This window comes from Lepisma saccharinum, chromosome 5 (genome assembly GCF_977018435.1).
Source record: "Lepisma saccharinum chromosome 5, izLepSacc3.1, whole genome shotgun sequence".
Taxonomy (NCBI): domain Eukaryota; kingdom Metazoa; phylum Arthropoda; class Insecta; order Zygentoma; family Lepismatidae; genus Lepisma; species Lepisma saccharinum.
This window is the reverse complement of record NC_139233.1, coordinates 37,214,336-37,475,226: the sequence shown is the minus strand read 5'-3', so window position 1 is coordinate 37,475,226 and position 260,891 is coordinate 37,214,336. Positions and strand designations below refer to the sequence as shown.

At 39.2% G+C, this 260,891-nt stretch overlaps 6 protein-coding genes across 6 annotated transcripts; 5 read left to right on the top strand and 1 right to left on the bottom strand.

The window, feature by feature from the left end:
- Positions 1–8,778: 8,778 nt before the first annotated feature.
- On the bottom strand, positions 8,779–25,219 carry LOC145988329 (phospholipase A1 2-like). The gene is made up of 6 exons (XM_083123195.1): positions 25,018–25,219; positions 20,366–20,511; positions 16,436–16,681; positions 14,411–14,623; positions 12,192–12,375; positions 8,779–8,916 (listed from the first exon to the last, which is right to left on the bottom strand). The coding sequence occupies exons 1-6, from the start codon at positions 25,191–25,193 to the stop codon at positions 8,853–8,855; spliced, it is 1,029 nt and encodes a 342-aa protein (XP_082979321.1). The 5' UTR covers positions 25,194–25,219; the 3' UTR covers positions 8,779–8,852.
- A 6,143-nt stretch (positions 25,220–31,362) lies between these two features.
- On the top strand, positions 31,363–50,458 carry LOC145987989 (phospholipase A1-like). The gene is made up of 7 exons (XM_083122828.1): positions 31,363–31,422; positions 43,569–43,704; positions 45,724–45,872; positions 46,272–46,523; positions 47,225–47,410; positions 48,944–49,109; positions 50,299–50,458. Exons 1-7 carry the CDS (start codon positions 31,380–31,382, stop codon positions 50,456–50,458), a joined length of 1,092 nt encoding a protein of 363 aa, XP_082978954.1. The 5' UTR covers positions 31,363–31,379.
- A 3,212-nt stretch (positions 50,459–53,670) lies between these two features.
- LOC145988328 (pancreatic triacylglycerol lipase-like) lies at positions 53,671–68,376 on the top strand. The gene is made up of 7 exons (XM_083123194.1): positions 53,671–53,722; positions 55,116–55,251; positions 57,205–57,347; positions 60,827–61,081; positions 62,167–62,358; positions 67,128–67,293; positions 68,240–68,376. Exons 1-7 carry the CDS (start codon positions 53,677–53,679, stop codon positions 68,325–68,327), a joined length of 1,026 nt encoding a protein of 341 aa, XP_082979320.1. The 5' UTR covers positions 53,671–53,676; the 3' UTR covers positions 68,328–68,376.
- A 2,935-nt stretch (positions 68,377–71,311) lies between these two features.
- Positions 71,312–144,332, top strand: LOC145988327 (pancreatic lipase-related protein 2-like). The gene is made up of 8 exons (XM_083123193.1): positions 71,312–71,370; positions 129,042–129,507; positions 134,766–134,895; positions 136,016–136,164; positions 136,408–136,650; positions 140,812–140,997; positions 141,641–141,806; positions 144,199–144,332. The coding sequence occupies exons 2-8, from the start codon at positions 129,456–129,458 to the stop codon at positions 144,284–144,286; spliced, it is 1,014 nt and encodes a 337-aa protein (XP_082979319.1). The 5' UTR covers positions 71,312–71,370; positions 129,042–129,455; the 3' UTR covers positions 144,287–144,332.
- A 4,287-nt stretch (positions 144,333–148,619) lies between these two features.
- LOC145987762 (inactive pancreatic lipase-related protein 1-like) lies at positions 148,620–193,337 on the top strand. The gene is made up of 7 exons (XM_083122436.1): positions 148,620–148,714; positions 172,311–172,431; positions 174,455–174,603; positions 176,083–176,331; positions 179,644–179,838; positions 187,611–187,776; positions 190,503–193,337. Exons 1-7 carry the CDS (start codon positions 148,672–148,674, stop codon positions 190,630–190,632), a joined length of 1,053 nt encoding a protein of 350 aa, XP_082978562.1. The 5' UTR covers positions 148,620–148,671; the 3' UTR covers positions 190,633–193,337.
- Positions 193,338–224,670: 31,333 nt separating this feature from the next.
- LOC145987763 (lipase member H-like) lies at positions 224,671–260,337 on the top strand. Its single transcript, XM_083122437.1, has 7 exons — positions 224,671–224,804; positions 243,790–243,901; positions 249,114–249,262; positions 251,365–251,613; positions 254,451–254,669; positions 256,133–256,289; positions 259,315–260,337. The coding sequence occupies exons 1-7, from the start codon at positions 224,762–224,764 to the stop codon at positions 259,370–259,372; spliced, it is 987 nt and encodes a 328-aa protein (XP_082978563.1). The 5' UTR covers positions 224,671–224,761; the 3' UTR covers positions 259,373–260,337.
- Positions 260,338–260,891: the final 554 nt, after the last annotated feature.

Below are 260,891 nucleotides of genomic sequence, written 5' to 3'. Positions count from 1 at the left end.
GAACTGCCCTCAGCCCATGTCCGTAGACGTATTATCTCCAAGAATTCGTTCATAAGTGGCATATTATCCTATGTTGTCTGGTTTACCGAACTAACTAACTAACTAACTAACTCTCTAGCCTTCTTAAACCCGAAAGTTCATGGCTGCAGCAACATAGGCCTTCCATCTGTCCCTATCTTGAGCAAGATCTATATACTCTTTTCCATCCCTACCGATTTCCTTTAGGTCCATCTCAACGTTGTCTCTCCATCTTCGTCTTGGCCTTCCTACAGGTCTCTTACCATCTGGTTTCCCAACAAGAATCCTGTAAACTCCTCTTTCCTCTCCCAGTCGTGCCACATGGCCTGCCCACCTAAGTCTTCTTGATTTAATTATTCTAATAATATCTGGACATGAGTACAAATTATGTAGTTCTAAATTATGTAACCTTCTCCACTCACCTGTCTCCTCATCCCTTTTAGGTCCGAAGATTTTCCTAAGGATCTTATTTTCAAATACTCTCAATTTATGTTCCTCTTTCAATGTAAGGGACCAAGTTTCACACCCATATAATACTACAGGCAAAATTACTGTTTTGTATATTTTAACTTTTAGTTTCTTAGATATTAAACGAGAAGACAAAAGTTTATGAAGAGAGAAGTAACATGCATTTCCTGAATTAAGCCTACTTTTTATTTCCTCTTTAATATAATTTTCATTTGTTAATATTACTCCTAAGTATTTGAATTTGGAAACTGGTTCAAACGAGTTGTTATCAATAATTAGATTTTGATTATTACCTAACACTTGGTTTCGGCCTGTAAGCATATATTTAGTTTTCTCTTTGGTAACTTCCAAACCTATCTCTTTAGCAGTTTTGAAAAATATTTTAGCATTATTCTTAATTGTATTCACATCATCCACCAGTAGGTCTACATCATCTGCATATGCTAACAACTGAGTCACACCATTTAATTTTAGTCCTTCTTTAGGTTCTTTTACCTTCCTAACAGCATATTCTAAGGCAAAATTAAAGAGCAATGGAGATAATGCATCTCCTTGTTTTAACCCATCATGAATTGTAAATTTGTCAGACATATTATTACCCACACGAATTTTACTTTCTGTTTCACTGGTGCATATTTTTATCATACTAACAAGCTTCTTACGTATTCCAAACTCGACTAATGTATTATATAATTTATCTCTTTTGACCGAATCATATGCTTTTTTGAAATCAATGAATAGCTGATGGACATTTTGATTATATTCCCACTTTTTCTCAAGTGTCTGTCTGATGTGAAAAATTTGATCTGTAGTTGATCTGTTACGTTTAAATCCACATTGATAATCACCTATAATTTCATTAGCATATGGGGTTAGTCTTGTTAAAAGAATGTTAGACAATATTTTGTATGTTGTTGAGAGTAGAGAAATTCCACGGTAATTACTGCAGTTCATTTTATCACCTTTTTTAAACACAGGAACAATTATGGATTCTTTCCACTGTTGAGGGATTTCTTCTTTATTCCATATTAAACAAATTAATTTATGAATTAGACATATTAATGAATTTCCACCATATTTAATTAACTCAGCTGGTATTAAATCAATGCGAGGTGCTTTGTTATTCTTTAGCCTTTTAATAGCATCTTTAACTTCAGTCAAGTTAGGTTCTGGAACTAAAGGTTCTGCTGTGTGTACTTCATTTACTTCTGATTTATCTCCTACATGGACATTTAAAAGGTCATTAAAGTAGTTCTTCCATCTATTTAGAATATCGCTTGGGTCAGCTAGAAAATCACCGTCTTTATCTTTTATCAAGTTTACTTTAGGTTGCCACCCATTTCTAAACTCATTTACACCTTTATATAAATCTCTGATATTTTTATTTTTGCTGTTTGTTTCAATTTCGTTAATCTTGCTTTTCAAGTAATCTCTTTTTTTACTTCTAAACGTCCGGTTAACTTCTCGCTTTATTCTATTATAATTGCTTAGTTTGTATCATCCGAGTTATTTAACCACCTAAGTCTAGCCTGATTTCTTATTTCCATTGGATTATGACATTCATTATCAAACCATGGCTTACTTTTCCTTGGTTTATGGTATCCTATACTTTCTTTAGCTGCTGATTCTATTGCATTACGTATGTGCTCCCAATTCTTATTTACGTCTGTTTCATTTATATTTTCATCATCATTTAAATCCTGCAAAACTTCAAATCTATTTGACAGTTTAATTTGGTAATCTTTCTTAATTCTTTCATCAGTAAACTTTCCTGTATCAAATTTTAGAACTTTTAGATTTTGTTGCTTATGATTTATCACTGAGAGTCTTTGTCTTAATTTAGCAATTACTAAATAATGGTCACTGGCACAGTCAGCACCTCTATGTGTGCGAACGTCAATTATACTAGTATGCCTTCTCTTATCAATGAGAATATGATCTATCTGATTATGAGTTTTACCATCTGGAGAAGACCAGGTATATTTATGCATATCTTTATGTTTAAAAGTGGTACTTTTCACAATTAAATTCTTTGAGGTTGCAAAAGTAATCAATCTTATACCATTATCATTACTTAATTCATGAAGACTTTCTTTACCAATCGTGGGTTTAAATGTCTCTTCTTTGCCAATCTGTGCATTACAATCACCTAACAGAATTTTCATATCATACTGGGAAAATTTATCAAAGATCTGTTCTAACTCTGCATAAAAATCATCTTTAGTATTATCATCTTTATCTTCCGTTGGTGCATGTATGTTTATTAAAATAATTTTACACCACCTACCCTGTAAAACTGCATATGATATCCTATCATTAATAAATTCTACTGTTTTAAGAGCCGAGATAATTATATTATTTATGAAAAAGCCTGTTCCAAAATTATGATTTTCAGTACCACCATAGAAAAAAGTATAATTTTTAGTTTTACAATTCCCTTCTCCTGGCCACCTAACTTCCTGGACAGCTACTACATCTAATTTATACTTACCTATCTCATTAACTGTACACTGAAATGCCCGAGGCCGGTAAAGGCTCAAAACATTCCAGGTGCCTAATTTAATATCCTTATTCCTAACGTAGATCTTATCCCTAGTCCAGGGACCTCCCAAAGTAGTCCCCACCCGGAGATCCGAACGGGGGACTATTTTACCTCCGGAATATTTTACCTTGGGAACATCCATGGCCTTATATTTCTGTTTCTTGACATGTCTTTTTACAGTGCAGAGTTGTCAGCTCTACGCCTAACCCCCAATATGAATGGAGGAACTACTACACAAGACAAACACAAACATATTAGACAGCACAATTACTACACAAGACGAACACAAACACATTAGACAGCATAACTACTACATAAGACACACACAAACACATCACAACTATAACACAATATAAAACTCTCGCACACAAAAATATATTTGGTTTACCGACGGTGATCTATTTTTTTTATTATTTACATAGGTCCTATATAGAAATTATCGCAGAATTTGAAGTTATCCGATTCTGTTCTTGTTTTACTTGCATTCCTGTATTAGTGTTTATTTCTGTTATATCTAATTCATGTGTAAAAAAATATATTCAAAGAGCTCGCTCTATTCTTTTAGTAATCCATAGCAATAATTACATGGATATTATCCTAAGTGCAAATTTTCATTGCTAAAACAAACTGCCTAGCAACAAGAAGTTAGACATGCAAAATTTGACAGTATTTTTATGTTTTATCGGGAAATGTGTAAGGCGTTACTGTGAAGTACACTTAATATTGCAACTATCACAGCATGTACAATAATATTGTTAATAGAACTAAATCATCAAAATGAATCACCTGCTTTAAATTAAGCAGTGTAACAATTCTAAGCATTATATTTTAAGTAATGATATTATTAATCAATTTTGAGAATATTGTCTATAATACAGCTACAGTAAAATTCTTGCAATCACCTCATAAACACACCAAACACACATTTTTGCAATGCATTATTGTGAACGAAAAGAGCAAGAAAATGTTAACATCATTGCAAGAATGGTTGTATAATGGTAGTATCCCGCGATATTTACTCCTTTCCAGCTTCTCTTTTCTCACGTTCAGAGTCGAAAGGGTGTGCATATCATATTGCTAAATATAGTCCCCAAAATACAATGTTCAAAACCCCAAAACCCCCCTCTCTACAGAAATTCCTGGTCGACCAAAGATTTAACACTTTATCAAGAGCTTCATAGTAGCCACCCTGTGTGATATTAACGTAAACTGTCCACAAATCTAACAAAACTAAATTACTATTGTTCACACAGTGCTTAGACATGATGTACAAAAACAATTGGCTACCTGATTGTGGTCTATGTAGCTAATATTACACTCGTTTTCTGTACACAAGTATAATGTGAACCTACTTCATGCAGCAATATTTTTCAACACAAAGTTTCGAAATGTACGTTTCTAGACATAATGGCATACAAAATATTTCTGCCAAATATGAAAAAATTGCCAGTGTTGCCAACATATAAAACAAAAAAAACTAATTTCTAAGAAACTGTGGGTGATGTATGCAAGTGTGGGTCATATCTGTTTCTAGCAAGTGCCAACGTATTACATATACCACACGAAATCCAGGAAGCAAAATCTTTGTTGCACAGTGTAATTAATGGGGTACCTAGACCGATAGACTTCCTAGTTTTGGCGTCTTTCATAGCGAATGCAGATGTCCTGCAAGAAATTAACTTTGAGTCTCTCATTCATCAGTTTGCTGCCATGAAAGCCAGAAGGAAGCAGTTAAAGCTGAGCGTTCTTTTGTTAAATCTAAGTGTATTGTTTTATCGAATTTTAGTTAATAACTCTTAATCGGTGGCTTCTGTATTTTAAAGTTTACAAACGTTATTAATACAGAGCATGCAATTAGTGGAAGTGAAGTTCCATGATAATGAAACTGTTGATGATAATAATAATAATAAGAAGAATATGAATAATTTATCTGTGACTGAATATGTCTTACTCGTTGTTTCCGAGAAATACACGTAGAATAGAGTTTATCTGTGACTGAATTTGTCTTCATCGTTGTTTCCAAGAAATACACGTAGAATAGAGTTTATCTGTGACTGAATTTGTCTTCCTCGTTGTTTCCATGAAATACACGTCGAAAAGAGTTTATCTGTGACTGAATTTGTTTTCCTCGTTGTTTCCAAAAAATACACGTAGAATAGAGTTTATCTGTGACTGAATTTGTCTTCCTCGTTGTTTCCAAGAAATACACGTAGAATAGAGTTTATCTGTGACTGAATTTGTCTTCCTCGTTGTTTCCAAGAAATACACGTAGAATAGAGTTTATCTGTGACTGAATTTGTCTTCCTCGTTGTTTCCAAGAAATACACGTAGAATAGAGTTTATCTGTGACTGAATTTGTCTTCCTCGTTGTTTCCGAGAAATACACGTAGAATAGAGTTTATCTGTGACTGAATTTGTCTTCATCGTTGTTTCCAAGAAATACACGTAGAATAGAGTTTATCTGTGACTGAATTTGTTCTCCTCGTTGTTTCCGTGCTTTCTTGCGGAATTTCCGTACCTTTCCGTACTGAGCGAACATCAGGCGCGTCCAAAGTAAAGAATACCTTATCTGGCGCTGCTCTCTGGTGGCTGTTAATTTGTGGAAACTTTAAATGTGATAAGAATCATAGGCGTAACTTGGTCGGGGCAAAGGGGGAGGGGCAATTCAGGTTTGTTAAAATTTACAAATTAAGAATACTTTTATTAACATCCTGAGGCCTGAGGAGCTAAGTAATAAATAATAATATTCGTGATTTCGTAAATGTAACAGTTATTTAACTAATAATTCTGGACACTATTTTTATGTGATGAAAAACTTTTTGACTCTTGCCCCCCATCCAAAAAAAAGTTGACCTTCTAAGTTCGTACCTGCTCCCCCAAAGTTAAGTCTCAAGTTACGCCCATGATAAGGATGATTATTTTCTTTCCTTCCCGAACATAATGACTGGTTCAAGTTATACGTAATCCAACAAAATACGCCTTTGAATAATACAAATCACAGGCCTACCGCACGCAAAAAAATATTTACTGAAAAATTGTTAACGTAGCCATTCATACGCATGCTTTCAAATATGTTGACGTCAATATAGCGACAAGGTCAGATGAAGAGCAAAATTAAGCACAAGAGCTAAGGAAATGGGTATTAGCCGTATTACATAACTCAAGCGCGCATGGAGACACGTAGGTGTTTGTGTCTGGAAATGGAGTTAAAAACGTGTCTGCCGCAACTGCCATCTACATGTACCTAGTGTACGCTTCCGTGTTGTAATGGATTTCTGCAGTCACAGTTCATTTAGCCACCTGCATCCTTGCGATAAGGTTCTGTGCACTAGACACGTCGGGAAATTAAAAAAAGCAGGGTGACATATTGGCTGGAAGTCCGTCACAAAGACGGCAACAATGGTTTCATACTTCTGATGCAACGCAGTTATCGGTTTTTCCTTCCATTTCCCAATATCCAAGTATTTGAAGGAGAAATAGTACAAGGATGAACAAGGTCAAAGGAAAATATATTTCCAGAGAAAATCCGAGATGTGGAGTATTTTTTTATCGATAGTGACTCATGCTAGTACATTCGAATTGTTGAGCCCACATTTCCGTATAAATTTGGGAAACACTTGACGCAAAATGTAGACTGGGTGGGCAGGAATGGTATAGTTTCCCATTCATGTTAGTACTGATTATTTAGGTTGAACAAGGCGATGTGTTGATTGAGTTAGTGTTTAGCGGGATCCGAACAGCTATGTGCCTCCACCAGGTTAACGCGGCGATGAAGAACAATGACAATAAGATGAAATTGATGAACGGAGTTAGTGACACTTGTCCGGAGTGACATTTCCTGGCTCTTGCACGGAATGGCCAGTGGCATTCACAGAATCACAAATTAATATTGGAAGTTGCATGGAGGCTAAAGGTGTAGAGGAGGCATTGGGAACGACAACGTACTAGTTCGCAATCTAGAATTTGTTGTAGTTGTATAGTAGATATTGAGAAAATCACCATTTTGTTTCCTCCTTCCCATCTTTGTCGGTTCCTTATCGCGATCTACGTATAGAGAAAAGGGTAAAGGAATGGAGTAGCGAGAGGTTATAATAATGTCGGCTCAGACCATGTTCAGATGGGGAGAGACGCCTCGGTCCTCCAGGTACTACATATGTGCATCCTTGCCACAGAGATTTCGACACTCTGAATTCCTATCAGAAACTGGTCTCGAATTTTCCTCCCGAACTTCTCAGATCGGTTCGGTTGCTTAGATATGCGAATTCCAGTACCTGTCAATTCAGATCCGGCTGGTACCTTTCCACCGGATGAGGAAAAATAATGAAATTTGTAAGGTCTGCATTCCAAACAGACCAAACCATGAAATCTTTATTGCCAACAGCTACGATATTTGGGCGTAGCCGTCACTTCAGTTTCTGTTGAGGGAAGTACAAAGTTTGGTCTCGTGATTTATTAAAATGAAAACTAAGGTAAGGCTCAATCTCGAATGTGTTCTGCACTGACACCTGCTGCGTTCGGATGAACGACTCCATTGCCGCGATACGTGTCTGACTGAACCGGCCAACTTTCCATGGCATACAAATTGGGAGCTCTGCAGCTGCCTGAGCATGGTAGATTCCTGCGCATGCGCGACATTGCTAGATAAAAATGTACGCCCCCTATATAGACGAAAGCATTTTTTTTTAATGCCATGGCCAAAATGTTACCGTGTAAAGTAAAAAAACAATTATGGCGTTTTAGACACCATGGCATATTTCATGGCATTTCTCAAGGATAGGATTGGTTCTATTTCCGTAGCATAACCAATCAGAAGCGACCTCTAGATCACGAGTGCAGATGTAATGGCGGCCGCGTGAGATGTAAACAATGAATCACTTCACATTTTTAAAAGATGATAACTATTTAACCGAGAGGAATAAATGTTTCGCATACAAAGGTTTTAGGTATAAAGCAATGGCATTGCTTAAATACATACTTTATAACGTATGCAGTACACGTGTGGAAGAATATTTTAGTTCTTTCAATTGTAAACACCGTGTACTCTCCATAGATGGTGTAACTCGACGTGCCTTTCGTGCTGTATATATTATACATCGCAATCGCAAAAGCTAACCGTAAAGTTCCATGAAATGCTTCCTTGTAAAGTACCCTCTGCTACAAGATTTTTGGAAGCATTTACATAGCTTTACGCTAGCAAAAATGTTAAAGGAAATGCTTCCGTTTAAAGCGAGCCTAATCATGCTATATTCCTGCTCATGTGCGCCTGCATTCGGATAGTGTTACCAATTGACATAAAAAATGTAAAAAATTTAAAGTGCTCCCCTTTGCATCACGCCATGAAGGCGTATAGGGGGTGTGGAGTTAGGGCCACACACTTTCTTGATCACGGCCGAAGGTGGGGATGATGTGATCAGCATCACGCCCCTGGCCGCCTTTACCCCCCCCCCCCACGGTACCCACTTTATATGACGCTGGGTGGGCGCCGGAGCCGTTTGAACAGGTGAAAGAAAAATTACGGTCTACTTTATTAACTTTTATCATTCTCGCAATTTATAACACTTTAATCGTTTACTTGTGCATGGAACTTTGGGATAGGATTGGGTTTAAATATTCTTTAATCTGCAGAAAATAAAGAACGGAAATAATGACCAAACTTTATTACATCGAAAAAGTAAGATAAAATTATAAATAAATAAAAAAATATATAATTTGTTTGTTCAACATCGCATTATGCCTCTTTAGGTAGATGATGAGAGATGAATAGAGCAAATGCAATACGATGTTATTCTAACGAGAACTCCAGCCACAAACAATGTTGGTCATTTTACGGGCATTGCAGACACTCGTGGAACAAGTCATCAATTCTTACACAGAACACACCAGTGACGCTGTAGGAAAAAAATAAAAAACAGTACATTTCCTCTTAGGAAATAAACTTTCCAGATTTAACGTTCCGCATCAATTGCAATCATGACGTATTTCTCCACTTTTACGCACAGAAATTCTAAAAACGACATCTATAAGCCTTGGCAAATAATTTCAATTAGAGGGATATAATCGAGACGAGCATTCGATCTCCCTCCATATCAGTCTCGTCCCCCCGTTCTCAGCAATATCTCGATTTATGACACTCGTCTCGAAATATATAGTAACTTGTGTATAAGGAACATATACAGAGTGTCACTGCACAAATGTTCCTAGTGTGCAAGCCATTAAAACATACAACTTTCCTTAATAATGTTTTCAAGTTTGACACCTTGCTTTGATGCTACGAACCCTTCGAGACATGGCCGTAGGCAGGGAAAAATTTCGGGGGGGTCACTCATAATTGTTCCCATGTGCGTCGCAAGAAATTTGAATAAAATAAATAATAACAATAATTATTATTAAATAATAATAATTAAAATTTCATAATAAACTATTTTTTCCAAATGTATTATTATTATTATTATTATTGCTGTCCTTATATGCTTGAGGATACTTTTCTAATCTATCCACCAGAAGTGTGAATATGCAGCACATCTGTTTTTATTATATTTTTTTGTGTACGTTCCGTGCAGTGTGTACTGAAATGCACAGTTATTATATTTTGTTATTAAATTTTAGCTACCTTCAGGAAAAAGCTTTAAAAGTAAGATACATTTTAGTCATAAAGTTTATGTTATTTGACCATTCCCAAAACTTAATTTTTGGAATTTTGAAAATTGTGGAACCAGTTATTCTCTGGATTAAATGGTAAAACATAACTTGGTGTCTGTATTGTAATCTCAATTTTTCGATCTAACGCTGTTTTTCTTTGGTTATTCTGCTCGAATACTAACTAACTGGACTTTATTTCCGTTATTAACAATAAAACTAACAAACGTTCTGCTATTTTGTAACTTGCAATAAACGATGTCAATTCGGAGGGAGGGGGTTCTATGGACCAGTTCGATCCGACGCTCATATTGTTCCTATGCTTACCAAACAGCATTATATACAACCACTATGCACTACACAAGTTAGTGTTTTATAGGACCGCATATAGGTTAAATGTATGTACTATCGACCGCTGGGTGAAGGATAGTGAATGTAACGCGCTACGAAGCTGGAGATCCTAGGTTTGAACTCTTATCAAGGGGCGATTTAAAGACATATCGAACAGGGAATTAAAAAGTTGGAACGGGAATTTTGGTAAAAAATAAAACATTCAAATGCTGACCAAGCAAATTTATTGTATAAAAAAATATAAATTAAAAACGTAACGTTTCCACCCTCTGACAGGGTGTTCTTCAGACAAAGATTTACAATAAATTGTAGAGATGGAACGTTACGTTTTAATTTATATTTTTTATAGAATAAATTTGCTTGGTCAGCATTTGAATTTTTTATTAACATGGAAACAAGGCTTAACAGTGTTACCATTGGGAATTTTGGAACAATCCCAAGGAAATTTTCAGTCAGATCCAGGAAGAGCACTGGAATAAGGACAGCAGAAGTGAAAATGAAAAGGTTTGCAGGTGAGCTGCAAGAATTAAAACAGTTTCCCTCAAATTTCAGATTTCAAAATGTTTGAAAATTCTAGCTCGATCATTTCAGCATTGTCTCCCTGTTGTATTTTTGTAAAACTGAGAATGAATTTTTGAAAAATGTGTTAAAAATTTTGGTTTCTGAACTTCCATTATTCCAACATGCCAGAAGTTTCGGGGGGGTTTGAACCCTAATCCCCCCTCTAAATACGTCATGCCTCGAGAAACGGAATTTTATTCTGAATACGCAAGAAAGTTTCACGGGTTCACAGTTGTCAAAATCGGATTAACTTTGTATGTTTAAAGAACGTATTTCTTTATCAACAAATCAGGTGATCCTCCAAAATATTGGGAGTTGGTCGCGAAGAAGGTGCCCTAGCACTTCAAAAACATTAACTGCTAAAGAGTCTAAAAAAAAGGGCAGAACAAATTTACACCGAACTAAGCATGTGCACTCCTATTTCAACTGCTCAAACCTATAAAAGGTGCCACTTCATGTGAATAGGCGTGCACAACGAAACAATCACTCTCCACATTGGAAAAAGGGAAAGAAGCAAAAGAGAGAGAAAGAAGGAACACAAAAACAGAGAAGGGAGAAGCAGGAGAGAAAGATGTAACACACTTAGAAAGAGAGAAAAAGAGAGGTGGAGAAAGAGAGAAGCAATAGAAAGATATGGCTAAAACGAGAGAGAATAGAATGTAAAATGAAAGAGACAAAGTGAAAGAGTGAAGAAGAAATAAAACAAGAGTGATGAAAGAAAAGAAACAATTAGACAGGGAGAGAAATGAAAGAAAAGAGACAGTGTGTGTGAGAGAGAAAGAGAGACAAAAGATGAGAGAGTACAAGTAGAGAGATAAAAGACAAGAAAGAGACAATGAGAAAAGAGAAAGGGAGGGAGAGAGAGAGCAATAATACAAGAGAGTATAATTAGTGAAATATAAGAAAGGAGACAATCAGAAAGACAGAGAGACTATAAAATATAGAGAAGAGAGATGGGGAGATAAGAAAAGAGTAGAATGAGAGAAATATAAGAAAAACAACGGGAAAGAGAGACAAGAAAGTATACGAAAAAGAGAATCTGAGAGGATGAACTATGCAAGAAAAGTACCAAGACAGAAGGTAACACTAATATCTGATGTTGCACGAAAGGATACAGACAGGTTAAAATGAGTGGTAGTAAAAGGGAGATACGAATAATCAGTATATTTTACTTATTCGCGAGGAGGGGAGGTTTAGTGACATGTACAGGAAAGGAATAAACGTGCGCAAATACTACAACACCAAACTCAACATATTGTAAATGTGTGAATGATAGCACCAGAGCTGTTATCAAAAAAGAGTGTTAATTGATTGACTGATTTGGTTTATTTTACTTCGCATTTCTGCCACTTTTGGCTAATCGAGAAGATGAAGATGAGTGATATGATATGATTATATTCATGACGCGACACACAAAGAACATCCATGCCAGGCCGGGATTCGAACCCAGGACCCCTGGCGTCGTAGCCCGGTATTCTAAGCGAAGGTCTGCAAAAAGAGTGTGTTTCGATAGGACATGGAAGCCTCTCAGGATGACAGCCAGCGGGATTTGTACCTGCATCTTCCGAAAAATGAGAATAATTGAAAAGAAAAACGTTTGTTTATAAATACTTACTTCTGAGTGTAATCTCCTCCGACTATGGCAGATTCCTTACTGTTGCCATGGCAACGTTTTCCTACCGTCGCGCACGTTTCGGCCTCTTCCTTGTATCCAATGTACGGTGCGCTCTTCGGACTTCGAACCACATGCGCCAGGTAGCAGGCGGCCTGTCTGTGGGGGCACATCTGAAGGACAGTCTCTGGAGAACAAATAATGCAAACGAGATTCAGGTCAGTATATAAGGGGAGGGTTTAAGGGCTTCAAACCCCCCTCTCACTGGCTTAGTAAACATTTTTCAATGAATACATAACAAATTCAACAATTAATAAATTAATTATATTAACTCGAGGAATTTTAAAAAAGTTATTTTTTTGTCACAAATAGTCACATACTTTTCAATTACAAGATTGTAATTCTCCTCATAACTAAGCACCTTTCAGATTTTGTTATGGAAAACACTTCAATTGGCAATAATTAAAAATTATGTTGTCTCAAAATTAAAATTTAGACATATTTTTATAGATTTTACAAGATTGATTGATTGATTTGATTTACTTAACTTCGCGTTTCTGCCAATTTTGGATAATTGCGAAGATGGGGATGAATGATGATAAAATGAAAGAGATGAAGGGACAATCACAAACACATATGAAAAGCATCCCCCAAACACAAGTTCCATAGAGAAATATACTGGTCAGGGGTCCAGACGCCATAGACACGTTAGCCTGCAGTCCATGGTGTGCTATGTGAAAGTGAGATTTTACAAAGAGAAAAATGCTTCTCCGATAACGCAGTGGTAGCGTCGTTGCCTTGTAACCAAGGGATGCCCGTGGAGGCACATAGTGGTTCGGATCCCACTTTAAACTGTAGGTCCAGTCCCGATAAGGCTTTCTGTGCATAAAGTGGACTTATACAGTAAAACAACAATTCAATCAATCAACAAGGAAAAAATGTCGACTTTTGTTCAATACTGAGTGTGAGAGATATTCGGAAAGTGTCGACTTTCGAGACTTCTAAATTGCGGGGAAATTTTAGTTGCTCGTGAATACCGACATTTCGGAAAAAGCTCAAATGCATTGTAGAACTACTGAGTAACGAAAGGTTTCAGTATTGGAAATATTTTAAGGAATTCTGATAAAAGTTGCAGAAATTGACAACTTAACCAATATCTGGTCAAAGAGAAAGCAATAATGTGAAGAAAGGGATTGTATCACAGTGAATGAGTTCAGGTGAGTACTAGTTACACTGGCTGCAGTTCACGAAGCCCTTTGACACTTCGGGCATGACAATCGCTGCTTGACAACAGGGAATACCCATGGATAAAGAGGACGCCTGGTAACCTTAATATTTTATATGTAATATGCGTATTCACACACACACACACAGAGAGGGATATATATGGATATATATATATATATATATATATATATATATATATATATATATATATATATATATATATATATACACGCGCGCGCGCCCGCATATCCGTACGGTTTATCTGTGCGTTCGCAATAGACTACAAGTTTCAAAACGGATAATTAATTACACACACAATTCACGAAAACCCATTGGTCGAGTCGAGAGGGATATTTTGAATTGTTGTGTTGCTCCGATAGGGGGTTTATCAAAAAAGCTTTAATAGGAATGTGGATGTAGTGATACCTCCTTGGACGTGTCTCATTTGAAGAATTTGATATGGAAGATTTGAAAGAGGTGGTATCGGCAAGTATATTCGAATAAGTGCCAAAAAAACTGATGTTACAGCTGTTTCAGTATTAATTCTCATTCTCAACTATTCTCAACGAAATATTATTACTTCCATTGTCGTAACCAATCAATCCACTAGTGCTTGTTTAGTCTCAGTTATAGAAATGCAGGCATATGTGTGAGGAGGTGTTGTCCAGGTGGTAGAGCGTCTGACTCATTCTGGAGACCCGGGGTCGATTTCCAGGGATGAGTGACTTCATGTGGGAATTTTTCCAACAGTTCCCCTGCATGAAACGCCCTTGGGGGTTCACCCACCCTCTAATAAATGATCACCAGTGGGTCAATCCTGGAGGTAAAGGCGGCTGGAGCGTGCTAATGAGCACATCACCTCGATAACATTGCCGAGGTTGTGAATGTGTGGAGTCCACCTCCACATCTCCCACAGTTCTATCTACCACCTTTACCAATTCTTGTTAAAAACACGTCTACCCGACAAACCCCTCCTCCTTGCTACTACTACTTACTAGAGCATTGAGGCTGATTCGATCCACCGTTGATACAGAACTGGATGCCGCCGCTTCTGGTGTTGCAGAATCTCCCAAATTTGCCGCAGTTGGTCACGATGGCCTCCACGAAGAAGGCGTCTTTTGGATCCAGCACGTAGCTATCATTAAGCACAGGCAAAACCTGGAGAAACTTTTCTTCGGTCTCTCCAAACACAGCTCCAGGATCCAACCCTATGGTGAGAATAACGATTGAGTGCCAATAGTTCAATTCATAAGCGTAAAAACTGGACGCATCTAATGTGAAATGGGGTTACTGTAATTTTTACCAAGCAATTAGTTCTACGAATGTACGCTAGATGGTAAGCTAGATTGACCAGTATTCAAAGTCCCTTAAAGTGTAAAGAAAAGTGTCGATTTTTCATTTTAAGAAGTTCTATTGTAAGATTATTAGGTTAAACAGTTTTAAGTAGGATCTCGAACAAGGAATACAGTGTCACAACATAATGTATGCACACTTTGAATAATAGCCTATAACTAAAATGTTTATTAAGATTTACGTTAATGAAGGCCAATGATGAGTACATAATGAGTCATGTGTTGGGATGGGATGGGATTCTTGGGATGATATATTTGTTTTAATGATGTTTAGCAATTTTGTTTTTGTTAGGCGTGATAGGTTTGTTGCTGCTAGTTACGTCAGAATTGTTTTAGTTTTGATGATGTTAGTAACAGTACTATGCCCTATACAGAGCTTGTGGTTCAGATATAAAAATTATAAGACCCGCTTGTTTCACAAGTTTGCTGTTATGCTAACCATCCCTACAGCTGTGATCAGTGGCGACGATTAGGGGGTGGGGGGCAGTTGCCTCCCTCCACTTTTTACCACACACTATGCAGGGTTCCCACATGAACTCTACATGTATTTTCCCTAAGTTTTCCAGAATCTCAAAATTTTCAGAGTACTAAATAAGCAATACATTACTATTTTAAATTGAATGGCCTCCTACCATTTCCCTTCATAGCCATAACTTACTCAGCTTCTTTGTTATTATTATTATTATTAGAGTTGATTTGACCGATCGATAATTTAATCGATCTGATATATTTATACATAGGTTGCAATATAGTGCAATACTATAACATTTTGTTATTATTTTTATCAATAAAAACAGAATACATATGTTACAGTTTTGTAAGGTAAATATTTAAATACGCAGTTTGTTTTTCAAAGGCAAAACCCATTGCAATCAGTTGCATACAGAGGTGAATGAAACATTCATGCTCTTCAAGGAACATCTGCAATTTTATTAGATATATAAATATATTAGATCTGTACTTATACCACAACTCTGTGCACGTAATTAAGGATTCAAGGTTGCAGGTATTTATGGAACTTAAATATTTTTTCTACCTTATTACAGTACATAATATATGAAACAAATATATTCAAACTTTTGACAAACAGAAGTTTATAAATGAACATATTACGCGTATAAGTTAATTTGTAATGCATAGATCTAATAAGTAGCTCGTGTAAAGAAGGTTGATGAAGTTGTAATTATTAACATAAATTAGTTGTAATCATTATTATCAACAGGAATTTGCGTATTCTAATTCCTCAGATGTAGGGAGACTCATTGATCAATTAGATAATTATCCCTGAGATTTCTATGCGATTTTAATATTCTTCAAATTCCCTGAGATGTCTAACCAGAAAATTAAAACTGCTCTTGCTCCCCCCAGTTTTGGCATCCATTCGCCGCCACTGGCTGTGATTTCCACATGGGTTCTGTAAATACGCTCCTGGGCCACGTATTTCCTTCATGGTACATGTAGCAGCCGAAATGGCTGATGGGCCGTTGCGCCATGTAAAAAACGCGCTACTATTGGCTGGTAGCATTAGCAACGTCCATAGTTGCGAGTTCCATACAAGCGTAGGTTTGTAACCATACTATTGGGAACAGCAGTATAACATTTATAATATACCAGTAATTGTAACCCCATTTAATACAAAATATATAACAAGAACATTATGCTACATACCAAGTATCCAAACTTTATAGAAATTGTTCAAGCTGCTTCCTATAGCCCCGCATACGTGGGCTCCTAGGCTGAACCCCACCAGGCGAATGGGACATTTGTGGTGCTTCTCGTACAGCATATCCACAAACTCAGCAACGCACCTTCCTACTGGGTAGATACTTTTCACTGCGCTTATGTAACATGGCGACTTCGAATAGTTGTGCCAGTTGAGAAAAAACACATTGAACGATCCATTGACAACGTGCGCTGAAACGAAAGATACTCAAGATTGAAAGATCAAGTGTATGGTCAGGATGAGATTGAACTTGAAATACCAGGCTGTCCCAAAAGTCCTGCACCATCAGCACACTGAGCTCCAAGAGGTGAAGTTTGCGAGGGTAGGTGGCGCCATCGGTGAAAGGCTGTTGGGAGGCATAGATAACAGGTTCGTGGGATCAACTGAAGGCACGCACAGCATGTGTAGCGAGTGTTCCGGTGAAGTTTAAGTGGGCTCGATGAGTGAGGATCAAATTGCACTTCGTACAGTGCTACGTTTTTTATGGAAAAAACGACTAACAGCAAAAGCGGTAGCGGAGGAAATTTGTCGTGTGGAGAACGAAGAAGTGGTGAATCGATTGACAGCTTCCCCTTGGTTTAAAAAATTCGCTTCAGGTGATCTACGCCTCGCGGACAAGCTCCGCACGGGATGACCTCCGATGGACATTAACGAGCCTCTGCAGGATGCTGTGAATGCTACATCACAATCCAGCACACGTGTGTTAGCAACAGTGGTTGGGGCATCCAAATCGACAGTAACCGTCGCTTGCATGACATGGATTACACCAATAAACAGCCCCGACAAAGTACGCACGAACTGACAGAGGTGCAGGACCAGCGCAGAGTTGCAATTTGCCAGACATTGCTACAAAACCCGCATGATCTTCGTTTTTGGAGGAGAATTGTGACAGGAGACGGGAAGTGGGTGTTTCTGAAAACCCTGATACACGTAAACAGTGGGTGGAAAGAAGACAGGAGGCCGTCGCCCATGTGAAACAGGACATATTTGGGAAAAAGCTCATGCTGAGTGCGTGGTGGAATATTGACGGGATTGTCGATTATGAGTTTGTTCCAGAAGGCCATGCTGTAACAGGTGAACTGTATTCTGAACAATTACTCCGAGTGTATGCCATTCTGAACGGGAAATACCCGGCATTAACGAGGAGGAATGGGTTACTGCTGCAAAATGACAATGTTCCCAGTCACCGGTCTCGAAGAGTGACCAACACACTAGCTGAGCTTGACGGATTTGAGTTGTTACCTCATCCCGCCTATAGTCTGGAAGTTGCACCATCGGATTGCGGTATGTTTCGCTCTCTCTCACATTTCCTGTGTGGTCGGCACTTCAATTCATATGATGAGGTAAATTTTGCCTGTCGTGAGTTTTACAATTCTAAACCTGCCACCTGGTATCGCCATCAGATTGAACTGTTGTCGCAGAGATGGATGAAGATAATTGAACATGGAGGCCTGTACTTTACTGAATAAAGTCTGTCTTTGTTTCTGATATTCTGTGTTTCATTTTCGCCCTTGTATGGTGCAGAACTTCTAGGACAGCCTGGTAGTATTCGCTCTGTACAGTCAGTTCTAAAACTTACAAGGGAGGATATCTAAGTGTCTCCCCTCCGATTTCCATGAAACTTGGCAGGTGTATAGAGCAGTGGCGGCCGGCGGCAAGTATGATGGGTAGTGCCAACGTGATCAAGAAATCGAAAAAAAAAACTCCGCAATGCCCCCGCTCCCTCCTTGAGGTTGCCCCACCGGCCAAGATGTTTATCCTCGTTTGGTAACGTGGAAAACAGTGTGGGTTTAAGTAATAACACACTAATACGATTCATCTTCACTCACTAACCTATCTTTATATACTACAGGACACTTCACTAAAAACACAATTACAAGAGGAAGGGAAAACAAATCTTCTCACCTTCTCCTCCCCCATGCACACGTAAGCCAACTGGATGTTGAAAATATTCAAGACATTTGATGTAAAAAGAAATTGTCGAAATGCCAAAGAAAACTCGCATCACCATAGGATTTTTTACTTTTCTATTTTTAAAAAGTCTGGATGGCCCTCTAGGCGCATCTATCTATTATCAAAATGTTCATTTAACTTTGGAAAAATACTAGGTTCGTTTCTCCAAAAGTTGGCAGAAAAGTCGATAGTACCTTTTTCAAGAATTACTTCCCCAACGGGTCTTACAAATCCGTCGTATTTAGCGACTTATCTCTGAAGATGGCAACTGTGTCAACATTGAAGTTAGTCAACATAGGGTCCCTCTATACACCTGCCAAATTTCATGGAAATCGGAGGGAGACACAGGGGTCAGATCCCCACGTCAATTTGTCCTCATCTTCACATTTGAGGCGGGTTTAGCTCCCTAAAACAGTTTTTAGCCGAAACAAAAACACGTATTTCTTCCTTTGGGCCCCTCTATACACTTGCCAAGTTTCATAGAAATCGGAGGGAGACACAGGGGTCAGATCCCCACTTCAATTTGTCCTCATCTTGACATTTGAGTGGGGGGGGGGTTTGCCCCCTAGAGCAGTTTTTTAGCCGAAACAAAAAAACACGTATTTCTTCCTTTGGGCCCCTCCATACACCTGCCAAGTTTCATGTAAATCGGAGGGGGACACTTAATAACCTCCCTTGTTAGTAGATACACTGTGTCTCGTATGGAACCCTAGACACCGAAATTTAACAATCAATCACGAGAGTAGATGACGATGGATAACTCTCTGCCCCTTACCTCCTTCATATTCCATATTAAGGCACCTAATCACAACATCGTCCAAAACTAACAAAAGATAGTCAATTAATGCAAGCTTTGGAGCTAATCGCCACGTTTAAACTTGTCAAAAAAAAGACCACCCTCCGATTAAGGATGTTGCCACAAGATGAGCTCTAGCCCACCCTCTTTTGAGGTTTTTTTTAAAGTTCGCTTTATGCACAGATAGGCTAATCGGAACAATTACAATTAAAACTACAATTTAACTAAATTTAAATGTAACTAACTACAGTTTAGAAGTGGAATCCAAACCACGTGGTATCGAACCAAGAATCTCGTTAGATTACAGGGTAACAGCATTACCAGAACGCCATTGGGGAGGACGCTTACCCTCTTGCTCATACAAATTTTCAGAATAAATTGTGGTAGGCAGAGTGATACACAGGTAAATAAAAGCTAAAGAAAGAAATTGATATAATAACAGAGGACGAAAGAGAGAAAGAAGCAGAGGAATGAGACAGAGAAAATAAACATAGAAAGAAGTAGAAGGCGAAAGAAAGATTTATGAACAGAGGAATAAATTCAGAGAGGAGGATACAAAGAAAGATAAAGCAAGAGAAAATAATAGAAAAGACACGAACAAAGGAATGTAGAGTAAGCAAAATGGATAAAATTGAAAAACATATAGGAACAGAGGAAGAAATATAGAGGGGAGGATACAAAGAAAAAGCAAGAGAAGATAAAAGAAAAGAGGAGGATAAAAAACAAGATGAACAAAGGAATATAGAGTAAGGAAAATGAATAAAATAGAAAAATATGTACAAACAGAGGACGGCAGAGAGTTAGATTTAAAAAATATTAAGAATGAAACGTGAGAACATTATCAACCGTCACCACCCTTCAGCCCATCCAAATGAGGCGACCGTCCTTCCTCTTTTGTCGCCCAGAGAGTCTCAATGTAATAATTCAAACTTTCAATGAAGCCAGAGGGTAAGATCTGAATAAAATACCTCTTCCCTAAAAATGGTAAAAGAAAAGTACATTTCCAAATAAAATGCAATTTTGCACGGCTGTGAAGACAAAACACCCAGACTACCCAGAAAATCTAATCCCCAGGTCAGTACACCCTATGATAGGAATAGTCTAACACAATGTGGTGTGACGTTACCTCCAATGAGTTCTGCCATGGTAGGCGTCGTCTCGTCGTCACCGAAGCCATGGACGATTATGGTGTCTATCTTAGAAGGATCCCAAGAGGTGCTGTCCAATGCATCCACGTTCGTTTGATCCACCACGACTCGAATGTAGTTGCTCCTGAAACGAACCATTGTATCATCACCCTCTAGAGTAGGGGGAAAATGTCCATAGAGATTAAATACCCAGTCCCACGGTCCGTGCACAAGGGATGATATTTTGGTAAAATTGGCGCCAATTCTTGAAAGCACTGTTATTACTGAGACGAAGGATGCAGATACGGTGCTATGAGACGAATTTTGAAGCCCTGCAGGATTAATTGTACGAGGTAGGTAGACGATTTTTGTGTCAATAATTTTTTGAAGGTTTTTGTATTAAGCGAATATAATGGTTTTCCCGAATGACAAATAAAATGATTGATACTTTACTGTATGAATGACAGTTCTCATAACCAAGCTGTTTATGAATGTTCTTGGCATGTACTCAGTGTTACCATCTCAGAGACTTAATTCTCTCCTTGTAGCTACAGTGTGTTACGCCCACTTTCACCCCGTCATACAAAAGACTATTAACATTAACTGAAAATTCGCATTTAAAATAGTGAGGTCATATTTGTAAAATGGGACAAGCATTTTCAGCAATGCATTTATTTATTCTTAGACATGAATGAATCTATGTATATGTGATAGGCCCGGATTTTGATGACCTAAAATCTTTGAAAAATGACCTTTAAAATGACAACAAAAATCCTGTAAAATGACCCAAAAATTCGTACAAAACTCAATCTGCTTATTGAAAATATATACAAGGTGACTGGTAATTAGATGTATTCCCTGAAAGGGGTTAAAGTAGAGACAATTTGCAATAAATTTGACCATATGATACCCCGTCCGAAAATAATTGAAATTCGATTATCTCGAAAACTACTAATTTTCCACATAAAAAGATGAATTGAGAAAAAACTGCTCATTGTATGGAACTTATTTCAGCGTTTTCTGATAGCTAACAAATAAGTGGTTCGTTTAGAAAAAAAAATTCCCCATATAACAATCACATGTAAGTAACGGGTGGGTCTAAACTTACAAGTGATGATAAAAAAATGCACTCTTAGTTTACTTGGCAACATATTAATAACAAAAATGGTATGACACGAAGCATACAAATTACGTAAATTACTTCCTTGTGTCATCTGCTATCCAACAAGGTACAAATGTTGCTAACATACACATTTGTGTACAAGAAATAATACTTCATTCATCTTCATGTGAATGGAATCAATGAACAATACAATTAAAGAACATTACACGTCTTGCTCAAAGTGGGCACCTCCGTTACGAATGCAGGCACGCAGGTTTTTACGGACATTTGGTCTCTTAACTCGTGATGTGATGGTGTCCTTTGATGCGTTGACCAACTGTTAAGATCCTCTCCCTGAGCTCTTCTTGCGAGTTTACCGGTATGTTGTCATGTGGCTCCAAATGTAAAAGTCGCAAGGCGTCAAATGGTCAAATTTATTGCAAATTGTCTCTACTTTAACCCCTTTCAGGGAATACATCTAATTACCAGTCACCCTGTATATTTATATTGTACACTTACTTTATGGATCACAATCAATAACATTTGGAAAAATTCACAAATATCACACAATCATTCCGAAACAAACTATTTAACAATTGCTTCTTCAAATTGGTGTGTTGTACGGACTGTGAATAAGAAACTCGAGAATATTGCATTTCCAGATTTTCAGACAGGCTTTGTTTCGCTGGTAGTTAAACACAGATTAAGTACCGCAAGATAACATTCAGACAAAACAGAAATTGTTGAACTTCTTATGTTACAGCATGCAACGACACAAAATTTTAAAAAGTGACGCAAGATTTAAAAAACAAAGACCTAAAAATGAAGCAAAATTTTAAAAAATGACCTATAATAAAAAATGACCAAAAAATTACCCAAAAGATATACATGTCTTCAACCTGAGGAGGGTGTTCAGGATTTCTGTAATAGTTAGCAATGTCTACGTTGCACCAGTTAAAAGTTGAAATGTCATCAAAATCCGGGCCCTGAAACAGTGTTGGCACATGAAGGGAAATTTCCCTTTTGCAGGGAAATTCGGACCGAAAGTTTAGCCAAAAGGGAAAAGGGAATTTCGATTAAAAATACCACAATTTCAGGGAAATTTTAAGACAGCTGACTACTTTATTACAGTTTATGTTAAGTTCTAGTTTCATATTCACGTTTTCATTTTCTCTGTTCTTCATTCTGCTTCCTTGCATGTATCTATTTATATTTCTGTTAAGTACATCGCTTTTCTGTACCTTCGGATAATAGTAACGATGAGGATTAACGATTAAATGTATTCCTGACCAGGATCCAAACCTGGGACATCTGGTCAGGAAGCGATGAAAGTGACATGTGAAAAATTTAACATTTTTATTCGCACGTACATGGACCAACGGAAACATTACTACTACTGCTTCCACCGCCACCACCACTAATAATAATAATAATAATAATAATAATAATTACAGCTACTGGTACTACCACTACTAATACTTATTATTATTATTGTATGATTTGCTTAGGTGAAGGGAGAAATTGGTCCAAAAAGGGAAATGTTGACCCTTGGAAAGGGAAATTGTGCCCTCATATTGTGGCAACACTGCCCTGTAACATTCCCGGTCATGTTTTCATTGTAAATGAAGGTTCAGCAGGTAATGAGTGTAATGGTCCCACAGACGTGACTCATTATAACTCTCCATCGACGCCAGTTACGACAGCCAGTGTTAGTAAACTTGATGGTTGAGGTTCGACTGGAACTCCTTCGAGTGACGCAGAAGATCTCTGAGAAACGAGCGAACAAAGAGATACCTTTGAAGAAATATTATCTGTTCCTACCGTGTCCAACTACTATTTCTAGGATGAAACGACAAGCTCAACTGCTAACTGATGTGGATTTTCATTCAACAAGGATCAGGCCTGTTTCTAGCACTCAACAAGCTTCAGGTACCAATAGATGCAAGGTTGTTAACAAACCTTCTCAACCGCAAGAATTAAAGAGAAAACAACAAAAAAGTAAAGTAAAAGAATGTTCAAGTACTGGGCATTTTGCCCTTAACTGAGTGGGCATCTTACCCGGAACACGGGGTGATTGGTGTTGTTCTGTTTATTTTACTATAGTTCTGTTTCTATAAAACGTAAAATGACGTAACATGCAGTTAACTATAGCGAAACATGTAGGTGTAATTTGATATATTTGTCTTTAGAATAATTATATATTTAGTGATGATAATGGACGAACTTTAAAAAATATGGGCATATTATCCCCCGAGTGACTCTACAAAAAAGGTACCCTTGCGAAGCAAGTTCGCAAAAATTCTCAATTAGGATCCTAGGTACAGTAGAATTGGATATGGGTTTATTCATGATTTCCACTTTAGGCGGGAGATTTCTATAAGGTGAAAAGGTAAATTAGGGGTTAAAATGGGCATATAAAATTCCATGGTAAGAAAAACAAATTTAGGGATATTGTGAACATTTTGATGGTGATTTCGAGGGTTTAAGAAGTATGGAGAGTATGGCAAATCAATGGTGAATAAATATTCTTACATTTTATAAATGGAACTTGCACGCGAATGCAAATTGTTTCTTAATGCTCATTTGAAAGATATCATAAAGTAAGGAGTTAAATGGGTGAAGTGGTGTATTCACTTGGAAGTTGACTGTAAATTTGTGTCCAACACAAAACGCCATTTCATAACAAGCGATGTGCTCACAATTCTCCAGTCAGGCGCGCTTAATGTAAGCTTCAAATTACATTTTCTCTCTTATAGGAAAAAAATACCATCACCAAATTCCAATAGGATCTAGAAGGAACACCAACGCTCAGAATATCCAAAAATTAAAATAATCTACATTTCCCAATTCAACTATGAAGATTGAACACATCGAACCTTTTTACAAGAAGTGTTCGAAATTTCCGCTGACCAGGTTCACAACTACTCACCAAAATAATCAATATTCGAGAGGTCAAGGGTCAACACCTGACTAATTTGAGGCACAAAGTGGTTCGGATGGATCTCACTTTAAACTCTAGATCCAGTTCCGATTAGCCTTTATGTGCATAATGTGGACTTCAACTCCAAATATAATCCATAGATGTGAGACCAGAGAAGATAGGAATGAAGAGACTGAGGAGCAAACGAAGAGAGAAAAAGAGGACATTTTAGTATCCACTATTAGTCAAGCAAAACGAACATGCAATATTTCACTTTTGAGCACATCCCAACAAAAATCTCCGTCGACACTACTGCCCCCTACTCCGATCGACCAATCAGCTAATGTAACTGCCCTCTAGCAAATAACTGAGTGCATAGATTCTCTTGTAGACCAAATACACATTTTTGTATGGTATTTAAGGTTGTATTAAATGTACCCTTCAGAAAATACCTCTTCCCCCTTCCTGCCTCGTAAGTAATTTTTCCTGACATCGTTCCTGAATCCTGAAGTGTTGCTTTGTGAAAATTTCCGAGAACCACATGAAAATTACCGAACACAGAGAATTGTCTGACGGACCCACCTGTACACATTCTGCCTCTTACTGAGTCATAGTCCATGTGTACTTACTGATATAAATATATCTCGATATCAGGGTCTGGGCAGCTCAAGTCTGTTTTCCCTTCGAAGCATTCTAGACCTTCCTCCATGGGGTTTTCAATATTATCAACCAAATTGTTCACACGGCACGGAATTTCGTGCACATCTGTTGAAAGAAACACAAAGTGTGAGGAAATATTGCTCATATGCTTTTCAAAACGCAAAATTTGTAAACAAGGTTCTCACTCATTTAAGTAGCACAAAATACCCGGACTTTTCCAGGCAATCTTTAAGTACATTTCCAGTCCATTCCTAGTTGTTGTAACATTCTAATGAACAGGTCTTAAGTGTTAAACTGCTCTTGGTATTCAATAGAATCAAGATTATTCTACCTTGGTCAATAGAAATTAACATACGTAAAATATTTTTAAAGTATTTACTATAAAGACACTGGTTAAAAAGAATTGGAATGCTGGAAAGTACCAAAAAACACGATTTGCCCTGGCTTCTTCAGGTTTTTGGATGCATTTCATAAATTCGCTGACTTTTCCAGATTTTACAGGTCGTGAGAACTTTGTCCGTCAAGATATTCAATGGGCACATTATAGATGTCGCCACGTAAAGGTTCTTGACTTCTGAAGAAAAATAGGTACCAGTTAGATAAGTCGGAGATACATTCAACTCATAGGCGTAGCTATGGGGTGTGCCGGGTATGCCTAGGCACACCCTAATGGGCTGCTTTATCAAAGAGAATTAAAGACAGATATTTCAATAAGAGAGAAAATAAGCGGCAGTTTGTAAGAAGTTGAAAATGTCATTACTTGGTACAAATGTGCATTATCGCTGATGAAACGAGTGTCTTTAGTTTTTCGATTTTATTTTTTTATGTCATTGGAGAAAGAAGATATTTACTGCATTCTACTCTGTACTGCAGCGCCTTTCTTCTATACCTGTCACAAGCTGCACGTGTGAGAGAGAGCTTTCTCCAAGCTTACCCAAGTTAAAACTAAATTAAGAGCAACTCAGAAGCAGGATAGATTGGAAGCCCTGCTCTTGCTATTTGTGGAACAGGAAAAAGCTTAGTATATTGATGTAAATGAAGTTATTGATGAGTTTAAGAACATTGTACCCTTTGACAGACGTCTCTTGTTATAGATGACGTGTATTTAATGTATTTGTTTCTAACATTTATGAACATTTTGTGTGTGTGTGTAATTTCTATGCAATTTGATTTTTTCTACTACATATATTCAGAAATTTCCAACACTGTCATTTAGTGAATTTATATTCCTTTAAAAAACATCAGTGCAGTTAAAGAGCCAAGTGATTGTGTTGCAAAATATGCTATTAAAAAGGTGCAAGACCTCATTTTTTTTCTTTGTGCACACCCAAATATAAAGTTGTAGCTACGCCTATGATTCAACTCGTTTTTTTTTTCAAATAAAAATAATTTCTACTTACCTCATATGCATAGCAGAGCATTTTTCAACCTGGGGATCACTTTTTTCCATGAAAAACACGTTATTTTTAACATTATAATTCTTTATTTGTCGTTGGTAATTCGGCGGCCAAATCTTGACTCACGTTGTCTGTCGTCAGTTGATGTGCAGTATTGTCAGCTATAAATGCCGCACAAGCTATTCACAAAACGTTTTGAATCGAAAATTGTTCCACAAACCATTCACGGAAGGTTAGGTTAGGTTCAGTTAGGTTAGGAAAATTTAGAAAAATAAATTTAAAAAAAAAATAATAATAACATCTTGTCAAACTACCGCGTGGTTGCTACACTGACAGGGGAGGGGTTACATAACCTAACGCACGGAACATTTGATTCACATAGTCGACGGCAATGGTTGCACGAGCTATCGTGCAACGGAGATGCATGAATGACGAAAACTACCTTACTTACAGGCCAAATAAGTTGCACGATTCGAAAAAAAACTATTTCCCCGGCTTCAGAAAGTCCACAAGAACGCAATCCCGTAACTACTTTCTCGTATTTTCTCCTGTAAATTTGAAGAAATCCGTCTCCGGCTTATCTAATCGTTACCGAAAAATAATATTGCAACTCTTACAGTTTTACGCAGTCACATTTCACATTTTGAGCTATTTCCATGTTGATTTATGCCTTTAAAATCTTATGAAAAAGAATTCTATAAACTTGTCATTTTATGGGAATCTCCAACCTCGAACTTACAACACATGAAAATTTCCGAACACAATTGCCCGACAGGCCAACGTGTAAATGCCTAGATAAATGTGTTTTACGCTATATACAGCTAAATAAGCTAAAGCTTTACATTCTGTCTGTGACAAAATTGCAAGTGCTCCCAAGTTTGAGCATATGCATAGAGGCTAATATTGCATATTTGGTTGTTGAGGGGGGGGGGGGTGAAGGACAGAATATGTTGCAAACTTGTGATATAATGGATGTATATTTGTATGTTTACATATTTTTGTATTCATCGGCGTAGCTTGGGGCGTAATTTGGAGGAGGGGGGGCAGAATCGAACTTGAAGCTTAACTTTGGGGGGGGGGGTAGAGGCAGAAACGAAAAGTTTTCCATCATATAAAATTGCATCCAGGATTATTTGCTAAATAGCTGTGACATTTGCGAAATTACAAATACTTTGCTCCGCAAGTCCAAGGAGGCTAAAAGAAGTATACATTTTTACCACACCTGAAAATGGAGGGCAAGTGCCCCCACCTTGCGCCCGCAAGTTACACCTATGTTTGTATTCATCAAAGACGTATTCCAAATGTAGCACCTTGGTATACAATGTATGTGACATAAATACAGAGTAATATACAGAAACTGTTATGTTGTAGGTAAATCTTATACAATTAAAATAAATGGCATTAAATAAATAGGCTACTAATAAATGTTATCTAAATTTATAACCTGAATGATCAGAAAAAAACGTAGTGCTTAAAAAGTAAAACATTACTTAGTTATCTCTCTATTGTAGTACCGTTGTGAAAGTATTGATGGATGGAAATACTATAAAACACTATGATGTCTCATGATGTATGTTATAATTTGGGATGCTGTCCCAAATCTGGGAAAGAATTTTGCTGTCTTGTATTTATAATTAAATATATTTTTCATAAAATACAAATTCATAATATACATACAGTACATATAGGCTACATACATACACATTATACATATTATTATTACCTAAAACTGCATGTAACGTTGGAAATCAAATGTGTAGTTTTTCAATAGGTAGAATATATTTAAGTGTGTCTGTCGGATAAGAATTTCCAAGAATACTCCAACCTGGGAAATTAAATGTATGAAAACAGCAAAAATTAAAATTATATCATTCTTAAGAATCCAAGATCTATTGTTTGCTTTTGCTAATCAATATTAGAATCAATTATTAATATTAAACAAATATATTCAGGAATCAAGCCTTAAATTAGAGATGACTGATAAAGATGACGTCACACTACAATCTGCACGTACTAGTACAGGAAGCAACCTGAATTCTGATCCCTTGGGGGAAAATTATAAGCTCTCTGATTGAATAAACTCTATACATAGCAGATACTTTCATTTGTAGAAAATCGAATAGATAAAATTAACTGTTATATGTTTAAGTGATTAGATTATTTCTATCCTACAAAATTAGATTGAAAAAAATACTTGCCGTGTATAGCGCGACTGCTGCCTGGAAGCAGACCTAATATACAGACGAACATGAGATCTAGCATAGTATACCTGTAGAGGTGGATCTTCTCGCAGGTTTTGTGAACGCATTTATAGATGGTGCTGTAGGCAGTAAACATGGCTATTAAAAACAGTTGTAGTTACGTTTCCGGGAGCTGCGGACGTTGTAAATCTTTTACCCGCGGTGGGAAGCAGCACGCCTAGACCCGTCTTTGAATTTATAACAATTAAAAAGCTACGTTAATTTTATTCTTGCAGCATTATCAGTCAGGGCTAGGGATCATGGGAGAAAGCAAAAATTTTCCGAAGGGGGTAAAAATCAAAATGTATTCTTAAGTAAGATATGCTGACGGCATGTTCACGTGTTATCAGAATAAAAATGTTTTAAAGAAGAGAGGCAGAAATAGTTTGAATGGAATAAATTAAGCAGAGAACGAGATAGAAATTAGTAAAATAAGGAGGAAGAAAGGAAGATGTGGACATGTAAGGAATATAAATAATAAAGTAAAACACAGACAGTGAGGTGGGGAGAAAGATTGATTTATTTATTTTACTTCGCCTTTCTGCCACTTTTTGAATAATCACGAAGATGTGATATGATGAAATTCATGAAGAGAAACTCACAAAGAATACCCATCGGGATACAAACCCTGGATTCCTGGCGTCAAGCGCGCTGTGTTAACCACCCCGGGGAAAGAGAACCTAAGCGAAATAAAAGAAATGAGAGATTGTAGAACAATATTATCAAGACGAGAGAAAAGAATATGGAAATTTCATGGTGAGATTCAGAATAGGAGGGATAAAGCAGGAAATATGATAGTAGAAGAGAAAAAGGAGAGCATAATCAATTAAAAAACAGACGGAAGAAATTAGATAATTTTCTCCTATCATGGGCACCAACAGGGGGAGGGGGGCGAAGGAAAAAATTACTACTTAGTCTCCCCTTCCCTCATTTACTTGAATCCCGTCTTCATGTATCTCTTTTCTAGCTTTAAATCTTCCTCTTTCTTTTTTAGTTTTAGTACTTCTCTTATTCATAATTTCTCTCTAGAGCTCTATCGTTTGCTATTTCCCTTCCTTTTCTATACTTCTCTGTCTCATACTATATTTCTCTTCATTCCTTTCTTTATACTTCTTTCAGTTTCTTTATCTCTCTTTTTATTTCTTCTCTGCCTCCTTCTATATTTCTCCTCCTTCCATTCTTTATCTCTTTCTCTTTCTGTTCTTTTATCTGACTGTTTATTACTTATCTGCTTCCTTCTATATTTCTCTTCCTTACATTTTTTATCTCTCTCTCTCTCTCTCTCTCTCTCTCTCTTTTGTGCATCTCTCTTTTTATTTCTTCTCTGCCTCCTTCTATATTTCTCTTCCTTCCTTTCTTTATCTCTCTCTCTTTCTGTTATTTTATCTGACTCTTTATTACTTCTTTGCTTCCTTCTATATTTCTCTTCCTTCCATTCTTTCTCTCTCTCTCTCTCTCTCTCTCTCTCTCTCTCTCTCTCTTTGTGTATCTCTCTTTTTATTTCTTCTCTGCCTCCTTCTGTATTTCTCTTCCTTCCTTTCGTTATCTCTCTCTCTTTCTGTTATTTTATCTGACTCTTTATTTCTTCTCTGCTTCCTTTTATATTTCTCTTCCTTCCTTTCTTTATCTCTCTCTTTCAGTTCTTTTATCTGTCTCTTTTTATTTCATATCTGCCTCCTTTTATATTTCTCTTCCTTACATTCTTTATCTTTCTCTCTCTTTTTGTGTATCTCTCTTTTTATATCTTCTCTGCCTACTTCTATATCTCTCTTCCATCCTTTCTTTATCTCTCTCTCTTTCTGTTTTTTACCTGACTCTTTATTTCTTCTCTGATTCCTTCTATATTTCTCTTCATTCCTTTCTTTATCTCTCTCTCTTTCAGTTATTTTATCTGTCTCTTTTATTTCTTCTCTGCCTCCTTCTATATTTCTCCTACTTCCATTCTTTATCTCTCTCTCTCTCTCTCTCTCTCTATGTGTGTGTATCTCTCTTTTTATTTCTCTCTCTTTCTTCTATATTTATCTTTCCACCTCTTTTTATATTTTTCTCTCTTTTTATTCATTTTCTTATTTCTCTCTTCTCTCGTGTTTCGTTCCTTCCCTTCCATTTCATCATTCGGCACAGTTTCTTTATGTTCCTTCTCCCCTCTCCCCCTTAAAACGTATCTCTCTTATGATGACGTCAACATGACGTCAATACATTCCACTTAAGGCCAACTTTTATATTTTGACCTCTTTTGAAAACAGTCTACGTGCGTGTTTTCTGCGGGTTCAAATAAAAGGAGTCCTGCTTTCGATTACTCTTCAACACAAATGGAACACAATTAATCTTTTATTGCTTAGCATGTTCCACATTAGCCAAACATTGTGATACATGAATGAGGGGGGGAAGGATAATGGAACCTCTTCCCCACACTTCTTCAAAGCAACCGAACTTGCGAATCGCACTAAAATACAAACAAAAGAATAACGTCACACGGATTACAGTTTCATGACCTGCGGAGCTGCGAGTGGAATAAAAATGAATTTTTTTTGTTTTTCGCGTCTGTTCGTGCGTGTCTACTATCTCAATGAGGAGGTGTGTAAGGCAAGAACCGTTGTTTTTAGTGGCAGATTATCACAAAGCTGACGATTGCCACCTGGCGTGTGTTTTCGGAAACTACGAAATCAGTGGTTCGCCTCGGTGACGTAGGACATGCCTCGGAGCCTTTTCCTGTTGTGGATTACACTTGTTTCCGGTAAGTTTTAATTTTCCCTTCTTTTTATTATCCTGTCAACCGAGTAACATTTGATTTACCGGCGTTTCTTTGTTCTTTTTCCCCGACGCGGTGAGCCCGCAGGTGAGGACTGTTCACAGGAGCCCTTTACATTCTAAGGTGTTGGCTATCTGTTATCGTTTTCATGTAGAGCGGGCAAGTTCTTTAAAAATTAGTATTTCTCCAATGTTGTGAGCAATATTGAATCTGGGACATTTATACTCATTAACAAAAAACAGCAAAATGGTTGCAAGAATCTTATAAAAATTTAAAAATAAATAATCCAAGTTTGCTTTAAGAAAGCAAAATCCATTCTTGATAAAAATATACAGAAACACCAAAAGTTTTGTGCACAGTTTTCTATAATGAATTAAATGTATCAAATTATTGGAACTAATTCATGCATTGTTTTGATAGTGACATCTATTAACGCCATTACACGGTGGCAATTTATAGTTTGTTGGAATTGGAAGGGAATGATTTACTTTACTGCTCATAGTTGTGACGATAAGAACCACGCAGACCCAGCGATTGAGGGTTTACAGATGGATGCCTCAAACGTTCACAGTAATTTCCTAACCTTTGTTCCAACCAGTGTTAAAAATTTGTAACGCTTAAAAGACATGAACATGAAATGACAGAGCTGAAATGTTTTATGTAAGTTTCTGTACAGTAAAAAATACCAGTTTTGTATTCAGCACTCAAAATTCCCTGTATGAAACTTAAAGGAAATATTATTTAAGTTTCAATCGAAAAAGTTCCCTTACTTTTTGTTCCACTCTTCCTCTTTTTGGTTGCTTCTGTTAGGATCTTTCCCTCTCCCTTACTCACACATATCCGCGCAACTTAACCCCCCTTCTCTTTTTCATTCTCCCCAGTTTATTCGAATCTCCACTCTCTTTTGTTCACTTTAATTTTTATCTTGTATTTTCTTTCTCTTATATATATATATATATATATATATATATATATATATATATATATATATATATATATATATACAGGGTGAACAGAAACTATAGGGTCAAACTTCAGGACGTGATTCCTGACAGGTAAAGGATCAAAAAAGGTCATATCAACGTATGGCCGGAAATGGACGGTTAGTCTGTAATAAAACGAATAGTACCGGTACACATTACATCCATGTTACAACAGGTGTTCAAAGTGGCCTCCGTGGGATGCAATGCAAGCGTCCACACGTCGCATCATGGATTGCCTCACTCTTTCGAATGTTCCAGCCTGTACCCGAATAGCGTCACAGGCTACACGGACACGCTGTTCAAGGTTCTGCACATCAGGAACTGGCTCAGCATACACAACCCTATTCAGATGCCCCCACAAGTAAAAATCAAGGGTGTTTAAGTCCGGTGATCGAGCGGGCCATGCCACAGGGCATCCTCGTCCGATCCATTTTCGAGGGAAAATGTTGTTGAGGTGTTGACGAACAATAATGCAAAAGTGGGCCGGCGCTCCATCATGCATTAGCCACATTACCTGTCGTATTGCCAAAGGCACATTCTGAAACAATAGAGGCAGAATTTTCTGCAGGAATTCCAGATACGTCTGTCCGTTAAGGCGTTGTGCAAGAACAAATGGTCCAAGTAGGTCGTCGCCAGTAATCCCTGCCCAAACATTGATGCTGAACCGTTGCTGATGAGAAAATTCAACCATTCCCAGAGGATTGGCTGTAGCCCACAGATGACGATTGTGTAGGTCGCTTTATCGGTGAAGAGGACTGAGGACAGAAATCCCAATATGGTGGTGGCCTGTTGCAAAACCCAGCGACAAAACTATTCCCTTGGAGGAATGGCGCCCACGGACCACAGATTCGTATAACATCAAAACAAACAACATTTCTCAGTAACATTTTTCTCGTTGGCGAGTCGATTCGACGCTACAGCCGTTCAGAAAAAACAGTTTTGCCGCCTGGATGCTGGCAACCCAACACAACATTTGATCGTATCTGTGACGTCATTTCCTGCGGCGAAACAGAACACGGCACGGTTGCAAGAACACACACAAACTGTGAAAAAATGACAAACTACCAACCACATTATTAGCTGTAAAACGAAGCGAGAAACGCGTCCAGTAGACCGAACATCATAGCCTACCAGCCAGAAGATCACCAGTCATCTCAGGGGGAAGGGGGAGTGAACCAACGATATGAGAAATGGTAAAAACCTATTCAAAATTAAGTGTCAATATCGGATTTTGTCTCAGCCTACATGTCAAATATCAACAACAATAAATTTGATTAGACTTACAGCTTACATGTGGTTGTTTACGCCCAGCTTCATGTCAAATATTTGCAAATCTCGTTGCAAGGTTGATATCTACAGGTTTGTGTCCAAATGCCTTGTGGTACTTTTGTGCTGATAAGGAAGTATCAGAGGTTCACGTTGTTACATTATGGCTGAAACACGTACAACCACAGTAACAATCTAATGATGAATCAGTAGCGAATATACTGCCCTGTTCACAGTTGCAAACTATTACGTGCGTACCCGGTGCGTAGATAAACAGTCGTTGGAGAGCTTGTTTTACTACAGGGTGGCTACAAACGAGCAGAAATGAAATTCCCTGACTTTTCCAGGTTTTCCAGGACAAAATTTACATTTTCCCCTGACAATTGCAAACTACATTAAATCGATATTTTTGCAAGTGGAAATAATAAACTCATACAGATCCAGGTATGGATTTGTTAAGTACCAATATTATCTTCTATGAAATTGACTTAATTTCTCTATTCTCTATGATTTGAATTCATACTGCAAAATAGTGAATCTGGAAAATTATTACAATTCACAAGCTAGGAAAGGATGACGAAATTTTATCATACGCAGTATAAGTTTAAAATAAAATACTTTATTATTTTTGAAGTTACGACTAAATGAGATAAGAGTGAAGAGTGATTGATTAAGAAATACAGTTTGTAATTTATGAGTCACCTTATCCATTCTTGGTATTATATGTTAATATTTCCACTGAGGTTTGGAAACCTCTGCTTGCAAGAACCATGAGTGCGCACTCATTTTTCGATGCATAAAGCTACTCTCTTCTCGGTAAAGCAAACAACTTAACTCTTGCATATAAGTGAAACAATTGAATTGTACAAAAGAAAGTGGCATATTTCCTTACATTATCAATGGGATGTCTGATTCAGTACAGTATATTCAAGTGAAGTACTGTGAAACTGGCAACATGCAACCATTATTGCTGACGAAAAGGGTATTTATTTATTTATTTATTTATTTATTAAACACTACAGGCAAATGCCCAGTTACAGTGCTTTGAGGTTAACTGAGTTCAGTTTACATACATATTGACAAAACAAGTAATTAAAAATTAGTAAGAGAAAACAACAAAGACAAGTAGAAAATAACTACGTATAAGACGGAACAGAATAATCATTACATAACAACAATATATAATACAAGGGTGGTATATCATAAAGTATACAACATATTTGGTTACAATGCTATTATATACAGGGTTCACATAATAAGTTTGCTTTTAGGTCTAAATAGATCAATGTCAGGGGTATTATTGGAGACTATATTGTACAACGCGCACATCCTCCTCATGGGATCCATTTCAGCCATCCTGGTTCTACCGCGTGAAATTTTAAAGAGGTCATTTCTGGGTCTTAATTTTGAGCATGGAACGTAAAAGTTTATTTTTGCGAGAAGTGCGGAGGAGTCTGTTTTTCCATTGACAAGTTTCGAAAGGAATGTTAACTGGTGCATCTGTCTTCTTTTTTCAAGGGACGGGACACTCAGCATTTTGCGTAAGATGTCACCCGAAGTGAATTTTGGATAAATGCCATCTAATTTATATACTAAATACCTTAAGAATTTATTTTGGAGTTTCTCTATTTTTTCGATTTCCTTTATAAATAACGGGTCCCAAACGACTGAGGCATATTCAAGTTTTGATCTGACAAACGTATAGTAAAGTAGCAAAAAGGTTTCTTTTTTCTTAAACTGGCTACACATTCTCATCACAAATCCTAGGTTCCTGTGCGCTTCACTGAGGATGCGCGCAGTGTGTGTCTGGAAATTTAAAACTTTGTCAAAAGTGACTCCAAGATCAGTTACAGTATTCTCTCTTAGGATTTCTACGTCGGAAATGTTATATGAATATTGGATGGGATGTTTGTTACGTGTGAATGACACTACTTTGCATTTCTTGAGATTGAGATTAACCTTGTTGTTCTTGCACCAATCAAGTACTTCGTTAAGTTCGTCTTGTAATTTCGTACAGTCGTGATCACTTTTAATTTGTTTGAAAATTTTGACATCGTCAGCAAAGATTAATTTTTCGGAGTTTTTTAGTGCATCTGGTAAATCGTTAATGAAAATCAAGTACAGCAGGGGGCCTAGGTTCGAACCTTGGGGGACACCGGAGCTGGCTACGTAATAGGAGGACCTTAGTCCTTGGTGCATGACATATTGTCGTCTATTCTGTAAATATGAAGCAAGTAGTTTTATAAGTTGCGGGGAGAGGCAGATGTAAGCTAGTTTCTGAATTAAAGTATCGTGGTGTACCGTGTCGAAGGCCTTTGAAAAGTCCGTGTATATTACATCGACCTGTCCTTTATCGTCAATAGTTGACGCAACGTAATTTGTTAATTCGACGAGATTAGTCACAGTTGAACGGTTTTGTACAAATCCATGCTGGTGTGGAGAAAGGATAGGTTTGACATGAGAGTAAATATGATTATAAATTATTTGCTCAAAGAGTTTAGCTGGAGCTGACAGTTTCGCGATTGGTCTGTAGTTACTTATGTCTGTCTTATCTGCCGCTTTGGGGATTGGACAAATCTCCGTCGTTTTCCAACTTGCGGGGAATTTTTCTGTTTTCAAGATTAAATTAAAGAGGGTGTGGAGAGGGGACTTGAGCGCCTCTGAGCAACCTTTAATAACGTAGGGGGGGATTAGGTCCGGTCCAGCTGCTCTTTTTGGTTTGAGTTTCTTGATGGCTTTTTCGATTTCTTTTAGGGAGATTTCTGGGATGCTTAAGAGACTAAGTTGGGATTTCGGGAGCGCGTTCGTACGTGTGGTTTCGTAAGAGGACGGTTCCGCGGAAAAGACAGATTCGAAATATGTAGCATAAACATTCTGGATGTTATTGTTATCGATAGGTTCACCATTGAGTTTGGTTGGTTGGGCTGGTGGATTCTTCCTTTGATTCTTAACTAAAGACCAAAATAGATTTGGGTCGCGAGTCAGATTAGCTTCGCAGCTGTTAAGGTAGTTTTGGTAAGCTTTGTTTATTTCCGCTTTTAATTTCGTTCTTAGGGCTTTAAAGTTAGCTTCATGATACCCTACATTCCCTTGTTTTTGTTTCCATTTTTTATAATGGTGCGACTTGATCTTTATACCTTTTATAATATCTAGCGTGAACCAACATGGGTACTGATTAGAATAAGTTGAGCGGGAGAATGGGACGCATTCATCAAATATACACTTAATTATTTCATAAAATTTGTCCACTGCAAGATCGATATCTTTGTATTTATGTAATTGTTCCCAGTTAGCCGATTTAAATTTGTGAAACATACTGACGAAATCAGCTTTCTTAAAATTGTATCGCTTAATACTCGACTCTGAAGTTTTACGCTTAGGTTTGGGGCGTGGTACATTTATTCCTAGGGGAGGGTGGTGAGTATCTTCCGGCACCAGTGCATCCTGCCGGAGTATCGTTACATTATCTATATTTGTTAGGACTAAATCTAGGGTTTTACCGTTGGCATTTTGTATAGTATTTAAGTTTTTGAGATCATTAAAATCAATAAAGTACTTCAATTCACGACAGTGGGAACCTAACGTGAGGAGGTCGTTAGTAGGATGAGTTATGTCAGGGATGTTAAAGTCACCAGCGATGAGCAATGGGGCCCCTAGAGGACAATGTGCGGTTATGTGGGAGAACAAAGTTTCATATACCGGTAGGGGTGATGACGGCTGGATGTATATTACAGAAATATAGATGGCACGTGCATGTTCCGGTTTTAATTTTATAATTACACAGTCTATGGTTTGTTCAGTTAACGGTAAATCCACCAGTTCAGGGCAATGTTCTTTCTTTACACCAATAAGAACACCACCTCCTAGGGTTTTCCCGTTTTCTCGTGGGTTGCGGTCCGATCTAAAAACACTGTATTGTTCTGAAAATATTTCCGAGTTGGATATTGAAGTGTTGAGCCAAGTTTCAGCGCACAAGACCACGTCGTAGTTATTCGCCAAAATGCTGAGAAGAAACTGATTCGTTTTCGTGCGTATACCTCTTAGGTTTTGATAAATAATGCTCATGGGGACTCGACTTGTTTGATTCTCGTGAACGGTTTTGACTGAATGTACATTCTCTGGCGAGTTATCAGAAACGGAGTGTGCACTAGTTGCGTTTGTACTCGTTCCGCTAGGTTCGAGATTGTCAGCTGTTTTCACTAATACACCAGTGGGTCCTGAGGGGATGTCCTTCTTACCTGTCAGGTTGCGATGGGCGTGGCTACGTCGACATCTTCAGAGAGGCCGGAGGCCATTTCCGCGGGACCACTTGCTTCGCCGATCGTACTGCATTCCTGAACTTCCAGGGTGGATAGGGGCTGGGGGATGTTGAACTGCACTTTCACTTCGAGGCGGGTTGGCGCCAACAGTTTGGGGCTCAGATAAGGTGGCTGGGTCAGGTTGGAGATCACTCAAGGAATACTTGACATTGTCAACAACGAGGTGGCGGTAACTAATGTATGCTCTATGACCAGCATTCCGGGCACTGTGCATATGTTCCAGGAGTCCCTGGCGCTCCTTCCGAGTGGAATAGCAAAAGTCATGTTCAACATATATTTTTGTACCTTTTAGTTTGTTGCGGCACCTGAGAATTTCTTCCTTTTTTTTGTACCGTAAAAAGCGGCAAACGATTGGGCGTGGGCCTCGCGTGCTGTTCGTGTTTATCCTATGAGCTCGCTGAATGTCATCCTCTTGCAGAATTATGCTCAGATTGTCTTGTATAATTCGACGTACTTTGGACTCGGATTCTGCCCAGTCTTCTCCCGGGGAATCCTCATCGACACCGTAAAACACTAGGTTATCCCGACGACTTCTATCTTCCTGATCATCCAGCCTTTGTTGAAGCCATCTATTGTTCTCCGACAGTTCTTCTACGCGTTTTGTAAGCGAACCTACGTCACTTTGGAGGACATCCACTCTACCGACCAGAGTTCTAAGTGCGTCGTTGAATTGTCGAACTTCGGTAACAAGTGATTCGTGAGACGCTTTGAGATCACGGAACATTTCTTTGATTTCTTTCATTTCGTCACTTGGGCCAGGGTTTGGTTCCACGCCTCCAATCACTAATAACACTAGCACAACTAGTCCGTAAGCAAAGAAACACTGTTTGAATCCAAAACTGCACCCCACGGTCGCTTGACATTTCGAAGGCACTTTTGCCATGTACATTCCTATACGGCAGCGCCAGGTCTCGGTCGACACCCCCATCTCTTCGCTAGGCACGCGGTTCCACGGAGCAGATTTAAACACGTCCGTCCACTTTCACTTTCGGTCGACCTATGAAGGTGTTTGAAATTTAACGCAAGGAATTTATAGAATTGCCTTGTATAGGTACTTGAATTAGCTAATCAAATATTAAAACAGGAAAGTTCATATACGAGGGGCGTCCTGAAAGAAGCTCCAATGGTGTCTGTACGCAGCACTAGTGGCCGGAGAACGACACACACATGCGGGCAGGAAGAAGTGGCATATAGCTGTAATCTGGTACAGTCACAAGGCAGCCGTTTTACGACAGTTGTAGGTTAAAAATTGTAGCTCTCATACAGTCTCCCTCCGACTGCGATGTAGCCTTGTAGCCCACGTGTAGTAATCAGATTTTTGCACGCTCAGAATTTGGCACATAGCCACCAGCAATCGTGTGAGGTGTGCAGACCGGACGTCGTGAGTAATAGTATGGTCAGACGATGGTGCAGACAATTCACGGAAGGCCAATCGAATGTGCACAACCCCATACAGTTGAGTACACAGGGGCCCTTTGCATCACTTCAGGTGAGAGATCTTGGACCACTCCCTGTACAGCCCTGGCCTTGCATGTACCGACTCTCATCTCTTTGTTCTACTGAAGAGGTTTCTGGCAGGGCAAGAATTTGACAGCTACACTGCGGTAGAGATAATTCCAGTCTCTGCTGTCAGACACATGTGCCATGGTCATACAAAATTTAGTGCTATGCTACGACAAATGCCAGAACAACGGTGGTAATTATGCCGAAAATTAGGTTAGGAGTCACTGTTACTAATGCAATAAATTATTACTGATATATTTGTTTTCTTTTATGCCTAATCGGTAAGGACTTTGATTTTTTGTTATTTTTTTCAAATTGGTGTATTTTCTTTTATTTATTTCTTACTATTCGAAGTTATTTTCCCCAAAATTCACATTTTCATTTTAGCACATTTTCTGGCAAATACCTGAAATTATACCTTCATGGTGTTTTTAAACTACGGTTTCAAATTGTAAGTCACATGGCCTACGCCTCTTCGTGAGACTTCGATATCTTGGAAGTTTTTTGGGAAAGTTATTTTCCATAATCCCATTTTAATTTTAAGGTAAGGGTTATAGACAAGGGAATTTTCCCCATATATACTGAAGGGTGCATAGTGACCATAAGTGGCAACGCACCCAAAAACTTTAAATCAAACAATATCACGTGACAGATACCGATATATTATGGCACCAAAAAATGTCATTATCTTTTTTTGACTTGTTAGTGTTACGTTTCCCAAAATTTGCGTTTTTGTTTTAGAAAATTTTTCTGCCAAATATGCCAAAACTTACACTTCATACTTCCATTGTGCTTTTAAACGATTATATTAAATTGTAGGTCACATGGTCTACGTATTTTCGTGACAGTTTGATATATTGGAACAGATTTTTGAGAAAGTAAAAGTAAAGTGCTCCCTGTGCTTAGCACCAAGCCATGAAGGCATCTAGGGGGTGTGGAGTTAAGGCCCCACACCTTCTTAATCACGGCCGAAGGTGGGGGTGATATGATTAGCACCACGCTCCTGACTACCTTTACCCCCCCCCCCCCCAAAGTTTCCTCCAGGTACCCGCTTGATACGACGCTGGGTGGGCGCCGGAACAGTTTGAACAGGTGGAAAAGATCCCGGTTCTCCCCCGCATGGATGGACCCCGGGTCTCTCACATGGTAGTCAGACGCCCCAATGACTAAGCTTTGTTATTTCTCGCTAGACAAATGCCGATGGTGTGCACTTAGCTTGGTAATTCAAAACACACCTCGCGCGACAAATACTGAAGATGCGGCTCCCGTGTGACGGTAGATGGCACTAGATATGTTAGAACACTGCCACTTTGCTCTGTGATGCAAATTGTTTGGATAGAAGTTGAAAAAATCATGGGAAATACATGATTTAATGTGGCTGTCAGAATTATTCCATGTATAACAAGCATTAAACTTTACTCTTGAATAAAATGTAGGAAAACTTGCACGTTCTATGTACACAGTATGGCACATATTGTTTCTTTAAGCCTAGAAAAGGCAAGAATGTTGGATTTCATGGAATTCCTTTTTTTTGGTTTAGGACATTTCTTTAAAAAATCACGAAAAACGCTAAGAATTCGCATTTTTATGCCAAATGTGCGTTATTTCGATATTTCGAACGGGCAAAAAATGTGTCCAGACATCACCGCACATTCATAAACACAACTTCCCAGCAATAAACATTGTTCTCGGTTTTCGCATTTGCGAAAAATCAAGGTCCCTACTAATTGGAAATTACTTTTTGGGCACCCCTCGTATAAATCAGTAGATGAAAAGTGAAAATTTAGCAGAGCTGGCAGAGAAAAGTCAATTCTTGAAGAAAGTGATATGCTTTTATGATTGAATGATTCGAGTAAATATATTAAAATATTTACGTATATCATTTCATAATATTGGACATAAACTTCACTCAGTGAGAGATTAATGACCATCTCTGACGAGTTTAAACAGACAGGACAGAGAGTGGCGTTAATTTCATTGCAATACTAGTGTTGCAGTAAATTTGAAGTTGGGAGAATGCACTTGTCAAATTTATATAATGTTCACCAATGCAGATTTGTTTCACTTTTTCGTGATAGTATGCAATATATATCCCGTTTTGTTGGATTATTCTTTATATCTAAGAATAGTGCAATGTCATTGTAAACGTATGTTAACTTGTGAGAAACCAGTAATACGTCAGGATAAAGAAAACCTTCGTAAGCACTGCTTATACATCCAACAAAAATCAGTCCCATTAGAGTGTCATGCATGCAATTTCTGTCGCATGTTGTAGTGAGATACTTTGTCCAGTGGCGATATTCGACAAAAATTGTATGTATCAATGGAGCCTGTTTGTTTCCATGTTCCTTCAGTTTGTCCAACAAAATGCCTTACTACGACATCCGACGACTATCTGACAGCGCCACCCGCTCCCATCTCCTCCATCTGTTGACAGTTCTGTCCCCTTACTACTCCCATACGGACAAGAAAAAAATATATAATTCAATGCATTTTTCCGTGTAATATTTAGAGGCTTAACACATTTTTCTGCCCCTCCGGAAATCTCTCTCTCTCCTGCCATCACTCGTTTCGCGCTGTGGTTGTGTTGTGCATAAAAGGGGCCTAAAAGTTGAGGCCAAAATTTAGCAACAAGATTTCCTGCTCCAGTGCAGAGTTCCATAACGATATCTTAAAATAACTAATAAAAAGTCAATCAAAACGAAATTCCCTGACATTTCCCTGACTTTTTTTGACACCTCAAATTCCCTGACTTTTCCCGGTTTTCCAGGTCTGTCGCCACTCTGTACTATTACTTATATCCATGTATTTTCAACCATTTTTTGCCACTTGCCTCACAATGCCCTGAATTATATTGTGTTGCTTACCTTTGGAATTTTGAGTTCCTTCCTTTCTATTTTATCTGTTGAGTGTGTCACAGACAACTAGTATCAGGACAAAGTGGATAGACTAAATTGTAGATGCCAACTTGGTAACTACATTTGCAAGTATTTGACATGTAAGCTGAGACAAAATTCGATATGGCCATGAATTCTATTTTCTTTCTACCAATTTTTCGTATAGTTTGTTTACTTCCTGTTAGGTTACAGAACGTGCTTTCTCGTTTTGATTTACGGTACATAATTTGGCTGATTATAGCCTTGTCATTTTTCACAGAATATGTGTGTTCGTGGCAACCCTGGAACGCATCGCTTCACGACGGGATATGAGGTCACAAATGCTATCAAAAGTTGTGTGTGGTTGCCAGCATTCAGGCGGAAAACTGGCCTTTTTTGAACGACTGTAGCACCGAAACGATGCACCAACGAGAAAAATGTTACTAAGAAAAGTTATTTGTTTTTATGTCCTCTATACATTTCCGTGGTCCGTTGGCGCCATTAAAATGACACCCTGTATGCATACATAGACAAACACAAAACTTATTTCTCTCTCTTATTCACTTCCTTTCTTCTTCTTCACCCTTTGCTCCATTTAATGTTTTCGCCCTTCCTCTTTCTTCCTCCCCTCTCTCTAACGATTCTTTTATTTTCCCTTTTCTCTTTTAGGGAGATTTCACACCGATGCGACAAGCGACATGTGCGCTTGAGGATTTCACTAATCGAACACAAGCTTGTGCAGCCTGTCATGCCGCTACGGTCTGAAACTCATTCCCAAGCGACAAGGGTTGTTTCTTGAAATCTGAAATCTTCCTCACTCCTTTTCTGTATGCCGCTTCTCTTATTTTGCTTCTTTCTCTGTTTGTTTAGAACCAAATGTCACTGTAGTGCTAATTTTTATGAGCACCCAAACTGGAAATTTTCAGTTTTTATGATAGATTGGTTGGGTAATCACAGAGGCTTGTAATAAATTGTAATGCTATTAATTTTATTTCTTATAATTTTAAATCGCAGTCCAAATTAAGAACAAAATATATATACACATTGGTATTTTCTCTCATCTTAACTGAGGCAAATTTTGAGAACTACTCTTTTAGTTTGGCGACTAGGTTTAAAGTATTAGGAGCCAAATAGTGCCTAAGTAGAACGGTAAACAACGCTAACAGCGACAATTTTTTTTTCAGTTGGAGCTCGTTTTGAAACTGTAAACAACCAATTGGTGCTTGAAGAGGAGAAATTGGACGTGAGCTTTGGACCGTGTGCGGTGAAGATACACGAACCATGCCCAGATGATGATGTTCTCTTCTATCTCTTCACAAGGTAAGATGGTACGGAAATTGTTAAGATTCAGGATCGAAAAATATATATTGCATTTAGATAGAGTAGCAACATTGGAGGATTTAGCGGGAGGGGCAGGGGGAACGTGTTGAGAGTATTATATTAGAACGTTCATGAAATGCTTGAGCAATCCTTTACGAGATGGCACAAAGAATGAAACAAAGTTTAGTACACATAAACTAATCGGGACTAGATTTATTAGAGAACTTAAATAAATCGACTCTGGAAATCTAATACAGGTCTTCATGGTTATGGGGCAAGAGTTTTAACTGATGAACACAAAGCGAGAATATTGGGTCAAATGTTTCCCACACTTATGACACGTTTGCTGAGAAAATGAATCTTGAATATTATTTCTTTTTCTGTAATCATTGTTAATACAAATAACGTAAACTTACTTCTATTTCACAAAACTTTAATAATGATATCGTCATATAATCGAGGGATCCTGAGTTCGTTCCCTGGTGGAAGTACAGTGCTTCAGATCCCTCTTTGAAGATCCAGTCCCGATTAGTTTATATGATCACAAGTCGGACCTACAACCAGCATGGTAATTTTTCTGACAGACACACATACACACACATACATACACTATATAAGCTGCTTAATATCTATAAAAATATGCACATTATATTTCTAGTATTAGATCTCTCATATGCTTACAACATTTTGTGTCCCGCCCACAAAAAAAAACTATATTCGCCTATGAGTACCAGGGTTAATTTCATCAGGAGGAGGAAAGGAGTAAGGCATTAAAATGGACTGTTAAAGCTTCTTACGACTTTATCATAAACTATAATTGGTAGATCGTGTTAGACAGTTGTCTAAAATTTATATCAATTTTCATTAATTTATAATAAAGTGTTATGTTTTATAGGAAATTCAAAGTGAACCGTTTAGGAACAAAATTGTGTTATGCAAAATATTTGCTGGTAACAAATGTGTGTACGTGGGTTGTAAATAAAGTAATGGCAACACTGCCAGGAAAAGGTAATGACACCGTGTATGTGCTATCTATCAGGCAGTGAGCAATGTCAGTTTGGAGCCATTCTGATGTGTGGAGTGTCAAAAGTGGTCGGTGCAGCGATTGCTGTTATGTATGTAGGAGGTTGAATTGAATACAATTTTCTGTACTGTTCTAAAAAATGTTTACAAAGGTAGAATAGTGATTGTGGATCAAAATCCGGGTTTGATCATGGAAAAAATGCACAAGAATGTGACAAAAACTTGCATGAAGCCTGAAGCAACAATAACTAGCCTTACCTGATGGTTGCACAATGGTGACAATTTCGGGAACCCAGCATGATGCAATTTTCCTCATGTTGTTCTCACGGATGCATCGCAACCTCCTAAAGAAATGCACTTACCCATTATGCAACCATCAGATACACCTAGATATTGTTGCTACAGCATGCAAGTCTTGCTCACACTGTCGTGCATTTTTTCCACAGGCAACCTGGATTTTGATCAACAATCGACGTTCTACCTTTGTAAACATGTTTTAGAGCAGTACAGAAAATGGTGTTCATTTCAACATCGCGCATACACCACAGCACTCGCTGCACCGACCACTTTTGGCACTCCACACATCGACATGGGCCCAAACTGACATTACTCACTGCCTGATAGCACATGTATGGTGTTATCATCACCTTTTCTTGACAGTGTTGCCACTACTTTACTTACAACCCACGTATATAAGGGAGCTTTCAGGCCGAAGTCACACTGACAAGTGCCACTGTGACAACTGTCACCTATCGCTTGTCACTTGCCACTTCGGTGTGAAAATTCCCTAAAACTTATTCATATTTTTTAGTTACTCATGATTTTAGAATGTTCTAGTCTAGTCTAATGTTTTTAGTTTTCACTATTTGAGCCTTTCCAGTGGTAACGCTGTTGGCTGGTAATCAAGGGTTCGATGCCCGGTCGAGGAACATAGTAGTTCATCTTTGAACTATAGGTACGAAAAAACCCATTACTGACAATAGTTTCTGTTTGCAGTGAAGACCCTGAGACGCCGCAACTTATGAACCTAACCGAGTCAGACGCCATCAGCACGGTGGACTTCGACCCTGATAGACCCACGAAAATCATCGTTCATGGATTCAACGGCCACCTGGATTACCTCGTGACAGCCGAAGTCAGGAAAGGTAATTCGTAAGTATATTCGGTGGCCTTAAATTACTCAAACGGTAGAATGCAAAAAAAAAAAAAAAAAAAAAAAAAAAGGGATAATTCCACTGCATATCGTCCAGATTCTAAACTTAGATACTATCAATCAATTGGCTTTATTTTTATGTTATGTTTGTAGAACAATGCCTTCTTATTTAAAATCTTTTTTAATAAGTTACACTTACGCATGCAGCAAACACCAAATTGAAACGTACCATGCAGAGCAGCCTTGTTTCTTTTAACATTTTCAAACTTTAATCTTTTTATATTTCCCGGAAATAACTATATCAATATGACTTGTCTCATTATAATCATTACTCATGCTCAAACAGAAGAACACCTGAGTAATTGTAGAATTCATTATTGTCCAATCGCAGCTTACTTACGAAGAGGAAGTTTCAACGTCATATCCGTTGACTGGAGCCCCCTGGCGAGGTCACCCTGCTACCCGACCGCCGTCATCAACACAGTGCACGTGGGCAAGTGCATTGGCCAATTAGTGGAACGTCTGGTGAATGACAGTGGCGCCAACTACACGGATGTTCACATCATAGGGTTCAGCCTTGGCGCTCACGTGGCTGGATTCGCTGCGAACTTCCTTAGCAACGGAACTCTAGGGCGAATCACGGGTGAGTGATGCTTACCACATGCGCTACTTTTCGACCTGCCCTCATACTTAAAATTGGGGAGTGACCGCATAATCTGCGGATGGAACATGATTGATATAAAGTGTATTTTTGTATTGCATCGCTATTATCTCTTCTTAGGCTAATGTTGACAATGGTAATTAGATGAAACTGGTGAATACACTACACACTCGCTTGTTCAGGCCTGGACTAAAACCGGGAACCTTTCGTAGTTATAGGCTTTCAATCGCCACCGAAGTTCTCGGGTTCCGACGTGGGCATGTATGATCTTTGCGAGCGTCCTTTCTCCAATTCCAACTAATTACCATTCATCTTCAGCGTCCCGATATATAGTCTTCCCTGCATATTACTAGATCATAGGGGTGTGGAGGCAGCAGCTCCATATATTCACGATCTCGCCATTGTGAATATGTGATCAGCATCACGCTCCGGCCACCTTAGCCTCCCTAGATATCCGTTAGAAGTTGAGTGGATCTCTTAAATTGTTAATTCATCTAGCTGAGAATAACTAATAATTATAATTCAATTACTTTTCAATGATGATGGTGTTAATAACAACGCTGTTTTGTTTAATAAACTTTAATTCTCTAACTTGATACCTTGTAGATGTATGTGCGCGAGTTTAAATTCTGTATATATTTTTCCTTCTGAAAGAGTCTGTAATTCACTGTAGTACTTTGCAGGGCTAGATCCCGCTTTGCCGTTCTTCTCGACGCTTCATCTGTCATGGAAGCTGGATTCTACGGACGCCGATTTCGTCGACATCATCCACACCAACGCGGGTCTCTACGGGAAGCTGGAGTCGACGGGACATGCGGACTTCTACGTCAACGGGGGGCAGATGCAGCCAGCGTGCTCCGGCAACTGGAGTGAGTGATCATGTCTTTCAAAATGTTTAATTTTATGTTGGGGGTGCTCAGGGGTAGGGTTCGCATAGGCACGAGCAATTTGCACCCTCTAATAAATGTTAGATGTAGACGAACTGCCCCAATTATTAGGAGTTTGTTTCAATGTGTAAAATTTCAGCTTTATAGCAAACCAACATTTCTGTACTCAGAATAGCAGTTTCAGTTTTCGGTTATACATAATTCAGTTTCAATGTATCACCACACTGCACAGAAAGCCCATATGCTGAACAACAGATTTATTTCACAAAATGAAATAAGAAGTAAACATAGTACACGAATACTACAACTTTACGGAGTGCTAACAGCCAGCCCACTTCGAAACACGGATTGCACACAAACATCGTGCACCGCTCACAGTCTGTACAGCAAGTGTCTGACGTGAATCACTCGACCCAGCCGGTCAGCGTTGCCATTTGGCAGTGCTTCCCTCACATAATGGCGGAATTTACAGGTACTACACACCTTATGGTCATAAATGTCATAAAAAAAATTAGAAAGAATTCTGCGAAGAGTACTAGTTTTAAAATCCTCTATGTTATGTGCGTCTCCTCCGTAACCGAGCGGGTTAAGGCGTTCACTCGTCTTGAGATCGTTCGCTGCGGGACGGCGTAGGTTCGAATCCGGCTCTGGTCGGAATTTATTCGGCCTACGTATAGGGCCGGTGGCAACCCACCATCGTGAGGAAATTGGGGAGTTCCGAGTGAGTGAGTGAGCGTAATCCGGTCACGGAGACCTACTATAACGGCTGGGGATACGTCGGGCTGACCCCCCGACTATTCCAATACTGGTTGAAGATCTCCACACTTAGAGGCGACGAAGGAAAGCGTGGGATGGAGACCTACGTACGCCTAGGCCCTTCATGGGCTGTTGCGCAAGGTATTATTATTATTATATTGTTATGTGCTACTCTGGAACTGTTTCTCCCCGGTATTTATGCGACTTGCCATTTATATTCCCTTACTTCTTTAAAATTTACCACTGATATTTCCTTACTTTCGTAAATTTTATCATTGATATTCTCTGGCTTTGTATTTTAACATTGTATTCTCTGACTTTTGTAGATATTACTACTAATATTCCCTGAATTTTGTAGTTTACCACTGATATTTCCTGACTTCGTTGCTTTTACCAGCGATACCCCCTGACATTTGTAGCTTTCACAACAGATATTCTCTGACTGAGAAATATAAATATTTTGATATTTATTGACCATACCATTGATATTTACTAACTTTTCTTGAACATTTCACAAACAGTTCCTGAACATTCTAAATCTTGTAGCTGATATTCCATGACATTTCTGGCTCTTACAATTGTCATATCTTGACTTTCTGATATCTTACTACTACGTTTCCTATCTTATCATACGTTACTTTTGGATAGCTGACTTTACCCACTAACAATAACTGAGTTCTACCGATATTTCCACAGAGATTTCTTAACATTAAATTTTCAAACTTACCAACTAAAGAGCAATCCTATTTCTTCCTGAAGATCGACCAAAATGCAGCCACATGATAGCGCCCCTGTACTACGCAGAATCTGTAACATCGGAGGTGTTATTCTGGGGAGCACCCTGTAGAGGGCTTCTGTACTACCTCCTGGGATGGTGCACCTTTGACGGAGAAGGGGCTGTTATGGGGGACCCATGCCCCTCCGAGTAAGTGACTGTCACTGAGAATTCTAGTGATAAATTAGCTTTATAATAGGATTGTCGTTTCTAATCAAATTAGTTAAAGACTAATGACTCAATAATAATTCAAATGGTGGACAATTGAATGCAGGAAGTTTCGTAGATATGAAGACATTGGAGACCGCAAAAAGGAAGATGAAACATCCCAATAGCTTATCTAATAATAGGATGATGGTGATAACAATATTTACCTGTGTGAAGATAAATTTGTAGACTCAGTAGTTCAGATGGTGTTCTGTTTGGCACGGCAGGTTTCCAGAATCTGGAAATAATGAAGAAGATTGGATTGGATTGATTTGGTGTTTTAAGTCCACTTTATGCACAAGGCTAATCGGGACTGGACCTACAGTTTAAAGTGGGATCCGAACCACTATGTGCCTCCACCAGGAATCGAAACCCGGGACCCCTTGATTACAAGGCGACGACGCTACCACTGCGCCATCGGGGAGGCTGAAATAATGAAGAAGACAATTTTCAAGTTTGCTTTCATGAACTTCAAGATTTTACATACTCATCACCAATAACTACCGAATCCATTTACATTTTTAGTATCCATAAATCCGAGGGATTATTCATACCAACATCAGCTACATTATTTACATTATCATCTTCATTATCTACGTGGCGGAGTGGTTACACAGAGTTCCCTGTTTCGAATCTCAATCTGTACATAAGTGTTCTTTGTAATTGTCCAGAATTTCAGCATATCATAACTCATCCAGCAGAAAATACTACATAACTTTTGCATACGATCAAAATGGAAATACTGGCATTAAAATATAAATAAAAGTTAAGTTTAGTAACGGGATATGCTGTTTTAAACTCGAAATTGAACACACAATAAGCAGGATTAGCATGTAAAGGTACATTTCTGGAAGAATGATGACCTGGAATGTTAACGTGTAATTTATTTGCGAAATTTGTAACCATTTCGTTAGTGGATATGTGTTTGTTATTTAGTATTATACAACGACATCTGTTTGTGTGTGTGTGTACATAGACAAACCATAACTGACATTACAACTAAGACAATACTGGCATGTGATCATCACCATCCCTCTACCTCTAAAAGGTCAAGAGAAATATACCACTATAAGTAAAAACGTTGAAAACGCACACTGCTCAATGATATATAAACGTTTTTTTATATCTATAGGACCAGAGGCATATTCTTCGTACAGACGAATGAGGAACCCCCATTTGCGCTTGGTAAACCTGAACCAGAGAACGAAATAGAAACACAGGTACCGATATTTAAACTTGGCCTACCCGCTGTATCAGAGGACGACCTGCATGGCTTTGATTGGTGCAGCTGAAAAATATGAAATAAAAGTTAACATTTCAACACTTAATGTGTTTGTTTTATTAGTGATTTTGTCCTGTCTTCTCTTACCTTTGTGCTACGTTACCGGAATAACCCGGAACAAATTTTAGTCATTTCCCAACTCCCGTACGTCGGGAGAGATTACAGCGACTCCGCCGAAGATACCTGTTACTCTGCCCCCGTGTCAGGGCAACAGTGTTTTTTCTCTTATTGTAATATTTATTAATATGTTAATTAATTGGGTAATCAAGTGTATAAACATATATATGTGATTAGTGTAAATCAATTTATTATGCATTTTTAGGTTCATATTATTCCATGTATAAATACCATGTAGCTCTCTGTTCTTGCTTCGTGTTTCGAACGTTCAAGGAAAAGGCGGGCAGTTTAGCTGCTAAAGATTAAAAATTTTGAAAGAAGGGCCGTTGGCAACAGACGCCAACCAAACGTATATAAACTCCCAGTTGAGAGTAGGGGAGGTCGGCTGTTGGAACAGAGACTTGGGAGGGAGAGGCTGTTTTTGCTTCGGTTAGCTAGGACCGGAGGACAGGTCTCCCGAAACGGATGCTGTAAGAGATTGGATTGCCGGGCAAGCTAGTGCCTTGGTGTCCAGTTTACAGGTAAAAAGGTAGTTGTACTGGATGTTATTTTCAAGTAATTACGGTGCGCCGGGCAGCCTAGTGCCTTGTCACCGTAGAGGTTGAGAAATGTACACGTCGGGCGGCCTCGCGCCTGTTAAGACGTTTCTTGGAGTAACGCGAGTCTACCTTGTGACAAGCGTACTCCCGATGTAATTCATGAAATGTAAAGCATCCAGGTACAAACAATAGAGATTCCAACATCAAAATTAGAGTTTTGGCCCCATAAATAATTAGAGAAATGAACGTTCGGATACGATTTGTACATACTTCAAATTTTACGTTAATTAAACTATAGAAAATATCCAAAATTTCAGTTTTTAATTTCACAAAAGCTGGACAAGGTAATTTATCCCCTTGATCAATAAGGTTTCGCAAAGGTTATCCGTTGTCTCTTGTAGTTAATTATATAAATATGTTGACTTGTAGCAACCCACGTGCATTGTCGTACAAAGAAAGATACCCCTAGACAAATCTGAGCCGAGTACGAAGTGCACCGAACCTCGAGTGCGGAGGTAAAAAGTGTGGGTGGCCAGGCGAGTAACATACCACACGAAGTTCAGCAGAGTGCGAGTGTTCCCAGCGAAGAGATGAATCTATTCCGCATCAGGGCCACCAGGAACGTGGGGGCCAAACCCGGGCCCTATCCAAACTAACGACACCTCCTACCAGCCAGCCTTTCGACCAAGGCTAGAACCGCAAAACCAAAGGAGAGTAGCCAAAATGAGAATCCTCCCAGCTAGTTCCTGGCGTCTCACCCATGCTTGCCTCTCCTTCCACGTTGTATCTTAAGTGGGATACTTGTCATGCAACTTTAAAAGAATCACTAACAAGAATACACATGTACACATTAGAAACCATTGCCATTGTCAATTGCTCTACCTCTGACTAGCCGCCCATTGGATATAACAATGTGATGCTTTGAAATCAGTTACTGGAACTCCTTTCTTCAATTCTTGAAATACAATCCTGTATACTTATGCTGGCCCATGCAAAAGAGTCATCTATACTTCACCATCTCTCTCCCTTCTTGCGTCCATCTTGCATCTGCATCTGCATCTGCATCTACCATCTAATCAGTAGCTTTCAATTATGTTGACGTACACAAGGGTGGCGTCATCAGAAGGGTGAGAGTGAGTTCTAGCCCGCTGTGAAATAGTCTTGGCCAACCCAAATTGCCTGCACGAGGAATTTTGAGGATAATTAATAGTAGAGCAGGGATCACACACGGAAAGAGAGAAAATAAATAGAAATAAAAATAAAGTGACGGAAAGAGAGAAACAGTAAGAAATTATGAAATAGAAAGAGATTCAGAAAAAGAGGAAGAAAAAATGAAGAGAACCTGAAGAAAAGGTGATAAACAGTGCAAGAAGAGAGAAAGAAATAATTAATTTGTCAACTCATTTGCAAAAGTAAACATAATTCCGAATTTTCTATCTTTACCTTAAAAGTTGAACATCATCTAAGCTCCATACCAGCTAACTGTAGACCAGGCGAACGAGAACAAGTCTCTGCGCAAGTAGTGACGGGAGACGGCTCCTCCAATAAACAGTGAGAGAAACGGGGTTGTGTAATGGGCGACGGGAGTTACCCGGTTTCCTCCTTTAGCGTACGGACTAAGGTCTGGACTGTACGGTTGGCAACGCTGCGCTTTCACCTTTCGATTTTCCTCCTCCTCCTCTGCCGATATGCGCAGCCCTGCTCTACAGTTAGCTGGGACAGGTTATAGTTCTCAGGCGCACAGTCCGCCGCGATGTTCATCTATCTTAAAATATATATACACAGGGGTTTAATAGCGAATTCCACTTCCACCAGAGATCATTAGGAACGGAAGGATCCGTAGCTTCATGTGGGATCCTACGACTGAATATACGTAAATCTCTACCGAAGAAAGATCCTTAAGCTGCTTAGAGACCTTGGGAATCAAACCCACACCCCTCAAGATATCTCAGAAAGAAGGAATTGCATATCCGTTATAGGCTACATATGGTACAATTGCCTTGCCATGTTCTTCAGCTATAGTATATCTGATAAGACTTCAAAATAGGTTTTTATTACTATCTCAACTATAGCAGGACTGGCTCTAGGAGTATATTTTAATGCCGTTCATATCATTCATCTACCATTAAATGAAAGTCCAAGGCAATAGGCTGCTAAAAATTGCTTCTCGTGATTGAAAACTAGAATTCGCATAAGGTTAGAAACAGATGGAGTTGCAAACACTTATATATGACATCCATAAAGGAAAGATATGACTATTTGACGACTCGACGTTATAGTTTACAATCTTTTCACGAATAATAGTGTAAAAATACTCCATTCACTTTGACATTCTTTACCCTTTATCATAGACCTTAGATATGCATTTTAGCCTAGAACTGAGTTAATGTTTTTCTAATCTTGTCGCTTTTTATTTAGTGCTGATTTGATTTTTGTTCGTGTGAATCATTTCAAGGTTGAAAGGGCTATTTTCAATATTATTACTGATCTCTTGGTGGTCTTCCGGGGACAAAAATATATAAAATCAGCAATTATATATTGTTAGGGTCTGTTCGTATGTCTCAAAGCGTTGATGATGTGTCTTCTGAGAGTTTTCCTTGGTGTGCTGTTTCTTACAGGTATGAAATCTCTTTAGACAGCGGGTTATATTGATATACGTAGGTATATAGAGAGAGTACGATAGAAATGCCAATTATAAATCTGCTTGCAAGCCTACTACATCTCAAGCAACTCTTCACCACAATATTTACCATGACAATACACATTATAATCTGTGAGAACAAAGAAGCCAACATACCACGAAAGATTTTCATACTGAATTTAAATTATGCAATGCTAATTGGGCATTACCCATCGTCTATACTCTATTCCGGGTATGTCTGGAGCGAGCGAGCGAACGAAAACAAGTGCGCAAGTAGTGACTCAAAAGGTCTCGACCAATGAACTCGTGAGGGGAGAAGCGCGCACTGCTTCGCTCCACCTTCTCTACCGATTTGCGCAGCTTTGCTCCACACATTCCAGGGACAGAGTGTAGTGCTTGTTCTCTCGTCTTCAGGTGAATAATATATTTTTGCCGGTAGCGGGGACCCAATCGTACGATGGATCTTCTCTTTGCTTCCATTTCGCATAGGAGCATTCTTGTCTTATTTGCTACTACTTTAAACTCTTCCAGCAGCATTCATTCTTTGGGAAGATATTACTCTTCTCTTTTCCATTTTCCTCTCTTCTTTTTAAAAACATTGCTTCCTCATTTGAATCTTTCTACTTTAAAGTAAATTTCTTTATTATTTGAATTCCTTATTCGCTTATTTTGTGTGTTCATGTCGCATGGCTTTTAGATGAACATCTTATTTTATTGTGTAAACATAACTTTACACTAACCTCGCCTCAGAAAATTTTCCGTGAACAGCTTCTGTTGCACCTTTCCTGAGAAAATTCTTGTATTTAAACAATATACTTTTTTTAATGCTCGTTACAAATGCTTCTACAAATGTGTGAATGCTTCGGTATTAGATACTACCAACAAGGAATATACTGGAAGGTGTTTCACACACCCACACACTTTCACAAGGCGTAGACAGTGGCAACCTTGAATCTGTGTGGTATGGTTGCATACATACAGAATGGCATATGAAACTTCTCGAGGGCTAGTGGCGTCGATTGATTTGTTTTATTTTACTTTGCTTTTCTGCCACATTGGCTAATCGTGAAGATAGAATGGTGACAGGACAATCACAAACATACATGGACAGAACACGATACTAGCCCCCACAGAGGATTATAGTGGGTGTAAGTCCAAACGACAGAACCTTTTAGTCTAGAAAATGTAGTCCAGGGTGGAAGGGAGGTTGACATTTAGGTCACCCTTACACCCCTCGTAATGTCGAAATGATACCCCGACCAGCAAATGATATATATAAAAAAGCTCTTCGCATCGAAGTCTTGTACACATTGTGAAAGTTTTTCGATGACCCCCTCTATATACTGATACTAAATAATTGCCGTTCTTAGTTGCAGCGGAATGTCAAGGTGAAGAGCCGTGGGCAATGGTGGAAGAAGACGCTGTACATGAGAGGCTTCTACGCTGCAAATGGAATACGGAAGCAACATGTCCGGATGATGATGTTCGGTTTTACCTGTACACCGAGTAAGACTGAATCTTGTAGTATATACAGGTTGTAACCAACCATAGGAGACTGATGTCCTATGTTCTCGTATTTCATCACATCCTTCTCTCTCCTTCCTTCTTTCTATCATTTCTCTCTCTCTCTCTCTTATTATATTGTAAATCTCATACATGAGAGTAATTTCAAAAGTAACGCACACTAAATATTATCTTTCAAAAAGCTATTAAAAAACAAACATAAGTCCAAAAGCAATGTACATTATTTTAGTAGCACAATTGGCCAACGTTTGGTCCAAGCTCGAATTCCCAACAGAGCACCGTTCTTTTCCAAACATCTGATTGCTTGGGTCACGACAGAATGATACTTCAGTTCTAAGATCAAGTCAAAATCTCGTGCGACCATGTCAAACCTGTACGTCGGGTCACGAACTACTTCCCATCTACAGAGTGTTCCACTTGGCGGGATTGGGAAATAAACGTTCAGCGTCTAAAATCAGAGGATGATATTATTGTGACTTTAATTTTACAAGATACAGAGACTCCCCGAGTTTATACACCAAAACAGAATACACGTGCTTACTCATACGCGCCAATGTGTAATGTAGTAACAAGCCTGGCACTATTCATTAGAGCAATAGACACGAGACGCGACGGTAAGAATGTGGACTATTTGGATGTCTCTAGCGCAACTCAAGGCGCACATATCGAGTTGCATTGACCATTTCAAAAACTCTGAGAGTTTCTACATCGAGGTATGTAAAAAGGTTTGTTAGTAAACTATTATTTACACTTCAAATTATCAATTATTTCTCGATCCCCATAAGCGGAACACGTGTATATCATTCTTCCTTTCCAAAGTAGGTTTTCCAGAGCAAGCACAAGTCAGGCAGGGAATGTACACAGAAAGTTCTATAATCGGAGCTATTGTATCAATCGACCGACTACGCATGCGCAGTGTGGAAAACATTTGAAATGACCCTCGTGTAATAACTCAGGAAACTTTAAGCGATGTTCGGTGATCGAATCGGTAGTGAGCCTGTCTGCCGTACGAGAGACCCAGGATAGATTCCCGAAGTGAATATCCCTGCATATGCCTCGATACGTTAGAGCAACCAGCACGAACCGTGCTGCTGATTGCATCACCTCTATATCCTTTATGTGCCTTCGTTTGATATGATTGATTTTTCTTGTTATTTAGCATCGCTTTTTTTGCCACTTCGGTCTAATCGCGACGAAAAGGATAAGCGGTGATATGATGAAATTGATTAAGGGAAACTCACAAATATCCCTCATGCCCAGGCCAGGATTCGAATCCGGGACCCCTGACGCCGTAGCGAGTTGTGATAACCACTACGCCTCGGAGGTCGGCGTTATGTGCCTTCGTAATTCACGGGAGATAAATTTACTTTATCAAGGTATCCTGTGTTCGATACCCATAGAGGTTCGAATTACACTTTGAAATGTAGAATCGACGCAAGCGAGTCTGTTTGAGAATTAATTAAATGTAAAATAAAACTTTCCTCTTTGCATTCTCTGTTTGTATGTAATGTCCCCATGTGCATTTGTGTAATTTTATGTGTATGTCTGGGTGGAATAAACAGCTATATACAATCTTAACTCCACCAATCAAGAAAAGGCAAAGGTAATAATAGTAATAATACACTTAAGTGTCAGAAACACTTAAAGACATATCTTATTTCAGTTTTTGACATGCAGTTTAATGCGAGTTAAAAATACATCAGAACATCAACTTCCTGTGGCTAGTCCACAACACACTTTTTCTCTTCAATGTCCAACTTTCTTTTGCTTCTAACTGTACATGAACAAGTACTAGTGAGGATAGGGGGCTCTGAAGCTAGTCGTACAGCTTTGAGTACCCACCGCATACTCTATATCATATTTGTTGAGAATATATTATCTTCGAATGATTTTAAAGTTGAAATTATACGCACTTTTACTCTTGTCCATGTATAGGACACATCCAGATTCGCCACACCTGATAAACTTTGCTGAGCCAATCAACAAAACAGAATTCGACTCAAGGAAGCCTACCAAAGTGCTCATCCACGGCTTCATGGAGGACCACATCAATTCTCGTAACTCCGAAATCAGAGAAGGTAAAACGAAATGTACACTCTTGTTCACATAAAGTGGCACAGTTTATAGGGTTAAAGATTTGAAGAATGTTCCACTTTATCTTAACAGGAGTGTACAAGCTTATCGCCCACTTTACCTCCACTCGCTTACGGTTGGAAATTCGACCATGTGCAAATCTAGGAATTTTTCTTGTGTAATAATATAGTTGTTATGATTTAATATCATGACGATCGCTCAGCCGAAAATCTAAATGCAATACATTTCTCGACTGATTATTGTGGGACTCCTAATATGAAACTATGATCCCGATATTCCGTACAGGTGTTTTAACTAACTAAGTATATTCAAACTTCTTTTATACCCTGCGTATAGCACAATGATGTTAATTCAAACATTAAATTTGTATCTTGTCCACGCTGCCATCTGTCTCTGACTGAGAAAACTAACTCGATTAATCCACACGTCCTTAAATGCCGAAAGTTATTTCAATACCCAAGTTAGTTTCATGAATTGACAGATGGCACCGCACTATTGTACAAACACACAGAATATAATCTACATGGTCTGTCAGCTGTATACTCGATCATGGCTGAATGGTTTTATATCCCCTGAATTATGGCTGATTTTGCCAATTATAAAACATCTCTCAGAACTTAGAAATTATTATATTAGTTGTCAGTGGCGGCGATTGGGTTCCAAAACGGGGGGGGGCAAGGTACCAAAACTAAGGGAACAATGACAGTATATTTTCCTTTGTAGATAAGGTTTAGATAGTGTGGGGGCAAAAGTGGCAAAAAGTGGGGGGCAACTGCCCTCGCAACCCCTAATTGCCGCCACTGTTAGTTGTCTCTATTTAGGCTTATTTATTGATTTTGAATGCCACTGCTCTTAAGTAAAATCTACTATAACGGAATAAAATTATACGTGCGCTACAGTAATTAACCCAAAATGCAACATGTATGTAAATGGTCAGTAATATTTGCACACGTTGAGCTTCAATTTTCATTCAGTATAATATAGAACAAATACTTACTTGGTACAGTAGCGTACCACAGTTTTCTGTTGGCTCCCCGTGAATTGTGCCCTCCAATATACCATAATGTATGTTCCATTGATTATGGTGGGCGGACGTACAATAATTAGCTAGACCCCCTATTCCCCCTTCCCTTCATTGTTAATTTGCCCCAAATACTCTCTCTTCCCATTTTTTGTTATTGCCTTATATATCAAGGTAATGGCTTCTGGAAACTAAATCAGGATGATATGAATCTCTGATAAATAGCTGGAAAAGGTAGTTGGAAAAATTTTCTTTCACTTCAAAGCAGTGTCGTAGCCAGGATTAATTCTTGAAGGAAATATTTAGTACATGATCTTTTGTGTGCTTGATACATTAAGAAAATAATTAGGTTGCATATATACATACAAAGACATTCCAAAAACACTATTTTGAGTTTTTAAGTACAACTTATGCACAAATAGTCTAATGGGGACTGTATCTACAGTTTAATGTGCGATACGAACCACCACGTGCCTCCACCTCTTATCGAACCAGCGACCCTTTGATTACTAAAGGCCTGGGGCTTTCGTTGAAAATATTTGATGGAAAATTTCATTTAAAATACCAGAGGTAAACCTAATATTAGTGGTAAAAGTTCATGAATTACCAAGTTTGATTGCTTATTGTGTTGCAATAAGAGAGACTGGCGGAGCAACTGAGTCTTCCTATTGGATTCATAACTGTAGGAAATTTAGTCTGTAAGGTGATGACTAGGACTAGGATTTTCATGACTTAGCATATATATATATATATATTTTTTTTTTTTTGGTAAGGGTGATGTGTTCCCTGAAATACATATTATGAAGAAACTAATGAGTTAAGGTGCTTTTAAGGACATATTTGGCCATTTATAAGTGATAGTGCATATTTTGATGAATTTTCGGTCATATTCAGCATATTTTAGCTTTCTTCAAGAAATTTACAGTCATTTTAGGAGTGGACTCGATCTAACTTCAATGTTCACTCGAGTTTGTTTTTAATTTGGACTGCAGCAAAATCTTTTTCAATTTTATTTGAAAATTTACAGAAAGTATTGTGCATTTCAACTCAGGGCCCATAAAGTGAATTAAAAACAGTTCGTATGTGAAAATATTTCAGCATATATTAGATATTGATGTTTGGAACAGTCCAGTTATAAGGGCATATTTTTCAAATTCTAGTGCATATTTTGTAAAATTTTAGGCCATAAGAGCATATTTTATTTTGCATATTTTGGTGACTTTTAGGTCATAAATATCCTAGCCATAGTGATGACAAACGGTGTTCATATGTAAGTTGATGTTTTTTTCCCTATCGATGGCCATCTGTGAGCAATAGAATTCCCGAGGCGACCCACATGTCAAGTTGCCCGTATCCCTGTGGCTGAGCCAGTACACTCCTGATTATTATCGTGAACATAGTCTTATGATGTTGCTGGGAACCCACTCTAGCACATCCCAGATATTAAACACACACATTGTAATTGAGAAATAAGCCGTGAAGTTACTTGTGATGACTGGTGACTCGTATGGAAGACTACGGTGATAATGAATTTTAAAAACAGATGCAAAGAACTTCAAAAGAAGACCAAGGTCATATTTGTAGTACTACCCAATGCTAAGAAAAAGTTGTTTCGTAAAATTGATGAGAGCTGTTTTTTGACAAATTTTAAAAGTATGAAAATTAAGAATTGTGTTTAAAACCTTTCTACCTGCACCGTACTAAAATTTCATCACGATTGCATAACCCGTTTTTTATTTATAGAATTTCAAAGAGAGTGATCGATTGCAAAACTTAAAAGAATCGACAATTTTTTTGTTCTCACGACGATAAAAAAAATAGAAGTCACGCTCGAAAAAAATGTTGTTAGCATATATTAACGCAGAATTCAAAAACATAAATCTTGATGTAACTCATTTTTATGTTAATTTTTAATTGGAGTCCAAACTCTAGTATCTAACATTGTGGATTAAGTTCACCGACAGCAGGTCTTTCTATACAGTGGTCGCCTGAAATAATTTCCGGTTCGAATTCCGTCATGTTGACCTATATCTGTTCAGTAAGTATAGATTTTTCATACAAGCAACATTATACGTTGAATTTGTGGCAATATACAATATTTCAGGAGCACATACAGAACATTGCGGAGTCCCTACACCTCGGGGACTTTCACATTGCGGGGTTTTAAGGGTCTGCCGCTTGGCCACAAATTTGGTAAAACATTCCACAGGATAATCCCTGGCTCGTTCTGTCGCAATAGTCACTGCTGCAATAAAGACAAGATGGCGGTTCTGATGACCATTTGCCCTGTTCTTCAGGATTTTAGCAGAAGCTATAGACTATTTGTTAACATCAAGAAACTGTAACACAAATTTCATACTGCAGAGTAATAGTTTCAAATTTTGGGAAGTTTTACTTCTGTATTATTTTTGTATCTGATATCCTATTCTCGATATTTTGAAGCATATCTTCGCGAAGGAGGATACAATGTGATAGATGTTGACTGGAGTCCTCTTGTGAAGCCATTTTGCTACATATCGGCTGTATTCAACACTAAGCACACAGGAAAGTGCCTTGCTTACTTGCTGCAAACGCTCATCCAACAGGTTGGCGCTGAACTGGGGAACATCCATCTGATAGGGTTTAGTCTTGGCGCTCACGTCGCTGCAGTAGCTGGAAACTCCTTGCGGAAGTTTGATTCCGTCGGTCGAATTACAGGTGAGTTAGCAATTACCTTTGAAAGTATGCGTTTTTTAAATGTTTTCTCTCATATAAGAGAAAATGATATAGGTGAGTCTGTTCGTGATATTCAACTGGCAGGGTAGATGACGTCACGTAGAATAGACAACGTCACATCTTTGGCTCTCTGAAGAACCATTATGTACCATTAATTTTTGAACACATGGGTTAAAGTAAGCTACAACATACTTGAAAAGACTTAATTGAAAAACCAGTACTCAATAACAGTGTTTCCGTGCAAATGTGTAAGACTCCAAGGTACGTCACACGAAAATTCCCGAGCACACACACACACACACACACACACACACAAACGATGGACCGCACCTGAATGTACTTGCCTTGAAAACACAAAGCGAAAAGAGCAGTGTTTGAATTGAAGAGCACAAGTTCTCATATCTCATTTTTCAAAACTCTTAGCTTATTAACTTCATTTTTAAAGTCTATAACCAATAAATAAATTATAAAAACCTCATTTCCAATCTGCGAAAATATGTATTCTATAATTATAATTTCACTATTGTTCATTAAAATTTCAAAATACTAAATATTAGATATGGACTTTAAAAAATAAGATTTCATAAAAAATATATAACCATGCAATAGTAACACATCAAATAGGCCTATGTGCTTTTCAAAAATGAATTTCGAATTCTTAGGATTTTTTACTGAAATATTGCCTATACAATTTTGTGCAATGTATTTATTATTATTATTATTATTATTACTAAATCGTATCACCTAAATATCTAACGAAGATGCTCAAAGACATTTTTTTATGCACAACAAATTGTACAAAATAGTAGATTTAATGATTTAACCAATAGATATTCCATTGCAAGTATGCATGGTTTTCTTTTCTGCAGTGAGTTATGGGTGTAAAGAATGAAGTGAAATATGACAATTTGAAAATGTAATTGTTATTTTCATAATTATCTCACTCCTTCCTATCTTCCTCGTTGCCATCTCGCTCACTCCCTTCCTTTTTCTATCTATAAGGAAGGGCAGAGGTGGAGGAGAGAGAGAGAGAAGTAGAACCAAAGTAACGTATTATGTCATTGCAGGGCTAGATCCTGCAAAACCGTTGTTTGCACTGGTCCCTGATTTTTGGAACTTAGACACTGAGGACGCCAGCTTCGTTGATATCATCCACACCAACGCCGGTACATTGGGTCAATATGAACCTTCTGGACACGTGGATTTCTACGTCAACGGAGGCACTATTCAACCTGACTGCTATAAGAAGATACTTTGGGGTAAATGAGGTTTTCTTCTTTATTTGAGACTATAGTTTTTTGTATTTATTATCGTTTTATGTCTTTAACACTTAAATCGCGATTTAAATCAGGTGATATTTTAAATAAAAATATCTGATTTAAATCACTTTAAAGAAGTAATTTAGTAGAATAATGTACGTAAGGAATTTGAAGATATCAGAATCACTTTTGGTGAAAGTACATTAATCTCGTAATCAATGAATAGTTTTTATTAAGCTCTAAGATAGGTAAAGAAAGGAAACAAAATATATGTACTGATGGAGTGAATCTCATACAAAGGAAATGTAATTTGTTTTTTTATTTGCTGTTTTAAGTCCACTTTATGCACAGAAAGGCTAAGCGGGACTGGACCTACAGTTTAAAGTGGAATCCGAACCACTAAGTGCCTCCACCGGGTATCGAAGAAGGGAAATGTAATATGTAAACTGTAAACACAATTAAATCTCTCTTGATTTAAAATTCCATAATTTTTAAGGCAAAAATAGCAAACTATTTGTGTGGAATAATATACGAAATACTAATCTTGTTAAACCGTATATAGTGTTAGCAGTGCCGGATCTACAAATCTTGGGCTCCGCCGCAAAATATAACCAAAAGGCTCCCCCCCTACCTACCTTCACACACACACACACACACATACAGATACAGATATATATATATATATATATATATATCCGCCATATTGTTGGCCTCCATATTGAGTTCTACTAATTTTAAAAAAAAATGGGAAAGGGGTGATGCCAGTTTCAGAGCAGAATAATGAGTAATTTCCCACTTGTTGCCCCTTATAGGCGCGGAAGAGTGGGGGGGGTGAACTGGAAGGGCCCTGGCCTCCCCTAGCCCCTCCGGTTTCGGCGCCCGTGGTGATGTGATATATATATACTATATATATATATATACAGATATATATGAATGGCTTATTGCAGAAAGGGACCTGGGTCACTTTTGCACAATTCTGAGAAAAACAAGAAAAATCGTATAATATTGATAGTGTAAGAAAGAAATGTACCGTTGTTGGCTCAAACATTCAGCATAATGAATAGTTAATTTTGCAACCCTCAATGCACCGCCCTGCAGTATGCTGCTAGAGACAGTGGAGATGAAAAAGTTGTGACTCCGGTACCTTTCTGCAATAAAAGTGGAAACTGTGAGAAATAAGACGAGAAATGTTCTACAAACGCCCGTTTGTCGTTGCCACATATGCTAGGTTAGGTTAGGTTAGATTAGGTTATGTTATATATGCCACAGAAAATTATAGATTCCTCAATAAATTACGGTGTAATGCACTTTCTGGACTTTATTGTCGGTGTTTGAAGTACAATAATGTACGAGCTCGTACATGCATGTTTCACTCTACATCTGAGTCTGTTTCATTGGCGAGTGTAGTGGGCCACTGAAGAATATCTTCATAAAATCCTTTGACATCGTCTGGTACATACGACAAGGCAGTTCGTATGTCCTTCAATTTAGGAAGTTTGATCGGCATACTTCGAAAAACAATAAAGCAGTTTTCAATCCCAAATTCCTGTTTTTTCATTGTTAGGCTCAAAATATAAATAGTGACCCTCGTACGTGCAACTGGGAACGTACGTGGCGTAGAAATTACAATTCTTGCACCTTTGGACAGATAGAAGGTGTGAGACATCAAACCTTTGTTGAATTCGGAAACCTTGACAGTGCCCTTATGTTCAACACAGTATTCAAAGTAATGATACTTGGAAATCTGAAAATACTGCCTGTTCTTGTAGGAACATATGCTAGTTTCAACAGATGCCACATTTTTTTGTAGACATGAGGCCACCACGTTGCGAAATCAATAATGTTATTGGTGTCAATAAGTTTGACAGTATTTTTACTGCCCCGAGCTGCATTACAGATTAGCGTACACAGTTCGTACAACGTATAAATATGGCTAAGTTTATTGCAGAAAAGGACCCGAGTCAGTGACTTAGGTACCTTTCTGCATTAAAGTACACTTTTCACTGTGCATTTTCTTGGCTATAGCCTCGTGTGACTGACGTCCTTTCTGCACTAAAATATGTGTCTGTAACTAGGAAAATCAAAAATACCATTAACTCCGATACCTCAAAAATGTGACTCAGGTCCCTTTCTGCAATAAGCTATTCATATATATATATATATATATATATATATATATATATATATATATATATATATATATATATATATATATATAACTGTTTTCTCACACCTAGAAAATTATACATGTGTTACAATCATGAAGTCATAACTTTTCTTGATTAAAGATAGGTTGAAGAAACCTTCAATACTTCACTTATCGTGAAATTCTAGCCTGACTGCCACGCGGGAGACCCTAGGTGGGTGATCTAAGGTCGGAATTAAATGGTACCCGGTGGGGAGTAAAGGCAGGCAGAGCATGCCGCTGATCACATCACCTCCAAGATGTCCGACATAGGAAATTTGTGGGGCCCTACTCCCACATACCCTAAATGTGGCTTCATGGCACAGTGCTATATGCACTGGAAACTTTTCCTTTACCTGTACATACTGTATTCGTTTCTGCACCACTGAGCAACTACGTTTATTTTTCACATACGCGAATCCTCTACTATGTCAATGGCTGAGGGCCACCTAAAGGCCTACTTGTCTCCGCTCCCCCCCCTCTTTCCCGCACTGCGGTTTTTTTTCGGGTTGTAGATCTGTCACTGAGTGTTATTATTATTAACCTATAAATAAACATGGCAGCTGATATTGTGCAAACTATCATTAAAAATAACGCCAAAATTCAGCTACAAAGACAATACAAAATATTTCAAGTTAAAATTATATCGTACATCCAAAGAGTCTCATTTTCACTGGAAGATAAGTTACTGAAATTATTATAATTTCATTAACACACTCAACAAACATGTCCATAGTAGGTTCATATGGACAGTATTACAAACAGAAAAATGTATGTTTACATATATTATTTTTATTTGCTTTAAACAAACTCTTCAAATATTTTACGGGTCGTTTACCAGAAAAAGCCTTTCTACAACCTCTGACAATAAAGTTCGGTGAATGATCCTGAATATCGAAAGTAGACAAATTCTTAATGAAACCTCTTACTGTCCTTCAAAGTAGTCCCCTCCCATGGCTATGCACCGTTGAGAACGGCTGTATATGTCCTGGAAACTTTTAGAAAAGTCTTCTTTCGGGATGGTGTTCAAGACCCTCGTCACGTTCCATTGGATGTCCGGAATATCCTCAAATCTCTGACATTTCAAAGCGATTTTGAGGCGTGGGATGAGAAAGAAATCTGGAGGATTCAGATCCAAATTTCTTGCAATGCATTGCTACAGAGGATGAGAGCTGGTGTGTGAGGTACGACCCTGAGACGAAACGCCAAAGCATGGAATGGCGTTCTTCTGCATCACCCCGTCGGAACATATGCAAGGCGTAAAAATCACGCATCAAGGCGATGCTTATCACTTTCTTTAACAGTGATGGCATGATCCACAAGGAATTCCTGCCGGAGGGAACAACAATTTTTCCGCCTTGGCCTTCTTCCGACGGGGTGATGCAGGAGAACGCCATTCCATGCTTTGGCGTTTCGTTTCAGGGTCGTACCTCACACACCAGCTCTCATCCTCTGTAGCAATGCATTGCAAGAAATTTGGATCTGAATCCTCCAGATTTCTTTCTCTTCCCACGCTTCAAAATCGCTTTGAAAGGTCAGAGATTTGAGGATATTCCGGACATCCAACGGAACGTGACGAGGGTCTTGAACACCATCACGAAAGAAGACTTTTCTAAAAGTTTCCAGGACATATACAGCCGTTCTCAACGGTGCATAGCCATGGGAGGGGACTACTTTGAAGGACAGTAAGATAGGTTTCATTAAGAATTCGTCTGCTTTCGATATTCAGGATCATTCACCGAACTTTATTGTCAGAGGAGGTATGAAAAAGATATACAGTATCTATGTGCATGGTGCCAAAAACATCCAAGCAATTTTAAGCATCTATCAACAAAATAATCATGGAAATTATTTTTTAAACAATAATCATGATTTTTATCCACTTAGCAGAATATGGCAAGCGTACGTAGTGTTGTTTCATGAATAGTAAGAGCAACCTGTTGTAACTCAACCTTAATTCCTATGTTGACACTATATTACACTACTCTTGACTAACTGAAGTAATTTCTTCTGTTTTATCATAGTTTTTGTTTTGCATATTTCAAGGAAAGATTTGAAAGAGAGAAAGGGAAGAGGAAAAGGAACTATAAAGAGAGAAAGAGACAGGAAAATTAATGTAAGAAGCGAGAGTCAGAGAAAGAAATAAGAAAAATGCAACAAAGAGAAAAATCAAAGAGAACGTAGAAAAGGTAATCAGTAACAAACAAAAGTAACAGAAAATGATTAAAAGACAGAAATTTAAAAACACCAGCCTTCATAGCGTTGTAGACATCGTAACGCGCTGGGAAGCTAGAGGTCACAAGTTTAAACCCTGAATAAGGCGTGAGTGTGTCACTGCGTTTATTCTACGGTTCAGTAGCTTAGTGGCGATTTATCCAATAGGTAAAAATAACCGAAAAGGAAATAATATGTCGTCGGTGTTTCATAATTCGATCCTTCAGGCAACTAACTACCTCTTTTGACCTTTCTTACGGACGCCTAAGCTATTTTTGACACATGGATTTCTTTTTCTGTATTTGCAAACTGACCAATATCGTTACCGAAAACTTTTTATTTCTCTTAATGTTCGCAAATCTTTTAACAGAGAAGTCAAGATGTAGCCATGGGATGGCGCCAAAGTACTACGCACTCTCAGTGGACCACCACACTTCCTATTGGGGAAAAAATTGTAAAAATATGTTGAACATGTATCTTGAAAAATGCGAGTTCGAAGAAAATATTGTAGAGATGGGAGACAGAACACCAAGCACGTAAGTTGTCTTATATTTAATTTCTGTTCTGTAGACCTCTTCTGTATCTCTCTGGATATGAATGATCCTATCTGATATTGTGCTATGTGCCAAGCATTTACAAATAAGGTAGGTGAACCAAAGGTGGCTCTAGTTAAGCTTATAGGGCAATTTACAAATCTCTAATGAGAGATAAATTTCTGATTTAAAGAAATAACTCCTATAACTAAAAAAATGATATTTTGTAACATTGCTTGTGACTTAAAAAGGAAAAACAAATTACAAGACCGTTACATTTGTTCCGAAGGTGACCCATGAGTCCCAACTCATAGTTGGATTAGAAAATGATGCTCAAGAAAACATATTTATTCACTTTTCTACATCTTATTAGAGAAAATTTTTGGTGTCAAACTTTTGATTGTTGACATGAATTATATACGAGAACGACGAATAGTCAACCTCCGTAGAGGACTGGTCTGCACAGCCCTTACAACTCCAGGGGTTACACAATAACTTTAATAAAATGGCTGCTGGCAGCTCGAGAGAGTTCGTTTTCTGCATGTTGCACCTGAGGGGGACTAGGTACATTAATGTAGTGCCATTTGTTAGCTGTGTTAAATACCAATATGATTTTCGTAACGTGGGTCACCTTAGGAACACGGGTTACCTTTGACTCACCTACCTTAATAGAATTATGCATGAATTGACCAAAACCCTTGTTTTTACACATTTGTAGTTATTGTTCTTCTTCTTATTATTATAACTCTTGGTTATTATTATAAATACTTCTTAACTTACAAACAAGCCAGATTATTTTTCGTGTTAACTAGGATTCATGGTACCAACTCAACTATTTAATTTTCTTAAGTTAACTGAAGTGTAACTCGTGAACTATTAGTGCTAGAAATACGAAATCAAGTTAACCAATACAAGCCATGCAGCTATTTAAGTAGCTTTTCTTCTTCAGGGCGAGAGGAATTTACTTCGTGAGGACCACTACTTCGCAGCCTCACACAGAAGAAGAAGATGATGATGATCACGCCGTACACGAATGATGAAATCACCACACAGTAAACATACTGAAATCGATTTTTGTCACTTTGAAAGCACACAATTCACATAAATAATGTACCTTTCCGAATAATAAAGCACAATTGTGAATTCTTAAGCTTATGTATGACTGTATTGTTTTTATCACAAGGGCTTACAGTACAGCGGGTTCTCTCCGAAACATTTTTGGCCGTTATGCAATTGCAGCTTGCGAGCGAGTCATAACTGACGAGGGATCCAATCAACAAGTAAGCTGATGACGTCATCTGAACCAAGAACCTATCGATAACCGCTTTGCTCACACACTAGGCTGTTGGTAAGCTCACAAGTTAGATTCTCGCAATCAGTAGGAAACGTTCTGAAAATAACGTTACCGTACATGTTATAAAAATAAATATATTTTGACGAAATATGTTCTCCAACGGTTATTAACACCGTTGTTCATATTATATTGTGCGTTTAGAATATAATACAATGCAAATGAACAAAAATAATACGATAATTATATTGTTGTTATCATAGGCGTAACTTTGCGGGGGCAAGGGGGGACACATGCCCCCTAAAATTTTCAGGCTACTAAATTCAAAATTAATGAAATTTTTGTTAACCTCCTGGGATCTGAGTAGCAAAGTATTGAAGTGTAATTTTTATGATTTTGCAAATGTATTCAGCAAAAAGTTCTGAACGCTGTTTTTATGGAATGGATAACTTATCAATTCTGACCCCCTCAAGTTAAATCCCAAGCTTGATTCTGCCCGCCACAAAGTTAAGTCCCAAGTTCGATCCCCCCCCCCCAAATTAGGCCCCAAGTTACGCCCATTGTTGTTATTGTTGGAATAGTTGTTAAGACATGTGCCGAAACAACGCCGTGGAAGAAGTACAATTGTATCTTATTGTTTTTGTTAATTTGCGTATATTTTAAACGCATCGTTTTATATGCAACGGTACTAGGCAACCATTTGTGTTCGATCTACCTCCTTATTCGAATGACTAACTTTTCTTTCCTCAAATACGAATGTTGGACATTATAACAATGCTTTATTGTCACAGATTACTATTGTCCCTGTAGATTCTACGGCGAGGAGAAGAAAGAAGTGGTTCTTACTGCTTCTAACCCATGTTCAATTGGTCGTTCATCCGGGTTGAAAAATGAATTCAGGAGGTGGCCCGGAGGGGAAAATTACCCACGAAAATTTCAGTAACCTGGCAGAGCATTTGGATAGCAGCTAAGAAATTTGGCAACCATGCTCACTTTGGCTTTCTTTCATTTACTTTAATTTAACGTAAAACGTATTTTTTTCTGTCTTTCGTAAACCCCTTTATAATCAAAAATCAAATAATGAACGCATTATTATCCGCTTTGATAACTGCTAAATTATGATGGATCAGGATACGCTTCAAGCTTGTGTAAATGTGTCAATTCCTGTGGGGGACGAGGAAGCTAACAGAAAGTTTCATTTATAAAATGATACTTTATTAAACCTAATTACACTTAACTTATTATTGTTATTATTGATTTGCTTTATTTTACTTCGCTTTCTGTGCCACTTTTGGCTGACTTGCGAAGATTGAGATGAGTGATGATGTGATGACATTGATCCATTCCGGGCCAGGATTCGAACCCTGGACCCTTGGCGTCGTAGCGCGATGTGATAATCAATCCGCCACCGGGGCCGCATACACTTAATTTAATAAAATTGCATATCAGAAGTAAACATTGTAAAACAGAATTATTTTATGCCTATGACACCACCCCGGAGGATTGGTTGTTTTGGTGTTTTAAATCCACTTGATGCACAGTAAGGCAAATTGGGACTGGACCTAAAGTTTAAAGTGAAATCCGAACCACTGTGTGCCTCAACCAGGCGCGCACCCACGGGGAGGGCGATGGAGCGATCGCCCCTCCCAACTGCCATGTTTTGGATATACGTATAATATTCAAGACTCATTCGTTCTGTATTTTTATCACCACGTTAAACAGGCTCGAGAAATCCACTGTACGTTCAGGCTGATCGGAACTGGACCTACAGTTTAAATTTGAATCAGAACGAGTCTACAAGGTGCCTTAAAAGATAATCGAACCTGAGACCACTGCAGACAATGCGTTTCTATTTCTTTGTTTATTATTTTTACTCCTCATATCTGACCTTCAGTTTACCGTAACAATGGGAGGAATTATGATAACAACATAGGCGTAGCAAAGGGTTAGGAGGAGCGTCGCGTCCCATGGGCTTATTATTATTATTTTCTTAATGTAATAAATAAGAGGTGAGAAAAATAGATGAAAAGGGCTTATTATTATTATTTTCTTAATGTAATAAATAAGAGGTGAGAAAAATAGATGAAAAGGGCTAACTTTTGTGAGCGATAAAACTAGAACATTATGTTTTGAACCGGTGAAACTATTTAGTATTTTAAATAGCTAAACCGGCTGGTAGCCAAACAACAACGAGACGTTCTCTTACAAAGGTTTACGTATTTTGTGAAATTTATTTCGAAATATGACCAATTACCACAAGAACATTTCAGACGTACACAATAAAATGAGATTCACAATAATTATCCACGTTCTGAAATTCAAAATGAACTGATACAGGTAAAGAGCAACGATGTCAAAATGGCTATAGCCTATTAAAAAAAGAAGCTAAGTCCAGAGATTTATCAAGTTCACGTTGAGTTTCAATATTTATGTACTTTCCTTAAGTTTGTATCTCCTGCTTTTATATTCCATATTATTATATAAGTGAACTTGGCATAACAAAAAAAACACAACAATGTTTAACATGCAACAGTTATTGCTCATTGTTGAAGTTCGTTACAGTAGCTATGAAACTATATCCAAAAACTGACGACTAGACACGCATAAGAATTATATTGAGCATACTAAATCTTCAATACGGAATTTCTATTCAAAAGTGGAGAGATGCTGGCAGCTACAGCGACGATGGACACTTACAACGACACCCATGTCCACATCGAGATTAGAAAACGGGAACTCCTGTGGCAAGATCGGAAGTCGGCTACTTAACACATTCGGTCACCGGATCGGTGAGTAGTATGAAATGTGATATTACTGGAACATAAAAAGTACGACCCCCTACAAAAAGTACGACCCCCTCAGACTGGTTTTGGCTACACTTAAAACTAGGCCAAGATGCTCATATGAGCTTATTGCTTTTAGTGTAATACTCTGAAAGTGTAATCTTATTAGCTACACACACACACACACACATACATACATACACATACACACAAGTTTACTTCTGGTCTACTTCCGGTCCACTTCTGTTCACTTCCGGTACACTTCCGGTCCACTTCCGGTCACTTCCGGTTTACTTCCGGTTCACTTCCGGTTTACTTGACAGACACCTGTGGGTTTTTCCAGTTTTTTTAAAGTATATAGTTTTATTAAGTATATAGTGTTTGATTTGAGCCCCAAGAAATTATATATAAATACCAAAACAAAAAATAGTAACAGACTAAGTATACACACTAAGTATACACACTAAGTATACAAAGCACACTGCTGAACCCAACAGATATTTTTTATTAAGTATATAGTTTTTTGATTTGAGCCCCAAGAAATTATATATAAATACCAAAACCAAAAAATAGTAACAGACTAAGTATACACACACTAAGTATACACACTAAGTATACAAAGTACACTGCTGAACCCAACTGATATTTTAATTAAGTATATAGTTTTTGATTTGAGCCCCAAAAAAATTATATATAAATACCAAAACCGAAAATAGTAACAGACTAAGTATACACACTAAGTATACACACTAAGTATACAAAGCACACTGCTGAACCCAACTGATATTTTTATTAAGTATATAGTGTTTGATTTGAGGCCCAGTAGACACAATAAGAGAGTTCTGAATCCTCTATTGGGGCTCGAATCATCATGTGGGGCTCGTCGTAGCCTTTTATGATGTATATTTTGAGGGCAGAGTTGGCAACACTGTGGGGGGGCAATGTAGCCTTTTATGAGGGGGGTCTATTGCCCTCTGTTTACATCTGGCAACACTACCGTAGATTTTTTGACAGTGTTGTTAAACCTACTGGGTTTTTTTCACTGTAAATTTTTATTAAAGGACCTGTGAGGCTCGTCGTAGCCTTTTATGATGTATATTTTGAGGGCAGAGTTGGCAACACTGTGGGTTTTTACTGTAGCCTTTTATGAGGGGGGTCTATTGCCCTCTGTTTACATCTGGCAACACTACCGTAGATTTTTTAACAGTGTTGTTAAACCTACTGGGTTTTTTTCACTGTAAATTTTTATTAAAGGACCTGAGGGGTCCATGTATTTTTTATGTTTGCCAATACTGTTGGGGGGGGCTAGTGTTGGCAACACTGTGGGTTTTTACTGTAGCCTTTTATGAGGGGGACCTATTGTCCCCTTTTTATATTTGGCAACTCTATTGGATGTTTTTTTTTGAGGCTTGGGTTTTACCAACCCATCCGAAGAAAATTCCACTATATGATCTTTTACTGGCTAAGCTAACCTACAAATAGAAATTGGCAACACCGACGAGTCTTGAATTATCATTTGAGGCTCGTCGGTGTTGCCTACCCACTCTACAAAAATTCCACTATATGATTTTTCACAGGTTAAGCTAACCTACAAATAGGAGTTGGCAGCACTGACTTATAAACCCACTGGGTTCTCTTGGCATGTTTTTTCATGATGTGTTGCTAGGCTATTGAGCATCTTGGCGTATACAATATATATCCTATCCGCGACGGAGACCGTGGACCTGGGCACCATGGGAGAACTTTTAGGTTTCGAGAACAACCACCCAAAACTCGAAGCTGGCATCAAGCACGTAGCAACCAACACTCCTAAATTCACCTAACCTAACCTAACCTAACCTAACCTAACCTAACCCATAACCTAACCTAACCTAACCTAACCTAACACATAACCTAACCTAACACATAACCTAACCTAACCTAACCTAACCTAACCTAACACATAACCTAACCTAACCTAACCTAACACATAACCTAACCTAACCTAACCTAACCCACTGGGTTCTCTTGGCATGTTTTTTCATGATGTGTTGCTAGGCTATTGAGCATCTTCGCGTATACAATGTATATATTTTGAGAGGGGGGTTATGGCTTTTTATGCTGTACGAATACTGGAAGCTTGACAGTGACAACCAACAGAGTAGGTAAACCTACATCCAGGAACTGGCAACACTAGTTTCTGACAGTGAATTTGAAATAAAATATTAAACAAAATACATGAGTAAGCACTGTGATTACAAATAGTACCAGTGTTATGCCTCCAACTCCAACTGGACAACTGGGGAAAATAATTGTACAACAATTTGTACCTAATTGTACAATACTTGTACCTAATTGTACAACATATACACAGACATAAAAGAGAGAGCCTTCCCGTAACTTACTTCATGTACAATTTATATGATTTTACAACTGTGAAAAGAAAGCATATGTGTTCTGTATGCACACATTTATTCTTATTTTTCGAAGTTGAATGAAAGCACATGTTTTTACGCTCTCGTAATACTAACCTTGCTCCACTGATTTTAAATTGCTTCCATCCGCTTTTTTTTTTCCTGTGTTATTTCCGCATGCACGCAACATTCGCTTTCAATAGACAGAAGGAGTGTTAGTATAGCAGGCTCCGAGTTTAAAATTTATTAAATTAAACAATAATTTATGTAAGAATATACTTGTACTTACCGAACACAAAATAATAAAAAGAGTAGGTGAAATGCTTCGTTCTGGAACGGTCTTTTGACCTACTTTTGAAATGACTTACGGCATTTTCCTGTAAGGCTGTCCTCCCTTACGATGTTTTTCTGTAAGGCGTACCTTTGACCGACTTTTGAAATGACTTACGACATTTTCCTATAAGGCTGTCTCCTCTTACGATGTTTTCCTGTAAGGCGCACGTTCTAGCAATGCCTATTGACCTACTTTTGAAATGACTTACGACATTTTCCTATAAGGCTGTCCCCCCTTACGATGTTTTCCTGTAAGGTCCCTCAGTGTAATCTACTACGTTCTGGAAGGCGCCTTTAACCTACTTTTTATTTTACGACGTTTTACGCACTAAACTAACCTACAATGAGAGAAAAAAAGGACAGAAAAAGCTCTGGCATCACTTTTTAAGCTATTTCTTTACCTTTTTCAAATCTTGCTCTTATGCTACCTCGTCTTTTGACCTACTTTTGAAATGACTTACGGCGTTTTCCTATAAGGCTGTCCTCCCTTACGATGTGTTTCTGTAAGGCGTACCTTTGACCGACTTTTGAAATGACTTACGACATTTTCCTATAAGGCTGTCTCCTCTTACGATGTTTTCCTGTAAGGCGCACGTTCTAGCAATGCCTATTGACCTACTTTTGAAATGACTTACGACATTTTCCTATAAGGCTGTCCCCCCTTACGATGTTTTCCTGTAAGGTCCCTCAGTGTAATCTACTACGTTCTGGAAGGCGCCTTTAACCTACTTTTTATTTTACGACGTTTTACACACTAAACTAACCTACAATGAGAGAAAAAATGGACGGAAAAAGCTCTGGCATCACTTTTTAAGCTATTTTTTTACCTCCTGCAAAATTTTGCTCTTATGCTACCTCGCCTTTTGACCAACTTTTGAAATGACTTACGACATTTTCCTATAAGGCTGTCTCCTTTTAGTGTAAGGCCCCTCAGTGTAATCTACTACGATCTGCTAATGGGCTTCTGCTCTCAGCGTAATCCGTTTTTACGATGTTTTACGGACTAAACTAACCTACAATGAGAGAAAAGTGGACAGAAAAAGCTCTGGCATCACTTTTTAAGCTATTTTTTTTACCTCCTGCAAAATTTTGCTCTTATGCTACCTCGCCTTTTGACCTACTTTTGAAATGACTTACGACATTTTCCTATAAGGCTGTCTCCTTTTAGTGTAAGCTCCCACAGTGTAATCTACCACGATCTTGCTCTCAGCGTAATCTGCTATGATGTTTCTTGTTTTTTAAAACTCTCAGGTGCGATCTTCTACGATGTGTGTGTGTGTGATAATCAAATTATTTTTGTTAAGGAAATCCCTGGCCCCCAAAAAAAGAAAATATCCCGCCAGGGGTGCGTGGTGCCCAACACAGTTCTAATGGCCACGGCTAACAAAGCCATGCCTGTGTAGAGTTTCATGGGTTCTTTTTTTTTAAACCCTCCCATGACTCCCTACAGAGGACCTCCGTGTGTAATGTGTGTGTTTTATGATTGAAGAGAAGAAAAAATTTTGGTTAAGAATGGAATGTGTAAGAACTAAAAAAGTTTCCGTAGGGTGCAGCATCTGAAAGAAAAAAAAATATCCTCAAAAATAGTGTACATAATATGATAGAAAAATATAAAAAAAATGTGTGAATGCAAAAATTAGTGTGAATGATTGTTTTTTTAAAAAAAACGATAGAAAAATATAAAAAGTGTGAATGCAAAAATTAGTGTGAATGATTGTTTTTTTTTTAAAAAAAATGATAGAAAAATATAAAAAAAAAAGTGAATGCAAAAATTAGCGTGAATGATTGTTTTTTTTTTAAAAAAAAAAAGTGGTGCAAGAAATAATACGTACTTTTTTGATGCAGAAGTCTAATGGTGCGAGCAGATTTCTTCCTCGTCATGACATCCCCATTCTCGGGTGTGGATGTTGCAGTCCAGTAGCCTCAATTTGGTGTCGTGGGGATCAAGCGCCACTTTGTTGATCGTGGATGTACGCAACTGGTCGATGGTGCTCGTGATCCGATGTTCGGTCATGCGTTTGATTTTTTTGTCGAACAAGCACGACTTGTAATGTTCTACGGTCAGTTTGTTTGTGCTCGAACGCCCCACCCCCTTTGCCTTCTTTATTTCGGTCTCATTCTGAACTTTGATGGCGTACATTTTCGCTCGAAGACCAGCAAACTCTGTGATGATGCGGCCGTTGACTTCATCCTTCATCTTCCCGATCGTCATTTTTTGACTGTCGTCGAAGAGAGCGTGATCTTTCGGATAATTAGAGAAGTCGAAATGCTGGCTCATGTTTTTCAGATCTTCGTATAGATCATCGGTGTGGATGTTGTACACGAAGCTGTCTGTGTCGGTGTACGCCACCTCGATCGCCTCTCCATAGCGTGGTTTCATGATGTTGTAGTGAAACTTGTACATGGCCAGCTTCGACAACTCGAGGATCGCGACTCCCACGGCGATTGGTTTGTCGAATGTTATGTGGCGGAGAGCACGTTCGATCAATACCAACGTGTCGCTCAGTATCGTGAAGTTCTTGTACGTGGACTGAGCGACAAGCTTGTTTATTTTCTTCGGGTCGGAGACCAAGTTGATATTTCTTGTTTTCCTCGCATCTTCCATGCTCTTGCCGTAGATGCTGTTGTTCATTAATTTGTATAGGTCTTTGTCTGCGGAAGAAGAAGCTGGTGCTCGACGTTGAGTGTTGCCCTCGATATAGGGTGCTAGCCACCTGGTCTGTCTAAACTTCAATCCCGAGTGCACGCGCTTCAAAACCAATCCATGCTGCAGGTAGAATTGTAGGAGACGATAATGCACCACGTAATTCTCTTTGCTCTTGAAGGTGAGCATCAGCTTCTTCTCCGGAGCCGATTCCATCACAGGTGCCATCGCAAATCCATGGTGTTCTCGATGAAGCGATGCAGGATATTCCAAATCTACTTTCAGGAAACATCCATTTTCATGATCTTCGCTCCATTCCAAACAATCTTGAAGTTCCTGCTCGCTCATCCATTCGTATTCTCCGATGGGCAGAGTTTCGAACATGGCATAACCATACAGGTTGTTCATGTCCCAGTATGCCAAAAAGTTTGTCGGTTTCCCCGCATCGAAATCGCCGACATATCGATTGTTGGCCTTGACGTATCGAAGGGGACACTGGACGATTCCACCACGTTTTGCTTCTTCGACAAACAAAAATTGATTGATGTCTTTGATGAGTTCTATCTCCACCTTCGTGGATTTTAACATCGCCTGCCAAGAATAACCCGGTGTGGTGTAGCTGAAAGCGGGGTCCAAACCATATGCTGCCATTCCTCTCGAGCGATGGAGATGAAAACGGTCGCTCAATAGCGTAACATCCAGTTTCAGATACAGATCGTGATAGTCGGCCATGGTTTGACAAGATAATGTAGACCAGACGAGCTGAGCATGATGGTAGTCCTCTTCGCTGCAACAGGTGTCGCTAAGACGACTGTAGAATGCTTCTCTCGGTGGTAATGATGTTTCTGAGAATTTGGAAGCATCCGTCATGTATTCGTAGGGGTAAACACCCTTGCGTCTCAACAGTGCTAAATGTTGGTCGCCGAAACATTTCCTGGTGGCGACCAAATCATCGTCGGTGAGTTGAGACGCGAGTGTCGCCAAACTCGAAGACAGAAAGTTGTAGGAGTCCAAGAAGCGAATTTCTACGTGATTGCCATTTCCAACGTCCACCTTCTTGCTGAATGAAATGAATTTCTCATTGGTGCGAGCTATGACGCTAATGGGTTGAGCGTCGCATCCCATCTCCTTTATGAAGATTTTGGCGTCGTAGCCCTCCAAATTGTGAATGAATACAGGAATAAATTTCGATTTCTTGATTTGTAGATTACAGTTGTTACACAGGGGGGCCACATATTTTCCCGTGTGATGATTGTGGTGGCGAACTTTGACATTTTCGAGGGTGAAGTTACTTTCGCACACACCACACTGAGAGGCAAGGTCGTATGCTTTCTTCTCTTCCTGGGTAAGAGGCTCCATTGCTTTGTCTTCTCTTAGTAGAGGAGCGAATTGTATGGCCATCTGCTTCAAGGTTTGAAGGAATTTTTGTGGAGCATCATTGCCACGATGTAAAATAACATTGCCTGTGTTGTTGACCATCAATCCAAAAGCGCAGGCTTCGTGATGTAGAATTTCGGTGGTGCTCGATACGCTGGGATTCGGTTCGCATGTGGCGAGTGGAAGTTGGAAACTTTCAAAGTCGGCGCATATCACCACGGGATGCCAGAGTAATGCCTCGTAGTTGGAAAATGTCATGTCTCGAGAAGGCATTTTGATAGCCGTAGCCGGATGTTTACTACACATTTCATGATGATCTCGGAGTTCTTCATCAGCATTCTTTTTTCCTCGACCGTAGAATATACTCAGGCATCTGTCGCATACTCGAATTTTATGGTGATCTGTGGTAATTTGACTTCTTGTTAATTTTGGAAGATTCTGAATTAGACAGTAATGATAATTATCATCATCTTCGATCAGGAGTAATCTGATGACATGATTACTTTTAATGTTGCTGTGTCTGAGAACGTAGATGGCGTTGTTTTTGTCTAATCCGAAGATGTGTACGGCTATACTTTCGTTTTTATCTGTTTTGTACTGTGCCTCAAATTTACTAATGTCTCGTAGATTTACGGGGTAATTAATGCCAGCCATAGGTTTTTCAAATTCTGAGAGATATTCTGGCTTGTTGTAGTGGTATAAACGATGTTTGTTATTATTGGCTGGGTGATGATCGGCAATGATGCACCACAAAAAGCATCTGTTATCTTCATTTTGAATGTTGATGACGGCTTTCTTAGCGGCTATTTCCCGAGGCAAATTGATGTAGCTGGATGCTCCCATCGGGTTGTATCGTGCCACCTTCAAAGTTAAAGTGTGAGGCAAATCGCAAAGTGTCCAACCCGATCCACGTTCTTGGAAAGTCTCGTGCTTGTTCAACAAAGCGTCAAACATCTGGTTGCAAATGGCATCCACCTCATCGACGTCGGCGGCGTGGAGGCTCTTTACACCAGTGTAATGATGGAAAGTTTCTCGCTCTTTTTTCATGTTTTCGTAAATGACGGAAACGATGAGGTGGATTTTCAACGAGCATTGCAGCAAAGCTTTGGTGATAGACGAAATTAACTTGCTTTTGACCGAGCGAAAAAAGTTGTTTAGATCAGATGTTTCTTCAGATCGGAAAGTCTCCTCGGTTAAAATATTTCGAATACTTTCGCCGGCACTCTTCAGCTTCTTTCGTGGCGCTTGATCGTCAACATCGAGCTCTCTCTTACTTGATCCTTCGCCATGCACATCCTTCCGATGTCTTCTCAAGTTAGAAATGGATATATATTTCCCACATTGGTCGCATGCACGTTTCGCTTCCTTCTTCTCCATTTTTTGCTAAGAAAAAAAAGATGAAGTTACTAAAAATTGCACATTTTTTTTGTGGTGTTATTTATATTAGATACGTTCTCAATTTTTTCTTAAATAACCAACATGAATCTCTTTGGTTTCCGAAAGCAAACAATGGAGACTGTACACCGCACGACGACAGATCATGAATTTCTACCTTCCGCGTTAACTAAACTCAACGGTCTGTTGATCATTCACCTCAACAGCATTTGGACGAAATTGGATGAGGACGTGGGCAAGATGTTTTACGTCTTCAACAACAATTTACATTTCTACGAAATTCCGATCGACGGGAAACTTCGGATCACCGTGAATCCGGAGAACGTAGGCGAAATCAAAATATCTACCGGCAAGAACATTTTTCGAATCAAGCACGACAAAATGCTTTCTAACATGGCATACGATGTCTCTGCAGGAGATTACCTTTACATGGAACTCCTCGGAGATTACGACAAACTCATTCCTCTCTTCGTAGAATTACGAATCGTCTATCCTATTATAAATAACCGTTAACCAAAAATGCCTAACGACATTTTCGGCAACACCAAGCGTGTAGACCACGCAGAAGAGATTCTCATGTTGGACGTTCGTGTTAAGAAGTTGAGGACCGATTTGATCGCTTTGCAGGAGACCTTAAACAAAAGTTTAGAGTCGGAAATCGCTACGCTCCAAACGCAGTGTCTCGACCCCATTCTGAAAATCGATTCCGAACTGAAAACGCTCATAAAAAATTATGTCGACGTACCTTCTTACGACAGCGTTCAAAATATACAGTTGAGTGTGGATTCGCTTCAAAATGATTTGGCCAAATTACAACAATTTCAATCGAAAAATGAAGATTTGGAAAAATTGAAACTCGAAATCGAAGAACGATCTTCCGCAATCGAAAAGAATTTCTCCGAACTTCAAACCGTGGTGAACGATATTGATGTAGAACGCTTGCACGTCGTCGTTTCCAAATTACAAGAAGAATTCACCGGCACGTTGGAAGAAATCAAATCCAAGTTACAGACTTTGGAAGATACCATGACGAACCTACCATCGTCGGACGAACTGCAGGTGATCGGTAAAAGCGTTGCGAACATAAAAATTCAATTGGAGGCGTATCAAGATTTCGAACACATTCAAACCACCATCGCTACGCTTCAGGCGTCTCTGGAGTTGATCAACGACGAAATTAAAAATATTCACGCTGAAGCAAGAGCGTTGACGAGCATTCAAGACACGTTAAGCACGGTTCAGCAGAAGATTGAATATTTAGAAAATTTGAACGTCGAATCCAATCTCGCTCATTTTCATCACGTACTGGACAACATACAGGGTGACTTGGAATCGTTACGGACGAGCGTACCTTCGAGCGAAGATTTGGAAAAATTGAAAACGGCGGTGACGGCGCTATCCGAATCGAGCGACATCAAAATTTCTTTGAGCGATCTCGAGAGTAGGGTGGCCAATCTCCCCACCTCCAAAGAATTGCACGCTTTGAAAAGGAACATATCACGTATGCTGAAACGACTGGAAACGGAAACGGCGAACGTGGAACAGATTCGAGACGAAATCAGTTCGCTGGTGTCGACGCTGCCCACTTCGCAGAGCGTCGCCGATCTTCACACGCAGTTTACCGAGATGCGAAGCATCGTGAACGATCTTACCGAGAAGAGCTCGAAATTGAATCAAGTCGAGAACCTTCAGAACATCGTCGTCAACATCAGAGATCAAGTCGGAGTGTTGAAATCCTCGCAGGAATCGACGCTGGCTTCTTTCGGTGCCAAGTTGCAAGAACTCAACGAAAACTACAAGCAGTTGAACGTGGAAGTGAAAATCAAACCGTCGTTGTCTGCCGTAACGGATACCATAGTCGAGCATTTGCTGCCCATCGAAAATAAACTCGGACACGTTCACAGTAATCTGCTAGTAGTTGTATTTACGGTGGGATAAACCCGAGAAAGTATGAACCCCCCCTCAAGCAGATTTGCTATACTTAAAACTAGCTCAACATGCATACATGAGCTTTTTGCTCAAGTGTGGAACCCCCGTATAATCCAAGATTTTTGTAAAAAAGCCCTCATGGATTCCATGAGAAAGTATGACCCCCTCAGATTGATGAGGCTACACTTATAAAAGGTACTTCTGAGAGATAAATTTGTTAAAAATATGCCCCTCTTGTGGCCACACTTAAAACTAGGCCACACACACACACACACACACACACACACACACACACACACACACACACACACACACACACACACACACATATTTACTTTTGGTTTAAGTTCAATTGAGCACCAGCCTCAATTTGTTTATCTAATATTAAAACAATGTAATTCTTATAACAATGTAATATATATTTGATAAGCAACAACAACAGGCCCATCTATGTGCAAATGTCTGAACTCGGTGAATACTTGGGAACAAGTCAATTTTTTTCAATATATATATTTGATAAGCAACAACAACAGGGGCCATCTATGTGCAAATGTCTGAACTCGGTGAACACTTGGGAACAAGTCCATTTTTTTCATTATGTCGATATTTTTAACTTCTTTTGCCAGTAATAGGGAGTGGTAATAAGCAATAAACAAAGTACTTTGGAGCTGAAAATGCCTTTCTTAAGACGTCGTATATTACTAAAATATCTTTAATTCACATATTTCTCATACCGCCGTATCTTGTTCTATTAGGTTTGTTCAATAAAATTGCCTCTTCAAGAAAATTGCTCAAGGGCAAACGAGGTACCAATGGGGCAAGATACGGCGGTATGGGGATATGTGAATTGTTGGTTTCTTCAATTCAGATAAATGGATTGAATAGAAACTGGGATATTTTGCATTTGTTACATTCAGTTTCTTTGTTGTAATCTGTTCATATATAAAATCAAGCACCGAGAGGATATAAGATCAATACTTGAACAATATGTGCGCATGACGGCCCCAAAGCGGTGGGATCGATACTTTCCCGGTGCACAGTTCTATTGCACGGTGCACAGTCCTATTTGCCTGCATTGAGAGCTCCGGCAGTGTTATTGGCATCGATTAGTTCCAGACAATTCCGCTTCCCTAAGCATGGAGGCGCTGCGGTATGGATTGCATGTACGCTCAGCAGAAAAACGGGATACACTCAGAAGAAAGTACTTCGGCAAAAATGTTAGAGAATAGCTCATGTTTCTGAATGCACCCCCACAGTGTTTCTATTGGCTCTGAAAAACTATAAAAGCCAGGGTACAGTGCAGATTCTTCACCATTGCTGGATTGGAGACTTGAAGCATATAATTTGGCGGAATAACCCAAGTAAGATCATATATACATACACATACAAAGCACAGTGCTGAACCCAACTGATCCAGCATAAAGTTTTGATTTGAATCCCAAGAAATTGTATATAAATACCAAAGCCAAAAATATTAAGTGCATACACACATATATACATATACACATACAAAGCACAGCGCTGAACCCCAACTGATATTTTTTATTCAGTATAAAGTTTTGAATTGAATCCCAGGAAATTGTATATAATAAACAACAACAAAAATGCCGAATCAAAAACATTGTAATCAGTGCAATAAAAATATATCCAGCCCCAATTGGGCCAAGCACCAAAAGATTTGTAACCCAGATAAATACAGAACTCCCACAAAAATTTGCCCCAAATGCAATAGAAAATATAACATGGAATATTTCACATATAAACATAAAGGTACTTGCTCTGCACAACCATCCACATCTGGTCTGAAAAGAAGGCACGAAGTACCTCTTAATGCCAGAGCAGCAAAGCAGCCACGCCATGAACCCATCCGTAGCAGTTTTAACGGCCAATTAAGGGATCACAAGTTTGTATCAGAGCCAAGATGTGGCATTGAGAATTTCTTGAACAGTATAAATTCTAATCTGCAAACAATTCTAAATGAACAAAATGGCTCTTATAAGCTGTCCCTCAAATTGTTTGTACAATATAAGAAACCAAACGGTACAAAATTTACACAGCCCCACATAACAGAAACTGTACCTGTATATTCAAATTCAAATTCAGACACAATAATAGGCAATTTGATAGATCAACTTAACATTAAACACTCTGAATTTGCAGCAAAAGAGTCCGGATGGAGTCTATGCGGTTCATCACACAAGTTATATGTTAATATTTCTGAATTCAGCCCATTGCAAGGTTCCACTTATGTGCCATTACCTGCCAATATTAAAAACAGAAGAGCCGTGGTTAATATAGAAAATACCGACCAGAAATGTTTTCTGTGGTGTATATTAGCTGCTTTGTTTCTAGTTTCAAGGCATCCTGAGAGAATAAGTTATTACAAACAGCATGAACATATTTTTGACGATGCAATGGAGGGTTTAGAATATCCAATGTCTGTTCAGAATATTGATAAATTTGAAAAAAGGGCCAGGCACATCAATGGCAAACAATTATCTATTAATGTATTTACTTGTTCCACTGGCAATTGCTTGATAGATCCTCTCAGAATCAGTACACTTGATGATGAATCTGCAATTCCGATTGATCTGCTCTTAATTGAAAAGGATGGCACATATCATTATACTCTGATACATAATCTTGAAGCTTTAGTCAGAAAACAACTAGACAAATATAAAAAAATATTTAAGTTGTGCAGAAGATGCTTAACTGTATTTGATGGTCAAAAAATGGTGAAGGGGGTTCGGGAAGAGAGTGCAGAAATTGCCAAAAACAAGTTAATTGAGCATCTGAAATACTGTGGCAACCATAAACCTGTTCATATGGTAATGCCCAATCCAAGTGAAAATTGCAAATTCAAAAAGTATGAGGCCTTGTTGGAACACCCAGCATATATTGTCTGTGATTTTGAATCGAATCTCAAATCTCTTGCATTCTGTAGCCCAGATCCAGAAGAATCATCAATTACACCGTACCAGCAACATGAACCTTCCAGCTTTTGTTATGTGGTTGTACAGAATGGTGTTGTTACTAAAAAAGATTCATACATGGGACCAAATGCCATCAAAGAATTTGCACATAGAATAGAAAATGTGTGCCGTGACATAGCATCTAACATCTTATTAATATCAAAACCTATGTTGCCTTTAACAGAGAAACAGATTGAAGATTTCAACAATGCAGAAAAATGCCCGGTATGTGATTCTGAATTTTCAGATACAAATATCAAGGTACATCACCATTCTCATACAGATGGTAAATTCTTAATGGCCCTGTGTAATAGCTGTAATATTCAGATCAAGAGACCAAGATTTGTCCCCATATTTTGCCATGGAGCATCCAATTATGATTTCCATCATCTGATCAGATACGAGGGGTTTGAGAAGCAGAATTTAAATATTTTAGCTGAAAATGATGAAAAATATATATCTATTAGCAAGATAATTAAAGTTGATGGTGTTCCTATTCACATAAGATTTCTTGATTCTTACAGATTTTTATCTGCTAGCCTGGCCACACTGGCCACTCAATTACCTGATGATCAATTAAAAATTACACGTGCCTCGTTTCCAAATCAGGACCTGAAATTAATTAGGCGGAAGGGTGTATATCCATATGATTATGTTACAGATTTTTCTAAATTTGATGAGTGTTCTCTGCCACCACAAGAAGCATTTTATAGCAAAATCAGAGGATCTGGAATCACTGATGAAGATTATCACCATGCTCAGTTGATGTGGAACAATTTAAAATGCAAGACATTTGGTGATTATCACATGGCATATTTAAAACTTGATGTAACCCTCTTAGCTGATGTAATACAGGTATTCAGAAAATCTTCTATGGAAAATTATAAACTGGATCCAATATATTTTTTCAGTGCCCCGGGCCTAGCATGGTCTGCAATGTTTTTAAACACCAAAAATATATTGGATCTAATCCAAGATCAAGATATGTATCTGTTTATGGAGAAATGTATAAGAGGAGGGATGGTGCAATGTTCCCAGAGATATGCCAGAGCAAATAACAAGTATATGCCTGATTATGATCCAGCACGGCCATCAAATTATATACTGTATGTAGATGCGAACAACCTCTATGGTCACGCCATGATGCAAAAACTGCCATATGCAGAGCTTGAATGGGTTGAAAATTTCAATATTGAAGATCTTAAGAATTATGATGACAGTAATTATGGTCTCATCTTAGAGGTTGATCTGATAATTCCAGATTATTTGCACAACAAATTTTCTGATCTGTCCCCAATTCCCGAGGTTAAGTGCTCACCTGGCTCTAAACAGAAGAAGCTCATGATGACTCTGGAGCCGAAACAAGGATATGTCATATATTACAAAAACTAAACAGATTACCCTGCAAATTCAAACATAAGATTGGTAGATAATTTTGTGCCGCATCTGTTCTCTGAAATTGAGATCAGAAAGCATGGTGTTGTTATAAACAGAATAGATTATCCCGGCATTACCTCCACAGCTTTGGCCACACTAAAATTATCCAAAACCGAGGCTTCATACTACCAAATAGGTGGATTTGAGGCTGGTGATAAAATATTAACCAAGAACCATACAGTGCTGTTCCCCATGCGCCTGTTGCCAGGATTCTTCTCGGATTACAAAGATATTATGTGGAAGGGTGGGTTAAGAATTACATTTAGAAGAGCTGCCAATGATAATAATGCTTTGATGAGGTACAGCACATTAAACCCTACAGGAGAAGCTCTGCCCAATACCCTACCTGATGAAGGCAAATGCATTATTCAGACTATGGAGCTAAGAATCCCAGTTGTTGAATATGAAGCCAGTTATGCTCTTAAATACAAAGCAGATATAGTAAAAAATCCACAGGTTCCTCTGCAATTTTATACATATCAATGTGTACAGAAGCCCGCATCTGGCACATATTATGAATTTGATGCTACAAATTCATTCTCCAGTATACAATATGACATGCCGGATTTTGTGGTGGTACTGTTTCAGACTGGAAGACACAATAACCAGGAAAAAAATTCGAGTAGATTTGATAACTGCAACATCAAGAACATATATCTTAAAAATGGCAGAAATGAGGTTTTTCCTAGAGAAAATTACAATTTAGACATTTCCAAGGATGATTTTCTCAAATTATATGAAGCTTTTTCGGCTTTCAAGCGCGTCACTACTGGCAGTACTGACCTGTATTACGCACCAGATGAATTCAAAGCACGGAGACCCATGTTTGTAATTAACACTTCAAAAAGGAAACAAGTTGTGGTTAATGACAGGACAAACATTAAAATTATCTGTGAATTCCACGAGGCATTACCCGACGACACCATTTGTAGCGTCATTCTCATAGGTGAAAAATCATATGTTTATGATGTAAGAAATGAGAGAGTCACGGAGCAATTCTAGAAGAATTACATTGTTTTAATATTAGATAAACAAATTGAGGCTGGTGCTCAATTGAACTTAAACCAAAAGTAAATATGTGTGTGTGTGTGTGTGTGTGTGTGTGTGTGTGTGTGTGTGTGTGGCCTAGTTTTAAGTGTGGCCACAAGAGGGGCATATTTTTAACAAATTTATCTCTCAGAAGTACCTTTTATAAGTGTAGCCTCATCAATCTGAGGGGGTCATACTTTCTCATGGAATCCATGAGGGCTTTTTTACAAAAATCTTGGATTATACGGGGGTTCCACACTTGAGCAAAAAGCTCATGTATGCATGTTGAGCTAGTTTTAAGTATAGCAAATCTGCTTGAGGGGGGGTTCATACTTTCTCGGGTTTATCCCACCGTAAATACAACTACTTCTGCTCGGCGTCGACACTAAATTCGCTAAACTGCATTCTCTGCAAGCCATCGAAATCAACAGCGTACCCAATCAACAGAGAATCTCCACGTTCGTCGAAGGTAACAAACTGTACATGTTACATCCTTATCATCCGTACTACAAGTTTCTCCTCGATGGCACGATTCAGATAAACGAATTTTCGTACTGGTCTCACGGCAGAAAAGCTAGCGTTCCTACCATGACTTTGATATCGAATCGTGGTGTCCAGAAAGCAGGAAACATTCCTCTGGCACGTTGGAACGAAACGCGCAACATATATGAAATACACGAAGACGAAGATCTTACAGTTTTCGACGTGAGTGCCGGCGATAAGCTGATCATTCAAAACACGAGCGAGGTACCACCCTCTTTGAATCCCATCACGCTTGTGCTTCTCTTGAAACGTAATCTCTAAAAAAATGTCTAGGCAAGCCATCGTCGAAGAATTGCATAAACCTGCACGCCGTAACTACGAACGTTTGGCTGTGGTAACCAAGGGCATCGACGACCTCTGGCAAAGCGACCTCGTGGAGATGAGTAGCGGCAATTTGAAAAACGTACATAAATTGAACAAGGGCAACAAGTACCTCCTCACCGTCATAGACACATTTTCGAAATTCGCATGGGCTCTACCTTTGAAGGCGAAAACGGGAACATGCGTCACGGAAGCATTCAAATTAATTTTTCGCGAAAGCGGCGGCAGACAACCACGGTTTCTGCAAACGGACAACGGTAAAGAATTTTACAACGCCGTATTCCAAAAGTTTATTCAAAAACATGACATTCAACATTATTCGACCTTCAGTCACATCAAAGCCAGCATCGTGGAAAGATTCAATCGAACCTTGAAAACACACATGTGGAAACGATTCACGCTTCGGGGAAATTACAAATGGGTCGACATCCTGCCGGAACTCGTCGACACCTATAATCACACGGTACACAGAACAATAAGCATGAAGCCAGCCGACGTTACCAAGTCCGACGAGCAGCGTTTAATTTCTACAGTTTACTGTCCAAAGTACACACCCACGACAAAAAAAGCTAAATACAAAATTGGAGACCAGGTGAGGATCAGCAAATTCAAACGCACCTTCGAGAAGGGATTCACAAAAAATTGGAGCACGGAACTCTTTACGGTGGTTCTAGTTCTACCCGGAAACCGACACACGTATATAATAAAAGATAGTAGCGGCGAGATTTTGAAAGGAAGATTTTACGAAGAGGAACTTTCTAAAACAACACACCCCGACACGTACCTCATCGAGAAAGTATTGCGTAGGAAAGGTGACAAACTGTTTGTCAAATGGCTGGGACTTCCGGAAAAGAGTTGGATCGACGCGAACGAAGTGATCTTGTGAGTACGTGGAACGTGGTGAAGCGTCTACCGGATCCGGAAAGTCAAACGAGAAAAAAAAAGAACGGCAAGTTGCTTCCCGACAGCATCCGCTGTCTGATCGTAGGTCCTTCGGGGTGTGGGAAAACGACACTGCTCGTGGACAATTTTCTCCTCGCACCGAATTGGTTAGATTGGAAGAACAGGCACCTGTACGTGTTCTCGAAAAGTTTGGAGCAATCCAAATACCAGCAACTGATGAAACTGTACGATGGTCTGGACATTGCAACGTTCGCCTCGGAAATAAAACCACTCGACGATTGTCGTGAAAATTCAGTCGTCGTGTTCGACGACGCCATCCTGGAAAATCAAAATGAAATTCGCAACTTTTTCACGCAAGGTCGTCACAAAGGAATGGATTGCTTTTACCTAGCTCAAACGTTTTCCAAAATTCCAAAACAGTTAGTACGCGACAACGCTAATTTCATATGTTTGTTTCGTCAAGATCACACCAACCTCAAGCACGCGTACGATGACTACGTAGGCGGAGACATGAACTACAATCAATTTTCGGAACGCTGCTGCTGTACTTGCTGGAACGATGACGATTTGGGATTCGCGACGATCGACATGACGAGGAAACCCAACGACGGAAAATACAGAAACAAAATCAACGACTTTCTAAACGATGCAACGTTGTGAGAAACGACGTGTATAAATAACGTCATGACGAAACGAAAAATCGAAGACGAAAATCTCAAGCTTCGCGATTACCTCGCGAAACGCTTCAAAGGTTGGAAATCCGAGAATCGCGGATTCTACGAAGAGAAGAAACGTCAGGATCAACCCGTGATCGATGCCATCAGCGGTCTAGGTAAAGAAATTAAAAGTGTCACGGAACAAAATAAAAATTTTGATCAACGAACTCGTACCGCTCGCAGCTAAAAGTTACGCCGTACCCACGCCCATTTCGAGCATTCCTTCGACGCCGTTCGAACTGAAGGATGCACCGGCACGACGTCGAGCCATAGGCAGCACGTCGTCTTCGGATAAGATCGAGTTGGGACCTTTGGCACGAGACTACCTGAGTACGGGGAAATTCGACAAGGATGAAGTGTTCGGATTGTATCCCAGCATGGAAACCAGCGAAGGCGGCGGTGTGGTGTGGAAGATCGGGAAATCGAAGGTGACCTTCGAAGGCAACGACATTAAAGTCAATTTAGGCGACAAGGATAGTTGGAACAGGTATCCGGGTACGGTGGGACTGTGGGAACTCGTCGCCAAAAAGCAGCCGAAAGATTACACCGACGAAGATTACCAAAGTTACAAGGAAATTCTGATCATGACGGATGCCTTGTACCAGAACAACGACGCCTCGCAGAATAGGGTGAAATCGAGCAGCGGCGAGAAGTACAGGAATCTCATCAAACCGATTTGGAACCAGGTCAAAACAGGCAGCGGCGTCAAACGCTACAACACGTTACCCAAAGAATTCGTTTGGGTGGACGACGTTAGGAAACTCGTGGACCGATTGTTGGTGATAGCCGGCGAAGAGAATGCAGGCAACCGTAATTTCTACAACGAGAAGGTTGGCATCGTGGACATGATCAGCACGAAACTTTCCAACTTCATCGTGAACGACGACAAGGGCATAGGTTACCTGATCAAAATCATCAACACGCTGCCTCCGAAATTTTGGAACGTGGCCGAAGGAAAGGGACTCGTGAACGACATCATCAACAAGTTACCTTTCGAGATGCATCTACCTGGCTACCAGTACTGCGGACCGGGTACCAAACTCGAGAAAAGATTGGAGAGAGGAGACAAGGGTGTGAATCCGTTGGACGCCGCATGCAAAGATCACGACATCGCTTACAACACCACGCAGACGGATCTGGATGCACGTCACGAAGCAGACAGAAAGTTAGAGCACGCAGCTTTCGAAAGGTTCGTGATCAGAGACGCATCGCTGGGTGAACGGGTCGCCGCACTGGGTACCACCATCGCCATGAACACAAAACAAAAATTGGGGTGGGGTATATAAATAACATACAGTAAAAAAAACAACATGGCTTGCATAACTGATTTGCCGCACGAACTACTATCTAAAATATTCAAAAAGATAGTTAACGGAGATGTTAATAAACTTGTGATCATAGCTAAAACGACGCCGGCATTTCACATGGGATGCGAAATAGTTCTCAAGGACCATCTTCGGGAGATCAGCGGCCTGAGGTGCGGTGATCTCAACATTCTGCTTTCGGCTGCAGGGGAAAAATTAAACGATAGGTTAGATGAATTGCACGAGGCAAGGCAGGGAAGAAGACGGTACACAGTAGATTGGCGCAAGTCTAAGCAGGAGACGGAAGATATCATTACGCACATCATCGCGTTTTCCGAAGCACGGACTTTCTTCCTCTGTTAAAAAAATAATAATATATATACGTGTCAAAAAAAAACTTGATATATAAATAACACACATCGTGAAAAAAAATAATCTTCGGTATATATAAATAACACACATCGTGAAAAAAAAATTAAATTTCTCTCTAACACTCTGAAATTTTTCTCTTCGATATGACGACTGAAAAAATGAGTGATCTCCAAGCATTAAAACAAATGCTAAATTTGTCAGTCGAGTATGTAAAAATTCAGGAATTGGAAGTCGACAAACCTTACACGATAACTTCCGGTTCAATCGTTTCTACCCAGTATGGTCCCAAGGTACGCCTGTTGCTCAACGCACAATACAGTCTATTTTTACCAGATCGATACGCTAACATGTTATCCGACGAGAAACTATCTATTTTAATCGAGAACAAAACTCGAATCGTGTACAAGGGGACAAAGGAACTTCTTGGCAAGAAAACGAAGCACGTAATAGAATTTGTGTAACGACTGCGAGGCCGTGAAAAAAAATCTCAGAACATTTATATATAAATAACATACCGTAAAAAAAACTACACAGGAAAAAATCTCAGAATATATATATAAATAACATACCGTGAAAATAACACATAGAGCATCAACATGAAGCCCAAGGGTGTCGTGTACCAGATACCATACTCCAATCTAAAAAATCTAGGTGCTCTCGATTGGTTACTCACCAAGAAACAACGCGAGAAGAAACGTTCTTGCTTGTCGAAAGGACACGGAATGAAATTACTGCTCAGCACACCTCAATTGAAAAGATTGCAGCGTTCGCGGAAACAGCAAAAAATCGGAGGTTTCATATTCAGCATCCCCGCCATCCTAGCAGCATTGGGGGCCGTGGGAAGTTTGGCCGGCGGAAGTGCCGCCATCGCGAAAACCGTCATCGACTCGAAGAAGAACAAGGCCGAGTTGGAAGAACAGAAACGTCACAACCTGGCCATGGAGAAGAAAGGGGGGAAGGGCGTGATGAAGAAGTTTAAAAAAAAGAAACAACAGCACTCACCAACCGAGACATTGAATCTCTGATCGGACCGTTACGAATCAAACACTTCAGAGGAGTTTTCATGTCCGACTCGTTACCTTCAAGCGTTAAAAGAAGAGAATGCGGAGTAGTCAACTTGGACGGTCAAGAAAATCCAGGCACGCATTGGATATGTTACCACAAAAACAACGATGATAAAGCATTCGTTTTCGATTCTTTCGGAGGTGTTCCACCTACAAATTTAGTCCATTATCTGAAAACGAACAAAACCTCTATATACTACAACGACGAACGCATTCAAGATTTCGGAGACGTGAACTGCGGTCATCTCTGCCTCTCCGTGCTCGCGTTTCTCTCTAAAATAAATAACCCTACGATCGAGGATTTCCAGAAAGCATTGTGGAACCTCAAACAGCATCACTAGGATGGGCGTGTTCCATCTCACGAGCGAATCTTCAATCTTGAAACTCACGCTGCACGACGACATCGTCTATCCTAAATCCGTGGCTCTGCGTGCATTCTACAGCATGTACCTCATACCTAACGTCACGCAGCACAACAACAAAATTAGCGTCGGAAGCGAACACATCGTCGTCACGCCAGGACAATACAATCTTTCCACTTTGCAAGCTCAATTACCCAAAGGCACGTACCTTTCTCAAAATTCGGTCACGCACAGAGTGGAAATCCTATCCGCGACGGAGACCGTGGACCTGGGCACCATGGGAGAACTTTTAGGTTTCGAGAACAACCACCCAAAACTCGAAGCTGGCATCAAGCACGTAGCAACCAACATTCCTAAATTCTTGGCCATAGAGACTCTAAACGTACACTGCAACGTGGCGGAAGGCATGATCACGAAATCTTCGGACGGATTATTAGGAAGTCACAAGCAGACGGGAATCATAGCCACTTTCAAACCAAGTTCCGAGTTCATGGAACCGATCATCTACACGCCCTCTTCGCCGATCTATTTTCCAGTATGTCGCAACCGCATAGACGACATAGAGTTGGTGGTGACGAACGAGAAAGGAGACGTGGTGGATTTCGCAGGTGCCACTACGACGGCCATCGTGGAGATCAACGTATAATAAATAACCATACATGTAAAATGGAGCAAATCGAAAGTTACGAATTGCAATCTTTCCCTCCCAACCGTCGCACGTTCGCCAATCTGAACGAAGCGAACAGGGAGATCGAATACGACGTGGACGTAGGGGACGGCTTCGTTCATCCTCACAGAGCGGACCTCTACCTTCAATTCGACGTGGTGAAGAAAGAAAGCGGAGAAGCCTTTCCGCCCAATGCCAATTTGAAACTCGTGGACAACTTCGTGCCTCACCTCTTCTCGCAGGTGGAGGTGAGGAAACACGGTACCGTCATCTACAGAATCGATTATCCTGGCATCACGTCGACGGCAGTGGGAACATTGAAATTATCCAAAACGGACGCGGCATACTATCAGGCCGGGGGGTTCGAAGCGGGAACCAAAATATCGACGACAAGTCACACGGTGCTCTTTCCCATACGTCTGCTGCCGGGATTCTTCTCGGACTACAAGGAGATCATGTGGAAGGGGGGACTGCGCGTCACCTTTCGAAGAGCGGCCAACGACAACGACGCACTGATGCGATACGCTACTTTGGGTCCGGACGGCACCACGCCGATAGCCAACACTTTACCCGAAGCAGCGAAATGCGTCATCCGGAGCATGGAATTGAGAATGCCGATCGTGGAATACGAGACAAACTACGCCCTCAAGTACAAAGCGGAGATCTTGAAAAGTCCGCAGGTGGCGATTCACTTTCACGGTTACCAGTGCGTACAGAAGGTGGCATCGGGAAGTCACATGGAATTCGACGTGACGACGCAGTTCAACAACATACAGTTCGACATGCCAGATTTCGTCGTAGTGCTCTTTCAGACCGGGCGCGATAACAACCAGGAGAAAGATTCCAGCAAATTCGACGACTGCAAAATCAAGAACGTTTATCTCAAGAATGGACGCAACGAAGTGTTCCCGCGCGAGAATTACAACCTCGACATGACAAAAGACGATTACCTCAAACTTTACGAAGCGTTCTCGGCTTACAAACGCGTGACCGAGGGAAGCGTGGACATGTACTACACCCCCAGCGAATTCAAAGCACGCAGGCCGATGTTCGTCATCAACACCACGAAAAGAAAGCAGGTGGTGGTCAACGATCGCACCAACATCAAGGTCGTCTGCGAGTTCAACACTCCGTTGCCCGAGGATACCCTATGCAGCGTCATCCTGGTCGCAGAGAAGTCCTTTGTCCACGACGTGAAGAACGAGAGGGTCACGGAACAGTTTTAAAAATTATTCCTAAAAATAATTGCCACATACTAAAAAAAATCAACAAGATTATATAAAATACAATGTAAGTTAGTTCGATGCGCAAATAAAAAAAAATAATAACTCACGAAACTCTTTACAGAGGCGCGCAATGGCTTCGATAGCCACGACCATTTAGAACCTTTGGGTGTTGTGGGCACCACGCACACCCCTCTCTCTCTCTGGCAGGATATTTATTTTATTCTATTTTGATGGGGCCTTAACAAAAATAATTTTGATTATCACACACACACACACATTGTAGAAGATCACACCTGAGAGGTTTAAAAAACAAAAAACATCGTGGCAGATTACGCTGAGAGTAAAGTCGTGGTAGATTACACTGAGGGATCTTACAGTAAGAGGAGACAGCAGCCTTATAGGAAAATGTCGTAAATCATTTCAAAAGTAGGTCAAAAGGCGAGGTAGCATAAGAGCTAAATTTGCAGGAGGTAAAAAATAGCTTAAAAAGCTCTGGCATCACTTTTTAAGCTATTTTTCTCTCATTGTAGGTTAGTTTTAATCCGTAAAAACGGACTACGCTGAGAGCAGAAGCCTATTAGCAGGTCGTAGTAGATTACATTGAGGGACCTTACAGTAAGAGGAGACAGCCGCCTTATAGGAAAATGTCGTAAGTCATTTCAAAAATAGGTCAAAGAGGTGAGAGCAAAATTTGCAGAAGATAAAAAAATAGCTTAAAAAGTGATGCCAGAGCTTTTTCTGTTTACTTTTCTCTCATTGTAGGTTAGTTTTAATCCGTAAAAACGGACTACGCTGAGAGCAGAAGCCTATTAGCAGGTCGTAGTAGAGTACACTCTGAGGGACCTTACATTAAGACGAGACAGCCTTATAGGAAAATGTCGTAAGTCATTTCAAAAGTAGGTCAAAAGGCGAGGTAGCATAAGAGCAAAATTTTGCAGGAGGTAAAAAAAATAGCTTAAAAAGTGATGCCAGAGCTTTTTCTGTCCACTTTTCTCTCATTGTAGGTTAGTTTAGTCCGTAAAACATCGTAAAAACGGATTACGCTGAGAGCAGAAGCCCATTAGCAGATCGTAGTAGATTACACTGAGGGGCCTTACACTAAAAGGAGACAGCCTTATAGGAAAATGTCGTAAGTCATTTCAAAAGTTGGTCAAAAGGCGAGGTAGCATAAGAGCAAAATTTTGCAGGAGGTAAAAAAATAGCTTAAAAAGTGATGCCAGAGCTTTTTCCGTCCATTTTTTCTCTCATTGTAGGTTAGTTTAGTGTGTAAAACGTCGTAAAATAAAAAGTAGGTTAAAGGCGCCTTCCAGAACGTAGTAGATTACACTGAGGGACCTTACAGGAAAACATCGTAAGGGGGGACAGCCTTATAGGAAAATGTCGTAAGTCATTTCAAAAGTAGGTCAATAGGCATTGCTAGAACGTGCGCCTTACAGGAAAACATCGTAAGAGGAGACAGCCTTATAGGAAAATGTCGTAAGTCATTTCAAAAGTCGGTCAAAGGTACGCCTTACAGAAAAACATCGTAAGGGAGGACAGCCTTACAGGAAAATGCCGTAAGTCATTTCAAAAGTAGGTCAAAAGACCGTTCCAGAACGAAGCATTTCACCTACTAAAAAGCACATGTGAATATTTGCGTGTGTTCATGTTATATGACGACTGAGTAAAAAAATAATGTTGACTCCCCGAAAGATAAAGTTCCTAGTTCGACATCAGATGCATGCAAATTTTATGTTTTGCTCTCCAAAATCTTGATTTTTATGTTTGTGCTATTTGTCATACAGCAGAGGAGGAGGAGGGAGAGGGAGGGGAGGGGGTACTATTAGCGCCATCTATTAGCAAACAATAGAAATAAAAAGTAAGTCAAACTTTTTCAACACCCAAACATTTTAAACGTCCTCGCGTAGTAATACGATCTAGCTGAAGATGTTTAAAAGAGTACTCTTAGTCGACGAAGCTAATTGCTAGGGCCCTTATATTACTAAAATATTCTTTAATTTGCATATTTCTCATACCGCCATATGTTGTTCTATTTGACTTCTTCCAAAAAAATGCTAATTAGCGAGAGTTAATTAAGCAAGGCAAGTAAAAGAAGCAAAATAGAACAACATATGGCGGCGTGAGAATATGTAAAAAGTTCGATTCAGAGGTGAATCGAATTAAAGTTGGGGGATATTTTGCATTTTTTCCCTATAATGTACAAAACATTTACCGTACATAATCTTTTCCATTTACAACAGTATAAAATAAGAGGAATGTGTGACAATATCCATATTAATTAGGAAAGTATGTTGTATGCTAGGTTAGCTAATTGTGTCTTCTACAGCTTCACTGTATAGAGGGAAGATGGAAAAAGAGAGCTCTACGGAAACTGACGCTCTTAACAATATTGTACGTCCGTGAAAATTATATATAAATAAGACTTAAGCGTATTATCTGCTTTCATGTCAGATTTTACCAACCTGTGAGCTGTAGTGTTTAGGTGACAAGCGACCTGCTCAAATATGATACTGTTGACAATATTGTACGCCCGTGAAAATTATATATAAATAAGACTTAAGCGTATTATCTGCTTTCATGTCAGATTTTACCAACCTGTGAGCTGTAGTGTTTAGGTGACAAGCGACCTGCTCAAATATGATACTGTTGACAATATTGTACGCCCATGAAAATTATATATAAATAAGACTTAAACGTATTATCTGCTTTCATGTCAGATTTTACCAACCTGTAAGCTGTAGTGTTTAGGTGACAAGCGACCTGCTCAAATATGATACTGTTGACAATATTGTACGCCCGTGAAAATTATATATAAATAAGACTTAAGCGTATTATCTGCTTTCATGTCAGATTTTACCAACCTGTGAGCTGTAGTGTTTAGGTGACAAGCGACCTGCTCAAATATGATACTGTTGACAATATTGTACGTCCGTGAAAATTATATATAAATAAGACTTAAGCGTATTATCTGCTTTCATGTCAGATTTTGCCAACCTGTGAGCTGTAGTGTTTAGGTGACAAGCGACCTGCTCAAATATGATACTGTTGATAATATTGTACGCCCGTGAAAATTATATATAAATAAGACTTAAGCGTATTATCTGCTTTCATGTCAGATTTTGTCAACCTGTGAGCTGTAGTGTTTAGGTGACAAACGACCTGCTTAAATATGATACTGTTGACAATATTGTACGCCCGTGAAAATTATATATAAATAAGACTTAAGCGTATTATCTGCTTTCATGTCAGATTTTGTCAACCTGTGAGCTGTAGTGTTTAGGTGACAAACGACCTGCTCAAATATGATACTGTTGACAATATTGTAAGCCCGTGAAAATTATATATAAATAAGACTTAAGCGTATTATCTGCTTTCATGTCAGATTTTGCCAACCTGTGAGCTGTAGTGTGTAGGTGACAAGCGACCTGCTCAAATATGATACTGTTGACAATATTGTACGCCCGTGAAAATTATATATAAATAAGACTTAAGCGTATTATCTGCTTTCATGTCAGATTTTACCAACCTGTGAGCTGTAGTGTTTAGGTGACAAGCGACCTGCTCAAATATGATACTGTTGACAATATTGTACGCCCGTGAAAATTATATATAAATAAGACTTAAGCGTATTATCTGCTTTCATGTCAGATTTTACCAACCTGTGAGCTGTAGTGTTTAGGTGACAAGCGACCTGCTCAAATATGATACTGTTGGCAATATTGTACGTTCGTGAAAATTATATATAAATAAGACTTAAGCGTATTATCTGCTTTCATGTCAGATTTTACCAACCTGTGAGCTGTAGTGTTTAGGTGACAAGCGACCTGCTCAAATATGATACTGTTGACAATATTGTACGTCCGTGAAAATTATATATAAATAAGACTTAAGCGTATTATCTGCTTTCATGTGAAATTTTACCAACCTGTGAGCTGTAGTGTTTAGGTGACAAGCGACCTGCTCAAATATGATACTGTTGACAATATTGTACGCCCGTGAAAATTACATATAAATAAGACTTAAGCGTATTATCTGCTTTCATGTCAGATTTTGCCAACCTGTGAGCTGTAGTGTTTAGGTGACAAGCGACCTGCTCAAATATGATACTGTTGACAATATTGTACGTCCGTGAAAATTATATATAAATAAGACTTAAGCGTATTATCTGCTTTCATGTCAGATTTTGCCAACCTGTGAGCTGTAGTGTTTAGGTGACAAGCGACCTGCTCAAATATGATACTGGTAGCCATAAAACTGAATGGGCACTTGAGGATTCTTCAGGATGTCGGCTTTGTACTTGAGAGCATAGTTTGATTCGTATTCTACCACTGGCACGCGCAGCTCCATGGACCTTACAATACACTTGGCAGCGTCGGGTAGTGTGTTGGGAAGCAAGGTAGTCCCGTCCGGGCCCAAAGTGCTGTATCGCATCAGTGCGTCGTTGTCGTTGGCAGCTCTGCGAAAAGTGACGCGCAAACTACCCTTCTACAGGATCTCCTTGTAGTCCGAGAAGAAACCGGGCAGCAGACGCATGGGAAACAGTACTGTGTGACTTTGAGTTTTGATTTTTGTACCTGCTTCGAATCCCCCTGCCTGGTAGTATGCTGCATCGGTCTTGGAGAGTTTCAGTGTTCCCACGGCAGTCGAGGTAATCCCGGGGTAGTCAACCCTATCGATGACGGTGCCGTGCTTTCTAACTTCCACCTGCGAGAATAGGTACGGCACAAAATTATCTACGAGTCTTAGGTTTGCGTTGGCAAGAAATGCTTCGCCGTTGTCTCTCTTCACTACATCAAACTTGACGTACAAATCAGCTCTGTGAGGGTGAATGAATTTATCCCCGACGTCCACATCGTATTCTATCTCTCGATTCGCTTCGTTAAGGTTGGCAAACGTGCGACGGTTGGGAGGGAAGGACTGCAACTCGTAACTTTCGATTTGTTCCATGATGGTTATTTATTATATGTTAATCTCCACGACGGCAGTGGTCGCGGCTCCTGCAAAATCAACTACCTCCCCCTTCTTGTTTGTCACTGCTAATTCTATGTTGTCTATGCGATTACGAGATACAGGAAAGTATATCGGTGGGGAGGGTGTGTAGATAATTGGCTCCATGAACTCAGAGTTTGGTTTGAACGTAGCGATAATACCTGTCTGCTTGTAACTCCCTGGGATGCCGTCAGAGGATTTGGTGATCATACCTTGATCATTTTTTTACAGAGCAGTTCGGGTAGGTTGTTATTTATAGACCCCACCCCAATTTTTTTTTTGTTTCGTGTTCATGGCGATGGTCGTACCTAATGCGGCGACCCGTTCGCCCAGCGAGACGTCTCTGCTGACGAGTCTCCCGAAAGCTGCGTGCTCTAACTTTCTGTCAGCATCATGACGTACATCGAGATCGGTATTGGTATTGTAGGCAATATCGTGATTCTTGCATGCAGCATCCAGGGGATTCACACTCTTGTCGCCTCTCTTTTATTCGCTGTTCGAGTTTGGTACCGGGGCCGCGGTACTGGTAACCTGGCAAGTGCATCTTGAAGGGTAGCTTGTTGATGATGTCGTTCACGAGACCTCGGCCTTCGGCCATGTTACTTGCCTGGCCCCCCACACTTTACCTCCGCACTCGAGGTTCGGTGCAATTCGTACTCGGCTCTGATTTGTCTAGGGGTATCTTTCTTTGTACGACAATGCACGTGGGTTGCTACAAGTCAACATAATTATATAATTAACTACAAGAGACAACGGATAACCTTTGCGAAACCTTTATGATCAGGGGGATAAATTACCTTGTCCAGCTTTTGTGAAATTAAAAACGGAAATTTTGGATAATTTCTATAGTTTAATTAAGGTAAAATTTAAAGTATATACAAGTCGTTTCCGAACGTTCATTTCTCTAATTATTTATCGGGCCAAAACTCTTAATTTTGATGTTGGAATCTCTATTGTTTGTACCTGGATGCTTTACATTTCATGAATTACATCTGAAGTACGCTTGTCACAAGGTAGACTCGCGTTACTCCAAGAAACGTCTTAACAGGCGCTAGGCCGCCCGACGTGTACATTTCTCAACCTCCACGGTGACAAGGCACTAGGCTGCCCGGCGCACCGTAATTACTTCAAAATAACATCCAGTACAAACTACCTTATTACCTGTAAACTGGATACCAAGGCACTAGCTTGCCCGGCAATCCAATCTCTTACAGCATCCGTTTCGGGAGATCTGTCCTCCGGTCCTAGCTAACCGAAGCAAAAACAGCCTCTCCCTTCCAAGTCTCAGTTCCAACAGCCGACCTCCCCTACTCTCATCTGGGAGTTTATATATGTTTGGTTGGCGTCTGTTGCCAACCGCCCTTCTTTCAAAATTTTTAATCTTTAACAGCTAAACTGCCCGCCTTTCTTTTGAACGTTCGAAACACGAAGCAAGAACAGAGAGCTACATGGTATTTATACATGGAATAATATGAACCTAAAAATGCATAATAAATTGATTTACACTAATAACACATATATATGTTTATACACGTAATTACCTAATTAATTAACATATTAATAAATATTACAATAAGAAAAAACACTGTTGCCCTGACACGGGGGCAGGGTAACAGATTCCCCCTCCCCAGCGTTACAATTCAATCTGAAATTTAAATTTCAGTCTGTGTGAATTGTCTTAAAGTCACTCAGAAAAGTTATGCACTGTAACTGAAAAAGAAAAGTTCACTGATAACGTTATTTTCACTACACGTCAAAAACGTCTCTCTGAAAATGAAGAGTCTCGATTTCACTGCACTAAATATCCTATTTCCACACTGTTTCTTCCTCCGGAATCCTGGAATCTCCTGGACATCTCGGTCATCAGGTCATCAGGACTGCTCCAAGGTGCAGACAGCTTCAGCTCCTCCACCTTCCAAAGAACATGCCCGGCTCCCGCTCTAGGGTCGACTCAGCCTCCTCCTCGGTCCATCCGAAGAACTCCCGGCTCCTTAGTCCCCTAGTCCTTGCGTCTGGGACTTCTGCGGTACTTGGTTCGACTCCTGCCGAATTTCAGCTTCAAATGCTTTCCAAGGTTCTATCGTTCGATCACACGACCCGACTTTAAAATGGCTTTTCCATTTTTCATCTTTAAGGAATTCCCTTCCTTCTTCGGGCATCGAACTGCCATCCTTCAGCATTCTCTTAGCGATGAAAATCTCATGTCCTCGTGTGCAGAATATTCATCTACTTTTATCGGTAAAAGATTTACGTAACAAAATCCAACAGTCCGTAATTTTAAATCTTACATTCACATGAAATAAATTTACCAGGACTCTAATGTGTAGCGACAATAAATCAGGAACTTAATTACTACTGTACAAACAAGAAGTCGGTCACTCGGCTTCCTTTCCATCATTTTTCACAGCCCTTCTACCCCCTCCCCTTGAGATGGATTCTCAGGGTAGAATTTAGGGACTAGTGCTTTCCTTCACACTTCTCAAATTTCTTCTCGGAATAACCTTCAGCTGGTCAACGTTAGCCAGAACTCTCTTCCCCTCACCTTCCTTTTCCAAAACAACATTATTTTAAGTAGTGAAATTTAGAATTCTGTAGATCCCTTTGAATTTCGGGAAAAAGCACGCAGTTTGCTTGTTAAAAGCAGACGAAATCCTATGCTCTTGAAGCAATACTCGATCTCCGACACGAAGATTAACCCTTCTTCTGCCCTTATTGTAGGCCTTTGACGCCTTTTGCCTCGTCTTTTCTTCTTTTTCTCTTGCAAATTCGAAAGCCGCGCCCATTCTTTCCTTTAACTTTATGACGTAATCCATCTGTCCCTCCGCCGTGACGTCCTCCCCGGTTCCATCTTCCCTCTGAAGCTCCATTTTCCGAGTGTCATGCGGTGTGTACAAATCACGTCCAAAGAACAAGAATGACGGCTTCAATCCAGTCATCGAATTCGTTGCATTATTGATGGCAAAACTTATCGCGTCCAAATTTTCAGCCCACGACGAGTGTTCCTTGCAAAACTTTCCCAGTGCTTGCTTGATTATCTTAATAGCTGCTTCTGATTTATTTCCCTTCGGTCTATATGGCGTAATATAGACAGGCTTGCAATTCACAGAACGCAACATCTGTGAATACAGTTTGCTTCGAAATACACTCTGGTTGTCACTGACAACGTATTTCGGGAATCCTGATTGAAAACAGTACTTCAAGAATGCTTGCGAGATCGTCCTCGCCGTTGTAGTTCTAAGCGGTGTCAAACTAATGTGTCTTGAGAACTCGTCTTGAATGACTAAACAGTACTTGTATCTCCCCTTCGTACTTGTAGGCAGTGGTCCAAAAATGTCCAGAAACACTTTGTATCCAGGCGCAGTAGCTTTTCTCGAGTTCATAAATCCCATCTTTCTGCTGTTGTCAGGATTATACTGAAGACAAGTGATACAACTTTTGCAATAGTTACTGACATCTTTGACTACTCCGTCCCAAGTATAATGCTCTAGAAGCTTAAACAATGTCTTTCCATGTCCTAAGTGCGCAGATAATAAATCATCATGCGAAGATTTAAGTACTTAATTCTTTAACTTCTCTGGTACCCACAGCTTCAATCTGGAGTTAAACGGTGGATAAAGTCCAGTGTTTTCGTCAACGAAACGGTAAAGCAGTCCATCATCGTCGAGACAGGAATGTTGCAGATAAAAGTCAAATTTTCTCTTCTCTCGAGAATCCTTTATTTCAACTTCTTCCCCATTTAAACATCCAATTAATTTCGACAAATAAGGATCGCTCTGTTGTTCTCCTTTCCACATACCTTTATCGTTAAGATCTACGGGCGGCGAAGTTTGTTTCTGTCCGTCCGTCTGTTTTCCATTTACAGTGTTGCCAGCTGCATCTGTAAACATCGCTTCCGTTTTCCTTTTCTGTTTCCGGTCGAATTTCTTCTTTTGCTCAGAAAGTGGCCTAGGTTTCGCTCGGTCCGGCTTCTCGTTATCCACATCCAAACGAACCTCGTAATCCTTTGCTAATCCTGGTTTATCTTGAAAAACATCAATATTCCGTCTTAATATGGCAATCAATTTCGGCTTGTTTTCCTCTGAGATATCGGTACCCTCCATCAGCATGGCAATCCTTCTCTCTTCGTCAACCCCCACCCCTTTGATGTCGCTGCTACGTGTCTCCGCTCCGCAAGCAGAAACGTTCTCTCGGACCCCTTCGACTCCATCCGTGGTTGAACACAGTCCCCTTGAACCAACAGCATCAACGCTGTCACGTGTCGGCGGCGAATCAAAAGGCACGATTTTCGAAAGATCAGGCTCAATTGCCCACCCGTTACGATGAATCATGGGTACAAGTCCCAGCTTAGCCATCAATGTCCTTCCCATTAGCATCTCATGATTAGCATTAGATAACACAAATATCTGATCCCGAGCCTTGTGTCCGTGAAACTTAATATTCACGTAAGCGCTCTCCAAAGATTCCACATTTCCTTCCGCAAGTATTACTTTAGTTCTGCAACCCTTCAATTTCACTCCATTTGTCTTCATTTTCTCGAAGACCTCCAAAGACACAAAGTTATTGGACGACGCAGTATCAATACATGCGTGTACTTCCACGTTAGCCACGGTGCATAAAACAATAGGTTCCCTTACATCTTTTACATTTACATTGTTTGGTGAAAAATTTTCCTTCCGCGTAAAATTTGCAGTTTCCACGCCACGAACTTGACAAATTCGTGGCGACTCTACGAGTTTTTTGTTACTCCATTCCCACGTTCATTAATCTTGTTTTCCCTACGGTGATTTGAAGCTCTGCCTTTTCTGTCCACAAGTGTAGCATAATTTATTTCTCTGGCAATCTTCCTTCGAAAAGCGGTTCTGTTTGTTTCCATCCCTCACCGCAAGCCGCGAGGGTGGAGGGCGTGAAACCACATGTTCAGCCCTCAGGCGCTCGACTTTCGGGCGGTCAAAACCAATGCTCACAGGGTCCAAGAAAATATCAGATTTCTTTCTCCCCCTCTCCTCTTCGCATTCCTGGTTAAATGACTTTCTTAGCGACCAGCTGCGAATTTCATCTTCTGAAACGAAAGATTTGAATCTCTGCCTTTCCAAAAACTCCGCTTGTAGTTCGAGGGCGTACACGCTCATTTCTCTCATAGAAGTGAATGTCTTGTTGTACAAATAATCCCTAAATACCGGATTGCAGTGCGACTTCACAAAGTCAATTCTCTCCTGTGCAGAAGCCGAATTCCTTATCCTACTAAAATGCCTGTCAACCTTGCGAACGTATTCCGCCAATCCCTCGTTAGCAAGTTGATAATCCAATCCATGAAAAGCCTGCAAGAATTTATGCCTGAATTGTGAAAAATCACCGAACGGTTCCGTGAACAAAAACCACTCCCTCGCTTCATTTCGCAACGAAAGAGGAATAAACTGCTTCAGAAGATCATCTTCAGAAATTTTCAGCGTTCTCGCGTAATCTTCAATCCTATCCAGATACGAAAAAGCATTTTCCTTCCCTACATTTCCCTCAAATGTCGGAAGCGGCAAACGAATTTCCTCCATTGTCACTCTTGGAACGCACCTCTGTTCCTCAACAACAGAAAGTTCTGACTCGGTCGGGCTGGACCTGCTCGAGTTACCAAGCGACATTCTTGTAACTTCCCCTTTTCTGTTTCGCAAGATCATCGGTTCGATCCTCGTCCGTTTCTCTACTTAACTTTCAAAGCAAAAATCTAGTTCAATATCCTACGGCAAGCCCTCAAATAACTAAGTTCAATCGCGGACAGAGCCCCCAAATAAATATGTTCAATCCCGGACAGAGCCCACAAATAAATATGTTACTTGCCTGGCCCCCCACACTTTACCTCCGCACTCGAGGTTCGGTGCAATTCGTACTCGGCTCTGATTTGTCTAGGGGTATCTTTCTTTGTACGACAATGCACGTGGGTTGCTACAAGTCAACATAATTATATAATTAACTACAAGAGACAACGGATAACCTTTGCGAAACCTTTATGATCAGGGGGATAAATTACCTTGTCCAGCTTTTGTGAAATTAAAAACGGAAATTTTGGATAATTTCTATAGTTTAATTAAGGTAAAATTTAAAGTATATACAAGTCGTTTCCGAACGTTCATTTCTCTAATTATTTATCGGGCCAAAACTCTTAATTTTGATGTTGGAATCTCTATTGTTTGTACCTGGATGCTTTACATTTCATGAATTACATCTGAAGTACGCTTGTCACAAGGTAGACTCGCGTTACTCCAAGAAACGTCTTAACAGGCGCTAGGCCGCCCGACGTGTACATTTCTCAACCTCCACGGTGACAAGGCACTAGGCTGCCCGGCGCACCGTAATTACTTCAAAATAACATCCAGTACAAACTACCTTATTACCTGTAAACTGGATACCAAGGCACTAGCTTGCCCGGCAATCCAATCTCTTACAGCATCCGTTTCGGGAGATCTGTCCTCCGGTCCTAGCTAACCGAAGCAAAAACAGCCTCTCCCTTCCAAGTCTCAGTTCCAACAGCCGACCTCCCCTACTCTCATCTGGGAGTTTATATATGTTTGGTTGGCGTCTGCTGCCAACCGCCCTTCTTTCAAAATTTTTAATCTTTAACAGCTAAACTGCCCGCCTTTCTTTTGAACGTTCGAAACACGAAGCAAGAACAGAGAGCTACATGGTATTTATACATGGAATAATATGAACCTAAAAATGCATAATAAATTGATTTACACTAATAACACATATATATGTTTATACACGTAATTACCTAATTAATTAACATATTAATAAATATTACAATAAGAAAAAACACTGTTGCCCTGACACGGGGGCAGGGTAACAGCCACGTTCCAAAATTTCGGAGGTAGGGTGTTGATGATTTTGATGAGGTACCCTATGCCTTTGTCGTCATTCACAATGAAGTTGGCAAGCTTGGAGCTAACCATGTCCACAATTCCTACCTTCTCGTTGCGAAAGTTGCTGTTGCCTGTATTCTCCTCTCCTGCAATAACCAACAACCTGTCTATGAGCTTGCGCACGTGGTCAACCCACACAAACTCTTTGGGCAGGTTGTTGTAGAGTTTGACGCCGCTGCCTGTTTTGACCTGGTTCCATATCGGCTTGATGAGGTTCTTGTATTTTTCGCCACTGCTAGATTTGACGCGATTCTGCGTAGCGTTGTTGTTTTGGTACAAGGCATCCGTCATGATCAAAATTTTCTTGTAACTTTGGTAATCTTCGTCTGTGTAATCTCTTGGCTGCTTTTTTGGTGATGAGTTCCCACAGTCCAACCGTGCCGGGATACCTGTTCCAGCTGTTTTTCTCACCCAAATTGACTTTCATGTTGTCACCCTCGAACGTGACTTTCGATTTTCCGATTTTCCAAACCACGCCCTCGTTGAGTTCCATGGTTGGGTACAATCCGAAAACCTCGTCTTTCTCGAACTAAACTCAACGGCCTGTTGATCAATCAATTTTCGGAACGCTGCTCTTCTTGCTGGAACAGTGACGATTTCAGATTCGCGACGATCGACATGACGAGGAAACCCAACGACGGAAAACAACGTTGCAACGTTTAGAAAGTCGTTAATTTTGTTTCTGTATTCTCCGTCGTTGGGTTTCCTCGTCATGTCGATCGTCGCGAATCTGAAATCGTCACTGTTCCAGCAAGAGGAGCAGCGTTCCGAAAATTGATTGATCAACAGGCCGTTGAGTTTAGTTCGAGAAAGACGAGGTTTTCGGATTGTACCCAACCATGGAACTCAACGAGGGCGTGGTTTGGAAAATCGGAAAATCGAAAGTCACGTTCGAGGGTGACAACATGAAAGTCAATTTGGGTGAGAAAAACAGCTGGAACAGGTATCCCGGCACGGTTGGACTGTGGGAACTCATCACCAAAAAAGCAGCCAAGAGATTACACAGACGAAGATTACCAAAGTTACAAGAAAATTTTGATCATGACGGATGCCTTGTACCAAAACAACAACGCTACGCAGAATCGCGTCAAATCTAGCAGCGGCGAAAAATACAAGAACCTCATCAAGCCGATATGGAACCAGGTCAAAACAGGCAGCGGCGTCAAACTCTACTACAACCTGCCCAAAGAGTTTGTGTGGGTTGACGACGTGCGCAAGCTCATAGACAGGTTGTTGGTTAATGCAGGAGAGGAGAATACAGGCAACAGCAACTTTCGCAACGAGAAGGTAGGAATTGTGGACATGGTTAGCTCCAAGCTTGCCAACTTCATTGTGAATGACGACAAAGGCATAGGGTACCTCATCAAAATCATCAACACCCTACCTCCGAAATTTTGGAACGTGGCCGAAGGCCGAGGTCTCGTGAACGACATCATCAACAAGCTACCCTTCAAGATGCACTTGCCAGGTTACCAGTACCGCGGCCCCGGTACCAAACTCGAACAGCGAATAAAAGAGAGGCGACAAGAGTGTGAATCCCCTGGATGCTGCATGCAAGAATCACGATATTGCCTACAATACCAATACCGATCTCGATGTACGTCATGATGCTGACAGAAAGTTAGAGCACGCAGCTTTCGGGAGACTCGTCAGCAGAGACGTCTCGCTGGGCGAACGGGTCGCCGCATTAGGTACGACCATCGCCATGAACACGAAACAAAAAAAAAATTGGGGTGGGGTCTATAAATAACAACCTACCCGAACTGCTCTGTAAAAAAATGATCAAGGTATGATCACCAAATCCTCTGACGGCATCCCAGGGAGTTACAAGCAGACAGGTATTATCGCTACGTTCAAACCAAACTCTGAGTTCATGGAGCCAATTATCTACACACCCTCCCCACCGATATACTTTCCTGTATCTCGTAATCGCATAGACAACATAGAATTAGCAGTGACAAACAAGAAGGGGGAGGTAGTTGATTTTGCAGGAGCCGCGACCACTGCCGTCGTGGAGATTAACATATAATAAATAACCATCATGGAACAAATCGAAAGTTACGAGTTGCAGTCCTTCCCTCCCAACCGTCGCACGTTTGCCAACCTTAACGAAGCGAATCGAGAGATAGAATACGATGTGGACGTCGGGGATAAATTCATTCACCCTCACAGAGCTGATTTGTACGTCAAGTTTGATGTAGTGAAGAGAGACAACGGCGAAGCATTTCTTGCCAACGCAAACCTAAGACTCGTAGATAATTTTGTGCCGTACCTATTCTCGCAGGTGGAAGTTAGAAAGCACGGCACCGTCATCGATAGGGTTGACTACCCCGGGATTACCTCGACTGCCGTGGGAACACTGAAACTCTCCAAGACCGATGCAGCATACTACCAGGCAGGGGGATTCGAAGCAGGTACAAAAATCAAAACTCAAAGTCACACAGTACTGTTTCCCATGCGTCTGCTGCCCGGTTTCTTCTCGGACTACAAGGAGATCCTGTAGAAGGGTAGTTTGCGCGTCACTTTTCGCAGAGCTGCCAACGACAACGACGCACTGATGCGATACAGCACTTTGGGCCCGGACGGGACTACCTTGCTTCCCAACACACTACCCGACGCTGCCAAGTGTATTGTAAGGTCCATGGAGCTGCGCGTGCCAGTGGTAGAATACGAATCAAACTATGCTCTCAAGTACAAAGCCGACATCCTGAAGAATCCTCAAGTGCCCATTCAGTTTTATGGCTACCAGTATCATATTTGAGCAGGTCGCTTGTCACCTAAACACTACAGCTCACAGGTTGGCAAAATCTGACATGAAAGCAGATAATACGCTTAAGTCTTATTTATATATAATTTTCACGGACGTACAATATTGTCAACAGTATCATATTTGAGCAGGTCGCTTGTCACCTAAACACTACAGCTCACAGGTTGGCAAAATCTGACATGAAAGCAGATAATACGCTTAAGTCTTATTTATATGTAATTTTCACGTGCGTACAATATTGTCAACAGTATCATATTTGAGCAGGTCGCTTGTCACCTAAACACTACAGCTCACAGGTTGGTAAAATTTCACATGAAAGCAGATAATACGCTTAAGTCTTATTTATATATAATTTTCACGGACGTACAATATTGTCAACAGTATCATATTTGAGCAGGTCGCTTGTCACCTAAACACTACAGCTCACAGGTTGGTAAAATCTGACATGAAAGCAGATAATACGCTTAAGTCTTATTTATATATAATTTTCACGAACGTACAATATTGCCAACAGTATCATATTTGAGCAGGTCGCTTGTCACCTAAACACTACAGCTCACAGGTTGGTAAAATCTGACATGAAAGCAGATAATACGCTTAAGTCTTATTTATATATAATTTTCACGGGCGTACAATATTGTCAACAGTATCATATTTGAGCAGGTCGCTTGTCACCTAAACACTACAGCTCACAGGTTGGTAAAATCTGACATGAAAGCAGATAATACGCTTAAGTCTTATTTATATATAATTTTCACGGGCGTACAATATTGTCAACAGTATCATATTTGAGCAGGTCGCTTGTCACCTAAACACTACAGCTCACAGGTTGGCAAAATCTGACATGAAAGCAGATAATACGCTTAAGTCTTATTTATATATAATTTTCACGGGCTTACAATATTGTCAACAGTATCATATTTGAGCAGGTCGTTTGTCACCTAAACACTACAGCTCACAGGTTGACAAAATCTGACATGAAAGCAGATAACACGCTTAAGTCTTATTTATATATAATTTTCACGGGCGTACAATATTGTCAACAGTATCATATTTGAGCAGGTCGTTTGTCACCTAAACACTACAGCTCACAGGTTGACAAAATCTGACATGAAAGCAGATAATACGCTTAAGTCTTATTTATATATAATTTTCACGGACGTACAATATTGTCAACAGTATCATATTTGAGCAGGTCGCTTGTCACCTAAACACTACAGCTCACAGGTTGGTAAAATCTGACATGAAAGCAGATAATACGCTTAAGTCTTATTTATATATAATTTTCACGGGCGTACAATATTGTCAACAGTATCATATTTGAGCAGGTCGCTTGTCACCTAAACACTACAGCTTACAGGTTGGTAAAATCTGACATGAAAGCAGATAATACGCTTAAGTCTTATTTATATATAATTTTCACGGGCGTACAATATTGTCAACAGTATCATATTTGAGCAGGTCGCTTGTCACCTAAACACTACAGCTTACAGGTTGGTAAAATCTGACATGAAAGCAGATAATACGCTTAAGTCTTATTTATATATAATTTTCACGGGCGTACAATATTGTCAACAGTATCTTATTTGAGCAGGTCGCTTGTCACCTAAACACTACAGCTCACAGGTTGATAAAATCTGACATGAAAGCAGATAATACGCTTAAGTCTTATTTATATATAATTTTCACGAACGTACAATATTATCAACAGTATCATATTTGAGCAGGTCGCTTGTCACCTAAACACTACAGCTCACAGGTTGGCAAAATCTGACATGAAAGCAGATAATACGCTTAAGTCTTATTTATATATAATTTTCACGAACGTACAATATTATCAACAGTATCATATTTGAGCAGGTCGCTTGTCACCTAAACACTACAGCTCACAGGTTGGTAAAATCTGACATGAAAGCAGATAATACGCTTAAGTCTTATTTATATATAATTTTCACGGACGTACAATATTGTTAAGAGCGTCAGTTTCCGTAGAGCTCTCTTTTTCCATCTTCCCTCTATACAGTGAAGCTGTAGAAGACACAATTAGCTAACCTAGCATACAACATACTTTCCTAATTAATATGGATATTGTCACACATTCCTCTTATTTTATACTGTTGTAAATGGAAAAGATTATGTACGGTAAATGTTTTGTACATTATAGGGATAAAATGCAAAATATCCCCCAACTTTAATTCGATTCACCTCTGAATCGAATTTTTTACATATTCTCACGCCGCCATATGTTGTTCTATTTTGCTTCTTTTACTTGCCTTGCTTAATTAACTCTCGCTAATTAGCATTTTTTTGGAAGAAGTCAAATAGAACAACATATGGCGGTATGAGAAATATGCAAATTAAAGAATATTTTAGTAATATAAGGGCCCTAGCAATTAGCTTCGTCGACTAAGAGTACTCTTTTAAACATCTTCAGCTAGATCGTATTACTACGCGAGGACGTTTAAAATGTTTGGGTGTTGAAAAAGTTTGACTTACTTTTTATTTCTATTGTTTGCTAATAGATGGCGCTAATAGTACCCCCTCCCCTCCCTCTCCCTCCTCCTCCTCTGCTGTATGACAAATAGCACAAACATAAAAATCAAGATTTTGGAGAGCAAAACATAAAATTTGCATGCATCTGATGTCGAACTAGGAACTTTATCTTTCGGGGAGTCAACATTATTTTTTTACTCAGTCGTCATATAACATGAACACACGCAAATATTCACATGTGCTTTTTATTATTTTGTGTTCGGTAAGTACAAGTATATTCTTACATAAATTATTGTTTAATTTAATAAATTGTAAACTCGGAGCCTGCTATACTAACACTCCTTCTGTCTATTGAAAGCGAATGTTGCGTGCATGCGGAAATAACACAGGAAAAAAAAAGCGGATGGAAGCAATTTAAAATCAGTGGAGCAAGGTTAGTATTACGAGAGCGTAAAAACATGTGCTTTCATTCAACTTCGAAAAATAAGAATAAATGTGTGCATACAGAACACATATGCTTTCTTTTCACAGTTGTAAAATCATATAAATTGTACATGAAGTAAGTTACGGGAAGGCTCTCTCTTTTATGTCTGTGTATATGTTGTACAATTAGGTACAAGTATTGTACAATTAGGTACAAATTGTTGTACAATTATTTTCCCCAGTTGTCCAGTTGGAGTTGGGGGCATAACACTGGTACTATTTGTAATCACAGTGCTTACTCATGTATTTTGTTTAATATTTTATTTCAAATTCACTGTCAGAAACTAGTGTTGCCAGTTCCTGGATGTAGGTTTACCTACTCTGTTGGTTGTCACTGTCAAGCTTCCAGTATTCGTACAGCATAAAAAGCCATAACCCCCCTCTCAAAATATATACATTGTATACGCCAAGATGCTCAATAGCCTAGCAACACATCATGAAAAAACATGCCAAGAGAACCCAGTGGGTTAGGTTAGGTTAGGTTAGGTTATGTGTTAGGTTAGGTTAGGTTAGGTTAGGTTAGGTTATGTGTTAGGTTAGGTTAGGTTAGGTTAGGTTAGGTTATGTGTTAGGTTAGGTTAGGTTATGTGTTAGGTTAGGTTAGGTTATGTGTTAGGTTAGGTTATGTGTTAGGTTAGGTTAGGTTAGGTTAGGTTAGGTTAGGTTATGGGTTAGGTTAGGTTAGGTTAGGTTAGGTTAGGTTAGGTTAGGTTAGGTTAGGTTAGGTGAATTTAGGAATGTTGGTTGCTACGTGCTTGATGCCAGCTTCGAGTTTTGGGTGGTTGTTCTCGAAACCTAAAAGTTCTCCCATGGTGCCCAGGTCCACGGTCTCCGTCGCGGATAGGATATATATTGTATACGCCAAGATGCTCAATAGCCTAGCAACACATCATGAAAAAACATGCCAAGAGAACCCAGTGGGTTTATAAGTCAGTGCTGCCAACTCCTATTTGTAGGTTAGCTTAACCTGTGAAAAATCATATAGTGGAATTTTTGTAGAGTGGGTAGGCAACACCGACGAGCCTCAAATGATAATTCAAGACTCGTCGGTGTTGCCAATTTCTATTTGTAGGTTAGCTTAGCCAGTAAAAGATCATATAGTGGAATTTTCTTCGGATGGGTTGGTAAAACCCAAGCCTCAAAAAAAACATCCAATAGAGTTGCCAAATATAAAAAGGGGACAATAGGTCCCCCTCATAAAAGGCTACAGTAAAAACCCACAGTGTTGCCAACACTAGCCCCCCCCCCAACAGTATTGGCAAACATAAAAAATACATGGACCCCTCAGGTCCTTTAATAAAAATTTACAGTGAAAAAAACCCAGTAGGTTTAACAACACTGTCAAAAAATCTACGGTAGTGTTGCCAGATGTAAACAGAGGGCAATAGACCCCCCTCATAAAAGGCTACAGTAAAAACCCACAGTGTTGCCAACTCTGCCCTCAAAATATACATCATAAAAGGCTACGACGAGCCTCACAGGTCCTTTAATAAAAATTTACAGTGAAAAACCCAGTAGGTTTAACAACACTGTCATAAAATCTACGGTAGTGTTGCCAGATGTAAACAGAGGGCAATAGACCCCCCTCATAAAAGGCTACAGTGCCCCCCACAGTGTTGCCAACTCTGCCCTCAAAATATACATCATAAAAGGCTACGACGAGCCCCACATGATGATTCGAGCCCCAATAGAGGATTCAGAACTCTCTTATTGTGTCTACTAGCCCCAAAAAATTATATATAAATACCAAAACCAAAAATAGTAACAGACTAAGTATACACACTAAGTATACACACTAACTATACACACTAAGTATACAAAGCACACTGCTGAACCCAACTGATATTTTTATTAAGTATATAGTTTTTGATTTGAGCCCCAAAAAATTATATATAAATACTAAATATGAAACCAAAAATGCCAAATCAAAAATATTGTAATCAATGCGATAAGATTATATCTAGGTCTAATTGGGCTAGGCACCAACGTAATTGTGATCCAGAAAAACGCAAAATGCCCACTAAAATATGCCCAAAATGCCATAGAAAATTTTGCATGGCATACTTCAATAGACATATTGGCTCTTGTTCTGCACAGGCATCAACATTGCCCCCACAGTCATCTACATCTGGTCTAAAAAGAAAGCTTGTTACATCCGATAATACTAGACCGGCAAAGCCACCACGCAATGTACCCTTTCATAGTAGTTTTGACGGTCAACTTATTGATTACCGTTTCGTATCAGAGCCAAGATGTGAAAATAAGAATTTTTTGACTAATGTAAATTCTGATATGCTAGCTATTCTAATGCACAAATGGCTCTTATAAGCTATCTCTTAAATTGTATACTGAATATAAGAAACCAAATGGCACAAAATTTACACAGCCCCACATAACAGAAACTGTACCTGTATACTCAAATACAAACTTAGACGAAATACTAAGCAGGTTGATAGACCAATTGCTTATCAAACATTCTGAGTTTGCTGCTAAAGAATCAGGATGGAATCTTTGCGGATCCCCACACAGGCTCTATGTTAATATTTCTGAATTCAGACCTCTACAAGGTTCTACATATCTGCCTTTACCTGACAATATCGAAAACAAAAAAGCCGTGGTTAACGTAGAAAATACCGACCAGAAATGCTTTCTGTGGTGTATTTTAGCTGCCTTGTTTCCAGTTTTAAATAATCCACAGCGAATAAATCATTATAAACAGCATGAACATGATTTTGATGATGCTATAGATGGCTTAGAATATCCAATGTCTGTCCAGAATATCGATAAATTTGAAAAAAAGCCAGAGATAGCAATGGTATGCCATTATCTATTAATGTGTTTATTTGTTCTGCTAGTCGTGGCGATTGCTTAATAGAGCCTCTTAGAATCAGCAACCTTGATGATTCTGCTGTCCCGATCGATCTGCTCTTAATTGAGGGGGATGGTACATATCACTACACTCTGATACGCAATGTTCAGGCTTTAGTCAGAAAACAACTAGGCAAATCCAATAGAATATACAAGTTGTGTCGAAGATGTTTGACTGTGATTGATGGTCGAAAAATAGTAAATGGTGTTGATGAAGGGAATACTGAAATTGCTAAAAACAAGTTGGCTGAACATTTAAAATACTGTGGCAACCATAAACCTGTTCATATGGCTATGCCTAAACCAAACGAAAATGCCAAATTCAAAAAATTCGAAGCCTTGTTGCGGAACCCAGCATATATAGTCTGTGATTTTGAATCAAATCTCAAACCGTTTGCATTCTGAGGCCCAAATCCTGAAGAATCATCAAGTACAGCATATCAGCTACACGAACCTTCTAGTTTTTGTTATGTTGTTGTACAGGATGGTGTTGTTAGTAAATCATACTTATACAGGGGACCAGATGTTGTTAAAAAATTTGCACTTAAAATAGAAAAAGTGTGCCGTAGTATAGCCCTCAATATTTTGTTAAAATCAGAACCTATGCCACCTTTAACAGAGGATCAAATCGAAGATTTGATCAGTACAGAAAAATGCCCGGTATGCAATTCTGAATTTTCGGATACAAATAACAAGGTACGTCATTACTGCCATACGGACGGTCGATATAAACAGGCTTTGTGTAGTAGCTTTAATACGCGTATTAAGATCCAGAGACCAAAATTTGTCCCGATATTTTGCCACGGTGCATCTAATTATGATTTTCATCATGTGATCAGATACGAAGGGTTTGACAAGCAGGATTTAAATATTTTAGCAGAAAATGACGACAAATATATAGCTATTAGCAAAATAATCAGTGTTAATGGCAGGCCCATACACCTAAGATTTCTAGATTCATATAGATTTCTGTCGGCTAACCTTGCCACTCTGGCCAGTCAATTATCTGATGCCCAATTCAAAATTACGTCCAAATTTGGACCTGAAATTGCTTAGGCGTAAGGGTGTATATCCATAGGTTTATATTACCGATTTTTCTAAATTTGACGAGTGTGCTCTGCCACCGCAAGAAGCGTTCTACAGCAAACTCAGAGCATCAGGAATTACCGATGGCGATTATCGCCATGCCCAGTTGATGTGGACCAACTTAAATTGTCAGAATCTTGATGATTATTATAAATGCTATTTGGCACTCGATGTGACGCTCTTAGCCGATGTCATTGAGGCATTTAGAGCATCCTGAATACAAAATTATTACCTTGACCCGGTCTATTTTTACAGTGCTCCAGGCCTAGCATGGTCTGCGATGTTTCTGAACACTAAAATAAAATTGGATCTGATCCAGGACCAGGACATGTATCTGTTCATCGAACAATGTATACGAGGGGGCATAGTACAATGTTCTCAAAAATATACCAAAGCCAACAACAAGTATGTCCCCGATTATGATCCTGCACGACCATCAAACTATATATTTTATGTGGATGCCAACAGCCTGTATGGTTATGCCATGATGAAAAAATTGCCATATGCAGGGCTTGAGTGGGTCGAAGATTTCAACATTGAGGATCTTCAAGACTTTGATGACAGTGACTATGGCCTGTTCTTAGAGGTCGATCTGGCAATTCCTGATAATTTGCACAGCCAGTTTTCTGATCTGCCGCCAATTGCTGAGTTCCAGTGTCCGCCTGGCTCTAAACAGAAGAAGCTGATGATGACTCTAGAGCCAAAACAGGGTTATGGCATATACTACAAGAACCTCCAGTTCCTGATGCGTCATGGTGTTAAAATAACCAAGGTTGGCAAAGTCTTAGGGTTCAGGCACTCAAGATGGTTGAAGCCATATATTGATACAATTACCGAGCTTCGAACACGTGCGATAACACAATTTGATAAGACCATGTTCAAATTGATGGTCAATACGGTGTATGGCAAGACCATAGAAAATATCAGAAAACATACTCATGTCAAATTGGTTACTCGACCCAGCCAGAGCAAAAAATTGGTAGCAAAGCCCAACTTCAATTACAGAAGAATTTATGACAATAATCTGGCGTTTTTTAACATGAATAAAACAAAGATCAAGTTTGATAAGCCTATTTATGTAGGGGCTGTAATATTAGAATTGGCCAAATTACACATGCTGGAGCAATATTACGATGTGTTTAAGCCTTTTTATGGTGATCGTATAAGACTGATGTATATGGACACGGATAGCTTTATCCTTGATATTCAGACAGAAGATATCTATCAAGATATAGCACAGCCTGCATTGCTTGAATATTTCGATACTAGCAAATTGCCTGGCCATCTGAATATTCAACTACACAACAAAAAGGTGCCTGGCAAGTTAAAAGACGAGACACTTGGCGATGTTATTGTAGCATTTGTTGGGTTAAGGGCCAAGATGTACAGCTTTGAAACATCCAGTGGTGCTGTTACTAAAAAAGCCAAGGGCGTTGGTAGAGTAAATGTAGACAAAGAGCTCAGATTTAAAGATTACGAAGATTGTCTCAAATCATGTAGCACAATCAGAACATCAGAATGCAGAATCCAGAGTATGGATCACTTGGTGACCACAAATATTGTAATAAAGGTTGCTCTGGACCCACATGACGATAAGAGATGTGTTTTATCATGTGGCATACATACTCTACCATGGGGTTATTGCGATTTGATAAGTGGCAATCAATGCCCAATCACAGAGCATGCCTTGCAATAAATAAACATGCCAATGAACTTTATTTGGGTTCAAGAAACAGGCTATTATGGACCTGCCAACACCAGCACCCTCTCCTGATAAACAGTCTATGCTATCTAAACTAAGTGGTATGTTAATTATTCATCTGAATAGCATACTTACAGATGTTGATGTTAATACAGGTAAAACATTGTACATATTTAACAATAACTTAAACCACTACCAGTTACCTGTAGGTGGTCAATTACAATGTATTACAACCCCCGAGGGCAATGTCAAGGTTTCAGTAGGCAGAAATATTTACAGAATTATGCACTCAAACATGGTTTCTGGCACTGTATATACTGTCTCTGCCGGTGACTGCTTATATATTGAGGTCCTGGGACACTACGACAAGCTTATAACTATTTTTATAGAATTAAGAATCAGATACTCTATAAAAAATAACCGCTAAAAAAACACAAAGCCTAACGATATATTTGGCCATACAAGGCATGAAGATCACAGCGACGAGGTTCTGATGTTTGAGGTCAGAGTCAAAAAATTAAGAAGTGATTTACAAGCTCTACAAACCACACTCAATGCCAGTCTTCAACTCGAGATGACCAATTTAGAATCACAATGCATGGACCCTCGTCTTAAAATCGACTCAGAACTTAAATTGCTGCTTCAGAAATACACTGACTTGGCTACACTAGATAATCTACAGAGTCTTGAAGAGGCCGTAGCAGCTCTTCAAGCCAAATCTAAGACTCAGGCTACCAAGTCTGAGCAACTAAAACAGCAACTAGAAGAGCAGATTGGTAGTGTCCAGACACAGCTCCAAACAATTGTTCAAAGCATAAAGTCCCAAGATGATTTTGATCTAGTGATTTCTACTTTAAAATAACAGATTCAATCACTACAGATACCTAATCTGGACCCCTTAACAATGCCATAGCCGAGGTCAAAGATATAATCGAGACACTAGAAAATTTTATGAACAACCTACAATCTTCGGATGCTCTGAGTGCTATTACTCGTAGTGTTGCCAACATCAAGCTACAACTAGAGACATACGAGGATTTTGGCAAAATTCAGAGTACCATAAGCCATCTTGAGGGTACCATAGAAGCAATGCGCAACGATCTGACAAATGTACAAGAAACTCTGGAGTCCCGTTTACCTGGTATCGTAGACAACCTTGCCAGTGTTCAGCAACAGATCACCAAACTTGAAAATCTTAATACCGAATCTGAGCTATTGTCATCACTTGATCGATGATATTCAAACAAAGCTTGAAATTTTACAACAATCGACACCTACTCAGGCAGACATAGCCCTGCTCCAAGATGCTATGCGTAGTGTGGCTGACGCTAGTGAATTAAATGATGTAAAATTGGCCCTTGAGTCTCTGCAGAATACGGTGGCCAATCTGCCTACATCACAGGAACTTAAAAATATTAAAAGAGCCGTACATCGCATATTGAAATCTGAAGACATCAAGAATATTCAGACAGAGATCAAACAGCTTACTCAGACAGTGGCTACTCTTCCAACCAATCAGCATATTAACGAACTGCATGCCCTGTTTGAGGATATCAGAACCCAAGTCCATGATCTTACAGTCCAAAGTTCAAAATTGGCTGTTGTTGAAAATCTGCAGCAAATTGTATCCAACATCAAGCAACAGCTAGGGACCATGGAATCCAACCAAGCAAATGCTCTGTCTGTTTTTGCCACGCAGCTTCAAGAGATTGTGCAACAACACAAGAAACTTGCTGTGGACATAAGAATCAAACCAGGCCAAGACGAGATTGTTAGTACTATCAACGAGCATCTTGAATCTGTAATAAGTAGATTGCTTCCAGCAGAAAAAGAAATAACTGGCCTAATCGAGAATCCTAAGCACACAGTAATCCTTGAATTGTACAGTGTCCCCAACAAAGAATACGAATCACCGTTTACACCAGGTGGCAAACTGTATATGTTGTCCCCTGCACAATTTTATTACCAGTTCTTCGTAAGGGGCACACTCAAACCTGTCAAGATCAAATACTGGTTACAACCACAGGCACACCACTACCCTACCTTATCAATAGCCAATGCTGACAACATACCAAAAATCACCAGTGTGGAGTTGGAGGATTTTACACACCCCGATACACTAGAAACAGCCTATGCAGAAGATGATGGTTCTTTGGAGTTTGACATACAAATAGGGGATAAGCTGTATTTAGAAAATCCTGTAGTATCAGCTGCTGAACACCCCATAGTTGCAATATTCTTGTTTACGTACTATGTCTAGACAAATCATACACAGACCAGCCAGACGTAACTATAAGCGACTGCCAGTGATCACAAAAGGCATAGCCGATTTGTGGCAGGCTGACTTGGTTGAGATGGCAAGTGGACAGCTGAAAAACATACCCAAGATCAACAAGGGCTACAAGTATCTACTTACTGTCATAGATACATTTTCGAAATATGCCTGGGCTGTGCCGCTCAAATCCAAGACTGGAGCATGTGTTATAGAAGCTTTTAGGACAATCATCAATCAGAGTGGCAGATTATCACGCTATCTACAAACAGATAACGGTAAAGAATTCTATAATTTGGTATTTCAAGAATTTGTTAAGAGCCAGTCAATACGACATTACTCAAGTTACAGCGATCTCAAAGCCTCTATTGTAGAAAGATTCAACAGGACCCTAAAAAGTCATATGTATAAGCAATTTCCGCTTCAAGGTAATTATAAATGGGTTGCTATGATACCAGAACTTCTAGATCAGTATAACAACTAGGTCCACACCACAATTAATAAAAAGCCATCTGACGTAACCAAATCTGACGAGCAGCAATTGACCAACACTGTTTACTATCCGAGATATCAGCCAACAACCAGAAGACCTAAATACAAGGTAGGTGATCAAGTAAGGATTAGTAAATATAAACACATATTCGAAAGAGGCTTTACTAGAAACTGGAGCACTGAATTATTTACAGTGGTTCAAGTTATACCTGGGACCCGTAACACATATATAATAAAAGATCATCACAACGAAATCCTCAAAGGCCGATTCTATGAAGAAGAACTTAGCAAAACTAAACAGCCTGACACATATCTCATGGAAAAAGTCATCCGCAAAAAAGCAACAAGCTACTGGTTAAATGGCTAGGTCATCCAGAAAACAGCTGGATCAAAGCAGACAAAGTGATACTATGAACACCTGGGATGTTATAAAGCGACTACCAGAGCCCGAACAGCAGACTAAGAAAAATGGCAATCTGCTACCTGATAATATTCGTTGTCTCATTGTTGGGCCATCGGGTTGCGGTAAGACTACGCTACTGGTTGATAATTTTTTACTGGCACCTAACTGCTTAGACTGGAAAAACAGGAATTTGTACGTCTTTTCTAAGAGCTTAGAACAATTAAAATATCAGCAGCTGATGAAGCTATACGATGGACTCGATATAGCCACTTTTGAATCAGATGTTAAGCCACTCGATGACAGTCTCGATAACTCTGTTGTTGTGTTTGATGACATTATACTGGATAATCAAAACGAGGCTCGAAATGTCTTTACACAGGGGCGGCACAAAGAGATAGATTGCTTCTACCTGGCGCAGACCTTTTCTAAAATACCGAAACAGCTGCTACGAGACAACAACAATTTCATATGTGCATTTCATCAAGATCATACTAACCTCAAACACATACATGACGAGTGTGTAGGTGCAGACTTATTACAACGATTTTTCTAAGTTTTGTGGTAGTTGCTGGAACCAGGACAGCTACGGGTTGTCACAATCGATATGACAAGAAAGCCCAATAGTGGTAAATATAGGAGTAAAATCAATGATTTTCTAGACGTAGAGACGTATATAAACAGCCATGAAACGACCAATCGTTGACGATCTTAAATTAAGAGACTATCATGTAAAACGATTCAAGGGATGGAAATCAGAGAACCGAGGTTTTTATGAACAACACAAGCGCACAAAACAGCCTGGGTAAAAATATCAAAACTGTTAGAGAGCAGAACCAAAATTTGATCACAGAGCTTGTGCCGGTAGCTGCTCGGAACATTATCCAATCACCCCCCTTTCTAGTATTCATACACCTAGTCCTGTTCGTCCTCAAAGAATGGAAGCTAGTCAGGATCCTATTGAATTGGGCCTTCTTGCTCAAAAATATTTAAGCACACCTAAAGACATCAAAGACGAGGTCTTCGGTTTATACGCTGACACAGAGCGTGACGGTAGCATCATACATAAAATTGGCAATTTTAGAGTTACGTTTATGGGCGATGATCTGATTGTATATTCAGAATCTCATCTTGGATAAAGAGGCGGTTTTGTTATGTAACGACCCTGCTTGGTCGCCATTTAATTATTATTAGACCTTGCGTGGTCACTATATTCTTTTTAATCTAATGAAAGAGTTAAGCGGAATGTCCCTGCGAGTATAAAACCCAGCGCAGCGAGACCGGAGCTCAGTTGGCTCCCGGATGTCAACTGGCAAACATCCTGGGAAAAACCGGCCATCCAGGCAGAAGCCTAGCAGCCATCCCAGAAGGAAGGAAGGAGTAAGAAAGAAGAAGAAGAGCCTAGCAGCAACCTAACTACCCGGTCTAATCGCTTCGGCTGATAGGTGCCAGGTTCTACCTTCCCGGCTTGTCTGGGAGCACCAGGACCTCATTCCTAACCTGCCGCCCTTGTACAGGAGACACCGGTCGGCTTGCCGGGGGTGTCGCGGCATCCTGTAATCCTTTACCCAGCGCCCGTTTGTCGGAGGTACCGGCTGGCTACGGCCAGTTCCCAGCTGTGGTTGGGGGTACCGCGCACATTCTACTTTCTCTTACAGGGGAGCCCGTGACGTCGGCGGCAAACAGCGCTCTAAATAAAATTAGGTCCCTATACTCAACCTGGCGCCTCACTGCGAGGAATAAATTGAATGGTCCCTGGCCCCCTTTGAGTCCATAAGTGGTGAATGCACGTGTAGGGTAAAGGTAAATGCACGTAAGTGATAAAGGTTAAAGACTAGTGTGCTAACAGACTTTCTTACGATAAGTTTATAATAACCATATATACATATATATATATATATATATATATATATATATATATATATATATATATATATATATATATATAAAGCTGTTCACGTTTTACCCAGCAAGCCCTGAGTTATCTAGAGTCTGTGTCCACCGATTGAATTAAGGAAGTTAGCACTTATGGGTAGACTTTTGCCGTCCTCCTAATTGAAGTGTTTAGAGTGTGGTAATTGTGTGTAGGTGAGACGTTGCAGTTAAGTATCCTGGAACACCTGGATTGTGGGAACTGATGACTCGTAAACGGCCTGACGACTATACAGATCAAGACTATGAGCACTACAAAGAAATACTAATAAAATCGGATGCCCTGTACCAAAACAACGACCCTACACAAAAAAGAGTCAAGTCTAGCAGTGGAGCAAAATACAACAACTTAATCAAGCCGATATGGACACAGATCAAGACAGGTAGCGGAATCAAACATTACAACACCCTGCCTAAAGAATTTGTCTGGGTTGACGATGTAAGAAAACTAATAGATAGGCTGCTCGTCATAGCCGGCCAAGAAAATGCCGGTAACCACAACTTTTACAACGAAAAAGTCGGAATTATGGATATGATAGCCACCAAATTGTCTAATTTTATAGTCAATGACACTAAGGGGATTGGATATCTTATAAAAATTATTAATACTCTACCGCCTAAATTTTGGAATATCTCTGAGGGTCGGGAGCTGGTTAATGACATCATAAACAAGCTGCCATTTGAGCTACACATACCAGGCTATCAGTATTGTGGTCCCAGTACCAAACTAGACCATAGACTAAACAGAGGGGACCCTGGTGTTAATCCCCTAGACGCTGCTTGTAGAGACCATGACATAGCATACAACACACATACCGATCTTGACAAGCGACATGTGGCAGACAAAAAATTAGAAGAGGCTGCATTCGGTTGATTAGTATGCAGAGATGCTTCTTTCGGTGAAAAAATAGCAGCGTTGGGGACCACCATAGTTATGAACACCAAACAAAAACTAGGATGGGGGTTGTAACAGACTAAATAAACTGGCCCAGCAATAAGTGTTACGACTTAAATTTAAACCACTTAATTAAGCTATGTAATCCCAGAATATGTATATAATAAACCTACGATGAAGGCCAAGGGTGTTATGTATCAGGTACCTTATGCAGGTCTTAAATCTCTTGGTACTATCGATAGTTTTTTAACCAAAAAACAGCGCAATAAGAAAAGCTCTTGTCTTGCCAAAGGCCATGGTATGAAGTTGCTACTTAGTACCCCCAAATTAAAAAAATTACAGCAATCCAGAAAAAAAATCACATGTAGGTGGCTTTATATTTAGTATCCCGGCTATCTTAGCAGCACTCGGTGCAGTTGGTAGCTTAGCAGGGGGATTGGCTGCCATAGCAAAAACAGTAATAGATGCCAAGAAGAATAAGGCCGAATTAGCTGAACAAAGGCGCCATAATCTGGCTATAGAAAAACAAGGCAAAGGTCTTAAAAGAGTCATAAATAAGTTTAAAGAAACAAGCGCCGCTTAATAACCAAGATATTGAAGCTTTAATCGAACCACTGAGCATCATAAATTTTAGAGGTGTGTACGTGTCTGATTCTTTACCAGAACAACCGCTCAGAAAAGAGTGTGGCATAGTCAATTTGGATAGCTACAAAAATCAGGGCACACACTGGATCTGCTATCTTAAATATTCAAATAACGAGGCATTTGTGTTTGATTCGTTTGGGGGATTCCACCTAATAATGTAGTAAAATATCTAAAATCTCATAATCTGCAATGACGATCGTATTCAAAATTTTGAAGATATTAATTGTGGACATCTGTGTTTATCTGTTCATAGATATCTGTCCCAAATAAATAAACCATCAATTGAAGATTTTCAAAAGGTCCTGTGGTATCTAAAACATCATGGGCATATTCCATCTGACCAGCCAGAATTCAATCTTAAAACTCAAACTACATGATGATATTATGTATCCCAAATCAATAGCTCTCAGAGCGTTCTACGGCATGTACTTGATCCCTAATATTACACACCATAACAACACAATCACAGTTGGGGATCAAAAAATTGTCATCACTCCAGGGCAGTATAATATATCTACTTTAAATGCTCAGTTACCTAGTGGTGTTGTCTTAACTCAAAATTCTGTCACTCACAGAGTAGAGATTGTATCTGCTACAGAGACAGTGGATCTGGGTACTATAGCAGAGCTATTAGGCTTCCAGAACAACACAAAACTTGAACCAGCCATCAAACACACTGCTGTTAATATACCTAAATTCTTGGCCATAGAGACTCTGAATATTCATTGTAATGTGGCCGAGGGTATGATCACCAAATTAGATGGCATAGGCACTCACAAACAAACTGGCATCATCGCAACATTCAAACCTAACTCTGAATTTATGGTGCCAATCATCTACACTCCATCACCAACATTATATTTTCCGGTGTGCCATAATAGAATCGACTACATTGAGTTGGTGGTCACTAACGAAAAAGAAGAATTAGTTGATTTTGCCGGAGCCACAACAACCGCCATCATAGAGATTAATATATAAATAAAATACATACTAAAAAATGGAGCATATAGAAAGCTACGAGCTATAGTCGTTCCCTCCAAACCGTAGGACCTTTGCCAATTTGAATCAGCCCAACACAGAGATTGAGGTTGACCTTGACGTAGGGGATGGCTTTATACACCCCCACAGAGCAGACCTATATATCAAGTTTGATGATGTCAAGCTCGACGGCACAGATTATTCTGCTAACTCAAATATAAGACTACTAGACAATTTTGTACCGCATCTGATTTCTCAAATCGAGATCCGAAAGCATGGTGTTGTCATAAACAGAGTAGACTATCCTGGTATTACCTCTACAGCTTTGGCCACACTGAATTTTTCCAAGACCGAGGCCTCGTACTACAAAATAGGTGGATTTGAGGCTGGCGATAAAATAATAACCAAAGAGCCACACTGTACTGTTTCCGATGAGCCTGTTACCTGGATTCTTCTCAGATTACAAAGACATTATGTGGAAGGGTGGTTTAAGAATAACATTTCGAAGAGCCACCAATGATAATAATGCTTTGATGCGGTACAGTACATTAAACTCTACTGGTGCAGCTCTGCCTTATACCCTACCTGACGAAGGCAAATGTCTTATTCAGACTATGGAGCTAAGAATCCCGGTTGTTGAATACGAAGCCAGTTATGCTCTTAAATACAAAGCAGATATACTAAAAAATCCACAGGTGCCTTTTCAATTTTATACATATCAATGTGTCCAGAAGCCTGCCACTGGTAGCTATTACGAATTCGATGCTACGAATTCATTTTCTAGTATACAATATGACATGCCAGATTTTGTGCTGGTGCTGTTTCAGTCTGTTCGAGACAACAACCAGCAACAAAATTCAAGTAAGTTCGATAACTGCAATATCAAGAACATATATCTTAAAAACGGCAGAAACGAGGTGTTTCCTAGAGAAAACTATAATTTAGACATGTCCAAGGATGATTTTCTTAAATTATACGTGGCCTACACAGCATACAAAAGAGTCACTACTGGCAATACCGACATGTATTACTCACCCGATGAATTCAAAACACAGAGACCGATGTTTGTCATCAACACCTCAAAACGCAAGCAGGTTGTAGTTAATGACAGGACAAACATTAAAATAATCTGTGAATTCCATGATACACCACCTGCCGACACCATATGCAGTGTTATTCTTATAGGTCAGAAATCATATGTTTATGATATAAGAAACGAAAGAGTCACAGAGCAATTCTAGAAAGCCTCTGCACAATGCATTGTCTTAGTACTAGATAAACAAGTTGAGCCTGGTGCCCAATTAAAATATTCGGGTTAACATATTAATACTCTGAACTGACTGTCAAGTATTTAAGCACACTTTACAGAGTATTACACTAAAGGCAATAAGCTCATATGAGCATCTTGGCCTAGTTTTAAGTGTAGTCAAAACAATGTCAAGAGGGCCATATTTTTTACGATCCTATGGACAACAATCTGACAAATGCAGCTTTTGTACGTGTAGCCAAATCAATCTGAGGGGGGTCATACTTTTTACAAGAGATCCCCGAGGGCTTTTTTACTAAATTCTTGGATTCGACAGAGTAGCACACTGTAGGCAATCTCGTATAAGCATCTTGACATAGTTTTAAGTGTAGCCAAAACCAATCTGAGAGGGGTCATACTTTTTGTGTTCCAGTAATATCACATTTTATACTACTTCGGTGTGTTTATGTTATTAATGCTACATTGATTTGGCTTATTTTACTCCACTTTTCTGCCACTTTTGGCTACTAACGAAGATGAAGATGATTGGATATTGACAAAGAACACCCATTCCCAGGCCGGCACTCGAACCCGGGACCCTTACTAATGCTATATAGGCAAAAGGGTTTGTCTGTAAAATAGATAAACCCTGTGGCCATCAGGTCTTAGATTGCCAAACCCTGCCAACCAGATTTCAGTTAGATGGCGCCTAGTGAACTCATAGATTCCCATCACCGCTGCTGTATCCAGCTTGATATATTAGATTTCAGAATGAATGCTAGTTATTCTCTTTGTCTGCTACTTTATCTACTATTTATATCCTGTGTGTTATATATTGTGCTAACAAAATATAACACACAGGATTTCCTGAAGTAACTTGGATTCTTGTTGTAACACGATTACGTCTTGTTTCCATATTAAACACACTATAGTTGCTGACTAAGGCATTTTTTTTTAAAAAAAAAAATTAAAACACTTTACACGTTACGTTCCACCCTATATCTCATGGATTCTTGTTATTTGGATGGCAAGAAGAACTGTAGGATCTCTCCCGATACGGATTTTTCCTACCGTCTGGTAGGAGACGTCGTGGAAGTTCCGTCTAGGACAATGGGCCTGCCTCTGCGTTGGTGGTCCTCGTACTAGGTGTGATAGTACATGACGTTTTCCGAGCTTTACGAGTTCGTCAGCTCTGGAAACGTAGGGTCGAGAAGGTCCTACGTTTACTCAGCGTCCACTGTTGTTATGCTGCTGGGGTGAACTTGGCCAGGTTGCCACAGTAAAATTACAGTAATAACAATAATTCCTGAGATTTTCCATGTCACTTCATGAAAATGTAGGTGTGTTATGAAGTAAGTTTTCATAGCCAATTTGTGTGTAGCCCGATTAGATTTTAAATGTTAACAAAGCTGTACGTACACAATACGTTTATTACGTAAGTGAATGAAGTGTGTCGTAAGTTTAGAAGAGTTGGTTAAACTGCAATCTGTTGTTTCGGGAAATAACGCCATCATCGTGTCGGGGAATAACGCCACTCAATTTAAACTCAAGTTTAAGGAAATGTTGATTTCGAAAATAGATTTATCCTTGCTCAGTTACTTTCGAGGCGTACAGATATTTATTCTCGGTTAATTTCCTCTTTCAGATGGCGAGGAAATGTAGAAATATACGGGCCAAATGGTCAGTAGCTGACTTGAGGCAACTGTGACCTGTGCACATTGTGTGACGAGGGTTGTGCAATGATCTCTGACAGCGATGAGTAGCACCACGAATGTGTGTGTGTGTGTGGCTGCCATACTCAAATGCACGTGCCAACTATTCATGCTCTTTCTAATAACTTACCCTACAGTAATTATTTTTCCTAGTACTCTTTAGTAAAGAAAATTTGAATGTTTTACTTGTAATTAAGAACATGGCGTTATTACCCGACAGGTCTGGAAATAACGCCATTGTGCATTAACACAGAATTTAGTATTTTATTGCTTTCATTATAACAGTGCAATCAATATTTTATTATTACACAATAGAGGAAAGTTCATTCTCCTATACATGTAAATTTCATGTTCCTAACAATAAAAATGTATGAGTTCTAGAACGAAATGACCAATTGGTGGCGTTATTCACCGAAGTTACCCTATACACTTTGAGATGTAAATTTTAAAGAACGGACCGGGGATTTGCATTCTGATCTCGCCCGGCCCCGCAATATGTTGCTACGCCAATGTATAACATAATAACCATCTATTCCGCTCTGGACCCCTTAAAAAAGCTAATCTAAGCTGTCTTCTGCAAAAAGAACCATGTATTGTTCATATAAAACAGTGAAATTCGCCCCTCCCAACAGTAATCTCTGGATCCGCCACTGGCTTCCACGGGTATCGGTCGATTACAAGGTGACGACGCTACCACTGCGCCATCGGGAACCCGTCCCCCTTCCAGAAAAGCGGCTGGTTTCAAAACTGTCCGGGTTATTCCAGTAGTTAATCGATCAGGAAAACCGGCACTGTCTGTTTATCTTGCTTCTTTTTAAGATCTCTGACTGTTCTCCCTTGTTACACCTTTGAAGAAATCGTGAGCGCCGGCTGGCGGCTAGGCGTTCATTTACAAGGCTAATAAACGCTCGAGAGCTGGTTCACTAACACTTCCGCCGCAGCGAAGGAGCTGGTTTTGACCTTCAGGTCCCGTACCTTTGACGCAAATTGACCGTTCAAGAGGGCCGTCCACCCGGGGCACTAGGTCGGCCGCATTCCAGCCAATGTTCTTTTGGTAGATCGTAATGCGCCGGACACGAATCCTTGAGACTGCACAGTGCATGAAAGATGAGGATCCTCCATGCGGAAACCGGTACTAAAAAAGGACACATCTCGATTCCGCAGCCTGTAGGCATGCCTCATTCGGTGAGGTGATTATTGCAATCTTCTTGCGTCCATTGTTGTGGAAGCGGGATGGCTACTTTGGTGGCGACCTTCCTCAACCTCACGAGCAATCTGGTCACTGGTAAGTTAGTTTTCCTTTTTACATTTTGTACTCTAGTATAATTTCTGGGCTCGTTAGGCTTATGGCGGCCATGAAGATGATGATGATTATATTAAATTGATGAAGTAACAAGCACAAGTGCTTCGAAATCCAGAAGCTTTTGTTGTGAGCACTCAACGTCCTTGAGCACATGTTTAGCGTAGTTCCACTCAGTCAAAGGCTTTGGGGAAGTCGAAATGGGCCGATTACAATGCGTTTACAGTCGTTTACGTGACGGAGTCATAACGTACGCTCCAGGTCCGTACCCAGGATTTTTTTTGAGGGGGAGCCCAGACCCATAGGCGAATTTTAAATAAATTTTATCTCATGTAATACACTGTATGTGTGTGTGTGTGTGTGTGTGTGTGTGTGTATATATATATATATATATATATATATATATATGTGTGTGTGTGTGTGTGTGTGTGTGTGTGTGGGGGGGGGTGTATAGGAGAGGGTGGGTTCATTTTGTTACGAAATGTTGAAGAACAGCATTTTCTAACCCATATGTATGCAACCACGTGACAAATATTTGCAGTTGACACTGACATTTGTTTGTCAGAGAGCGAAAAAAAAATTGTATGGTAGGTGCAGACTACATGTGTGCATAATGCAAACAATTCAAATAGCCTACGAAAAGCAACATAGGTATGTGTGTGGGGTTGATAGATGAGGGTTCTCGTCCATTTTGCAAAGTTCCTGAATTTTCCAGGTATTTTACATAACTGTGTAATGATTTAATATGCTATAAAATAAGAGTTACATTTCAACTTTGTAAGTTAATTAAATGAATCACTTTTGTTGAACATTTTTGAAAATAAATGAAAGAACCTTTTTATAACCAATATTACCCAAAAAAGAAGATTGTTGGGAAGATAAAACGAAACATGTTTCCGATTACAAATTCTGCCAAGAAAAAATCATTTCTTTCGAATGACCTCAGTCCTAGCCTTGTTTTCCTGACTCTTCCGGTTGCCCAGGACTTTGGAGTCAGTGCGAACTCTGTAAATAAATTATCTGAAGGGAACGGCTACGTGACTTCACCCTGGCAGTGTGACTGCTGGCGTAATATTGTTTCTATGGTGTCTTTTCGCTTCTAGAATCTTATTCAACAGTAAAAATAAATGCTATTAAAAGAAGCTATTAAATGGGGTTGCATACATGTGGGATAGAAAAATGCCATTTTCAACAGTTTGTAGCATCAATTTTTTTGGCCTTGATGTCTTCTGCACACTGTGAAAGTTGTCTGTTCACTGTGTATTTATGTTCAAGATAATTACAAGTAGAAAAGAAGAAAAGTTGCAGAAAAACAAATTCTGATTGACAGATTTGCGTTAATAATAATGTACTTAATTTGAGTGTTTTGGACAAATAACAATATATGTTAAAAGTATTATACTTCAGGCAATTTTTTGCCCCCAAAATCTAGCAACGATTCTGCTGTGAAGTGGATTCTCCATTTACATAATATTAATTAACCCTAAGCCATTAAGTGGCAGAATGGACATGAGTTGCAGAAAAACCCTGATGTCGGAGAAAGAAAACAAAGTTTTTTTTTTTATCCTTCTGCTCATTGGTGGCGAAAAGGGATCACAGACCTTCGGTGTGGGTGGAGAGCTAAATGCTCCTTATATAGTTGGTTTTGTATTGCAGTCATTGAGGAACCTTTCTTCCATAATGTAAAAAGTATAGAAAATTCCCTTCTATTCCAATTATGTGAAACATTTGTGACCGAGCCGAGGCAAAAAGGTCGGGACATGGATTAAAAGGAATGGACTGTCCCGACTAAATCGGAACGCCTGATAGCCTTGCATCAATGGCTGTAGAACTAAAATAGCCCAATATTGCAGAGTGCAGACATCTATAGCCTGCCTCTGTCCAGAAACAACCTATTCATTTGTGCAAGGACAAAATCGAAATTCATGTAAAATTTGAAAAACCATCAACGTAATTTTTGTAGGCTTTTATACGTTCAAATTAATTCATGTCTTGGGTACGGGCCTGGTGCGCTCTAAATATGGGTTAACAGTGAAACTCTGAAGTGCAAACCAAATATAGGCCTGGCTACTGTTTGTAATAAGAGACATAATCATTTTGATTTCTCGAAACCTCAGAAGAAACTACTCGTGGGAAAAATGACGATTAGATGAAATTAAGATCGTACATATTGATCAGAATGTATGGGGTTTACAAACCCAAGTATATTAATATAGTTCTTGCATAAAAGAGGTTTACTTTAATTGTAAACACTAATCTCGCTCTTCATAAAATACTACTTTAATTCAGTTTTACGCTATACACACATTAATCCAGTATTAATGTTTATGTAGTTATTTTTTCATTAGACACCCGTTTTAAAAACACATTTCTGGCATTTTTTAAAATATTAATTTTTAAGGAAAATTCTTAATTTATTTTCAAAGTGACACATGGTGCTAAAAGGGTTCCTTCAGAAACATGTGTTTAGTATGTCTTTCTTAATATTCCATTACTTCCTATGACACTTCTATTAATAGCCCTTACTTAAACCAATATTTGGAAACTGACAACTTTACCATTTTTTGAAAATCTTAATTTTGCGTGTGGGGAGGATACAGTACCTTGTATGAAATATTATTTTCCATACATGTATATTTTAATGTTGTTTCCTTGATATTTTGAGTTATTGTCTTATTCTAGATTTAGTCATTTCCTTTCTCTGTCTCTCCCTCTATATACACACACACACACACGCGCGCGCGCATTTATAGATATTGGGTCGGTGCCAGGCACGTATTTAGAGACATATCTCGTGTCACATGTCCGAATTAAGTGTCTCAATAATAATAATAATGTTTGAATTAAAATAATTACATTAATTCAAATTAATACTAATTACAATATATACATTAATATTGTATTATTATTACATGGGTTTGAGTTAGAGTTGGTGTTTTAAGTCCACTTTATGCACGGTAAGGCTAATCGGGACTGGACTTACAGTTTAAAGTGCGATCCAAACCACTGTGCCTCCACCGGGTATTGAACCCGGGACCCTATTATTACATGAGTAGGTAAAAAGACGATATATGAATATAAATATAACAGCGCATATTCATTATCTAGCTTACCTGTAGTTGAGATCGGAATAATTCATGCAAAATCAAGTGCTCAAGTGCTCTGGCAATGAAATTAATGTCAAATACATGAAGAATTGAATATTTATCGAAGAATGAAAACAATGTTAGATGCAGTTGGAGAAAAGTAAAGTTTCTGATTAATATTTATTACACATTATTATGAGTAGTAGTGTGTATAAATCTTTGTAATGTCATTCAAAGCTGTATGATCAAAATATAATCCTTGACTTTCAATAAGCTCAGAGAAAATTACTAACCATCGGTTATACAACAAATGCTAAACGAGCATATTTTCATTATTTACTTTTAGTACTTGGTAAGCCATTCGGGGGGAGGAAGGCCGGACCCCCTGGACCCCCCTAAATACGTCCTTGGTCGTTGCATAAGTTCGCAAGGTTTTATAACATACGTTAACAGGAATACAATAATGAATTAACACAAGTACACAGGTGATAAGATGACACATTGTTATTGTAGTTTAACAATACACAGTCACAACAACAATCACTCAGTCAGTAATGTAGTCGCATCCATTGTCAATAACAACGTGCCAACGTTGGGGAGGAGTTCGATGCCTATAGCTTAGCATTAGCCCCGTACACAGCACAAATTGATTTTGAGTTGAAGAAATCAGTTAGCCAAGTTTCAAGAGCAGCTTCATTAGGAAATACTTCCTACAGCTGCACTTAATCCTCGGTTAAACTCAATTAAACTCGAAGAGCAGAATATGCCGGAAATGTTCAACTTTGTCCAAGTGACACACCATCTTGTTTCGTCCACAAAATAGACAAAATGTGCTCAGAATTAGAATACACTGTGTTTTCACGAACACAAAACTACAAAAAAAAATAATAACAATGGAATAACGGACACGAAACTCTTGGCAACGCAGTGTTGCCAACCCATAACAAAACACTACGAACTTATGCACCGACCCAATAGATAGAATAAGGCAGGAGGGAAATGGAGAGACAATGAGGGAGGCACATCGCGCTACAACGCCAGGGGTCCCGGGTTCGAATCCTGGCCTGGGCATGTATGTTTGTGAGTGTCCATTCATCAATTTCATCATATCATCACTCATCCCCATCTTCGCAAATTAGCCAAAATTGGCACAAAAAGCGAAGTAAAATAAACAAAATCAAATCAAATCAAACAATGAGGGAGTGAAGGACTCACTCGGGAAGTCATCATTGCTCAGCAAGCCCAGCCACTGGCAACACCGTGGTTGAGAATGAGACAAGTAAGATTGCTGTAACCGTGCAGCTCCCCCCCCCCCCCTCCATTCTGCCCACTCCCAACAGACATATAGCTAGGCTGGATAGCTCAACAAATCAATTATCCCTTTGAAAGTGAGAGAGGGGGAAGATATATGGTGAAAGATAATGTGATACAGGGAGAGAATGGGGGCGGTACAGAGAAGAGAAGAGGTAAAATAGAAGTACAAAGACAAAGAGAATAGGTAAGAGAGACAAAGATAGGGGAAGGCAGAGACAGAAAAATGAGAGACAGAGAGAGAAAGTAAGAAATGAAGAAGATAGTTGAAGATATACGTTGAAAGAGAGATGCAGAGAGAGAGAGAGAGAGAGAGAGAGAGAGAGAGAGAGAGAGATAGATAGATAGAGAGAGAGGGAGAGAGATGGGAGAAAGTAGTAATGGGGAACAACGAGGTTGTAAGAGAGAGAGAGTAAATAAATCAGTTTCCTTTATATGGATGGATATTGGTCAAAATTAACGGTGGAAAGCTACATATTAACAGACATCAATAATTTTTCATGTTATCATGATTTATTTTAACGATTACAAATCAGAAGAGGCTCCTCGGTGAAGTCGACAGAGGGAGGAAGGGGGCGGAACCCTCCTTTTCCTCAAGCAATCAAGAAGAAAATCTCGATAAATAAATGAATGCTCTATTATCTTAAATGTATTGTATTTAGTGGTATATTAAATGTGGCTGGCCCCCTCAGAAAATATAGACGCCCTTCTGCCTCCCCAATCACTGTTTTTTTTTGTTGTTTTTTTTTTTTTGTCGCTGTCACTGGTTGTAATGAGTAAAAAGTTCGCAGTTTGATCATAAGTTAAAACTTTAGATGAAATCCCTCTGACAGACTCTCTCCGTAGGTTTCGACAGGCTGATAGTGAACAGGACTATCTTAGACATTGGCCAGTACTACTTCCAGGTGGGGCCCTGTAAGCTGGTGTACTCCGCCCCTTGTTCAGATGGAAGCGTCCAGTTCATTCTCTTCACGAGGTGAGTTCGCCTCAGAACATATTGAAGTCGCATTTTGGATGTCTGGATTAAATCAAATCCGAGGATGGCAACATTGTAGCACGCCTCGTACTGAAGTAATACACGTTGGCAAAAATTAGAACAAAACTGCTTGCTATACAGAGAAAAGAAAATATGGTTGATCTTACTTAAGAATATTTTACTAATTAATTTAATTGTTTGTGGTCTCCTTCGTGTACCTTACTGGGTAAACTTCCAAAAATTAAATTCATGATTTGTTAAGCAAACTTGTATTTGTATTTTGGATATTTAACTCGCTTTCCTAAAACTATTAGGTTAATCTCTACGATGAGGATGAATGGTGATGAAACGACGACTTTCTGGTGTATGATCGAACCCAAAATCCTTGAAGGCAAGGTGGTGGTCAACTAACAATCTACGCTGTCGGTCAGAGTGCTTGTCAAAACTTGTCTGTATTTTCTAGTTATTAAGTTTACGTGTACAATATAACAATTATTCTCCACATTAAGAATAAGAACGAGCTAGGAATAGAGATTAGTTCTCCTAGACCTTCAAAGGGGTGGGACGATCACTTAACCTTAGACGTCAAACGAGGTGATACCTTAATTTCAGACGTTAATGCTCGGCTGGAACTTTGGCATGCGAATGGGCGAATTTTTTTCAAATTTCCCTCTCCATTCGAAAAATTTCAAAATATGAAAAATTACATACGCTTAGAATTCCTTCTAGAGCATTGTCTTCTTTCACTGTTGTATAAATATTATCAATAGTTTCGTGATTACGTAAGTCTATTAAACTATTGATAATATCTAGACAATAGTGAAAGAAAACTACACTAAAATTCACTTCAATGCCCTAGAAGGAATTCTAAGCGTATGTAAATTTTCATATTTTGAAATATCCAAAAGGTTTTTCGAATGGAGAGGAAAATTTGAAAAAAATCGCCCATTCGTCCAGTCGAGCCTTCAAGACGCTTGATTGCTTATCCTTGGACTTCCAGATCTAATTGTTAATAGTTGGTATACAATTATTGATTGTCTTTCCTTAGACAATATGTAATACCTAGTAACCTCAATGCATGTACCCTTTGCAGAGTGTATATATTTATCTTACATTTCAGAGCTAATCCAAGTATTTTCCAAAGAATTTTGGTAGGGGACAATGAAAGTCTTTCAGCTTCCTTCTTCAATCCAGAAGATCCGACGAAGGTAATCATCCATGGATACAACTCCAACGTTACCCTCAGTTATCTGGTGGACATTAAACAAGGTGAGTTAATAGCTAATAGATTAGTTGCGCAAGTTCTGGGTAGTGAGTACTCGCTTCCAGTCTCAACTACAAATTTACCCGTCACAACACAATTCCGTTGTCATATTCAAGTTTCTATGCTGTCAATATGTTTGTCCTCAACATACTGTCTCATCATTTCTTGTATTCTTCCCTGTCGAAACCCCTCCCGAAGGATTTGGCTCATCTCAGGCTACAATGATAACCGTCATATCGTTTCAACAGAGTACCTGAAACGTGGCAGCTACAACATTCTGATGGTGGACTGGAGCAAGCTCTCTCAGGGGCCCTGCTATCCCGTGGCGGTGTACAACGTCCAGCATGTGGGTAAGTGTGTGGCGCAGCTCGTTGGGTTCCTCAGGAGCTACGGAGCCGAAGACATCCACCTCGTCGGCTTCAGCGTTGGAGCTCACGTTGCAGGGTCGGCGTCCAATTATATGGAGGAAGCTCGCATCGACAGGATCACAGGTACTGAACGCTGTTTTCAAATAATAGCTTACTTGTATCGAAATTACACTTCTCACTTAGTTAATATAATGCAGTTACCGTAATTAAAACAAGTGTGTCTGTGTCGGAGCTGTTTACTTAATAAATGAACTAAGTAGTTGAGTTCATCTAGAGTTAAATCCCTAGCGACATCTAGTAGCTTTTCTGGAAATCAACTGCACGAAAAGAAGATAAGGTGAATTTAAATTTTCACATTTCTTCGCTTTAGTTGGGATATCTCATTCCTTCTTTACATATTCCTTTCTTCATTGCGTATTCCTTTCGTTCTATACATATTCCCTTCCCGTCCATTTTCAATGAATATTCTCAATCCTTCAATAACTATATCTCAATTTTCAGTACATAATTAACCTCCTTTCAGCGGTTATTTTCTCCATTTAGTGTAGGCTTTGTTAATCCGACGTATTTGTGAAAGGGCGCTCTCGTATATATGTGTGGACTGCAGAGCGAGCAGCGGTACTTTAACGTTGTAAGAGGGGCGGAAAGAATGTAGTGATCGAGGCAGGAGGCTTCGTTGGTCGCGTTCATGCAGTGGAAAACCTCTCGTCATCTGATTCGAGAGTGACAGTGCAGAGTGGCATTGTAATAATTACGAGAGAAACGGGAAGGGGGTTCCGTGAAAAGGGCGGCATCTTCCCCCGCAGTATTTTTTTACCTCTTAATACAAGAGGCTCCCCCACTCCTCTGTTACTTTCTGGACTTGAGTTGGAGTGTGCAGGCGAGAAGCTCGCACCGCACGGAGCGCTTCACAAAGCACGCTAGTTGTTCAAGTCTGGTCTAGTGAATATTCCTTTTTCCGCATTCAGCACATATGACTTTTATTCGGAACACATTCTTCCTCTTTCAATGACAATTCTCTTTCTCGTCTGGGTGTTTCCTTCCATCCATTTCTTGGGTCAATTTTCTGTCATTTGTTTCCATTTCAGAACATGATTTCCATGTTTTCTACCGTCTATTTAGCCACCTCATATTGAGTGGTATAGTCACTGCCTCGCTACCAAAAGTTCCGGGTTCGAGTCCTGGCCTGGAAATGGATGTTCTTTGTTAGTGTTTCATCAATTTCACCTAACCATCATTGCCTCCCCTCAATCGTCCTGCTTAGACAAAATCGGAAGAAAAGCTACAAAAAAAAAGATATTTGTATTTGGTTACTTTATCCACCAAAATAACAAGATGAATGATGACATGTACATCAGCACGCATCTGTAGCTTCGTAGAACCAGGGGTGCCCACAGGGGGCGACAAAATTTATACCAATTATATATATCTACACACAAAAAAAGGGGGAGATCGTATCGTTTGATTCACTTGTTATTGATTTTTAGTCTTTGTGATCGCGGCGATAGGGTTGAAATGAAACACCACCTCTTATGCCTCTAGAATCGGTTTGGATTGGGGGGGGGGGGTGGTATTCGCATTAATACAAGGTTAGTCGAGCAGACAAACTGTGCAGAATAAGGTTGACTAACAATGGCAGTGAGCCTCAAGTATCTAAAGTAAACATATATTGCTTAAATATGTCTGTATTTACACAGTGACGCAACCACAGGGGGGGCAAGGGTCAATGCCCCCCCCCCATCTTCGAAGGAAGTCAATTCTAGGATAGCAAGGAGGGACAAACATTGACGGCCAAGGGCACCTGCAGGGGGGTACAGAGGAGCAATTACCGTTTCGATTTCAAATTTTATGCAAATAAAAATTCATTATGTAAAATTATCTTGCCTACTTCGCTCGCAATATCTGCTTTTGTCGTTTTCGTCAAGTTCAGAGCTGTAGCTTGGGGTGGCGGGAGTCGGCCATGGGCGCCGAATGATCTAAATGAAAAAAAAAGTTGTGAAAGAGGGAATGCATTGGCGCCCCGTGATATTATTTGCGCCTTATTAAATCATATTGTTTTCTATTGCATGCAATTCAACTGCAAAAATTGGATCTAAAAATTTTCTTGCTCGCCTCGCTGGCATTCTACTTGTTTTCTGTAATGTAATGTATTTAAATAATATGTTTTGTATATTTGTATTGAATAAACTTTGAATACGTACACAATTTAGAGTTAGCTTGTTGCATATGTATTTTCTATTTTATGACGCTCCATGTTGCATGTGTGTTACATGAAAGTTACACATGTATCCTCGGAATGCATTTATCATTCAGTTTCTGCCATTCAAAAATACAGTTTGTGTGCTTCATTCAAAGACGTTATTATAATCATAAATAATAATAATAATAATAATAAAGCCATTATTAATGTTATTATTATTATTATTGGTACGTTTATCCTGGTACTTACCCCCCCCCCCCCGGACAAAAATTCGTGGTTGCGCCTCTGGTATTATATTTTTCCGCAAATCTTGTCTGACAAAAATAATTTGAGTAATTAATTCGGCATAAACGGGGAGGAAATGTTCTACCTTTTTGGGGGGAGTGCGTCATGGGCCTTGGTAGGGGTACACTACACTAACCATACTTCTGCGTGGTTTTCAGCCTTTCAGGGTATATACACTGGTGAAAACAATTAAAGGGACAAATGGTATTTGTTAAAAGAAAAGAAAAATATGGAACGGCGAGAAGCAAAGAAGGGAGCAGACGATAGCTACGTGCGTTGCGCACAAACCGTGCCACGCAGTTGTCGATGACGTCGTACGGCGGTGGCGCTGTGATCGCGTGTGTGTAGAGGTACCCAGTTGCTCGGCGTGGATCGGAGCCGCAGTACGTTGTGAAACACCGTAGCATTGGGCAATCCGTGTGTTTTGAATTTCTGTGTTTACCCATCGTTAGTATGGCAAGTCGGCATCGTTTAGATGATGCCACAAGATGGAGGATAGTTGGAAGACTCGAGGCAGGCCAATCACAGGCAACCTGTTGTAGAGACCTCGGGGTTCCGAGAAATGTGGTGTCCACGCTGTGGAAACAGTTCACAGAGACAGGAACAGTGGTCCGCCGACGTGGTCAAGGCCGCAAAAGAGCTACAACGCCGGCTGAAGACCGTTATTTGCGACTTCTCGCCAAGAGGGATAGGTCCGCGACAGCAACACAGCTGTCTCGAAACCTGTATAATGCAACAGGGACATCAATTTCACGCATAACAGTCGCCCAGGGACCGCATGAAGGTGGGTTGTACGCGAGGTGCCCTGTAGTGTGCATCCCTTTGTCTGTGCAGCACAAAAGGGCCCGGTTATCATGGAGCAGAGAACACCTGTATTTGACGGATAATGATTGGGGGTGCATTCTCTTCAGTGATGAGTAACGATTCAGTCTGGACAGCGACTCAAGACGTGTTCTCATCTGGCGAGAAACGGGGAGTCGATATCGACCCTCAAGCATTGTCGAAAAGGACCACTATGGCGGAGGGGGTGTGATGGTGTGGGCGGGCATCATGGCAGACGGACGTACGGACCTTCATGTGTTCGATAGAGGTTCTCTGACAGGTCAGTGATACAGGGACGAGATCCTTGCACCCTACGTGCGACTTTTCCGCGGAGCATATGGACCGCAGTTCATGTTTATGGACGACAACGCCCGTCCACATAGGGCGCAGTTGGTGGATGAATACCTTCAATCAGAGGATATTCAACGATTGCCGTGGCCTGCGATGTCCCCTGACCTTAATCCCATAGAACACGTATGGGACGCCCTTAGACGCTCAATTGCAACTCTCCAATCAGCTCCAACAACCATCGCTGAGCTCAAGTGTGCCTTAGTGCAAGAGTGGGTGCGGTTGCCACAGGAATTGCTAAGGACCCTCGTACACAGTATGCATCGGCGATGCCAGAGTTGTATTGCTGTACGGGGCGATCATACGCCCTATTAGACATGTTTTTTGGCCTCACTGACAGAGCGTCGGTCAGCTGCTGTGCTGGACATTTGGCATTTTTGGTTTTCATGGGTGGCGGTTGTACCCATGTTTGTTTTCTCATCTATTGTTTTGTTCTGGGATGATATTGTGGCCACGTTTGGCGTTATTTCGTTGTTATCTTTTGTTTTTGCATTAAAAACCATTTGTCCCTTTAATTGTTTTCACCAGTGTATCTCGCCATTAGTAGCCTAACCTTAACTTTTAGTGCTTATTTTACTCTCCTTGAGCCTAGTTGTCTGCATAATAGACGAATAATTTTCCGTTCGTAGGTCTGGACCCTGCCCTGCCGCTGTTCTTCGGCCTCTCCAATTCCCAGAAGCTGGACGCGTCGGATGCAGAGTTCGTTGACGTCATCCACACAGACGCTTTCCGACAGGGGAAGTTCGAGGCGAGCGGACACGCGGACTTCTACGTCAACGGGGGAAGCGGACAGACGGGCTGCGAGGCGGAGACCAGTAAGTTTGTACTGTACTTCCGGGCAACTCAAGAGAGAACAAGTAAGGTGTGAGGCAGAAAGAAAGAGACAGAGAAAAGAGGGAGGGAGGCTGGATGAAAGGTAGAGAGAGAGAGAGAGAGAGAGACTGGAAGACGAAAAAGAGCACGAGGCATAGAGAAATATAGAAAGTGGGAGGGGAAAGAGAACGACACTAGTAGAGAAAGAGAAATACTCGGAGAAAGAGAGATAGAGGGAGAGAAAGAGAGAGAAGAAAAAAGGAGAAAAATAAAGGTAGTAAGGGAAGATGACAGAGAGAAAGAAATAGAAAGATTACAAGATGAAATAGAGATAGAGAGAGAGGTGGGAAAGAAAGGGATGGATGGAGGAAGGCAGAGCAAAAATAATAGAAAAAGAGAGGGAGCGAGAGAGAGAAAGGAAGAGAACGAATGTGAAAGAGAAGGAAACAAAGAGGCAGACAGAGGAAAGATCGAGATAAGAAGAGACATAGTGAGAAAGATGAAAAATAATGTAGAGAGGGGGAGAAACAGAAAAGAGTGAGAAATTGAGACAGAATGAAACGGAGGGAGAGCATGCACCCAGCTAAACGACTTAAATACGCAGAAAAATATCACGAAAACAAAACATAATCTTATGTCTTTCAGATCCCAGCGCCTGCGATCACCACCGCTCCGTGAGCTACTTTGCAGAATCCATCAACACGGAGCTTGGATTCTGGTCCCGTCTGTGCAGCGGTTGGATCTCGTACCAGATAGGCACCTGTTCCTCCGAGGTGCCTCTTGTTCCTATGGGAGAACACTGCCCGCCTAGGTAAAGCCTCAGGAGAAAATACAAGTCGTCGTAAAATTACCGTTGAAAAATCCAAGCTGATGTGAACCTCTTCCCAGAGACTGATATTAGCTCTCCAAAGCTCGAAATTTCTTTCTGTTCTAATTTTGTTCTTTTCTTTCATTATTCATGTGCTTCTCTGTGTTCGCTCTTTTCTTTCACTCTCATCCGTATCCTTTTTTCATTCTTCCTCTATTTCGCCATTTTATTCTTTTGTTCTTTCTATGCTTCTCTATCTCTTCTTTTCTTCTTTCTTTTTCTCTGTATCTCTCTTTCATTTTTCCTATGCTTCTCTATCTTCCTTTCTTTCTTCCTCTGTTTCTCTGTAGCTCTCTTACGTTTTTCCTATGTTCTCTCTCTTCCTCTGTAGCTCTCTTTCGTTCTTTCCTCTACTTCTCTATATCTTCTCTTCTTTCTTCCTCTGTTTAATTTCATCTCTCTTTCGTTTTTCCTCTGCTTCTATATAGCTTCCTTTCATTCTTCTTCATCAGTTTCTCGATATAACTATCTCTTTCTCTTCTCTATTTCTTTCATCTTTTTTTCCTTTTCCTGGTTCTGGTTCTCTCTACATTTCTCTTCATATTACTCTTTCTCTCTCCTTCTGTGGTCAGCTGAGACTATTTTACAGTGAGTTAGAGAAATCTTTCAGGTTTTATTCATAATCCAGAAGAAACTAGTACTCATTTTTATGTTTCATTTCAATTCACTGACAGCCATGGCAAAGAGACACATGCAATTTGTCGTTCGGAAGGTGTTGTTTATTTTTTTTAATGTTGGTTTCCAAGAGACACGTATCGCTGCAGTCTGAAAGCTTCCTTTCGAACCAATTCACCACAAGAAAATGCACGTGTCGCTTGGACTGGACTGTTGTTTTCTCAAAACCATACATCGTGTCGCCTAGCTCTGTTGTAATCGTATGCAAGATGAATTGTTTCCTTTAGAGTAAAGGGGCTGTTGATCAATGAATCCTCAGAGATCAATGAAATTTTTCGAACCGAAGCGACACGACAAGCTGCCCGTGTCGCTCAGATTCCCAATGGCGTGTATTGTGCCGCCTGAGACTTGATTTCCCATGAGCGGTAAATGCTTATTTATAGACTAAATGGGCCTCACTAAGAGGCGTGCTTTTCACCACAACACAATACGCAGATAAACGATCACCATGCTTGTAACAAAATGCAAGTCGTAAAAATCCTTTCCGAGTACCAATCCTGTCTCGTTCTGCTTGTATCAACAGGTTTCGTCTCTCTACGTCCTTCGGAAACCTACGAAGTGATACTTGACTCGATAAATTTGTTCCCGATCGAACTGTGCAACCATATGCTACATAGCTGACACCCTGTTTCCTTGTAAAAGAATCTCCACTTTTCCTTCTGATATTAACGTCCATAGCATCGTAAGCGTAACCGGATGCTCGAGGGGGACCAGACGAGTGCGCATGCTCCGCAGTAGCTCCGCCTTTAACACCGTCTATATTAATAAACAAATATATTTTTTTAACTCAGAAACGGTTTACATGTAAAAAGTACTGTTTCGGCACTGTAGACCAAAATGTGTATGTCTGTTGGACTGAGCTGAGTTTGTCTAATGTCGCGTTGTAGCACAAACCCTTGCCTGTGGAGTGAAGAACCATAATGTTGTATTCCATAGGGTTGATTCAACTCGGATGTTTAATGAAATGACACTGATATGAAACAATGCTATATTCATTATAACAAAAATTACGCATACATGTTTATACAAATTTGCTGTAATGCAAAGTGGTGGACGGAATGAAACAATATGCTCCGCCACATTGTCTCGCACACTGATCGAGTCACTCTCCTGGGTTCGAGAGTACGCATTGGCAATGTAAACTGGAGTCCCTAATGCAAACTGCATTGCCCTGACATCTATTGATAAAAATGACAAACATATCAATTGTGATCTGAGACAAGTACTAAATAAGCACATATTTGGAACAATAATATCATTTATTGAATTTCATTGAAAATATTGGAACATTTCACTTTGGGAACCACTGTCGTATTGTTTTATTTTGATTTACTGTTTTATTATTGTTGTTTCATTCCGAATTAAAATGGCTTATGCTGTACTGGGAATTTCACTAGGCTAAATAAAAAAAAATAGACGAACGTGTCTGATCTCAACTGATGCATTTTTATAGAAATTGTAACTTTTAGTGCATCGCGTTGAGCAGCAGCTGATTAAAGTATCCTGGAATCAATATATTTGTGTCAATAGATATATTTTGGGTTCTGTGTGTAGGTCTCTGTGGGAGGACAGCCTGGTGCTTCAGGTTCTGACCTCAGAGCGGAATTTAACACTTGAAACAGAACAGTATAGATTATTGATTATTAATTTCCGTTTTCAGCGCAAAGGGAACCTACTTCCTGTCTACAGCTAGCTCTCCGCCCTACGCTCTGGGAAACAAAACTATATACGCAAGAGTCAGGCTGTGAGAATTATTTATCGAAAGACATCTAAATATGGTGTTTTCCAAATGCCTTTACTGTATACAAAAATGTAATAAATTATTTTATCAATAACTAAAATGTGTGTTTTTTTATCACGCATGCAGGTGGATTTAACATGGCCGTTGGGTAAGGTGGAATTCATACAGGTGGGACTGTCACATTCAACAAACACAAGTGACGTTGCGTTGAAGGTCTTATTTTCTCCAGCATGATAATACAGCGCATACCCATAACAATTTCATTAATTTACTGTACAAGGAATACAAAATTGTGTAACTGATAGTTACTTTGAAAATAAACACGACAAATTTATTGCTACCACATAATATCACAAAGATTTGATGTATGAGACACGTGTAACTAAGCAGGGTAATCAGCCGCTTCTCGAGTCTTGCGTTGAACTCCTCCATCTGTTATGGTAAGGGCAGCACATAGGGGATGTATCCCCATGTACAGTCAGAGAAAGAATTACCTGGCCACGGGACCTAGAATTTCGTAAGGTCTTAAAACCTGTTCTTTATGCAACCCAAATAACAAAATTTTCGCTTAAGTTTGTCTGGTGGATCTGAGTTCTCGGGATGGTTTGAGCAATGATAGCATGAGTCACATGACTCATGCCCCAGCCACAACAAACAGCTGGGTGCTACGAGGCCTCCAGAAGAAAATTTCAGGAACTGGTTTCTTTACAACAGCTACTCGTAAGGAAATATTATTTCAAGTGATACTAGAGTCATTGTCAAGAAGGTTCTCTGAAATGATGGTTCTCATCACACGCTAATTGTATAAGTCCAGTTTATGCACTGGACCTACAGATTAAAGTGGAATCCGAATCATATGTTCCTCTATGTGGTATTGAATTCGGAAGCCTTTGGTTACATGGCGAAGACGTTACCACTACGCCATCGGAGAGGCAATGGAACGCCTTGAGAGAGAGAGAGACGACTGAAAATTTCTACGTGACAAACCATATTTCGCGTAAATTTTAAAAGTAAGACAATATGTTGTGGTCACAGGTTCGAACCGTGCGAGAGGCATCCATTTTTTATGTCATCGTCTAAATTCTTCCTCACCGATACGATTAACGCGAGTGGTAGAATAAAAGCGAAGTAAATAACAAACAGGAATTTAGGAAAAAGCAAAGCAAATTTTATCCATAATATTCTGCAGTCACTTCAGTCGTATTCACGGAATGCTACCTTTAAGGAGAGCCGTGGTCTCTCCCTTGTCTCCTTCCCTGTCTTTGTGCTCTCGCTTCCCTCTGTCACGATTGGTCTAAAACTAATTAATGCGAAGTTAATTAAACAATCCAAACAACGAAACAATGCACAATCAACTACACAAGACAACTTTCTAATTGTTATCGAATCGGAAAACAATTGAGATGCTGTAAAATTACGTAAGATGCAGTAATAAAGTGGGAATTTGGTACTGTATAGTATTACATCGGTGGAGATGTTCGTTTTGATTGTATGTTTGTTATTTATTATCGCTATTATTTCACTTTTGGCAAATAGCGACGATGAAGATGATGAGTCATGATATGATGAAATTGCTGAAGGGACACTCAATAAGAAAACCCATGCCCAAGCCGAGATTTGAACCGTCGTAGCGCGCTGTGCTAACCATGTAGGTCGAGCAGGAGTGGACATTATACCTTAATTTGTTTGCTCAATTGAGATCAATCAATGGAATAACTAGGCATATTGTATTATTAATATAAACATATCATAATATCACGTCATATAATTTGGCACGAAGTGACATCAAAGACATTCAATCTTGCATTTTCGAATTTCAAATAATTCTTCGACTTCAGGTTAATCACAACAATAAGATAAATTATGAAACAAATGATAATGAATATGGGATATTGACAGTTATTACGAATTACCTTACAAAACATTAAGCAGGCTCTGTGGACCAGCTCATTAAGTGGTGGACATTACGATCTCGTCACAAAAGTTCCCGGGTTTGAGTACCGTCCTTGTCACGGGTGTTTGAGTATTTCGTCATTAATTTCATGTAATGGTAACTCGTCCTTATCGTCGCGATCAGCGAACGGGAAACAAAAATATAAAAATAAACACGATCGTAGAGTACTTATTTCATATCTCACGAAATCTCCTACAACACCGGAATATATGAAATATATGTATCTTCACATTCGTTTTCGATTTCTATATTTAACTAGTCAAGACCGTGAACGGGAGAGCAATTTTCAATTCGAGAAACCGAGAGACTGAAACACTGCCAAGTCTTGTTTCTTCTTGACACCTCCCTTATCGACTTGTTATGTTTGTTCTTGTCATTATTCTTCCCCTGCAGTTAAACCATAACGACGATGTATGATGAAATAAAGCAGATAAATGGAAAGAACAAGAAAGTCATGCCTGCACGGGACTCGAACCCAGAATCATATGTAATGAGATTTGAAATTCTGCCTTTCTCTTTCCTCTACTTCTGTTATTTTATCATACGGGTCTGAAAAAATATGTTGCGATTCATAATTATGTTGGTTAGATGCTACAGATGTGAACTCCGACCTGGGATAAATTATTCCCTTTACTTTCGTATGTGGTTGAACATGAAATTTTTTTACACTTGACAATTTATTTTCTAGTTTTTGTTTTGTGCAGATAGTTTTTTAGTTTAAAGTGGGATACGAACCACTAAGTGCCTCCACCGTGTAACGAATCCGGGATGTTACGTAATAAACAAATCTGACACATTTTCAAAGCATTAAATTGGTATCTATTTTGAAACCATCTATCAAATATAAGAAATTTTAAATGCGTCGAATTTTAGTCCTGTTTTAGCAGCTTTAAGTAACCTGATTTGAGTGCCCCACGCCAAATTACACCAGTCCAGTTTTGAGGCAGCTCTGTGTCCAGGTGTTAAGAACATCGGTGCGAAAAGGACTTGACGCACGTTTAATATCTCGAGCAACTAATTAGGTAATTTTCAAAACATTTTAAGTTTATTTTAAATAACGTTTTAGAATTCTGAAAGTAACGCCAACTGCGGCAATTGGTAGAACTACCAGGATGGGATGTTCTGGTCGCGGTGAACTTACTCATGGATGATGGGACAAATGTAATGACATGTCAATGCCTTAACTAGGATTCGAATCTCTGATTTCTCGTAACGTGAAGGTGGCTAATGGACTATTTCACGCTGTGTTTGTCCCTTCGTCCATTTGATTGAAACGTTCATGAAGAAGGCGGTGATTGCGAAGGAGAAGAACGTTGATGATGATGAAAGAGGAGAAGATGAAGAATGCGAAGGAGAAGAAGATGGTGAATGAATGAATGATTTATTCTACTTCGCGTTTAAGTCAATTTTGGATGATAGCAAAGATGAGGGAGAATGGTGATAGGATAATATAGATAAAGTTACTATCACAAATACACATAGCACAAAACACAAACTCCACAGAGGATTATTCTGGCTGCAGGTCCATGCGCCATAGCCCCGTTAGTGTGCAAAATGCAGTTCAGGATGTACTACGTGGAAGTGAGGTTGTTGTTGTTGATTTGGTTTATTTTACTTCGCTCTTCTGCCCCTTTCTGCTAACAGCAAAGATGAGGATGAATGGTGATATGATGAAATTGATGAAGAGGCAATGACAAAGAACATCCATACCAAGACCGAGATTCGAACCTGGTACCCCTGGCGTCTTAGCGTGTTGTGTTAACCACTATTTCCTTTATTTAATGGAATTCCCCTAAGCGGTAGTGTCCCCCGTTTTTCACTTTTTTCCTCAATTTTCAATTTTTTCAATTTTCTCATTGCGACAAACACACCTCCATGTCCGAACCTGGATTCGAACCCGGGACCTCTGACAATGTAGCGCTTTGCACTAACCACTCCGCCACGGAGGTCGGCGTAATTGCGATTGACATCTGGGTATCTTCAGAAAGGGTCACCCCATACACCCCAAGGAGAAGATGTTGAAGAAAGAAACTGTAATCAAGGCGTCCCGGGTTCGATACCCGGTGGAGGCACATGGCACAGTGGTTCGGATACCCTTTTAAATTGTAGATCCAATCCAGATTAGCTATTATGTGCATAAAGTACACTTAAAACAACAAACAAAACTGAACTTCAGCCATAAAGACCCGAAGCGAAAGAGTCGCATTTGCGTAACTGCAGCCTTTTGAAAAGAAAACAACCCGTCTCTCGCACGGCTCGAATGGAAAATGCCGCAGATATGGAAATGTTGATAAAACGCACCTTCGGAGCCGTCTCCACGACCGGCTGAGCGTGAAATCGAAAAGGCACGCCACCAGAGTTCTCACCTGCTCAGTACACACGGAGAAAACAGCTACGGAGGTTGTTGTGGAGATCGTCCGGATGACGTCGTGGTCACTATGCGAGCGGCGCTGCTCGTCTGTTTTCTTGTCTTGTGGCGCGGTAAGTGGCCTCCTCTGTTTAGTTTAACTCACTTTCGCTACGGGAAGCATTGCACGTAGCCGAGCACCGTTTGAATACTCTCTTTTTTCCTCTCTTTCATTACAACATCTGCACATTTTTCTGTCTGACGTCTCGTTCAGACTCTACGAACCCTAGAAAAACGGGATTTTATCCTGCATATATATTTGCCAGAGCCTCAAGTTTGGTTTAAGTTGGTGTTTTAAGTCCACTTTATGCACAGTAAGGCTAATCGGTCCTGGACCTACAGTTTAAAGTGGGATCCGATCCACGATGTGCCTCCACCGTGTATCGAACCCGGAACCCGTTGATTACAAGGCGACGACGCTACCACTGCGCCATCGGGAAGGCCCACAAGAGGCTCGAGTTGTTCATTCTAGATCCATCTTGCAGTTTCGTGACCAGGATTTTCGTATACTTTTTTATTTGTCAGTCCTCATTTTGAGATCTTTTCCTTGCCTTTAACGTTATTTTATTTTTTTTTAATACTGAGCAAAGGACCCCCGCCAACCCCCCATTGGACACGTCACTGCATTAACGCTACTAAGGTAAACCACATTTTCTTAATAAGCCTTTTCTCTCTGACGTCTAGTTTCGAACCTACGAACCCTAGGAAAAGTGTTTCTATCCTGAATATGTGCAACCACGCAGCACAGGATCTTAATTGTCAATAATGGATTTACTTTGCAATTACTACAAATAAAATACATTACTTATCAATAAGTAATCGAGTAGATATCTGGTTGGTGTGATTGCAGATATGGGATAGTGAAAGTAAATTTGTCCAGGACATGGGGAAATGGATGAATGGCATATCATGCAACAATATACCTATCTTCGATTTTAGGAACACCGTTATACTACATTGCCTCTCTACAGTGGATGCGATTGGGTTCCAAAACCAGGGGGGGGGCAGGGACCAAAACTGGGGGGATAGACAGTATATTTCCCTTTGTAGATAAGGTTTAGCATAGTGCGGGGGCAAAAGTAGCGGAAAGGGGGCAACCATTTTTGGGTAATCGCGACGATGAGGATGAATGATGATATGATTTAATTGATTGAGAGACATCACAAAGAACACCCATGCCATGGATTCGAACCCGAGACCACTGGCGTCGTAGCACGCTGTGATAACCACGGAGGATAACAGGAACGCTATGGAGTTAGCTAGTTTAGTTAACGTGGGTGACAGAAGTGAAACAAATGTGAACTTTTTCTCGGAAGGACCAATCAGGACTAGGTTTACACATTTAAGTGTCCCGCCTAGGAAGAGAGCCTGGAATGCCCTAATAACTAGGCAAGGCGACATTTTTATCACTATGCTACCCAGAATGCCCAATGCTGCTCAGGAACAAAATAAATCGTCATTATCTACAGTGCACATTGAAACGGGAAAAGTCTCATGAAAATTATTGAGAATGGCAAGTTTAAGCTTATTCAAAAAAAAAAAAACATGTTTAATGCAGGTGTGTAAGGGAAAAGAGGTTTATGTAAATTTTGTAAATATATTTTTGTTCTAAACATGCCAAAGCTAGCTGCGATGGTCCAGTCGAGTCTGACTGCACAGGGGAGACCTAGGTTCGATACCAGGGATGGACGATTTCAGGTAGGGACTTTTCAAACAGTGTCCCTGAATTAAGAAGCTCTGTGGTTCACCCATCCTCTATATAGATACCTGGGTAAGGGTAAAGACGACTGGAGCGTAATGTTGATCACATCACCTCCACAATGTAGGTTTATGTGCGGGATCCCATCTCCACACCCCTGTATATGCCTTCAATATGTGTTGCATGGTAGAGGAAGTATCTTCGCCTTTTATTCTTTTATTGTAGACTAGATAGAGTGAAGGAGCATGTCAATAATCGACCCATTTAAGAAACTGACAATTTACTCGAAACTGCAAAACTCATTTCATTCTCAAAGGACACAATAACTTAGTACTATAAAGAATTCAGCATAAAATCGTACACCCACACACTGACAATGGAAGGAAAAGGACAATATTGTATCTTTCATACAGGAGTCAATGCAGCATTGTTACAGAGTACAATGAGCAGTATAACTTTAACAATAAAGAACAATGTGTTATAGTACTGCAACTACTAATAATACTACACTGATGCTTCAGCAGCTGTATAAATACACACGCACACTTTCTTTAATATAAGCTCTTACTTTCATCATACAAGATGTAGTGCGCATGTAGAGGGTGTATCAGAAGTCATTTACCACTCCTTGTAAAATCCGCATTGATGTATTTTCATGGAATTTGATATGGGCGATACATAATAGGCCTAAGGGGACACCTTGTGGAGTATATCACGCGCACGGCCGCCATCTTGGTTCCGCCATCTTGAATTCAACTTTTTTATTTAAAATGATAGGTGGGTCATGTGATACATGACCATACACTAGAATTTCGTCCGGATGTCAAATCTGAAATCAGATTTCATGTAACTTCATTTGGTGAAAAGTTATTGGCAACTGAAAGTGATGTTTACCTGTTACAGAATGTGTTCCATATGTTGTGCGTGTTGGGCAATGCATGTGTGCAGACGCTTCTCCCAATGTCTGTGGACACCGAGCAAGGTTTCTGGTGAAATTTGCTAAAAGGCAGCCATGATACGTGGTTCCAGATGACGAAGAACATGAATTTTCACATCATACACCATACCCTTACGTGTCCCCAAAGGTAGAAGTCCATTGGCGTTAGGTCTGGTGATCGGGCAGGCCATTCAATAGGCCCACGTAGACCAATCCATGCCCAAGGAAATTGTTCATCCAGGTACTGACGCACCTGGACGTCATAATGGGGAGGCGCACCATCTTGTTGAAAAAACCTAGGAAATGTACCATCTGCCGACATCAGAGCTGGCAGTACCTGTTCCTGTAGCATCTCCAGGTATCGTTCCGCATTTAAATTCCCTTGAATGGAAAAAGGACCGATTATCCGTGTTCGCCACATGCCTGCCCACACCATAATCTTCACTGCACCGGTCATTTTGGAGGGATCTGTCCATGCGTGGTTGTCAGGCGACCAATAGCGCATGTTTTGCCTATTCACCTCCCCATTTACGTAGAAGTTCGCTTCATTGGAATGGAGTATCTGCATAGCGACGTTCGGATTTAGCCGTACTTGCGCGATAGCCCACTCGCAAAACTGCACGCGGCGATCTGCATCGTCCTCGGAGAGGTGTTGCTGCATTTGCACCTTATGCGGATGCCACTTGTGCCTCTGTAGCACCCTGTACACTGAACTGTGACTCATAGCATATTGCATTGCTATACGACGTGTGCTTCGCTACGGTGACTTCGAGAAGAAGGCCAACACTGCCGTTGAATGTGCTTCATCCGTGACTGTCCGCGGTCCCACTACGCGGTCTGTCCAAGACCGTGCCCGTCTCCTCGAATTTGGTTAATAACTGTGCCACTGCAACATGTGACACAGGGTGACGTTCTGGACGACGCAGGTTGAAAGCGGCAACCACTGCACGGGCACTTCTTCCACCTCACAATTTGACGATCTGGATGCGTTCTTCACTTGTTAACGGCATGGTTCAGCACCTGCAACAAACAGGTAAACATCACTTTCAGTTGCCATTAACTTTTCACCAAATGCAGTTACATGAAATCTGATTTCAGATTTGACATCCTGACGAAATTCTAGCCTATGATCATGTATCACATGACCCACCTATCATATTAAATAAAAAAGTTGAATTCAAGATGGCGGAACTAAGATGGCGGCCGTCCGCGTAACATACTTCAAAAGGTGTTCCTCTAGGCCCATATCAAATTCCATGAAAATACATCACTGCGGATTGTACAAGGGGTGGTAAGGGACTTCTGATACACCTTGTATATCAAAGTGTCTACCAAAATAAGAAATCCAAAATTCTTGGCCTTGTTTTTTTTCTTTTTTTCTTAACATTTATTTAATCAACCCCCTACTTAGGTGTAGTTGGAAATTAGGAAAATATATTTATTTTCAATGAAAAAAACCCTACCAGGAGGTCGGTTAAGATGAAAACTTAAGCTGTACTTTAAATGAGATTTAGACTTGCTTTAATTATTAATGCATGTAAAAATTAATGCTTCAAACTTCATCCTGAATAGGGAATGGCCACATTATGTACTTATTTAGTATTTTTCAAAACTTCACGAATACAAGAATGTAATTCTGAAGAAACAAATGGAACAAATCTTAACCACAGCTCAATACAATTATGAATTTCCAAATATTCAATTTTATCAAATCCCAGTACAGGTAAATAACAATGTAAATTCACTTTACTGTAAAACAGCCAAGATTGGTGACCAAAAGCATAATTTCTAGACATTCTTGACTGGTAGACAATCTCTATATCCAGTCGAATGGTATTTAAAATTACCTACATACAATTTTCGAGTAACTATGACAACTGGGCACTCAATTAATAACAAAAAGATTTTAGTTCTTTCTTTTAAAGAAAAAACTACATTCATATCAGAATACCAATGTGTCTGTTTATTCAATGCTCACTCTACATTACATAAATATCAAGACAGGTTGTCTGCGATAATCTCAAGCTCGTTGAACGTCAATATTAGAGGCTTGTAACAATGTCTTCATGGAGACAATCTCTGTGCCATAGTGAATATGTAAGGGTCAAGTGTTTTAATCGCGGCATGGGCATAGGTGTACCTTATGAGTGTCCCTTCATAAGTTCCACCATATCATTACCCATCTTCATCTTCGCAATAAGCCAAAACTGGCAGAAAGGCGAAGTAAAATAAATCAATCAATCAATGAGTGCATGGAAAAATCGAAGCAATTGAGTACATAGCTACGTATTTTAATTTGATTCCCTCCTCTAGATGGCAGTTCCATCAATATTAACAAATCATAAGAAATGTTGGTACTACTTCCATATAGGTGTGACACCTATAAATCATTTATTTCGCACTTCTTTACATTGCTAACGTACTATTCTGCATTGCGGAACATTTCTTTAGGTGAAATAATGAATTTCTAATGAAACTAATGTATATTTCTTACATTTACGAGTACTTACTATTTGTTATTTCGATTCTGAACACATTATGGCGAGAGCGTACTAGTTCATCGCGCGTTCTGCGAGTGTTTTGTCGATTTATGCAGTGTTGCAGCCTTGTTCAACGAAAAATACCTACTTTTGTGCCCGGATTTGAAATTATGCTAATAGCTCGCAAACCATTGACGTTAGCCTCACAAACCATTGACGTTAGCCCCACAAACCATTTCCCGTAAGGTTAGGTTAGGCAAGCATAGCTTAAAAAAAAAATTAAAAAAAAAAATAATACTCGACATGTCATGTTATAGTGAGAACACGACGAGGTTTGAAACACTGACTACGGGGTTTACGTCATCTGACACACGGAACATTGTGCTCTCGTGCAGAAAGCAAATACCGGTAGCAGCAACAGCGTGTCGGACAGAAATTTTCGCAGAAAACAACATGCATTCCAATTAAAATTTATCAAAACTACATTCACGAACTTCCACAACACTACAGAAAATGATTTGCGTAAGTTCTCTCTCCTGTAAATTTGAAGAAATCCGTCACACCTATATGAAAGTGTTACCGAAATGTTTAATATTAATACTCAGTAATTTTTGAAAAGTCATTGTGAATATTAGCTTCTGTATTGAACTAGAAATTGTATTAATTTTTCTTCGAAAGTAACACGATTAAAGAGAAAACAGGAACTTATGGGTGAATTTTCATCCACATTAGTGTTCTACGGATAACTGTTAATAAATTTAAACACTGGTTTAGATATAGATATTTGGTCAGTCGTAGCTGATTATCAGTGACGTGCGGTGACGTCGACACTTGGGGTAGCAGTCAGTGGCGTGCTCAAGGGGGCGGGGTTGGTGTGGGTCACACACCTCCTCCCTTTAGGGCCAGTATTCCTACAAAAAAGAAGAATGTCAATAACAGGAAAAGATTGCAAAATTATGAATGAGTACGAGAAAAAAGTACACGTAACCCCCACCCACATTCGAAAGTAAAAAACTATTTGATTTGACTCTAAGCCAGAGATCCTGGGTTCGAATCTCGGATTGGCCATTTGTGTTCTTTGTGTGTGTTCCTTCATCTATTTTGTTGTACCAAAGGTGGCGGAAAAGCGAAGTAAAATGAACCAAATTGAGCAATCAATCAATGATTTGATTTCATTTTTGTTACTTAGCGTCGCTTTTTTGTCACATTTAGTTAATTGCGAAGATACGATGAAATTGATGAAGGGACGAGCACAGGGAACGCCCATGCCTGGGTCGGGGTTCGAACCCGGAAATCCTGGTGTCGTAGCGCGCTATGATAACCAGTCCCCCACGCTTGGTTGATTTGGTGACAGGTAACAAAACACAACACACTCTTTTGTAGTTTCTTCAATGATATTCATTTGACTTTTTGAGTTCTGAGATACATTTTTCATTCCAAATTATTTCATTATTCACTGCAACACATAGGACAAGAATGCGCACTCATCACGGGTTCGAATCCTGGCCTGGATTGTTCATATGAGGTCCCTTAACCAATGTCATCATATTATCACTCAATCCTCATTTTCGCGATAACCAAATGTGGCAGAAAAGCGAAGTAAAATAAACCAAACCAACAACAATACGAACACGCGTTCTCTTGCCCAAATAAATACATCCGTATTTATGACTGTTAGAGACCAAGAGTAGTATATTTAAATAAAACACTACTAAAACGAGAGTCAGATAGAGCCTGAGCATATATTTGTAATTTAATCATTATATATTCCATATTTGTAAAAGAAAAAAAGAAAGAAAGCATAACATCATTGTCTGCACATAACACGTTCCCATTTCATAAATAATAAAACTACATCCCATATTATACATACGCACATATTGTACAACGTGTAAAAGGTTGTGTAAATACAGAGAACATAAGTACTGCAGAAAATTTTACCCTGAGTTCTTTACAGGATTTACAAAAAATCTATGAGAAACCAATCCCCTATCTGTCCTATAGGAGATAGACTGGGGGACCTGAAAGCCTGGGCTTTCAACCATTGCAGCGGGGGGCGAGGGGACAAGAGAGGTAGAGGTGGAAATCTTCATTTTCCTTGGGCCGGCTGTTTCTACCTGAAAACTGGTCTGGCGGAAGAAGAGCGAGCTAGGGTATCCAGCCAGCTTTGCCCGCGGAGAACACCGATGACGAGAAGAGCGTGGAAAAGAAAGTGTTGCGTATGAGCTGTGGTGGCTTTAACAAGACAATAAATATTGTGATTTGAATATAATTCGAGATGTGAGATTGATTGATCTATCTCTGCTAGACTAGCTACTCCTCAGTGCACGTCACTGCTGATTATGTGTATTCAGAAGTTTGACAACGAAAATACCCTTGAGGGACGATGAGTGCACATTACAAATTATGGCAACGCACACAATATACACATAACATTACACACTGTTTTCTTCAATACTAAATCTATGATATAACGTAATATGAAAGTATACAAAAATAATTTTATCTTTAGGTTCTTCTTCTGTAGTGCAATAGTGATATATAAAAATACAGTATTATGTCGTGTATACAGTCTAAATTTACAATATAAAATCATTTAATTCCTGAAATATCTTGGATCTCTCAATATTTTTATAACTATTTGGTAACAAATTGTATAACTGGATGCCTGTGCAAAATGGTCCTTTTTGGTAGGCAGTTAGCCGTAAATTAAAAATGTAGAAATTGTTTTTTGACATATACTGTAATATCACTCTCTACTTTGAGAGTGTGTAAGTGCCTTAGATAGTTTGATTTCGTTTCACTTATAAAAGCTAAGTGTTCAAAGTAGCTTACATATAAACTTGGATGTGTTAGCATATTTTTAAAAAAATCCGGTGTGCGTGTTGAGAGTTTCCCCAAAAATGAAAGTCATGGTATTGCAAAATGCTTCCGATGTTTTCTAGTATTTACAACCGAATATATGTTATTTCAAAACAAATTACGACGAGTGAATGATGACCTGTTAGGTGTCTGAAGTTCACATTCACCAGTTAAAACTGGGCTAATGGAAGAATTGCAACTGGCATTTAAACGGTTCGAATTGTTGTTATTGACGCGTAGAGACCTGTTTTTAAAATTTCTCAAAATGCAAGCAGGTTTCTTGTTTGCTTCGATCGCTCGAGGCAAGAACGTCAGTCCATGGGTCTTTGACGTTAATACAGCAATACCAATAGTCATAGCTATACATTGTTAATCGTGCTTTTCACAGTCAACAGAAGGTTGGATGGACATTAAAGCAGCTTTCTACTCTCCCCTGTGCATATCATTCATATATTTTGTTATTACAGATTCGTATTCAGTGCACTCAAGGGTCCTGGGTTGAAATTCTATTTAAAAAAGGATTCACGTTTCAGTTTATTTCTTTCTCCACCCATGACCAGTAGCGTACCCAAGAATGTCTTGGTAGCGTCGTGGCCTTGTATCAAAGGGTCCCAGGTTCGATACCCAGTGAAGGCACATAGTGGTTCGGTTCCCACTTTGAACTGTAGGTCAAGTCCCGATTAACATTTCTGTGCATTAAGTGGACATAAAACACCAAATCAATCAATCAATCAAGAATTTATTTCCGGGGGATGAAATATTTTTCGGTAGGCTTTGCCATAGGCGTAACTTAGGATCTAACTTCGTGAGGGCTGAATGAATACTTTTTTCTAGCCCTTAAAAATAGCGTCCAGAACTTAAAAATAGCGTCCAGAAGTATTTTACTGAATAACTGTTACATTTTCGAAAGCAAAAAATTACTCATCACTAGGGTTAGGATTTTGATGCAAATGCATTTTTTTTTGTAAGGCAGATACATTGCATAAGTAGATAGAAATGTGTTTTACACGTAAGTGAATTAATTGGAATACCTTTGTTATGGCATTTTTTTTGCATTTTTGACCCCTTTTGGAGTAAAGAGCATTTTTAAGAACTTTTTAAACAGTTTAAGTCATATTTCGACCTTTTAAAAGTCATTTTATGCATTTTTGTACATTTTGGTGAAAGAAGGGGCATTTTACATGCAAATGAAACCCTTTGAAGGAAAGATGTTCCCGACTCTCGTCTCATTGCCTTCAGCACAGATCTGAATGACTGTGTTTGAAGAAACAAAGAAATTCTGTGCAGTATTGTTGACACAAGCTGTTGTGTAACAATTCAGCTAAAACAATGTGATTTCCCCTCTATCAGTAAATATATTGTTGCCACACGGATTATTGTTAAATACAAGGGTACAAAGGTTTGTGCTCTGTATAGGAAATTTTCAGGGGGTGGTCGTTCGGCGGCGCAGTTGTCCGTGGATGCATGACGTCATCGTCGAAACGACACGAAAAGGCTGGTTCCTTATGCAAATATTGAGATATTTGACAACGAATATCTTCTAAAATATAGTAGCATGGGAAAAGCTACAACTTTTACTGTTAAGATTCATCCGTTCTAATCAATTTATCACAAAGTTGATTCAAATGTGTAAAATGGTATTAAAAAAATCGTGTTACGAGGGAACCCCTGTTTTGTTCTCTCCAGGCTTCCAATGTAAGGGAGTTTTAACTTAAGCGCGTTGGATTTCTTTTTGCTGTGTTTTGAAATAAGATTATTTTGTTCTTGCCAACTGAAATCATGCCTAAATGCTATGGAAAGCTGTGAAAACTATTATCAGAAAACTAACGGAAGAAATCTAAAATATCACAGCTTGATTGATATAAAAAATGCGGGATTGCCCATTTTTGTGAAAAAGGCATTGTGCGAGATCTAAAAGCAGAACATTTTAATATTGTATGTAAATGTAATGGTGTAATAAACGTGGCTGCTTCCCGTAAAATATCACTGCGCTCTCCACGTTTCTCTTCTGTCTTTTCTTTGGCGCCGTCAATAGCTTCAACACGTTGTTTTTTTATATATATATTTGTCACATATTTGTTTTAATTAGTATTCTGCTCGTTCCGCCACCTGAACGCAGCAGCTAGGGCTCAAAGGGCAGTGCAGTTACACCGGAAGAAGGCTCGGATATGCTAGGCTTCAGAAGTTAACTCATCCAAATTAAATTAATCAAGTATGTGCTCTCTCTAAATTTAAATTATAGTTCACAAATAATTTGATTAAAAGTTTTAAAAGTATCTGTTTTATTTAATAGCGTATTAATTGGTGCATTCTTCTCCAGCATAGCTATAGGCAGTGACCACACTACAGGGGGGGCAGGAACGTCCCTCTATTCTCGTTCGACAATTCATTTCTCTCTATCTTATCTGCCCCCAGTAAAACGACAAAAATAAAAAAATTAATGAATGCTCTTTTAGCCAAAATATGCATTTTTGTGTCGTATGTAACGGAATAATGAACATGATTGCCCCGGGAAAATATGACTTACCCCTCCATCTTTACTATTGCGCCGTCACTAGCTACAACATATTTTGATTTCTATTGTTTCCACATATTTATTTTAATTTTAGTATTGTGAATCATATTCCACTGTGTTACCTCACGTAGCCAACCCCCCCTCATAGACGCCGACTCCATGGGGCTTGGGGGAGCTCGAGCCTCCCCCCAATGTTAACGATGTTGGGGCAGAGCCCCCCTTAATAATTGAAGACTGAAATTGGTAAACGCTGTAAGTGCCACAATAATTCAAACACCGTTTTCCACTGTAAACTGTGAAATGTGCCATGCTTTATAATGTGGTAAACGTGAAATGTGGCTGGTAGCCCTCTAAGTAGTTCAAAGGGCGTGTAAAGAGGTCACTAGTGTGAACGTTCTTACGGGCTGATGTGTTGAAGTTTGGGGGCTGAAACGCTAAACCATAAACTTTGGGGGGGGGGGGGCTATGACCAGAGACAGCAAAACACATGACATATTACTATATATTAAGTATGTAATTATGAGTATTGTTAACATTTTTACTAAAGAGTTTCAAAAGACGATGTGCATGAACTAGAGTAGTGGATGGGACGTTCGGGAAACAAATGGCTCTCACATGACATTCAGAACGAGATCATTGATATATTAGGGAGATCTGTTTTGCGCTCCGTGGTAGCAGATATTAAAAGTCGGGAATATTTTGCTATTATGGTTGACGATACTTGTGACATATCCATCCGTGGACAATTAATAGTCTGCATTCGAACTGTAAATAAAAATTTTGATATTTTTGAGGAATTCATGGGGTTTTACGAGATTCCGAACACTGAGGCCAAAAGTTAAGAAAGGGAGAGAGTGAGTCATTCATTAATTTATATCAGTGATCAGAGCCCCCCAATAATTTTTGACAAGTCGGCGCCCCTGCCCCCCCCCCACACACACGTACGATTTCAGTTGTAAGTTTTAGACTTAGCTTGTCAAATGTCCACTTATATCTTTGTATTCTTGTGCCATTTAAAAGAAATCATTTCGCCCCTTCTTCTCGACTATTTCATAGCAATGTTTTCCCACTGGAAGCCCCTTTGCAGATCGAGATCCGGGGCTATAGCCTTCCCAAGCCACCGTCCCTTCCAAATACTCTCTTGGCCTCATGAAAGAAAAATATATATGTATTTCTACGAAATATTAATTTGACTTGGCAGTTTCTTTTTTTCGAACAGGAATAAGTTTTAAATTTTTATAGCTTATAAATTTACACTAACAATTTGAGTAAAGGTTTTGTGTAACCCTAAAAGTACATTTAGAGACTGCATCATTCACTTTTGAAAATTTTCATATGATTATCTTTGTGTACTGCAACTCGGTACTTAAAGTGTAAAAGATGACAAAAAGTGAACTTTCTTACTTGTACTACGATACGCAATTAACATGTGATAGATACTGTAACAGGGTAGCTACTCTAGGACCAAGATGACATTCAAGTACAATTCCCGGTTTTCAAGGCGAACTTTCCAAAAATTCAAGTAGATGTTTTCTCTATTTCAACCTTACGTACTGCCGCCTATCAACATCCACTCAAAAATATCTTAATAATATAAAGGGTCTATGTGATCCCAACATCCAAAAATTATAATTCAATTAAGCGGTATACGTAATATAATTAAAATATTTAATTTAAGGTGCTGAGTTTCTATTTACAATCAGACGCGCAATCACGAACTTTTGTCTGAGCAGGCGGGGAGAAAATGCCAGGACAAACGTACTAATACTGATACTAATAATAATAGTGTTAATAATAATGTTATTATTAAAGCATTATTATTATTATTATTATTATTAATGATTTGTTTTATTTTACTTCGCTTCTTGTGCCACGTTTGGCTAATTTGCGAAGATGGGGATGAGTGATATGATGAATTTGATGGACAGTCACAGACATCTATGCCCAAGACGGGATTCGAACCCGCCGGGACCAACATTGTTGTTGTTGTTATTATTAGTAGTAGTAGTTGTAGTATCAAAGACGTTATTGTTATTATCCTCGTAAATTATGTAAAAAATGGTGCTAAAGCATTTGTGTTCGAACAAACTACGTATTTCAATTATTTTTTCAACACATGGCACAGTAGTTCGGATCCCACTTTAAACTGTAGGTCCAGTCCCGATTATCCTTTCTGTGAATAAAGTGGACTTAAAACCACAAATCAATCAACCAATTTTAAAACATTTTTTCATTTAGATAGTTCGGCGCCCAGGGCCGACTCCCGCCGCCTCCTAGCTGTGGTTATAAACTTCGAGCAAGAAAATTTTACGAAAATAATTTTTATTAGCATAAAATGTGAATAGGATTTGTATTTAAAAAGTTGTAACTTTTCACGTCTACGGAGAAAAATTCAAGTGGAATTCACGCATAATTCCCGGAATTCAAAGAATTCCCGATGAGTAGCCACCCTGTGTAACGTAAATTTGTAATTTGAATTTCTCTTGGTAGTTTATAAATTTGTTTTACAAATCTTTCAGAATTTTTAGGTCATTTTTCTAAGTTTATAGGGTATTTTCTTGCATGTATTAGGTCATAAATGCATTTTTAAAGGTCATTTTTTGGCAATTTTGAAGTCATCAAAATCCTAGCCCTAGTCATCACTTTGCACCAGTTCCCAGGAAGTTAACAAAAGTACCATTAGCTTGTACATTTTAATAATCCTGAATATTTAGCCTATGGCTGCTAAGATTCTCTTTCTTTCCCTGTTTCTCTCTCTTCTTTCATTCCCTTTTTCCTTATATCTGCATTTATTTCTTCTCTTGTTCTCCTTCTTCCTCAAATTGTCTATCATTTCTTCTTCCTATGTTTATCTGCATCACTTTCTCTTTATTTCTATCCATCGCTCATGTTTTTTTCCGGTCTTTCTTGTCTTCGTTCCTCTGCTTCCAAATCACTTTCCTTCCGTATCTTCTCCATGTTCTTCTTTTCCCTCATTTCATCTCTTTCATTGTTCTTCTGTCTGTCTTTCTTCCTTGATATCTCCTGAGGACAATTTGTGCATGTTCCATCATCAATTTCATCATTTCATCTCATCCTCATCTTCGCGATTAGCCAAAAGTGGCAGAAATACGGAATACAATAAACCAAACCAATCAATCAATCGAATTATGTTTCTAAAGTCAGTTAGCCACCCAATTGGCGTGTCTGAATAAGTGGCGTAATAATTTTGTGCCTAATTTTCAAACTTGTTTGGTAAAGCATGAAACGAGACGAGAATCTGAATTCCCATTCTCTGTCTCGACTCGACTAGTCGTCTGTTCGCGTTCTAGTCTCGATTCGGTGCCATCCCTACTTTCGTGTTACCAAAGCAAGTTTCGTCCACTTCATGTTTATCGCACTGAAAAGCGGCGTGCCCAGTTGTTGAAGCGGAAAAGCCTGTACTTGATCGTGACGTTGATACTTTGAAAACAATAGACAGTCTACGTCACTTGCCGGCAAGCGAACAACAAATGAGGATTGCCTTGGTGGAATGTGAAAATGGCCACCGTCGATTCCATTCCGGCGAGAGCTTTTTCTTCTCACTTTAATAAGCTTCATGAAAGTGGGAAGACGATATTTGGACATTCTAATTGCACACCACATTAAGCGCTGTCCATATCTATCCACAACTTAGTACATATTCCTGCAGAGGCTGGTGAGACTGTCCTATTCTCAAACTGTCATGTTCAAAGTTAATATTATTTATGTTATTGATGTTGTTTTTAACTCATGCATGTTTGTTTTATAGATATTGTTATAATCATCTTATCACGCTGTATAAAATACAAGAAATGAAATTGATGTAACCATAGCAACGAGAAATAATAAGTACTAAAAAATGGTGATGGAAGTAGTGAGATTTTCTGCGCCTGTATTGTATTTATTTTAAATATAACGGTTATCGTTAATTACGCAATTTTATTTGCATTGATAATCGTTCTGCAAGTTTAAGCGCAGCGACGTTCATCAAGAGTGGCGACCCAGAAGCCAGGATTGTTCAAAAAGTGTGCAATCTTCTGATAGTGGTAAGAATGTCTGTTGTAATGGAACAGAATTTTTGTTATATGTTGAAGTAAGACTTACGTCACAATCTTCAGTGTGTATAACGTAACTTCTTAAGTGAATCGTCATATGTGTGAAGATCACAATAGCTGATAAGTTAAAGCAAAGTAAATCTAAATCGTCGCGTAAAGAAACAAACATTCAGGCTAATATAATGACTACTTACTTTGATGCTGGTAATCCCGTAGTCGCTTCCAGTAATGCGAATACTACAGAACATGATGTTTGTTCTACAAAACCCGACAAATTATCTTGTTGTAATGATCCTGACAATGATTTGAGGTATGTTCAGTGTACACAGTGCTCGTCATGGCATCACATATCTTGTCTCAAACTTACAGTCACTCACTGGACAATTTATTCGACTACACTAGAAAATTATTATTGTAAAGGTTGCAAACCAGATTATGATCCTTTTAGTTTGCCAGCTTATCTAGAAACTCTGAACCCGAATTTTGGTGATTTGTTAAGTACTGTTAAGAGTATTCAATTGCTAATGGTCGCTTCTAATGAAGACCTCAAGACGAAACTAGAACAGTCTAATGCTGAAATGAAATCGCAGTTAGAACAGTCTAATGCTGAAATGAAATCGCAGTTTGAACAGTCTAATGCTGAAATAAAATCGCAGTTAGAACAGTCTAATGCTGAAATGAAATTGCAGTTAGAACAGTCTAATGAAGAACTAAAAACACGAATGGATCTTGCTAACCAAGAAATGAAATTACAGTTACAGCAATCTAATCAAGAATATGCAGAGTTTAATGAGAATATTAAGTCTCAGTTTGAACAATTGGAATTGGATATTTATAGTAACCTAACTTCAAAATTTGAATTGGTTCATGAAGAAATTAATACTTTTAATCAAAGATTAGACAATTTGACTTCCGATGTTAAAACACAACTTGATTCAATAGCTTCCGAATGTGTCAAGAAAAATGAACATTTGGGAAGTATTTTAAATAGCAATATTTCTCAAATCCGAACAGAACAAGACGTTCAAGGGCAACAAATTTTAATAAATAAAGATTTGATTAGTGAATATGATAAATCTATTACAGTATGTTCATCCAAAATAACTGATATTAATAATAGATTATCATCGTTGGAAGTTGCTGGTAGGGAAAATGTACATTTTGGTACGTATATTACTGATTGTAATAACAGGTTGCAACATATAGAATCTCGTATTGATGTTTTGCAAACTAATTATGCAAATTCTCAACGCAACACAAAAGGAAATTTGAAACCTCCCCTTGCACAAAATAGTTCTCAAACTAAGACATCACGTGAAAGGGCTAGAAGTGCAGTTGACTCGGGGGTGACTAATTCATCTACTTATTCATCTGATGAATCTTTAACAACCCATGTGAAAACAACGTTCGATGAACCGCATGTTCGAAATCGTGTTCGCTGGAAGCGAAACAAAAGATTTATTCCAACCTGCAATGAGGAACATTATCGAACTAATATGTCACCTAATAGTGTACAGTTTAAGGATACAAGTAATTATGCGATTAACAATATGCAGACAACTTCTAGATTGAATTCTACCGTTACAAATATTGATAAACATTCCAATGTTCAACAATGTTGTTCTGCTGATGGTGAAAATAGTTACATAAATCAAATGTTTACATACTCGCAAGAACCTAACCTCCCTGTCGTTCATCATAGTAATGTCCCTGGTGAAACGTGTGGGTTTCGTCATATTTCTTCCTTGCAGAATGAAGCTTGTAGACCATGGTTTCAAGGTGAAAGGCGTAATGCAAATTTAATGACTGGCACAAGTTGTCCAAATGCTGAAATTGATGTTAATGAGTCAAATACAAATAACAATTACTGTGATAATCCACAAAGTCAGTTTGATCGTTGTATTTCTCCAACGTCTTTACCTGTAATTACTGTTGGGGATAGAGGAAACAGATATGTAAAGATAAATGAACTGTCTCATTTACCCAAATTTTCTGGGAAAATAGAAGACCAATCGGTTCGAGAATATCTAGAACATCTTAATTCTATGCTTGATCTTGTGGGCATTCCAATTAACAAAAGGCTACAGAGTATTCAGCAATGTTTCACCATCAGAGCTGCGTACTGGTATAGAACTCACAAACGTATGTTTTCTTCATATGATCATTTTCAAAGGGAATTCATGAAACAATTTGCAAGTCCGGAAATACTACAGTCTCAGTTATCAGTATTAAGGAACAGGAAGTATGATCCTACAGTACATGGTGATTTAGAAAGCTTCACGTTGAAAACATATTCAAATTATTGCAATTTAGTTGAGAATCCAAACGAATTGGATGTTATTCAATTAGTTATTAGCCAGTTACCAAATAATATAGCTAATAACATAACTTGTCATGAGATACGTTCTATGGACCAGTTAACAACTATGTTAAGGAAATTAGATGTTGTCCGAACTAGTAGAAGAGGACTTATTTTCCTACCGGAAGAAACCGATAATAGTAGTAAGGTTAAACCCAACAAGAATCCTGACAGTATGTAATCAAAATTTAGTGTCAAGCAAATTAATGTTAAACACACCAAAAACACTTGCTCATCTTCTACTCAGACTTCGTCGATGGATGCTCAAGTACCTTTTACTAATGAATTTGGCAATGCTAATTCAAGATATGGACAGTTTAGAGGTAGCAATGGTAGTTTTAGAAGACGTAGAAATAATCGAGGCTATTCAGGATTTACATATAATAACAGAAATAATTTCAGATTCCAAAGAAATAATTCATACTCTGGTATTTCCGGTGACATTACAAATAGGAATTATAATCAGGATTCTATAAGTTCTCAGTTACCTAACAGTAGTCAGAATGGAAGGATTTTCTACAATAGGCAAGCACAGTATACAAGTGAGCCTGCTCTCGCTCCTACTTACAGTCAACCTGTTAATGTGGCTTCATTACAACCACAAGATGCATCTACAACTTCTGGAATATCAAATTCTCCTTCTGGAAATGTATCAAGGACCTTTACACGACAATCTGGTATTGGAACATCTTACCAATCAACAACAAATTTAAATTAAAGGAGCGGATGGAAGTGCCTCGTTCACTCTGCTTTCTTTCAGAGAGGCCAAATTTGAACAAACGAAATTCATTTCAAACACAGGAAATTATGAATGTACGTAATTATAAAGACTTAATATCGGAACCACTACAATTGAATTTTTTATTGGAATGGTTTGAAGAAGAACCTGAATGGACTGTTAGTGATTATGATATTCGGGTTCCATTAACTGAAGTTCCAGTTATTCATGGAATTATTTGTCAAATACCTGTAGTTTGTATTATAGATTCTGGAAGTCAGGCAAATGTTCTAAATTTTGACGTTTGGTGTAAACTATCGTCTTTGATTAGCAACATTAAACTGGATAATGTGGAAGATGTAAAACTCACCGGTTTCGCTGGATCCAAGAAGTGTAAAGTTGTTGGCAGTAAAATTATTAATCTGCAGATAAAGAACGAATACTTTTCTATGGAATTTTTTGTTCTTAAAGAGTTGAATGCTGATGTCATTTTAGGAGTTCCATTTTTGAGGAAATATAAAGCTGTAATTGATTTTAAAGAAGGGAATGTAAGTTTGCTAAATGATAAAGGAACGGAAATTTCCTCTGTTTTAACTCCGCAATATTCTTCTACAGAAGATTCGAAATATTGTACAAAGTCTAACTTTTGTTCCGAAGTTATATTAAATGATGATGAAAGTTATCCATGTAGATTGTTACGTGATGCGTCAACTTTGAATGATGATGTAGAATATATACCAGCTAAGAAGTCCATTTATGAGTCTGTTTTTAGAAATGATAATTTAGACAATTTGCAGAAAGCTGATTTATTCAAACTTCTGTCGTATTATCACGTACAATTTTCAGATAAACCTAGAAAAGCAACTGTTGAACCTTACAAGATTCAATTAGATACCGTAACACCTATTACAAGCACACCTTATCCCATACCAATATCAAGGAGACTACCTTTAGAAGAAGAGCTTTCCAAGTGGGAGAAATGGGGAATTATTTACCAAGATTCTTCACCATATCTTAACCCGCTACATATAGTGCCAAAGCAAGGAGGTCTTTGGAGACCTGTGATCGATTTTAGGAAACTTAATCAACATGTTATCTCTCCACAAGTGAGAGTAGAAGCAATTAACGAAATGTTACAGAGGTTCCTAGGATGTGTTTACTTTTCTTCAATTGATTTATCATGCGGTTATTTTCAAATACCGTTGACTGAAGATTCATATCCTTACACAGCTTTTTCTTATAGAGGCAGACAATATCTTTTCCGCTATCTTCCATTTGGGATTCGATCAGCAGTCTCAGTGTTCCAGGACAGGATGAATAAAATATTCTCCACCGATTGCAGAAATTTTGTTGTTTGTTATTTGGATGATATTCTAATTTTCAGCAAAGATTGGTCTCAACATATGCAACATTTAGAACTAGTTTTACAAAAGATAAAGGGTGTCAATATGTCTATTAAATTTTCCAAATGTAAGTTTGCTTACAAAGAAATCTGCTTCCTTGGACACATAGTGTCCGGTGATAAAATTATGGTTGATCCTGCAAAGAATTCAGCAATTATTAATTTTCCAATTCCAACAAACAAACGCTCCTTGAGAAGGTTCTTAGGATTAGCTAATTGGAGGCGAAAGTTTATTGAAGGATTTGCTGAAATGGCACAGCCTTTGTATGATCTGTTGAAAAAGGAATCAAAATGGCAATGGAATGATGTTCATGCTTCAGTTTTTGAAAACCTCCGCAAGTCACTGATATCTCCAAAGGCTTTGTATCAACCAGATTTCACGAAGCCTTTCAATGTCAACACAGACGGTTCGAAGAAAGGAATAGGAGCTGTTCTATGGCAAGACTCAACTGAAAATTCTGAAGAAGGACCACGTATAATTCAATACGTTAGCAGATCTCTTAAAGGCAAAGAGTTATCATACAATACTCACGAGATTGAATGCTTAGCGATATTATTTGCTTTCGAAAAATTCTACATTTACATAGCTGGAACTAAGGTGAAATTGTTTACCGATCACCAATCTTTATCTTGGCTAGAATCTACTAAAACTTTGAATCCACGATTAAATCGTTGGAGTTTGAAGTTACAAATGTTTGATTATAATGTATATCACGTGCCGGGAAAATCTAATGAAGCTGCAGATGCTTTAAGCAGATATCCTGATTTAAGTACAGGTTTTCCAATTCTATCGGAACTATATGTAAATAACATAAGTCTTGATTTTCTTGACGAAGATAGTGTAACATTTTGGCAAGAAAGTCAAAATTCGGATTCTTATTGCAGTGCCATTGTACAAAAGTTACAAAATGGGAATTTGTCGAAGAATATAAAAAGGCAATATTCGATTCAAGATAATATATTATTCCTTAAACATTTGAAAGAAGACAAGTGGAAACTTGTAGTACCTATTATTGTTGTACCCAAAATTCTTCATAAATTCCATGACTTACAAGGTCATTTTGGATACTATAAACTATTTAATAAGTGCAGAAGTTTATATTATTGGCCTAAAATGAAAGTTAGTATCAAGCAGTATTTGAACGACTGTCTAACATGCGCAAAAACTAAACAAGCTCACACAAAAATTAGTAAGGATGAATTGCATGTATATTCTACTACTCCACATGATATGTTATCAATAGATCTTGTTGGACCGTTACCCAAATCACAAGGATATAGTTACATATTAACAATAGTTGACACGATGTCCAAATTTTTAATGGCATATCCGTTAAGGAAGGCAACGTCACGTGAAATAATTAACAAATTCAAGCTCCAGTATTTTTACCACTATCCAGCATGTAAGGTAATATTATCAGATAACGGTTCCCAATTTAAATCACAAGAGTGGAAGTTATATATGGATGACTGTAACATAAAACATATCACCACGTCAGTTTATTCGCCTTTCGCAAATCCTGTGGAAAGGTACAACAGAGAGTTAATACGATTGTTACGATTATATACTTCGCAAAATCATCAGGACTGGGTAAAATATTTGACTCATGTAACAGGACTTCTTAATAATTCCGTTTCGGAAATAACAAGTTTCACACCTAGTGAACTTTTTCTTCATCACGAATTAAAGGATTCAATTATCAGTCAAATTAACTGGCCAGATGATTTAAAGTTTGTGCCCTGGAAACATAAGTATTTTATCGCCAAAGCACGTATTAAGGAAAGATATAAGCCCAAAACTATTGAGTGTGATGCTAATAAATTGAAGATTGTCCCAGGTAATATTGTTTTAGTGAAAAATCATGAACATAGTAGTGCAATTAACAAGAAAATTCATAAGTTTATGGAATTATGGCTTGGACCCTATATAGTTGATGTTGTGAAAAACAATTATACAATTTTGATGTCTATGGACGGAAATAAGATAACAACAAGGCAGAACTTGTCAAATATCAAGAAATTTAATTGTTCTGATGAGAAAAAGGAAGAATTGCTTAAACTAATGTAATTGTTATGAAGTAATGCATAAGTAGCTGTAAATTCGAACACTAAGATGACATTTTCAGAACTTTAGTAAAAAGAGTATTGTAAATTTGTGAATTGGTTCATTATGTCAAGTGAACTTTCTCATTATCCTGACGAGTGTATATAAAAGCAGGACTCAAATCTTATATATTATGTAAAAAAAAATGTTATGTTCATTTTTTTTCCAGGAGAAGGGGAGAGATTGAGACTGTCCTATTCTCAAACTGTCATGTTCAAAGTTAATATTATTTATGTTATTGATGTTGTTTTTAACTCATGCATGTTTGTTTTATAGATATTGTTATAATCATCTTATCACGCTGTATAAAATACAAGAAATGAAATTGATGTAACCATAGCAACGAGAAATAATAAGTACTAAAAAATGGTGATGGAAGTAGTGAGATTTTCTGCGCCTGTATTGTATTTATTTTAAATATAACGGTTATCGTTAATTACGCAATTTTATTTGCATTGATAATCGTTCTGCAAGTTTAAGCGCAGCGACGTTTATCACTGGGTAGGCTCTACTTTATAGTAGGTTTAGCTTGCATGAGATATTTTAAGAATCATTTATGTAACACACACAGAGAGAGAGGGAGAGAGAGAGAAAAATACTTTCGTTCTCGCCATCAAAGTTTCGGAGTTCGAGTAACGTCCTAGGTATGGGTGGTCTTTGTGAGTGGCCTTTCACCAATTTCATCTATCATCGCTCCTTCTCGTCGTCGCGATTATCTAAAAGGGGAAGAAAGACGACGTAAAATTAAAAAAATACAAAATACCAGTCCCGCAACTGAAAGGTTGTCCACACACCTAAATGCATCCGTTGAAACAAAAAAGGCATAAAGTCTGTGGCTCAGAGCAAATGTTGAAGTAAATGCATCAGTTGGAACAAGAAAAAGGCATAAAGTCTGTAGCTCAGAGCAATTGTTTAAGTAAATGCATCAGTTGGAACAAAAAAGGCATAAAGTCTGTAGCTCAGAGCAAATGTTGAAGTAAATGCATCAGTTGGAACAAAAAGGTATGAAATCTGTAGCTCAGAGCAAATGTTTAAGAAAATGCATCAGTTGGAACAAAAAAGTCATAAAGTCTGTAGCTCAGAGCAAATGTTTAAGTAAATGCATCAGTTGGAACAAAAAGGCATAAAGTCTGTAGCTCAGAGCAAATGTTGAAGTAAATGCATCAGTTGGAACAAAAAGGTATGAAATCTGTAGCTCAGAGCAAATGTTTAAGAAAATGCATCAGTTGGAACAAAAAAGTCATAAAGTCTGTAGCTCAGAGCAAATGTTTAAGTAAATGCATCAGTTGGAACAAAAAGGCATAAAGTCTGTAGCTCAGAGCAAATGTTGAAGTAAATGCATCAGTTGGAACAAAAAGGTATGAAATCTGTAGCTCAGAGCAAATGTTTAAGAAAATGCATCAGTTGGAACAAAAAAGTCATAAAGTCTGTAGCTCAGAGCAAATGTTTAAGTAAATGCATCAGTTGGAACAAAAAGGCATAAAGTCTGTAGCTCAGAGCAAATGTTGAAGTAAATGCATCAGTTGGAACAAAAAGGTATGAAATCTGTAGCTCAGAGCAAATGTTTAAGAAAATGCATCAGTTGGAACAAAAAAGTCATAAAGTCTGTAGCTCAGAGCAAATGTTTAAGTAAATGCATCAGTTGGAACAAAAAGGCATAAAGTCTGTAGCTCAGAGCAAATGTTGAAGTAAATGCATCAGTTGGAACAAAAAAGGCATAAAGTCTGTAACTCAGAGCAAATGTTTAAGTAAATGCATCAGTTGGAACAAAAAAGGCATAAAGTCTGTAGCTCAGAGCAAATGTTGAAGTAAATGCATCAGTTGGAACAAAAAAGGCATAAAGTCTGTAGCTCAGAGCAAATGTTGAAGTAAATGCATCAGTTGGAACAAAAAGGTATGAAATCTGTAGCTCAGAGCAAATGTTTAAGAAAATGCATCAGTTGGAACAAAAAAGTCATAAAGTCTGTAGCTCAGAGCAAATGTTTAAGTAAATGCATCAGTTGGAACAAAAAGGCATAAAGTCTGTAGCTCAGAGTAAATGTTTAAGTAAATGCATCAGTTGGAACAAAAAAGGCATAAAGTCTGTAGCTCAGAGCAAAGATGCAGTAAGTGATTTTAAAACACATCAATTAATGCATTAAAGACAGCTCGACACAAAGAAATACCCTTTACCGTTACCTTTACGAAATATATACAAAAACGCATCGAACGCCAAACCTGACACACCTTCGCGAATCAATTGATGATTTTCTGGTGCAATGAAATAGATTTGATGCATTTATTTTTTGTGTGCAAGTGCATGTCATGATTTCCCATTAAAGGTGGTGAGCGAGGCTGAAGGCACCGTCAGTCGCGTTAGTGTAGCTCCCCAATACCATTACCCCTGTCACATTATATTGTGTGCTATGAGGACAAAACGGTGTTTATAATGTTTTTTAGTTTTTTAAATCCCTGTTTAGGTTAATAAAGCAGACTGATCTAGGAACGTATGAAATCAATGTAAAAAAATATATAACGTTACGTCTCTTCTCCCCAACAGTCGTTTTCGGCTTCAACTTCAACTTCAACATCGGCGGGGTCTACTTCCAGCTATTCCCGGAAATCGGGGTTTTCCGTCCCCTCAACAGAGAGAGGGACATCAGGTTTAGGCTGTACACAAGGTAAGTGCTGCATTTCACTTTCTTTCAGTAATTTTTAACAAGGTTACATCACTGGGTTATATACCATTATTGTATCGCTGTGTCCGCTGCTAGTGTGTTTCGTCATTCATCATCATCGTCGCGACCAAAACTTAGGCAAGTAAAATGTCCTGGATATACGAGGGCTGAGAAGTTGATGTCATCTTTTTATGTAAATGAATTACTCCGAGCAACCTCAGATGTGGGAAAACTACAGAACTTATGATCCACTAAAATACGTATACACACTACAGTGCATAGTTTCTCTCATTCAGCTCTATAATCATTCATACCACCAACATTCGTTCTATTTATTACACACTTTTCAAGGATTCTGAAAGAAATAATAATAATAATACAGTTGTGAAAATTCACAAACAAAATAAAAAAAATGAATCAGACAATATGCACTTAATAACGTCCAAAGAACCATGGAGGCGTGACAAGATGATGGTAAACGTCATCGCCTTGTAATCAAGCGATCCCGGGTTCGATGCCCGATGGAGGCACATAGTGGTTCGCATCGCACTTTGAACTGTAGGTACAGTCCCGATTAGCCTTACTGTGCATAAAGTGGACTTAAAACACAAAAACAATCAAGCAAGCAATCTCACACTGCACAGGAGCGCTCGCTGGTGTCCACAAATGCAAGCGAGTTGCTCAACTCTTAACTTGTACATTATTGCTTACTAAAGGCTCAGATGCAAAGTTTTACATCATCTCTATTTTGCAGAGGCCACCCTTGTTCTCGTCTCAGTCTTCAAAAGGTCATCTCGGTCTCGTTTGGATGCCATCTTTACTTGAAACACCGTGAAATTAATTTCTAAAATGCATTATTCAAGCAATAAAATGTCCGGATAAGAAGATTTAAATACCACTCGTATGGCATCTTGAGATGCGCACATAAAGGTATCAATTACAGCCACCTTTCAGCTTTCTTTACCCATAAAGCGCCTGTGGGAGCCTTTCACTGGTTATCACAATATGAGGGACTTATGAGTTCTTTCTCGTTAAACAAAGGAGCGCATCACGCCGTCACGGTGAGATGACCCTGCATTGTCGTTTGCCATGAGGAAACTGACAAGCTGCGGCTCGGTGGCGTCGTCATAGAATTTAGCTGTAGTGAACTCAAGGTGGATGAATCAGGTGGACTCTGCATCGGTGACTATGGATGCTAAGAATAGCTTTACCCTCTCTCTTTCAACGCTTTTATGTTGATCTCTTCTTTTCTTCTATCTTTCTCTCTCTCTCGCTCCCATTTCCCCTCTACTTCTCTCTTTTCCTTCCTCTACTCTTCTCTCGCTTTCTTCTTCCTCTATTTCCTCTCACATTCTGACTCCCTCTATTTTCTCCCGCTTTCTCTCTCCCTCTACGTCTCCTTCTCTCTTATCTTCCTTCTTTCTTCCTTTCCCTAATCTCTTTTCTCTCTTTCTTTCTCTTTCTTCCTTCTTCTACTTCTCTATCTTTCTCACTCTCTTTCTTCCTTATTCTACTCCTATTTATTTATCTTTCGCTTCTTCCTTCTTCTACTTCTATTTCTTCCTTCCTTCCTTCCTCTACAATTCTTTCTCTCTCTCTTTTTCTTTCTTTCTCGCTATCTTCCTTCCTCTCCTTCTGTCTTTCCTTCTTTTCCCCTCTGTTTTCCTCTTTCCTTCTTTATTCATCTACTTCTCTCTCTTTCATTCTTTAGTTCTTCCTCGATTTTCCTTTCTCTACTTCTCTGTTTTTCCTTTTTTCTCTCCTCTTCCTCGCTTGTATTGTGGACGGATCAAGAAAATTTTTATTAGATTTCTTTGCAAACTGACAACAATATTCACATAATGCGGACCTCAATTCGTTCTAGTGTGCCGTATTTTTATTTAAACAATCATTCCTTCGCCTCACCCCCCCCCCCTCCACCCGTAAGTACGGCCAATAGTAATAGAACTTCCTTTCATAAATAATGAAAAAAGGACCGATACCCGAATAATGTGCACTATTGCTCTGTTTAATGCTATCTTTACAGGAGAAATCCAACGAATGGTCACGTGTTGCGGGTAAACGACCGTCGACTGCTACATTTTTCGAATTTCAACATCTCTCACCCAACAGTTGTCTACATCCATGGTTTCTTCGAAGGGGAGAAATCGCCCAGCCACAGAGCTCTCAGGAAAGGTATGTTAATTTTAAGATTCGTGTCGTTTCTTACAGTAACTTTGTGTGCAATAAATAGAACTAGGAATTCTAGGGTGTTCGGGAAAAGGCACATAAGTCACAGACTGTGATTTTTATGTTACGTTCATTTAAGTCAAACTAAATCGATTATAGAAAATATTAAAAGGATAATTTTAGTATATTGGGCATGTGCGAATATTCTAAACAGTGGTGATCTAACATTTAGATCATGTCTGTAATGTTTACTATTATAAGAAAAATCATTAAAAAACCGTCAGCTGTAAAAATTGCATTTTTTGACTTAAGTTTTTTCCCAAACAACCTAGAATTAATGGCAAAATACTACTTTTGTTCCTTTACGAGAAGTTAGAAGTAGTTGAACTAAATTAGATCTAGTGGGAGGATTTTGTAGTATCATGAAATGTCCTAAAACGGTAGTTAGGATCTATCTTAATATTTTTAGGCTAAAATTTATTACATTGATAGTGTAACAATGTAGCTGGAATTGTTAGAACAATATTTAGTATTATAAGCATATTCATGTCCAGATATTATTAGAATAATTAAATCAAGACGACTTAGATGTGGCACGAATGGAGAGGAATGAAGAGTTTGCAAGATTCTTGTTGGGAAACCTGATGGTAAGAGACCTGTAGGAAAGCCAAGACAAAGATGGAGAGATGACATATTAAAATGGACTTAAAGGAAATCGGTAAGGATGGAAAAGATAGATTGATCTTGCCCATGGAAGTCCTGTGTTGCTGTAGCCATAAACCTTCTGGTTTAAGAAGGCTAGAGAGTTAGTTAGTTGTAAGCATGGTGTGTTTCCTTCTCCTCCATACGCAATGAGGTAGTCAACGCTGATGTATTCACGATCTGCTTAAATGATTTGGATAGAAACTATGGTTGTCATTGTATCGCGACGAAAACTAATATTATACACAATAATACTGCCTGCTTCTACGATTTCATCGAAACTGAATAAAAATTAAATACTCGAGATAATATTGAGTAGTCAAAAGTCAACGAGTTCTTCCACGAACTTTCTCTATATCCGTCGGCTATCATCACTACCGTACTCTTGCTCCATGAGAAAATATTCTCCCATTTATATCAACTTTGCTTGAAAAACTAGTAGTTTTAAAGCTTAGAGCAGTTTATATAATTTGCCTCTTCATTATGCGCCATACTATATAATCAGAAGAAATGTATTAATCCGATTTATCAAATCGGGAGAATGCCAAAACATTTGGTTTTCTTTAGATGTTATTTTTAATTGTATGATGTGAGGTTGTAGTCTTTCATTTGTCACATTTGTGTGCTGAAGCCGAAGTGTAATTGGAAAGGAGCTACTGAATCATCTATCAAGACTACTTGCGACACTTGTTCTTCGGACAATAAGATATCTTCGTCCTATTAAATTCACTTAAGTTTATCAAAAGTATTTCTCGTTCAATAATAAATTCAATTGCATTCCAGCATACCTAAGGAAGGGAAACTACAACTTCATTCTTGTGGACTGGTACCGCGTGGCGGCAGCACCGTGGTACAATATAGCCGTCAAGTACGTCCGCCATGTTGGGCAGTACGTATCCAAGATGGTGGACTTCCTGATACGGAGCGGTCTCCCCATATCGCAGATCCATATCATCGGGTTCAGTCTAGGCGCCCACGTGGCAGGAGTGGCTGGGTATCACACGAGGGCAGGAAAGATTACCAGGATAACAGGTAAATTGATTGATTGAGTTGGTGTTTTAAGTTCACTTTATGCACAGTAAGGCTAATTGAGACTGGACCTATATTTCAAAGTGGGATCCGAACCACTATGTGCTTGCACCGGTTATATAACAGGTAAACTTTTGCATGATTATATTTCTATTAATGAGTAGTACTGGTGCGTATTATACGTTTATGTGAATTTTAGATCCTTTAGTTTTAATTCAAATCAAGAACCGTTCAAATCGACCAACTGCTTCTCGAGATATGGAGCTTTGAAGAGATCTATGCAAAATAATTCAACATGGTGCCCTATTTCAAGATGGCGGTGGATCAGGTACACGTACGTCTCGACGAGTAGATTACATTGAATTGTAATTTACGTTGTCTACGCAGGCAATGCGAAGTACACTAGAAATTAATTTTCAAAGCTGTTCTGAAAGAAAAAATACATTTTTAAACTATACTGGTTCGCTTCTAGTGAAAATAATCCTATTTACAATAAAAACATCTTGCATTCTCCTTCAATCATCAACTGTAAGAGGCTAAAATGAAGACAAAAATAGATGGAGTCACGAGGCAAAAGCAGCATTTCTTCTCATCAATCACTAGTATGTTCCATACATATCATTTGTTCCTTAGTAATAAATTGTTCTTAATTCTGAAAAAAGTATGAGGTATCTGTCGCCTTTCTTCAATAAACAGAACCTGTGATAATTCTGTTAATGGTACGTTTCCTCAAACTCCATGTGATATTGGTTACTTATATTCTGGATAGATATCCATAATTATATAAAATAATGTGATATATGAGTACTTTTAAATGTAAAAAATAGAGGTAATGAAATTCGAACGAAACTGCGTATTAATATTAATATTTTTATTTCCCTTTATTTAAACAAGCCATAATTTTGTTAATTACTGTTGAAACAAAATGTTCTGACACACCCAGGATGATTGTTCATGATTATAATAATACTCCTGCCTCGTAGGTGTTGTGAAAAATAATACACACTTGGGGCACATGGAGTGGAAATAAAAGTATATATTTTTTAAACAATTCGCCTAACTTTCCGGCGAACATTTAGTTAAAAATGTTGCAAAAATCTTGCTGAAGACTATTTTTCCATTGGAAAACATAAAGAAATGTAACTATTAATTCGTTACTAGTTACTTGAAAAAAGCAACGAAATACAGTTCTACGTACTGCAAAGAAGTAACTATATTCGGCAAAGTAAGAAAATGCCTTTTTACTTCCAAACACCGGTACTAGAGATCCACTTTAGCTATAGGAAGTTGTTTCTATATAGATTCAACAATTATTTGATCCCCACCCCTCCCCAAAAAATGGAGAGAAATTCTCGATATCCTAACAGAGTATCAAGTTTATAGGGAAGAAATTAACGAAGAAGTGACCGTCAACCTTGACAAGGACATCACACGATGATCACTGAAGATTTCCCTATCGCAGGAACGTAAGAGTGCCCGAATACAGGTGAAATGGAGATCGTAATGTTATTTTACTGCTGTTAAGTCACGGCCGTCGTTCCGCAACGATTACCTCGTTTCATAACACAATGCCAGATGGCAGTGCTGCTTCACGTTCAGTAACTTCGGGTCGAAATTCTTATCTGCCCGTGAAGACTTTCTCGCTGTACGCAAGCTAATCGCACAATTATAAGTGAAAGTGCAAACAACACAAAGGATTTTATTTGTCTTCTTTAACAAGTAAAGCCTAACAACATCTATTGCGTATTCATCTCTTATTTATAATTTTGAATATCAGAAACGACACTAACGCAGTATTAGCTTAAGAAAATGAACACGACATGAGATATTGATGAAACTTATGAGAGTGAAGGAAGGGTCCCTATAGAGCCAGATAGATGACGTTGTGGTCCAATTATTGTATTTCTTAACACCATACACTAGTACTTGGAATCAATTTGAAACGTTCAAGCCTGTATTATTTTACTATTAAGCGTATTATTATATTTATTAATAATGACTTAATAATACTCAGCGGTGAACGATAAGACTCGGTGAAGTACGCAGACTACTCTCAGGGATAGTGTTAGGCAAAGACAATATTCACAGCACAGAGAAATAAAACCACATTGCTGCAGTAGATAAACTAAAAAGTTTATTTATGACAATTATAATGCGAATATACTTGAGACGAAGGCTAGGATTTCGCTTTGTCGATGAAATGACTCAACTAAAACGCATAAACTCAATTCGTGGCTATCGCCATGCCTATGATCACATAGACCTAGATTTCGCCCCGAACTACCACACCAAGAGATATGCAATAATAACCGAGCCAATATTTGCTTTTTAGCCTTTTAGTCCAAATTGATCATTAGGCTAGCTTTATTTCTTATAGAATAATGGTTGCAGTATTGTGCATAGCATTAATGCATGGCCATCGGCATACCTATGATCGCATAGGCCTAGCTTGCGCCCCGAACTACCATACCAAGATGTATGCACAACGCCGAGGAGTTCTTTTTAGGTTTAAAAGCTTCGTCGATCCGTGGCGAACGTGTGATATTTCTTACGCGATATCCTCGCTTTTATACTATTTCGAGAACACAGATTCAAGTACAGATGAATCACTCACTATTTACAAAAAGATGCTACCAACAAAACTGACATCTACACATGTTTAGAAATACAAATTCGTATAGTGCACTCTCGTAAACATGAAGATACATTAAACTACTCATAATAGAGCATAAAATACAATAAATATTAAACAAAAGATATACATTACAAACAAGGTGCAATATTACATATAATAACAAGGAAATTACGCTTTCTTTCACAAAAATAAATATATTAGTGACATATTTTCTACCGGTGACGTCACATAAAAATATGGAACATATCAAATTCTTCTTGCTGAAATCTAAGATGTATCTACGAAATGAAAGCATCACCTAACAGCTACACATGAAGTGGCTGATGATGTGATATGATGGGAAATAGATTAATTTTGCCTTAATTTCAGGAAAATTGGTAATTTTGTCATTTTTAATATTAAGCAATGGTTTCTGAATAGAAGAGATTGAACGTATTGTATTGTCTTGATGAAGGACCTAGTGTTATATATTTTTTTTATCTTCCACGCCATCTTTCCACAACTTTTAAAAACTCCAAAGTAGCAACTGATGACTAAATTGTTTGTGCATGAATGTTTTGAAATTTGGGAACGGTCAGCTCATATCAATTGTGAAGGAAAATATGTGAAAGTTAATATATGTATTTTGTTGAATCTGAATAAATTTTGTTAAAAGGAAAAAGTTTTATTGTTACTTTCAGGTCTTGATCCAGCATTTCCCCTCATCACCTCACACCACCACTCGGGGCGACTCGATGCGAGGGACGCGGAGTTCGTGGACATCATCCACACCTCGGCGGGACTGTATGGCTACCCTTCGTCCATCGGCCATGTTGACTTCTTCCCCAACGGAGGGACCGTGGTGCAACCTGGGTGCAAGCTGTCACCACTGCCAGGTAGGTGTCTCGATATTCACATGCACGGTTTGATCTAAAGGGGTGATAAGGTTCATCTACAGGTGAAGTGTTTGTGCATTTTAAGGAACACAGGCGCAAATCACTTCCTTCTCTTTTTCTACCATGCTGCCTTTCTCCTTCTCTCTCTCTTCTTTTCTCTCATCCCTCCCATACACTGGTTCTCTCTGTCTATCTCCATCACTCATACACCTGACAAGGCCTTCCCGATGGCCTAGTGTTGTAGCTGTCGCCTTGTAATCAAGAATTCCCGTGTTCAATTTCCTCCCGTGTGGAGGTTCATAGCACAATGTTTCGGATCACACTTTAACTTGTAGGCCCAGTCCCGATCTGAACATAAAGTGGACTTTAAAACCAACAATGACATTGTCTCCCCCTCTCTCTCTCCGTCACACACACACACACACCACACACACACACACACACACACATACATGGGTTATTGCATATCGGAATTCCATACACTCACTCGCTCTCTCTCCGATTCTGTCTCTTGTCCTCCTAACTCTTTCCTCTTCTTCTCACTCTCTCTCTCCCCCACTTTTTCTTTCTCTCTCTCTCTCTCTTTTCTTTGTGTCCCATTTTCCGTCTATCGCCTCATAGTCTCAAATTTCCATTGGAAATACCCACATAAAAATAAAACTGAATTTTTTCAAAAAATACATAGAAATAGAGAAAAAGGAAAGTTTCTTGCCATTTCAGTTGTTTCACGTCGCTTTTCTCCCATTTTGCGTTACGATGAGGATGAATGATGCAGTCACACGAATTAACAAACAATAGATAGATTCTTTCTTTGACCAAGTTTCGAACGTAGTAGCTCTGGCTTCGCAGGACGTTAGGCTGATCATTCTGCCACGTAGTTTGGCTATTGACTTTATCAATGAATGAAGAAACAAAGAGTTTTTAAACTTTTGAAGAACAAAAATTATCGTAACTACGCAACTAACGAACATCAAGAGTTGATACTGGTGTCATGTTAAAAGCCTTGCTGTACGTTATTTTTTTATACCAATAACACTGAACCGTATCACTAGCCTTCTCCTGTTTTCCTCCCTAACTACCCCTTCTTCCCCCACCCACAAAATAACACCTGTACGCGTTAACTAACCGAGCGAAGAAAACGCAACAATAAGGAAATATTTAATCTGAAATGAATATGGAATGCCATTACGACGCTTTCGCATAGCACGATCTGACGACAATCACTTTTGGAAAGCACGGATCGCGGATAACGCCGCAGTCAACAATGACTGACACATAGAAATTAGCATCGTCATTGTTATCGAGACATGCGAGCAACACGCCAATCGTTTCTTAGCCATTGGCGTGCTGTTTTCGTCATTCCAGACGAATAATGCTTCTTGTGGGGAAAATGTCCGTGAGTGCTAATTGAGGAGAAGAGGTTCACTTTTGTTTGAGTGATCCTCATGAATTAACCGCATCGTGGGCACACACCTGTTTCAAGCTCTTGTTCCGCTGAATATGCAGCAACGGTATTTTTGGAAATAAAAGAAGTGGCAGAAAATTAAACAGAGAAAAGAAGACATACAAATACACACACACGTGTGTGTGTGTGTTGTATTGTCCAACTCCTTTACCTCTATCTGCCTATCTGGCTTCTCCTTCCCACGATAGGAATAGATCGAGCAATATTGCATACAAAAAATACAAAAATATGATATACACATATAGAGACAATAAGGAAAGATCTCGAGAAAATAAACATCGAAAGAAAGCAAAAGATAAAGAAAGAGATCGAAGAAGAACAGAAATGTACAAAGAGGAAGGGAGAGAAGATAAATTAAAAAGGAACAGGCAGTGATAGAGAGAAAAGTTAGATACACAAACACAGAGAGAGATAGAGAGAGAAGAAAGAAGATGGACACACGAGAAGAGAGAGAGAGAGAGAATATGACAGAATAATGGAAAGAAGTAAAGAAAAAAGACAAAAGTGTACAATAAAAAAGGAAGCTAAAGAAGATAAAAAGATAAAGAAGACATCCACAAAAAAGGGAAGAGAAAAGAGGAGAATAAAAATAAACATAGGCAAAAATAAAATAAGAGAGAAGCAGAGAAATAGAGAAAAGTGTGGACTACCATCGCAGTAGTATATAGATACATATAAGCCCGGATGAGAGATTGGTACCTATAATGTTTTATTATTTCTCTATGTAATCGCCATTTTTACTATTACTCTGTAAGCATGGGCAAAATTTAGAGGCACGAGAGAAATATTTCAATTCAGAATCGCATATTTTGTTTATGTTCTATATGCAAAAAAAAATAAGCCGCTGAATGTTAACATTAGATTTATGAAAGTAGACAAGTCCCCTTGGTAAAAATATAGAAATCCAGCTATGCTTGTCTGTCACGGCCCATGGACATCATGGTATATGCAGATATATTCAGACCTAATTTACGCTGGAAAGTCACTACCTGTTCGCCATAAGATCGACTTTAAGTACTAAATTTCTCAAAACTTTCTCCAGATAAAATAGTTCATGAGAATCATTTTTCAGACGCTATCAAGTCTTACAATACACCATAAATGTTCAACACCAAAAATATTGAGGGAGGAAGTCACATTGAAAAGTGTGTGTTATGTATATATGTAAATATACATATATATGTATAAAACTCATGTATGGTGTTTTGTGTTTGTCCTTTACGCAGAGTGGACGTTTATTGGCTAAATTTTATTCTTGATTAAGAGTTAATTTCCATATGATTCGTTTTAATAATGGCTTTCATTCTTGTTTTGTTCGTGGGAGAACGGCCTTAAGTTTCATTGTTTCTAGTTGTCAATTTCAGCGTTGGAAGACAGGTAGAAAATGGTCTAATAGTTTCCCCATTTATAATTTCATAATTAATCGACTTTCTTGAGACGAGAATAGTGATACAAATATTGAAGTTATAACATAATAGCATAAATAACAAAAATTAAATATTTCGAAGAGTTTTTCTTGCAAAATAGACATGACGTTGGAAGAAAATAACTTTCTTAGTATTAGAAACAACGAAACTCAATTAGTGAAGTGCAATTCTCTTGCAGGAGAATTATGTTATATGTGCTTTGGAGAAAACATCGACCACCTTCGGTGCGTCCAAGACTTTACATTCCTCCTCCTCAATAACAAGAACAGCCGAATGAGACAACTGGCATCCAGAAAGTTTTCAAAGGTTTCACATGCTGCATTACAAACTGGGATTGTTACAACTAGAGTGTGAACCTCGTGAATGCCAATTTACACTTTCCTAGGATATTGAAAAATCTATTAAGTGAACTACTTTCCTTCCATCTTCGTAACGCTTAAGAGTTTTGGACAAAATCTGCAATTCAACTTTCAGGGCAATTATATCACAGGAATAAAAATCTGAAAAACATTATAGTTATTTGTAGAAGTTATTTCATTTTCATACATCAAAGAGCGAACCAGGACCTAATGATTGAAGAGCGGCAAATCCTAAAAAAGCGTTATTTTACCTGCCCGCGATACAAATATCAGACAACTGACACCTGTTCCTTCCTCACAATGTCTTTTGTTTCATCTGTCATCAATGTGAATACTTCGCCTCTTCCACTTCCTGGCTTATTTTGCTGATAATAAGTTATAACATCATTAAGCCTTGTTTCCATGATATGAAAAACTCAAATTGCTGACCAAGGCAGAAATTTATTTTATTATAAAACATAAACTAAACGTAACGTTTCAACCTTCTAGCAAGGTCTTCTTCAGACTCTGTACTAAGTACAAATGTAAGAAGGTACACAACAGGACGATATATATACACAAAAATACTCCCTTCCAGACTATTAGAAAGTAGTTAGCGTGCGATAAAGAGTCCAACCACATTATCTTTCAGGTGAAAGTACAGTTGACAAGGGAAAGCCACCAATTAGATTGTTCCAGAACTACTTTCTAATAGTCTGGAGGGGAGTATTTTTGTGTATATATATATCGTCCTGTTGTGTACCTTGTTACATTTGTACTGGGTACAGAGTCTGAAGAAGACCTTGCTAGAAGTTTGAAACGTTACGTTTAGTTTATGTTTTTAGTATAATAAAATAAATTTCTGCCTTGGTCAGCATATTGAGTTTTTGATAATAAGTATGGACATTAAGCAGATTAATTTGTTTTTGAACCGTATTGTGAGTATAATTTGAATTTTAAGGTTCAAGTTCAATACAGTTCCGAATAATATCGCCTCATTTTGAAATTAACTACAAGAGTTTCAAGAAATTCCCTGTTAAGGCTTGCCTCAGACTCATTATCATCCTCTGAATAGTAAGATACAGCGATGGATCTACGACAACTGACATGCGGTACCGGTTTTCTTGAACCACCTTTTAATGTCTTTCACTAATTAGCATTGCCACTGACGATCCACGATTAGAATAATTTGTCCGTACCACAGATGATGTTTTTAGGTCTCTGAATGTCCATGATGCTTTAAGACCATCCACATTTAACGCTTTTTTCAAGTGCTTAAAACCGGTTAAAACTTAGTTTAATCGCGATGATTACAGAACATAAATGAATGAGGATTCACCTATGCCCAAGACGGCGATGGAATCTTGAATATACTGAAACAAAATATTTTCTTTTGTTAGTCAAGTTGGTATTATAAACAAGGAAAGTGAATTAATGCAGAATACACAACTTAGAAAAGGCGAAAATCGCCATACTCGTAGAAATTAACTATCTTATTATTCGATATTTCATTAACGTCAGTTGGGAGGGGGGCGGAAGGAGGGTGAAGTGTGTGACTGGGGGGCACCCGCATCCCTTGCCCTCCTCTGGCGTCGTCACTGGTTCGTATCCTTGCAATGATCAGTGAAGATAATTGTTTTATATATCTCGTCTCCCACTAACATACTCCACTTGCTTATTTGAACCGTCTCGTAGCAATGAACTCCATCTTTAATGTTTCAAATAAACCGACTTGCAATTCATTCTTTTCAATCGTTTCCACCGAAGAAAATGGTTTACACCATTCGTCTCCTAGCAAAGGACAAACAATTCTTTCATTCGATTCGTTTGTTAGTAAATATCTGTTAACGTGGTGGTTTTGTTCAATTCGTCTCCCACTAACACACTCCAGTTTGCTTATTCGAATCGTCTCCTAGCAACGAACTCTATACTTAATTCTTAAAGAATACTTGTTTCAAATAAGCGGACTTGCAATTCAATTATTTGAATGGTTTCTAAGCAGGGAACACAGAAAATAATGCTTTAAGGGACCATTCGTCTCCTAGCAAGGGACCCCAGATTCTTCCCTCTGATTCGTTTCCTAGCAGTGATTTGTTAAGATAATTGTTCTCTACAAGTAGTCTCCCAGTATAATACTCTGGTTTGCTTATTTGAATCGTCTCCTAGCAACGAACTTTATACTTAATTATTGAAGAATACTTGTTTCAAATAAACCCACTTGCAATTCATTTATTTGAATCGTTTACTATTAAAGCACACCGAAGACAAAGGTTTAAGCCCTCTCGTCTCCTAGCAACAGACCCTTCCTTCCATTGAGTTGTCTCCACAACTCGTTCCACACAGACAGACTCCAGTTTGCTTATTTGAATAGTCTCATACAAACAACAAGCTCTATACTTAATTGTTAAAGGCGACATCTTTAAAATAAGCGGACTTGAAATCAATTTATTTGATCGTTTATTAACAAAGAACACCGATGATAATACTTTAAGACCACACGTCTCCTAGCAACAGTCTCCCAATTCTCTCCTTTGGTTCGTTTCCTAACAATGATCTGTTAAGATAATTGTTTTACACTAATTGTCCCCAACTAACATACTCCAGTTGTTTATTTGAATCATCTCCTAGCAACGAACCTATACCTACTTGTTAAAGACTACTTGTTTGAAATTTATTTATTAGATGGCTTCTTAGCAGAAAACACAGAACATAATGGTTTAATATGGGGTGGATTTTCATGTATTCTAACAAAATTGTACTATATTTGTTTACCATCACTTTTAACCGCGACATTCCCCCGGTTTCGAACCCAACAAAAATTTAATAAAGGGGAGGATTTGATCTGTGCACATATTGAAGGTATTTTCTTTTATCTGCATTAATTTTGAAATATATTCCCCATTAACTTTACTGGGCACGCCACTGTGTATATTTCTACACCTATTTTTAAATCCTGATACTTTACTTACCTCTATGAAGGCTGTGGTTGTTGCTATCCTTGCTGGGGTGAAGGTCTCTGTTGTTGCTCCAACTTTCTTGCGATTTTCAATGGAACTTCTAAGCACTCCTTTGCTGGCTGCCTGGCCGCTAAGTAAAGCGAAACAAGCTCGAACCAGCCTCTCGCGAGAACGTACTATTCGCGCACTAATTAAATACGGTCCTTCTAAGAGACAACTGCACATTCTAATTATTGGTTCAACAAAAAAAACAGTAGACGACAGTCTGGTTAAAATGTTTTTAAATACACAAGTTTCCCTCACAAGATGTCTGGACTGCACCAAGAAATTAGTTGATTGGTCCCTTTTATCTGGTATATGTAAGAATCGTATACGGCAACGAATAGAATATCGCACGTACCGAAAATTTTCGTGACGTAATGTGCCTACCTACCAGGTAAGGTAGAGTAGGCTTGGTAATATCCGTTTACGCGAGACAGAAATCTGTAGGGAAAGGAATAATTAATACAAGAAAACAACAATTAATGTAAAAAAAAAAATCATGGCACTTACCCCTCTAGCGTGATTCTTCCGAAACCTACCAAAAGAAAAAATAAATCCATTAATAGTGTAAATCGAAATTTTACATGTATTAGAATATAAGAATTTAATTTTTTAAAAAGTCACACACAAAAAAATTCTGTCAGAGAGCATTAGTTTAATCTAGAAGTTAGTAATTCACAACTGTCCTCCCTGGTGGCGCAGTGGTAGCGTCGTCGCCTTGTAATCAATGGGACCCGTGTTCGATACCCGGTGGAGGCACACAGTGGTTCGGATTCCACTTTAAACTGTAGGTCCAGTCCCGATTAGCCTTACTGTGCATAAAGTGGACTTAAAACAACAACTCAATCAAGTAATTCAGAACAGAAGTGCGCTGCAAACCTTTATCATAAGAACACACTTCACCAATTTCTCTACAATAAATACTTATTCGAGAATTAAAGTAACTGCAAGTTCTATTTTTTAGATTAAAGTTACTTTAAATGAAATATCAATATTGAACGTACTGTATCTAAACAGACACTATATAAAAATTGCAAAGAAACTTTCAGTCTTTAGAAATCTGGTATTGTATCCTGTTCATCTCTTTTCAACTCAGTTTCTGTAACGTAGATTATGTGTATTATACGAAATAGAGCGTTTTAAGATACACAATTTTGTTTTAGAAAACACATTAAATACTTGTTGTAGACTGTGTTTCTCCAGACTTTGTAAACAGGAAGTTTATTATTGTTGTCTTAGCAAACCTTGAAACAACCTTTATCCAGCATGCCCATCACGAATGGATACAGAAAAGTTGGGTCTGTTTGGACTACAATTGAACAGGTTTTACGCAATTAATATTACGTGATGTGCTGTGTGTGAATTATTGGAAATTGGATAAAATAAAGCATAAATTAAATGATGAAAAATACATTCGTTTAGCGTTTCTTGTACGTACAATTTCCTCTGAACTTATTGGAAGATAAGGATTATATTGGGATCATACGGCTTTGAATGACATTACAAATCTCTGTAATGATGAAGGCTCTGTTTCTCTTTCCAGTCACCTGCAGCCATTGGCGCTCGTGGCAGTACTACGTGGAGTCCCTGAAGAACGAGTTCGGTTTCATGGCGGTCCCTTGCGACAGCTGGAAGAACTACGAGCTCACCAGGTGTCGCGTCGTTGGAGATGGGAAACATATCCCAATGGGAATAGCAGTGCCAAATAGGTATGTGTAAAATAGGAAGATAAAATCGCCTATTTCAATTGATGACGCTCAATTATTTCATACACAGAAGAAGCAAATGGGTTGATTGTAGACGGTAAACATATAAGGCTGATTTGGACCTTCGGCCGGCGCCAGCCAAGCCGTTGTAGAAAATTCCTCTCCTTTCGAGAAACCGTTATGATATCCCAAAATCCTTAAAAAAAATTACACCTGTATTGAAATATTTTTAGAGCATTCACATGAATCTTCTTGTGATTTTATTTTGCTACTGTCTAGATACTCGCATTAGTCTCGTGGCTACGTAAACCTACAGTATTTTCCATCCCAGATTATCTAGGCAACATCCAAAGCAAGCCACACGAAATTCAAGTGAATGCTCTAGAAAGAACTCTAAACAGATGTAACGTTTCAGAATTTTGAATATCATAGCAGTTTTCTGAAATAGAGGAATTTTCTAAAACGGTTTGTTTGCCGTCGGTCAGAGATCCAGCGAGCATTAAGAACCAAAAAGCAGTTTAATTAATTCCAATTTATGCAGAGTATATTTCGTTATGTATTAGTGTTATTTTGCGTCGCTTTTCTTTCACTGTTGGTAAATTGTCATTTGGGGCAATTGCCCTCCCTAATCATGGACGTCCGCAGACTTTTCCACAGAGGGACAAGCAAGATATTTTTCCATGCGGCATATTACCCCGATAATAGTGTTGACCCCCTCAAAAACACCCACTTAAATTTGAAATTATCGCATAAATGTAAATTACTATGACCAGGGCCGGATTAAGACGAAATTGGGCCTGATGCTTGAAATCTTCGGTGAACAATAAACACAACGACGTTATAGTTACGTCACAGCGCAAAGAATAATAGTAACTGTATAATAAGTAACACTGTGCCTAGGCGTCCAAAATTGGGGCTCCAAATGTCATTCTAACATTTATTTTCGGGTTAATATAGCAAAAGAAAACGGTTCAGCTTTCGGAAAATTCTCGTCTGTTTTCATTTGGGCCTATTTCAGGAATGGGCCTAATGCTACAGCATCAATAGCACCCATCTTAATCCGGCCCTGACTATGCCTGAAATCAAATTATACTGTGAAATATATACTTTTAGGTTAACATTCGATTTCTAAGGTGAAGGTGTGGCCATCCTTGCCCCCTCCCCTTTTCCAGACGTCCATGTCCCTACATTATTATACTTTCATCTAGAAATTTAGTGTAGTGGAATCTTATCGCTCTTATTGATTGATTTAGTTTATTTTACTTCGCGTTTTGTGCCTCTTGGCTAATTTGCGAAGATGGAGATGAGTGATGAAATTATGAAATTGATGAATGGACATTCACAAACAACCAAGCCCGAGCGGGGTTCGAACCCGGGACCCTTGGTGTCGCAGCACGTAATCGCCGTTATTAAACGATATTATAATCTTAAAAAAAAACAAGTATTTTCAAGCCGATTAAAGTTCAAAGCAACTAGGGGGAGGGGTTGCAGTGGCGCAACCTTGGACGGAAATCAATTTTAGGGGGCAGCGGCGGCAAACATTGAGTTAAAGAAAGCAAAATCTAAGAGTAGCAGGACAAGAGGATAGTCAAGATGAAATTAGTTTCCACGTTTTCTTGCATTATTTATTCCAGATGGGCAAGAGCACCTGCAGGGGGTAAAAAGGGGTAATTGCCCCCTTGATATCAAATTTTATCAAATAAAAATACATTTCGTAAAATTTTCTTGCTCACTTCGCTCGCAAAATCTGATTTTCTTACGGTCTTGCCAAGTTCAGAGCCGTAGCTAGGGGCGGCATGCATGCATGTAAGTATGTACATATACCCATCATTGTAATGAAATTAAAACTGACATAAAATGAGGTTATTCTTTCCCGACTGAACTTTCATCAAGGCTTTTGCCCCCCTAATCAGGGGGTCTGCGCACGCCTATGATCGAGACTGCTTAAAGTTTAAAATGATAGATGAAGCACTATGAACGTTGTGTGACCAATGCGGAGGAGGGTGTACGCCATTAGGCCAACTCGCCTAAAAGATTAACGTTAGACACGTAACAGTTATAAAAATATATCACTGACTATTAAAAGAGTCATAGCAGCTGCTAACGGTAAATCGACAAGAACATAGTAAATGATTATGCATAAATAAGTCAAACGCTTCGTGGATTCTATTATTACTTCTTTAATAATGTTTAATTGATGATAACCCAATCGCATGTTCTCATTGTTCACTGTAAACAATAGACATCGTTAATTGGGCCTGAGGTGACATACTTGTCTGATGTGCAAAGGCCCCTACAAAAATACATTACTATTCTTCATTCACTGCAAGAATGAAGTTAATGTAAACAAAATCACGTGACATGAGGAATAGTTCCTTTCCATGTGTCAGTTCTGATGTTATTTTGTATGTTACTGTACAGCTAACAATATAAGGTCCCTCAACTTCAATATTGTGTGGTATGGTTTCATAGCATGCACTATATTCCTAGGCGCAAGGTTCCTGCACAGCTGCCATTCGACCAACCAATAGAATTTCTTAGAAACTACGTTCTTACAACTGACTAGAGTTCTGTAAAATCAGCTAGTACTTGACTGAATGTTAGTGGCAATTGTTCATTACTAACATCTTAAGACATGTTAACAAGTTGGTAGTTCATAAATAATATATCTTGTAAAGGACTAGATTAACATTGTATCAGTAACTAATTTAATCTTCATTTCTTAATAGTGCCAGGGGAAGATATTATCTTCGGACCAATAGGATATCGCCATTCGCATCAGAAGAGTCAGTTTACAACGACATGACAAGGTTTGGACATGTTATATCGGCGGGTCTTCGTTTGTTACAAACCATGTAAATTGGATATATTAGAGGTATAACTCACATTCGAAAGAAGTTATTTAATAAATTAGGATATGTTTACTATACATAAGCATCAGGTTGGATCTTGAGGTTAAGTGAGTCTTGCCAGCTCTTAAATTCCACGTGAAATACTCTTTCGACGCTAAATACCAAACGAACAAACAAAATATATACACGTATCTTAGGTTTAAGTTCGATTCATTTTCCCATTCTTTTATGTCCCAATGTTACCAACTTAAGACTCCATTAAATGTCAAAGTATAGATATAATAACATAAAGTAAGTTGGCAACGTTATTGTCATACATTATAAGCTTTTCGTCATGGATTTCGATGTCTATTCAGAATATTTATATCGCCTCAGGGAAGTGCAATACTGAAGTTTTTGACACTGTAAGCGTCCAACCGGGGAGTGAGTTAGTTTATAGTCAGCACGTAAGTTAGATACACTTCATGTTGTATGTTCTTATATGACGTTATTACTTTCATAATTTTCTCAGGATTTTATTTACGCATGCATTTCACCCTTCTATTCAATTGAGAAGTTCAAAGAAAAGGGCTAGATACGTTACATAACTAATCTCCTCCACTTCTGGACAAATTCAGAATCTATTGCACTTTTCCGCTACTTATGAATCTTAATTCTTATGGTTTATGAACGGTAAAAAGACAAGATCACACAATCGGGGCTTCTCCTCTGCATTCATGCTGTATTTCCGTTCTTCTTGTAGCCTTTTTTACTGGAGTTATTTTTGAAGGGCAAAGGGTTAGAAATTTGGAGACTTTTGGCACAACTGGCAATTCTGAGAGGTCACACTACTTTCATACTCGTGTTTCAGAGAAGCGTCCAAAAACGGAGTGACGAAATATGAAATTGAAACGTTATACTAAAACACAGAAAAACATTTTATAATATTTTCAGACGGTTTATTGTTTACTTTTGTATCATTCCGTAATCCCTTTTTTCTCATTTTACTGTAACTGCTTTTTTCAATTTACATGTTCATTTTTCTTTTTCCTCGTTGTTTTCGCAAAGGCTTGCCTTCAGTACATTTCCATTCTATAATATAAATGGTATTTTCTGAACTGGCGTTCGTATTTAATAATTGGCCCTATCCTTTTTGTTTCAACTTGCTATTATTGAAGTATGTGTAGTACTTTGATTTTGATATATTCTTGGGTGTTAAATTTCCCATTTCTCACATATTGTGAGATTTTTTGTTTATTTATGCTGGTTGGTCTCCAATATGCGAACCGATTTTCTTTGGGTGCGTATCATAACTTTATAATGTACTACCATTGGCTATCTGAAGTTAATCTTGTGGAAAACAGAGTACGTAATATTTGCACCAATCTCTCATACTTAAAATATTATGAAAGTTTGTCACGTATGAAATTGCTTTAATATGCGAAACGATTCAATTTTTAAGAGCAATTCTTTGATCAGATCTTGTTATTTAAATAAATTTAATGTAGAAATAGTTGATTCATAATGCAGATTAGCTGTCTTAGTGATAGTGAATTGAAATTTCAAGGTTGATATTTTGTACGCGTACATTTGTTATCTGACACAACCACTAAAAAATATAAACTTCAGTGTTATCTCTACAAATGGATATTTATGTATATATCTCGACACCAGCATGAAAAAAGAACATTGTGCACAAAGAAAGAAGACGATTACAGTGTGAAAGTGAACTTGATAATTTGATGTCATTTTGGAAAGGAATTTAGACAATCTGTGCACCATCTTCTTTAACTTCTCAAGCAGGAGGTAATGTATGTGCAACTTATTGCTGGTATTAAGTTGGTACTGGTGATTAACACAATAACTGTTTTGTTCTGTATGAGCACTGCATATGTATTGAACAAATTTGCATACAAAGAAGCAAATATTATGGATTTAAAGGAGAACACAAACAAAATCTGATTGCAATTTGTCTCTTTGCTTGGTTTCCTGGAGTACACTAACCCGATGCTTGTTTCTCATACTTGGTGCACTGTAGTAACTTGAAATACAGTATCTGATGATGTTAAAGGCAGATTAACATACCCTGTAGGATTCTTCTATTAAGAAATGCGTATATGTACACGGCCGTATTTGGGAGGGCTAATGTCTGTACCGTAATCCATAATAAAGTTCAGTTTCTTACAACAGTTAAGATTTGCAGGATTTGATGGCTAAATATATATTGTAAATAAGATGTACAATTGTAACATTAAGTAAGCAATATTCACTTAGGTGCTGCTAAAATTCTGGTGAATATTCAGTATTTAAGTCGTGTGATCAATATAAGTATACGTGCCTATATGCAATGGAGCAAGTGCCAAATGCATTTGTACGTTGTTACACTATGCAACAATTAGTCCTGACAATGGTAGCATGTAGGTTCATTTTCTATACAATTCCTTGCTTGTAAAAATGTATATTTTATCTCAACACGAGAAGGACACAACATATACGAATAGTGCAACAGTGTAACTAGTGAGAAAACTAATATTTGTTGGGTCTGCAAGTTGTAGCACGGCTGTGATTGTTATTATTGTTTACTGAGTTAAAACGGTAAATACTGTAAAATATATGGTGAGAAAATAAATGCACTGGTTTAGGAATATTCACAGACGAAATGGGTATTGTTATGTTCCTTACATGTCATCAAAATAGATTATACGTTTATGATGTACATAGGTATACATTTTTTCTAGAATATGTTATTTATCTTTGTTAAAGTTTTTGTTTTGTATTTTTATACAATAAATATGTTCGTTGACTTTGTATCGTAAATTTCGGTGTATAAATTCCTTGCTTTCTGTACGTATAGATCTGTGTAATGTATCCCTCTATCTTACACTCTTCTTCCTTATCTCTTCTCTGTCTTTCCCCTTCCTCTCTCTCTCTTCCAACCCATCTTTATTTCTATTTTTATTCACGGTCGTCGTTAATGGGGGATATAAAGAGACAGGAATCAAAGAAAGAACGATGGAAATATAACATTTGAAAAAAATAAGGTAGAAGTAGATAATGAAACAGGGAAAGGATGTAAGAGTTAAGGAAACTGTGAAAAAAGACCAAATACAAAGAAGAACGGTGTGAAGAAAGGGACAGATAGAGGCAGAGGAAGGGGAAGGAAAATATAGATAGGGAAACAGTGGGAAAAGAACAAATACAAAGGAGGAAAGATGGAAAGGAAGGGACAGAAAAGGTAGACAAAAACAGAAGGAAAAAAGTGATAGGGAAACAGTGGAAAAAAGAACAAATACAAAAGAAGAATGGTGAAAAGGGACAGAAAGGGGTGAGGAAAAGAGGAAGGAAAAAGGAGGTGGCGAGCTAAGTTCACGGACCTAGATAGAGAAGCAGTGGGAAAAAGAACAAATACAAAGGAAGAATGATGGAAAAAAAGGGACAGAAGAGGTAGACAAAAAGGGAAGGGAAAAATGATAGGGAAACAGTGGGAAAAAGAACAGATACAAAGGAAGAATGGTGAAAAGGGGCAGAAAGGGGTAAGGAAAATAGGAAGGAAAAAGTAGATAGAGAAGCAGTGGGAAAAAGAACAAATACAAAGAAAGAATGATGGAAAGAAAGGGACAGAAGATGTAGACAAAAAGGGAAGGGAAAAGTGATAGGGAAACAGTGGGAAAAATGAAGAATGGTGAAAGGGGTAGAGAAAAGGGGAAGGAAAAAGGAGGTAGTGAAACAATGGGAAAAAGAACAAATACAAAGGAAGAATGATCGAAAGAAAGGGACAGAAGAGGCAGACAAAAAGTAAAGGAAAAAATGATAGGGAAACAGTGGAAAGGAAAACAAATACAAAGAAGAATGATGGAAGGAAAGCAACAGAAGAGGTAGACAAAAAGGGAAGGAAAAATGTGATAGGGAAACTGGAAAAAGAACAAACACAAAGGAAAGGGACAGAAAGAAGTAGAGAAAACAGGAATCAGAAAAAGAGAGAAACAGGAAGAGATAAAAATAGAGGAAGAAAGTAGAAGGAATGAGAGAGAGACACAGAGTAAGGAACAATCTTAGCAGCTGTGATCACCGTTCGCCCACTCATGACGCCGAACCCCAGAAAGTTTCTGGAGACGCCACTGATTCAGGCCAGAATAAACTAGTAAATAAAGACCAATCGGGTACTCGAAAGACGCTTACACACCATTATGCTTCGCCCCTGACCTTGCGACTACATAGTGTGACTTGGCATTCAATCCTCCTCCGCTTTCTCTGCAGGACTGTCAAGTGTCAATGCCTTTGTAACTTCTTCCATTCAAGCGCATGGACAATTTGAATAACGGAAACTGCCGGAAGCTGACGTCACTCTTCCATTATGTCAAATACACTAGTATAATGCCACGTGCTCCCAAAAGCATGCTTTCACATGCAGATGTACCGATGGGAAGAGTCGAGGAACGACCAAATGGTGGGTGTTGTAATGGTTCGCGGGCATTCGCAGGATTTTTCCAGAAGGATGCGTCAGTTATAGTGTCCCAGTCTTGCTTCTAATATATCAGTCCTAATTAACACTCTTACTGTGACTGAAATGAACCAGCATCTCGAGCATGGCAGACAGACGCCCAACCGACTGGATCAACGCAAGGGGTCAGGCCTTTGATAAAACATCAATAGTAGAAATAAATAATTATTATTACCACTGTTAGAATTGTTATTTTACAAAAAAAGCTATTATAAATTAATAAAAATAAACCAATTTATTCCAAATTTAATATTAGTATATAAGATGGAGATCCACCATATGAGTGAATATCTACCACAACTGTTTTTGATTTTTTTTTTCATGTCATACTTAATGTATGTGGTGATATCCATGTAGCTATTGTATTTTGTTATTAACATTTGCACACCTCGTTCTAGAAAAGGCTTTATAGGTTTGGGGGAAAATTAACTCATAAAGTTTATGTTGTGTAACATCTTACATAAAAACTGTAATATTTGAAATTTTGAAAACCGGAAAATAATTTATTCTTTGGATTACATGGCAGAATATGAAAATTTCTAACCTGGTTTCTCTATTTTACATTAGTCTCTCGATCTAATACAACTTTTACTTTGGTTACCCTGTTGGAATACTAACTAATAGAAATTTATTTCTGTTATTAACAATTAAATACCAAACTTCCTGGTCTTATGAAACTTGAAGTGAACAATGCCAACTTTCAAAGGGGGTCGACGGAACCGCTCGACCCCCTTCCCGGCGTCCATGACAGAAAAAACAACGAAAGAAAAAATGGTAGAAATAGATACTGAAACAAAGAAGAAAGTAAGAAATTTGGAAACAGTGCAAGAAAGAGCAAATGGAAAGAGCCCCCGCCCCCCATCACATGGTACAAACGATTGAAATATGTCATAAGATTCTCCTTCGTTTGTGCCGGATTGTTCCGCTTTTACTTTCGTTTGTACTATTGCGGTTCTCAAGTAATCGTACATTGAATTTTTGGGGGATGCAACTAGACGCAGCCCCCCACCCCCCGCCACAGTTTTGTACCGTCACAAAAATTAATGAATATTTGACGTTTGTGCTGTTTTGTGACACATTTTATTTCGTTTGTACCGTAATTGTTTTCGAGAAAATCAAATTCAAATTTAGGGGGGCTGCCCCCCACTTAAAGCTGGACTACAAAAAACATATGAAATAGATAGTATTTCGTTTGTGCCGTTGAAATTTTTGTTTGTTCCATTTCGGTTTTCAAGTAAATAATATTAAAAAATGGAGGGTTTGAACTTTGAAGCTACTATACTGAACGCAACTCCAACTGGCGGCTGACCCTGACAGCTATTTCTGGTCCAATCGTCTTCGGGGGTGTGTGGCTCGATGGGTGTCAACTGTCAACAAACTCAGTTGCGAAGTAAAAGCTAATGGGGTCACATCGCTCTCCCGAAGCAACGTTGCTAAGCGTACTTATGTTTTTGCCAGTTGTCTAACTATTTGCGTGTTTGCGTGTGAAACTCCCTCGTGTTGGACCACGTGTGCAGTTGTACCATTAACACCCCGCTGATTTCTGGTGCTGGCAATATCGTTGCCCGAGAAACTCTCTCGCGCTTTGCAGTACGTTTGGCAACATGTGGTGGACCCAACGCTCATTTGTTTCGTCCCGCGAACAACATTCGGTACCTTGTGACTCGAAAATGCCCGACCTCAGTCGAAGAAAATTCAACTGATCGCTGATTCGCTGTTTCCCAGCCGCCATTTATAGTTGCGTTCAGTATAAGAGCTTCCTAACTGTCAAGTTGCCCCCCACCATGACAGAACGAAAATTCAAGCAAGTCGCTGTGCAGAATTACGTTTGGGCCGGTTTGTGCCGTTAAAATTTTTGTTTGTCCCGTAACCGTTTTCCAGTAATTTGTGTTCAAAGATGGCGGACATCAAATCACGGAATCTAACACAATTCACGTTTTCTCAGCTTCCGTAATGGTACAAACCGTTTAATCCCTTCTCTTCGTAGCACATCGTTTGTACCTGTTTGTACCGTAAACATTTTCCAGTAATTTGTGTTCAAAGATGGCGGACATCAAATCACGGAATCTAACTTTATTGTTGGTTTCCCCGTTTCCGTAATGGTACAAACCGTGTAACCTTTTCTCCTCATGAGACATCGTTTGTACCTGTTTGTACCGTAAACATTTTCCAGTAATTTGTGTTCAAAGATAGCGGACATCAAATCACGGAATCTAACTTTATCTATGATTTCTCCGTTCCCGTAATGGTACAAACCGCATAATCCCTTTGCATCATAAAACATCGTGTGTACCTGTTTGTACCGCTTGAAATTTGATTTGAACAGTTACCGTTTACCAGTAATTGCTGTTGAAATAGTAGCCTGGAAATTATAGAGACGTAATTATTGTTCCGGAAACGGTATATAAACTGTCTAATCACGTCATTGTGTAGCATATCATTGTTTTTTTTAACCGTTAAAATTTCATTTTTATCGTTATAATCTTCGAGTAGTTCCAGGTCATAGATGACAGAGTAAATTAATAGTAAAAATTGAATCGAATTTTGCTTCGGTGATATAAGTGTGCAAGCAGTTCAAGCGGGTCACCCAATAGTACAACTAGGTATACCGTTATGATTAAGGCTTGGAAATTGACCTGAAGAATCTAACTATCAGCAGGCCTCTTCCTGAAGATTCTTCCCAAACCAGCGGAGCTACCAACGCATGACCCATTTGTGGTGGCTTCTAGCCAAGCGCTGGACAGAAAAGTATAGTTTACTCCAGAACTAAAACCTCGCAGCGATGGCAATTGTATTACAAAACTCTCTAATCCGCACGGGATTTTTCCCAGGAAAGGGAAATTTTGAAACGAAGCTACAATTACAGGAATGGGAAAAGAATACATCACAAATCTCCAAGGGATATCCATTGGATATCCAGAAGGGCCAGATCAGACCAATGGATCATGTGCCGTGAAAGACAGCGGATTAAGTGCCTATGCAAATTATCCTAGTGCTGGATAATTCAATCATTCCACGTTTCCCTCACTTTAATCACTGCTGTCCCCCTGATAAAATATCCTGCGGGCGGTAGTGCTCGGAAGATGAAGAAAGATCATCTTTATTCTGGACCTTGAAGACAATGTAAATGTGATAGTACTTCGTTTGCCTTAAGTTAGATTCCGTGATTTGATGTCCGCCATCTTTGAACACAAATTACTGGAAAACGGTAACGGGACAAACGAAATTTTTAACGGCACAAACCGGCACAAACGTAATTCTGCACAGCGACTTGCTTGAATTTTCGTTCTGTCATGGTGGGGGGCGGGGGGCAACTTGACAGTTAGGAAGTTCTTAGTAGCTTCAAACCCTCCATTTTTTAATATTATTTACTGGAAAACCGAAATGGCAAAAACGAAAATTTCAACGGCACAAACCGGCACAAACGAAATACTGTCTATTTCATGTTTTTTGTAATCCAGCTTTAAGTGGGGGGAGGCAGCACCCCTAAATTTGAATTTCATTTTCTCGAAAAACATTCCGGTACAAACGAAAGTAAATGTGTAACAAACCGGCACAAACGTCAAATATTCCAGTGTCATTATTTTTGTGACGGTACAAAACTGGGGGGGGAGGGGGCTGCGTCAAGTTGCCCCCCACAAAGTCAATGTACGATTACTCGAGAACCGTAATAGTAGTTACAAACGAAAGTAAAAGCGGCACAATCCAGCCCAAACTAAGGAGAATCGTTTGTACCATGTGGTGGGGGGAGGGGGCAACTTGACAGGGCTAATACAAAGGTAGAATAGTGGAAGAAACAGAAAGAGGTAGAGAAATAGATAGAAGAGGGGAAAAAGATATAGAAATGAAATTATTTGTGTGAGATATTGTGAAAAATAAAGTTTTTGCTTTGATGTTCCACTCATTGCTGATTCAGGTGTAATCAGGAAATAGGAAAAAAGCTCTTTTGGAGGTAATATATATACTCGTATATATATATATATATACACAAGGTGTCGCCGAACACCGGCAAACCTTTACAGAGTAAGAAAACTTTCCTGAATAATGTTTTGCTCATCAAGGATTCGTTTGGAAGCTACGGGTCCTCAAAAACTGCATTCTCTATCCTGTGTGTTTTGCAACCGTGCAGTGCAAATAGGAAAGGTGGTAGAGGGTTGATTGAATTCCTTAATCCGTATTATAGCAGTTTAGAAATGCGCAAGCATACGTACTCACGTATATCCTGTTCATGTTCATATTGCGTGACTGGTAAAAAGAAAATACGAATAGAAATTAACAGAGATGGTGCTTTCAGTAGTTAGCACTAAGCAAGAAGGTAAGGTATGCACGTGCGATAAACGTGTACAACTACTGGAACACACCCAAATCCTTCACTGGAATATTGAAAAGTTTTCGCGCTCTAAATATCCTTGGAAACGACTGTCATATGACAAATCTCTTGAAAACATGAGAGAAAGAACTACTGTTGGGGGAATGCTTGTTGATGCTGTTATTGGTATCATGACATCATTTAATTTTCTATTCTTATGAAGAACACGAAAAATCTAAACACAAAAAAGGTATTTCTGAGGTTTACTTCATTTGCATTCTGTTCAAGCCGGCCTCCGGTGGTTATCACAGCGCGCTGCAACTCCAAGGGTCCCTGATTCGAATCCATGTATGGACATGGATGTTCCTTGAAGTGTCTCTACCTCAATTGCATCGTACCATCACTCATCCACATCTTCGCGATTAGCGAAAAGTGGCAGAAAAGCGACGCTAAATAACAAGAATTAAATTAAAATATTGTGCTAATTTCGAACACTCATACACATACACAGTTGCGTACATAGGATTTAATTTGGGTGGGTTATTTAATAAAGGTGCCACAATTAAAACTTGGGACACCATTAGGTGATGATGACATTGAAATGTTGATTTCAGGGGAGGTCAGATAACATACATATGCTACATTAATATATATATATATTCACATAGCTACATATATAGTGTCTCAAGAAGTAACTGAAGACCGCTTTTTTCTGCAGCAAACAAGTTCGAACTTCCACGTTCCAGTTAAATCGGTTTACTCCAATGAAGACTTTCTAATTAAGTTGCTTTGGTTTATTGCGTAACATATCGCACTGAAAATACGTTGCGCAATGACCAAGGCGCTTCTAGATGGCTCTAGCGGCGCAGGTCAGGTCACACTGACCGATTTTAAAGCAACCAACAGATTGGATGTAGTTTAATTTATGGATAAGGAAAACATTGAAACATTACTTGCTCTTTTGATTGATCATGGTTCTTGGACTGTTTAGCCAGGAAATATTCAAGTCTGATCTAAAGCTTTCTATGCTAAAAATTGTAAAAAATACTATGACAAAGTAGAAGGATTTCCATTACTAACTCGAAAGATGATGAAGTAATTAAATAATTACGGTAATTTGATCAATAACTTTTCAGCTATCTGTAAAAACATGTATTATCAGTACTTTACTGTAAGACATTCATTCAACATAAAAATCCGAAAATTGGGAGGGAATTACCATTGTTGAAGTCTATTTTTCTCAGGCTTTCTTCATGTGTATGAACCTGTATTTTTTGGCATATACATAGTTGGAAGTTCTTCAAAATTATTCAGCTATTACTGGCACACAATTTAACCAACTGGTTTGACGAACGAAACAAAAGATTTCCAAACTTATTCCTTTAATCGAAAACACGCTGTGTATTATTCGACAGTCACTGAGTCCCTGAAGGCATTTTCCGGAAGGAGGGAGGATGGTACAGTCAACGGCAAATTGTCCACAGCTATTTTCATTACTTTTTATTCTACATCCTGTGTTGTTATAAGGAATAAAACTATGTTGGTTCGAAGCAGGCATTGTTCTCTGCTTATTGACGTCTTTATTCTAATTCGTTGTCATCACATTGTGTAATTTAGACCGAATGAAAATGGTGGTGGACAATTCGCCTACTGTCTCTTTCGCCGTTGGGTGTACAAAGGCAGATGTTTTATATTAAAATTCTGGGCATTAGCACAATATCGTACCTTGCACGAACTACATGGACGTCAGAAATAATTTCTGAAAGGGGATGGCAAAATCCTTAAATAGAAAATACACGTGTTGACGTCATGTTTACATGTTACTATAGGAAAGACTTTTTTTAAGGGGGTGAGATAAAACAAGAGGATGAGAAAAGTCACAGAGAATGTGAGAGAATAGAAATAAAGATGCGGGGGGAGAGAGAAACAGGAGGAAAAGCGAGAGGCATAGAGAGATAGAAATAGAGGAATAATAAACACAGGATTGTGGAAGTGAGTATGTGAAAGACAGAGAGAGAGAGAGCAAGAGAGAAGGGCAGGAAGAGAAATATAGGAATGTAACAGAGAGAGAAAGATCAAGTAAAGAGAAAAAAATCTGTGAATCATTGTCGAATTGTCCCAGCACCTAATCGAAACATGTCTTGCATGCTTCAAATTATTAAGAGTTTCTACCTCCATTAAATGTGTGCAAAGTTAGTCTTAACTTTCATAAAAGCATATTTTGACTAATAACGCTCAATATAATCTAAGAATAAATCTACTCTGTAACATGACTTTCGATATACCTTAGGATAACACCAGCTTGCACTTCAAGAGAGATTTATTTATCAACTTAACGTTGCTTCGCCTTAAAACAATTTGCGTAACGATATTTCTTCCTAATTTTTACGTAAAATATAAACTGAGATAAAAATGAACTTGTTAATAAGAAATTTAATTTACATTAAAACCTAGCGAAAACATTCCAAAGAACGTAGCACGTTACATCACAACTGCGCTCTCTGCGGTACAAGTCCTAGCTTGCACGGTGGACAAGATGAGTACATACAGCAGGGGCCAATTACTTGTGTAGTGAAAGGGAATTGGAGAACAGAAATTACGTAGACATGTGGGGTTTTGAGAAATATAACAACAGTAGTCCAATTAAGCCGGTACTGCGCCCGAAAATGGGGCTCGGTGGGGCTCGCCTTAATGGATTTCTCTTGTAAGGCATGAGCCCCATTTTCTGGCAGTGTTGCCAGCTGCTTACTCGAAAAAATCACCAAGGTTTTTTTTTGGGTCTAACCTAGCCTCAAGCAAGGAGCTGGCAATCTTGCTTGAGGCTCGCCTTAATGGATTTCTCTCGTAAGGCATAAGTCTTATTTTCTTGCAGTGTTGCCAATATTTTACTCGAAAAAATCACCAAGGTTTTTTTTTGGGTCTAACCTAGCCTAAAGCAAGAAGCTGGCAACCTTGCTTGAGACTTGCATTACAGTGCATAAAGCAAGGAGCTGGCAATCTTGCTTGAGGCTTGCCTTACAGTGCATAAAGCAAAGTTGCCAACCTACTGGTATTTTTGCCATAGCTTTTTACAAAAAAAAAGAGAGAGGAGAGAGAGAGAGGAGAGAGAGAGAGGAGAGAGAGAGGAGAGAGAGAGGGAAGAGTTAAACAACCGACAGCTGCCAACACCCACTCTAACCTAACCTAACCTAACCTAACCTAACCTAACCTAACCTAACCTAACCTAACCTAACCCAACCTAACCTAACCAGGTCTAACCTAGCCTAAAGCAAGAAGCTGGCAACCTTGCTTGAGACTTGCGTTACAGTGCATAAAGCAAGGTTGCCAACCTACTGGTATTTTTGCCATAGTTTTTTACAAAAAAGAGAGAGAAGAGAGAGAGGGAAGAGTTAAACAACCGACAGCCTACCTACAGCTTTTTTTTGGGTCCAACCTAGCCTAAAGCAAGGAGCTGGCAACCTTGCTTGAGGCTTGCCTTACAGTGCATAAAGCAATTTTTACCAACCTGCATATACTAAACAGGGGGAGCCGGCAACAAATATGTACTGCCGTAAAAGAGAGAAAGATGGTTGGATGGTAATATAGTATGTGTGTGCGTGTGTGCGTATAATATGTAGTATTATTAACTAGAGTGTGTTGGCAATTTACTTACAACTAAAAAAAATAGAGATGCCAACTTTGCTGTAAGATGAAAAGAGAAAAAGAGATTTATGGCTGGGAACAGTAATGAGCGAATGTGCCATATCGTAATTTTCCAACTCCCGGGGGCCAATGTTTGTATATCGTGACCTTTGTAAACCTCTCTCGGGGGAACGATGTGCCACACACGCGCGCGTGTGTATTGTGACGCAAACAAACAAACAAAATAATAATTGTTGTTTTTTAGGATGCCTGGCCCCTATAACCTCGCCAGGGTGCGTGGTGCCCAGCCAAGAAGTAAAGGTTTTCTAACGGCTGCGGTTATAGATTACCGCACCTCTATAGAGTTTCACGTGTTTGTTTTTTTTCCCCCAAACTTCCATGAAACCCTACAGAGGACCTCCGTAATGCATGCAACGTGTACTAACGACTCTAGTGTTATTTGATGTTGTGATATTTTTGGATATAGAGTTTTATTGTGAGATATAGATAAAAATAATTATGTTTATTATAATATTTTCTTGATGAAGATGGAGAATATGTGCGTGTTACAAATAAAGTTGCATGCTTTTTTCTAGTGTGTGTGTATGTGTTTTTGATGTTTTGACAGCATCTGAAACGATAAAAAAAGAAATTTTATTGTTAATTTTCACGTGTAAAAAACAACAAATTTTTTTGTGCAAATTTTCTGATTGTCTCGTGCTATGGTGCAAAAAAGATATTGTAACTGATAACTAATGAAATTGACATTTGTAACTGATCTGAACTAGTGAAATTCGTATTGTGCTATTGTAACTGATTGTGCTAGTGCAGAAAATTTCTTATTTGTGCAAGAAAAAATGTTAAAAAACTTGTTAAAACTGCTCTGTGACCCTCTCGTTCTTCACGTCGTAGGCGAAGGACTACTGCAATCAGGATGACACTGCATAGGGTATCCTCGGGCAAGGCATCGTGGAACTCGCAGACGACCTTGATGTTGGTTCGATCGTTGACCACAACCTTCTTTCTCTTAGATGTGTTGATGACGGTCATGGGTCTCCGTGCTTTGAACTCGCTGGGCGTGTAGTACATGTCCACGCTTCCCTCGGTCACGCGTTTGTAAGCCGAGAACGCTTCGTAAAGTATGAGGTAATCTTTTTTGGTCACGTCGAGGTTGTAATTCTCGCGCGGGAACACTTCGTTGCGTCCGTTCTTCAGATAAACGTTCTTGATCTTGCAGTCGTCGAACTTGCTGGAATCTTTTTCCTGATTCTTGTCCCTCCCGGTCTGAAAAAGCACTATGACGAAATCTGGCATGTCGAACTGTATGTTGTTGAACTGCGTCGTCACGTCGAATTCCATGTGACTCCCCGACGCCATCTTCTGCACGCACTGGTAACCGTGAAAGTGAATCGGCACCTGCGGACTTTTCAAGATCTCCGCTTTGTACTTGAGGGCGTAGTTCGTTTCGTATTCCACCACCGGCATTCTCAATTCCATGCTCCGGATGACGCATTTCGCTGCTTCGGGTAAAGTGTTGGCTATCGGCGTGGTGCCGTCCGGACCCAAAGTAGCGTATCGCATCAGTGCGTCGTTGTCCGCTCTTCGAAACGTGATCCTCAGTCCTCCCTTCCACATGATCTCCTTGTAGTCCGAGAAGAAACCAGGCAGCAGACGCATGGGAAAGAGCACCGTGTGACTTCTCGTCGATATTTTGGTCCCGGCTTCGAATCCCCCGGCCTGGTAGTACGCTGCGTCTGTTTTGGATAATTTCAACGTTCCCACCGCCGTCGACGTGATGCCTGGATAATCTATTCTGTCGATGACGGTGTTGTGTTTCCTCACCTCCACCTGCGAGAACAGGTGAGGCACGAAGTTGTCCACGAGTATCAAGTTTGATGCTGCGGGAAACGCGTCTCCGCTTTCTTTCTTCACCACGTCGAATTGAAGGTAGAGGTCCGCTCTGTGAGGATGAATGAACCCGTCGCCTACGTCCACGTCGTATTCGATCTCCCTGTTCGCCTCGTTGAGATTGGCGAACGTGCGACGGTTGGGAGGGAAAGATTGCAATTCGTAACTTTCGATTTGCTCCATTTTACATGTATGGTTATTTATTATATGTTGATCTCCACGATGGCCGTCGTAGTGGCACCTGCGAAATCCACCACGTCTCCTTTCTCGTTCGTCACCACCAACTCTATGTCGTCTATGCGGTTGCGACATACTGGAAAATAGATCGGTGAAGAGGGCGTGTAGATGATCGGTTCCATGAACTCGGAACTTGGTTTGAAAGTGGCTATGATTCCCGTCTGCTTGTGACTTCAGAGCAATCCGTCCGAAGATTTCGTGATCATACCTTCGGCCACGTTACAGTGTACGTTCAGAGTCTCTATGGCCAAAAATTTAGGAATGTTGGTTGCTACGTGCTTGATGCCAGCTTCGAGTTTGGTGTCGTTCTCGAAACCTAAAAGTTCTCCCATGGTGCCCAGGTCCACGGTCTCCGTCGCGGATAGGATTTCCACTCTGTGCGTGACCGAATTTTGAGAAAGGTATGTGCCTTTGGGTAACTGAGCTTGCAAAGTGGAAAGATTGTATTGTCCTGGCGTGACGACGATGTGTTCGCTTCCGACGCTAATTTTGTTGTTGTGCTGCGTAACATTAGGTATGAGGTACATGCTGTAGAATGCACGCAGAGCCACGGATTTAGGATAGACGATGTCGTCGTGCAGCGTGAGTTTCAAGATTGAAGATTCGCTCGTGAGATGGAACACGCCCATCCTAGTGATGCTGTTTGAGGTTCCACAATGCTTTCTGGAAATCCTCGATCGTAGGGTTATTTATTTTAGAGAGAAACGCGAGCACGGAGAGGCAGAGATGACCGCAGTTCACGTCTCCGAAATTTTGAATGCGTTCGTCGTTGTAGTATATCGAGGTTTTGTTCGTTTTCAGATAATGAATTAAATTTGTAGGTGGAACACCTCCGAAAGAATCGAAAACGAATGCTTTATCATTGTCGTTTTTGTGGTAACATATCCAATGCGTGCCTGGATTTTCTTGACCGTCCAAGTTGACTACTCCGCATTCTCTTCTTTTGACGCTTGAAGGTAACGAGTCGGACATGAAAACTCCTCTGAAGTGTTTGATTTGTAACGGTCCGATCAGAGATTCAATGTCTCGGTTGGTGAGTGCTTCTGTTTCTTTTTTTTAAACTTCTTCATCACGCCCTTTCCTCCTTTCTTCTCCATGGCCAGGTTGTGACGTTTCTGTTCTTCCAATTCCGCTTTGTTCTTCTTCGAGTCGATGACGGTTTTCGCGATGGCGACACTTCCGCCGGCCAAACTTCCAACGGCCCCCAATGCTGCCAGGATGGCCGGGATGCGGAATATGAAACCTCCGATCTTTTGCTGTTTCCGCGAACGCTGCAATCTTTTCAATTGAGGTGTGCTGAGCAGCAATTTCATTCCATGTCCTTTGCTCAAGCAAGAACGTTTCTTCTCGCTTTGTTTCTTGGTGAGTAACCCATCGAGGGCACCTAGATTTTTAAGATTGGAGTATGGTATCTGGTACACGACACCCTTGGGCTTCATGTTGATGCTCTATGTGTTATTTTCACGGTATGTTATTTATATATATATTCTGAGATTTTTTTTGTGTAGTTTTTTACGGTATGTTATTTATATATTTTCAAGGCCTCGCAGTCGTTACACAAATTCTATTACGTGCTTCGTTTTCTTGCCAAGAAGTTCCTTTGTCCCCTTGTACACGATTCGAGTTTTGTTCTCGATTAAAATAGATAGCTTCTCGTCGGATAACATGTTAGCGTATCGATCTGGTAAAAATAGACTGTATTGTGCGTTGAGCAACAGGCGTACCTTGGGACCATACTGGGTAGAAACGATTGAACCGGAAGTTATCGTGTAAGGTTTGTCGACTTCCAATTCCTGAATTTTTACATACTCGACTGACAAATTTAGCATTTGTTTTAATGCTTGGAGATCACTCATTTTTTCAGTCGTCATATCAAAAAAAATTTCAGAGTGTTAGAGAGAAATTTAATTGTTTTTTTTCACGATGTGTGTTATTTATATATATTTTTTTTTGACACGTATATATATTATTATTTTTTTAACAGAGGAAGAAAGTTCGTGCTTCGGAGAACGCGATGATGTGCGTAATGATATCTTCCGTCTTCTGTTTGGACTTACGCCAATCATCAGTATACCGTCTTCTTCCCTGCCTTGCCTCGTGCAATTCATCTAACCTTTCGTTTAATTTTTCCCCTGCAGCCAAAAGCAGAATGTTGAGATCACCACACCTCAGGCCGCTGATCTCCCGAAGATGGTCCTTGAGAACCATTTCACAAGGGATGCGAAATTCCGGCGTTGTTCTTGCCATGATTACAAGTTTATTAACATCTCCGTTAACTACCTTTTTGAATATTTTAGATAGTAGCTCGGGTGGCAAATCAGTTATACGAGACATGTTGTTATTATTATTATTTTTTACTCTATGTTATTTATATACCCCACCCCAATTTTTGTTTCGTGTTCATGGCGATGGTGGTACCCAGTGCGGCGACCCGTTCACCCAGCGATGCGTCTCTGCTGACGAACCTTTCGAAAGCTGCGTGCTCTAACTTTCTGTCTGCTTCGTGACGTGCATCCAGATCCGTCTGCGTGGTGTTGTAGGCGATGTCGTGATTTTTGCATGCCGCGTCCAACGGATTCACACCCTTGTCTCCTCTCTCCAATCTTTTCTCGAGTTTGGTACCCGGTCCGCAGTACTGGTAGCCAGGTAAATGCATCTCAAAAGGTAACTTGTTGATGATGTCGTTCACGAGTCCTTTTCCTTCGGCCACGTTCCAGAATTTCGGAGGCAGCGTGTTGATGATTTTGATCAGGTAACCTATGCCCTTGTCGTCGTTCACGATGAAGTTGGAAAGTTTCGTGCTGATCATGTCCACGATGCAAACCTTCTCGTTGTAGAAATTACGGTTGCCTGCATTCTCTTCGCCGGCTATCACCAACAATCGGTCCACGAGCTTCCTTACGTCGTCCACCCAAACGAATTCTTTGGGTAACGTGTTGTAGCGTTTGACGCCGCTGCCTGTTTTGACCTGGTTCCAAATCGGTTTGATGAGATTCCTGTACTTCTCGCCGCTGCTCGATTTCACCCTATTTTGCGAGGCGTCGTTGTTCTGGTACAAGGCATCCGTCATGATCAGAATTTCCTTGTAACTTTGGTAATCTTCGTCGGTGTAATCTTTCGGCTGCTTTTTGGCGACGAGTTCCCACAGTCCCACCGTACCCGGATACCTGTTCCAACTATCCTTGTCGCCTAAATTAACTTTAATGTCGTTGCCTTCGAAGGTCACCTTCGATTTCCCAATCTTCCACACCACACCACCGCCTTCGCTGGTTTCCATGCTGGGATACAATCCGAACACTTCATCCTTGTCGAATTTCCCCGTGCTCAGGTAGTCTCGTGCCAAAGGTCCCAACTCGATTTTATCCGAAGACGTGCTGCCTATGGCTCGACGTCGTGCCGGTGCATCCTTCAGTTCGAACGGCGTCGAAGGAATGCTCGAAATGGGTGTGGGTACGGCGTAACTTTTAGCTGCGACCGGTACGAGTTCGTTGATCAAATTTTTATTTTGTTCCGTGACACTTTTAATTTCTTTACCTAGACTGCTGATGGCATCGATCACGGGTTGATCCTGACGTTTCTTCTCTTCGTAGAATCCGCGATTCTCGGATTTCCAACCTTTGAAGCGTTTCGCGAGGTAATCGCGAAGCTTGAGATTTTCGTCTTCGATTTTTCGTTTCGTCATGACGTTATTTATATACGTCGTTTCTCACAACGTTGCAACGTTTAGAAAGTCGTTGATTTTGTTTCTGTATTTTCCGTCGTTGGGTTTCCTCGTCATGTCGATCGTCGCGAATCCAAAATCGTCACCGTTCCAGCAAGTAGAGCAGCAGCGTTCCGAAAATTGATTGTAGTTCATGTCTCCGCCTACGTAGTCATCGTACGCGTGCTTGAGGTTGGTGTGATCTTGACGAAACAAACATATGAAATTAGCGTTGTCGCGTACTAACTGTTTTGGAATTTTGGAAAACGTTTGAGCTAGGTAGAAGCAATCCATTCCTTTGTGACGACCTTGCGTGAAAAAGTTGCGAATTTCATTTTGATTTTCCAGGATGGCGTCGTCGAACACAACGACTGAATTTTCACGACAATCGTCGAGTGGTTTTATTTCCGAGGCGAACGTTGCAATGTCCAGACCATCGTACAGTTTCATCAGTTGCTGGTATTTGGATTGCTCCAAACTTTTTGAGAACACGTACAGGTGCCTGTTCTTCCAATCTAACCAATTCGGTGCGAGGAGAAAATTGTCCACGAGCAGTGTCGTTTTCCCACACCCCGAAGGACCTACGATCAGACAGCGGATGCTGTCGGGAAGCAACTCGCCGTTCTTTTTTTTTCTCGTTTGACTTTCCGGATCCGGTAGACGCTTCACCACGTTCCACGTACTTACAAGATCACTTCGTCCGCGTCGATCCAACTCTTTTCCGGAAGTCCCAGCCATTTGACAAACAGTTTGTCACCTTTCCTACGCAATACTTTCTCGATGAGGTACGTGTCAGGGTGTTTCGTTTTAGAGAGTTCCTCTTCGTAAAATCTTCCTTTCAAAATCACGCCGCTACTATCTTTTATTATATACGTGTGTCGGTTTCCAGGTAAAACTCGAACCACCGTAAAGAGTTCCGTGCTCCAATTTTTTGTGAATCCCTTCTCGAAGGCGCGTTTGAATTTGCTGATCCTCACCTGGTCTCCAATTTTGTATTTAGCTTTTTTTGTCGTGGGTGTGTACTTTGGACAGTAAACGGTAGAAATTAAACGCCGCTCGTCAGATTTCGTAACGTCAGCTGGCTTCATGCCTATCGTTCTGTGTACCGTATCATTATAGGTGTCGACGAGTTCCGGCAGGATGTCGACCCATTTGTAATTTCCCCGAAGCGTGAATCGTTTCCACATGTGTGTTTTCAAGGTTCGATTAAATCTTTCCACGATGCTGGCTTTGATGTGACTGAAGCTCGAATAATGTCGAATCTTGTGTTTTTGAATAAACTTTTGGAATACGGCGTTGTAAAATTCTTTACCGTTGTCCGTTTGCAGAAACCGTGGTTGTCTGCCACCGCTTTCGCGAAAAATTGTCTTGAATGCTTCCGTGACGCACGTTCCCGTTTTCGCCTTCAAAGGTAGAGGCCATGCGAATTTCGAAAACGTGTCTATGACGGTGAGAAGGTACTTGTTGCCCTTGTTCAATTTATGCACGTTTTTCAAATTGCCGCTACTCATCTCCACGAGGTCACTTTGCCAGAGGTCGTCGATGCCCTTGGTTACCACAGCCAAACGTTCGTAGTTGCGGCGTGCAGGTTTATGCAATTCTTCGACGATGGCTTGCCTAGACATTTTTTAGAGATTACGTTTCAAGAGAAGCACAAGCGTGATGGGATTCAAAGAGGGTGGCACTTCGCTCGTGTTTTGAATGATCAGCTTATCGCCGGCACTCACGTCGAAAACGGTAAGATCTTCGTCTTCGTGTATTTCATATACGTTGCGCGTTTCGTTCCAACGTGCCAGAGGAATGTTTCCTGCTTTCTGAACACCACGATTCGATATCAAGGTCATGGTGGGAACGCTAGCTTTTCTGCCGTGAGACCAGTACGAAAATTCATTTATCTGAATCGTGCCATCGAGGAGAAACTTGTAGTACGGATGATAAGGATGCAACATGTACAGTTTGTTACCTTCGACGAACGTGGAGATTCTCTGTTGATTGGGTATGCTGTTGATTTCGATGGCTTGCAGAGAATGCAGTTTAGCGAATTTAGTGTCGACGCCGAGCAGATTACTGTGAACTTGTCCGAGTTTATTTTCGATGGGCAGCAAATGCTCGACTATGGTATCCGTTACGGCAGAAAACGACGGTTTGATTTTCACTTCCACGTTCAACTGCTTGTAGTTTTCGTTGAGTTCTTGCAACTTGGCACCGAAAGAGGCCAGCGTCGATTCCTGCGTGGATTCCAGCACTCCAACTTGATCTCTGATGTTGACGACGATGTTCTGAAGGTTCTCGACTTGATTCAATTTCGAGCTCTTCTCGGTAAGATCGTTCACGATGCTTCGCATCTCTGTAAACTGCGTGTGAAGGTCGGCGACGCTCTGGGAAGTGGGCAGCGTCGACACCAGCAAACTAATTTCGTCCCGAATCTCTTCCACGTTCGCCGTTTCCGTTTCTAGTCGTTTCAGCATTCGAGATATGTTTCTTTTCAAAGCGTGCAATTCTTTGGAGGTGGGGAGATTGGCCACCCTACTCTCGAGATCGCTCAATGAACTTTTGATGTCGCTCGATTCGGATAGTGCCGTCACCGCCGTTTTCAATTTTTCCAAATCTTCGCTCGAAGGCACGCTCGTCCGTAACGATTCCAAGTCACCCTGTATGTTGTCCAGTACGTGATGAAAATGAGCGAGATTCGTTTCGACGTTCAAATTTTCTAAATATTCGATCTTCTGCTGAACCGTGCTCAACGTGTCTTGAATGCTCGTCAACGCGCTCGCTTCAGCGTGAATATTTTTAATTTCTTCGTTGATCAATTCCAAGGACGCCTGAAGCGTGGCGATGGTGGTTTGAATGTGTTCGAAATCTTTATAGGCCTCCAATTGAATTTTTATGTTCGCGACGCTTTTACCGATGACCTGCAGTTCGTCCGACGATGGTAGGTTCGTCATTGTATCTTCCAAAGTCTGCAACTTGGATTTAATTTCTTCCAACGTGCTGGTGAATTCTTCTTGTAATTTGGAAACGACGACATGTAAGCGTTCTGCATCTATATCGTTCACGACGGTTTGAAGTTCAGAGAAATTCTTTTCTATTGCGGAAGTTCGTTCTTCGATTTCAAGTTTCAATTTTTCCAAATCTTCATTTTTCGATTGAAATTGCTGTAATTTGGCCAAATCATTTTGAAGCGAATCCACGCTCAACTGTATATTTTGAACGCTGTCGTAAGAAGGTACGTCGACATAATTTTTTATCAGCGTCTTCAGTTCGGAATCGATTTTCAGAATGGGGTCGAGACATTGCGTTTGGAGCGTAGCGATTTCCGACTCTAAACTTTTGTTTAAGGTTTCCTGCAAAGCGATCAAATCGGTCCTCAACTTCTTAACTCGAATGTCCAACATGAGAATCTCTTCTGCATGGTCTACACGCTTGGTGTTGCCGAAAATGTCGTTAGGCATTTTTGGTTAACGGTTATTTATAATAGGATAGACGATTCGTAATTCTACGAAGAGAGGAATAAGTTTGTCGTAATCTCCGAGGAGTTCCATGTAAAGATAATCTCCTGCAGACACATCGTACGTAATGTTAGAAAGCATCTTGTCGTGCTTAATTCGAAAAATGTTCTTGCCGGTAGAAATTTTGATTTCGCCTGCGTTTTCCGGATTCACGGTGATTTGAAGTTTCCCGTCGATCGGAATTTCGTAGAAATGTAAATTGTTATTAAAAACATAAAACATCTTGCCCACATCGTCATTCAGTTTCGTCCAAATGCTGTTGAGGTGAATGATCAACAGACCGTTGAGTTTAGGTAACACGGAAGGTAAGACTTCATGATCTGGTATGGTTTCCATAATGATCTGTTTTTTGAAACCGAACAAGTTCATAGGCATGCTGGTTATTTAAGAATACGGTCAAAGTTTTTTTTTGTAATGACAGTCAAAGTGTTTTTTTTTGTTTTGTTTTGTTTTTAGGAATCTTCTGTTGAAGATGGACATATGTTGCAGGTTTTGCTTTCTGCTAAGCGATAGTGCCCCCACGGCAATGTGTGAATACCACACTCGAGGACGCACCTCTTATCGTCATCAGGATCCAGCGCAATTTTTCTAACTTTGTTTGTGGTCAACACATGGTCGACGCTCTGGATGCGCTGTTCTGCTCTTAGAACCGACGACCTGGTCTTGAGGCAATCGACGAAGTCCTCGAATGTGAGATGCCCCCGAACCACCTGTCTGCCGACACCCTTGGCCTTCTTGGTAACGCTGCCCTCGGCTTTGATGGCATAGGCCTTGGCGCGAGGACCTGCAAACTCGAGAATTACATCACCGTCCTTCTCGTCTTTAAGTTTGCCAGGCACCTTCTTGTTGCGGGCCAGGATACCGTACTTGTTTTGCTGGGCATAGCCCGAGGTGTCGAAAAGGTTAACCAAAGATGGAACTGTGGCTATATCCCCGTACGCGTCGTCCGTGCGAACGTGGTACACCAAGCGATCCGTGTCCGTGTAGAGTAGGCTAATATTGTCGTTATAGTGCTGGCGTAGTTTCCCATAATATATTTGAAACATGTGCAGCTTGCTCAGGTCTAATACTGAGGCGCCAACATAAATTGGCTTGTTGAGCTTCACCTCGCCCTTCCTCATATGCACCAGAGCAAGCTGTTCGTTATAAATAGTCCTCGATTTGAATAACGGGTTTGCTACGAGCCTGCGACATTGTGCTTTGTTTGATATTAGCCTCACATCTACACGATTCCGTACATTCTCCATGGTTTTCCCGAACACCGCATTGTTCATAAGCTTGAAGAAATCCTTATCAAGCTCGGACGTGGCTGCGGTGCGGTGTTTGGTGTTGACTTCAATATATGGACGCAACCACGGAGAATGCTCGAACTTGAGGATGCGGTGAACTGCGTGGACCGCGACCCCTCGCTGCATCAACCACCGGAGATTCTGGTAGTGTAGGACGTAATTCTTCTTGTTTTCGAAATCCATGACGAGCTTCTTCTGGTTGGAATCGGGTGGACACTTGAACTCGGGTGCAGGGGGAAGATCGCTGAACAAATCCTGCAGCTTCTCGGAGAACTCAAGGTCCACCTCGGCGAAGAACCCATGTTCCGAATCGTCGAAGCTTTCGATGTCGAAGTTGGAGGGGTCAGCCCACTCGAAGCCTCTAAAGGGGAGTGGCTGCATCATGGAGTGCCCGTAGAGGTTATTGACGTCCGTGTACATGATGTAGCTGGATGGTTGTGAGGGGTCGTAGCCGGTGGACATGTGGTGATTGTTGGCGCGCGAGTGTCGCTGCGACACCTGGACCATTCCACCCCGCACGGCACGTTCCACAAACAGCACCATGTTCACGTTCGAAAGAAGCTCCAGCTCGATCTTCGTCACCAGAAACATGGCCGACCACGCCAGTCCGGGGAGACTGTAGAAGTAGGCAGGGTCCAGCTGGTAGATGGTCTTCGCGGTCGCACGGAACGTCTGGAACACGTCGGCGAGGAGCGTCACATCAAGTCTGAGGTAGGCGTCGTGGTAGTCCCCGAGAGTTCGACAGCCCAGCTCGCGCCACATGGACTGGGCGTGGTGATATTCCTCGTCGGTGATGTTCGAGCCTCGCAGCTTGCTGTAGAAGTTTGCTCGAGGAGGTAGCGACGTCTCTGCGAACTTGGAAGGGTCTGTGATGTATTCGTAGGGATAGACCCCCTTACGCTTGAAGAGGCCGGCGTCCAAGTTCGGAAAGTTTCCGGAGGTAATGAGCATTTGCTCGTCGCTAAGCTTCCCTGCGAGAGCATCGAGGCTGGCCGGGAGGAACCTCAGGGAGTCGAGGAAGCGAAGCTCGACGGTAGAGTGTGATCCTGAGATTCGCACCCACTTGCTCAAGCTAATGTAACGCTCCTCGTTCTGCGCCAGGACGTTGATTCGCATGTCGTCGTACCCAAGATGCTTGACGAGGTGGTGGAAGTCGTATCCCGAGCCATTATGAAAAAAGACAGGGATAAATCGCGGGTCCCGGGCCATGAGGTTGCATCCGTTGCACCATGGACCAACATACCTACCGTTAAAGTGATCGTGGTGTTGGACTTTACGGTTGTTGGCGGTGTACTCCTTGACGCAGACAGGGCAAGCGATGGCCTCGTCGTGTCTACGTTGATCGTCGGGAGACAGTGGGAGCATAGACTTGGGGGCCAACAGTACCTTCCCTATCTCGCTGGCTTCCACAACCATCCTCTCGAGGAAGTGTTTGGCTGCGTCGGGACCGCGGTACACGTAGGGCTCGGGGGCGATGTGCTGGTCACGTCGCACCACAACGTATGCATAACTCGAAGCCTCGTGGAGTTGGTAAGGGGTGGTGGAAGAAACTTCAGGATCTGGATCGCAAGTGGACAGGGGTTTGAGGATGGCCTCGAAATCCGCGATGATGATAGCGGGATGCTCCACCATGGCACCGTGCATGTGGAAACGCTCCACGGTGCCAGGTTTGGGCAAGACTGCCACACCAGGCTCGTTGTTACTACAGTAGAACTTGTGGCTGGCAAGCTTCTCGACAGCGATGTTGGAACCTTTGATGTGCTGATAATCCTGCTGTTTTTGATTGTCAAAAGTTGACAAGCACCTGCGACAAACTTCTATGTGGTGTTCGTGTTTGCTTGTTTGGCTCGACACCAACCGGGAGAGGGAACGGATAAGAGTGTAGTGGTGATGGGTCTCGTCCTTGATGAGCAGAAGGTGAATTTCCTGCGCACCATCGTCCTCTACGTCGCTCACCCGGATGGGGTACACCGCATTTTCGTCAGTGAGACCGTAAACGTTGATGGCCAACCGTGCACGAGCCTCGAATTTTTGAATGTCCGAAAGCGCCACCGGGTAGTCGATCCCAACCATCGCATCTTCCAGCTCTGACTCGTAGGGTAGGTAGTGGTTAACTCGGTGTGGATGGTTTTTCCTGTCGACAGGGTGCAACGCTGCAAGCACCGACCATACGAAGCACTTGGCGTCATTGTTCTGAATGTTCAGGACAGCCTTCTTTGCCACAATAGTAGGTGGTAAGAGGGCGTAGCTGGAGGCGGAGAGAAGCACGAACTTACAAAGTTTGACGCACAGTTCGTGAGGCTCGCCGCACAGCGAACCCCCCGAGCCTTTAGCTTGATGTTCTTCTTGTTTCGCCACCAGCTCATCGGTAAACTGGTTGTAGATGACCTCGAGGTTGTCGGCATCCGCCAGATGCAGCGTCTTCGCCTTGGTGTTGTGGCAGAAGCTGTAAATTTCGTCAGACGGCTTCTTGTACTGGCAACGTAGCGATGCGTAGAATTTAGTGGAGTGCGTAGCCAGTGCATCGCCGAGGATGGAAATGATTTTGGCTTGCACGTTCTCCAAAAAGCTACGCACGTCGCATGAGCCCTCCGAAGTGAGGACAAAGTCCTCTAACAACCGCTCGAAAGCAGTCTGGTTCGCTTTCGCCACAGGCTTGACGCGTTTGGCGGATGGTGCATTGATGGAGGCTGCTTCTGCCTTCCTCTTGGTGGAGGTCGAAGGCTGGGCCCCAGATGTATTTTTGCTTAGACAATTAAGCTTATGGTCATTGGCATACGCAATTGTGATCTGTTTACCGCACCTGGGACATGGTTCGGTGGCAGCCAAATGCTTGCCTGGCACGCAGGTGCGACAATGTTTTGCAAAATGTTTGCTTGATTTGGTTCTCTTGCACACAGGACAACTTTTCATGGAGCGCATTTTTTGGGGGGGTATATTTATTTATATGTGATCTGTTGGTGGTAGAGTGTTTACAAAATAAACCCTGTAAAAAAATTTAAAAAAATATATAAGAAAAATATGATTGTAGATAGGAAAAAGCACAATAAATATTGTATGCATGTGTAATTCTATTTAGTTTATTTTTTGCTAGACACGAATCTTCTTCAGATTTTATTGCCCATTAGTATATTTTTCTACCAATCTAGTAGAGGTATGAAACTATGAAAATGTACTTGTTTATATATATTCTATTGTTTCGGCTGATATAATAGCAAATATATATATATAGCTATTTTGAAATTCTAAAACTTTCAGGTATACTTATTTTTACATGCAAACATACATCATAAAAAATTACACAATCGTATTTTTTTTCCATACACACATTTTTTTATTTTCAGAAAACAAAATTATTTTCAGAAAACAAAGTTATTTTCGATTTTTTTAAATCAAACAATAAACATTATTTGTGTTTATAGTATTTGTCGGGCAATAGCAGATAAAACAAGAATGGGTTTTCTACGACCCCCAATTTACGAGTTACAAAACAACTTAGAAATCACATCTTGAAATTTAAATTTAAAATAACTCGAAAACAGTAAGCACTAATCATTATGTTTCCAATAGGTTGTAGAGTACATTTAATTTTTTATCAAATGTCATTAAAATTTTCGAAATAGGGTAAAAACTAAGCCAGCAAATCAAGTTTCTCAAAAAATAAAAAAATTGTCTATATTTTCGAAACTTGAGGGGGTGGAATCGATTTTATTTGCTAGTCGTATAGTTTTTGTCAAATCCTATCCAACAAACCTAAAATCATCATCCTAGGTCAATTAGGAACCAAGAAAATCAATGTCTTGGAAAACATCTTAAGACAAATATCTTAAGAAAATTTTCTTGACAGACCGGAAGTAACATCTTGACAGACCGGAAGTCGACTTTCTTAAAGATTAAGACAAATATCTTAAGATGTTTTCCAAGACATTGATTTTCTTGGTTCCTATGGGGCCTAGAATCACGCAACTTTGGATTATGTATATACCGTTGTTTTTTCCTACATATTCACTAGGGCTCGAAAGTGCGGTAGTTGTGTTGTTGCCTTGTAATCAAAAAGTCCTAGGTTCGAACCCGATAAAAGTACATAGTGGTTCGGGTCCTATTTTAAAAAACTGTAGGCCTAGTCCCGATTAGCCTTACTGTGCATATGTGAATATAGGAAAATACAATGCAAAGTCAGCAATGTGTGATGTGGTCAGCACCAAATATTTTAATTTTATATGTATATTTAAGTTTCATGCATAAACATGGCAGTTTTCCTATATGCTTTTATGGTATTGTGCTATGCACGGAGGAGCACTTTATTTAAGCATATTTAACTTCTCTTTCCATCTCTCAATCTATTCATATTTGACACGGTCATTGCAAGTCGGCCATTTTGTTTACGTAGCAATTAGGCTTAAAAAAACTTTGGCCGTGTCCGGATTGGCAAGCGCTCCGTCCAGTTCTCTCCCGTTGCTCTCGCGTGCCGTCGAAGTCACGTCCAAGTCGTCCGAATCTGCATGCCCCCTTGTAGTACGGTTGTCACTTTTCCCGCCAGGTGTCAGCTTGAACTTCACCCACCGCGCTCTGGGGCGCAGGCGCATCGCACGGAAGCAGAAGGCAGACGCCAAACAAACATGACAATAATTTCCACCTATTTACTACTCATATTAAAAATATAACACGCTATTTCATCATTTACAATTTTTCCGCATTCAATATTATCGATAAAATGTTAAAGTATAACTGAGTTTTACATCCTCTAATCAGTAAATGTTGTCTGTACAAAGTGAAAATAAGAATATGGCTGCCAAGCGCAGCGTCACAGGGAGTTCAAGCGTGCATCTGTCGCTCCTCTCTGCTCCCCCCACCCTCCGACTCCACGTCTGCCGCGAATTCGGACAACGGAGGTTGGCTGAGTCCCCGGATGGAACGGTGCTCTAGGTGACATCTGCTGTCGATTCGGACGCGGCCTTTGACACACTCATTGCAAGTCGGCCATTTTGTTTACGTAGCAATTACGTTAAAAAACTTTAAACCCCATTATTGTTATTTTTTTGTGAATGCTTGTTGTGATAAAAAACATAATTAGATATATTTTATTTAATTTTATGTTTAATATCTTTTCTGCGTATAAAACTAAATAATAATAAAATTCGAAACACTATGTACCTCCACTAAATATCAAACGCACAAAAAAAAACAGGCTAACACACGCAAAATTATACTGGTCTGCCAGACGCCAGAGCCTCGTTACTCTACAGTCCAGGGTGTACTACGCAGAAGTGAGGTTAACTGTTGGGCGTCTTACCAGAAAGTCGTCCTCTTACACCCCGCATATTGCTATTTTGCATATGCGGGGCGTATATAGTAATATGTAATAAATATATATATAAAAATGCAAGAAAAAAAAAGAGATACACGCAACACACTTAAAACTTGTATACTTTCTCTCTCTTTTTTTTGCGTGCAACACTACCTATTTATATAACACAAAGCCAACTCATCCAAGCTAACAAACAAATTTACTCACGTTAGTTAATTTCAATCACAATCACAATTTTCTTCTTGCAGCTCACAATCACAATTTTCTTCTTGCAGCTCACAATGTTCTCCTTGCAGCTCACAGAGTAGAATGATGCTTTATTAGTCAGAATAGAGGAAGCTCGCTTGTGTGATCTCCCGTTACATGCCTGCCTCCTGCCCCACTCCCCCTAGTTGTTATAAAATGGTGACGGATGTGTGTACATGTTTCTTTTCTCCCCGTCTTTTTTTTTTTTTTGGTTTATGAATAGAAGCAGGAAACTTGGTTCTGGCGGCATCAGTGATGGGTAATGTGAGTGACGGTCTAATGTTAATGCCCTCAAGCTTCTAGTTTTATTAGTCGAGGAGTAATATGTAGGTTAACAACGTGGACTAGTAGAAATCTGCTCTGTCGGCATGAAATTCCATCATTATTGTTAGCATTTAAAAAAACAGGAAGTACATCCGCCACTGTGAATAGCCAGAAATACTGCCCCTCCCCAGTCATCCATCTCTCTTACAATAGCGTGTGTGTGTGTCGTTCCCCCGAGAGAGGTTTACAAAGGTCACGATATACAAACATTGGCCCCCGGGAGTTGGAAAATTACGATATGGCGCATTCGCTCATTACTGTTCCCAGCCATAAATCTCTTTTTCTCTTTTCATCTTACAGCAAAGTTGGCATCTCTATTTTTTTTAGTTGTAAGTAAATTGCCAACACACTCTAGTTAATAATACTACATATTATACGCACACACGCACACACATACTATATTACCATCCAACCATCTTTCTCTCTTTTACGGCAGTACATATTTGTTGCCGGCTCCCCCTGTTTAGTATATGCAGGTTGGTAAAAATTGCTTTATGCACTGTAAGGCAAGCCTCAAGCAAGGTTGCCAGCTCCTTGCTTTAGGCTAGGTTGGACCCAAAAAAAAGCTGTAGGTAGGCTGTCGGTTGTTTAACTCTTCCCTCTCTCTCTTCTCTCTCTTTTTTGTAAAAAACTATGGCAAAAATACCAGCAGGTTGGCAACCTTGCTTTATGCACTGTAACGCAAGTCTCAAGCAAGGTTGCCAGCTTCTTGCTTTAGGCTAGGTTAGACCTGGTTAGGTTAGGTTAGGTTAGGTTGGGTTAGGTTAGGTTAGGTTAGGTTAGGTTAGGTTAGGTTAGGTTAGGTTAGGTTAGAGTGGGTGTTGGCAGCTGTCGGTTGTTTAACTCTTCCCTCTCTCTCTCCTCTCTCTCTCTCTCCTCTCTCTCTCTCCTCTCTCTTTTTTTTGTAAAAAGCTATGGCAAAAATACCAGTAGGTTGGCAACTTTGCTTTATGCACTGTAAGGCAAGCCTCAAGCAAGATTGCCAGCTCCTTGCTTTATGCACTGTAACGCAAGTCTCAAGCAAGGTTGCCAGCTTCTTGCTTTAGGCTAGGTTAGACCCAAAAAAAACCTTGGTGATTTTTTCGAGTAAAATATTGGCAACACTGCAAGAAAATAAGACTTATGCCTTACGAGAGAAATCCATTAAGGCGAGCCTCAAGCAAGATTGCCAGCTCCTTGCTTGAGGCTAGGTTAGATCCAAAAAAAACCTTGGTGATTTTTTCGAGTAAGCAGCTGGCAACACTGCCAGAAAATGGGGCTCATGCCTTACAAGAGAAATCCATTAAGGCGAGCCCCACCGAGCCCCATTTTCGGGCGCAGTACCGGCTTAATTGGACTACTAACAACTACGTAACAGAAGAGGATGATGGTAGAAGAATACAGGAGTCGAAGTAAAAGGAAGGAGTATTTGAGAAAGGAGTTCATCTAATATTGCATGTAATGGCGACATCAGAAGAGGGGCGGAAGGGTGCAGACGTCACCTTTAAAGCCCTCAGCAAATGGGTAAAAACTATACAAATGAATGCTCTGTTAGCCAATATGATTTTTTAATTCTTATTCAGAGGCACATTAACTGTGACTACCCTCCTAGCCACCCTTACTCATTTTACTTATTCGTTAGCCGGCCCCCGTTACGGATTGGTTAGCACAGCGCGCTACGACGCCAAGGGTCCCGGGTTCGAATCCCGGCCTGGGCATGGATGTTCTTTGTGACTGTCCCTTCATTAATTTCATCACATCATCACTCATCCCCATCTTCGCAAATTAGCCAAAAGTGGCACAAAAAGCTAAGCAAAATAAAGCAAATCAATCAATCAATTATTTATTCCTTACTAGCTGTGTCATATAGTTTGATATGTGTGCATTAGTTACAAGAGAAGCGCTTCATTATATAATTTCGTTCGGGCAGGTTCAAGGGGGAGAGGACATATTTTCAGGTGCCCCCCCCCCCTTCGTTGGTCTTCCCCTTTCTTTTACCTTTACTCGCAGTCTTCTTCCCATAACTCTTTCTCTTCTTGTCTTATTTCCTTCGTTCTCCATCTTCTCTCTTTCAGTCTGCCCTTCCCGATGGGGTCGTCGCCTTGTAATCAAAGGGTCTCAAGTTCGGTGCAAGAACATTGCGGTTTGGATCTCACTTTAAACTGTAGATCCAGTCACGAATAGCATATCGTCTTCAGTCTATTATCTTTCTCTTTCTTTAAACTGCTTTTCTCTTCCTCCATGTTTCTTGTTTTCCCAATTGTACCAAATTTTTCCTCCAATTGATTGTTTCCTACATTTTCTTTTTTCTGTCTCATTTATTCACTGAAAATTTCCAGTGCAGGCATGGGGAAAGGGGGAGACCATGTCCCCAACATGCGATTTCGTTTCAGCCACAGTAATTTGCATTAACTATCGTCGCAGGGACGCAAGAATGACAAACTGAAGCAGCGTTTTACATAAGAGGGACAGCAATATTTTGAGACAAAAATGCCTTGATTAACCCCTTCCCTGAAAAAATCATGCGAACGTCCATGTAGAATAGAATAGAGTATTTATTTCTGAAATGCGAGCCCTCAGGCTGTACGCATACATACCAAGTGTTAGTTTACAATTATGTAAAGAGATAATGTTACATGAATAACTATATATCCATACAGACATATACAGGGTAGAGTTCGTGTTCACTCTACAGCAGAGGAACGTTAAGGTAGTACACCTTTACAGGATGGAAATCACAGAAGTCACTCTTACCCCGGATGCTGTCCCCCTATCCTCCCCCCTTATCCCTCCTATGTCATGTCATACCCTTCACTTCCCCTTAAGGCTTGCAAAGTTTTTCTTCGTTCCTTCCAGATAGTGTCCAGATAGATACCTAGGGTTCTAATGTCACGCTGCGCGTTCTCCGACTCCCAGCTTTCTTGAATTATCGTACGCAGAGTTCCTTGTATCCTGATCGCAGCCTCGTCTCCCCATCTGCGCTGTCTGTTCGGAGCTGATCATGAACGCTGGACGAGAATGTGCTCCCTCATCTCAGCATCACCACACAATGCGCAGATTGCACTCCCGTCCCGCCCCTTCAGCTTGTTCTGCCTCCATCCACTCAGCAGGAACCAGGCTAGTCCACTTATTTCTGTCATTGAGCAAAAATTAATGTAGCCCTTTCTAGCCCAGCATATGACCAGGCCCGGGCTCTGTGCTGCGATGAGCGCCACGCATGTTATTTGACTTGGAGAGAAGGTGACTATTTTGCGAGGGAGGGAGGATGACTCCCCTGCACAACACGAAAAACAGATCAATCTGTTTAGAGAGACATCTTTTGTAGCCATGGATAAACCTAGCCATTTGCAAAGTGTCATCGCTGAAAAATTTGGCACCAGGCATCACCTTACATTCCTTCAGAAGCGACCACTTCTAAATATGGGTCATTTCGCAGCGATGTGGGTCAAATGTTTATCTGCAATTGAAAGTGGAGGACAATCACACACTCGACTTTCTTCCGCATTGATCGAGGGGAAAATCGTATCATTCGTAATTTCATCTTTGGCATACGTGCCGGGAATGTGTCAAAGAGTGTATCCAGGGTGTGATAGGTTCATCTTTGAACAAAGATAGCAAGCTTTAGAATACCTGGGCCACTAGGAAAAGTGACCCTGAGCTAATCGGAGCGCAGGGTTGCCAGTCCTACAAAATTATCATCAGAAACGTATCATGTTACGAAACCCTAACAATGTACGGTACGTAAAAAGAGAAATACAAGGTTCTTAAAAGCTAATCATATCCCTCGTACTGCATTAAATGTTTTGCCCCCGCTAAGCACAATATGGCAGCTGCAACGAAATGCCCAGGAATTTGGTAATGGAGGCGTTATGACTTATTTTTGTAGGTGTCTGTGATTATATTTCCTCATATTTGCATCTCACTTTTCTTTAAGCAAAGCATAGCCAATGCAGAAAGTTATGAATTTGATTTATAGATGACAGTAGTAGTGTAATACATGAAGCTTCAGTAGAAATAATAAATGAAGGAAATAACAAATATCAATAACTCCACACTTATTGTAAAATAATAATATCTGAGTGCATTACTGTATTAATGGAAATATACCTATAAAATTAGCCTTACTATAAAATATGCATTGCTTTCCCAACTTGCAATATTATTTTATGCTCTTAAAATAATTTCCACATCCACGGAATTTATAGTGTGTATATAATATGGAGGGCAGAAACTCGAAGTAAAATAAATCAATCTTTCATTTCTTCTTAGTAAAGCAATATTCAACTTTCCTCTCATTAAAAAAATTGACAAATGCTTTCATCTTATAAAACTAAAATTCTTCCCTTAAAATGAAGAACCTAATACGATTTTTAATCAGGAAATTAATAGTAATAATGAGAAAGTGCTCTTGTAGTGAGCGCCTGTGTCTGTCTCTCTGCCCATTCGAGTAATTTATGTGCATCTGAGAAACTATCAGAGCTATAACTGTGATCATATCGAAACTATCACAGCTACAACTATGAGTTATCTCAGAAATTGCCAGAGCTACAACTATCGTTATTCAAGAAACTGCCAGAGCATCAAGTAACGGTATCTTAGAACCTACAAGAGCTACAACTGCATGGACATCTCACAAACAATCAGTTACAACTATGTGCATCTCAGAACTACCACAGTTACAACTATCGGTGTCTCAGAAACTGCCAGAGCTACAATTATGGACATCTCAGTGCCAGAGCTAAAACTATAAGCATATCCGAAACTACGGGAGCTACCTTGGCGAACTTTTGCGGGATTGATAGACCTACAAAATAATAAATAGATCAACATATGATGAATTCGTCACCGTTTATCACTTGTATTATGTAATAGTTTGTTAATCGGTATTATCGGGAAGTTCATTGTTTTTTTTCTTATCTGGAAAACTGGGTTTTAAAAGACGTATGCCTGGTAACGCTGTCGATTCGCAATCCAAATCGAGCGTCCCCCCCACGTGATCGACATATCGGCAGTTCTGCGCGACTTTCCTACGACGGCGGAATAGCAAGGTGCGGGCGCAATGGAGTGCAGTGTTGGGACTCGCAGTCACTTGAGCCGAGGACAGCGCAATGTCACCTGCTCCACCACCACGCATTCCGATTGCGACACCTCCTACCTCCCCGCCGCACCGAGTCCTGTGATCGCCGCGGCCACTTCGAAACTCGTCGACAAGTCCGGAGCCAGAGCATGGGGTCTGCGTTTCTCTTCTGTCTTCTGACAACCCTGCAAGGTAAGGCCAATCTTATCAATTAATTTGGTGTTAAAACAATTTGCTTGAAGTTAAATGTCTTCTTCACATAGGGGCCGACTCCATGGGGCTTGAGGGGGCTCGAGCCCCCCAATTTTAACGATGTGGGGGGCAAAGCCCCCAAAATAATTTTGCTTAAGAGGATCTAATATATTATTTTGCTTCTCTTGTAAAGTTTACTCTGAATTGTGCCACATGAAGTTAACTTTAAATACACATTTGAAATGTTCTAGACCATCGACTTTGGGGGCTATGACCAGAGACAGCAAAACACATTACTTATTACTATATACTAAGTATGTAATTATGAGTATTGTTAACATCTTTACTAAAAAGAGTTTTAAAAGACGATGCGCATGAACTAGGGTAGTGGATGGGACGTTCGGGCTACAAATGGCCCTCACATGACATTCAGATCGAGATCATTGATATATTAGGGAGATCTGTTTTGCGCTCCGTGGTAGCAGATATTAAAAGTCGGGAATATTTTGCTATTATGGTTGATGAAACTTGTGACATATCTATCCGCGGACAATTGATATTCTGCATTCCAACTGTGAATAAAAAAATTGATATTTCTGAGGAATTCATGGGATTTTATGAGATTCCGAACACTGAGGCCAAAACTTAAAAAAGGGAGGGAGTGAGTCATTCATTAATTTATTTTAGTGATCAGAGGCCCCCAATAATTTTGACAAGTCGGCGCTCCTGCTTCATGGCATGTTTTTAGCAAAGGTCCCGGGCCGGACTGGTCCACTGTGTCAATCAATATTTTTGCGTGCCCTCTCGAAAATACATTCAGCATCTATTTATTTCTACTGTTCGCAGTCGATCACAGATGTAGCAGTGATGAAAAACTCTCTTTCCTGACTCGTGCCGAGCCGTAGCTATCGGACGGGAGGAGGGAGCCCCGCAAAATAATGGACGCTTATTAAATTAATATTGCTGTCGGTTTGGAAGAAAATAATTTTTAAAAATTAACGTGCTAGTTTTGCTTTCAGTAAGGCAATTCTAGTTTAGAATGCTTAGAAAAAGTTTTAGTAATTATGATGTAGTATAATATTCACCCATTCATTTAGTACGTCGAAGGAATTTTGAGACCATCCTAATAGCTTTCATGAACAATTTTCGAACACAAATAAGTTATGTGCAGTTAGGTTAATCGGGTCTGAATCTACAGTTTACAGCGAGTTCCGCACCAACTGTGAAATGTGCCTACACCGAGGATAGAACCTGGAATTCCTTGATTACAAGGCGACAGCTTAACCAATAAGTGAGAGTGATAGATATATATGGGGGGAAGGACTTTTGAGATTTTCAAGTCCACTTTATGCATCGATAGGTTAATCGAGAGTGGACCTAAAGTTTAAAGTGGAATCCAAACAACTGTGCCTCCACCGGGTATCGAACCCAGGACACATTATGGCAACCACGTTACCACTGCGCCATCGGGGAGGCCCAGATAGGGAAAGGACGTGACGGGAAGGAAAGGCAGGAGCATTTTCTAGGGGGCAGTCACAGTTAGTGCAAATATAAAGACCATACAAAAATACATATTTCGGCAAAAGCGCATTTATTTATTAATAGTTCAGTTCTCGAAGTGAAGGAATATGTGAGGAGGTTGGTTTCTCCAAGCTAGGAAATATACCCTGATCATTCCCCCAGCTGTCTCGTTGCCCCATTACAAACATTGGAGCATCCGTCCAGGTAGAGGGAGAGAGATCCAGATGGAGAAAGAGTGACAGGGAGAAACGGAAGAGAATTTTCATAGCCCTGACCATCAAAAGAGTCTACGTAAATATCGTATTTCTCGGTAACACCACATCTGATCTGTCGCTTATTTTTTCCTCGAACCTTATATACAGGCCAAGGACACTGACTTACAATTGACGAAGAGTGTGTGTGAGATAATTAGCTAGTAAAACCTGCTGCAAGGTTACCACCATAAATGTGTTTTGTAACACATACCGATCGCACGTGGTGGATTTTATCCTGCCCAGTAGGGTAACTTCGGTGAATAACGCCACCAATTGGTCATTTTGTTCTATAACTCATACATTTTTATTGTTAGGAACATGAAACTTACGTGTTTAGGAGAATGAACTTTCCTCTATTGTGTAATAATAAAATATTGATTGCACTGTTATAATGAAAGCAATAAAATACGAAATTCTCTGTTAATGCAAAATGGCGTTATTTCCAGACCTGTCGGGTAATAACGCCATGTTCTTAATTACAAGTAAAACATTCACATTATCTTAATTACAAATAAAACATTCACATTTTCTTTACTAAACTGTACTAGGAAAAATAATTACTGTAGTAAGTTATTAGAAAAAGCATGTCTTTTTTTTGTCTTTTCGCGATACCCAGTCCCTCAAAGTTCTGCGAGGAATTTGGAACAAACATGCAGCACATGCTATCTTCATTCCTTGTTTGACGGCTGCCATAGCTTGCCTAAAGTCATCTACTGACCATTTGGCCTGTATATTTCTACATTTTCTCGCCATCTGAAAGAGGAAATTAACCGAGAATAAATATCTGTACGCCTCGAAGGTAACTGAGCAAGAATAAACCTATTTTCGAAATCAACATTTCCTTAAATTTGAGTTTAAATTGAGTGGCGTTCTTCCCCGACACGATGATGGCGTTATTTCCAGAAACAACAGATTGCAGTTTAACCAACTGTTCTAAACTTACGACACCGACCATGAAAACCGTACACACATCATTCTCTTACGTAATAAACGTATTGTGTACGTACAACATTGTTAACATTTAAAATCTAATTCTACAATAGAAAAACACTCATCTTTGTCGGCGCGATGAAAATGTGGACCCTTTTTCCTCGAAACGCAACTCAAACGTCTACACTGTTCAAAGTGTTTCTCTTAAATGAAGGCTCGACAATGGCAACCGTTCTTATCAGCAATGCTACCAGGCACCATTGTTTATCGCAAAACGGTGAGTCACTCCTTAACTTTATATGCGTCCATGCTTTCAGAGTTGAAACTTTGAAATGGCGTTGTTTCCCGCCTGGCGTTATTCACCGAAGTTACCCTATCGTTCCAGAAGACCTATAAAATAGATGACAGCTTTCTCTATCTCTCTCTCTTATTGGTTAAGTTGTCGCCTTGTAATCAAGGGATTCCGGGTTCTATCATCGGCATAAGCACACCTCACAGTGATGAGGAACTTGTTATAAACTATATGTCTAGTGCAGATTTTATTCTGTCCAGTATATTTTCAGTAGATCTATAATAATAGAACGCCGGGCTTCTCCGATGGCAATGCCGTCGTCTTGTAATCAGTGGGTCCATTGTTTCCATTCCATTATTTTGGAGGTATTGGAGATGACGCCACACCCCTCTTGATATTGAAAAAATGTTTCCTTTTAATTACATGCTTATCTCATGTTATGTTACATGAGATAAGCTCATGGTAATGTTACAACACTAATGGAACTTTCAGAACGAAGCATCAAACGACAATTGATACGCGACACGGGGAGTTCACACAACACACCAAAATCACACAATGTATCTGTTGAGAAAACGATCCACGCCGAACGACAAGCGGCACGGCACGCGCAGCTTGCCATGCCATACCGGTACGAAAGGTTGTATTTTCTTCTGAATACTCGTTTTCAAATTATTCGTGTCGCTCCGGTCTGAAAGCTGCCTCAAGCCTCCACAGAAGAGAAATATTTAATTTCTTACGTTCCTAGCTACTGAAATTTAGGTCCTGCTTGTCGTATTTATTAGCGCTGTCACCTTTGAAGGGAGTGGTTCAGGGTTCGGATCCCGGTGAGAGCCCCCCAATTGTCCCTGTATTTGTCGATAACTGAGGAGACACATGAAAGCAATGCAGCGGAATTCGGTCTCTAATGCCAGAAAACAGCGGCGATGGGACTTGATGCGCTTGAGCACGTGTCACCAAGTAAAAAACAGCTTGGAAGGCTTTGACATAGAGGGCCTGTTTGAGCTCTTTTTTTATTTCAGAGATTTCGTTAGTTGATTTTCTTAAAGCCCAGCTATTAATCATATAATTAAAGGATAAAAGTGTGTGTTAAGAGATTTACAGTTCATTCAGAGTTTTCAAACTTAAACTGCGAGAGAAAATATATATCCTGTGTATAGTTATGAGTCATAACTACCTACAGGAAACAGATTTTTCTCTCGCAGTTTCAGCTTGAAAACTCTTACAACTTATGACTCATTATTCTCGATGACACAGAGCAACAGTAACACCAAGGAAGATTTAACAAGAAAAGTAAATTTAATTTTTACTAGATCAAGAAAGATATTTCCCTTTCTCTTATACAGTATTTCAAACACGTTATTGTAGCCGAAGGGAATATTCATCCCCCCATCCCCCCTGGCTGTAAACTAAAACTGTCATACGTTATGTAGAGCGCATTGAGCTTGTCATTACACATGTTCACCGGATTTTAAAAAAAATCTTTCTTAGACGAGTTGTTTATAACCCATTTGGCACAATTTTACCTTAGCATTTCAGAACAGCAGTTGCATTGTTTTGTTGTTGCCACAATTCAATGATACAGAGACATGGAGTGAGTTATCTAGTCCACCAACAGAGTATTTATTTTATTCGGATTTCACAGTACAAACATTCATTGCGTTTAAAATCTATTCAGACTCTCTTAGTAATTGCTAAAAATGTGCGTAAAGTCCATGTATACAGTTACAGCCACTTCTGGGTGCCCCTGACTGTTCCATGTCCAAACGCAAAATACTGCAGGAAATCGAACAACTATCCTTGCAGCTAGACAACCCGACACACACAAGAAATCTGCGTATTGCATAACTTGCTAGGGTATATGTTAATAACAGGAGAAGTATATTATACAGGGTGAGGCAGTCAAACGGGAAGATTTAAAAAATTCACACAAAATAGAGAGAGCAAATATTATTTATTTCTTGAACATGATTGGAAATTACTAGTGTACCTGAAAAATGTTCATTTTTTTAATATGGTGTCAGTAAGATGGCGTCCTTGGTTTTGCGCACATTGTCGGAGTGTCAGAGAAAATCCGCCCATGACGTTTCGAGATGCAGTCAAACGGCAAGATTTCAGGAATGGTTGGCGGGCGTGGTTGGGGGTTATGAGAGGGGAGGGTGTGACCTTGGGCATCTGGACACCTGGAAGCTTCAGTAGCGATGGAGCGTTGGTCGAGTGTGCAGCGTGCGTTTGCTCAACGCACTTTTCGTCAAGAGTTTCAGTTACCTCGGCGTGTTCCCGTTCTTTCTGCTAACGCTATCGGCCTTTTGGCGAGAACTTTTGAAGCCACTGCTAGCACAACAAAGATGAAAGGTTATGTTGAAAAAACACGCCGGAACTGACTTTTTCTTTGGGGTTACCTCAAATCCAAAGTATTCAAGGACAACCCTCCAAGAACCAGGAATGATTTGAAGGAGTGAATTCGGCAAGAGACCTACAACATTCCATTGGAGATGCTACGCAACGTCATGGGCGGATTTACTCTGAGACTCAAACAATGTGTGCAACACCAAGGACGTCATCTTACTGACACCGTATTAAAAAAAAATGAACATTTTTCAGGTACACTAGTAATTTCAACTCATGTACAGTACACTCATGTTCAAAGAAATAAATAATATTTGCTCTCTCTATTTTTTGTGATTTTTTAAAAGCTTCACCTTTGATTGCCTCACCCTGTATAATCTGGAAATTATTTGAATTATTTAAGAGAGCAGAATAGTCAAACGCATTAAATCACGATTAGAATGGTCAAAGCAGAGAATGTGGCAGAAGACAGGGTGCTTTCCAACTCTGTTAATATTTGCAATTTGATAGATATTTAGAATAATTCAAAAACATATCATTACAAAAACATATCATTAACATAAACACCAGTAACTATTGTAGCATTTACACACTTGTAACACAGGCGAATAACTTAGATAAGTTTAAATAAATGTCACTAGAGGGCATGCACGTATCGTTTCCTATTTACCCACTATAATTTCATGTATATCAACAAATCATGGCTAAAATGTAAAACAGATACAACATTTCAATATAGTAGTCCAATTGATTTTACATCCTTTTGTTTACAAGTTGAATAATGATGATAATTGTATCACGAAGTAAATTTACTCCCTATCATTTGAATTCAAAATGAAGACTTTTCTTTTAAACAAGCCATATTAAAAGGCTTAATTTATTCCTTCCATACCATAACTACCCTTGTGAATATGATTATATGGAGAATTAGACACGATTAAAAAATATATAAATTTCACAGTACGCTGCACGGGATTTTATTCAGGGAATGTTATTACTAAGGGGAGGGATATGGCTATAGCTCCCTGTTTTTTTAAGTGTAAAGGGTGGTATGTAACCCTCTTCCTTCCTCTCTCTCTCTCTCACAAACACACACACACACACACACACACACACACACACACATGTATGTTTGTATATGTATACAGAAAATTTGGTCTCTCCTAAATATCAGGAAATATCTTAAGTTTTGCTTACTCTGAGATGGCTCCAGTTCCCATACTTTTCTACCTGACCTCTGTCAGCGACAGGACTATAAAGATCAAGTTGTGACCTGAAAAAAACTTTTGTCATCTTCCATTTGTCTTTTCAGCATACATTGGTCTTTTGACATTGAGCCATTTTCCATGGAGCTCTTACGAAGAGTGTCTGTTTCTTGCTAGCGAGTGCGAATCGCGCACACAGGATAATATGCAACCAGGTGCGTCCATTGTTGCAGTTGATTTCTGATGGTGCACTAACTGTGGCATTGTTTGGTTCAAGGAATATTTTGTATGTAGTGGCAAGATTTCTTTAACTGGTAATTTGGATGAGGTGGACACTTTGCATTATATTTATCGCATAGGTGGAGCTACAGTGGCAGGTGTGACGATTTAGGTGAAGGTGATAATGACAGTGTATACTAACGGAGTGGTTTGTTCTTGAATTCTTTTACAGGACATTGGTGTAAATCGCCGTGATAGAAAAATAAACAGGATTTTTTTATCCTAAAATTATGCTCGCTTTCTGGGGGAGGAATCAGGATAGAATCAAGATATCTCTTTCCATCATTTTCACCCAACGGATTGCCGGGTGCCTGGGTTTGTTTAATGCTGATGACTTCCCGGATGAGTCCTGTTCGAAAGGATTAAAAATCACTGCGATAGAAAACTAAACGGTGTTACTATTGCAATACAGAATTAAATATTCAAATAATTTAAGGCAGCATTTATAAATTTAACGTAAAAATTGTCGATTTTATTTTTTGACAAGTTTTTTTAATAATATAGTGAATATTTATTTTTTCTTTCTTCTAGGTTTTTCTGTCACTTTATTTATCGTACCTGTCTGTTGTTCTACCTCTTTCTCTGTGCGTGTGATTCTTGCTATAGTATAAATGAATCTGATTCTCATACATATTATTTGAGTGGACAAAAATTAAAGTTATTTCACGGTGAGCTAAAGCGTATCAGGTGCGAACGTCATTGGCTCGGTGTCCCAGAGCGACTTTTACAAACTGAAGTTCCTAGGTTCGAGTCCGGCCTGGGTATTCTTTGTGAGTATCCCTTCACCAATGTCATCTAATTATCAGTCATCCTCATCGTCGCGATTAAGCATAACTGTGAGGAATGTGACGTAGAATAACAAAAATACAAATATAACATCCATTATTTTCAACAATGCCTGCTCAAGTTCGTACGAAGAGCGTCAAGTATCGAAACTCGACACAAATAAAGGGTTTTGCAATAAGAATGATATGATTTTGAAATGAACTGGCAACTATGATTCAAATGTTATAACTGTCACTAGTTGTCATTTGTGTTTAGTATACTGTGACAATTCATCATGGCTAAATGCACGCTTCAAGAACGTTTGGTTATTATCCAAACATTTTATGAAAATAGACGTTCTATTGAACTTGAAACGGATCATAATTTTGGGCAAAAAATTATCTTCTCAGATGAAGTTCATATCTGGTTAAGTGGATATGATAACAAAAAAAACACACAAAAAAAAAACAATATTATGTTTTTTGGTGTGAAAACAATCCTCAAGAGATTCACGAGAAGCCCTTGCATCCGCAAAAGGTCACTGAATGGTGTGGTTTATGGCATGGTGGCATCATCGGACCATTTTTTTTTCCAAAACGAGGTAGGAGATGCAGTTACAGTGACTGGTGAGCGGTACCGATTGATGTTAACAGATTTCTTGTGGCCAAATTTAGATGAAATTGATTGGAGGACATTTGGTTCCAACAAGACGGTGCCACATGTCACACTGCTAATGCCACTATCGACGTATTGCAAAAACGGTTTGGTGAAAGGATAATTTCAAGAAATGAACTGTTAGTTGGCCTCCAAGGAGTTGTGATTTAACTCCTTTAGATTGCTTTTTGTGGAGTTATTTGAAATCTATAGTCTATGCAAACAGACCACGAATCCTTGATGCATTAAGATTGAACATCGAACGCTGCATTTGTGACATTAGGCCCGAGTTATTGCACAAAGTCATTGAAAATTGGGTTCATCGAATTCACTCGTGTGCACGAAGTCGAGGTGGACACTTAAATGATGTGTTATCAAAACTTAATGTAATAAATTATGCTTCAAAATAATATAAAAAGTTTGGTTGTATCTGAAATAGTATTTATTTTATTTCATTGTAAAATCATGTTGTTCTTATTGGAAAAGCCTATACAATCATGCCTTAGCATAAATAATCACAACTATTAGAGAGATATGCTGTAGGCTTTTCTCTGGGGCACCCGAGTCATAGACAGGGTAACTCACTTTCTCTTCTCAAGGTCTTCCCAAACATACTGAACGTGAAGGAAGAACAGCGTTCACAAACGCCGTGTTGTAATATTTACCCACGCGAGAATCGAATCTTGTTTCCAGCGTGCAGTCTTTCAGGTTCACTGTTTACATCCCCCTGTCGTTTTCCACGTCATACGAGACACGAAGGAGTCTTTTCTTGCGCAGGGTATTTCCAAAATAAATATTTCCAGATAGAAATAAAGAGGTTTAACAGGAAATGGGGCAGGATCGTCTTTTGGACATTTGCTTTAAGTGTATGATTCAACTGCGCCATCTGCTCGTGGCTGTTTGACCAGGGAAATTTCAGTGACGTAAGTTCTGTTGTCCCGCCCCTCCTAAGACCCGCTTTATACGGAAGCATTTACCTTGTCGTTTGAAATACTACTGTGTAAAGTAAAAAATGTTATGGTATTTCGACGCCATAGGGTATTACCCGCAAATGAGCCCGTAGGAAAGTTCGTTTTTAAACATTTTTATAAGTGTTAATCGCTACGACGAGGATGAATAAGCAATATGAACTGGATCATGTCCAGGATTCGAACTTGGGATCTCTGGGTTTGTAGCACGTGACGCTTTTTTCCACGGAGGCAGTCGGGTGTGAAGTCGTGCACACATACAAATACAGGGTGTACGATATGGAGTAAAGTCTAAAACTAATTCCCTCTCTCTCGCCTCCTTTTGTTCCTTCTTTCTTTCAAGAGAGAGGGGGAGAGAGAGAGAGAGAGAGAAAGAGAGGAAACAGCAGGCAGAGAGAAAGTGTCTCTCTCTCTCTCTCTCTCTCTCTCTCTCTCTCTCGTATCTAGAAGATATCGATGTGCATAACTTTTCTCGTTAACTCTTTGCTCTTTCATGCCTTATTTGGACGCTACGATCTCTGGATAAAATGGCAATATTATCTAATGTATGCAACCACGCGGTACAGTTTCACGTTTGCAACTGACATTTATTTTCCCTGTCGGACAATATACAGTCAGATGCATTAATATTACCAGGTATGCATAAGTTGGCAACCTCTGCACCAGGTAAAGGTTTACTCGTGCAAATAAATAGGATGTGGAGCTAGAGCCCCACACACTCACAATCAAGGCCATTTAATTCCAAAGCATTACCCCCAGGTGCCCATTCGTTGGAGGCTTGGTGAACCCCAGAGAAGCTTTATGCTGGGACAAGATCGAAAAAATTTCCAACTTTCAGATCACCCACTCGAGGAATCGAATCCGTGTCAGTCTGACCCCCAACCGACTACCGCGGTTCAACCCGTGAACCAGCACCAAGTCCACTTTATGCAGAGTAAGGCTAATCGGGACTGGGCATGCAGCTTAAAGTTGGGTCCAAATCACTATGTGCCTCCACCGGGAATCGAACTCGGGACCCCTCGATTACAAGGCGACGACGCTACCACTGCGCCACGGGGGAAGCCCATAAGAGATTGGGGAATAACAATACAGGTGGGCAATCTGGCTGGTGGTACTACGTGCCCTCAATTTACTAAAAGCGATATTGTCCCTTTCAGAAGGGTCGTCCTATTTAAACAACATGTGAAGTTAGAGGGATTTTCTTACGCTTTAGGGGTTCATTACTTTAATTAGTTGGCAACTCTTTTGGTTTACTACATAAACTCGATGAAACGATACAGCTTAATTTGATGCAAAGTGTAACATAAATCGTGCTAAATCAGTGCTGTTGGGTTTGCCCAACCGATTCTAATGACAAGAAAAGAAATCATTGCAAGTGGCACAGACCAACCGACTGACAGTTTACCGGTATGCAAATCCGTGTAAAACACTTTCAGTTTCTGACAAGACGGTAAAGCGCAGATTCCAAAGTGGAAGGAACGTCGGTTGCAATGAACATTCCCAGTGCTTGACTTCAACGCAGTCTTCAAAATAAAACAAGAAAAACCTGCTTTGGACTACTTTCCCCCGGGTGTGAACTTCAACTTGCTGTTTCTAGAAGTTCCCTCCTTGTTTAACTCCAGCGGCACTAATTCTCCGACAACCGACACGGTTTTCGAAATACAGGTGGCGCCATTGGCCAAAATATGTACTATGTAGCCTTTTATAGGGTTGGTACAGGTTGTGTGAGATTTGTCTCGTTCTACCTCGGTCTCGGCTTATAAACACCGTCTCGGTCTCGAAGTGGTAATCGTATTATTATTATTATTACTATTATTTTTTCAAGTATCGAAATTAACTTACAGTATAAACACACACAGCGTATCATTGTACTTACATTTGCATCGTATAGAGGGCACTAAGGAAAACAACTTTCTAAATAATGTTTTTCTTCTGCTTGATGCTTTGTTTCGACCCTAAGATTCCTTCAAAAAAGTCATTTTATCGCGAGTGGATGCAATCATGTTGCACAGGTTCACTGTTGTCAGTAGTGGTTTAAATATGTAATTACCACTAACAGAAACGTACGGCTCATCTATAATTATTCAGGGAGATATACGTTTGGTATGTCTAATAGGTAGAATAAAGCAATTTTAAGTCATGTTCTGTCTTATATCTTGTCTCGAAAGCTCTGGTCTTGTCTCGACAGGTCTCTTTGACAAATATTAAAAAGATTTCGACTTTGTGGGTTTTCGTTGACAAAAGTACCATTTAGCCACGCATATAGGATCAGAACTAAATAATTACAGGTAGGTCATAACATGAGTTTTTGAAAGCAAGATACCGATAGTTGTAGCTCTGGTAGCGATACCCATAGTTTTGGTAGTAGCTCTGGTAGTATCTGAGATATTCATAGATGACACGAATGGACAGAGAAACAACCACTCACAAGCGTACTTTCTCATTATTATCATTACAATTATTATTACAGTAAAACCTGTCGATCTCAGAACATGACGGTTCCGAGCAAAATTTTCCGTCTTAACAGTTTTCCTTCTTCCTTCCTTTGGAAAGACATATTTACATTTCGCAATACTTATAATGTAGAGTACTAATGCATGTACGTACATGAATAAAAATGTGATACAGTCGCAATAAGCATATCAGAGATTACAATTATGTAACTACACAACATGTTGGTACACTTTTTACAGTATTGTAAGAACGTACAGTACGTACTTATGTATCTTTTAGAACCCGGGACCCCGGGACGTAGCACGATGTGCATAGAGGGAAAGAGAAAGATGGAATAAGAGAGGTGAAGAAAAATTGAGATAAAAGTGAAGGAAAAAGAAACAAACAAAGAGAGATAACAAGGAAAATAGAAAAATGACGAAAGAACAGGAAAAATAAACAAAGAAAGAGGGTAAGAGATGAAAGAAAGAAACGGAATCGTAACAGCTATGAGTATTGTAGCGCATTCTTTCATATCGACAATGTTACCGATAAGCGAGTGGCAACAGAGGCGTGTTCCACTTACAGTATTGCATTGTTTTCTTGCGAGCGAAAAAAATATAGGAAGAATTTTCCGTCTTACTGAGCATAAAAACATCTCGTTGGTCTTTAAATGGTGTTCCGTTTCCGCGTTAAGGAGGTTTCCGCCTTAAGCAGGTCATTTTCAGGTATAAAATCGGTCCGTTCTGGGGACTTTTTTCCGTATTTACAGGTTTCCTTCTTATAGAGGTTCCGGGATATGCAGTTTTTACTGTATAAATTTTCTGATTAAAGATTAGATATATTTTGAAAGGGAAGAATTTTAGTTTTCAGCTTCAAAAATATTTTTTGGCTAATCGTGAAGATGGGGATGAATGGTGATAAGGCGAAAGAGATGAAGGGACAACACACAACAAAGACCCACAGAGGATTATACTAGTCAAGAGTCAACGCGCCAGAGCCTCTCTAATCTGCAAAATGCAGCTAGGGTGTACCCCGTTATAACCCATGATAAAGCGACAATATTAAAACCGATAACATGACACTGTGATAAACGAGATAATCATTACAATTTTTTCTGAGATTTTGACACAAATCAGATGAGCAGTTCGGACTTCTCAGTGAGAATCCAGATAAACAATTCTGACTTGTCTCAGGCGGCGAGCAACAGAAGAGAATCGAAGTGGAGGTGCAAAAGTTGCACTGGAGACAGTTGTTGAGGTTCCAGTGGGCGCAAGGACACTCGAAGGCAGGAGGTGCCGTACGAAAGTGTGCCGCAATTCTTATTGATGTTGAAATTTGGTGGGTGTGAGACGGTAGGCTTCTGGAGCACCTCTCGTCGGGCTGTTGAGACGAAGTAAACTTTCTGTTCCCCTCTTCTATTGCCTATCCTTATTTTGGCCTGTTCGCCGAATGGTCTGGAAAATACTTTCACAACTGATTAGCCGACGACCTTAATGCAAAGTATATGAAACTGCCAGACCCGTTCAATGAGTTGGATGTGTCCTATTCTCTCACTTTGCAACTGTTCTGTTTATTCCGATACGCAATCGGTATCTGGGGGCAGTGTGGCATGCGAGTGGGTAATTTTACTCGGCACAGGGATTTTTTGAGGGGGAAATGGTGTAAGTTGTATTTGAAATATCAGTGAATCGTAAACTTCAACACATAATAATAATGACATGAGAGGTGACAAAAATGTTTTAAGTTCGACCCAGAAAGCACATATGAACGTGAACCTTCATCTGAACTTTTCCATTCCATCTTGGTCACTTGTATAGAGTCTCCCCACATACTCGGTGATCAGAGGCTGCGTGTAACCCAAAGCTTTTATAAAGACATTAACGGCAAAATTTCCAACTGCTATCACCCGTTATAGGAATCGAAGGCGGGTTTCCATTGCAGAAATGTGTTCACTACATAATAGTAATCCTTTTTTTTTTTTTTTAGAATGTCTTACGTTCGAGCCTTTATTGCATTTATACATTTGGTTATTGTATGGCAGTGGCAACGCCGGAAAGGGGGGGGGGGAGGAGAAGAAGGGCAGAACCCCACCCCCATATTTCGACCTGTCCGTGCCTCCTTACCGCCAGAGAACAAGAAAAACTAGACACATTTTGTATTTTTGTTATTTTACGTCGCTTTCTCCTACCTCTGGCTAATCGAGACGATGAAAATGAGTGATGAACAGTTGAAATTGATGATGGGACACTAAGAAAGTACTGTGCTCACGCCGGGGATTCGAACCCGGAAACTTTCGTGGCGAGATCAAAAGTCGAAGACATGAACACACTCTGCTACCAAATCGGCACAACTAGCTACACAATTGCTCTACTACTGAAGTACAGCGCTTTGAATAACGTAGTGTGGAAAACGACCCAAGAAACTGGTTCCCTGAGACGATGACAAATAGATGGCAGTGCGATCGACCCAGGTGCTAATTTTGTTATGAAAGTAATGCGGCTTAGTTAGTTTTTGGAATATATTGTGTAGATTTGTTTCTCTAGAAAGGCGGTAAGTGAATTGATGGAACCAGTTATATTTGTGGAATGATTTGCAGTCACGAAATGGCATTAATTTGGAAAGAAAAGTAAAATAAAATTAATAAATAAATAGTATGCGTAACACAAGAAGAAACATCGCAATGTGATTCCGGACGTCAGGTCTTGGACTGTGTATTAGAGTTTATTTTTCTATGTTATTAGAATATAAATAGTATCCTGAGAGATATTTCATACCGAGGCGGCCAACCACAAATGTCGCTTGAAAGCGAGCAGTCGGAAATCAATGCAGCCTTTCGAACCGTAGGGACAAAAGCTCTGACTGCACCGTTTCCTCAAGGAGATTTTACATCAAAGCGACACGCGACAAACAATACGAGGATTTCACACCAAAGCGACACGGGTCATTCGGTCCAAGGCAACTTTCATACCGAAGTGACACATGTTGCTTGGAAAGGAGCCAATCAAGAGCAACATTTCACATCGTAGCGGCATGACGGGAAGCACAGGCCAGCGTTCGGTTGGTGAAATCCTCAAGCGATAAGTGTCGCGTGCCGCTTGTCGCTTTGGTGCGCAATCTCACTAAAGCAAGACACTCATTGCATCGCGTATGCGCGAATAACAAACCACGGCAACATGTTGCAAGCTATTGAGGAAATGGCCCAGTTTGAGCGACGCACAAGCGACAAAGCGACACGTGTGGCTCTTCGTGGCGCCTAGATCTCTTGTTGTAATGTGCGGTTTATCGTGTCGCCTATCTGTTGTTCGCAAGCAACGCTTGCTAATAGACTGAAGGCACCATGTCGCTTGTCACTTAGTTGGGAACTCCCCTTGTAGCGCGTCGCTTCGGTCTGAGCACCCTTCCTTTAAGGAGCTTTCCGACCGAAGTAACAAGTAGCACGCGAATACGCCATATGAACGTGTCGTTTGCTGTTTGGACCCTCATGTGCAATGAATGCTATTTTACAGTCTGGAAGTGTGTGTCGTGTCACTACTGTGACAGTGTGAACATCCCGTGTCGCTTGTCCCATTGGTTTGAAAGTTGCCTTACACTCATGTCGATGGCACTAAGAAAGTTTTGTGGGGTTCCCCTTGTCGTTTCATGCAATCATCATTATAATCATAGCCGCGATTAGTTTAAAGCGGGAGAAAAGAGACAGTAAATATCAAAAATACAAATGCTTCAGTGTGTATATCTTTAAAAGAAATGATGATGATGATAATAATAATGAACCTAATTCATACACAAAAATTTAGTTGCCAAGAACATTCCACGCGTATTTTTTCTCCCGTATTATTAACGAAAGTATGACGATAACAGGACGTGATCGACTGTCTAGAATGTTCGGTAATATATTCGCGACCACTGTACCAATTATCATAGCAATTATCACATTCATAGAAATGCTTCATGTAAAAGAATCAGACGTTGCAGCGAAAACTCCATTTACTTCCATTATAAGCAGTCGAACACCAAGCACCGGGGTCAACACCAGCGCCTCTAGCGGATCATTTTCGAGTGGAACCAGCCAGAGTGCGCAGAACTGTGCCGTTTTCCACACTACGTTATTCTAGGCGCTGTAACTGAAGTATACATTTGTGTATGCTGCTTCGGGGTAGTATGTTAAAAGTGACTGTCTCCCAGAAAGTATTCCCATCTCCTCTGACTCCCTACTTATTATTTTTTTCTTCTGGAGTTTAACTGCTCCATGATCCATTTTTTCTGTAGGTTGATCGGAAAGAGGTTGAACGATGAAGTAGTGAAACAGACGAGGAAGCCTACCTTCCTCACAGGCACGTATCTAGAAATACATTTCGGAGGGCGGGGGCGGTCTGACAAGGTGCCTCAATAATAATAGTAATAATAATAAAAATAAAATTAGAATAATTATATTAAATTAAATTAATTAAATATGTAAATAAATTAATATTGTACTGTTATTATTACATGAATAGATAAAAAGATGGTAAAATAATAAATATATAGCAGCATGTATTCATTATCTAGTTTACGTGTAGTTAAGATCGCCAATTTGTATAAACCAACTGCTCTGGCAAGGAAATTAATGTCAAATAGATAAAGAAGTTAATATAACTGTGTATAAGTCCTTGGAATTGTCCTTCAAAGTCGTATGAACAAAATTCATTGTCTTCCAACAAGTTTGGTGTAAATAAATAACCACAAATACTACACAATTCTATTTTGAATATTTAATTTTATTACTTGTTAAGTCTTTCGGGGATGCAGAGCTCCTGGAGCCCTTAAATACGTCCTTGCTTACCCCGATTTCGAACTTTAGCTCTGTGACTTAGTTTCTTATGGTTTCTCATTTCCCTCTCGGTGGGAATTTCTCAACTCACGGTTGTGTAAACACTGCTGCCTGTGTACCGAAAGGGGGGAAACGGGACGATTGACAGCATGTGAGCCATTGTGTTGCGCCAGTCGGTCATTTACAGTCGATCATTGGCAGGCCAGCCGAGTAGAATGAATGTGGACGTGCAGAAGCTCGAAGCCAGGTATTCGAGGGGAGAGGGGGAGAATTTGTAACGGTACGCATGCATTGCAAGCTATCGCACTTGAATACTAATGCGAAGGTAAACTGGATATTTTACCTTCCGGACATAGGCAATAGAACAATAAGTCGAATGTAGTTTCATTGAGAAACAGTAATGCGACAAATCCCTAACAATGAACCAGAAGGACGGACAATACATTTGTCGCGAACAAATATTTTGCTTGACGTGATTTGTTCAAGGAGAAGAGAATACTTTGAATTTCCTTATCTCTCTAGTTTTATAATTCAATGTCTAGTCGGGACAGGACCTACAGTTGGACCTCTTGATTATAAGATGACTGAGGTCCCATTACGCTATCGAGGAGACGTCTAAGAATTCGGGATATTGATATCTGAATCAGGGTTAGAGATTGGGGCTTCGAATCCAGAAATCGAAATTCGGGTATCGAATCCAGGATGCGATTTCCACGGGATTCTAACGTCCATTTGCATTCTAACTGTTGTTACATTCTGTAGTTAGATCCTAGATCCAAACATCTCGAAACCTGTATCCATATCAAAGTCCCTTATCCTGGAACCGAATACACAACACATTCTACGAGTTATACATAATCTGGATTAAAGTAACCAGAGAAGTAACGTACAGTTACTTTTAAAGTAAGGCTAACTTAAACAGCGTTATTTTTGAAGAGGTGTAACTACTAACGTATGCAGGATTTTCTTTCGGAGAGGGCTGAAATTGTAAAGGTGGATATTACATAACTGAGGGAATTCACTGTAAAATGTTTCGTACATATATTTTTTAATCTTTGTTTTAAAATTGTTCAAAGACTGAAATGTGGGGTCATTTTAAGGGGTTTGCATTTACTACTTTGATTTTTCTCGATTTCTTTCCGGCTTTCATTTAAAAATTTTCATTTCCTCAAAATTACAGAGGGCATATGTACTGGGATCGCCAGTACTCTCCAGTATGCAACCCTGAAAATATGCATTGTTTTCTGCTGTCGTCTCCGAACTGAGTTACTTTTTGAGGAAAGTATGCGTAACCCAAAGTAATGTTCCGAAGTCGCTTCCTTCCCGCTACCTGCAGTTACCACTGTTGACATTCTTGGTTGTCGTCCAAGAGGAAGGGCATCCGGGCGGAACAGAAAGGATGTAAATAGCAGCGTCCGTCACCCAATTCGTGACAAAGGTGCGAGTGTCCGATTTCAAGTCACGAATTCGCACCTTTTGGTACGTGAGTCGCCTGGAAAAGGTTCAAGATTTAAATCCTAGACTGTATTTTCGTTAGTTGGAATCTGGGTAATTTTCTTATTGCACATAACACGTGAAGATGACATGTGAATGAAACGGGGGATTTCTTCAAAAGCATGCATGTGGCTATGGATTACTGTTATCGGGAATAAGTTGATAATGTTATCTAGCAATGCAGTTTATAGAATTTTGTATTTATTGGCGGGAATAAATTTGAGTTGATTTGAAGTTTCAGAACGGTATTTCTGATGTTCTCGCATGCATGGGAAATTCCCTCAGCGAAGGGAAATCGAGGGAAAATTTTAGGTGGATAGGGAAATTTTATGAAAATATCAAAATTATAAGGACATTTTAAGGTATTCTGTTCGCAGCATATTAGATTCAAGCTCTCCTGAACTGTAACGGACTTTTTTTCCCTTTGTTTCTTTACGCCTTGAATTTTCTTCTAAGTCCACTTTTATGAACAGATCGGCTAATCGGGACTGGATCTACAGTTCAAAGTGGGATTCGAACCCTAAACCCCTTCATTACAAAGGGACGATGTTACCACTACGCCATCGGAGAGGCTTTTCCTATCATTTGTCACATAATTTATTCTCCATAAAAGAACAATATTTAAAGAGTCTAATATGGCTTGTTAATTATCAAACTTGCAAATGTACTTTAATAAAACTTAGTTGAAGTTAACGTATAAGTTTCTGGAGACACTTTTATAATTTATACTTTAAAAAAGGGTTGTCATCGTAACATCGTCGTCTTGTAATCGAAGTGCCCCATGTTCTATTCCAGGTAGAGGCTCATAATAGTCGGAATCCCACTTTAAACTGTAAGCCCAGTCCTGATTAGCTTATCTGTGCAAAAAGTAAATTTCAACGTTAAAAAAAACCCAAAGCACGGAAAAAAACTTAAATATCCCCGAAACTGAAGTCGTAAATACGTCACTATGTTCCATCACGCACTCAAAATTACTGTACGCTAAATAGCTCTGTGTTAAGCTCACTGAGTAATCCGCTTATCTGTTTCAGGAGGGGATCCTTGCGAAGTAGCAGGGGCGTACCTGAGCCTTCTTCCCGTCGGAGGTCATCTTGGAAGGAAGATAAACCACGAAGATGACATTCTGTTCAAACTATACACAACGTAAGTTCACTCTAATTTCAGCTTCTTCATGTAATTATAACAGTAAGTGAAGATGGTTTGCTTTCATCACATGTGTAAATTTAGTTTGCAACAAGAGGAATGACCATAGGCGTAGCTACGGGGTGTGCCGGGTGTGCCTAGGCACACCCTAATGGGCTGCTTTATCAAAGAGAATTAAAGACAGATATTTCAATAAGAGAGAAAATAAGCGGCAGTTTGTAAGAAGTTGAAAATGTCATTACTTGGTACAAACGTGTGCATTATCGCTGATGAAACGAGTGTCTATAGTTTTTCGATATTTTGATGTCATTGGAGAAAGAAGATATTTACTGCATTCTACTCTGTACTACAGCGCTTTTCTTCTACTATACCTGTCACAAGCTGCACGTGAGAGAGAGAGAGCTCTCTCCAAGCTTACCCAAGTTAAAACTAAATTAAGAACAACTCAGAAGCAGGATAGATTGGAAGCCCTGCTCTTGCTATTTGTTGAACAGGAAAAAGCTTAGTCTATTGATGTAAATGAAGTTATTGATGAGTTAAAGAACATTGTACCTTTTGACAGACGTGTCTCTTATTATAGATGGCGTGTATTTTGATGTATTTGTTTGTAACATTTATGAACATTTTGTGTGTGTGTAATTTCTATGCAATTTGATTTTTTCTACTACATATATTCAAAAATTTTCAACACTGTCATTTAGTGTATTTATAATAGAGCCAAGTGATTCTATTGCAAAATATGCTATTAAAAAGGTACAATACCTCATTTTTTTCTTTGTGCACACCCAAATATAAAGTTCTAGCTACGCCTATGGGACTAACTAAACTAACTCTCTAGCCTTCTTAAACCCGAAGGTTCATGGCTGCAGCAACACAGGCCTTCCATTTTTCCCTATCTTGAGCAAGATCTATATACTCTTTTCCAACCCTACCGATTTCCCTTAGGTCCATCTCAACGTTGTCCCTCCATCTTCGTCTTGGCCTTCCTACAGGTCTCTTACCATCAGGTTTCCCAACAAGAATCCTGTAAACTCCTCTTTCCTCTCCCATTCGTGCCACATGGCCTGCCCACCTAAGTCTTCTTGATTTAATCATTCTAATAATATCTGGACATGAATACAAATTATGTAGTTCTAAATTATGTAACCTTCTCCACTCGCCTGTCTCCTCATCCCTTTTAGGTCCAAAGATTTTCCTAAGGATCTTATTTTCAAATACTCTCAATTTATGTTCCTCTTTCAATGTAAGGGACCAAGTTTCACATCCATATAATACTACAGGCAAAATTACGGTTTTGTATATTTTAACTTTTAGTTTCTTAGATATTAAACGAGAAGACAAAAGTTTATGAAGAGAGAAGTAACATGCATTTCCTGAATTAAGCCTACTTTTTATTTCCTCTTTAATATAATTTTCATTTGTTAATATTACTCCTAAGTATTTGAATTTGGAAACTGGTTCAAACGAGTTGTTATCAATAATTAGATTTTGATTATTACCTAACACTTGGTTTCGGCCTGTAAGCATATATTTAGTTTTCTCTTTGTTAACTTCCAAACCTATCTCTTTAGCAGTTTTGAAAAATATTTTAGCATTATTCTTAATTGTATTCACATCATCCCCCAGTAAGTCTACATCATCTGCATATGCTAACAACTGAGTCACACCATTTAATTTTAGTCCTTCTTTAGTTTCTTTTACCTTCCTTACAGCATATTCTAAGGCAAAATTAAAGAGCAATGGAGATAATGCATCTCCTTGTTTTAACCCATCATGAATTGTAAATTTGTCAGACATATTAATACCCACACGAATTTTACTTTCTGTTTCACTGTTGCATATTTTTATCATACTAACAAGCTTCTTAGGTGTTCCAAACTCCACTAATATATTATATAATTTATCTCTTTTGACCGAATCATATGCTTTTTTGAAATCAATGAATAGCTGATGGACATTTTGATTATATTCCCACTTTTTTTCAAGTGTCTGTCTGATGTGAAAAATTTGATGTGTAGTTGATCTGTTACGTTTAAATCCACATTGATAATCACCTATAATTTCATTAGCATATGGGGTTAGTCTTGTTAAAAAAATGTTAGACAATATTTTGTATGTTGTTGAGAGTAGAGAAATTCCACGGTAATTATTGCAGTTCATTTTATCACCTTTTTTAAACACAGGAACAATTATGGATTCTTTCCACTGTTGAGGGATTTCTTCTTTATTTCATATTAAACAAATTAATTTATGAATTTGACATATTACTGAATTTCCACCATATTTAATTAACTCAGCTGGTATTAAATCAATGCCAGGTGCTTTGTTATTCTTTAGCCTTTTAATAGCATCTTTAACTTCAGTCAAGTTAGGTTCTGGAACTAAATGTTCTGCTGTGTGTACTTCATTTACTTCTGATTTATCTCCTACATGGACATTTAAAAGGTCATTAAAGTAGTTCTTCCATCTATTTAGGATATCGCTTGGGTCAGCTAGAAAATCACCGTCTTTATCTTTTATCAAGTTTACTTTAGGTTGCCACCCCTTTCTAAACTCATTTACACCTTTATATAAATCTTTATATATAGCCTATGGGAATGACTGACAATTTTTCAGTCACTGCCTGCAATATTCCCCAATATTAAGTAAGACGACAATCATTCCTCGCTATAAACTGTATAGTACGAGTATAGTAACAGACTGATAATATTTGGTGCTTCAATATTACAATAATAACAAAATGTGAAACAATACTATACACTAGCAGACATCGTACTGTATTTGATGTGAGTTAGGTGATCAGTAATTAGGAATTTTTGCCTATTCAGGGTAATCGAGACGGTGTTACGCTTCCGCGTAAATGAGTAGTTGGACATTTAAACTGCTATGATTAAAATGCTAGGAGGGGGGGCGTAAGTCATGTCAATTCTTTTTTCCGTGAGAATGCACACAAAAAAATCGAACTATACAAACGGAAGAGGACACTTTATGGAATAAATAATGTATTAACAATGCAGGTCATGTGTACCAGGGGTAGGTGGGAAGTTTCAAAAAAACATTAAAAAAAAGTTTCGATCTACATGCGTGTATTAGTCACAAGGCTACATTGTCAGTATAAAAACAAGTGCCACGAACAAGGCACCCTACGAATCCTCAAAGTAGTTCCCCAGAGCTTCAACAACACGCTTTGAACGATGTGGGACACGGTTTCGGATTGAGAGGAAATTTCCATCGCCATAAAAGATATCCAGACTCACTCCTGATGAGACAAATGATATTCGACGCCTCCTAAATATAGATCCCACAAGAGTATCTCTTTCAATTTTTTATGGTCGATCTAAGTTTATTACTCTTTCACTTATATGATATCCAGGGCAATTAAAAATCATGCTTTTCATTTAAAAAATCATTTTAATGACTTTTGTTATTTACATCGGATTATTTTATTTAAATCGATTTTTTTTATTTAAAAAAAAACAAGCTTAAAATGGCTTGTATTTTTCTGACCCCTTACATATATATATATATATATATATATATATATATATATATATATTACAGAAATGCTTTTTCTGGTAAACGGCCATGTTAAACCAAATAGAAAAATATATGTAAATAGAAGTATACATTTTTTTCTGTTTCTGATACTGTATAGCCTATATATGAACCTACTATGTAAATGGTTGAGTATGTAAATGAAACTACGAATAGTAATTTCAGTAACTTTTCTTTCAGTGAAAATAAAACATTCAGGATGTACCATATCATTGTAATTTTATTTATAATTAGTCTTTGTAGCTGAATTTTGGCGATCCTTTTAATGATATATTAGCTGTCATGTTCATTTACAGCTTAATGATAATAATGACACTACGTATTAACATGATTAGTATCATGTATATTATTCTACAGATTTTTTTTTGCTATTTTTGCCTATAAAAATTATTGAATTTTAAACTAAGAGAAATTTAAGTGTGTTTACAGTTTACATATTATATTACATTTCCTTCCGAATGAACTTCACCCCATCAGTACATATATTTTGTTTCCTTTCTTGGAGACTAATAGACACCATTCAGTGATTACGAGATTAATTTACTTTCACCAAAACTGATTCTGATATCTACAATTCCTTGTGTACATTATTCTATAAATTATTCTTTAGATTCTTTAAAAAAATTACCCGATTTAAATCAACGTGATTTAAATATAACCGCCTTAGTGCCATTTGTCTTTACTTATTCTTCGTATTATTATTATTATTATTTACCTCTCCTTCATTTAATTAATAGTTACTAGTCTTAAATAAAAATAATATTGGCACATTCTTAATTGTTTTAAGAGAGCACAATGTTAGCGTCGCCAAATGTGTGAGTATGTATTTTCACGCAATCTCTTATAAAATTGTGTTTCTTTAACCTTGAGAACCGAAGGACATTTTTCAAGGATTGTATCTAATATATATGCTTCTTTTATTCAATTTCAAAGCCGAAAACCGTTCGAGCTTCGTGACCTAGATCCCTACAAACGATTTATGTGATTGTGCAAAAACGAGGTCTGGTTCCAAGAACTACACTGACTCACAGCAAGTGACGGTCTTTGAATTGACATCCTCTTGCAGAATTGCATCCAAACTGTGTCAAGGGACAAGGCCAAAATCCAATTTTTCACTTTACCCTCACTCTTATTCGAATTTGAATTTTGGTTCCAGAATTCAGGTTTTTGATATCGGATCGAAGATTCGATTTTCATATCAAACTCAGAATTTGAATTGTGATATCGGACCCAGGATTCCAAGGTTTTGATATCGGATCCAGGATTCAGTATTTTGGTATCAGTTCCACGATCGGGATTGGGGACATTGGATTCAGGATATTAGGGTTTGATATGAGATACAGGATTCGGATTTTGATATCGAATTCAGGATGATAATTGATTTTAATATCGGTTCCAAGATAAGGGATTTTGATATGGATGCAAGTTTCGAGATTGAGATATTGGATCCAGGATTTCGATATAGGATCAACTAATCGGGATATTGATATCGGAATCAGGGTTAGAGATTGGGACTTCGAATACAGGAATCGGAATTCGGGTATTGGATCCATGATAAGATCCCCACGGGATTCTAACTTTCGTTGCACCCTGTAGTTTTCTTCTTTTTCCGTTAATGTTATGTAAAAATCACTTACAAACTATTTCTTTCTTTCAGTGGTCACCCAGAGGGGTACGAGAAACTAAAGGTAAAGGACCTGGAGCTTCTGAAAGCATCAAACTTCAACGCCAGCCTTCCGACCGTCCTGTACCTTCACGGATTCATGCGGGGGGAGACGTCGCCAGATGCAGTTGCCATGAGGAGAGGTAAAAACGTTGTGAGTTTGATGTCTCGCCTTCTCTGTTTGCAGTCATAAAATATGGTCACTCTGATAAGTCAGAAATAAGACTAAATTTCTCCATTGATATACATTTTGAAACGTTCCTTTTTCAGTCACATCCATAGCTGATTTATTTATTTATTTATTTATTTATTCCAAGTTTCAGATACAGCACTTTTAAGGCCATTTTACACTGAAAACTCTAACAAATAACAAGAACAAGTCAAGATGGTTTTAGGTAAAAAGAAGAAAGGTTAAATATAAACATAAGACATAAACAAGGAAACAAAGATTCACATATTCATTATTAGGGAAGATCGGAAAATGCTTTCAGGGGCAAAAATGTCTACGTTTGTGGGTAGTTTATTGTAGAACTGGGGCAGCCTGTGGAATAGAGCGCGCTGTATAAGGGAAAGCCTAGCGGTAGAGTTGTGGAACAATTCAGTGTTTCGGGTCGATCGAGAGGGAACTCTGAAGTTGAATTCTGTAAGCAGAAATTCAGATCTTAATTTCCCATTGATGATTTTATAGAAAAATTTCATATCGGCCATATCGCGTCGGGTCTGCAGTAACTGAATGTTCAAAGTAGTCAGTATGTCAGGTTTCTGAAGATGTCGCAGAGAAGGAATTCAATGACGAAAAATGGCGTTAAAGAAGCTGAGGACGGAATCCATGCTAGAAAGATTTGTATTGGAAGCCATGGCCCAGACTGGCGAACAGTATTCGAGAATCGGAGAAATGAATGACTTGAAAAACAGGCTAAGAGAAGTTGGAGTATCAATTTCAGTGAATCTGTAGAGGAGGCCTAAGAGGCGCATTGCACTTTTAGTTGAAGCTGCGACGTGTTCCTTAAAGTTCAGTTTTTCATCTATGATAACACCTAGATCTTTTTGGGTTGCAAGTGTGGTAATATAATTGTTTTCAAGAACATAATGAGAAGGATTCCTTCGAACCTTCTTGGGTCAACATGTAAACAGGAGACTTTTTAAAATCTTTGCAATGTTATCATTTGCCCTACGTGCTAATATTCTTGTAACTTTTATCTTCGTCTGCATGATATCTTGGCCGCAGTTCAACGATATATTCCAAATAGTAGTGCTAAAAATAAAGTAGGAAAGTTAGCTTTGTCCACTACTTTTACATTGCAAAATTTAAGTTTCAATTTAAATGTAAACTCGTCGCTTACAGATGTTTCGTTTTAAGTAAAGAGCTAACTGCGATAAATTGATATGACAACTCTCAAGTCACCCAAATAACGATAGTATGGCAACTCTGGCCAGGTAATATTGAAGAAACCATGAGGGAACCCACCCCTTCTGCTTGCCAATGTATGTCTCTTGCGGAAGAAACTATGCCTAAACATTATGTAATTTATACTTCCCCAATGCTTCACCATAATGGAATTATCTGTTATGCAGAGAACTTGAAAAGTGACGGAAAAAAAGTCTTCACAAATTTACAGGATTTTTCGAGTCATTACGTGAATCTCCAATTGGGCAATTTTCATCTATACATCGGATATTCCTACAGAACCTCAACTGTTAGAGAAATATGGATGATAATTGTTATTATGATCAGGACACACACTACAGAAGATATATTTTTCTTCATTCCTTCGACATGCTGCAACATATGTGCATGGTATGTTTCATAAACACATAAACGTAAAGTGTTTCAGTACAGTTTGTTACAATTACGCACATCACCTCCACAAATGGCAGAAATCGAGAATGTGTGGGGTCTTACCTCTGCATCCTCCCCCCCCCCATGACTTCACAGCATGCCATAATGTGCAAGGGGTAATTTTTACCCTTTTAAATTTATTGCTTTGTATTTGTAATAGATTACAGCAAAACTTACAAAGTGTGAAAATACTAAAATATAAAAAATAGGCACTTTGGTGGACACTGAAAGAGAAATATAAGTAGAAAGAAAATAGTCAATATGAACACATGGAGAAACATGAAAGGTATGAACACATACATGGGTATGTTGATCTCGCACAATTTTTGAAAAACTAACTACCACCCAGATGATTTTGTAATTAATGAATAATACTGATTCAATGCAATCTTCTTTCCATGGCAGCTTACATGAAGAGAGGAGGTCACAACTTTATCCTGGTGGACTGGTCCAAGGTGAGCGCCGGTCCATGGTACCCAGCGGCCGTGAAGAATGTGAAGGCGGTTGGGCGCTACATGGCGAAGTTCATCGACTTCCTCGTGACCCAGGGCGCTTCAATCAAAAGCTTCCATCTCATAGGTAACAGCCTCGCAGCCCATGCAGTGGGATTTGCAGGAAAGCATGTGAAATCAGGGAAGATCCGAAGAATCACAGGTGAGGATCGAACGTGTGTCCTACCATTGTATTAAGATTTAGTCTAGGGACAAGTTATGCTACTTCTTGAATTTAATGGTATGTAGTAAACAAAACTAGATCTCAGTTGAATGAATAAAGTTAATAATCAGATCTTAATTGATGAAATGCGGGAAAAAATCAGAACTTATTTAATGGAATGCAGGCTAAAGTCATCTTAATTGGAGGAATGCTGGAATGCTGGTAAAGTAAGATCTTAATTGAACTAAAGCAGACAGAATGAGATCTTATTTGAGAAAATGCACGGAAAAGCAAGATTTTTAAAAATACAATTAAATACAGGCAAAAGCCAGCTCTTATTTGATTCTGAAAACTACGAGTATAGGCTACTCCAATCAACAGCGACATTAGACAAGACATCATTGTAATTAGAAAAATGTATTGTAGAGATGAAGGCAAAGTATCCCGGTCAAAAATGTATTATTATATAATAACAAATATGTTACTCAATCTTTAAATGAGATAGATACTTATGAGTCTCCCTTTGCAATAAGCCCCTACATCTTCCGTACGGAAGCGACGAGTAATACTCTTGTGTCCTTGCAGAGAACACGCGTGCCTCAGCAAGTTAGGAAACGACGTAATCTCATGACGAGGTACAATCATGCAATCTCTGAAGAGGATTTTTCCTTTCAAGTAACATTATGTAATGGTATATGTTTCAATTTTTTTAGTAAAAACATATGTTGCCCATTCATCATGAGTTGTTCCCATGCTGTCAGCAAGTTTGCATTTCCCATTGTAGTGAGAGTTATTTTTAACTCGCATCTATTTTCCTTTCTCTCCTCTCCTTTCTCTACCTATAGTTTGCTTTCCTTCTTTTTAGTATTAAATGTCCCTATAACTTCTAATTTCTTTGTTCCCATCTTCATCTTCAACTTTTAATGTCAGTTCCCCCTTTTTGTTATCTACTCATTTCTTTAAGTCCTTGCAAATTGTCCATGAAGTTAGTGTTAAAATTGATATTAATACGAATCTTTTAATGTTAAGTAGTTGAAAATACTTGCTCAATGTTTCAACGTACTACGCACACATCTTGTTACGTCTTGTTTATTTTCTGTCTATTACGTTTTATTTGCTTCCTGTTGTTGTTTGTTTTATTACTGAATCCAACCCCTGTTGAAGTTGCGTTGCAGAATATTCATTAAACGTAATAGAAAAGCCTTTGAAATACCGCAGGTTTCATCAAATCGGACCATTGGTTCGTGAAATGCAGACATTTACAATCTTTCAAGTTAATTTCAAAATTCATTTGCTGTTGACAAAAATAGAGAAAATGTCGATACTAAAAAATAACTGCTGCTCAATAATCTGAATCTGAAAAAAAGATTCATCTTAGTGGAAGGCCTCTGTCACACAGATAATGGGGTTCCAGTGTATCTGCACCGGAAACCGAGCCTAAGTCCAGATTCTAGAAGCTTATCAAAGAGTAGAGCATCTTCGATTGAACCGTTCAGAACGTCCGAGAGACTAGCATACCGACGAGGTCTATTGTGTCAGCAAAAGAGCAACAGGCGGCTTTTGAACGGAATGAGATGCAAGATTATGAAGGGACAATTTAAAAATATGATTGTACTGAGATTGGAATGATGCTGTGTGTGATAGTAATAATATTCTATTACTGTGTGAGTCGACAAACCTTGTGTTCAAGGTAAGTCGTCACGACATTCCTTTTACATCACGTCCTGAGGAAATTCATTGCAGCCAAAATGTAAAGTCTCATAAGTCTACCCTTATAGGAGTTTGGGCAAGTTACAACAACTTGGCAATTACCCAAAAGGAACGGCACAATCTCTTTCAATAACCAAGAGTTCTCGCTTCTTTTTCTCACTCCCTTTTACAATCCACTTCTGTATTTGTAGTGGTTCGATTCTCGCTTTTACTGTCTATTTTTCTCTTTTGGTATTTATATTCTGCCATTTTTCCTATTTTCTCTTTTCCATTCTTCTAGCATCTACTAAGTTTTACTATTTATTTTGTTTATCTCTATCTTACATGTCTTCTCTATTTCTATTGCTGACATTTTACATTACTTTTATACCTCATTGGGTTAATTGCAAATTACTAGAATGGATGATCAGATTAATTAGATGTAAGAACGAAATACAGTGAAGTATCCGTGCCTAACTACGATTGTAATCAAACACCCCTGGCTTCGTAGTGTTTCACACTAACCACTGCGACACGGAAGCTATCTTAAAGCTAATGGAGAAAAAAAATCAATTCCTAATTAATTGAAGGGGTGCAGATAAAATGAAACTTTAATTGAAGTGATGGAGATAAAATCAAACTTTAATTGAAGGAATGCAGGCAAAATCAGATTTTAATTGAAGGAATGGAGATAAAATCAAACTTTAATTAGAAGAATGCAGGCAAAATCAGATTTTAATTGAAGATATTGAGATAAAATCAAACTTTAATTCAAGGAATGCAGGCAAAATCAGATTTTAATTGAAGATATTGAGATAAAATCAAACTTTAATTCAAGGAATGCAGACAAAATCAGATTTTAATTGAAGATATTGAGATAAAATCAAATTTTAATTACAGGAATGCAGGCAAAATCAGATTTTAATTGAAGGAATGGAGACAAAATCAATTATATTAATTGAATTGTAGTACTAAGCGAAGTGAAATAGAATGTTATTAAGTTAAGTGTTGTAGTCAAGCCGCCACCCCGCTCACACCCCTATACGTTCATGAACTTGTTAGTCCTGTTAATTAGTAATCATGCATTTCATGAGTACCTGACTGGAACTTTCTTCATCTCTTGTGAATGCGTTTTTTTTTCTTTTCAGGCTTGGATCCAGCCTTCCCCTTGTTTCGGAGGAGAGGCCCGGAGTCTCGCCTGGACCGAGCGGACGCCGAATTCGTCGACGTCATCCACACCGATGGTGGTTTCCTTGGTTACCCGACGCCTCTAGGCCACGCCGACTTCTTCCCCAACGGAGGAACGGCCGACCAGCCGGGGTGTGCCCTGTTCGAGAAGGCCAGGACCTTCTCCATCATCAAAATCGGTAAGGTACTCGTTCATTGTGAACTGGTTAGTTCGTGTGGACTGATGCATTCGAGAAACTCGTTCTTCATGAAATGCTTCATTCGAGCTATTCTATTGTCATTACTTTATTCGTTCGATCGTCTCGTTAGTCAAGACATGGTTCATCCATATCAATGTTTGTCTCGAAATGATTCATTAATGCGAACCGTTCGTCATGAAGTGGTTCGGTAATGAGAATAGTTCGTCATGAAGTTCTTCATTTATGCAAATCTGTATTTCTTCTATTTCGATTCTTTGACGCTTTTCTGCCTCTTGGGTAAATTGTGACGACGACGATGAATGATAGACTGATGAAATGGATAATGGAAACAGAAGAATGATACAATCATATCGTATTCGGTGTAAAAACCTGGGATCTTTGGTCACTTCGCCTCCAAGGTCGGCGTTTGTGCTAGTTCATTCATGCGAGACAGGAAATATGAAGCAACATATTTCTTTGTAACATGTCTATTTATCTCTCAAAACTTTTTCATAAAGGAGAAATTAATATATTTATTTTTAAAAAACGCAAGTGTTAATATTTAAGTATTTTCCAAATTCCTCTGTTGCACTAATAGAATTTTGTTAACTTTAATTACTTTCTATGTATATTGTTAGTTACCAAGCATGTTAATATGTAGTTGTGCTACATCAATCTACCTAGGTACAGTGGAATGCGTAAAGTATTACCAAGTAAATTGTCCATCATCATGTTCATGCACTTTATTCTACCCAAAGAGAGCGTCAACAATTGAAACAAAACTCAAAACAAGCTGCAGATTTCTGCACCAGCATACGTAGACATCTATTCCTTAAAAAGCATAGGATGCAAAAGAAAAATCAATGAAAATGACCATTCATAATTTGCCGATGAATACTTGTGCATTCCACTGTACGTACATGATCCTAATTGCCGCCTTTGTGAATGCACGGGCAGAGTAGTTAAGTAATACATCACAACGCCGAATATTTCGACTGAAGTCTCGGTTTGGATACTGGTGGGTGCTCCTTTGCAAATATCCATTTATCAATTTCTTCTAGTCATCATTAGCCTAATGACGTAAAAAAGCGATGTACAATAAGAAAATATATACAAATATAATTATTTCATGCATCGATGAACTCTATCACTCTAAAATCCAACTCTTTAATTGTCCATTGAAATTTTAAAATATTGACTTCCGCATCTTTTAAAAATGATATATTGGTTGAATTATATGTTCAGTTCACTATTTGAAGATATACTTTGAATAAAAAATTGTATAATAGTATGTATAATGGTCGTGGCCAATCTTGTAATTTATGAGCGATGTTGTTTATTGTATTTGACAATGGCGACGCCACTGTATGTATAAATATGAAATGAACATATTTTGTCATCGTGTATTCTCTATAATTCATGTAACTGCTGTTTACTTATTTTCATATTATTTCCTGTTCTAGTTTTCTGCAATCATCGCAAGGCATGGCAGATATATGAAGAGTCAGTTAGGGACGAGCATGCATTCGTTGCAATAGCCTGTGACAGCTGGAGAAAATTCCGTAAAGGACAGTGTACAGGGAAGAATGACACCTACATGGGATATGGAGCATCGCTCAGGTACAAACGTTATGAACTGTTTCGTTCAAAGTGAGGAATTAGCATTTACAATTTGTTTCGTTCATAATTGGCCAGGACGTACAGAATTAAAAAAGTTACAAATTTGTTTCGTTCAAGGCCGCTTTGCCAAACTTTCGTTAAATTTTAAATTAACAATAAGTAAATTTAACGCTACATTATATTGATTTATCATTTCCACAGTCTTTGCTAATACAGGGACGATGCCAAAAGCGGACACGTGTGGGTAGTAGTCCATCCACAAATTTCCCTTCCCACACTTCTAAAAAATGTATATCCTTTCTCAGATCTTTTCAGTGATCTGATCTGTAGATCTTGAACATGCATTTTTGTAAATACTGTGGGTTGTGGACATCGCTTGTGTTTACCTTTATTCTTGGGCGGATTAAGAGGTAGAAGTCATAAATAGAAAGAAAGAAGGAGAATTTAAACTGCATCAAATCAATATTGATAGTGCATAAATAGACACAGTTCAAATGTAATTTTGTGTTCCTAGAAATGATAGTGTCAAATTTTCCCAATAGATGCATTTTATCACATGAAAACATTTAACTTCGATGCATTTCTACGTGTATTTTGATGCACCAAAAGTGCATCAATAGCTTTTTATGAACTTAAATATGATGGTGGCACTGTGCGAATTAAGCTTTTTGCTTTGCGGGGGATGCCTACTCAGTGGCGTATTTACGATTTCATTTCTGGAAGTTGGTTTTGGGGGGTGGGGCGGTATGCAAATTTGTATGTTACTAGTTACTAAACTTAACTATTGCCTTGCGGTTCTAAGTACCTTAGAACATAGGTTCTAACCTAGGACATTAAATCTTATGATAACATTTACACGTAATTTAGAAACAGTATAGCTTTTTATATTCTAAGACAACCCAAACTCATACATAAAAAGAGCTATCGAAGTACTTAACAACAAAAAGTTGACAAAATGTCTATTGCCAAGTTCAAACATAATGCCCATCTAACCTGCCTACAAGTTTATCGTGAACATTTTATTACATGTAAAATATCAGTAAGGTTTCAGAAGGATGTTCTCCTTTAATCTACAAGGTTGTATTTTTCGACAGGGAAATATTTCATAACTGGAACATTAATGGACACGAATGGTTTTTCAATTGTGTTTGTCACATAGTGTTTCAATATCATTTTCTTTGATGATAAAAACATTCCCTGGCAGGTATAAAAATAATTTCCTTCTGCCGGGTATAATTTCTTTTGTGGGGAGGAAATCCCCGGCGGCATCCCCCCGTTAATTCGCACACTGGTTGCTGGAGTCAAAATGTGTCAACTGACACAGACTCAATAATGTGTGTAGGACAGACAAGAGAAGGGATGCAGCAGCAGGATAGAGAGAATGCATAAGAGAAAATCATGGGAAGAGAGAACAAGATAGATGGGGAGAGAGAGAGAGAGAGAGAGAGAGAGAGAGAGAGAGAGAGAGAGAGAGTCGGGTGTACACACGAGAACAGAAGAATGCAAAAAGGTGAGTAGTCAATGTAAGGAGAAAGAAACAGATCAACAGAAGCGAGAAATGGAGCAAAGATAAAAGAGAAGGATGAGGTGAAAGAATAAAAAAGAGAAGAAAGTTAAATAATGTTTACATTTATATCTACCTGCTCTAACATATCAATATATACCTCCTGTACAATAGCTCAATTTTCTTGGTGCCAACTATGACGTTAAACGCCCACGTTCATCGTTATCCTCTGGCTTCATTTACGGTCGAACATCGTGTTATATTCTGTGGTTGGATGTAAGTTGGCGATATGTACGATGCTACTGTTCTTTATATTAACAACTAAACATTTCGTGAAAGTTGAAAGTTTTGCTGTAGAGAGAACAACTTCTAATCGTAACAGGTTCCCCTGATTAGAGAAAAGTAGCAAGCCAAAAGCAGCAATAACCTCCTTCGTCGGCCGTTACTCTCTGAAGCATTCAAAGAATGCTAAGTCAGTATCAAATCTATCTTCCTGGTTGATTGAAAGGAAGTTGCTGATCAACGGGTATCGGGGAGCAATAACCAGGTGGTGAGAGAAAGAATAAGTTAGAGTGTAACGGGCGACTTGGGGTCTTTTGCTTTGGTACGAGGGAGGAGAAAGATCGGGGAGCTTGAGCGGATCAGGATAGAGCTTTTCTAGGAGTCTTCTCCGAGGATTTCTTCAGCATCGAATAGACAGGTAATATCCTTCTCTAACCATGTTGATCTAAACTGGAAGACATAAAATCCAAGTTCTTGGTGTTGTGCCATTTCAAGTGTGAAAGTAACCTCTCGCCTATTACCATCGAGTTATCTGCCAAAGGGCGAGTGCTCACCAGTGAGGATGAATGAATGACGAAGCTACATCACCCAAGCATAATGGTTAGGATTCTGGTAAGATCCCAACGAGCAACAGTACGTTACGTAATTTCAACGCCACCGAGTATTTAGTCTATTATTCTCAGAAGATATAATTTGTTTCGTCTGAAATTAATTATTACGAACTAAGCAAAGAGTTCAACTGTCTATTAGAAACTAACAGAAGTTTAAAATTGGTAAGCATTTTCTTTGATGCCCAAATTCATTAAGACTTATTGTTGTTCAGAATGAAGATCAAAATGTTTCCTTGAAATAAGTCAATGTTATCTGCATTTTTGTTACTTTACTTCCCACTTTTCACAACATTTAACTAATTGCGAGGATGGTAATAGTATTAATTGTTAATTGCATTTTAATATCAAGGGATAGTTTAAAGAGAATATTCATTCCAGTGATCATTAGATGAAATTGTAGAGATAATCACAAAGAATATTCATCCTTAGACCGGAACTTGAACGATGGAACAAGTTGCCCAAATCGCAACAGTTTTAAAATAAATGACCGTAGCTGGAAACAAGTGACATATGAAAGTTTTTGTGTACCACCTCTCAAAGAGACCTTATATGTATACATGTATGTATAATAGTAAATATTTTTTTGTAATTCCCAAAGTTAATCTAATCTTTCTTTTCTATTTTTCAGCGCTAGAGGAAAATACTATTTGAAGACTTACAAGCACATTGACTTCGTTATAAAGTGAAGATTCTGCATTTTACCTGGCAAGAAAATCTTCCCCAGTTCCTTTTCTTTCTGAAGAAAACTAGTCTAAAAACACAGGGTTATCATGATTTTGTAAATCATGTTTTCCCAATTGTTGATATGCAGAGTTATAATTTGTGAAATTTATGGACTCGATATTTCGACAATATACCAACTAATGGCAATTCCGTACTTGGTCAATATAAACTGCTGTAGCTTTTGTATGAGTTGCCCGAAACATTCTTGCTCATGCGAAATAATTCTGCTGTCAAAACAGCCATTGTGTAGTATATCAATCTCGTGAGATTGTAAAAGTGCAAAGTTCAGTGAATGTGCAATATTTGTGTTTTAGATTCCCTTGAAAACTATATGTATACACATCAATCATTAGTGAAGATATAAAATCAAGTGGGGTCATATCTGATATTACACTTTGGCGAAGTTGACGATATACTGTGTCGTTTGTCATAAATGTAGCTGCAAATGGACAATTGTAATTTTTAGATTTACTTTACATAAAAGTTAGTATTTCGAGCATGTAGCCTGAAACGATAATTGGGTTCACATGTGCAACAATGAAAGGAGCAAAAGCTTTAATGACGTGTGCTTTGCAAGGCGCGTGAACTAAATAAATCTTGTAGCCTTTCGAAAGTGTGCCAAAATGTTGCAAAACTTACAGAAGCTTCTTAAACATCAGCTAGAAGTTAACGTTTGGAGTTAAACATATTAGAAGCGATAGTTTGAAGTTAAATAGCCTACTATTGGAAAGTTAGAGTTCGAAGCTAAACACTAACTGGGAGCGATGGTTTGAAGGAAATGAAGGACTGCGTTTATATTGCCAAAGTTTATAAATAATAACTGTATGATTTATCGGAACAGTTCTATTGCATATTGTAAACGTAGTTTATTGTTACCATTCAGTGATGTTGTAATTGTAATGTGTTTTCTACCTCGTTATACATGTATACCGTGCTTGATATAATTTTTGTAATAAAACTTTGACCATCTTGTATCTTACTTCAGATTGAAACATCAAATTGAATTTTCTCTATGATGATTTATTGTAAAAAAACGCATTATTATAAACTTATCAGTGTACAATACAGCAACCAAAATTAGGTGGACAATAAGTGTAATTGAAATTATTTTTACTGCATATTGATGATACAAAATTTCAATGGTTAGATGCATCATTAATTACATAGGTGGAATAGGGTTTGTGTTAGGGTTATACTATAACAATGGTCTTTGTGTTATAATATATTAAACTAAAGTTATCATTTACTCTCCGCCTATTTTTGGTTCACTCTGTCTGTGTGTGTTTGTAAGTATGTGTGTATGTGCATGGAGCTTTGTGCTGATCACATCACCCCACAAATTGAGGTAAGATTGTGACTGTGTGGGTGTCCGTCTTCACATGTTCAATGTGCAGGGGATATTTACATATTTTAACCAGTTGTCAGAAAAGGGTGCAGGCATTGCCGGATCTACGTACAAAGAGCAAAACCGCACAGTGCAGG

What these genes read in the sequence shown, in the direction of transcription:
- LOC145987762 (XM_083122436.1), top strand. Translation starts at nt 148,672, where the DNA reads ATGCGAGCGGCGCTGCTCGTCTGTTTTCTTGTCTTGTGGCGCG. An exon ending in CCACAGAGCTCTCAGGAAAG is followed by an intron (nt 174,604 to 176,082) that starts GTATGTTAATTT and finishes ATTGCATTCCAG; the next exon opens with CATACCTAAGGAAGGGAAAC. An exon ending in AAAGATTACCAGGATAACAG is followed by an intron (nt 176,332 to 179,643) that starts GTAAATTGATTG and finishes TGTTACTTTCAG; the next exon opens with GTCTTGATCCAGCATTTCCC.
- LOC145988327 (XM_083123193.1), top strand. Translation starts at nt 129,456, where the DNA reads ATGGCTACTTTGGTGGCGACCTTCCTCAACCTCACGAGCAATCTGGTC. An exon ending in CAGTTCATTCTCTTCACGAG is followed by an intron (nt 134,896 to 136,015) that starts GTGAGTTCGCCT and finishes CTTACATTTCAG; the next exon opens with AGCTAATCCAAGTATTTTCC. An exon ending in GGGCTGCGAGGCGGAGACCA is followed by an intron (nt 140,998 to 141,640) that starts GTAAGTTTGTAC and finishes TATGTCTTTCAG; the next exon opens with ATCCCAGCGCCTGCGATCAC.
- LOC145988329 (XM_083123195.1), bottom strand. Translation starts at nt 25,193, where the DNA reads ATGAGCAATATTTCCTCACACTTTGTGTTTCTTTCAACAGATGTGCAC. An exon ending in CTATAAAGTTTGGATACTTG is followed by an intron (nt 14,624 to 16,435) that starts GTATGTAGCATA and finishes TTCTCACCATAG; the next exon opens with GGTTGGATCCTGGAGCTGTG. An exon ending in GGAGGAGATTACACTCAGAA is followed by an intron (nt 8,917 to 12,191) that starts GTAAGTATTTAT and finishes TTTTTCCTACAG; the next exon opens with CGTCACTGGTGTGTTCTGTG.
- LOC145987989 (XM_083122828.1), top strand. Translation starts at nt 31,380, where the DNA reads ATGCCTCGGAGCCTTTTCCTGTTGTGGATTACACTTGTTTCCG. An exon ending in AACTCTAGGGCGAATCACGG is followed by an intron (nt 46,524 to 47,224) that starts GTGAGTGATGCT and finishes AGTACTTTGCAG; the next exon opens with GGCTAGATCCCGCTTTGCCG. An exon ending in GGGGACCCATGCCCCTCCGA is followed by an intron (nt 49,110 to 50,298) that starts GTAAGTGACTGT and finishes TTATATCTATAG; the next exon opens with GACCAGAGGCATATTCTTCG.
- LOC145987763 (XM_083122437.1), top strand. Translation starts at nt 224,762, where the DNA reads ATGGGGTCTGCGTTTCTCTTCTGTCTTCTGACAACCCTGCAAG. An exon ending in TGCAGTTGCCATGAGGAGAG is followed by an intron (nt 249,263 to 251,364) that starts GTAAAAACGTTG and finishes TTTCCATGGCAG; the next exon opens with CTTACATGAAGAGAGGAGGT. An exon ending in GGATATGGAGCATCGCTCAG is followed by an intron (nt 256,290 to 259,314) that starts GTACAAACGTTA and finishes TCTATTTTTCAG; the next exon opens with CGCTAGAGGAAAATACTATT.
- LOC145988328 (XM_083123194.1), top strand. Translation starts at nt 53,677, where the DNA reads ATGATGTGTCTTCTGAGAGTTTTCCTTGGTGTGCTGTTTCTTACAG. An exon ending in CGGTTTTACCTGTACACCGA is followed by an intron (nt 55,252 to 57,204) that starts GTAAGACTGAAT and finishes GTCCATGTATAG; the next exon opens with GACACATCCAGATTCGCCAC. An exon ending in TAACTCCGAAATCAGAGAAG is followed by an intron (nt 57,348 to 60,826) that starts GTAAAACGAAAT and finishes GATATTTTGAAG; the next exon opens with CATATCTTCGCGAAGGAGGA.